The sequence below is a fragment of the Oreochromis aureus genome, linkage group 22 (assembly GCF_013358895.1).
Source record: "Oreochromis aureus strain Israel breed Guangdong linkage group 22, ZZ_aureus, whole genome shotgun sequence".
Lineage (NCBI taxonomy): Eukaryota > Metazoa > Chordata > Actinopteri > Cichliformes > Cichlidae > Oreochromis > Oreochromis aureus.
The window spans coordinates 29,838,691-30,107,570 of record NC_052962.1 but is presented as its reverse complement, the minus strand read 5'-3'; the positions used below and the strand labels follow the sequence as shown (position 1 = coordinate 30,107,570).

The following is a 268,880-nucleotide window of genomic DNA, read 5'->3' as shown; positions in this document are numbered from 1 at the left end:
CCTGTTGTGCTTTCAATGACATAACAATGACCGTCGTGTAAGTACATATATATGGTTTGAGGGTGCAGTGTCATGTGTTTTGAAACACTGTAGCTGTTTTCGCCCTGCAGTATGGTGGAATATAACGATTTTAACATTTAGCTGTTTTTCAAAACTGCTGACATTGGCGAAAGAAACCTGCTGCCTGGGGTTGAGCCCTGCATCAATGTGTAGCTGCTTTGCACAGAGTAGTTTCTCATCCTCAGACACCTCAGCATTGAGAGCATGCACCAAGCACAGACAAAAACACAGGTTGTTATTGCTATTTTGAGGATTATACAGATGTCTCCCTTTATTTAGCAAGATGTCGTCATAAATCACTTTCCCTAATCTCAAACGAACACCGCCGCTCCTGTTATGAGCAACTGTGGCGATAAATTCAAGTTCGTCTGATGATAAAGACTCGTCATTACTTTGAAGCACTTGCATGATTTCCTCAAGGAATAAATCTGTATTATAATCATCATCTGATTGTAACACACACTGCACATCGCTGGCTAGGGATGGTCCTTGTAACACAACATTCAACATGCTCCCTGATGGGGCATCTTCTAAGGCTTGGTCAATTAAATTACCTAAACTCTCTCGCACCCTGCAGGGAACCTGTTGCAGATTATCTAGACCGATCTCTTTAAAATCAAGACGCTGACGCAGTTCTCTGGAATTGAAATGAGGCATGTCCCTACTCCTAACCCCACCGCTACCATCACCACTGCCGCCAATCTGCACAGTGTCACTTTCATTCGTATTATAAAGTAAAGTAAGTAAAGTAAAATTTTATTTATATAGCACCTGTCAAGATAAAAATCACAAAGTGCTTTACAGAGGCAGAAAACAGACATTAAAATCCAAAACAAAACAAAATTAACCAAAAGCGAGTTTAAACAGGTAGGTTTTTAACTGCTTTTTAAAAGACATGAGTCCACAGATCTCAAACTCAAAGGGAGCGAGTTCCAGAGTCTGGGAGCTACTGATACAAACGCTCTGTCACCTTTTGTTTTTAACCTTGTATGCGGGACAACCAGCAACCCCTGGTCACAAGACCTCAGGGACCTGCTGGGGTGATAAGAAAGAAGAAGATCACTTAAGTAAGTTGGAGCTACACTGTGCAGGGCCCTATAAGTCATGATTATGATCTTAAATTGGACCCTGAACTTGACAGGGAGCCAATGCAGCTGAATCAGCAGGGGAGTGGCATGGGAGCGTTTGTGATGCTTTGTCAGAAGCCTAGCAGCAGCATTCTGAACGCCCTGCAGTCGTTTCAGGGAGGCATTACTTAAGCAAGTAAACAAGGAATTACAATAGTCTAAGCGGGATGAAACAAATGCATGAATAATCATTTCCAATTCGGAACGTGACACAATGGGACTCAGCTTAGCGATATTTCTTAAATGGTAAAAACAAGAGCGAACCAAAGATTTAACGTGCGTGTCCAGCGTCAGAGCTGGATCAAATGTAACACCAAGGTTCCTAATGGATGATTTAATATAAGAAGCAAGAGGGCCTAGATTTTTAACCATGAGGGGAACAAATTTCTCAGGAGCAAAGACAATGATTTCCGTTTTATCAGCATTTAGTTGAAGATAATTACCAGCCAGTCTCTAACGGAATCTAAGCAGGACTGCAAGATTTGGAGCTTAGAAACATCAGGTGGCCTAAAAGAGATATATAGCTGAATATCATCTGCATAACAATGATATGAAATATCAGAGAAAGAGCTAAGAAGTTGCAGAAGAGGGAGTAAATACAACAAAAACAATAATGGTCCCAAGACAGAGCCCTGATGCACCCCATAGGCAAGAGAGCTGACGGAGGATCTGAACTTAGAGGTAGCCACAGAGAAAAATCGATTTGACAAATAGGATTTAAACCATTCCAATGCGGTACCCGATACACCCACCCACTGGTTTAATCTATCTAACAAAATAAGATGATCAACGGTGTCAAAAGCTGAGGTCAGATCCAGCAACATCAAAACAGTGCACTCTCCAGCATCATAATTCATCAAAATATCATTAGACACTCTAAGAAGTGCAGTTTCGGTAGAGTGAGCCTTACGAAAGCCAGATTGAAATTTATCAAGAACGTTGTGTTCATCTAGTATTATCTAATACATCAACAGCTGCATCAAAATCATCGCTAGGAGAAGGTGGATGCTCATGAGTGTCAAAATGGTCAGCAGAGGACACAACATCAAGACTACCAATTGCATCAGAATGCGCAGTAGGTGACGATAGGAGGTCGTCAAATGTCAAAATTTCAATTTTGGCCAACAGAGGACCGAGCAATAAGGCTGTCACCTGCATCAGAATGCGCAGTAGGTGACGATAGAAGGTCATCATTAACACTGTCAATTGCTTGATAACAAAGTACAGATTGTGAAAGAAGCTCATCAATGTCAAAATGTCCTGCAGAAGGTGTGGCATCAATATCACCTATTTCATCAAACCATTCTGTAGAGGATAGTGTGTGATTTCATTCACCGCCGTCATCACCCACATTATTAGCATTGCCAACATGAGAATTAACAGTGACAGATGTAGTGCAAACAGAAGCAGAAACAGCAGAGTTAGCTCGGGATTCATGTGTCTGACAAAGGGCTTTTAATCTAGTGGTCAGCTCAGCACACCTGGTTCTAAAACTGCTAATGTCAAATTGGTCGCTATTCCTTAGACTGCTCTCTGAAGGAGTATCAGCAGGCTGCCCGCATCCATCACTGCGCTTGAATATTTTATTGGGTGGTTCTGAAGACATTTTCTTTAAATGTAGGGTTTTTGTTTTGTTTTTGTTTTTTGCTTTTTTTGCTCTTAATTTGCAGATGCTAAGGAGATTGTTGATTCTGATACCTGTAATAAGAGCTCTGCAATGCTTATGTCAATTTCTTTTACCCTAAAAACAACTCCCTCAATTTCTTGTTTTTTGCTCAGGATTAGATCCAATTTTTGCCTGTCTTGATGAAGAAGGGAATGGAGCTGGTCTGATTTTTGATCTGTTTTTTGTCGGTTTTCCTGAAAAAGTCTGTGAAGTTGTTTTAATTTTTGATTTGTTTCTTTCTGCTGTTTGAGAAATTGTTCAAAATATTTTTGTTGTTCCTGTTGCTGAATAAACACACGATCACCGATGTCGAATGAATTCACACAAGCATTATAGGCTTCAAGCATGTCAGTATCTGAGATTTCTGCATCAGTTATTTCTACATCCGGATTCCTAACCTGCCTGAGACATGTAGGAATAGTAGGCAACACCTCGTTTGAAGAAGAAGAAGAAGGAGATGTCTCACCGGTGGGCGTAGTTAGTTCTTTCTGTTTTTCATCTCTTAATTTGATTAAGTTCAGACTCAGTTCAGTCTATTAAACACCAGAATTGAGTGATGCAGTTTTTTTTTTAAGTAAAGTAAAAACCAGAAAAAAGTGAACATAATGAACTAAATGCAAGGAATATTTTGTATCTCATATTTTTTCCCAATTTATCTGATTAGTTTGTACAAGAAATGTGGGAGCACCTGTGAAAGAAAATTACAAAGCATTTTGGAATCTAAATCAATGAGTACATCATCTAACTACACAAGAAACTCAAGTGATGTGTTAAAATTGAATAATTATCTCAGTGTGATAAAAAGAGGAAGTGACCATTACATCACATTTTAACATTGAGTTATCCAGCAAAAGAAAATGAGGCTGTGGTTCCTCACTAAATGTTCATCAGGTGAAGCTCCTGAATCTCAACATGCAAAAAGAAACAGAGGGTCAAAGGTCACCTCTGACATTGTGGCACTGCTGGTTCTCTGTTTTCTCTTGAGAGCTGATTTCATTGTTCTTTAATTTCTGTGTGTTTTTTAAAAAAATCTTTTGTTCATATCTGCGTCTGATCTACTGGAAATGAGGAGCAGAACAGTTACTGTTACCATAATATCCTGATGACTTCAACCATCTTATGACCTCATTGTGTCAGTCCCTGCAAATACTTGCTGCCCTCAAGTGGCAAAGTGACAACATTCATTTATTTGCATGTGACTTTTAATCTTTTATATACTATTTATTTATAGAGGATAGCCCAGTGGCACTGTGTTAGCCCTGCCACAGACCAACCTGTCCAGGGTGTGTCCTGCCTCTCCAGTCCTGCACCACCCTGAACCAAATAAGAGGAAGAGGATGGATGGTCCTTTGCCTCATAAGCTGACATCACTTACGCTTCAGCATTTCTCTTTGTGTTTATACACAGTTCCAGTGGCGGTCCTAGCCTGTTTGGCGCCCTGGGCGAACACTCCCTCTTTTGCTTGGAATGCAAAGTGCGATTAAATTTCTTCTAACCCGTTATTCTTTTTCTTTTTCCCTTTGTTTTTATTGTTTATTTTATTTGAACTTCCTACACGTGATACAGACATGACTGGGGGAAAGAAAAGGGAGAAAGAAAGAGGTAGGGAAAGAAAAACAGCGGGGAAGAGGAACAGTGATAAAGGGCAAAAAACAAAAACCAACAGACAAAAAATACATATATCAATCACCTGGATCACCTGTTGAGAAAGAAAAAGAGAAAACAAGCAAAAAAAAGAGAGCAATACAATAAACAACATCATCACGATAATCTATGTGAATATAACAGTAAATTCAAAATATTGAATCTTATTGTGCAGCACGTAGGATCGACAGCGCACAGTGTGCTTTGAAGTAGGAGGGTGCAGTTTGTGTGTGTGAGCACCCGTGTGTACACCTGTGAGCATGAGTGCGCTTGTATTTAAAAGGTTCCTTCATGTAATGATCTGCTAGAGGGTGTGGGGAGCCATAGCCCCGTCCTCCAGGGCATGAAGTAGGTATGGAGGAGATCCAGGCTCCAGACATCCAGAGGCCCTCAGAGCACAAGAGACCAAGGAAGACCAACGGAGGGGCAACCGTGCCCAGGCTCCAGGCCCTGACAAGGAGCCACCAGGAGTGAGCCGGTGCGTACCTGGACGCCCACCCCCGGACACAGAGAACCACCAATGCACTGATGTCTGAGGGCGTCTGCCACTGGCAGGGGGAGTGGTGGGGGGAGATAGGCCTCCATACCATGGAGGGCCTGAGATGTCCCTAGAGAGGTGGCGTCTGATACCCAACCTGACATATAGACACAGACAAACAGGCACACACAGATACAAACATCCATTCCCACCCTCATGCTATCATATGCAAATACTCAGCACCCACCCAACGTGGAGACAGACATAAATAGACACTGTACACACAATCACAGTCCCCAAGCGTACTCTATACCCCAGGTCTAGGTACCCTTGACCCTAGAGGGGGAAACTGCACCCAGACCCAGGTGGTGTTACCCTCTTCCGTGGGGTGGAGAGAAGCAGACTGCCCCGACTCCGCAGCAGCAGGGAGGCCCCACAGTCCAGACCCCAATCGGACGGCCTACTCCTCCTCCCAGCCCCCCCAGCAACAGAGAACGGGGGTGTGTGAAGACTCCAAACCTCCCTCCGCCCTCTCATATGTAGTGTTGATGCATGTGTGTTCTAAGGTGCATTTAAAACCCAGGAGGGCATGGAGCTACCTGCCAAAGAACAGCAGGTAAGCGCATAGCCCCTCCTGATAGCCCTCAATGTATACATGTATTTAAAATTGAGAGGTGGGCAATGGCGCCAAGGGTGAGGTTGTACACCCTACTGGTCTTCTGGATGCCGTGTAGCGTGCCCACCCCCAAGGTCCTATATGTGTGTGTTATGAGAGTGTGAGTAATGTGAATGTCTAAGTTGTGGGAAAAAAGTGAGGCACAGGCAGCCAGAAGGGGACAGAGGGGGGGATGCCTCCCCTGCACCCTGGTGACACACCTTTACCCCAAGGCCCTGCATGTGTGGGTGATTGAGGTGGAGCGGGAAGAGGGAGGCAGCTGGAGATGGGGAGGGAAAGAAGGGAGGGGCAAGTGGCCCCTCCCTGGGGCCAGCTCCCCCACTGACCCCAGTAGGCACCCCCATACTCTGCAACCCACCAGGGGAAGGGGGCCCAGGCCCATCCGGACCGGGGCCCATTTCAGCAGCGCCCACAGATCCCAGGACAGCCCACCCGACCCCACCACAGAGAAAACTGCACCCACCCCGTCATCCACTCATCTTCCAGACTACACAAGACAATACCCAGGCTGAGTTCTTCCTCCACCTCTCCTATATCTCTCCCCCACCTGCAGAGTGAGTTCCTGGTGAGAGGAGCCCTTCTGCAAGATGTAACAGCCTCACCCACCAGCCACAAGGAAACCATCACCTAAGAGCCAACAGAGCCCTTAACAGGCTATGACCACAACCCCGGGTTGAGCCCTCCAAGGAAGATGCTCCTGGGGAATCCCCCCGCCGCCCCAAGCCTGTCCCTACCCCTACACCAATCACAACAGCGAAGGTGGGGCCAAACTATGACCCCCCCACCCCCACTACGTGATGGAGCTGATCAAAGAAGCCCAGAGCAATGTTCTGATGTGGTGGCAGGTGTATCAAGACTAATGTAATCTATTAGATAATTTCTATATTGGTTAGAATTAAAATTATTTTTATTTTTATTGTTATTATTTTGTTATTTATTTTTTTGTTTTCTTGGCTATGCATAGTGCAGTGAAAACCATATGGCCTATATTCTTTTCTGTAGTGACATTATCTAAGCTGCCCAACAAACATACTAAAGGGGAAGTTGGAATGTTACATTTCAGACACTTTGATAAGTCTTCACATATCTCGCGCCAAAACTTCTGGACCGGTGGACAGAACCAAAGAGCATGGATATAATTGTCCGGTGTATTGGTTTGGCAGTGTGAGCAGTTGTTGGAAGACGTAAAGCCCATCTTGAACATCCGATGACCTGTATAGTGCACTCTATGTAGTATTTTGTATTGAATTAATTGAAGACTGGGATTTCTAATTAAATGAAAGGTTTTTATGCATATCTGAGACCAGAAGTTTTGGTCTAAGTTAACTGATAAATCCGCTTCCCATTTTGCAATAGGAAGTGATATTGATTCATCTGTTTTAGAAAGCATTCTGTATATTTTGAAAAGTAATTTTGGGGTTTTAAGAGTAAGAAATTGAACCACACTTGGTGGTGTTTGTAGTTCAACTTGACTGGGTTTAAATTTCTTTTTTACTATGGATTTAATTTGTTGATATTCTAAAAATCTTTTCTTGTTGATCCCATATTGTGTAACTAGTCTGTCAAATGAAATAACATGCATGGGATTAATGAAGACTCCGTCAATTTTAGAAACTCCCACCATGCTGTCAGAGAAGAGCTGATGTTGACGCTTTTAAAGCATTCATGTCGTTGGATGTTTGAGCTGATAAATGGTAGGTCTGAAATCTCTAGATTATTGCAAAGTGCTTGTTCTACATCTAGCCAAGGTTCATCTAAGAGGATATGTTTTTGCCATCCTGAGATAAACTGAAGCCTGTTGGCTAAGAAGTAGTGCTGAAAGTTAGGTAGCTCTAATCCTCCTTTATCCTTGGTCTTTTGTAGTGTTTTTAAGCTTATACGTGGGGGTTTATCTTTCCAAAGGAATTTGGACATATATGAATCTAGAGATCTGAACCAATCTTGTGGCGGTTTAGTTGGGATCATTGAGAATAAATAATTTATTTTTGGTAGGACCATCATTTTTATAGCGGCAACCCTTCCCATGAGTGATATGGGTAGACATTTCCACCTAGCCAGATCACCTTCTACTTTCTTTAAAAGTGGGATATGGTTTAATTTAGTTAGATTTGCAAGCTTGGGAGAAACATTAATGCCTAAATATTTTATATTTCCAGATTGCAGTGGTGTAGAAGAAGAAGGAAGGAGCAATTAATTGGAAGGACTGTAGATTTTGACCAGTTATTGAGTAATCTGACATTTTTGCAAAAGAGTTTATCAATGCAATCACCCCAGAGAGGTTGGTTTGTGAGTTTTGGAGAAAAAGTAACACATCATCCACATAAAGGCTGACTTTATGTTCCACGTTCTTGCATTTTATGCCCTTAATTACTGTATTCTGCCTAATTGCTGCTGCTAGTGGTTCAATAAAAATTGCAAACAATGAAGGTGAGAGTGGGCATCCCTGCCTGGTGCCCCTCAGGAGACAGAAGCTGGAGGATGTTTGGTCATTTCTTTTGATATGAGATGTTGTATAATATTTTTAACCAGTTAATGAAAAAGGTTCCAAAACCAAATTTGTGTAAAGTTGCAAATAGAAATTTCCAGTTAACTCTGTCAAATGCTTTTTCTGCATCTAAAGAAAATATTGTAGTTTCAAGATTTTTACTGTATGAGTAGTCTATCAAATTAAGTAATCTACGTGTATTTTTTGATGAGTGCCTACCTTTTATGAAACCAGTTTGGTCAGGATGAATTAAGAGGGGGGTTATTTTCTCTAATCTCTTTGAGAGAGCTTTGCAGATTATTTTAAGGTCTACATTTATAGGGGATATTGGATGATAGCTTGAGGGATATACAGGGTGTTTGCCTGGTTTTATCAGGAGATTAATGTTTGCAGAATTCATATTTGATGGAACTCTGCCCTTTTCTTTGATTTCCAACAACTTTCTGTAAAAAATTGGAGCTAGAATCGTCCAGAATTCTTTGTAGAACTCTGCAGGAAAGCTGTCTGGACCTGGAGCCTTATTATTGGGCATACTTATCAGGGCTTCCTGGAGTTCACCTGGCAGTTATGTCAAGTTATGTTGTCCAGAAACTGATCAATTTCATTTTTAGATGGGTTTATTTGTGGTGAATATAAAGTTTTATAGAAATCCCTGAAAATGTTGTTTATTTTTTCCGGGTCATATATTGTGTTCCCAGATAAATCTTGAACAGCACATATAGTTGTTTTTTCCTTATTCCATTTTTATTTTTTTTCCTTATTATTTTTATTCCATATATCAGGAATTGATGTGGTGATGGTGTGAAAGATTAGTGTTTTTTTCTCAGTGCAGAAAGGGAAGTGAATTACCACTAGTTTTTTTTTTTTTTTTTAAAAAAGTCAGATTCTGAGGAAGCGTGGCGCTTTATAAGCCCTCCTCATTTTTTCAGTGTTGTCTGTTGTCAGTGATGCTGACAAAGCTGTAAAATGTCTGAATGTCTGCAGAACTTTGCTCTGGTGTGAACTTTACAAGAGGAGACAGAAAGGTAAATGGAGACTGTAATCTTTTCTGTTTGTGTATCTATGAGAGAAAAGCTTTGTAAGAAAAATCTTTGAAAATCTTTTTATTCTGTTTGCTGCATTTTAGTTTAATGTGAATATAGTGAAGTTATAAACTCACATTTTACCAGCAGCCATGAGTGTTCACACCACACTGGTCTGTAATCTAGTTTTGTGTTTTTGTTGCAGAGGCTGTTACTCTGAAGTTAAAAACCTCAAGCGTGATTTCCCACAGCAGAGCTGCCTGGTAGGTAAAGAGCATTAATTAATGAACATGAGTATGAACTATGAGTCCAGTCAGCATCCATTATGAGAATGCTTATTATGTTTCTCACTGTTGTTGTGTTTGTTAATTGCTGAGAGAAATAAACTGAAGAGAAGATTTGCATTTTTACTGCAGAGTCAAAGTGAGGAAGAGGCTCTGAGGCTAATTTTTCCTAAATTTAGGTAACTAAAAGTAAATATGCACAGTGCCCTAAACCAACAAAGTTATTTACTAACACAGTGTAGTAAATGATTACACAACAAAGAATCCCAGTGTGCCCTGATTTCCCTCCCGTGTCTTCTTCCCAGTGCTCGTGCTCTGGATCTCCGCTGATACTAGTGCTCACTGCCTTCTCGTTCCCGCACTCCTGCTGAAAAATCCGCAGTTGCAGGCGTTAGCGCACACCTAAATAGCGACAGACTAACACTCACTGATTATGCTGAAAACACTGATGGGTAGTCACACAACAATCCAGCGTCGAGGAGAGCTCAGCCACACTGATATGTACCTCCCTCCACAATCCTGATCAGCTGCAGGTGTGTGATCATCCTCCTCAGGTGGGGCCAGCCTCCCAACAGGACACACCCACCAAGCCTGATGGTGCCTGTAAACTGGACCTCTGGAACACACCCACACCCACACACAAACACCTATACACACATACCTGGAAACGAGGGACACAAGCACCACATACCAGCAAATATTTTTCTTTTTTAGTTTATTACACATTTATTATACTTATTTACTTTATAATTACTTTAATTTTCTTTTACTTATTTAGAAATTAATAATATAATTCATTATTTGATAATTCAAATGGTGGCAAATCCCCCCCACTATGTTTGCATATCATTAAAAGTATTACTTACAGCTGTAGCTACTCATCTTTGAGAAGTTAAAATGTAATAAGTCTATAATTATCACAGTCTAATCTGCTAAACACATCTGTAATTCTAGACCTCGACCACAGAGCAGAGGTGTCAGAAAAAAAAGTCTTATTATTTAGTTATTTTAAGTTCCAGCTGATCAGCATACCGTTTCTGTTTATCCAATTTATTAATCAGCATTTGAACAAATGAGAGTCAAAGAAACATTTAAAAAACGATCTCAAAGGTCTGAAAAATAAAGCTGTAAATAAAAATCTGTAAACTTGTCATGACTGACCCCCTAAATCAGGGATGTCGAACTCCAGGCCTCCAGGGCCAGTGTCCTACAGGTTTTAGATCTCACCCTGGGTCAACAGACCTGAATCAAATGATTAGTTCATTACCAGGCCTCTGGAGAACTTTGAGACATGCTGAGGAGGTAATTTAGCCATTGAAATCAGCTGTGTTGGATTAAGGACACATCTAAAACCTGCAGGACACCGGCCCTCGAGGCCTGGAGTTCGACACCTGTGCCCTAAATGGTTGTTTTTACAGTATTCACATTTCTTTAGTGTTTTTGTCATTTTTGTCATCATTAAGTCATTAATAAATTAAATAGAGCGCTTTTACATAATTTGGAAGAGTTTGCTATTTTTTTGTTAAGTTTCTGTAACAAGAATCTTAATTAACTGCTAATAAAGCAGAAATTAATGTAGAGCTAAATGTAGAGCTAAACATGAACCAATATGAGGGTTCGTATTCTTATACATTGAATCACATCGTTATGTTTCATGATCTCTGCACAGAAAAATCCAACAAGGAGCTCAGGAAGAAAGAGTTTTAAAAATTTCCTAAACTTAAAAAACTCCAGTCACTTCCACCATGACCTGTGTGACTGAGAACCTACATAGACATGTCTCCTGAGGTCATTTCCTCAACTTCCTCGAAGATTGAGAAACATCATGAATGAAAGATGACAAGCTCTGGATCAGACTGACAGACTCAGCAGTAGAGGGCAGATATTTGTGGGTGGATGGTTCACCATTGTGTAAAAGGCTTGATTGTTGAGAAAACTTTTGTGAAACAACTATTTTAACAACACCCTAAAATATCACCTCATCTCATGGGCAGTTCCTGATTTTGTCCTGCTTTACAACTTTTTTGTTTTTATCTTCCTTTTAACTGCCTGCAAATGTGATGCAACTCGCATCAACTCGTATGCAAGAGATCAGCACATTGTACCACAGGGTCAGACATTTCAACAATAAAAAAGAAACCTTGCTTCACTTATAAAAAAAGCAGTTATTCTGACAGGAGGAGCCAGACTGGAGATGAAGCCTCCTCCCTCCTCTTTAGGCAACAGGAAGTTGTTATTTTTTTTAGCTGTAAAACAGAAGTTAAAAGGAGTAAGGAAGCAATTAGAGTGAGCATCAATGCTTAGCTACATCTGTTTTCTATTAAATGTATAAAGAATTGAATCTATGATAAATACCAAAGGAAACAGAATTTCAACTCTTTGTTGTGTTTTGTGATTCAGAGACTGTTGGATTAAGTCTGAAGTCAGGATCTTGAAGTTTCAGCATGATGAGTCGTCCGCAGAGCTTCATAGAAGGTAAGAACATTAATGTGGTGGTAAAACAACAGGAAGGTGACGGAGCTTCAGTCAGATCTGAGTGATCATCATCAGACTTTTAATTAAAGTTATGATGTTTGTGCTGGAACAGAACAACATTATATGTATACAACTTAAAAATAGTTTGAGCCCACATTCATTATTTAATCATATGAATTATTTTAATCTTTTAATAAATCAGAAATGTAAAGATTTAAAAGTAATTGATGAAGAAAGAGTGTTTAAAAGTTATGCAAAATGAAGCTGTGATGAGCAAACAAAACAGGAACTGACCAAAAGGATGTGTGACATGTTAACATGTTTTAACTCAACTGTTTCCTGTGCAAAGCATCTTAATCAACTTTAATGTTCTTGTATTGACACTCAGCTACAGTTCAGTGTGCTGTAATAGTACTAAAGTATTGTAACATGAGTATTGTAACACTGTTTAATGTAACAGATAAATACACATTTTTCTGAACTCTCACATTGTGTCTCCTCTAAATCTTCATCAGGTGAAGCTCCTGACTCTCAGCATGCAAAATCAAAGAGAGGGTCAAAGGTCACCACAGAGAGAGTGGCACTGGTGGTTCTCTGTATCCTCCTGGCAGCTGCTCTCATCGTTATTTATCGTCTCTGTGAGTTTGTGTGGTTTTCTTCTTGTTTCTTAACTTAAAAAAAAAAAAAAAAATCAATGATCTGATTTTCTGTAAATCAAATGAGAAGCAAAACATTTACAGTGAAGGTGTAAAACACTGCAGATTGCCCACATTAGCTCTGTTTTAATCGTGTTGCAACAAATTAAGGATGCGCCCAACTTTTCAGTGTTTTTCTTTTTTTCTGAAAAATCCGTCTATTTGTTTCTCTCAATTTTAAATCAGCAGTTGAAAACATGAGAACTAAAGAAACACTGAAAACACAAAGCTACAAAAATCCTTTCAGTGTAAACAAACCTCACTGACTGACTGGTTTGTTTGTTCTTTTTTAATCAGCGTTTGACAAAATTAGAACCAACAAAGAGCTCGAAAACCTGAAACATCACAAAATGAAGTGTGAAAGTAATCTGACAGGTAAGCATGTACAGCTGATTGTTTCTAACCTTCAGTCTACATCAAACTCATGACCAGTGTTGGTCAAGTTACTTGAAAAAAGTAATCAGTAACTAATTACTGATTACTTCCCACAAAAGGTAATCCCGTTACCTTACTGATTACTTATTTTCAAAAGTAATTAATTACTTTGTTACTTAGTTACTTTTTAAAAACACGATTTACAACCTGAATAGGTAATAAAGCGATAGATCTTTCAGCCCAATTCTACTTTTTCTGCATAATCCATCATACAAAATGTAATCAAATGGAAACGTCTCTTTTTAAAACTTTAAATCTTTTAACTTTATGCATCAAACAAAAACTTAATTATATGCAACATTCTCTGACTGGAAGAAATTTGTTTAACATTTAAACCTATTTTCTGCACATTCCAACATATAAAATAAAATATTTTTTTGTGTTTACACTCACTCTTTCAAATAGATGCAAGTAAAACACAGCAGAAAATAAATAAAATCAAAGACTAGCGGTCCTGTTGCTCTATTTTCACCTGTAAAGCAGGAGTGGGTTAGGCTTACTTACCTAATGTAATAAGTAAGTAATGGATTTTGTCTTTGAGACACAAACTTCAAGCTAAGTTCACACAAACATGAACAGTGATTCTTCCACCTGATTGAAGTCATTGCTGTAATCTCTTCAAAGATGATCTTTGTTATAAATGTGAAGAAGGCTGGGAGCTACATGGAGGAAAGTGCTATTACTTCTCCATCAGGAAATATTTCTGGAAACATAGCAGATATGAGTGTGGAGCTAAAGGAGGAGACCTGGTTAAGATAGACAGCAGAGAGGAGCAGGTATGAAACACTGCTGCAGGTTCATGTTCTCACATGTTTTATTACATCTTTGTTTCACCTTCTCAGCACAGAAAAGACTAACAAAGTAATTTTCTTCATCTTTTCTTGATCAGACTTTCCTGGAGAGAAGACTGAGAGATGTAATGAATGAGGCTGAGGACAAGTTCTGGATCGGACTGACAGACTCAGCAGTAGAGGGCAGATGGGTGTGGGCGGACGGATCACCACTGAATGAAAGGTTTGATTGTTGTGAAAATATTTTTTTCATTTCCAGAATTAAAGTTACGGTTTTTATTGAACTTTTTCTTTTTGTTTTTAATTACTTAGGCTGCAGTTTTGGAGTAACTACGAGCCAGACAACTGGACAGGGAGCAATCTGACACATCCTGAGGGAGAGGACTGTGCGAGCATGGGAGAAAAAGGTGGAGCTGATGATCTGAAGTGTTGGTTTGATGCATTTTGCTCAAAGCCTTGCAGAAGTATTTGTGAGAAAGCAGGAGTAAAAGGACAGATTAAAACAGTATGTGTCTGAAATTCAGTCTATTAAACACCAGAGTGGAGTGATGCAGTAACGTCACAAACAAAAAAATTAACATATTAAAAAATGTAACATTTTACATCTGATAATTTTTTTTTCTTTTTTGATCTGATTAATATAAACATGAAATGTGGGAGCATTTCTAAAATTAATTTAAGTGTTTTCAAATGCTTTTTTCTTATTCAAAAATATCCCAAAACATTTTAGATTCCTCTGAATGAATGAATACTTCACTCAACTACAGAAGAAACTATGAGTTATTATTATCAGTTTTGCAGGAGAAAGGACGAAAGGAAGGAATGTTTGAGCAATTAATAGATGTTAGTGTGAATAAAAGGAGTAACTGAGTATTTCAGTGTTTGATATTTTATCTGGATACAACTGATTAGTCTGACACTTGGTGGAAGTGTTAATTACTAATAAACAGTGAAACACTTAAATTGACAGTTTATGGACTTTGCCTTGTATTGCTCAAAGAAGTGAACAAACAAGCAAGCAAACAAAAAGTACTGTGACAAACTTAAATTAGTAGCAGCATTTCTTGTCATAAATCATGACCTGTGTGGAGTTTAGCAGGAGATATTTGCTCTTTAGAGAACCGTCAACCATCATTCAAAAAAAGTGCGCAGCTGGCTAATATTACAGCTCAGCTGAGGGGGACACCATCAATGTTTATATCCTGTCAAACCATCAGCGGCATGACCTTCACCTCACATGTAGTAATACATCCAAAATAACGCCATAAAAGACTGCCCCACTCCAGTCGAACTCCGTGTAGCTACTTGGCTCGTTGAAGCTACCCGGATGTTAGCTGGTCTAAAAAGTTCCCTCATCTCACTTTCCACCGTGCTGTGGGTAACACTGGGTGCAGTTGAGCCCGTCCCATCTCGATCAAGTGACGAGGACAACGATGTGACCGTTTCAGGAGATGATAAAATATTTCTTAACACCCCGATAGCTTGCTGAAGAACTCGAGTTTCTTCTCCCCCCTCAATGCTGTCAGGCACTTGAAAGTGACCCGCGCGTGCTTCTCAGCCAATCACAGCGGTACAGACACCCAGCCTTCCGTTTCCATTAAACTCCTTCCGTTTCCACTATACTCTTTCATTCACATACATTATTCTCTTGCATACATATATTTTCTTCAGACATGTATGCATTCTCTTCTTACATACATATATTATTTGTGAGATTAAATGCATATTGAATGCATGTAAATGAGAGCAAAATGTAGGAATGCATAAATGAAAATGCATGTATGTTAGAGTGAGAATTTGTAAATATGTACATTAAAATACATGTATAAGAGAGCACAATATTGCAATGTGTGTGTTAAATATGTGTAAACATGAGAATAAAAATATCTAAATATAAAAATTAAAATAAAACTATGTGAGAGTGAAAGTATATGTATGTGAAAGAAGAATATATGTATGTGAGAGTGGCAATACGTGTGTCTGACAGAAGAATGTATGTGTGTGAGAGTGAAAGAATGAATTTTGGCTTGTACGGCCCTTCATACTTTTCAGCTTTTCTGACATCATCTCAGCAACATGAAACAAACACACTGAACAATTTCTTTTCATTGAATCACGATTTCATGATTCTGAGTCATTGACCAAGACTTTTGGGGGACTGAATTCTTGTTTATTATTTGATGATCGGTTCGGTTCCTAATTTATTTACTTACCCTACCCCGACACAGACACTCACTCACACGCACACACACACACACACACACACACACACACACACACACACACACACACACACACACACACTGTGTTAAATTGATTTTTTTAAAGTGTCTCTTCTGTTGGTTAACAAGTTTTCTAGTTCCTTTAAGTTTATTTTTAACTAAACTTTTTGTTGTAAAAAATATTTGAGTGTTTCAACAGCACAGGTACAACTGCAACTTCAAAAAAGCAATAATGTTTATCAAATGATATAATACAGTTATCGGTGTTTTCTTTTAAGCAAACTCTTCACAGTTGTTTTAAATATTAAATATTAAGCGCACTAATAGTAATATTAGTGTGCTGACAACTTTTGACATCTGAAGTGAAAATGAAACAAATCAAAGACTTTGTATATATATGTGTGCAAGAAAGATAAAAAGTCAGCTGTGTACCAGCCTGACTTCTGCACAACACAACTGATGGTCCCAAACCCATTAAGAAGCCATCTGAAAGAAGGCCAAGAGTTTACAGCGCTGTCAACAAAGTAAAGGGTGTCTACATTCAGAAATCTAAAATATAAGATATGTTTAGAGTTATTTGTCATTTTTTCTTTGCTAACTAGTTGGCTGTTCTAGCTTGTTGTGTTGTTACCTATTGTTTGTTGTCCTGTTTTATATTGTTTTGTTTTAATTGTCTCATGCCTTTACTGACTGTGAAGCATTATGGTCAACATTGTTGTTTTAATATGTGCTATATAAATAAATTTTGATTTGATTTGATTTGATGATTTCATACATCTTGCTTCATATATCTTTAGTATGTATGTACTATGTAGAAAGTAGTAAAAATATCAAAAAAACAATAAGTGAGAAGGTGTGTCCAAACTTTTGACTGGTAGTGTATATCTATATGGTGAGTGGTTGATTTTAAGTCATTTAACATGTGTCTGTTAGTCCTACAAGTTCAACTGCTTGAGCTGAATAGTGAGATGGTGATGACTAGAGCAGGGCGATATCACCCAAAATATTTATCACGATATACATTTGAAAATTTGCGATAACGATATAACTGATGATATAATTGACGCTAGACAAAATACTTTACAACAACAACTCCAAAAAACCCCCCAAAAAACCCATCCATGTATTTTCACTTAAACAAGCAGCTGTTTTTTATGTGCATTAAAGTTATATTGTCACGTCCGGTGTGGCAGATGTGTGGAGTTTGTAGAAAGGACCCAAAATGCAGCAGCTCTGGTGCAGGTGAGTATTTATTAACAGGAATGGATACAAACCGCAATGGCGGATGAACATGAAACTGGAAAACCTAAACTGGGCAGAGCTAACAAAACAAACCTGAACGAAGATGCAGGGAGGTACGGGGAAATACACAGAGAGACGGACGGAGAGACGCAGGAAGACCGAGGTGAACAACACAGATGAACCAGCAATAAGAACGAGGTAACACACACTATAAATACACATGCCAGGAATCAGGGGATGGGAAACAGGAGGGGAACACACCTGGAAGACATCACAGCTGACGAGGCAGGGGAAACGTAAACAGAACACACTGACATAAGACACAGACCTTCACAATAAAACAGGAACTTACACATGCAAGGACACAGACTAAGAAACGCGGACTTAACACAGGAATACATGGGCAGAACCGAATAAACACTAAACAGAGGAAGAACAGAACCAAAATCACAATAAGAGAAAACACAAAACGCTGGGTCAAAAGGACCCAGGATCATGACAGTACCCCCCCGTCAAGGGCCAGTGTTGGGGAGTAACGGAATACATGTACTGCCGTTACGTATTTAAAATACAAAATATGAGTAAATGTATTCCGTTACAGTTACCGTTTAAAAAGGTGGTATGTAGAATACAGTTACTTTGTTGAAATAAATGGATTACACGGTGGTACTTTCCTGTTTCATATTGTGGCGGGTCAGGACTGTTTGGATTTTGTTTGACAGCTATGTTCTGTTGTTCCAGTCGGCAGCGTTACGGTTGCCATGGTTACAGGGCGACGATCTCTCTCTCTCTCTACGACTGTGTGTTTCCTGGGTGAGAGAGCACCTTTTTGTTGTTGTTGTTGTGCTAAGCTAATAGGCAGAATGCTACAGGCATAGCTCTAAAGAATGTAGCCTCATGGGCAGTGTAGTCCGTGTTGCAGGGAGAATGGACTGCCATACACGTTATGTGTCTGTGAGCAAGAGGAGGGAGAAAAAGGATAGTGGAAAAGTACGAGCTGTCATCGAGGAAAAACGGGAGCTGGAAGCACACTGTAAAATCTAATTAGTTCCCAGAACTCAAAAAAATTGAGGAAACTCGTTGCCTCAAAAAAATTGAGTAAAGCTTAGCTATAAATGACTAAGTTAGGACAACTTATTTATTTTGAGTACTCTGTACAAGCTCATTTGTTCCCAGAACTCAAAAAAATTGGATCAAGTTTACATAAGATGACCAAGTTAGGGCAACTTACTCATTTTGAGTACACTGTACAGCCTTGTTAGTTCCCAGAACTCAAAAAAATTGAGGAAACTCGTTGCCTCAAAAAAACTAAGTAAAGCTTACTTAAGATGACTGTTAGGACACCTTATACATTGCAAGTCTGCAGTATTAAGAATAACTTGATATTTCTGACTGTACACTACTAATTGTTTACCTACTGACAAACATTTCAAGTTCAACTAAATGAAAAAGCAATTTGTGGTAACCTGAATATGACTAAAAATAATTAACAACACTTTTTGTAATGATGTTAAAATCAGCCCAACTTTTATTTTCAAACACAACAAAGTATAACAGCCAACATAATGGACACTGTTCTGCTGAACAACAAACAATTATATACAAACAAGAATAATAAATAAACAGAATACATTTTGGGGCATGTATTCTGTAATCTGTAATGGAATACATTTTAAAAGTAACCTTCCCAACACTGTCAAGGGCTGGCCCCAGACAGCCCAACACAAGAAAACCAAAACCGTCCAAAAACAGAAAAACCCGACCAGGGCGGGCGGGGGTTCAGGAAGGAGGGCTAAACAAAACAGGAGCACTAGAAGGCCATAAAACAAAACACGAGTCCAAAACCAAAAGAAGACAAAAAAGAAACACCCCGGAGCTCAAGAAAACAAAGTCCAAAACAGAACACTTCAGGGGGCCGGCCCGGGGGCCGACAACACAGGAGCCCGAACACTTCAGGGGGCCGACCGTGCGGACGGCAACAGCGGCAATGTGGAAACAGTTCAGGGGGCCGGCCGTGCGGAAGGCAACGGCGGCGACGACAGCACTGGTCCGGGGGCCGGCCGTGCGGAAGGCAACGGCGGCGACGACAGCACTGGTCCGGGGCCGGCCATTCGGAAGGCAACGGCGGCGACGACAGTACTGGTCCGGGGGCCGGCCATGCTGAAGGGAACGGCAGCGACTCAGGCGAAGGGGGTCCGGGGCCGGCCGTGTGGAAGGCAATGGCGGCGATGACGCCCGACCAGTAGCCTGGAAGGTGGCCGATTAACCGCAGACCCAGATGAGGCAGGACCAGGTGACGCTGAAGGCGAAGACACGGAGGCAGGGCCAGGCGACGAGGAAGGCGAAGACATGGAGGCAGGGCCAGGTGACGGTGAAGGCGAAGACACGGAGGCTGGGCCAGGCGATGGCGAAGGCGAAGACACGGACTGGGCCAGGCGACGGCGAAGCTGAAGCCGCTGCTGCAGGCGAGGCTGAAGGCTCGGAGGCGGCTGCAGGCGAGGCTGAAGGCTCGGAGACGGCTGCAGGGGAGGCTGAAGGCTCGGTGGCTGGACCAGACGACGGTGGCGCTGCAGGCGGCGGCGTGGAAGCCGGAGACAGTGCTGCTGCAGGCGGCGGCGTGGAAGCCGGAGACGGTGGCGCTGCAGGCTGGACGAATCCCTTGGATCCTCCAGCGACGACAGGAGACGAAGGCCGGAGCGGTCCCTCGGACCCTCCAGAGACGACATGAGACGAAGGCCGGAGCGGTCCCTCGGACCCTCCAGTGGAGACACGAGACGAAGGCCGGAGCGGTCCCTCGGACCCTCCAGCGGAGACAGGAAACGAAGGCTGGACGGGCCCCTTGGACCGTCCAGCGGAAGCCATCACAAAGCCAGCAGGCATGGAGTCCACTGGCAGACACGAAGGCAATTGGCGCTGCACTGAGCACTGGCTCTGCCCAGGCAACCCTGACATGGTACAGTTCTCAGGGGGCTGCTTAAACTTCAGGGGTCCAGAATCAGCTGGGGAAGCCCTGGAGTGGAAAACTGTGCCAACAGCAGCTAAACCTTGAGAAACACCCAGAGTAGAAACAAGACTTTCTCCCTGCATGGAGTGAATGAGTGAAACTGATGACCGAATGAGTGATGAGGCTAGCGGTGACAAAGGGGCTTGAGCTGAAGGTGGCCCTGGAGACTGAGCTGAAAGTGACACAGGGGACACTGGAGACTGAGCTGAAAGTGACACTGGGGGCACTGGAGACTGAGCTGAAAGTGACACTGGGGGCGCTGGAGACTGAGCTGAAAGTGACACTGGAGGCGCTGGAGACTGAACTACAGGTAACACTGGAGGCATAGGAGACTGAACAACAACAAAAGAGTGAAACTGGGGAAAGTTCGAGCTGAAAAAGAAACCTACTAGCATGCTCAGTTCTCATGAATCAACATTAAAACTAGTTTGTTTAATCTCTTCATTAGCCAATCTGTATTTAAAGTAAAACAAACTCGTTGTTCATGAATTATTAAATCAACATTAAAAATGCACCAAAACACTAATAAATTAAGTCCTCACCATCTCTGCTTGTTTGACCGTTCGGAGGAATCCATCCAACAGGAATCCATTCCTGCAGGCCGGCGACTCAAGGTTCTTCTCTATGAGCTCCACGACCATCTCATCACTGACCTGCAGGGACACAACAACTCCTTTTTATCAAGCAACAATATTTTGGCCTCAGCTAAAGATACTGATTTTATACATTTATTTCATGTCAATACAAAATCTTTTTATACAACAACAGGAAATGTATATTGGAGTGTACAAATAAGAGCAAACAGCACCAAACAGTGAGAGTCAAACACAGATGGCAGAAAATCACAATCGGAAAAGGCTCTGAGCAAATTACACCAGGAACCTCGGTTACATGCTGGGAGATGAAACGGATGGGGACAAAGAGCTCTGCAGCAGCTGCACAAACATGCATACAGCACTGGACACAAATATAGAGGAAAACACACAGATGCCTACAAATGTTACAGAAGTGAATTTTGCCATAAAAGAGACTTAAGTGGCCACAGAATCACAAGTAGGGCTGGGCGATATGGCCTAAAATTCATATCACGGTATAATTTGAAGCATGTATGGTAACGATATATATCGCGATATATTCTTTTCTTCTGTATAACGCATTTTACACACTATAAGGCACACTTAAAATCCTTTAATTTTCTCAAAAATCGACAGTGCGCCTTGTGTGAATTCTGGTTGTGCTTACTGACCTCGAACCAATTTTATGTAGTACACGGGCACAGAAATCTGTCAAAAATGTTTTAGTACGATTTTGGTAAGCTATGAAGGCACACCGCTTGATTGTCGGAGCATTACGGCTGTCGTAGTCAGGAGCCTCGTGGGGTAATCTGGGTCCATAACTCCGTCTGCTTCAGGTCCCAAAGTCAAACGAACACTGCGACATCACTGAGAGTTAAAAACTGTCTAAATTCTTTCATCTTTAATAAAATGATCAGCGTTGCTGCTTTACCAGGTGTAACAATTAAGTTTAACATCCAGGCATCCATGAAAACAGAATTTATTAAATTCAACGTAGTTAGAAATTAGCAGGAAGTTAGCTTGCTAGTTTCCACCTAAACATGATATAGCATGTTCTGAGAGATTTCTGAAAAAATTAAAAAGCACAGCTCTGCTATCACTTCCAACATAAATGAAGACAGAAAACTAAACAGCAGTGACATTTGTAGGGTTACTGAAGTTGAGCTAGCTGGTATATAATGATGTGCTACGTGATTGCTAGCAAAACAGCTACGTTAGCATAACATTAGCACAGTGAAGCTGAAGGATGGCCGCTAACCTTTTTCCACTCAATAAAAGTTAACGTGAGAGTTTCTGGTGGTCAGGGACAAATGCAATTGCATGGCAGGATGCTATAAACGGACCAAACTTCAGTCAGGAGAACAACTAAGATAATCCATCCACAATAGGAGGTTAGTCATTAATATACTGCAAAAACATGGGAATAGAGCAGCTGCGAAAGAATTCAGCATTAATGAATCAATGGTAGGGAAGTGGAGGAAGCGCAGTTTTTGGCTTTCACCATCTTCCAAAAGTGCTTCATCTCTTTGCTATTACTGTCGCCCGGCATAATTTGCAGATGATGTTGTTTGCAGCCGCTGCAATGCTTTCGACCAAAACAGGCGCAGCTTGATGACACCATCAACATGCGCTATCGCGGTAGAGCGGTATAGTCAAAATCTCTACCGTTGGCCAAATTTATATCGTTTCTACCGTATACCCTTCATACCGCCCACCTCTAATCACAAGCATAGAAATCTCAAGATTTGTACACCAATTTATTATGATACAGAATAAAATGGCTTTAAAAATCAACAAGATTCTCATCCCAACACCATTTTCCCATTCAAAACAAAAAAATCTTGGGGGTCAGCAGAGTATTTAATTTGTTCCTCTGATATGTAAACAGTTCCTCACACAACTCAGGTCAGCAGAGTATGCCCACTCTAAAAGTATAACATGATTTTAGCCTTGAATTGTGCTCAGGATCTACCAGACTTGGGCAGTTTTATTGGCGTCATGATGCTTGACTCGATGTCTAAACCACCACCAACCATCTGCCTTTTGGACATTTAAGTACGTCAGTGAGATTTCTCATCAATTAAGACTTTTTCCTCATGTGGCTGCACCTGAATTTGAGCCAGTCTCAGATTTCAAAATAGTCACTATAAAGTTCAGTGAACTTGATTGGATATGACTCGATCTGAATGCTACGTACAGATAATGGATTGGTGTGTAGTCTTGATAGTGAACATGCTGGAATAAAAAAAAACTGAACTGGAACAGACACCCGCCCATCCACATCTTACAGGCCTCCAAACTTTTTTTGTTTTTTCTTTCTTTTCATGCCTCTCTTACTTTTGTTTTAGCATTATTGTTGATACAGTCATGTGGTTGTAATAAACTTTATTGGAACCATCACTGCAGAAATGTGTGTTCTGAATGTGCATGAAGGACTGATAAAATGTTGGCATACAATGTGACAGACCAGCACAACAGTTAGAACAGAACTGTAAAACATAAAAATAAACAGTCAGTTTCACACAGCTCATCACTTCTGCCCGTATATGGCTGAGATTTAACATGAAGGAAGGTAAGGAAGGAAGTAATTGTAATACAAGGAAAACATGAGATGTCATCAAAGACTCGGGATAACGAGCTGCAAAGTCAATAAAAACCTCAGAGGAGACAAAGGGAGAGGAAGAAAAGTTTATAGAGAGATCATGAATAGAAGAGCAGTTACCAGTTTGCCAGAATCCATCGTCTCCTTCAGCCTCTTGCCGAGCTCGGAGCCTGAAGCCACCATGGCCCTCAGCATGTCTCCAGTCGCCAGGTGGCAAACGCAATATTTCTCTGCTAGCCGAGGGGCCTGCAGGGGAGAGAAAGTGTTTTTTAATATGGAACCATTATTCATCACTACCAAACACCAACTGAAGGAAATATTTGGCTGTTGACCTAAACACTGATGAACAAACACTTCCTGCACCATTGACAAATAAAACCATGATGTAGGTTTCTGAGCTTAAGGCTCTGAAAAGAAAGTTTTCAGCACCACAGACTGATCTGTGTAGCTCTCGACCTTCTAGACAGCGTAGCTTTCACTTTCACAACTCATCTGAGGATTAAAGATTAGAAGACATTCTCTTTATATGTTGCAACTAACGAAGTCAAAGGTTATAATTTATATAAGCTCATTAAAATCATAAGAGAGTGAAGTTCCTTAACCAACAAAGGTGTGCTTATTAATTTAGACAAGGCCTCAACTGCAGTGGAGCACATGCTGCATGGATGCCAGCAATGTCCAATACTTCAACATCTCCAGCTAACAATTATTTTCTCCACTGACCGATTCATACTATTGATTATTCATTCAGTAAAAATTGATAATTCAGGGAATCTTGACATATCCTGAAGAAAAGAAAAAAAATTGCATTTTTAAATGAGCCAGAACCAACAACTATCATTCCTGCTTGTGCACAACATAATTAATCATTTTCCTTTTTATTTTCACACACCTACACGTAACGCTTTGTGTGTTTTAACTCTGTGTTGTTGTTTCTTTTATTGCCTTAATGCACTGCGAAGCTTTAATCTCTTTTGGTAAGCACACCGAGTGTACATGTAACGGAACGTGTTATAGAAATAAAATTGATGCTGAAGCTTTATTTAAAACACTTGATCGCTCCAATATCGGTGATACTAAAATGGGGTTTGCAACAGAGTGCTTTTGGGAAAACAAAGCACTCAACACAAATGACAACACTAAACAAATCAGAGAGCAAACACATGGATCTATTCTGACAGCACGTGTCTGTGCTATCAGACACGTCCATGTGCCTGATCAGAGAGGACTGCACAGTGAACCGCAGGACACAACGACGAAGGTCACACTGACACAGACATCTGGGTTTCAGCGCTCTACACAGCTGCAACAGAAATTCTTATGTAACTGCGACACTGGAGCGTTACATGCCAATAAAATGCTGAAGAAATTCCAGTTTTGCACAATATAATTCTAAGGAAACCCACTGATATGCAAGTGGTCTTCTCAGACTTCTGAGTTTTCTCCACACTCTAGTATTTATGTATCACTGCTGCAGCTCCGGTTGCAGGCTTTCTCAGATACTGAATGCTGGCTATTGTTTTTAATTTACAACTGGAAATGGAGTACTATTCTGAATGATACAGTTTACAGTTATATAAAAGGTCACTGTCTTACCTGGTAAATGTTTTTATTGATCTTTAATTAAGGAATATGACACTAAATGATTTATTTTCACCACAATTTTACAAGAATAAATACAGTAAAAAGCAAATATTCACATGTAAACATCGAGAACTGTTTTCAGCATTACTGTGAACAATTCACCCGTCAACAACAACACAACGTTATTTAAAATAAACCACAGTATGGGTTTGTACTTTTCCAGCTGCTTCATATCTCATATAAAAAGTTTTTGGTTTAGTTGTGAACTTAAAACAATTATATGCTTCTGTAGCCTGTAAACAGCATAATATACAAAATATATAATAACAAATGTATAAACTGCTTTAGGAAGGAGTCCAGTATTAAACTTTTATTTTGAAATGGCACCAAAAGAAAAAAAAAAGACAGACACAAAGATAGTTTCTTTGTGTTACTGCAGCGTCTTTACCTCACTGTATAAAGTACATTTGAACAACAGTTTTTGTGATTTGGTGCTGTATAATTAAAAATGCCAAATAAACATTCAGTGTAGTCAGTGAGTGTAGAGTGAGTTATCAGTTAAGCTAACCCCATCCATGGCTTCAAGTATCCAGAGAGAACCTGTATTGTTATGTGGAGAACATGCAAACTGTACACAAAGACCCCAGATTTGAACCCAGGACCTTGCTGTGAGGCAACAGGGCTAACACGTGAATTATACTTCTGCATCAGATCTAGGCTGTAACTTATGCCATAAATCAAACTTTTGCTTAAAATTCTTGAAAAAAAAAAACAAAAAATAAAAAACAAAACATTTTACAAGTATTCTCAGCCTTTGCTCAATAATTTGTTAAAGCATCTTTGGCAGCAATTACAGTCTCAGTTCTTTTTGAGAATGATTTTACAATCTTGGCACACCTGTTTCTGCACATGACAGACAGGCTGTCATGTCTCTGTGTGTGTGTGACCTTCCTGTGAAACTGGATATTTTATGGCACATTCATCACTGAGCTGAAATGGAAGATTACTTCATTTTATCCCCCAAAAACAGGAAGTAAATTACCACAAGTTAAAAAAAATAGGTTTGGGTGGGTTTTTGTGAGGAAGTTTTTTTTTTTGTCTGTATGTTGTGAAACTTCTCTTTTAGAACTGCTAAGCAGCCACACACACACACACAGCAGCCACACACACACACACAGCAAAATGCCTGAAGCTGAAGTAGTATACTCCGATGTGAAGTTTACAAGAAGAAAAAAGGGAGCCAGTGGTGAGACTTATCTAGTCATCTTACTACATGTGAAAAGATTCCTAAAAAAATCTCTGAAAAGCTGTTTATATTACATTTGTGAAATGTGAATACAGTGATTTGTTTTACAGCCGCTCATTTTATCGGCAGCCACTGTCAGTGTTAACTGGGCAACAATCCGGTTTCATCTTTCATTGCAGAGGCCGTTACCCCATCGACTGACTCGACTTACTCTGAAATCAAGATCTCAAAGACTCAGCCATCCACAGCACAGCTGTCTGGTAGGCAAACAGCAGTAATTAAAAAGAAATGCAGAACATTTTTTCCAAAATTGTAGCTTTATGTAAATTTTAAAAAGAAGGACAAAATGTGTGCAACAAATAAACACGCTCAACTTTTACAGTAGTACTGGTACACAATTTGTATTTTTTTACACCTTAATTTAAGACAAAAAGTTGACAATGATGAATATGAGATATAAGTTATAGACATTACAGCAGCATCAGAGGCTGTCAGTATAAAAAAGTAGCTGAAATAAAATTATTAATGAACAAAAACAAAATTGTAGTGGAGTTGTCACCACACTTTATTTTAAAAATAATGTAAATTTAATTTCAGAACATCAGACCCACTCATTTTTGAAGTGTCTCATTTACAAGTTTCCACCATTGAAAAAAAAATAAAAATTGGGGAAACCTGTAAATGAGACACGTTTCTTTTTTTTGTTTTTACTGGTAAAATTATAAAGAGAAGTAAAGGTTAATTAAAAAATGAGGAAGTGGTTTTGTAGGAGTGGTTCATTTAAATAAACGAGTTTCTCTGTGTGTGTGCACATGTGTTAATGTCGATGCAGTTTCTTTATATTTCTCAAAAACCACTGATCTGCCTTATTGCAGAAGAGGAACTACGGTGCTGAGCTTGAGGTTGTCTCGAGGAGCAGTTCTCTGCTAAAAGATCATTTGCATAAAAATGGTCAATTTTAGTCCCCAAAAGACCGACTCTGACCAGACACTCTGCTCATTTACCTAAACGAAACTTGTAGCTCCATGTTACCCGTTTTTCTTTGTCCTTCAGTTCCTCTTCACTGTCTACTTAATTTTTTTAGTTAAGTTGTTAGTTGTTAACATTGTTTGTTATTTTTCCAGTGCTTATCTCTTTATTTTTAGTCCACATAAGACAGTTGGTGGATGCACAGTTTCATCCAGGAGATTAGGGCTTTGACTTGTGTCATATCATTTTTGTTTGAACTAGTTTACTAGTATATTTTTGACTTGTAATTTTTGTCTTCATCCACTGTTTGGTTAGATCTTTTTTGGTGATAAAACTTTGGGTTATCCTTTTTTGTCAGTACCATCATCTCCAAATTATACATCATCTTGCTATTATATTTGTGTGTCACAAATTGCCTCCTGCACTCGTCTCCAGCTACTCCACCTGCCTGCACTCTCTTCTTCACCTCTCTGATGCACTGTCTGTTGCTTTGGAAGGTTAATCCCAGGTGTTTAAACTCATCGACCATCACCAGCTCTGTTTTTTGCAACTTCATCCTGTCCAGTTTTATTAAAGACAGGAATGTGCAATGAATACAGGGTGCAGTCAAATATGTTATTATCTGCCTTGCAGATTAAAAAAATGCACAAACAGACTTTTATAAAAACAAAATAAAATGGGAAAACGAGAATAGCATAAGTCACTTGTTTGCCTTTGAGGTTTGTGTGTTTTAAATCTGTGATTGTGTGCTCGAAGAATGAGCCAGTGAATCGTGTTCTTTGTACCAAAACAGCGAGAACATTAACATCTAAAATCTAGCTCAATAAAAATCTGAAACACATTTACATCACATCTCACATCTCTAACGTGTTTCCTTTCCTCACTATTCAGAGGATCCTCAACAAGCTGCGGTGATCAAAGGGTCAAAGGTCACCTCAGAGAGAGTGGTCCTGGTGGTTCTCAGTGTTCTCCTGGCAGCTGCTCTCGTTGCTCTGTGTTTTACCAGTGAGTTAATATTAGAATTTAATAAGACTTAACTAACATCAGTTATTTTCAGTAATGCTAAGAAGAATAATGCTTCCGATGAATGTTTTTCTCAAAATACTGTATTTTACTTTTAAACAGATGTAAAAAATCTTTTCAGCGTAAACAAAAAAGTTACTGACTAATTTGTTTATTTGCTTTTGATTTTTTTTTTTTATCAGCATTTGATAAAAGTAGAACTAACCAAGAGCTTGAAAATCTGAAACTTAAACAAACGAAGTGTGAAAGTAATCTCACAGGTAAGCATATACACCTGGTATTCTGTGATATTTGGTCAGACATTCCTGATGAATGACTGATGAAAGTTGATTTTTTTAATTCTTTACTGTAACAGAGACTCTCTCTAAAATAAAATCATGCAGCACGGTGCAGCCGACCTGTCCAGGACCTAAAGTAATAGGTAAATTATGGATTTTGTCTCTGAGACACAAACCTCAAGCTAAGTTCACACAAACATGAACAGTGATTCTTCCACCTGACTGAAGTCGTTGCTGTAATCTCTTCAAAGATGATCCTTGTTATAAATGTGAAGGAGGCTGGGAGCTACATGGAGAAAAGTGCTATTACTTCTCCAACAATGAATCATCCTGGAACAAGAGCAGAGATGAGTGTAGAGCTAAAGGAGGAGACCTGGTTAAGATAGAGAGCAGAGAGGAGCAGGTATGAAACACTGCTGCAGGTTCATGTTCTCACATGTTTTATTACATCTTTATGTTTCACCTTCCCAGCACAGAAAACTCTAACAAGGTGATTTTCATCTTCTTTTCCTGATCAGACTTTCCTGGAGAGAAAACTGACAGATGTAATGACTGAAGCTGAGGACAAGTTCTGGATCGGACTGACAGACTCAGCAGTAGAGAAGACATGGGTGTGGGTGGACGGATCACCACTGAATGAAAGGTTTGATTGTTGTGAAACAATATTTTTTTCATTTCCAGAATTAAAGTTATCAGTTTTTACTAAACTAATTATTTTTGTTATTCATCTCTTAGTTTGAAGTTTTGGAGTCGCAACGAGCCAGACAATTGGAATGGGACAAATGGTGAACATCCTGATGGAGAGGACTGTGCGAGGATGGGAGAAAAAGGTGGAGCTGTTGATCTGAATTGTTGGTTTGATGCATTTTGCTCAAAGCCTCACAGAAGTATTTGTGAGAAAGCAGGAGTAAACGGAAAGTTTAAGAAAGTATGTGACTGAAATTCACATATGAAACTCCAGAATGAAGTGATGCATTTTTTAAAATAATTTCACAAACAGAAACAAAATGAACACAGTAAAATAAACATGAGTAATATTTTGTATCTGACACTTTTCAGTTTTGAAGTGATTTACACGAACAAGAAATGTGGGAGCACCTGTGAAATTCATTAAACTTTTAATAATAAATTATCCTGTTTTGTAAACTTAAAGCCATCTAGAAAGTTAAAAAGTATTTTGGATACTGAATCAATGAGTACATCATATAACTACAGAAGAACCTATGAATTATTTATTATCACTTTTACAGGAAAAGGAAAGGAACGAAGAAAGAAAGACGTGAAGTGTTACAATGGAATAAGTAATTCACGTCAGTGTTATTAAAAATAGGAATGCCACATTTAACATCGAGTCATCCAGTACAGGAAAAGAAGGCTGTGTTTCTCAGAGTTTCCAGTGTGAGAAGCTGTTTGTAACTGTTGTAAATGATACACATTTCTTAACTCTCACATCTGTGGCTCCTGAAAAACCTCTGACAGTGTGGCACTGCTGTCTGTGCTCTCCTGCATTGTTATTTATCTTCTCTGCGTGTTTTTTATTTCAAATGTGTGTCTGATTTACAAGAAATTAAACGAGCAACAGAACATTTGCTGTTGTTGTAAAATCCTGACGACTTCATGTGTTAACCCGCTTTTTTTGCAGCGACAAATTATAAATCATTAGATATCATTACATATTATTATTACATATTAATCAATTGTTAAAGAAGGATCTTAATTTTAAGATTTCAAGTGTAATTTTAATTTTAAGTAGAGTGCGATCCTAAGTTGCACCACAAGGGGGCACTTCCAGGTCTGGCACAAAGTTCTGCCCATAGTTTCCCAGACAATCAGACCTGTAGATACTGTACTTTTATACAGATGACTGGGAGATCATGCACATTAAAATAATGCATTTTAAGATTTAATAATGAATAAAGATAAATGAATAAAATATGGTTTAGTAAATTCATTTCCAAATCACTTTAGTTTATTATACATTTATTATTCTTTTTTGAAATTACTTTGATTGCCTTTTATTGATTTATACATTAGTAAATTAATTATTACTAATAAATTATTTGATAATTCAAATAGTGGCAAAAAACCCACACTGTCTAATCTGCTAAACACATCTGTACACATCTCGACCACAGAGCAGAAGGGACAAAAAATGTCTCATTATTTATTTATTTTAAGTTCCAGCTGATCATCGTATCACTTTTTTCCGATGCTGTTCTACGATCTTTTTGTTTTATTATGTTGTAATTAACAAAATCTTTGTTTATTCAAGTTATTAATCAGCATTTGCACACACGAGAGACAAAGAAACATTAAAACAAGGTCTCAAAAATAAAGCTGTAAATAAAAAATCTGTAAACTTGTACAGTATTCACATTTCTTTAGTGTTTTTGATCAACATTTTAATATAAGTTGGGGAATTTCTGTTACAGCACCAAATCTATTAGAAAATACAACTTATTAAGTCATTAATAAATGAAATAGAGCATTTTTACGTAATTTGGAAGAGTGTGCTATTTTTCTTTTATTAAGTTCCTGTAACAAGAATCTTACTGAACTGCTAATAAAGCAGAGATTAATGTAGAGCTAAATGTTGAGCCGAACATGAACCAACATGGGGGTTCATGTTCTTATGCATTAAATCACATTGTTATGTTTCATCATCTCAGCACAGAAAAGTCCAACAAGGAGCTCGGGAAGAAAAAGACTGGAGTTTAAAAAATGTCCTAAATTTAACTTAAATTTCCTAAACTAAGCCCGATTCTACCACGACCTGTGTGACTGAGAACCTACACAGACATGTCTCCTGAGGTCATTTCCTCAACTGTTTCTGGAGAGAAAACTGAGAAACATCATGAATGAAGATGACAAGTTCTGGATCAGACTGACAGACTCAGCAGTAGAGGGCAGATATTTGTGGGTGGATGGTTCACCATTGTGTAAAAAGGCTTGATTGTTGAGAAAACTTTAGGTTGTGCCACATTTGTGAAACAACTATTTTAACAACACCCTAAAATATCACCTCATCTCATGGGCAGTTCCTCATTTTGTTCTGCTTTACTTTTTGTTTATATCTTCCTTTTAACAACTTGGCAATCTGATGAAACTCAAAAAATTGTTGTTGCATTTGTATGCAAGAGATCAGCACAATGTACCACAGGGACAGACATTTCATCAATAACAATAAAAAAAAACCCTTCCTTCAGTTATAATGAAAGCAGTTATTCTGACAGGAGGAACCGGACTGAGGATGAAAGCTCCTCCCTCCTCTTTAGGAACAGGTAAACAGGAAGTTGTTATTATTTTTTGTTAAGCTGTAAAACAGAAGTTACAATGAGTAAGGAAGCAATTAGACTGAGCATCATTGTCGATTACATCTGTTTTCTGTTAAATGCATAAAGAAGTGAATCTAGAATAAATAAAAAAGGAAAAAAGTAATTTCAACATTTTGTTGTGTTTTGTGATTCAGAGACTGTTGGATTAAGTCTGAAGTCAGGATCTTGAAGTTTCAGCATGATGAGCCGTCCGCAGAGCTTCATAGAAGGTAAGAACATTAATGTGGTGGTAAAACAACAGGAAGGTGACGGAGCTTCAGTCAGATCTGAGTGATCATCATCAGACTTTGAATTAAAGTTAAGATGATTCTGCTGGAATAGAACAACATTATATGTATACGACTTAAAAATATGTAGAGCCCACATTCATTATTTAATCATATCAATTATTTTCTTTATTTATTGCATAAATCAGAAATATAAAGGGTCAAAAGTAATTGATGAAGAAATAGTTTTTAAAAGTTATGCAAAATGAAGATGTGATTAGCAAAAACAAAAACAGGAACTGACCAAAAAGATATGTGACATATTAACATGTTTTAACTCAAGTGTTTCCTGTGCAAAGCATCTTAATCATCTTTAATGTTCTTGTATTGACACTCAGCTACGGTTCAGTGTAGCTTATTGTAGCCTGTTTTAAACATGCTGTCGTGCACTCAAGAAACCTAACCTTGACTCCTCTGTCCTTGCAAATTTTAGACCTATTTCTAAGCTCCCCTTCCTGTCAAAAGTCTTAGGAAAGATTGCATTTGTTCAGTTGCAATCCTTTCTAAATAGTCATAATATTCTAGAGAGGATTCAGTCGGGCTTTAAAGCCTTTCACAGTACCGAAACTGCACTCTTAAAAGTTCTTAACAATTTTTTTTATTAGCCACTGACTCAGGTGACCCAGCTGTGCTTTGCTCTGTGACTTGACCGCTGTCTTTGATACTGTCAATCACAGCATCTTGATCACCCGACTGGAGCACTGTGGTATCAAAGGCACTGCATTGGACTGGTTCAGGTCATACATCTCCGATAGGACTTTTTCTGTGAGCCTCGGCGATTTTATCTCTTCTTCGACTCCCTTTAATTGCGGTGTTCCACAGGGATCCGTATTAGGCCCAATTCTGGTGTTCATCTATATGTTGCCGCTAGGCTTAATTTTCAGGAAATATAACATCTGTTTTCATTCTTATGCTGACGACACTCAGATATGTCTCCGGCTAAAGAGTAGCAGCTCCGCTTCGCTGGAATCCTTATTTCAGTGTCTCCGTGAAGTTAAGACCTGGATGGCCTCAAATTTTCTTAATTTTAATGAGGAAAAAACTGAGGTGATCACCTTTGGACCAAGCTGCAATTCTAGTACCCCAGATCTTGACCTGCACAGTTTAGCACCTTTTGTTAAACCGCATGCAAAAAATTGGGGGGTTATACTGGAGAGTAATTTTGCCTTTGAGAAACAGATTAACTCTCTTGTACAGCGGTGCTTTTTTAAATTGAAGCTCTTATCTAAGGTGAAATCCTTTTTATCTTTTAAAAACCTAGAACAGACAATTCACGCTTTTATCTTGTCTCAACTGGACTACTGTAATTCTCTCTATCTAGGTGTTAGCCAGTCTTGTCTAGCATGGCTCCAGCTGGTCCAGAATGCTGCCGCACGTCTCCTGACACGTTCGAAGAGACACGAGCATATCTCCCCAATGCTCACCTCACTTCAGTGGCTTCCAATCCGCTTTAGAATTAAATACAAAATTTTGTTGATGACTTACAAACTGCTGAACGGTGAGAATATCTGTCTGACTTATATGCCCCCTAGAGCTCTAAGATCAAGTGATCTCTTGCTCTTGGCCACTTTTAAGTCGAGGCTGGTTCACAGAGATGACCGGGCATTCGCGGTTGTGGAAAGTATGTAGAAAAAACCCAGTAACCTAGTAACAAAGCTATTTTATGTTTACAAACACATCAACTGAGCGTTGATGTAACATGACCACATTTCTTGTCTTCATAAGAAATACATACAAATGAGTACAAATGAGTTTCTTCTTTCTTGTTTTAGTGAAGTGCGTGTGTAATTTGTTGCTGCAAAGCAAGTATGCAACAGATGTTACCTATTTCACAATGTGTAAAAGAACTTAGTAACCTATATAATGATGTTTGAGTGAGAACAGGGGAACTGTGTGCATAGTTCTAATGGACCTTTTAACTGAATCTCCTTAAATCTCAGTTCCTTTTTATTGCAGTGTGACTTTACGGCACCATACAGTAGGTGGTTCTATGTAAGCGAAGAACAACACTTCGCCGTGGCTGTAAGTAGTGACAGAGTAATCATAGATGATAAGCAGCAGGTTAGTTATGACAAGCCTGCATGGAAATCGAGGTGGGGACCAGGCGGGGAGGAGTGAAGGAGGAGTGAAATGATTTATGCGTATTTTTCTTATAAAAAACGTCTTCTACAACAACACAACATATTTTGTCCTGTCCTTCTTCTCTCACCCCAACCAGTCGTCGCAGATGTCCGCCCCTCCCTGAGCCTGGTTCTGCTGGAGGTTTCTTCCTGTTAAAAGGGAGTTTTTCCTTCCCACTGTCGCCAAAGTGCTTGCTCATAGGGGGTCATATGATTGTTGGGTTTTTCTCTGTATGTATTCTTGTAGGGTCTAACATATAATATAAAGCACCTTGAGGCTACTATTTGCTGTATAAATGTATGCAGTATAAATAAATTGAATTAAATTTCAGTGTTGATTGTTTACATTTTTTCTCATGTTTCCACACAAACGGACACTGGAGAGGAGGATTATTCAGCTCATGCTTTGAGATGTTTCAGAATGTTAGAAATAAACAAGTGTTGTTAAGAAAGAGATTACACCTGAAACATTTCTTTTTAAATCAAAATACCAATGCAGCAGTACCACACACAATCAGACAATTACAGCCTGACCAAAGGGGGGCAGTATTTCCATGTCTGTTTTATTCTGTCTGAGAAGAGTTTTTAATTAAAGTGTAAATTTAAATAAAATATCATCTGTGTGTAAAGACAAACACATTCAGGCCGGTGTTTTATCAATCAACACATGATACGATTTAATTCTTTCCTAATTAACTTAAGAGCAAAAGTTTTACAGTAACATAAAAAAGTTCTGTTTACACAAAAATATCTTTAAAACTTTTGACTTCTAAAGTTAAAAAAGTAATTTAAAAAAAAAAAAAGAAAATTATGATTTGTGATCTATAAAGTGTAGGAATCAGTGTGATTATTTTCTTTTCAGCTTCAGCTTGTGTGTTACTTTTCAGATCTGGTGTGTAATTATTTTTTTTAATCTGTTGTAATTCGTAAAACTTTGATGTCTCTCATTTCTCAATCAGTATTTGAATGTATGAGTACAATGATGCTAGGTTTCACAATGAGCTCACCCAAAACCCTGGCTGATTGTGACCTACACCCATTTTCACACCTTGGCTCATGTGATTAGGTAGAGGATCAGGTGGTCCATTGTCCCTCTTGGGGGGAATACTCACAAAGGGCTTAAATCTGGGACTCTCCACCATTTGACCCTAGAACTGAAGAAGCTTCTCGGATGAGAGGTGAAACGTCTTCAAGCAACTTAAAGAAGTGCAGATGGTTTTCTTTCCAAGCTCCTTAGACGACTAATCAAATACCTGTGGGCCAGGCATACTTGCCAACCTTGAGACCTCGGAATTAGGGAGACATTCAAAAGGGCTGTTGGGGGTTGGGGGATGGGAGTGGTATACATATACAAAAATCTTGAATCTTACAGTGTTTATTTATCGGATAAAATAAGTTAAATGCCAGCGTTATTATTGTCCTGCCGGAAACAGGCCGGGGTTGTCCAAATTCAGAGGCTGCGTCCACCTGAGGGCCCGGCCTTCGCGGTCTAAGTGGGGCGGGTCCCCCGAAGGCCGAAAGCGAGTGACTGTGACGATCTAGCCTTCAGAATTATGTCACGAGCTCTCTCGGTGGAGTGAAACTCTGCCGTCTGCTCCTTGCTATCTAATTAATAAAGTTTTATTTAATCTAATCTAATAACTTCAATCTCACCCAAACCGATTTACTCACGAACAAATAAAACACTGAAAAAGGCCAAACAATAACATGTTTAAGTTATTTAAGTAACTTATATATCATGTTTAACCTGAGTAGTGAAAGACCGCGGGGGTTTGAAAACGATGTGCCGGAAGTTTGCTGTTCTCGTCGGCTCAGATATTTGAAGTTTACACAGCTACGTTCTCGCCTGAAAATATGTTAAAAGTTTATTTTGCGACTCAGAAAAAGTAATGAGAGTAATATTAAAACTAAGTAGCTGCAGTAATAGTAGCCACTGTTGGAAACTGGAATTGGCTGGGCCAATCTGGGATATGGTTTTTCAATTTTGTTGTCCGGGTGGAAAATCGGGAGAAATTGGGGAGAACGGTGGCTCCGGGAGATTTTCGGGATGGGCACTGAAATTCGGGATTCTCCCGGAGAAATCGGGAGTGTTGGCATGTATGGGGCCAGGACAGATAGCTGTGGGTGGGTCCCTGCTCGACTGGACCACCACTGCAGCGGGCAGTCTGTCTCACTGATGGTGAATTATACTATGTACAAACTGGTCCTGAAGCCAGTCATTTAATCAAGTTTGGGCTGCTGACACCTTTTGTTGGTACTTGAACTGCTAGCACTAACAGCTCCCACAGTTTCTGTGCTTGCTGCAACATATTTTGCATTTAGATGGTACCGTAAGGTTGAAGTGCTTCGGTGGTTTGCAAACTCCTTTTTGCACAGTTTGCACAAAACCACGCTTTTATCAAGGCGTCCGTCGGGTAGTAATTTGAAACGAAATTTGGCTCCGATCAGTCCTAGCAACGCGCTTCTGATTCTTCCATTTTTGTAGCTATGTGCATCAGTGCAATCGGTATACCAGAAAATTGTGTATCGACAAAAGTTGTCTTTTGCTTGCAATGCAAAGTGCGATTAAATTTTTTCTAACACGTTATTCTTTTTCAAATTAATTAACTGCAATCAGTGGTTAAATTTTCACCCCTAATATATATGACCTGAAGCTCAGTAAAGCGCCACTCCGACATCCAAACACATCTGTTCTCTGAGTGGATTGTTAAATTTATGACGTGACCAATCAGCTGAACGGAAGAAAATAATGGCCAAAATTCATACTTGCAAGTTAAACCTCACACACAAGCGAGGGAACTTAAGCGCAGAATTTTACACGAAGTTTTTTGCTTTGTATGTGTAAAGACACCTTAATAAAAAAAACATTTGTGACTTGTATAATTGTTTACAAACACAAATCTTTTTTACACACATACATTATCTCATCTATGGATGCACAAACATAAAATTTTCAGATATTTTTGTTTACAAGGTTACAAAACTTACAAGTACAAAATATTTATCATCACAAATTGAGGCCATATAAATGCTTTCATACAACATAATTTGCAACGCAAAAATAACTAAAGGAAAAAACAGTCCCTTCTGGTTGATAGTGGTATGGTTTTTGTTTTTGTTTTTGTTCTTTACTTCTTACTAGCTCAGTCTGAATGCATGTTTCCCACGAGTAGTTCAATATTAGTAAGGTATCCCATATATCAGGAAATAAAAAGTAGCAGAAAAAACATCTCCAACTGTATAGCTGAGCTATAAAGCCTGTGACAGGCTATAAACATTTGAGCAACACTCAAACACTTTAGTGCAGCGCTTGGCACCTTTTGTGATGGTAAAAAGTTATGAGTTGGTTCTCTCCAACAAATTTAAAAGGCAAAGGAACTTTACATAAGTTTTTTTTTTAGGATTAGTAATAATACTTTATCATATTAAATAATAATAATAACAATAATAATAATAATAATAATAATAATAATAATGATACTAATATTTAAGTAATGTTTTTGTCAAAGTATTCGATAAAGTAAAAAAAAAAATGACCACAGTTTTGTTAAAACAGATTTACAACCATTTTTGGGTTACCAGACAACTAAAAGTAAATATGCACAGTGCCCTAAACCAACAACGTTATTTACTGACACAGTGTAGTAAATAATTACACAACAAAGAATCCCTGTGTGCCCTGATTCCCCTTCTGTGTCTCCATTCCTGTGATACTTGTGCTCACTGCCCTCTGCTGAAAACACTGACACAACAATCCAGCATCGAGGAGAGCTCAGCCACACTGCTATGTACCTCCCTCGACAATCCTGATCAGCTGCAGGTGTGTGTGATCATCCTCCTCAGGTGTGGCCAGCCTCCCAACGGGACACACCCACCAAGCCTGATGGTGCCTGTAAACCGAACCTCCGGAACACACACCCACCCACACACAAACACCTATACACACAAACCTGAAAAACAGGGTCACAAGCCACAAACCAGTAAATATATAAACAAGTCCATCTGGATGTATGCAAACTGCATTTCGTTGCCCTGTACCTGTGACATGTGCACTGACAATAAAGTTGAATTCTATTCTATTCTATTCTATTCTGTTCTAAACTGCTCATCGACCCTGGGTCACTCAGACCGAGGTCCTTGACAATTTGTATCCCAGACATTCAGACCTGTAGATACTGTACCCTGATATGGATGACTAGGAAGTATTTCAAGATTTATTAATAAATAAAATTAATTGAATAAAATATGTTTTAGTAAATCCATTTCCACGTTTTCTTTTTTAGTTTATTATACATTTATTATACTTATTTACTTTATAATTACTTTAATTTTCTTTTATTTATTTAGAAATTAATAATATAATTCATTTTTTTATCATTCAAATAGTGGCAACCCCCCCCATGTTTGCATACCATTAAAAGTATTACTTACAGCTGTAGCTACTGATCTTTGAGAAATTAAAATGTAATAAGTCTATAATTATCACAGTCTAATCTGCTAAACACATCTGTAATTCTAGACCTCGACCACAGAGCAGAGGTGTCAGACAAAAAAGTCTTATTATTTAGTTATTTTAAGTTCCAGCTGATCAGCATACCGTTTCTGTTTATCCAATTTATTAATCAGTATTTGAACAAATCAGAGTCAAAGAAACATAAAAAAAAAATTGGTCTCAAAGGTCTGAAAAATAAAGCTGTAAATAAAAATCTGTAAACTTGCCATGACTGACCCCCTAAATGGTTGTTTTTACAGTATTCACATTTCTTTAGTGTTTTTGATCAACATTTTAATATAAGTTTGGGAATTTCTGATACAGCACCACATTTATTAGAAAATACAACTAATTAAGCCATTAATAAATTAAATAGAGTATTTTTAAGTAATTTGAAAGAGTTTTGCTATTTTCAGTTAAGTTCCTTTAACGAGAGTTTTAATAACTGCTAATGAAGCAGAAATTAATGTAGAGCTAAAAATGAACCAATTTGAGTGTTTGTGTTCTTATATATTAAATCACATCGTTATGTTTCATTATCTCTGCTCAGAAAAATCCAACAAGGAGCTCAGGAAGAAAGAGACTGGAGTTTAAAAAGATTCCCAAACTTAAAAAAACTCCAGTCGCTTCCACCACGACCTGTGTGACTGAGAACCTACATAGACATGTCTCCTGAGGTCATTTCCTCAACTGTTTCTGTTCAGACATTTCTGGAGAGAAGAATGAGAAACATCATGAATGAAGATGAAAAGTTGTGGATCAGACTGACAGACTCAGCAGTAGAGGGCAGATATTTGTGGGTGGATGGTTCAGGGTTGTGTAAAAGGCTTGATTGTTGAGAAAACTTTAGGTTGTGCCACATTTGTGAAACAACTATTTTAACAACACTCTAAAATTTCACCTCATCTCATGGGCAGTTCCTCATTTTGTTCTGCTTTAAAACATTTTATTTTTATGTTCCTTTTAACTGCCTGCAAATGTGATGCAACTCATAAAACTGTTGTTACATTGTATGCAAGAGATCAGTACAATTTACCACAGGGACAGACATTTCAACAATAAATAAAGAAACCTTGCTTCAGATGTAATAAAAGCCGTTATTCTGACAGGAGGAGCCAGACTTAGTCAACAGGAAGTTGCTTTTTTTAAGCTGTAAAACAGAAATTAGAAGGAGTAAGGAAGCAATTAGAGTGAGCATCAAAGCTTAGCTACATCTGTTTTCTGTTAAATGTGTAAAGAATTGAATCTACGATAAATAACAAAGGAAACAGAATTTCAACCCTTTGTTGTGTTTTGTGATTCAGAGACTGTTGGATTAAGTCTGAAGTCAGGATCTTGAAGTTTCAGCATGATGAGTCGTCCGCAGAGCTTCATAGAAGGTAAGAACATTAATGTGGTGGTAAAACAACAGGAAAGTGACGGAGCTTCAGTCAGATCTGAGTGATCATCATCAGATTTTGAATTAAAGTTATGATATTTGTGCTGGAATAGAACAACATTATATGTATACGACTTAAAAATATGTTGAGCCCACATTCATTATTTAATCAATATTTTCAAAATATTTTAATAAATCAGAAATGTAAGAGTCAAAAGTAATTGATGAAGAAAGAGTGTTTAAAAGTTCTGCAAAATGAAGCTGTGAAGAGCTAAAACAAAAACAGGAACTGACCAAAAGGATGTGTGACATGTTAACATGTTTTAACTCAAATGTTTCCTGTGCAAAGCATCTTAATCAACTTTAATGTTCTTGTATTGACACTCAGCTACAGTTCAGTGTGCTGTAATAGTACTAAAGTATTGTAACATGAGAAACTGTTTAAAACTGTTGTAACAGATAAATACACACTTTTCTGAACTCTCACATTGTGTCTCCTCTAAATGTTCATCAGGTGAAGCTCCTGACTTTCAGCATGCAAAATCAAAGAGAGGGTCAAAGGTCACCACAGAGAGAGTGGCACTGGTGGTTCTCTGTATCCTGCTGGCAGCTGCTCTCATCGTTATTTGTTGTCTCTGTGAGTTTGTGTGGTTTCCTTCGTCTTACTTAACTTAAAGAAAATCAATGATCTGATTTTCTGTAGATCAAATGAATAAAACATTTACAGTGAAGGTGTAAAACACTGCAGATTGCCCACATTAGCTCTGTTTTAATCATGTTGCAACAAATTAAAGATGCGTGCAACTTTTCAGTGTTTCTCTTGTTTTCTGAAAAATCTGTCTGTTTGTTTCTCTCATTTTCAAATCAGCAGTTGAAAACATGAGAACTAAAGAAACACTGAAAACACAAAGCTACAAAAATCCTTTCAGTGTAAACAAACCTCACTGACTGACTGGTTTGTTTGTTCTTTTTTAATCAGCGTCTGACAAAATTAGAACGAACAAAGAGCTCGAAAACCTGAAACATCACAAAATGAAGTGTGAAAGTAATCTGACAGGTAAGCATATACAGCTGATTGTTTCTAACCTTCAGTCTAAATCAAACTCATGACACACAGCTGAGTCGGTCTTTTTTATTCCATGTAAATGATTATTTGTTTTTTAATTCAAGCTTTAGATAAAAACACATGATGAATGACTGATGACTGTTTTATTCTTTATTCTAACAGAGTCTCTCGCTAAGATAAAATCATGCAGCACGGTGCAGCCGACCTGTCCAGGACCTAAAGTAATAAGTAAGTTATGGATTTTGTCTCTGAGACACAAACTTCAAGCTAAATTCACACAAACATGAACAGTGATTCTTCCACCTGACTGAAGTCGTTGCTGTAATCTCTTCAAAGATGGTCCTTGTTATATATGTGAAGAAGGCTGGGAGCTACATGGAGGAAAGTGCTATTACTTCTCCAACAATAAATCATCCTGGAACGAGAGCAGAGATGAGTGTAGAGCTAAAAGAGGAGACCTGGTTAAGATAGACAGCAGAGAGGAGCAGGTATGAAACACTGCTGCAGGTTCATGTTCTCATATGTTTTATCACATCTTTATGTTTCACCTTCTCAGCACAGAAAAGTCTAACAAGGTGATTTTCATCATATTTTCCTGATCAGACTTTCCTGGAGAGAAGACTGAGAGATGTAATGACTGAAGTTCAGGACAAGTTCTGGATCGGACTGACAGACTCAGCAGTAGAGGGCAGATGGGTGTGGGTGGACGGATCACCACTGAATGAAAGGTTTGATTGTTGTGAAAACATTTTTTTGTCATTTCCAGAATCAACATTACAGTTTTTACTTCTTTTTGTTTTTCATCACTTAGTTTGGAGTTTTGGAGCAAAGGTGAGCCAGACAATTGGAAAAGTGAACATCCTGATGGAGAGGACTGTGTGAGGATGGGGGAAAAAGGCGGAGCTAAAGATCTGAAGTGTTGGTTTGATGCAGTTTGCTCAAAGCCTCACAGAAGTATTTGTGAGAAAGCAGGATATGGAGGACAGTATATATGTTCCTTAAATTGACATATGAAACACCAGAACGAAGTTGTTCAAACAGAAATAAAGTGAACATAGAAAACATGATGTTTATTTTACTGTCTGATATTTTTTCTATTGATGTGATTAACATGTAGAAGAAATGTGGGACCTGTGAAATGTATTAAACTGTTCTCAATAATAAATCTAATTGTAACATCATACATCTACGAATTATTTATTATCACTTTTACAGGAAAAGGAAAGCAACGGAGAAAGAAAGACATTTTAAGTGTTAAAATGGAGTAAGCAATTAATGTCAGTGCGATAAAATTGATAAAAAAGAAAAAATGACCACTATGTCACATTTTAACACTAAGTCATCCAGTGCAAAAAAGAAGCCTGTGGTTCTCAGAGTTTGCAGTGTGAGAAGCTGTTTGTAAATGTTGATCAACATTTCCCAACTCTCACATCTGTTTCTCCTGTAGATGTTCATCAGGTGAAGCTCCTGACTCTTAAAATGCAAAATGAAAAAGAGGGTCAAAGATCACATCTGACATTGTAAAACTGTTGGTCTCTGAGTTCTCCTGACAGCTGCTCACATTGGTATTTATCTTCTCTGAGCTTTTGCTTTTATTCAAATGTGTGTCTGAATTTGGGACTTGTATTGGTTTGTTTTGCTCTTTAAAATGTAAGGTGTTGCTGCTAACACAGTAGCTGCCAGCTTAGCTCACGTCACGACACCTACACTTCAAAATAATTTTTGCACCTCATAAACTCAGTAATTTATGCTTCCAAAGACATGTGGTTGTTTAAAAGGCTGTTTTGGGATAATCTTCCATAGTTGGGATAGACATATCTGTCATAATCAGTGTTGGTCAAGTTACTTGAAAATCGTATTCAGTTCCTAATTACTGATTACTTCTCCAAGAAAGTAATCCCTTTACTTTACTGATTACTTATTTTCAAAAGTAATTAGTTAATTTATTATTTAGGTACTCTTTAAAAACATGATACACAACCTGAATACTTAATAAAGCAATAGACCTTTCTGCCCAATACTATTCTTTAACTTTAACTTTATGCATCAAGCAGAAATTAAATCATATGCAACATTCTCTGACTGGAAGAAATTTGTTTAACATTTAAACCTATTTTTTGCATATTCCAGCATATTAAATAAAATCGGTTTTTGTGTTTACACTCACTCTTTCAAATAGATGCAAGTAAAACACAGCAAAAAATAAATAAAATCAAAGATTCAGTGGCACTGAGTCCTGTAAATGGACTGGTTCTTATATAGCGCTTTTCTACTCTTCTGAGCACTCAAAGCGCATTGCACAAATTGTGCATTCACCTATTCGCACCAGCACATTTTCTTAGTGCTTTCGAATTTGGGGTTAGTATCTTGCCCAAGGATATTTGGCACACAGACTAGGGGAAGCCAGAGAATCGAACCACCAACCTTCCGATCAGTAGATGACCTGTTTCAGTTCATCTCATCATTGACCTTTTTTATTTTTTAAGACCAGATATAATCTGCTGGCAGCCCTCTCACTAGGGGTGTCACCCCTTGTGCCATTTGTGCTTTTGTAACTTGGTTTAGGGCACTGTTAACACGTTACTGTAATCTGATTACTTTTTTCAAGTAACGAGTAATGTAAGGGATTACTATTGCAAAAACGGTAATTAGATTAGCGTTACTTTCACGTAGGAACGCTGCGTTACTGCGTTCCTAAAACCGTGATTTTTTGTGAGAATGTCTCATGACAGTGACGTAAGCGAGTGCGACGTTCGTGACAACAGCTGTCTGCAGATCAACAATGGATAATATATGGAGTGCGGGAGAGAGTATGAGCGTGCAGCGTTTAAAGCGTGGAAGTACTGACCTTATTTTGAGTTTGATTCCATAAAAAGTGACAAAAACATTAGTGTCCGCTGTTCACTGCGTGGGAAGAAAACTTCTTTTTAAACCCCTAAACTTCCAAGCAAGCAGCGAGTGCGCTACGACGTAATGTGAAATTCACAGAGAAATTCGCGGATTCTTCCACTGACCGGCACACCTGCACCAGGGTAAACCTCCGCCTAACCCACTCCTGCTTTACAGGTGAAAATAGAGCAGCAGGACCGCTAGTCTTTGATTTTATTTAGTTTCTGCTGTGTTTTACTTGCATTTATTTGAAAGAGTGAGTGTAAACACAAAAAAATATTTTATTTTATGTGCTGGAATGTGCAGAAAATAGGTTTAAATGTTAAACAAATTTCTTCCAGTCAGAGAATGTTGCATATAATTAAGTTTTTGCTTGATGCATAAAGTTTTAAAAAGAGACTTTTCCATTTGATTACATTTTGTATGATGAATTATGCAGAAAAAGTAGAATTGGGCTGAAAGATCTATCGCTTTATTACCTAAGGTTGCAAATCGTGTTTTTAAAAAGTAACTAAGTAATTAATTACTTTTGAAAATAAGTAATCAGTAAAGTAACGGGATTACTTTTTTCAAGTAACTTGACCAACACTTGTCATGAGCAGTTTTTTGTGGATGAGGCTGGTTTTCACCTCACTAAGACAAGGAGATGTGGCAGGAACATTATTGGACACCGTGCCATAATCAATGTCCCAGGACAACATGGTGGTAACATAACTATGTGTGCAGCTATAAGTCAAAATGGTGTTGTTCCCCATCATGCAACCCTGGGCCCATATAACACTGCACACATTATTACATTCCTGGACACCTTACATGACATGCTCACTAATGTTCAGAGACCAGAGCAGACCAGATACGTCATCATATGGGACAATGTTAGTTTCCATAAGGCTGCTTTGGTCTGCAACTGGTTTACAGATCACCCACTCTTCACTGTACTCAACCTCCCCCCATACTCTCCATTCTTGAATCCTTGAGTTCTTCTCTGCCTGGCGCTGGAAGGTCTATGACCGTCGTTCCCATCAACGCATATCCCTTTTACAGGCAATGGAGGAGGCATGTGGGGATACTGACCAGGCATCATGTCAGGCCATTCCAGAAGAAATTTTCTCTGGTGCCTTGGACTAGAGGACATTGTATTTTGTGGCCGGACCCAGAGAGACGACACGATGTAGACTGATTTTTTTGTTTTCCTCAGTGAATTTACTATTTTGTTTTGACTTGGAAATAAACACTTGTGTTTGTTTTGATGTTTGTGAATAAACACCAGTAATTGAAGTTTGGATTCCTCTATGTTTACGAACCTAAGACAAAAGTAGTGCTTTTTCTTTTTTTTTTTTTTACAGTTTTTGCCCGTTGTTTGAACACTATAAACCCATGCTTAGACTAAAGTAACACGACTTGAAGCTTTTGTTACCATACCTCAAACACATGCACCCATACCTTAAACAAAAGCGCTGCTTTGCACTCTAGTTGCAATTGTGCAACACACTTACTCCTTTATGCAACACACATGGTCCTGCATACTACACTCTATTTCATACAGAAGACACTTCGTTCAAAAATGAAATTTCAGGGTGCCATTTGGAAAACACATGTATCCAAAATACAAAACACATCGGGTAATTGCAACCACTCAAATACACACCTGAAGGCACTTACTTGCAAAACTGAACACCAATTAGCCAACTACAAAAAGCCCTCAGTTTAGCCATTTCAAGAACTTTGCAAGCATGGATGGAGGGAGAGCAAGAGGAAGAGGAGGAGGAGGAGGAGGAGGAGGAGGAGGAGGAGGTCGAAGAGGCCATGCACGGACCCATATTTCTGATGATATAAGAGCAACTTTGGTGGACCATGTCATCAACCATGGCCACATGGTTCATCAACCACATTTACAATACAGTATTGGTGAAATCCAGTAGCAGCTGAATATGTACCATATCAGTACCACATGGATCCATCCTGAGAGCTACACAGGTACCTGTGTGATGGGGTGAGGGTTCTGTATGTGTAGCACTGTAGTACAGTAATATGTTCTCTCTTTTTTTTTACAGAGAATCTTGGCCATGGATGGAGCTGCACAGCCTCATGAATTCATTTTCATTGATGAAGCTGGATTCGACCTGTGCAAAACAAGACGACGGGGTCGTAATGTAATTGGCCAAAGGGCAATTGTGCACGTCCCAGGGCAGCGCGGGGGAAATATCACATTGTGTGCCGCCATAAGCCTTCGAGGGCTTCTGCATCATCATGCAAAACTAGGTCCATACAATAGCCAACATATACTCACATTTCTAGATGCTCTCCATAATATAGTTGTACAGAACAGGCCAGATCAGCCCAGGTTTGTGGTGATATGGGATAATGTCAGTTTCCATTGGGCTGCTCTGGTCCAGGCCTGGTTCTCCAACCACAATCAACTTGAAGTGGTATACTTGCCCCCTTACTCACCATTTTTAAACCCTATAGAGGAATTTTTTTCGGCTTGGAGATGGCGTGTATATGACCGCCAACCACATGCCCACATGTCTCTTCTGCAGGCAATGGAACAGGCCTGCGGCGACATTCAGGTGACAGCAATCCATGGATGGTTTCGACATGCAAGGGGATATTTTCCCCGGTGCCTAGCGGGAGAAGACATTGCTTGCGATGTCGATGAGGTCCTGTGGCCAGACCCCAACAGACGGCGGGATCCATGTGCCCACGTATGCACAATTGTCATGATTTTTTGTGTTTACAGTATAGTGTTTTTTTCTATTACTGTATTATGGTTTGTTTTTTTTGTTTTTTGTTTTGCTTTATCTGACTTCATAGTACTGCAATGTACAATATTGCAATGTACAATACTGAGTAGGCCTATTTGCTTTTTTGGTTGTTTGAAAATGTGTCTCCTGCAAATATGCCTTCTGAATAACAATGAAAATCAAAGACTGCAGTGTTTTATATAAAGTAGACTAGTGTGTTCCCCCTGATCTGAAAGTGTTTGCATATGATGCAAGTATGTGTCATTTTGTCAACAGAGTTACATTTTGACAAAGGAATGTTAGGTTTTGATAGCAGAGTTTAGGTTTTGAGAGTAGAGTTTCAATTTGGCACAGATGTGAATGGTATATTTCCCAGTGTTGTGTCATATTTACTTGTGTTTAGAATTTTGGCACAATGAGCGAAGTTTTGCAAAATGTGTTCAAGCAACGGGCAAAAACTGTAACAAAAAAGAACTGCAGCAAAAGCAATATAGATAGATATCTAGATAGCCAGCTAGCTAGCTAGATACTAGACAGCATATATTTGTATATATTCAATTCAATTCAATTCAGTTTTATTTATATAGCGCCAAATCACAACAAAAGTCGCCTCAAGGCGCTTTATATTGTACAGTAGATAGCACAATAATAAATACAGAGAAAAACCCAACAATCATATGACCCCCTATGAGCAAGCACTTTGGCGACAGTGGGAAGGAAAAACTTCCTTTTACAGTTTTTTTCAGTCGCTAACAAGCGTTTGTCCAAACAGTTGTCACATTTGCAAAACTCTAAACACAATTAACACAGCATCGGTCTGTTGTGGCCATACCATTCACACATTTCATGTCGTGTTCACCCAATATGCAGTCAGTGAACACATTTCCACAATGCTTACATTTTCTTAACAGACAAGTTATACCTCCCAACAAAATTATGGACTGTTTTTGTAGTATTTACGAATGTTAACACACACCATCCCACAATAGCAAAAACAATATTCCAAACCTTAGATACAGTATAAAAACCTCTGCTTCTGCAATGATATCAGTACAAAAACAATATCAATATCAAAAATATATCTCAGCTGATAATAAACAAACAATTGAATAATTGACACACAGCTGATTTATGTTGGGTAAATTGGGCCAACCACAGCTTATTCCATTCTGGCTTAGACTCAGTGGGGTCTATAAGGCAAGACCTTGAGGAGTGATGTTTTTGGAAACAAAAAAAAGACAAACACTGTAATGTCTGGTCGAGGAAGAGTAAGAGCAAGGGGCCCAGGGAGAAGAGCAGGCCCAAGGAGAGGGCAAGGTAGAGGTGTAAGAATGCGTGGTGGTGGCATTCCAAGGGCTGCAAGAACAGTAGTCAGTGATGAAATTCATGCCACTATCATTGACCATGTAATCAACCATGGTCTTTCACTAAGAGAGGCTGGTGAAAGAGTGCAGCCCAATTTGAGGCGGTCAACGGTTGCCTCCATTATACGCATCTTTCAACAAACCAACAGGTAAGTATTGCATTTTACATGGATTGTTTCTATTCTCACTTGACATGTCAATATGGTCATACAGTAATGCATATGTTGAATTTTTGTCTTTCTAAAGAATGCAACGTCTTCCACCCTCTGGGGAAGAGGAAAGCTCCTCAGTAATGATCAGGAGCTTGCCATTGTAGAAATGGTTGCTGCAAATAATGCAATAAAACTGCGTGAAATTCAAACTAGAATTGTGGCGGACCATGAGATATTTGACAATATCGATAGAATCAGCCTCACAACCATTACGCGGACATTGTCCAAACACAGAGTGCGGATGAAGCAGCTCTACACTGTTCCCTTTGAGAGGAACAGTGAGAGGGTCAAGGAGCTCTGACGACAATATGTCCAGGTATAGTGTATATTCAATCCAATGTCCAGTTCTATAAGCTTTGCACTTTGCAAGTAGGTAACCTACACAATACTAGGTTACAGTACAGTATGGTATACAGTAATAACATGACTTACATAAACTTTGTTTCAGAGAGTTATGGAATTGGAGGCCAACCAGGCCCCTCATGAATTCATATACATCGATGAGGCAGGATTCAATCTGGCCAAAAGGCGTCGACGTGGACGAAATGTAATTGGAAAAGGGCCACAGTTGATGTGCCAGGACAGAGAGGGCAAACATTACCATGTGTGCAGCAATTGCAAATGCAGGATTACTCCTTCACAGATGTCAGGTTGGACCCTATAATACAGAGCGCTTGCTTGCCTTTCTCAATGATCTCCACCAGCGCCTGGTTCCAGAGCAGGGTCAGGAGGGTGAAAACATGAGGACCTTTGTAATTACCTGGGACAATGTGGCTTTCCATCACTTGCAAGCAATAACAACATGGTTTGAAGTCCACCCAAGACTGGTAAGTCTCTTCCTTCCACCCTATTCACCTTTCCTCAACCCCATAGAGGAGTTCTTTTCTGCATGGAGGTGGAAGGTTTATGACCATCAGCCACATGACCAGATGTCCCTCCTTGAAGCCATGGATGCTGGCTCCAGGGACATCACAGTTGACGATTGCCAAGGGTGGATCCGACATACCAGGTGGTTTTATCCCAGGTGCATCGACTTGGATAACATCAGATGTGATGTTGATGAAAACATGTGGCCTAACCCTGAAGATCGCAGAGATTAGATGCAAATTTTTTGCTTTTTTTTAGTCCCCCTCCCCCTCCCCCCCTTTTTATCTTGGCTTTTTGCTGTTGTTTTTTTGTTCAGAATGCTCTTGTGTGTTTCATGGATATTTTGTTCACTGTAAGCAATACTGTAAAACTTTCTCTGTCCTATCATACCGTGTTTCTACTGTACCTCCTGTAGTAAACAGTAAAGAAACAAAAACTTGTTTGCTTTTTACTGGAATGCTTTTGAATGTGAACATTACTGTACATGTGGACATACAGTTACCAACCAAGACATTTCTGGTGTCAAAATGGTGGATTGCATGTTTCGCATGCAAATACCTGTAAAACTGAAACATAAAAGTCTATGCAGTTTTTGTAATGTCAATAATAGCCAGTATTTTGAAACCTGGTGTACTTTGATTGACTGCATGTACCTTGTGAAGTGAAAACAAGTGTTATTCTTTGACAGACTAATTTAATTTTGAGTCAGATTTATAGTGTTTTTGTACAGTTAGTGTGTGCAGAGAAAGATGTGTTCTATTTTGAAATGAAGAGTTAGTATATATTTAACAAAATGTATTTTTGAGAAGAAAATTATCCATTTGGCCAATTGTGTTTTGTAGGTGTGAGTCTGTGTTAAGAGTTTAGAAAAAGTATCTGAAGTATGAGTAGGCGCTTGTTAGCGATTGAAAAAAACTGTAACAGGAAGAAACCTCCGGCAGAACCAGGCTCAGGGAGGGGCAGGGCCATCTGCTGCGACCGGTTGGGGTGAAAGAAGGAAAACAGGATGAAAGACATGCTGTGGAAGAGAGACAGAGATTAATTACAGATATGATTCAATGCAGAGAGGTCTATTAGCACATAGTGAGTGAGAAAGGTGACTGGAAGGGAAAAACTCAATGCATCATGGGAATCCCCGGCAGCCTACGTCTATTGCAGCATAACTAAGGGAGGATTCAGGGTCACCTGGTCCAGCCCTAACTATATGCTTTAGCAAAAAGGAAAGTTTTAAGCCTAATCTTGAAAGTAGAGATAGTGTCTGTCTCCTGAATCCAAACTGGAAGCTGGTTCCACAGAAGAGGGGCCTGAAAACTGAAGGCTCTGCCTCCCATTCTACTTTTAAATACTCTAGGAACAACAAGTAAGCCTGCAGTGCAAGAGCGAAGTGCTCTAATAGGGTGATATGGCACTACAAGGTCATTAAGATAAGATGGGGCCTGATTATTTAAGACCTTGTATGTGAGGAGCAGGATTTTGAATTCAATTCTGGATTTAACAGGAAGCCAATGAAGGGAAGCCAAAACAGGAGAAATATGTTCTCTCTTTCTAGTCCCGGTCAGTACTCTTGCTGCAGCATTTGCACGTTATTGTATTTTGCACAACTCTGTTGCTTGTGAAGCTTGCACACAAGAATTTCACTCGCATGTACTGTACCAGTGTACCTGCACATGTGACGTGACAATAAAGGTGATTTGATTTGATTTGATTTGAGCATTTTGGATCAGCTGAAGGCTTTTCAGCGAGTTTTTAGGACATCCTGATAATAAAGAATTACAGTAGTCCAGCCTGGAAGTAATAAATGCATGAACTAGTTTTTCAGCATCACTCTGAGACAGGATATTTCTAATTTTAGAGATGTTGCGCAAATGGAAGAAAGCAGTCTTACATATTTGTTTAATATGTGCGTTGAAGGACATGTCCTGGTCAAAAATGACTCAAGGTTCCTCACAGTGTTACTGGAGGCCAAGGTAATGCCATCCAGAGTAAGAATCTGGTTAGATACCATATTTCTAAGATTTTCAGGGCCGAGTACAATAACCTCAGTTTTATCTGAATTAAGAAGCAGAAAGTTAGCGGCCATCCAGGTCTTTATGTCTTTAAGACATTCCTGCAGTTTAACTAATTGGTGTGTGTTACCTGGCTTCATGGATAGATAGAGCTGCGTGTCATCTGCATAGCAGTGAAAATTTATGCTATGTCTTCTAATGATGCTGCCTAAGGGAAGCATGTATAATGTAAACAGAATTGGTCCTAGCACTGAACCCTGTGGAACACCATAATTGACCTTAGTGGGTGAAGAGGACTCTCCATTTACATGTACAAATTGGAGTCTATTAGATAGATATGATACAAACCACTGCAGTGCAGTACCTGTAATACCTACAGCATGTTCTAATCGCTCTAATAGGATATTATGGTCAACAGTATCAAACGCAGCACTGAGGTCTAGCAGGACAAGCACAGAGATGAGTCCACTGTCAGAGGCCATAAGAAGATCATTTGTAACCTTCACTAAAGCTGTTTCTGTGCTGTGATGAGCTCTGAAACCTGACTGAAACTCTTCAAATAAGCCATTCCTCTGCAGATGATCTGTTAGCTGTTTGACAACTACTCTTTCAAGGATTTTTGATATGAAAGGAAGGTTGGAGATTGGCCTATAATTAGCTAAGACTGCTGGGTCTAGAGATGGCTTTTTAAGTAAAGGTTTAACTACAGCCACCTTGAAGGCCTGTGGTACATAGCCGATTATTAGAGAGAGGTTGATCATATTTAAGATCGAAGAATTAATTAATGGCAGGACTTCTTTGAGCAGTTTTGTAGGAATGGGGTCTAAAAGACACGTTGATGGTTTGGAGGAATTAATTATTGAAGTTAACTCAGAAAGATCAATTGGAGAAAAAGAGTCTAACTTAACATCGATGGTACTAAAAGTAGCTGTAGATAATGTTACATCTGTGGGATGATTATTGGTAATTTTTTCTCTAATGATAAAAATTTTATTTGTGAAGAAGTTCATGAAGTCATTACTAGTTAACGTTAAAGGGATTGTTGGCTCAGTAGAGCTCTGACTTTTGTCAGCCTGGCTACAGTGCTGAAGAGAAACCTGGGGTTGTTCTTATTTTCTTCAATCAGTGACGAATAGTAAGATGTCCTGGCTTTATGGAGGGCTTTCTTATAAAGCAGCAAACTATTTCTCCAGGCTAAATGATGATCCTCTAAATTTGTGACACGCCACTTCCTCTCCAGCTTACGAGTTATCTGCTTTAGGCTACGTGTTTGAGAATTATACCACGGAGTCAGCTACTTCGCATTTGAGGCCTTAGTTTTCACAGGAGCTACAGTATCCAGAGTCGTACGTAGTGAGGAGGTAAAATTATTAACAAGATAATCGACCTCTGTTGGAGTAGCGTTCAGATAGCTGCTCTGCTCTATGTTGGTACAGGGCATTGAAGATGATAACAGTGGGTGGATTATATTCTTAAACTTAGTTACAGCACTTTCAGAAAGACATCTACTTTGATAAAGTCTACTCTCCACTGCTGTGTAATCAATTATTGTAAATGTAAATGTTATCAGGAAATGATCAGACAGCAGAGGGTTTTCAGGAAACACTGTTAAATGTTCAGTTTCTATGCCATACGTTAAAACAAGATCTAGAGTGTGATTAAAGTGGTGGGTGGGTTCTTTTACATTTTGAGAGAAGCCAATTGAGTCTAATAACAGATTAAATGCGATGTTGAGGCTGTCATTTTTAGCATCTACATGGATGTTAAAATCACCCACAATAATTATTTTATCTGAGCTGAGCACTAAATCAGATAAAAGTCTGAGAAATCAGAGAGAAACTCTGTGTAAGGCCCAGGTGGACAATATATGATAACAAGTAAGACTGGTTTCTGAGTTTTACAGCTGGGGTGGACGAGGCTAAGCATCAGGCTTTCAAATGAATTAAAAGTCTGTCTTGGTCTTTCGTTAATTAATAGGCTGGTGTGAAAATTGCTGCCACACCGCCCCTCGGCCTGTGCTTCGAGATTTCTGGTAGTTAGAATGACTCGGGAGTGTTGATTCATTTAAACTAACATACTCATCCTGCTGCAACCAGGTTTCTGTAAGGCAGAGTAAATCGATTTGTTGATCAATTATTAAGTCATGTACTAACAGAGACTTGGAGGAGAGAGACCTAATATTTAATAATCCACATTTCACTGTTTTACTCTTTGGTTCAGATGTGGATACTGTATTGTTCTTTCTTTGTGATTTTTATGTTTAAGTTGTTTATTGCTGGTTTTGGTTTGTTTTTTGTCTTTTTGGGAGTTGACACAGTCTCAATGGAGATGGGTTTTTGGGGGGCAGGAGGAGAGAAGCTGCAGAGAGGCGTGTAAGACTGCAACTCTGCTTCCTGGTCCCAACTCTGGATAGTCATATTTTGGGGGTTTAATAAATTGGTCCATATTTCTAGAAATGAGAGCTGCTCCATCCAAAGTGGGATGGATGCCGTCTCTCCTAACAAGACCAGGTTTCCTCCAGAAGGTTTGCCAATTATCTATGAAGCCCACATCGTTTCTGGGACACCACTCAGACAGCCAGCAATTTAAGGAGAACATGCGGCTAAACATGTCACTCCTGGTCTGATTGGGGAGGGGACCAGAGAAAACTACAGAATCCGACATTGTTTTGGCAAAGTTACACACCGATTCAATATTGATTTTAGTGACCTCCGATTGGCGTAACCGGGTGTCATTACTGCCGACGTGAATTATGATCTTACTGTATTTACGTATATATACAAATTATATATTTTTACAGCTTAATCAGATAATTTATTCTGCCTCAGCATCACGCTTCTGTGCTGGATCAGGCCACAGGACTTCATCCACATTACATGCTATGGTCTCCCTTGCAGTGCAACGAGGAAAGAATCCTTAAGCACACCAAATCCAGCCCTGGCAAGATTCCAGTCCTATCTCCATGCTGAGAAAAACTCCTCAGTAGGGTTCAAAAGGCAGAGTATGGTGGAAGAAACGCATTGATTAAATGCTGCTCATTGTGAAACCAATTGCATATTCCTGGACCTTGGTGAAAGCTCACATTGTCCCAAATGATATGGGATGCTCTGCCTATTCGCAATCTCACTACTCAAGCAAAGCATCCTGTAGACCATCCATGAATGTTGCTAGAAGTTTGTTGTTGTATGGCTCAACAATAACATGACTATGGAGAACCCTATAGCTGCTGATGGCAGCATTACAGTTTTTTCTGAATGCTTAAACAATAACTGTGATTCTTATAGCACAATTTCTAAAACTATTAATACTTATAGCAAAACCACTCACTGAGTTTGCAAAACTAAAAGCACAAACACTGCTTTGCACTCAGTTTGCCATTTTGTAACACACACTTTGCAGAACTGTAAACACAACTCACTGCTTACACTCAATTACCAAATTTCCAACACACTCCTAGCAAAATTATACACATGTATGGCTATCATTAACACTATTTTGCCAACTGTCTGGCACACTTTCACATGTGAAAACTTTTTTAGATAATTAGTTCACTTTGCAATCAGCCTAAGCTCTATAATACAGGTAAGCTGTGTGTGTGGAGTACAATGGAGGGAGCAGGAAGAGTGAGAAGTAGAGGAGGGCGAGGAAGAGGACGTGGAGGTGAAGAAGTAGAATGAAGAGGACGACAAGGACAAGGAGGAGCAAGAGGAGGCGAGGAGGGGGTAGAGGAGGACGAGGAGGGGGGAGAGGAGGACGAGGAGGGGGAAGATGAAGGGTAAGAAGAGTAAGAAATAGAATTGCTTATGACATCAGAGCTACAATAGTGGACCATGTAATCAACCATGGAATGACCCTGAGGGAAGCTGGCCAACGGGTTCAGCCTAACTCGAGCCGCTACACTGTAGCAAGCATCATAAGGACATTTTGAAATGAGAATCGGTTAGTACAGTCACTTTGCACTAACATTTGTAGCACTGCCATATGCTAATGAGAAACAAAACAATACCATAGATGTAAAAATACTGAAATTGTTACTTTACAGAATTGCTAGATGACCAGATGCTGGGGGCAGAGGAAGAATGTTCACTGCAGACCAAGAAACCCATACAGTCAATATGGTGATTGCAAATAATCCTATACTTGGAAATAAACACTTGTGTTTGTTTTGATGTGTGTGAATAAACACCAGTACTTGAAGTTTGGATCCCTCTATGCTTACGGATCTATGACAAAAGTATGAGCTCAAACTGACATAGCCTACCTTGTGCACAGAGAAAGCAAAAGCCAGATGTGTTTTGTATTCATACCATCAGTGTGTAGTTGGTGCATTGTGTGCTTAGTAGATGATGGCTTGTGTGTACTGTTTGATACGAAAACACCATTTTTACGAAGGTGTGAAGAGTTAATCTAGCTGTGTTCGCTTTTGCAAGAGAACTACAATGTTTTGATAATTGGGTGACAGGTTTTCTTATTTGTGTGTAGAGTTTTGCAAAAATAGCCAATAGTTACAAAAAATGTGCTTAAGCAATCAGAAAAAACTGTAATAGTTACATTTCCACCACGCTGGCCAGGCAGTTCAATAATGGTACGTTGACCTATGACATTATGACCTTTTTTCCCCTGTTTTGCTAGATTCAAAATGTATGTTGTCTTCTATAATCCAATGCTGGATTTCATGCAGTCAAATTGGATTATTCTGACGGACCATATCCACAATAAGTGTCTCCTGGTGTTGTGAGCACATGCGTGTTCTTCCACCTTCATGTGGCCGTCTTTCAATTCTAAACAAAATACCATTTAGTTATAAGTATACTCGTATGCATAGCACATGTATACATCATACTATTTCATTTACAAAACTAAAATTAGTTTGTTGTGTACAGAGAATCTTTGAGCTTGACTCAATGGTTAGGCCTCATGAATACATCTTCGCGGATGAAGCTGCGTTCAATCTCGCAAAAAGCAGAAGAAGAGGTTGCAACACGTGTTTTCAATCTTGAGTGGTAGTGTGTTAATGATGAAAACAGTGTGTTAGTTGTGTTTCACTTCTGTAGCCGGTGTGCACCACCAAGTGCACCACACTGCTAAATGTGTTTTGTTTTTGAGAATGTGTTTGGAGTTTTGGTAAATGGGTGATTCAGATTGGCAAATGGTGTCCTAACCATTGGTGTTTAAGATTTTGGCAGCTGTGGGATTGATTTGATGAAAGAGTTTTCATAGTTGACAGTTTAGTTTTTACAATGGGATTTAGTGTTTAAGCAATTCAGAAAAACTGTAATGTGTAAATGTGGATAAAATATCATCTGCATGTAAAAACAAATACCTTCAGGTCAGTGTTTTATCAATCAACACATGATATGATTTAATTCTTTCCTAATTACCAAAGGAGGAAAGGTCTTATAGTAACGTAAAAAAGTTCTGTTTACACACAAATATCTTTACAACTTTTGACTTCTAAAGTTAAAAAACAAAGCCATTAAAAAAAAAAGAAAGAAAATGAAGATTTATGATCTATAATGTGTAGGAATCAGTGTGCTTATTTTCTTTTCAGCTTCCCCTTGTGTGCTACTTTTCAGATGTGGTGTGTAATTCTTTTTTTTAATCTGTTGGAATTCATAAAATCTTTGTTGTCTCTCATTTCTTAGTCAGTATTTGAATGTATGAGAACAAAAAGTGTCAATAAAATCTGAAACTTAAGCATTCATGGCCAGTATACCGGTTTTGGTCACACTTTGATTGTTTTTAACTGTCAGTCTTATTCAAACTGGTGACACACTGTGGTCACAAATTTTGAAGCAATCCTGATAGAGATCCAACTTTTTATATCCAATTAAAATCAAGGCACTCAAAAAGATGCTCTGGAAAAGAGCAGAATTCATGGAACAGAGTTTAATACACTGAAGCATATGGACAGCAGGACAAATACATCCAGACATTTAGCAAGACAATTACATAGCAGAAATCAAGCAAAGCAAAACCCTTGGGCGTACAGCCTTAGGCACAGACAGCAGAGTAACACAGAGACGGACAGAAAGTAGCAGCAGGAAAAAAGTGCTGGGGTATCATCTGGTCCCCCTAATATATAGGGACCAGTATCCCCGCCCCCTGCTGCTGGGTAACTTTCCCACCTGTCCTCCAGCCAAACACAGCTGCAAGATCAGGTAGCGGCCAAGGTCCTGGCCAGAGGTCAGTCAGGTCTCCAGCTACCCCTTGGCTTTGGCCTATCACAACAGGTCATGACACTGTCAGACATTGCACATTAATCCTAATTATTAAATCTTACAAAGCAAGTGGCACAATCTTATAACTACATAGGTTACATGCTTAACATATAAAACACTTCAGTGTAGGTTAGTGAGTGTGTGTGTGTGATTATCTTGTATGATATTTTATCGTGATGTGTTCAGGATCTCTGTTACAATGTTACTGTTTTGGTTGTGCATCATCAAAGACATTGAGTGTGTATTGGGGGAGGTTAGTTACCAGAGTTGGAGAGTGAGGTATTCAGGAGATCTCTCCCCTTACATTAACAGCCCTGTTACTGTACTACCTTAACAAAGATGTGCTTAAGACTAAGTGAAAGTTAAAATATATATATTCAGTGCAGATAGATATATAGTGTATATAGTTATATAGTTAAACATGTCACACAAAAGTCCACCACACTGGAATGATTTCCTGTGTCATTCAGTGGTGCTTTTTGATAATCTCAGTCTCTCACTGAGCGCGCTCCTGTGGCGGGCCAGCATGTCATGGAGTGGGTGGGAGTTATTATCCAGATTTGTCTTTTTCTTGGACAACATCCACCTCTCCCTAAGGGAGTCATTTCCTCAACTGTTTCAGTTCAGACATTTCTGGAGAGAAGAATGAGAAACATCATGAATGAAGATGACAAGTTCTTGATCAGACTGACAGACTCAGCAGTAGAGGGCAGATATTTGTGGGTGGATGGTTCAGGATTGTGCAAAAGGCTTGATTGTTGAGAAAACCTTAGGTTGTGCCACATTTGTGAAACAACTATTTTAACAGCACCCTAAAATTTCACCTCATCTCATGGGCAGTTCCTCATTTTGTTCTGCTTAAATACTTTTTATTTTGATCTTCCTTTTAACTGCCTGCAAATGTGATGCAACTCATGAAAATGTTGTTGCATTTGTATGCAAGAGATCAGCACAATTTACCACAGGGACAGACATTTCAACAATAGAAAAAGAAACCTTGCTTCAGATGTAATAAAAGCCGTTATTCTGACAGGAGGAGCCAGACTTAGTCAACAGGAAGTTGCTTTTTTAAGCTGTAAAACAGAAGTTAGAAGGAGTAAGGAAGCAATTAGAGTGAGCATCAATGCTTAGCTACATCAGTTTTCTGTTAAATGTATAAAGAATTGAATCTACGATAAATAACAAAGGAAACAGAATTTCAACGTTTTGTTGTGTTTTGTGATTCAGAGACTGTTGGATTAAGTCTGAAGTCAGGATCTTGAAGTTTCAGCATGATGAGCCGTCCATGAGCTTCATAGAAGGTAAGAACATTAATGTGGTGGTAAAACAACAGGAAGGTGACGGAGCTTCAGTCAGATCTGAGTGATCATCATCAGACTTTTAATTAAAGTTATGATGTTTGTGCTGGAATAGAACAACATTATATGTATACGACTTAAAAATATGTAGAGCCCACATTCATTATTTAATCATATGAATTTTTAAAATGTTTTAATAAATCAGAAATGTAAGAGTCAAAAGTAATTGATGAAGAAAGAGTGTTTGAAAGTTCTGCAAAATGAAGCTGTGAAGAGCAAAAACAAAAACAGGAACTGACCAAAAGGATGTGTGACATGTTAACATGTTTTAACTCAAATGTTTCCTGTGCAAAGCATCTTAATCATCTTTAATGTTCTTGTATTGACACTCAGCTACAGTTCAGTGTGCTGTAATAGTACTAAAGTATTGTAACATGAGAAACTGTTTAAAACTGTTGTAACTGATAAATACACATTTTTCTGAACTCTCACATTGTTTCTCCTCTAAATGTTCATCAGGTGAAGCTCCTGACTCTCAGCATGCAAAATCAAAGAGAGGGTCAAAGGTCACCACAGAGAGAGTGGCACTGGTGGTTCTCTGTATCCTGCTGGCAGCTGCTCTCATCGTTATTTGTTGTCTCTGTGAGTTTGTGTGGTTTCCTTCATCTTACTTAACTTAAAGAAAATCAATGATCTGATTTTCTGTAAATCAAATGAATAAAACATTTACAGTGAAGGTGTAAAACACTGCAGATTGCCCACATTAGCTCTGTTTTAATCGTGTTGCAACAAATTAAAGATGCGTCCAACTTTCCAGTGTTTTTCTTGTTTTCTGAAAAATCTGTCTGTTTGTTTCTCTCATTTTTAAGTCAGCAGTTGAAAACATGAGAACTAAAGAAACACTGAAAACACAAAGCTACAAAAATCCTTTCAGTGTAAACAAACCTCACTGACTGACTGGTTTGTTTGTTCTTTTTTAATCAGCGTGTGACAAAATTAGAGCTAACAAAGAGCTCGAAAACCTGAAACATCACAAAATGAAGTGTAAAAGTAATCTGACAGGTAAGCATATACAGCTGATTGTTTCTAACCTTCAGTCTAAATCAAACTCATGACACACAGCTGAGTCGGTCTTTTTTATTCCATGTAAATGATTATTTGTTTTTTAATTCAAGCTTTAGATAAAAATAGATGATGAATGACTGATGACTGTTTTATTCTTTATTCTAACAGAGACTCTCTCTAAGATAAAATCATGCAGCACGGTGCAGCCGACCTGTCCAGGACCTAAAGTAATAAGTAAGTTATAGATTTTGTCTCTGAGACACAAACTTCAAGCTGAGTTCACACAAACATGAACAGTGATTCTTCCACCTGACTGAAGTTGTTGCTGTAATCTCTTCAAAGATGATCCTTGTTATAAATGTGAAGGAGGCTGGGAGCAACATGGAGGAAAGTGCTATTACTTCTCCAACAATAAATCATCCTGGAACGAGAGCAGAGATCAATGTAGAGCTAAAGGAGGAGACCTGGTTAAGATAGAGAGCAGAGAGGAGCAGGTATGAAACACTGCTGCAGGTTCATGTTCTCATATGTTTTATCACATCTTTATGTTTCATCTTCTCAGCACAGAAAAGTCTAACAAGGTGATTTTCATCATATTTTCCTGATCAGACTTTCCTGGAGAGAAGACTGAGAGATGTAATGACTGAAGTTCAGGACAAGTTCTGGATCGGACTGACAGACTCAGCAGTAGAGGGCAGATGGGTGTGGGCGGACGGATCACCACTGAATGAAAGGTTTGATTGTTGTGAAAATATATTTTTGTCATTTCCAGAATTAACGTTACAGATTTTACTTCTTTTTGTTTTTCATCACTTAGTTTGGAGTTTTGGAGCAAAGGTGAGCCAGACAATTGGAAAAGTGAACATCCTGATGGAGAGGACTGTGTGAGGATGGGGGAAAAAGGCGGAGCTAAAGATCTGAAGTGTTGGTTTGATGCAGTTTGCTCAAAGCCTCACAGAAGTATTTGTGAGAAAGCAGGATTTGGAGGACAGTATGCATGTGTCTTTTGAAAGAAAGACCAGAATGAAGTTGTTCAAACAGAAATAAAGTGAACATAGAAAACATGATGTTTATTTTACTGTCTGATATTTTTTCTATTGATGTGATTAATATGTAGAAGAAATGTGGGACCTGTGAAATGTATTAAACTGTTCTCAATAATAAATCTAATTGTAACATCATACATCTACAGAAGAACCTATGAATTATTTATTATCACTTTTACAGGAAAAGGAAAGGAACGGAGAAAGAAAGACATTTTAAGTGTTAAAATGGAGTAAGCAATTAATGTCAGTGCGATAAAATCGATTAAAAAGAAAAAATGACCACTATGTCACATTTTAACACTAAGTCATCCAGTGCAAAAAAGAAGCCTGTGGTTCTCAGAGTTTGCAGTGTGAGAAGCTGTTTGTAAATGTTGATCAACATTTCCCAACTCTCACATCTGTTTCTCCTGTAGATGTTCATCAGGTGAAGCTCCTGACTCTTAAAATGCAAAATGAAAAAGAGGGTCAAAGATCACCTCTGACATTGTAAAACTGTTGGTCTCTGTGTTCTCCTGACAGCTGCTCACATTGGTATTTATCTTCTCTGAGCTTTTGCTTTTATTCAAATGTGTGTCTGAATTTGGGACTTGTATTGGTTTGTTTTGCTCTTTAAAATGTAAGGTGTTGCTGCTAACACAGTAGCTGCCAGCTCAGCTCACGTCACGACATCTACACTTCAAAATAATTTTTGCACCTCGTAAACTCAGTAATTTATGCTTCCAAAGACATGTGGTTGTTTAAAAGGCTGTTTTGGGATAATCTTCCATAGATGGGGTAGACATATCTGTCATAATCAGTGTTGGTCAAGTTACTTGAAAATCGTATTCAGTTCCTAATTACTGATTACTTCTCCAAGAAAGTAATCCCTTTACTTTACTGATTACTTATTTTCAAAAGTAATTAGTTAATTTATTATTTAGTTACTCTTTAAAAACATGATACACAACCTGAATACTTAATAAAGCAATAGACCTTTCTGCCCAATTCTATTCTTTAGCTTTAACTTTATGCATCAAGCAGAAATTAAATCATATGCAACATTCTCTGACTGGAAGAAATTTGTTTAACATTTAAACCTATTTTTTGCATATTCCTGCATCCATCCATCCATCCATTCGCTTCCGCTTATCCTTTCCAGGGTCGCGGGGGGCGCTGGAGCCTATCCCAGCTGTCATAGGGCGAGAGGCGGGGTACACCCTGGACAGGTCGCCAGTCTGTCGCAGGGCCAACACACAGGGACAGACAACCATTCACACTCACATTCACTCGCACATTCACACCTAGTGACAATTTCGATTATCCAATTAACCTATTAAATCATATGCAACATTCTCTGACTGGAAGAAATTTGTTTAACATTTAATCCTATTTTTGGCATATTCCAGCATATTAAATAAAATCGGTTTTTGCGTTTACACTCACTCTTTCAAATAGATGCAAGTAAAACACAGCAAAAAATAAATAAAATCAAAGATTCAGTGGCACTGAGTCCTGTAAATGGACTGGTTCTTATATAGCGCTTTTCTACTCTTCTGAGCACTCAAAGCTTGTAACATGTTACTTTTAACGTGTTACTGCCCATGTCTGGTCATCACTTTGTTGTTCTTTTTAATGCAGTTTTTATTTAATTCAGTGATAAAACAATAACAATTGCTCATAACAATAAGGTACCTTCTAGAACACAGGTGTTGAACTTCAGGCCTCGAGGGCCGGTGTCCTGCAGGTTTTAGACGTGTCCTTGATCCAACACAGCTGATTCAAATGGCTAAATTACCTCCTCAACATGTCTTGAAGTTCTCCAGATGCCAGCTAATGAACTTATCATTTGATTCAGGTGTGTTGACCCAGGGTGAGATCTAAAACCTGCAGGACACCGGCCCTCGAGGCCTGGAGTTCGACGCCCCTGTTCTAGAAGTTTCTCCAAAGAAGTCCAGTTTTTCTGACCAATTGATTTCTATATTTAACACATCACCAAGACCATCAAAAGGGAAATAAAAAAACACTAATACATAGACATATTTACGCATTTCTAAGAGCTGTTATCATCTGTCATCAGTTATGAACCCTTGTTCTTGTTCAAGCTGTCTTCAGGTGGACCTGTGATCATTTTCAAGTTTTATTTTGAAATTATTACAGCCAGAAATCACAAGAACTTCCATATTCCGTGCTGCATCAGCACATATGCCTCTGAGTAACAAACATAAAATATGGCTGTTTGCATTTTGAACAGATGAATGTGTAAATAAACATCTGGCAGAAGTGACAGAACAAAACACACTCCCGTTAGTTCATCTCATCATTGACCTGTTTTATTTTTTAAGACCAGATATCCTTGTAGAGCAAAATTTAGCATTGTGGTCTAGACCAGCGGTCCCCAACCCCCGGGCCTCGGACCGGGGATTGGGGACCGCTGGTCTAGACAACCCAAAATATGATGTTCACATATGTGGATGCCAGGTCCTAGGAAATTAAAAAAAATTCTTAATTTACAAAATCTTTGTTTCTCTCATTTTTTTCAATTAGCTTTTGAAAACATGTTCAGCTGTTAGCTGATCTTACTCAGCTTATACAAATCTTAATAAATCCTTTTGTAACCTTAAAGCCATCTAGAAGATTACAAAGCATTTTGGTAACTGAATCAGTGAGTACATCATATAACTACTACAGAAGAACCTATGAATTATTTATTATCACTTTTAAAGGAAAAAAAAAGGAATGAAGGAAGAAAGACAAGCGATTGAGAAAAACTGTGAATCAAAAGACCAATGCAGGAGGAGCACAGTCACATCAGACAATTACAGCCTGACAACAGGGGGACAGTATTTCCATGTCTGTTTTATTCTGTCTAAGAACAGTATTTAATTCAAATTAAGTTTTTCTGAATTGATAAAACACATTTCCTAAAATCTCATCTCTTTGTCTCAAAACACTAAACACAACCTCTAAAATCCAAGTTACACACACAAAACCTTCGACTTGTATTGCAAAACCAAACATTTGACCCCAAACTATTTTAACTTTTCTCAAAATCAAGCACTACTGTCAAAAACCACACAAAACCAGCCAATGTGCAAACTCAACTTAGCAACCATTACACACTACAGAAATAAATACAAAACCCTGTGAGATAGCAGGAAAATAATATTTATCTATTCATTCATTTATACTTGTATTCACATTTTAACAAAAAAGAACTGCAAGAAAAACAATATAGATATCTAGATAGCCAGCTAGCTAGCTAGATACTAGACAGCATATATTTGTATATATAGAAATTATATATTTTTACAGCTTAATCAGATAATTTATTCTGCCTCAGCATCACGCTTCTGTGCTGGGTCAGGCCACAGGACTTCATCCACATTACATGCTATGGTCTCCCTTGCAGTGCAACGAGGAAAGAATCCTTTAGCATGCCAAATCCAGTCCTGGCAAGTTTCCAGTCCTATCTCTATGCTGAGAAAAACTCCTCAATAGGGTTCAAAAGGAAAAGTATGGGAAGAGTATGGTGGAAGAAACACATTGATAAAATGCTGCTCATTGTGAAACCAATTGCATATTCCTGGACCTCGGAGAAAGCTCACATTGTCCCAAATTATATGGGATGCTCTGCATTTTTCCTGAGTACAAAAACAAAATGAGAAACAACAATTGTGCTCCTTTGAGCAACGTGGCTCATTTGAAGTGCTGCTAACAGTTGCAGGAAAGCGTATGACTGTAACAAAGAACGATTAAAGATATCAGGCCCTTGTAGAGCAAAATTTAGCATTGTGGTCTAGAGAACCCAAAATATGATGTTCACATATGTGGATGCCAGGTCCTAGGAAGTTAAAAAAATCTTAATTTACAAAATCGTTGTTTCTCTCATTTTTTTTCAATTAGCTTTTAGCTTCAATTAGCTTTTGAAAACATGTTCAGCTGTAAGCTGATCTTACTCAGCTTATACAAATCTTACAGTTTTTCTCAAATGCTAAAACACAAAAACCAATCCTCTAAACCAAATGACCAGTTGTCTAAACACATTTACTAAATCTAGCCATCATTTACCAATATCATAAACACATGTGACATGAAGACACAATTCACAGAACACAATCTTCGGTTGTCACAAATCTAACCACATCTTTCCTTGCTAAGACACAAGTTGCAAAAGAACTCTGCTCATATTCTCAAATGAAAGCTCATGTGATGCAACATGCTTGCCACAGTCAGCGATATTTGAACACAATGAACACACCTTGCGTCATTCATTACACACAACGACTCAAAATTGAAGACACTTGTTGCTAATGCTGTGACCACATGTATAAAAGCAAGTTCAGAGTGCAGATTCCAAACAAACATAATGGATGAAGGCAGAGTCAGGGGAAGAGGAATTCGATGCAGAGGAGGGAGAAGAGCTGGCCCTGGAAGAAGAGGAGCAGGCCAACGAGGAAGAGGAGTTCAAATCAGTTGTGACTGTATTGTAACACAGTCACAACTGTTGACAACATTGACAACACATGTTTCTTTCTTTAGAGTTGAAAGAATGCCACATAGAGGTGGGAGGGTTGCCATATTTACAGCCGCACAAGAAACCCTCATTGTGGATATGATTCGTGGGAACAACCTCATCAGACTCCGAGAGATCAGAGACAAAGTCATTGCCGATAATGTCAACTTTGAGAGCATTGACAATGTCAGCTTGGCCACAATAGACCGAGTTCTCCGGCGCCAAAAGACGCGGATGAAACAGGTCTATAGGGTTCCCTTTGATCGCAACTCTGCGCGACACAAAGACCTACGTTACGAGTATGTGCAAGTAAGTATACATCCATGTTCACAGTACAGTTAGTGGACATACTGTGTTGCTCAGTGGCCTACATTACTTCTGGACAATACTGTGCTACCTGATTGACTGTTGTTCTGAACACCTGTGCACTTTCACATTTTCACAGAGGATGTTACAGTTGGACGCGATGGCCAGACCTCATGAGTACCTCTTCCTGGATGAGGCTTCAACCTGCAGAAACGAAGGCAAAGAGGCCGTAACATCATTGGCCAAAGAGCCATCACTGAGGTCCCTGGCCAACGGGGGGGTAATATCACCCTTTGTGCGGCCATGGGTTCGGAGGGGCTTGTCCACCGGCATGCTGTCCTTGGGTCTTACAACACCCAACGTCTCCTCACCTTCCTAGAGGAGCTAAAAGACATCCTCCTGGACCGCCAACAACACCATCCTGGGCCCCTCTGTCTGCCACCCTACTCCCACTAATGACCGCCCCTTTTCATGAGTGTGGACGCTTCCTCTCTTTGCTCTTCAAATGCTTTGCTTCTTTTATTGATTTTTATTGATTTTTATGCTGATTTTTTCCTTTTTTTCTATATGAGCTTACCTGTGAGAGCTTCTGGACACTTATAGATCATTAGGACTAAAGTGTTCTTAACAGAAACAGCAACATTTTTAGTTACCTTATCCTCAGCGCTCCGTGTGTCTGTGGCCTAGACACAGCTGAAGCCTGATTACAGCGTCTGGGCACCGAACAGCCTCAATAGCCTGGAAAGGTGCTAACCGCTAGGCTAACTAGCAACAAGATGCCTTCCCTCTCCACAGATGACTACCACAGCCTCCTGCAGAAGATTGCAGTACTGGAGACAAAAATTCATCGCTTAGAAGTAAACGTGGAGGTAAATGGACTGTGTGGAAATGAAACAACCTTGCCTTTGATTCAAAACAATGGCGATGAGCAAGCTAGTACACAGCTAAGGAGCACAGATAACATGACCAAGAAAGTAGACTCTGTGCATCATTATTATAAATCCTCAAGCGATAATCCCCCCTTGGACTGTCTTGGTGCAAAACCAAGACATAAATCATGTCTCTTGGAAGGGGGAGGACGTATCACAGGCAGAGCACAGCGAGCTGAAATCTCTGAAACCGACTGGCCTTCACTTCCTACGGGACAGAGAAGCTCTTCTACCCCTGTATACGGGAGGAAACAGGACTGGACAACCGTGAATAGGAAGGTTAACAACAAACCTCCAAAACAACTGAATGTGAAACTGCAGAACAGATTTGCTCCACTATCAAAGGACCCTGCATCTATATCAGACAACCATCCACCTAAAAGTAGCGAAGTAAGGTCTGAAAATCTCTTGAAAAGTAAAAGGCCACAGGGAAAGCTAAAGGCTAAGCCTGAAACTCTGATTGTGGGTGACTCTGCCGTAAAGGATGTACAAAGGATGTGCGGTAAGAACACTAAAGTCCTCTGCTTTCCTAAGGATATGGTCAACAACCTGAAGGAGAGAATTCTTCAGATTGCAGATGAATATCCAACTGTGACAAACATTGTTCTGCATACAGGGTCAAACGATGTGTCCAAACAACAGTCGGAGGTTCTGAAACGGGACTTTACTGGATTATTAAATACTGTAAACTCTCTGAATGCAGCTGTATTCATCAGTGGACCTGTACCGCCCGTCAGAGGAGGAGACGAGAGATTCAGCAGATTGTTTGCACTGAATAAATGGCTTATATCAGCATGTACTGACCACTCAGTGCATTTTATCAACAACTTTAATATTTTTTGGGAACGCAGGCATCTGTTTAAAGCAAATGGATTTAATTTTAACAAGTCTGGGGTGAAACTGTTCACCTCCAACTTGTTTTATTCCATACGTCATCCATCTGTGCTTGGTGCCAAGGCTGAGATAAACGAGGAGTTATCTCATAAAGAGGAACAAACAGTACTCCAAGAACAGACAAAGCCCAGCAGAAACCTTGAGGAGGAGCTCCATCTGCCCCCACCCGGGAAGAGCCTCAGAAAGGAGAGACATCTGAGGCAAGAAGAGGGGTCCCTACTCGCCTCCAACTCTCTCAACAACACCAACGACCAGGACCAGGGACCACGACCTTCCCCAGTCCCCGGAACCCCTGACAGGCCATCACCCTCCTCCCCTCCCTTTCTCCCTCATCCCCACACCTGAAATTCACTGAGGAGATGATGGAGCGGGTCAATGCTGGGCTCAGATCTACCCCGGCCCAATCCTTTTTGTCCCCATAAACCCCCACTAGAGCAGCCAAAGGTTCGCCATCGAGCCCCGCCCTCAACAGAGCAATCGAAGTTACATTGCGCAGCCTCTCCCCCCTTAGTTCCTCCTTACCACCTTCATGCTCTGTCTCCGCAGTCTGATGTGTGATGTGTGGAGGGTCCAGGCTGTGAGGATTATGGCAGTGGTGACTTTTCCCAGGAGAAGCTGGGACCCTGTTTATTAGAAGGTTTTAAAATTTCTGTACTTTTAGGTGACAGAAGGAGACATGTGGCCTGGTCAAAACACAGAGAGCTGCACTCTAAAAGATCTTTAAATATAGTAAATATACCTTGTGTGCCACAGACTGCTCCCAAACACGAGGGGGCAAGTAATACCTCTAAAACACTTAAGTTGGCTTTATTAAACGTTAGATCTTTAGCTGGGAAAACATTTTTAATTAATGATTTAATCACTGAGCACAGCCTTGATTTTATGTTTTTAACTGAAACTTGGTTGGACCAAAGTAACAGTGGAGCTGTTCTCATCGAGTCGACCCCTCCTAACTACAGTTTTATCAGTGAGGCCAGGGTGAGCAGGAGAGGAGGAGGGGTTGCTGTCTTGTTTAATGAATCATTTCAATGTAAGCAGCTATCTCCTGGAAGTTTTCAGTCTTTTGAATATGTGGCTTTACAGCTGAAGGCCCCATCCAGAGTTGTGTTTCTTAATGTTTACAGGCCTCCCAAATACTGCACAGACTTTTTAATGACCTCAGTGAACTGCTGTCTGTGATCTGTGTTGATTTCGACTGTGTAATTATTGTTGGGGATTTTAACATCCATGTGGACAACCCTCAGGACAAAGGGACTAAAGACCTGAGTAACACTCTGGGCAACTTTGGGCTGACTCAGCATGTAACAGAGGCCACACATAATAGAGGACACACTCTTGACCTACTGATCTCCAAGGGCCTGAGCATTTCAAAGGTTACAGTGTCTGATGTGGGCCTGTCTGATCATTACTGTGTTTTCTTTGAAAGTAAAATTTTAGCCCACACAAATACGTCAACAGCAGTGATCACAAAACGGTGTATAACTGAACACAGTAGTGAGATCTTTAACCAGGTCTTCCCATTAACACCTGACCTGTCCAGAGGTTCAGTCAATGAGCTCGTCACCAGCTTCAATGCTAAAATGTTAAATGTAATGGACACTATTGCTCCCATTAAGGTGAAGGTCATCTCTGGAAGGAAAAAGTCTCCATGGAGAAACTCCACACTGGTGAAAAATGAAAAAAGAGAGTGTAGGAAAGCTGAGCGTAGATGGAGAAAAACAAACCTCCAGGTTCATTATGACATCTATAAAGAGAAACTTCACAATTATAATTTACAACTGAGGAGTGCAAGGAAGTCCACTTCTCTGACATCATCACCAAAAACAGTCATAATGCTCGGGTCTTATTTTCTACAGTTGACAGGCTAACAAACCCTCCTGTGTTAGTGGCAGCTGAACTTCATTCGACCATGGCCTGCAATGACTTTGCCAAATTCTTCACAGAAAAAATCCAAAAGATTAGACAAGCAATTGGTACATCAACAGCAGATCCAGGATATGTACTGTGTCCACCGAAAAACTGCTTAAACACCATCAAACAGTTTCACCCTATTAACAGCAAAGACCTGGAGGACATCTTAGGTCAACTGAACTCCTCCTCTTGCTGTTTAGATGTCCTGCCAACAAGTTTTTTTCAAAAGGTCTCAAAGACCTTGGAGTCAGACCTGTTACAGATCGTAAACTTTTCTTTAATGTCAGGTGTGTTTCCAGAATCACTAAAAACTGCTGTAATTAAACCTATACTGAAAAAGGACAATCTTGACAAGACACAAATGAATAACTACAGGCCGATCTCAAATCTCCCATTTTTAAGTAAGATCATTGAAAAAGCAGTTTCTCAACAGCTCAATTACTTCTTAACACAGAATAACTGCTATGATGCCTTCCAGTCAGGTTTTAGACAGAACCACAGCACTGAAACCGCTCTGACCAAAGTGTTTAATGACATATGTCTGAATACAGACAGTGGAAATATGTCAGTCTTAGTTTTACTGGATCTCAGTGCAGCATTTGATACAGTTGACCACAACATATTACTCAAACGACTGGAGAACTGGGCAGGTCTTTCAGGAACTGTACTAAACTGGTTCAAAACATACTTAGAAAACAGGAAATACTTTGTATCAATAGGTAACTTCACATCTGAGCAGACAAGTATCACATGTGGAGTTCCCCAAGGTTCCATCTTGGGACCCCTTCTGTTCAACATTTACATGCTCCCACTGGCACAGATTATAAAGAACAACAAAATAAACTATCATAGCTATGCAGATGACACACAAATATATATCGCAATGTCACCAGGAGACCGAGGCCCTGTACAGGCTCTTGGTAAATGCATTGAGGAAATTAATGACTGGCTGTGCCACAATTTTCTCCAGCTAAACAAAAACAAAACTGAGGTAATAGTCTTTGGTGCCAAAGAAAAACGATTACAGGTCACCAGAGAACTTCAATCTATACACCTAAAAACCACAAACCAGGCGAGAAATTTGGGTGTAGTGATGGATGCAGACCTAAACTTAGAAAAACACATTAAGACAATAACAAAGTCAGCTTACTATCACCTCAAGAATATTTCAAGGATAAAAGATCTGATGTCTCAACAGGACCTGGAAAAACTAGTCCATGCATTCATCTTTAGTAGGCTTGATTACTGTAACAGCATCTTTACAGGTCTACCTAAAAATCAGTCAGACAACTACAGCTCATTCAGAACTCTGCTGCTCGAGTCCTCACTAAGACCAAAAAGTGGACCACATCAGTCCAGCTCTGAGGTCTTTACACTGGCTGCCTGTCCGTCAGAGGATAGACTTTAAAGTTCTGATGCTGGTCTATAAAGCTCTGAATGGTTTAGGACCAAAATACATCATCAGTGACCTCCTGACCCAGTATGAACCTTCCAGATCTCTCAGGTCATCTGGATCCGGTCTTTTATCAGTCCCCAGAGTCAGAACCAGACACGGAGAAGCTGCATTCAGCTTTTATGCTCCTTATATCTGGAACAAACTCCCAGAAAGCCTCAGATCAGCTGAAGCACTCAGTTTATTTAAATCCAGGTTGAAGACTCACCTGTTCTCAGCTGCATTTGAATAAAACACCAAATCCACACTTTTAAGCTTAAATTTCAAAATTTACATTTTAACTACTGATTTTATCTACTGTCCTGATTTTATCTACTGTTTTGATTTTATCTACTGTTTTGATTTTATCTACTGATTTGATTTTATCTACTGTTTTGATTTTTGATTTTATATACTGTTTGTTTGTTTGTTTGCTTGCTCGTCTTAATCAATTTTAAATCATGTTTTTTATCTGTTGTTTTCAATGTTTCTGTGAAGCACCTTGAATCACCCTGTTGTTGAATTGTGCTATATAAATAAACTTGCCTTGCCTTGCCTTGCCTTGCCCCTTTCCTGAACCCTATAGAGGAGTTCTTCTCATCGTGGAGATGGAAGGTTTATGACAGACAACCATACACAAGAGAGAACCTCCTAAGGGCAATGGAGCTGGCCTGTGTTGACATCCCAGCGGAGGCCTTCCAAGGATGGATTCGCCATTCCGGGGCGTTTTTCCCGCGGTCCCTGGCGGGAGACAATATAGCCTGCGATGTGGATGAGGTGATGTGGCCCGATGCAGCTCAGCGACACGATGCTGCACAGTGATTTGGTGAGTGTGTGGTGTGAATAACGTAAATAAAAAAAACTTCACACCCTGATCATGTTTTCAAGAGTACTGTTGTGTGCAATAGATTCTGTTTTTGCATTGAGTTGTGTTACAGTAGTGTACGTACATGCAGGATTTTCTATAGATTTATACTCTTCATATGAAACTCATAAATCTAAATGCCTAATCCTCTGCAGAGATCTACGACGATCCGTTACTGTATAGTTTCTAAAAATATGCATTGGCAGTTATGAAACAAAGAACCTTCTCACAAATTGAGCATTGTGTTTTCAATTGTTTTGCTGTAGTGTGTAATGATGTGTATAGTGTTTACATTTTTGAAAGCTCCGAGCTGCTCTTTCGGTGTGAAAGTTTGAGTTTTGCAGTGGGAAGGTGTGGTTGTGTTTATGTAGCTTTAGAAAAGGGTGTTGTGTTTAGACATTGGGGAACATGGTGGGAACGTTTGTGAAATGTGTTTTAGCATTTGAGAAAAACTGTAACATCATAACTCAGTTAGTTTTCTTCATTTAAAATTGTTTGTGTGTGTAGCACTTGGCACCTTTTGTGATGGTAAAAAACTATGAGTTGGTTCATTACATTTTGAGTTAAATATATTTCTCTCCAACAAATTTAAATGCAAAGGAACTTTACATAAGTTTTTTTTAGGATTAGTAATAATACTTTATCATATTAAATAATAATAACAATAATAATAATAATAATAATACTTAAGTAATGTTCTTGGCAAAGTATTTGATAAAGTTAAAAAAATGACCACAGCTTTGTTCAAACAGATTCACAACCATGTAAGTTTCTCCGTTTTTGGGTTACCAGGTAACTAAAAGTAAATATGCACAGTGCCCTAAACCAACAAAGTTATTTACTAACAAAGTGTAGTAAATAATTGCACAACAAAGAATCCCTGTGTGCCCTGATTCCCCTTCTGTGTCTCCGTTCTCGTGATACTCGTGCTCACTGCCTTCTCGTTCCCGCACTCCTACTGGAAAATCCACAGAGGCAGCCGTTAGTGCACATCTAAATATCAACAGACTAACACTCACTGATTATGCTGAAAACACTGACGGGTAGTCACACAACAATCCAGCGTCGAGGAGAGCTCAGCCACACTGCTATGTACCTCTGTCGACAGTCCTGATCAGCTGCAGGTGTGTGTGATCATCCTCCTCAGGTGTGGCCAGCCTCCCAACGGGACACACCCACCAGTCCGAACGGTGCCTGTAAACCGAACCTCCAGAACGCGCACACAAACACCTATACACACAAACCTGAAAACCAGGGTCACAAGCCACAAACCAGTAAATATATAAACAAGTCCAAACTGCTCATCGACCCTGGGTCACTCAGACCGAGGTCCTTGACAATTTGTATCCCAGACATTCAGACCTGTAGATACTGTACCCTGATATGGATGACTAGGAAGTATTTCAAGATGTATTAATAAATAAAATTAATTGAATAAAATATGTTTTAGTAAATCCATTTCCAACTTTTCTTTTTTAGTTTGTTATACATTTATTATACTTATTTACTTAATAATTATATCTATAATTATCGCAGTCTAATCTGCTAAACACATCTGCAATTCTAGACCTCGACCACAGAGCAGAGGTGTCAGAAAAAATAGTCTTATTATTTTAAGTTCCAGCTGATCAGCATACCATTTCTGTTTATCCAATTTATTAATCAGCATTTGAACAAATGAGGGTCAAAGAAACATTTAAAAAACGGTCTCAAAGGTCTCAAAAATAAAGCTGTGAGTAAAAAACTGTAAAACTTGTCATGACTGACCCCTAAATGGTTGTTTTTACAGTATTCACATTTCTTTAGTGTTTTTGATCAACATTTTAATATAAGTTTGGGAATTTCTGGTACAGCACCACATTTATTAGAAAATACAACTAATTAAGCCATTAATAAATTAAACAGAGTATTTTTAAAAATTAAAAATTTCCTAAACTTAAAAAACTACAGTCACTTCTACCACGACCTGTGTGACTGAGAACCTACACAGACATGTCTCCTGAGGTCATTTCCTCAACTGTTTCTGTTCAGACATTTTTGGAGAGAAGATTGAGAAACATCATGAATGAAGATGACAAGTTCTGGATCAGACTGACAGACTCAGCAGTAGAGGGCAGATATTTGTGGTTGGATGGTTCAGGACTGTGCAAAAGGCTTGATTGTTGAGAAAAAATCAGGTTGTGCCAAATTTGTGAAACAACTATTTTAACAACACGCTAAAATTTCACCTCATCTCATGGGCAGTTCCTGATTTTGTTCTGCTTTAATAGTTTTTATTTTGATCTTCCTTTTAACTGCCTGCAAATGTGATGCAACTCATAAAACTGTTGTTGCATCTGTATGCAAGAGATCAGCACATTGTACCACAGTGACAGACATTTCAACAATAAATAAAGAAACCTTCCTTCAGTTGTAATAAAAGCCGTTATTCTGAAAGGAGGAGCCAGACTGTAGATGAAGCCTCCTCCCTCCTCTTTAGGAACAGGCCAACAGGGTTTTGTAAGCTGTAAAACAGAAGCCACAGTGAGTAAGGAAGCAATTAAATTAAGCATCAAAGTGTAGCTACATCTAGTTTCTGTTAAATGTATAAAGAATTGAATCTATGATAAATAATAAAGGAAACATAATTTCAACACTTTGTTGTGTTTTGTGATTCAGAGACTGTTGGATTAAGTCTGAAGTCAGGATCTTGAAGTTTCAGCATGATGAGCCGTCCGCAGAGCTTCATAGAAGGTAAGAACATTAATGTGGTGGTAAAACAACAGGAAGGTGACGGAGCTTCAGTCAGATCTGAGTGATCATCATCAGACTTTGAGTTAAAGTTAAGATGTTTGTGCTGGAACAGAACAACATTACATGTATACAACTTAAAATTATGTAGAGCCCACATTCATTGTTTAATCATATCAATTATTTTCTTCATTTATTGCATAAATCAGAAATGTAAAGGGTCAAAAGTAATTGATGAAGAAAGAGTTTTTAAAAGTTATGCAAAATGAACATTTGATGAGCAAACAAAACAGGAACTGACCAAAAGTATTTGTGACATGTTAACATGTTTTAACTCAAGTGTTTCCTGTGCAAAGCATCTTAATCAACTTTAATGTTCTTGTATTGACACTCAGCTACAGTTCAGTGTACTTTAATAGTACTAAAGTATTGTAACATGAGAAACTGTTTAAAACTGTTATAACTGATAAATACACACTTTTCTGAACTCTCACATTGTGTCTCCTCTAAATCTTCATCAGGTGAAGCTCCTGACTCTCAACATGCAAAATCAAAGAGAGGGTCAAAGGTCACCACAGAGAGAGTGGCACTGCTGGTTCTCTGTATCCTGCTGGCAGCTGCTCTCATCATGTGTGGTTTACTTCGTCTTACTTAACTTAAAGAAATCAATGATCTGATTTTCTGTAAATCAAATGAATAAAACATTTACAGTGAAGGTGTAAAACACTGCAGATTGCCCACATTGGCTCTGTTTTAATCATGTTGCAACAAATTAAAGATGTGTCCAACTTTTCAGTGTTTCTCTTGTTTTCTGAAAAATCTGTCTGTTTGTTTCTCTCATTTTTAAGTCAGCAGTTGAAAACATGAGAACTAAAGAAACACTGAAAACACAAATCTACAAAAATCCTTTCAGTGTAAACAAACCTCACTGACTGACTGGTTTGTTTGTTCTTTTTTAATCAGCGTTTGACAAAATTAGAACGAACAAACAGCTCGAAAACCTGAAACATCACAAAATGAAGTGTGAAAGTAATCTGACAGGTAAGCATATACAGCTGATTGTTTCTAACCTTCAGTCTAAATCAAACTCATGACACACAGCTGAGTCGGTCTTTTTTATTCCATGTAAATGATTATTTGTTTTTTAATTCAAGCTTGAGATAAAAACACATGATGAATGACTGACGACTGTTTTGTTCTTTATTCTAACAGAGACTCTCTCTAAGATAAAACCATGCAGCACGGTGCAGCCGACCTGTCCAGGACCTAAAGTAATAAGTAAGTTATAGATTTTGTCTCTGAGTCACAAACTTCAAGCTGAGTTCACACAAACATGAACAGTGATTCTTCCACCTGACTGAAGTCGTTGCTGTAATCTCTTCAAAGATGATCCTTGTTATATATGTGAAGAAGGCTGGGAGCTACATGGAGGAAAGTGCTATTACTTCTCCATCAGTCAATCATCCTGGAAACAGAGCAGAGATGAGTGTAGAGCTAAAGGAGGAGACCTGGTTAAGATAGAGAGCAGAGAGGAGCAGGTATGAAACACTGCTGCAGGTTCATGTTCTCATATGTTCATCACATCTTTATGTTTCATCTTCTCAGCACAGAAAAGTCTAACAAGGTGATTTTCATCATATTTTCCTGATCAGACTTTCCTGGAGAGAAGACTGAGAGATGTAATGACTGAAGCTGAGGACAAGTTCTGGATCGGACTGACAGACTCAGCAGTAGAGGGCAGATGGGTGTGGGTGGACGGATCACCACTGAATGAAAGGTTTGATTGTTGTGAAAATACTTTTTTCATTTCGAGAATTAAAGTTATGGTTTTTATTGAACTTTTTCTTTTTGTTTTTAATCACTTAGGCTGCAGTTTTGGAGTGGCAAAGAGCCAGACAATGTGTGAGCATGGGAGAAAAAGGTGGAGCTGATGATCTGAAGTGTTGGTTTGATGTACTTTGCTCAAAGCCTCACAGAAGTATTTGTGAGAAAGCAGCAGTAACTGGACAGTTTCAAAAAGTATGTGACTGAAATTCAGTCTATTAAACACCAGAGTGGAGTGATGCAGTAACGCCCGCCCCCCAAAAAAAAAAATAATTAACATATTAAAAAATGTAACATTTTGCATCTGATAATTTTTTTTCTTTTTTGATCTGATTAATATAAACATGAAATGTGGGAGCATTTCTAAAATTAATTTAAGTGTTTTCAAATGCTCTTTTGTTATTTACAAATATCCCAAAACATTTTAGACTCCCCTGAATGAATGAATACTTCACTCAACTACAGAAGAAACTATGAATTATTATTATCAGTTTTGCAGGAGAAAGGACGAAAGGAAGAAATGTTGTGTTAAAATGGAGCAATTAATAGATGTTAGTGTGAATAAAAGGAGTAACTAATCATTTCAGTGTTTGATATTTTATCTGGATACAACTGATTAGTCTGACACTTGGTAGAAGTGTTAATTACTAATAAACAGAGAAACACTTAAATTGACAGTTTATGGCCTTGTATTGCTCAAAGAAGCGAACAAACAAGCAAACAAACAAAAAGTACTGTGACAAACTTAAATTAGTAGCAGCATTTCTTGTCATAAATCATGACCTGTGTGGAGTTTAGCAGGAAATATTTGCTCTTCAGAGAACCGTCAACCATCATTCAAAAAAAGTGTGCATCTGGCTAATATTACAGCTCAGCTGAGGGGGACACCATCAATGTTTACATCCTGTCACACGATCAGCGGCATGACCTTCACCTCACATGTAGATATGTAGGCAATTCCACTACAGCACTACAGTCTAGAGGAACGGCATCTGTTGGTTTAATTTTCTGATTCTGCTGCTTTATACTGAACTGATGTTAATGTTACTGTGTCCACTTTCTGCACTTTGCTGAACTCTTACATCTGTATCTCCTCTAAATGTTAATTAGGTGAAACTCTCGATGCTCTTTAGTTAAAACTAGAGGGTCAGAGATGGTAAATAAGACCAGTGAGCCTTTTTCTGCTTGATAAGTGGATCACTGCTGGTTTTCCCACTCTGTAATAGGCCTCACCTGAGGTTATGTGAAATCCACAAAACATTTCACTGTCCTATTTTAATGAAACTCTCTCTAATTGATGTGTACCTTTAAGGCTAACACACACACACACACACACACACACACACACACACACACACACACACACACACACACACACACACACACTGTGTTAAATTAATTTTTTTAAAGTGTCTCTTCTGTTGGTTAACAACTTTTCTAGTTTCTTTAAGTTTATTTTTAACTAAACTTTTTGTTGTAAAAAATATTTGAGTGTTTCAACAGCACAGGTACAACTGCAACTTCAAAAAATCAATAATGTTTATCAAATGATATAATACAGTTATCGGTGTTTTCTTTTAAGCAAACTCTTCACAGTTGTTTTAAATATTAAATATTATGCGCACTAATAGTAATATTAGTGTGCTGACAACTTTTGACATCTGAAGTGAAAATGAAACAAATCAAAGACTTTATATATATATGTATATATATGTGTGCAAGAAAGATAAAAAGTCAGCTGTGTACCAGCCTGACTTCTGCACAACACAACTGATGGTCCCAAACCCATTAAGAAGCCATCTGAAAGAAGGCCAAGAGTTTACAGCGCTGTCAACAAAGTAAAGGGTGTCTACATTCAGAAATCTAAAGATATGTTTAGAGTTATTTATCATTTTTTCTTTGCTAACTAGTTGGCTGTTCTAGCTTGTTGTGTTGTTACCTATTGTTTGTTGTCCTGTTTTATATTGTTTTGTTTTAATTGTCTCATGCCTTTACTGACTGTGAAGCATTATGGTCAACATTGTTGTTTTAATATGTGCTATATAAATAAATTTTGATTTGATGATTTCATACATCTTGCTTCATATATCTTTAGTATGTATGTACTATGTAGAAAGTAGTAAAAATATCAAAAAAACAATAAGTGAGAAGGTGTGTCCAAACTTTTGACTGGTAGTGTATATCTATATGGTGAGTGGTTGATTTTAAGTCATTTAACATGTGTCTGTTAGTCCTACAAGTTCAACTGCTTGAGCTGAATAGTGAGATGGTGATGATTAGAGCAGCGCGATATCACCAAAAATATTTATCACGATATACATTTGAAAATTTGCGATAACGATATAACTGACGATATAATTGACACTAGACAAAATACTTTACAACTCCACAACTTTATTAGTGCAAAAAAAACCCCACATCCATGTATTTTCACTTAAACAAGCAGCTGTTTTTTATGTGCATTAAAGTTATATTGTCACGTCCGGTGTGGCAGACGTGTGGAGTTTGTAGAAAGGACCCAAAATGCAGCAGCTCTGGTGCAGGTGAGTATTTATTAACAGGAGTGGATACAAACCGCAATGGCAGGTGAACATGAAACTGGAAAACCTAAACTGGGCAGAGCTAACAAAACAAACCTGAACGAAGATGCAGGGAGGTACGGGGAAATACACAGAGAGACGGACGGAGAGATGCAGGAAGACCGAGGTGAACAACACAGATGGACCAGCAACGAGGACGAGGTAACACACACTATAAATACACATGCCAAGAATCAGGGGATGGGAAACAGGAGGGGAACACACCTGGAAGACATCACAGCTGACGAGGCAGGGGAAACGTAAACAGAACACACTGACATGAGACACAGACCTTCACAATAAAACAGGAACTTACACATGCAAGGACACAGACTAAGAAATGTGGACTTAACACAGGAATACATGGGCAGAACCGAATAAACACTAAACAGAGGAAGAACAGAACCAAAATCACAATAAGAGAAAACACAAAACGCTGGGTCAAAAGGACCCAGGATCATGACATATATAAAAATTTTACAGTGCAAATGCAAATTTCTTGCTGACAGTTTAAGCAAAAGGCATTTCCAGTGGAAATTGGCCGACATATCCTCAGCATAACCATGTATAATATCCACAAAACTTAAAAAAAGGTTATACACACACAATACGGTAATATTATGTTGAAGCACAGTACGTATCACTCCGCCAGGCTCCTGCCTACGATAGCCGGAATGCTCCGACAATCCATCAAGCAGTGCGGGTTCGTAGCTTAGCAAAGTCGTACTGAAACATCTGACAGATTTTTGAGCGCCGTGTGCCACATAAAATCGTTTTGAGGTCAGTAAACACAACCAGAATTCATCCATAAGGCACACGGGATTATAAGGGGCACTGTCGATTTTCAGAAAAATCAAAGGATTGATTTTAAGTGTGCCATATTTTCCAAAAAACACGTTAATAACGACGGCCCGCTAGCATGCGCTACCAAAAATAGTGCTTTGTTGTGTATCTGACGGATGAAAGCTAAACCAGTTCCACACCACTGAAGTTGCAGCATTTTTACAAACCAGTTCTGGTTCATCCGTTTCATTTAACATCCGCTTTCTCCCTTCTCATTCTCCGTCGCTGCCATGCTTTTTCCACCATGTGCGTATGAAAACAAAGGCACTGCACATGCGCGTTTTACCCATATTCTATCGCGATATTTCATTTTCTTATCGTTGCCCAACATTATACCGGTATTACCGTGAACGGTATTATATGGCCCTAGTGGATATAGTGAAGAAAGGGGACACCAATGAATAATTCCACACAGAGACTTTCCAAAACTTTGACAGATGTTCAGATGAATGTCTGTGAAGAGACGTCTGCGTGTTCAGAGCGTGGGTCAGCTTTGATTCAGGGCTCAGAGTCTCATACTGAGTGTTCTGAGACTTGTTTTGTAGATCATTAGACGTATTAATGTACTGCATAAGAACAAAAGTACAGAAAAGGAGAGAAACACACCAAAGAAAACGAGAAGTAACAATTATAACTTATTGTGCAGTTCTCTCTCATTTCAACATGTACAGCTTATGCAAACATTAGGTCAGACCAGAAAGTAACACATTTCTCTTTCAGTTCACCAGTGCTGACTTTCTCAACAGAATAACCGATGCATTATTCTGAAATGTACCAGAATAAACTCCATTACTCTGATGCATTTCCAGTTTACTTTGAACCTCAGTGACCTTCACTGAGGTTCAAGTTATACTCAAGTTATATTCAAGTTATACAGCAAAACCACAGGAGTTGTGTGTAACCGCAAACCCCTGTGGTTTTGGCGTTGTACATAGGTGACACGCCACCAAAGTTCACTGCAGAAGTCTCAATCAGGCATTGCAGCTTTCAGCAGACTAGCATTCTGGATATAGCTAACTGACAAACCCATGTGTACATGGCTGATTACTAAATTACTACATAATCCACATTAAAGAAGTTACTTCAGTAAACTGTCATTTATAGTTACAGAAATACAAAAGGTAAAATTAACAGCACATTAATAGGAACATCACAAAGTGCTTCACAAAAAAATGATAAAACATTAAAATAAAACGTTACCACTAAGGATGGGTACCGGTGTCCGGTGCTTCTGACATAAACGGTAGTAACCAGACCGAAAAGCAGCGCACATTTCGGTGCTTTATTTCGGTGCTTTTTTTTTCCTGAGCCAATTCTAGCCAATCATTTTACGTTTCCGAGGATAGTAGGCGGGCCCAGGTACGTATGTTCTTTTAGAGCAGAGCTACAGATTAAAAATGCCCAAGGTGAAGCGGTCAAAAGTCTGGCTGTACTTCACAGCAAAAGATGCAAACTCAGCAGCCTGCAACAAGTGCTTTAAGCTGATACTGTGATACTGTCAAAGGAGGTAACACCTCAAATCTGATGAAACACCTGGCGATGCATAGCGTTTTTTTTAAAGCCGAGAAATGCGCCATGTTTGATAGCTTGCTGCGAGACCTCACACCGTGCACATCTACTGCGGGTGTGGTGCCTGTTATCGGACCCGGAGTTAGCAACATCCCCCAAAAACCCGAAGAGTAGAGTCCTGGCCCCTAGCCCTGCCAGCGTAGCAGAAATGATGACGGATGATGATGGCAGCAGCAGCTGTTCTCCTCTGCGTGAGTAGCTTCATGTTGTTCGTGTGTAATTAACGTTGAGTACGCTAACCACATTATTACATTAATGCATGTAAGGTGAACTAGCAAACACCGTCGTAGTTACATGCGGCTGTCTTCTTGTTTGATGGCAGATACTCCCTTCACCCTGGCCAAAAAGGCTAAAATGACCAAAGAAAAAGTGGAAAACAGTTAAACATGAGAGGTTTTGGGACAAAGTTTGTGTTTTTTCCATTGTTTAAGCACTGCTTCCAGCCCAGAGTGAGACCATATATGCCCTATAGCTGCAGAAAAGGCTAACATTGTTATTTTTTTATTAAAAAACAGCTAAACATGAGAGGTTTTTGGACAAAGTTTGTGTTCTCCATTCTTTAAGCACCGGTTTGAGCACCGTTTAAGCACCGGCACCGTTTCAAAAGTACCGGTTTGGCACCGGTATCGGATAAAACCTAAACGATACCCATCCCCAGTTACCACTATGAATATAATTTGTTCTACTGATATTCTGTTGCTAAACCAAGCCCTGTGTGGACACTTATTGGAGCAGATATACTGAATATGGATGCCTTATTACACATTCAGCAGACGCGGAGTTACATTATGAATGACGTGGCCACTCAGTGAATGCAAACATTAAAATCCACTCTTTTGTTAGCTTCTTCCTATGATTAAAATATCTGCCTCTTCAGCTGCAAAATGCTGTGTGTTCATCACCTAGTTGCCAAGTTTCTGTTTATACACAGGCTTATTAGCAGTTAGGGGATCAACAAAATCAAGAGACTACTCTGTGGGCTCATCACCTGGTAAATAGTAGCTGTGTTTACAGTGAAAATCTTTATTGTGGCTGCTTGAGTGCCATGAATTAGATCAACGTTATTCAGATATTAGAGTATCATGTTTTTTTTCTCTGCGCACGTGTCCCTTTAGAGTTAAAATCTGGAACCAGATCATTGAAGTCTAAAGAGCTTGGAAAGAAGGCGACTGGACTTCTTGGACGTTTTACGTCTCATCCAAGAAGCTTCTTCAGTTCTAAAACCAAATGGTGGAGAGTACAAAGCAGTTAAAATCTAGTTGTTGATTCACTATTGATCATGTGGCTCATCACATGGGCAAAATTGTGAATAAGGGCATTAGTCATTATCAGCAGCTGATACTGACACACGCTTTCTTTCCAAGCTCCTTGGAGTATCAGCCAGGCACTGAGCAGCTTTGGTATTCAGCATGTCCCATCAGGGACGGACACGTCGACTTCTCCAAGAATTTAATCTGCAAACCTTCTCGCTGCAGGATGCTCAATCGCCTTCAAGCTACTTTTTGCTAATCATGTGCTTTCACGCTCCATTTCTCCTTAACATTATCTCACTGTCCCAGACCCTCCCGTCTACATGAATCAATCTACTCTACCTGAGTGGGTTTAACACGCTGACAGAATGAGGAGCTGCTCACTCGAAGGAAAAGCACCAACTTGCCCTTATTGTCCACTTGCTACCCCCCTGAGAAATAAACCACACTCTTTCTCTGGTCTTGAATAAATCATTTTCTGTCATACTGACTCCCACCTGCCACAGATCCTGCGAACCAGCAGAGAATCATCGACGGAGAACTCGATCACAGAGTCCAGCTTCTCGTCTCTCTTGTCCAACAAGTTGTCCAGCTTGAAGAGACAAACACAGGAAGTCAAACAACTAAAATCTGCTGTAAAGTACAAACTGACTTTTTTGACAACCCTCTGTATAACACTACTGTTTTCAGGTGTATGTTATTAAACTTTAATAAAAGCTTTGTTTTTCTCTGTGAAGTTTGAAGAAACTTAAAAAAAAGTAGATGAGGACAATGGTCAGAAAACCCTTTTAAACAGATTAATTATGCCACCTAGAACTATTTGCATCCATTAACTTTAGCCTGGTTATTCTGAGTTCTAGGTTTAATATATTTGAGAAAGTAGTTTTAGAGTTTGTGTGTGTTATCAGTTTGTTAGGAAAGTTGAAACTGAAAAAAGAAAATGAAATGTAGACACTAGAAAAAGTTGCATTTCCTGTGAAAATGCAGTGTGAATGTCATGTAGTGGAATCTGCTGAAAACAGCAGAATCCTCTCGCTCTCAGAACGGTTGCTCGTCTCACTGAGCTAAAACACAGCTCACCTCAGCGAGCTAAACTGGTGATCACAGTTGTAATGTGGTCCATTCATTTTTATGGGGCAAAAATGGCAGAAATTAGCAGAAGGAGCAGAACAGTTTGAATGTTTGAATGGTGAAAATCGGATGAAAACTGAGGGAGTAGTTAACCAGCAAAGAACGGAGCAACTAGAATAATAATAATAAAGGTTTGTAGGATACAGGATCTCACACAAAAGAGTGAAACTGGGGAAAGTTCGAGCTGAAAAAGAAACCTACTAGCATGCTCAGTTCTCATGAATCAACATTAAAACTAGTTTGTTTAATCTCTTCATTAGCCAATCTGTATTTAAAGTAAAGCAAACTCGTTGTTCATGAATTATTAAATCAACATTAAAAACGCACCAAAACACTAATAAATTAAGTCCTCACCATCTCTGCTTGTTTGACCGTTCGGGGGAATCCATCCAACAGGAATCCGTTCCTGCAGGCCGGCGACTCAAGGTTCTTCTCTATGAGCTCCACGACCATCTCATCACTGACCTGCAGGGACACAAAAACTCCTTTTTATCAAGCAACAATATTTTTACCTCTGCTAAAGATACTGATTTTATACATTTATTTCATGTCAATACAAAATCTTTGTATACAGCAACAGGAAATTAAAGTGCAGAAATATGGGCAAACAGCACCAAACAGTGAGAGTCAAACACAGATGGCAGAAAATCACAATCGGAAAAAGCTCTGAGCAAATTACACCAGGAACCTCGGTTACATGCTGGGAGATGAAACGGATGGGGACAAAGAGCTCTGCAGCAGCTGCACAAACATGCATACAGCGCTGGACACAAATATAGAGGAAAACACACAGACGCCTACAAATGTTACAGAAGTGAATTTTGCCATAAAAGAGACTTAAGTGGCCACAGAATCAAAACAATTTATTATGATACAGAATAAAATGGCTTTAAAAATCAACAAGATTCTCATCCCAACATCATTTCCCCATTCAAAACAAAAATCTTGGGGGTCATTGTTCTGTATTAATTTGTGCCTCTGATATGTAAACAGTTCCTCACACAACTCAGGTCAGCAGAGCATGCCCACTCTAAAAGTATAACATGATTTTAGCCTTGAATTGTGCTCAGGATCTACCAGACTTGGGCAGTTTTATTGGCGTCATGATGCTTGACTCGATGTCTAAACCACCACCAACCATCTGCCTTTTGGACATTTAAGTACGTCAGTGAGATTTCTCATCAATTAAGAAATTTTCCTCATGTGACTGCAGGTGAATTTGAGCCAGTCTCAGATCATGGATTGGTGTGCAGTCTTGATAGTGAACATGCTGGAATATAAAAAAACTGAACTGGAACAAACACCCGCCCATCCACATCTTACAGGCCTCCAAGCTTTCTTTGTTTTTTGTTTCTTTTCATGCCTCTCGGTTTTGTTTTAGCATTATTGTTGATACAGTCATGTGATTGTAATAAACTTTATTGGAACCATCACTGCAGAAATGTGTGTTCTGAATGTGCATGAAGGACTGATAAAATGTTGGCATACAATGTGACAGACCAGCACAACAGTTAGAACAGAACTGTAAAACATAAAAATAAACAGTCAGTTTCACACAGCTCATCACTTCTGCCCATATATGGCTGAGATTTAACATGAAGGAAGGTAAGGAAGGAAGTAATTGTAATACAAGGAAAACATGAGATGTCATCAAAGACTCGGGATGATGAGCTGCAAAGTCAGTAAAAACCTCAGAGGAGACAAAGGGACAGGAGGAAAAGTTTATAGAGAGATCATGAATAGAAGAGCAGTTACCAGTTTGCCAGAATCCATCGTCTCCTTCAGCCTCTTGCCGAGCTCGGATTGAGACAAAGTCATGTCTGTGCCTGATCAGAGAGGACTGCACAGTGAACTGCAGGACACAACGACGAAGGTCACACTCACACAGACATCTGGGTTTCAGCGCTCTACACAGCTGCAACAGAAATTCTTCAGAGTTATGTAACTGCGACACTGGAGTCTTACATGCCAATGAAATGCTGAAGAAATTCCAGTTTTGCACAATATAATTCTAAGGAAACCCACTGATATGCAACTGGTCTTCTCAGACTTCCATCTGAGTTTTCTCCACTCTCTAGTATTTACGTATCACTGCTGCAGCTCTGGTTGCAGGCTCCCTGGGAAGTTTCTCAGGTACTGAATGCTGGCTATTGTTTTTAATTTACAACTGGAAATGGAGTACTATTCTGAACGATACAGTTTACAGTTATATAAAAGGTCACTGTCTTACCTGGTAAATGTTTTTATTGATCTTTAATTAAGGAATATGACACTAAAGGATTTATTTTCACCACAATTTTACAACAATAAATACAGTAAAAAGCAAATATTCACATGTAAACATCGAGAACTGTTTTCAGCATTACTGTGAACAATTCACCCGTCAACAACAACACAACGTTATTTAAAATAAACCACAGTATGGGTTTGTACTTTTCCAGCTGCTTCATATCTCATATAAAAAGTTTTTGGTTTAGTTGTGAACTTAAAACAATTATATGCTTCTGTAGCCTGTAAACAGCATAATATACAAAATATATAATAACAAATGTATAAACTGCTTTAGGAAGGAGTCCAGTATTAAACTTTTATTTTGAAAGGGCACCAAAAGAAAAAGAAAAAAGACAGACACAAAGATAGTTTCTTTGTGTTACTGCAGAGTCTTCACCTCACTGTATAAAGTACATTTGAACAACAGTTTTTGTGATTTGGTGCTGTATAATTAAAAATGCCAAATAAACAATCAATCTAGTCAGTGAGTGTAGAGTGAGTTATCAGTTAAGCTAACCCCATCCATTGCTTCGAGTATCCAGAGAGAACCCATATAGTTATGTGGAGAACATGCAAACTGTACACAAAGACCCCAGATTTGAACCCAGGACCTTGCTGTGAGGCAACAGGGCTAACACGTGAATTATACTTCTGCATCAGGCTGTAACTTATGCCATAAATCAAACTTTTGCTTAAAATTCTTGAAAAAAAGTTAAAAATAAAAAACAAAACATTTTACAAGTATTCTCAGCCTTTGCTCAATCATTTGTTAAAGCATCTTTGGCAGCAATTACAGCCTCAGTTCTTTTTGAGAATGATTTTACAATCTTGTGAGGAAGTTTTTTTTTTTGTCTGTATATTGTGAAACTTCTCTTTTAGAACTGCTAATACACAGCAGCCACACACACACAGCAAAATGCCTGAAGCTGAGGTAGTATACTCCGATGTGAAGTTTGCAAGAGGAAAAAAGGGAGCCAGTGGTGAGACTTATCTAGTCATCTTACTACATGTGAAAAGATTCCTAAAAAATCTCTGAAAAGCTGTTTATATTACATTTTAGGTTTGAGTGTAATGTGAATACAGTGATTTATTTTACAGCCGCTCATTTTATCGGCAGCCACTGTCAGTGTTAACTGTTAACTTGCAGAGGCCGTTACCCCATCGACTGACTCGACTTACTCTGAAATCAAGATCTCAAAGACTCACAGCACAGCACAGCTGTCTGGTAGGCAAACAGCAGTAATTAAAAAAAAAAAGCAGAACATTTCTTCCAAAATCGTAGCTGTTTGTAAATTTTAAAAAGAAGGACAAAATGTGTGCAACAAATAAACACGCTCAACTTTTACAGTAGTACTGGTACACAATTTGTATTTTTTTACACCTTAATTTAAGACAAAAAGATGACAATGATGAATATGAGATATAAATTATAGACATTACAGCAGCATCAGAGGCTGTCAGTATAAAAAAGTAGCCGAAATAAAATTATTAAAGAAAATAAACACCACAGTGTTGTCACCACACTTTATTTTAAAAATAATGTAAATTTAATTTCAGAACATCAGACCCACTAATTTTTGAAGTGTCTCATTTACAGGTTTCCCCAATTTTTTTTTTTTTTAAAATTGGGGAAAACTGTAAATGAGACACGTTTCTTTTTTTTGTTTTTACTGGTAAAATTATAAAGAGAAGTAAAGGTTAATTAAAAAATGAGGAAGTGGTTTTGTAGGAGTGGTTCATTTAAATAAACGAGTTTCTGTGTGTGTGTGCACATGTGTTAACGTCGATGCAGTTTCTTTATATTTCTCAAAAACCACTGATCTGCCTTATTGCAGAAGAGGAACTACGGTGCTGAGCTTGAGGTTGTCTCGAGGAGCAGTTCTCTGTTAAAAGATCATTTGCATAAAATTGGTCAATTTTAGTCCCCAGAAGACCGACTTTGACCAGACACTCTGCTCATTTACCTAAACGAAACTTGTAGCTCCATGATACCCGTTTTTCTTTGTCCTTCAGTTCCTCTTCACTGTCTACTTAATTTTTTTAGTTAAAATTGTTAACATTGTTTATTATTTCTCCAGTGCTTATCTCTTTATTTTTAGTCCACATAAGACAGTTGGTGGATGCACAGTTTCATCCAGGAGATTAGGGCTTTGACCTGTGTCATATCATTTTTGTTTGAACTAGTTTACTAGTATATTTTTGACTTGTAATTTTTGTCTTCATCCACTGTTTGGTTAGATCTTTTTTGGTGATAAAACTCTGGGTTATCCTTTTTTGTCAGTACCATCATCTCCAAATTATACATCATCTTGCTATTATATTTGTGTGTCACAAATTGCCTCCTGCACTCGTCTCCAGCTACTCCACCTGCCTGCACTCTCTTCTTCACCTCTCTGATGCACTGTCTGTTGCTTTGGAAGGTTGATCCCAGGTGTTTAAACTCATCGACCATCACTGGCTCTGTTTTTTACAACTTCGTCCTGTCCAGTTTTATTAAAGACAGGAATGTGCAATGAATACAGGGTGCAGTCAAATATGTTATTATCTGCCTTGCAGATTAAAAAAATGCACAAACAGACTTTTATAAAAACAAAATAAAATGGGAAAAAGAGAATAGCAGAAGTCACTTGTTTGCCTTTGAGGTTGGTGTGTTTTAAATCTGTGATTGTGTGCTCGAAGAATGAGCCAGTGAATCGTGTTCTTTGTACAAAAACAGCGAGAACATTAACATCTAAAATCTAGCTCAATAAAATTCTGAACCACATTTATAACACGTCTCACATCTCTGATGTGTTTCCTTTTCTCACTATTCAGAGGGTCCTCAACAAGCTGCAGTGAGCAAAGGGTCAAAGGTCACCTCAGAGAGAGTGGTCCTGGTGGTTCTCAGTGTTCTCCTGGCAGCTGCTCTCGTTGCTCTGTGTTTTACCAGTGAGTTAATATTAGAATTTAATAAGACTTAACTAACATCAGTTATTTTCAGTAATGCTAAGAAGAATAATGCTTCCGATGAATGTTTTTCTCAAAATACTGTCTTTTACTTTTTTAACAGATGTAAGAAATGTTTTAAGCGTAAACAAAAAAGTTACTGACTAATTTGTTTATTTACTTTTAATATATTTTTTTATCAGCATTTGATAAAAGTAGAACTAACCAAGAGCTTGAAAATCTGAAACTTAAAAAAACGAAGTGTGAAAGTAATCTGACAGGTAAGCATATACACCTGGTATTCTGTGATATTTGGTCAGACATTCCTGATGAATGACTGATGAAAGTTGATTTTTTTAATTCTTTATTCTAACAGAAACTCTCTCTAAGATAAAACCATGCAGCACGGTGCAGCCGACCTGTCCAGTACCTACAGTAATAGGTAAATTATGGATTTTGTCTCTGAGACGCTAACTTCAAGCTAAGTTCACACAAACATGAACAGTGATTCTTCCACCTGACTGAAGTCGTTGCTGTAATCTCTTCAAAGATGATCCTTGTTATAAATGTGAAGAAGGCTGGGAGCAACATGGAGGAAAGTGCTATTACTTCTCCATCAGTAAATCATCCTGGAACGAGAGCAGAGATGAGTGTAGAGCTAAAGGAGGAGACCTGGTTAAGATAGAGAGCAGAGAGGAGCAGGTATGAAACACTGCTGCAGGTTCATGTTCTCACATGTTTTATTACATCTTTATGTTTCACCTTCTCAGCACAGAAAAGTCTAACAAAGTAACTTTCATCTTCTTTTCCTGATCAGAGTTTCCTGGAGAGAAGACTGAGAGATGTAATGACTGAAGGCAGGGACAAGTTCTGGATCGGACTGACAGATTCAGCAGAAGAGGGCACATGGGTGTGGGTGGATGGATCACCACTGGATCAAAGGTTTGATTGTTGTGAAAATATATTTTTTTCACTTCCAGAACTAAAGTTATCAGTTTTTACTAAACTAATTATTTTTCTCTTAGTTTGAAGTTTTGGAGTGGCAAAGAGCCAGACAATTGGAAAGGGCACAATGGTAAACATCCTGATGGAGAGGACTGTGCGAGGATGGGAGAAAAAGGTGGAGCTAAAGATCTGAATTGTTGGTTTGATGCATTTTGCTCAAAGCCTCACAGAAGTATTTGTGAGAAAGCAGGAGTAAAAGGACAGTTTAAAAACGTATGTAAAGTAAGTAAGTAAGTAAATTCACATATGAAACTCCAGAATGAAGTGATGCAATTTTTAAAATAATGTCACAAACAGAAACAAAATGAACACAGTAAAATAAACATGAGTAATATTTTGTATCTGATATTTTGTAGTTTTGATGTGATTAACACGAACAAGAAATGTGGGAGCACCTGTGAAATTCATTAACTTTTAATAATAAATTATCCTGTTTTGTAAACTTAAAGCCATCTAGAAAGTTAAAAAGTATTTGGGATACTGAATCAATGAGTACATCATATAACTACAGAAGAACCTATGAATTATTTATTATCACTTTTACAGGAAAAAGAAAGGAACGAAGAAAAAAAGATATGTGAAGTGTCACAATGGAATAAGTAATTCACGTCAGTGTTATTAAAAATAGGAAGTGAGTGTTATGTCACATTTAACATTGAGTCATCCAGTATAAGAAAAGGAGGCTGTGATTCTCGGAGTTTTCAGTGTGAGAAGCTGTTTGTAACTGTTGTAAATGATACACATTTCTTAACTCTCACATCTGTGGCTCCTGAAAAACCTCTGACAGTGTGGCACTCCTGTCTGTGCTCTCCTGCATTGTTATTTATCTTCTCTGCATCTTCTCTCTTTTTTATTTCAAATCTGTGTCTGAATTACAAGAAATTAACAGCAACAGAACATTTGCTGTTGTTGTAAAATCCTGTCGGCTTCATGTGTTAACCCTCTTTTTTTGCGGGGGGGTATCCAGGATCTGAAGCAAAACCGACGACAAATTAGAAATCATTAGATATCATTTGATATTATTATTACATATTAATCAATTGTTAAAGAACGATCTTAATTTTAAGATTTCAAGTGTAATTTTAATTTTAAGTAGAGTGCGATCCTAAGTTGCACCACAAGGGGGCACTTCCGTGTCTGGCACAAAGTTCAGCCCTGTAGATACTGTACCTTTATACAGATGACTGGGAGATCATGCACATTAAAATAAAGCATTTTAAGATTTATTAATGAATAAAGATAAATGAATAAAATATGCTTTAGTAAATTCATTTCCAAATCACTTTAGTTTATTATACATTAATTATTCTTTTTTGAAATTACTTTGATTGTCTTTTATTGATTTATACATTAATAAATTAATTATTACTAATAAATTATTTGATAATTCAAATAGTGGCAAAAAACCCAATGTCTAATCTGCTAAACACATCTGTACACATCTCGACCACAGAGCAGAAGGGACAAAAAATGTCTCATTATTTATTTATTTTAAGTTCCAGCTGATCATCGTATCACTTTTTTCCGATGCTGTTCTACGATCTTTTTGTTTTATTATGTTGTAATTAACAAAATCTTTGTTTATTCAAGTTATTAATCAGCATTTGAACACACGAGAGACAAAGAAACATTAAAACAAGGTCTCAAAAATAAAGCTGTAAATAAAAAACTGTAAACTTGTACAGTATTCACATTTCTTTAGTGTTTTTGATCAACATTTTAATATAAGTTGGGGAATTTCTGTTACAGCACCAAATTTATTAGAAAATACAACTTATTAAGTCATTGATAAATTAAATAGAGCATTTTTATGCAATTTGGAAGAGATTTGCTTTTTTTTGTTTTTTGTTAAGTTTCTGTAACAAGAATCTTACTGAACTGCTAATAAAGCAGAGATTAATGTAGAGCTAAATGTTGAGCCGAACATGAACCAACATGAGGGTTCATGTTCTTATGCATTAAATCACATTGTTATGTTTCATCATCTCAGCACAGAAAAGTCCAACAAGGAGCTCGGGAAGAAAGAGACTGGAGTTTAAAAAATGTCCTAAATTTAACCTAAACTTCCTAAACTAAGCCCGATTCCACCACGACCTGTGTGACTGAGAACCTACACAGACATGTCTCCTGAGGTCATTTCCTCAACTGTTTCTGTTCAGACATTTCTGGAGAGAAAACTGTGAAACAAAATGAATGAAGATGACAAGTTGTAGATCAGACTGACAGACTCAGCAGTAGAGGGCAGATATTTGTGGGTGGATGGTTCAGGACTGTGTAAAAGGCTTGATTGTTGAGAAAACTTTAGGTTGTGCCACATTTGTGAAACAACTATTTTAATAACATGCTAAAATATCACCTCATCTCATGGGCAGTTCCTGATTTTGTTCTGCTTTAATACTTTTTATTTATATCTTCCTTTTAACCACTTGGCAATCTGATGAAACTCAAAAAAAATTGTTGTTGCATTTGTATGCAAGAGATCAGCACAATGTACCACAGGGACAGACATTTCATCAATAACAATAAAAACCCTTCCTTCAGTTATAATAAAAGCAGTTATTCTGACAGGAGGAACCAGACTGAGGATGAAAGCTCCTCCCTCCTCTTTAGGAACAGGTAAACAGGAAGTTGTTATTATTTTTTGTTAAGCTGTAAAACAGAAGTTACAATGAGTAAGGAAGCAATTAGACTGAGCATCATTGTCAATTACATCTGTTTTCTGTTAAATGTATAAAGAACTGAATCTATGATAAATAACAAAGGAAACAGAATTTCAACATTTTGTTGTGTTTTGTGATTCAGAGACTGTTGGATTAAGTCTGAAGTCAGGATCTTGAAGTTTCAGCATGATGAGCCGTCCGCAGAGCTTCATAGAAGGTAAGAACATTAATGTGGTGGTAAAACAACAGGAAGGTGACGGAGCTTCAGTCAGATCTGAGTGATCATCATCAGACTTTGAATTAAAGTTATGATGTTTGTGCTGGAATAGAACAACATTATATGTATACAACTTAAAAATATGTAGAGCCCACATTCATTGTTTAATCATATCAATTATTTTTCTTTATTTATTACATAAATCAGAAATATAAAGGGTCAAAAGTAATTGATGAAGAAAGAGTTTTTAAAAGTTATGCAAAATGAAGATGTGATTAGCAAAAACAAAAACAGGAACTGACCAAAAAGATATGTGACATATTAACATGTTTTAACTCAAGTGTTTCCTGTGCAAAGCATCTTAATCAACTTTAATGTTCTTGTATTGACACTCAGCTACGGTTCAGTGTAGCTTGTTGTAGCCTGTTTTAAACATGCTGTCGTGCACTGAAGAAACCTAACCTTGACTCCTCTGTCCTTGCAAATTTTAGACCTATTTCTAAGCTCCCCTTCCTGTCAAAAGTCTTAGGAAAGATTGCATTTGTTCAGTTGCAATCCTTTCTAAATAGTCATAATATTCTAGAGAGGATTCAGTCGGGCTTTAAAGCCTTTCACAGTACCGAAACTGCACTCTTAAAAGTTCTTAACAATTTTTTTTATTAGCCACTGACTCAGGTGACCCAGCTGTGCTTTGCTCTGTGACTTGACCGCTGTCTTTGATACTGTCAATCACAGCATCTTGATCACCCGACTGGAGCACTGTGGTATCAAAGGCACTGCATTGGACTGGTTCAGGTCATACATCTCCAATAGGACTTTTTCTGTGAGCCTCGGCGATTTTATCTCTTCTTCAGCTCCCTTTAATTGCGGTGTTCCACAGGGATCCGTATTAGGCCCAATTCTGGTGTTCATCTATATGTTGCCGCCAGGCTTAATTTTCAGGAAATATAACATCTGTTTTCATTCTTATGCTGACGACACTCAGATATGTCTCTAATGTCTCTAAAGAGTAGCAGCTCCGCTTCGCTGGAATCCTTATTTCAGTGTCTCCGTGAAGTTAAGACCTGGATGGCCTCAAATTTTCTTAATTTTAATGAGGAAAAAACTGAGGTGATCACCTTTGGACCAAGCTGCAATTCTAGTACCCCAGATCTTGACCTGCACAGTTTAGCACCTTTTGTTAAACCGCAAGCAAAAAATTGGGGGGTTATACTGGAGAGTAATTTTGCCTTTGAGAAACAGATTAACTCTCTTGTACAGCGGTGCTTTTTTAAATTGAAGCTCTTATCTAAGGTGAAATCCTTTTTATCTTTTAAAAACCTACAACAGACAATTCACGCTTTTATCTCAACTGCACTACTGTAATTCTCTCTATCTAGGTGTTAGCCAGTCTTGTCTAGCACGGCTCCAGCTGGTCCAGAATGCTGCCGCACGTCTCCTGACACGTTCGAAGAGACACGAGCATATCTTCCCAGTGCTCGCCTCACTTCAGTGGCTTCCAATCCGCTTTAGAATTAAATACTAAATTTTGTTGATGACTTACAAACTGCTGAACGGTGAGAATATCTGTCTGACTTACTGCAGCCTTATATGCCCCCCAGAGCTCTAAGATCAAGTGATCTCTTGCTCTTGGCCACTTTTAAGTCGAGGCTGGTTCACAGAGATGACCGGGCATTCGCGGTTGTGGGGCCGAAAATGTGGAATGATTTACCTCGCCACATTAAAACTGTCAGTCTTTTCAAATCCCATTTTAAAACACATATTTACTCATTGGTTTTCAACACCACATGAGAGATACCTATCTATCCACCTAGTCATCTGTTACCAGGTATTTATGTTATTGATGTTATTTGTTACTGTGTAATTTTTTATTATCTTTGTACAAAACGTTGGCCAACATTTTGTTGCTATTACATGTGCTATACAAATAAAGTATAGCATATATAAATAAATATAAATAAAGTAAAGCATACAGATTTAAACTGTTATAACTGATAAATACACATTTTTCTGAACTGTCACATGTTGTCTCTTCTAAATGTTCATCAGATGAAGCTCCTGACTCTCGGCATGCAAAATCAAAGAGAGGGTCAAAGGTCACCACAGAGAGAGTGGCCCTGCTGGTTCTCTGTATCCTGCTGGCAGCTGCTCTCATCATTATTTATCGTCTCTGTGAGTTTGTGTGGTTTTCTTTTTGCTTCTTAACTTAAAAAAAATCAATGATCTGATTTTCTGTAAATCAAATGAGTAAAACATTTACAGTGAAGGTGTAAAACACTGCATATTGCCCACATTAGCTCTGTTTTAATCATGTTGCAGCAATTTAAAGATGCGTCCACCTTTTCAAAGTTTTTCTTGATTTTTGAAAAATCTTAATTTACAAAACCTTTGTTTCTCTCATTTTTAAATCAGCAGTTGAAAACATGAGAACTAAAGAAACACTGAAAACACAGAACTACAAAAATCCCTCCAGTGTAAACAAACCTCACTGACTGACTGGTTTGTTTGTTCCTTTTTAATCAACGTTTGACAGAATTAAAACTAACAAACAGCACGAAAACCTGAAACATGACGAACTGAAGTGTGAAAGAAATCTCACAGGTAAGCATATACAGCTGATTGTTCCAATGAGCCGTGCATGTCATGGCGGAGGCTCTGCCGAACCTCTGGGACCGACTCACCGAACCCCTAGGGTTCGATCGAACCCAGGTTAAGAACCACTGGTCTAAATCAAACTCATGACACACAGCTGAGTCGGTCTTTTTGATTCATTGTAAATGATTTTGGAAGTTTTTTTTAAATCAAGCTTTAGAAAAAATAGATGATGATTGACTGATGACTGTTTTATTCTTTATTCTAACAGAGACTCTCTCTAAGATAAAATCATGCAGCACGGTGCAGCCGACCTTTCCAGGACCTAAAGTAATAAGTAAGTTATAGATTTTGTCTCTGAGACACAAACTTCAAGCTAAATTCACACAAACATGAACAGTGATTTCTTCCACCTGATTGAAGTCGTTGCTGTAATCTCTTCAAAGATGATCCTTGTTATTAATGTGAAGAAGGCTGGGAGCTACATGGAGGAAAGTGCTATTACTTCTCCAACAGTAAATCATCCTGGAAACAGAGCAGAGATGAGTGTAAAGCTAAAGGAGGAGACCTGGTTAAGATAGAGAGCAGAGAGGAGCAGGTATGAAACACTGCTGCAAGTTCATGTTCTCACATGTTTTATCACATCTTTATGTTTCACCTGTTTCACCTTCTCAGCACAGAAAACTCTAACAAGGTAAAGTTAATCAAAATTTTATGTTCTGGATCGGACTGACAGACTCAGCAGTAGAGGACAGACGGCTTTGGGTGGATGGATCATCACTGGATCAAAAGTTTGATTGTTGAGAAAATATATTTTTTTCATTTCTTGATTTAAAGTTACCAGTTTTTACTGAAACAATTCTTTCTGTTTTTCATTCCTTAGTTTGAAGTTTTGGAATCGCAACGAGCCAGACAATTGGAAAGGGACAAATGGTAAATATCCTGATGGAGAGGACTGTGCGAGGATGGGAGAAAAAGGTGGAGCTGATGATCTGAAGTGTTGGTTTGATGCATTTTGCTCAAATCCTCACAGAAGTATTTGTGAGGAAGCAGGAGTAAACGGGCAGTTTAAAAAAGTATGCGACTGAAATTCACTTATGAAACTCCAGAATGGAGTGATGCAATTTTTAAAAATAATGTCAGCAACAGAAACAAAATGAAAACAGTAAAATAAACATGAGTAATATTTTGTATCTGATACTTTTCAGTTTTGAAGCGATTAACACGAACAAGAAATGTGGGAGCACCTGTGAAATTCATTAATTTTTATAATAAAATAATAAATTATCCTGTTTTGTAAACTTAAAGCCATCTAGAAAGTTAAAAAGTATTTTGGATAGTGAATCAATGAGTACATCCTATAACTACAGAAGAACCTTTGAATTATTTATTATCACTTTTACAGGAAAAAGAAAGGAACGAAGAAAGAAAGACGTGTGAAGTGTCACAACAGAATAAGTAATTCACGTCAGTGTTATTAAAAATAGGAAGTGAGTGTTATGCCACATTTAACATTGAGTTATCCAGCAAAAGAAGTTAAGGGTGTGTTTCTCCTCTAATGTCCATCAGGTGAAGCTCCTGAATCTCAACATACAAAATGAAACAGAGGTCAAAGGTCACCTCTGACAGTGTGGCATTGCTGGTTCTCTGTTTTCTCCTGAGAGCTGCTTTCATTGTTCTTTATTGCCTGTGTGAGTTTTTATCTTTTGTTCATATCTGCATCTGATCTGCTGGAGATGAGCAGCAGAACAGTTACTGTTACCATAAAATCCTGATGACTTCAACCATCTTATGACCTCATCGTGTCAATTCTTGCAAATACTTGCTGCTCTCAAGTGGCAAACTGGCAACATTCATTTATTTGCATGTGACTTTTAATCTTTTATATACTATTTATTTATAGAGGGCAGCCCAGTGGCACTGTGTTAGCCCTGCCACAGACCAACCTGTCCAGAGTGTGTCCTGCCTCTCCAGTCCCGCACGAACCTGAACCAAATAAGAGGGAGAGGATGGATGGTCCTTTGCCTCATCAGCTGACATTTCTCTTTCTGTTTATACACACTATTGTTTCTACATATACTTCACTACTAAAGATGTTTTGTCAGCATGTTAATGCATTTCTCATCCGAGTCTTACATCTCATCATAAACAGTTTGCATGTTTGTCAGTCTCCCTCTCGCCTACTTTGCAGTTTTTTTTAAACATTTCCAGTAAGTGAGGTTCAGTTTCTCAAAGCTCAAAACACACAAACTGAAAAGTGTTAACTGCTCTGCAAAAACTCCACAATTTTTACAAAATTAAACTCTTGTCTAGAAACCGATTCCTTCTACCAAAACAATACACACCTTATTATATGGTCACAAGAGCATCAAACAAACACTGATGTATGTAACACAGCCTCATGTTTTGTCATCATGACATCATGTTACATACTCAAATGCAGATGTTCTTTATTTCAGGAAGTATGTAGAAAAACCCAGTAACCTAGTAACAGAGCTATTTTATGTTTACAAACACATCAACTGAGCGTTGATGTAACATGACCTCATTTCTTGTCTTCATAAGAAATACATACAAATGAGTTTCTTCTTTCTTGTTTTAGTGAAGTGTGTGTGTTTTCTTGTTAGTGCAAAGCAACATTTACAGTACTTCATGCATATGCAACAGATGTTACCTATTTCACAATGTGTAAAAGAACTTAGTAACCTATATAATGTGTGTGTAGTAAAGACTCTACAAAGAAACCAGATACAAAAAGACAACAATGCAAATATTGCGTTCTGCTGTCTTCTAGACATCCTCTTATTCTCACCATTTCTTTGTGTTTTTGATGCTCCAGATTCTTGCCCAACACAGGTGTGTTTTTTCACTGACACATGACTGAATAGTTCTTTCAACTGGGTTTGGACAGATACTAACTGGTAACCTGTGCTGCATTTTACAGGCCAGTGTTCCTGTAGGAAAAGTGTGTTGAATGATGCAGTTTATCTTCAGAGACTTCAGAGATTTAGAATGATGTTTGAGTGAGAACAGGGGAACTGTGTGCATAGTTCTAATGGACCTTTTAACTGAATCCCCTTAAATCTCATTTTTTTTTATTTCAGTGTGACTTTACTGTACTATACAGTAGGTGGTTCTATGTCAGCGATGAACAACACTTCGCCGTGGCTGTAAGTAGTGGCAGAGTAATCATGGATGATGAGCAGCAGGTGAGTTATGACAAGCAGGCATGAAAATCGAGGTGGGGACAAGGCGGGGAGGAGTGAAGGGGGAGAGAGAACAGCCAAAACAAACAGACACCAGAGGGGACCGGGGGACCATGACATATGTTTTCTTTCTTTTTTTCTTTTTTTTTGTTTAAATTTGTTTTGATGCAATTTTAACATCAGGACTTTTTATGAAACTCTTTATGAACAGAAAATAAACTATGATTTATGAAATTATTTATGCTGTTTCTGTTTCTTCTTACAAAAAAAGTCTTCTACAACAACACAACATATTTTGTCCTGCCCTTCTCCCACCCCAACCGGTCGTCGCAGATGGCCCCGCCCCTCCCTGAGCCTGGTTCTGCTGGAGGTTTCTTCCTGTTAAAAGGGAGTTTTTCCTTCCCACTGTCGCCAAAGCGGTTGCTCATATGGGTCATATGATTGTTGGGTTTTTCTCTGTATGTATTCTTGTAGGGTCTACCTTATAATATAAAGCACCTTGAGGCGAATTGAATTTCAGTGTTGATTGTTTACATTTTTTCTCATGTTTCCACACAAACAGACACTGGAGAGGAGGATTATTCAGCTCATGATGTGAGATGTTTCAGAATGTTAGAAATAAACAAGTGTTGTTAAGAAAGAGATTACACCTAAAACACTTATTTTTAAGCCAAAAGACCAATGCAGGAGGAGCACAGTCACGTCAGACAATTACAGCCTGAACACAGTGGGGCAGTATTTCCATGTCTGTTTCATTCTGTCTAAGAACAGTTTTTAATTAAAGTTAATGTGTAAATTCAAATAAAATATAATCTGCGTGTAAAGAAAAATACTTTCAGCCCAGTGTTTTATCAATCAACACACGATACAATTTAATTAATTCTTTCCTAATTAACTAAGGAGCAAAGGTTTTACAGTAACATAAAAAAGTCCTGTTTACACAAAAATATCTTTACAACTTTTGACTTCTGAAGTTAAAAAAACAAAGTCATTTAAAAAAAAGAAAATTATGATTTATGATCTATAAAGTGTAGGAATCAGTGTGATTATTTTCTTTTCAGCTTCAGCTTGTGTGTTACTTTTCAGATCTGGTGTGTAATTCTTTTTTTTTTAATCTGTTGTAATTCATAAAATCTTTGATGTCTCTCATTTCTCAATCAGTATTTGAATGTATGAGAACAAAAAATGTCAATAAAAATCTAAAACTTAAGCAGCTCTTCTATGTTGTGCCATGCATTTGTGAATGGCTGTTTGGTCTCTCCAATTGGAGAGATGTTTTTGTGGCACAACATAGAAGAGCCACCTCCACGGGACAAGACTCAGCTGTCCATCTGCATCTAAAGGACAAAGGTCACTCTTTCGAGGACGCCAGTGTTCACATTTTGGACAGAGAAGACAGATGATTTGAAAGAGGAGTGAAAGAAGCCATTTATGTTCACTGTGAACGACCATCTTTGAACAGAGGCGGTGGTTTACGACACCAAATGTCTGCCATCTATAATCCAGTTTTGAGATCCCTTCCCAGACGGCTTAACACCCACTCACATCCTGGGCCATCTGACCTCAGGAAATCACATGATAGGATGGGGCCAGGTTTCACAATGAGCTCACCTGAAACCTTGGCTGATTGTGACCCACACCCGTTTTCACACTTTGGCTCATGTGATTAGGTAGATGATCATCAGGGGGTCCTTTTGTCCCTCTTTGGGGGGGAAACTCCCACTGGGTTTAAATCTGGGACTCTCCACCATTTGACCCTAGAACTGAAGAAGCTTCTCGGATGAGAGGTGAAACGTCTTCAAGCAACTTAAACAAGTCCAGTCACTTTTCTTTCCAAGCTCCTTAGACGACTAATCAAATACTTGCGGGCCAGGACAGATAGCTGTGGGTGGGTCTGCTCGACTGGACCACCACTGCAGTGGGCAGTCTGTCTCACTGATGGTGGATTCCGCTCTGTACAAACTGGCCCTGAAGCCAGTCATTTCATCAAGTTTGGGCTGCCAACACCTTTTGTTGGTACTCGAACTGCTAGCGCTAACAGCTCCCACAGTTTCTGTGCTCACTGCAACATATTTTGCATTTAGATGGTACTGTAAGGTGGAAGTGCTTCAGTGGTTTGCAAAATCCTTTTTGCACAGTTTGCACAAAACCATGCTTTTATCAAAGCTTCCATCGGTTATTATTTTGAAATGAAATTTGCCTCCGATCAGTCCTAGCAACACGCTTTCTTCTGATTCTTCCATTTTTGTAGCAGTGTGCATCAGTGCAATCGGTATGCCAGAAAATCGTGCACTGACAATAGTTCTCCTTTGCTTGGAATGCAAAGTTTGATTAAATTTTTTCTAACACGCTATTGTTTTTCAAATTAATTAATTGCAATCAGCGGTTAAATTCTCACGCCTAATATATATGACCTTAAGCTCAGTAAAGCGCCACTCCGACATCCAAACACATCTGTTCTCTGAGTGGATTGTTAAATTTATGACTGGCATGACATTGACCAATCAGCTGAAAGGAAGAAAATAATGACCAAAATTCATACTTGCAAGTTGAACCTTAGACACAAGCGAGGGAACTTGAGCGCAGAATTTTACACGAAGTTTTTTGTTTGTATGTGTGTTACGGCCCAAGCCGTGTAAAGAGATCTTAATTAAAAAAAAATATTTGTGACTTGTATAATTGTTTACAAACACAAATCTTTTATACACATACATATTCTCATCTATGGATGCACAAACATAAAATTTTCACATATTTTTGTTTACAAGGTTACAAAACTTACAAGTACAAAATATTTATCACCACAATTTGAGGCCATATAAATGCTTTCATACAACATATTTTGCAACACAGAAATAACTGAAGAAAAAAACAGTCCCTTCTGTTGACTAGTGGTACGGGTTTTTTTGTTTGTTCTTTACTTGGTTCAGTCTAAATGCATGTTTCCCACGAGGAGTTCAACATTAGTAAGGTATCCCATATATCAGGAAGTGATGTGGTGATGGTGTGAAAGATTATTGTTTTTTCTGTTTTTTGGGGGCAATCGTGGCTCAAGAGTTGGCAGTTTATCTTGTAATTGGAAGGTTGCCGGTTCGAGCCCCAGCTCCGACAGTCTCGGTCGTTGTGTCCTTGGGCAAGACACTTCACCCGTTGCCTACTGGTGGTGGTCAGAGGGCCCGGTGGCGCCAGTGTCCAGCAGCCTCGCCTCTGTCAGTGCGCCCCAGGGCAGCTGTGGCTACAACGTAGCTTGCCATCACCAGTGTGTGAATGGGTGTGAATGGGTGGTAGTGTAAAGCGCTTTGGGGTCCTTAGGGACTAAGTAAAGTGCTATACAAATACAGGCCATTTACCATTCTCAGCACAGAAAGGGAAGTGAATTACCACTAGTTTAAAAAAAAAAGGGAGATTCTGAGGAAGCGTGGTGGTTTATAAGCCCTCCTCATTTTTTCAATGTTGTCTGTTGTCAGTGATGCTGACAAAGCTGTAAAATGTCTGAATGTCTGCAGCACTTTGCTCTGGAGACTGTAATCTTTTGTATTTGTGTATCTATGAGAGAAAAGTTTGTAAGAAAAATCTTTGAAAATCTTTTCATTCAGTTTGCTGCATTTTAGTTTAATGTGAATATAGTGAAGTTATAAACTCACATTTTACCAGCAGCCATCAGTATTCACACCACACTGGTCTGTAATCTAGCTTTGTGTTTTTGTTGCAGAGGCTGTTACTCTGAAGTTAAAAACCTGAACTGTGACTTCCCACAGCAGAGCTGCCTGGTAGGTAAAGAGCAGTAATTAATAAACACGAGTATGAACTATGAGTCCAGTCAGCATCCATTATGAGAATGCTATTATGTCTCTCACTGCTGTTGTTGTGTTTGTTAATTGCTGAGAGAAATAAACTGAAGAGAAGATTTGCCTTTTTACTGTAGAGTCAAAGCGAGGAAGAGACTCTGAAGTCCGTCATCTCCTTATTTGTATGTGTGTGTTTGTGCATTTTCTTTGTGTAACTACTTCATACTCTGCAGGCGTATTGCTGACGAGGAAGTGTAGTGTCTGCTTTGAGCTTGCTTGTGAAGTCCTCAGTTAAATTTTACTAACTTTTAGCTGAGTTAGTGGTCTGTGAGTCATTAGGAAAAATCAGGTAATATATATGCTATTTAAAGGAAGCTAAAACTGTTACATTGCTCTTAAACTATTTTTAATAAAAAAAGCTTAAACAAAAGCAAAGCATAAAGAAAAACTTATTCATGGCTTCATCCCCTCTAGACTGGATTACTGCAATTCTGTGCATCTTTTAACAGGTGCTAGATTATATGAACAAATCACTCCAGTTTCAGCAAATTTTTGAGCCCTAAACCAACAAAGTTATTTACTGACACAGTGTAGTAAATAATTACACAACAAAGAATCCCTGTGTGGCCTGATTCCCCTTCTGTGTCTCCGTTCCCGTGATACTTGTGCTCACTGGTCTCTGCTGAAAACACTAACGCAACAATCCAGCGTCGAGGAGAGCTCAGCCACACTGCTATGTACCTCCCTCGACAATCCTGATCAGCTGCAGGTGTGTGTGATCATCCTCCTCAGGTGTGGCCAGTGTCCCAACTGGACACACCCACCAGGCCTGACGGTGCCTGTAAACCGGACCTCCGGAACACACACCCACCCACACACAAACATCTATACACACAAACCTGAAAACCAGGGACACAAGCCACAAACCAGTAAATATATAAACAAGTGCAAAACTGCTCATCGACCCTGGGTCACTCAGACCGAGGTCCTTGACAATTTGTATCCCAGACATTCAGACCTGTAGATACTGTACCCTGATATGGATGACTAGGAAGCATTTCAAGATTTATTAATAAATAAAATTAATTGAATAAAATATGTTTTTCTTTTTTAGTTTATTATACATTTATTATACTTATTGACTTTATAATTACTTTAATTTTCTTTTATTTATTTAGAAATTAATAATATAATTCATTATTTGATCATTCAAATAGCGGCAAAAACCCCACTATGTTTGCATACCATTAAAAGTATTACTTACAGCTGTAGCTACTGATCTTTGAGAAGTTAAAATGCAATACAACCTATAATTATCACAGTCTAATCTGCTAAACACATCTATAATTCTAGACGTCAACCAGTCTTATTATTTAGTTATTTTAAGTTCCAGCTGATCAGCATATCACTTTTTCCAGTGCTGTTGTAAGATATTTTTGTTTTATTATGTTGTAATTAATAAAGTTTTATTTTTATCAAATTTATTAATCAGCATTTGAACGAATGAGAGTCAAAGAAACATTAAAAACAATTGGTCTCAAAGGTCTGAAAAATAAAGCTGTAAATAAAAATCTGTAAACTTGTCATGACTGACCCCCTAAATGGTTGTTTTTACAGTATTCACATTTCTTTAGTGTTTTTGTTCAAAATGTTAATATAAGTTTGGGAATTTCTGGTACAGCATCAAATTTATTAGAAAATACAACTAATTAAGCCATTAATAAATTAAATAGAGTATTTTTAAGTAATTTGAAAGAGTTTTGCTATTTTCAGTTAAGTTTCTTTAACGAGAGTTTTAATAACTGCTAATAAAGCAGAAATTAATGTAGAGCTAAACATGAACCAACATGAGGGTTCATGTTCTTATATATTAAATCACGTTGTTATGTTTCATCATCTCTGCTCAGAAAAATTCAACAAGGAGTTTGGGAGGAAAGAGACTGGATTTTTAAAAATTTCCTAAACTTAAAAAACTCCAGTCACTTCCACCACGACCTGTGTGACTGAGAACCTACACAGACATGTCTCCTGAGGTCATTTCCTCAACTGTTTCTGTTCAGAAATTTCTGGAGAGAAAACTGAGAAACAAAATGAATGAAGATGACAAGTTCTGGATCAGACTGACAGACTCAGCAGTAGAGGGCAGATATTTGTGGGTGGATGGTTCACCACTGTGTAAAAGGCTTGATTGTTGAGAAAACTTTAGGTTGCGCCACATTTGTGAAATAACTATTTTAACTACATCCTAAAATATCACCTCATCTCATGGGCAGTTCCTCATTTTGTTCTGCTTTAATACTTTTTATTTTTATGTTCCTTTTAACCGCCTGCAAATCTGATGCAACTCATAAAACTGTTGTTGCATTTGTATGCAAGAGATCAGCACAATGTACCACAGGGACAGACATTTCAACAATAAATAAAGAAACCTTGCTTCAGTTATAATAAAAGCTGTTATTCTGACAGGAGGAGCCAGACTGTAGATGATGCCTCCTCCTTTCTCTTTAGTCAACAGGAAGTTGTTGTTTTTTTAGCTGTAAAACAGAAGTTAGAAGGAGTAAGGAAGCAATTAGAGTGAGCATCAATGCTTAGCTACATCTATTTTCTATTAAATGTATAAAAATTTGAATCTATGATAAATAACAAAGGAAACAGAATTTCAACTCTTTGTTGTGTTTTGTGATTCAGAGACTGTTGGATTAAGTCTGAAGTCAGGATCTTGAAGTTTCAGCATGATGAGCCGTCCGCAGAGCTTCATAGAAGGTAAGAACATTAATGTGGTGGTAAAACAACAGGAAGGTGACGGAGCTTCAGTCAGATCTGAGTGATCATCATCAGACTTTTAATTAAAGTTATGATGTTTGTGCTGGAATAGAACAACATTATATGTATACGACTTAAAAATATGTTGAGCCCACATTCATTATTTAATCATATGAATCATTTTAATCTTTTAATAAATCAGAAATGTAAGAATCAAAAGTAATTGATGAAGAAAGAGTGTTTGAAAGTTCTGCAAAATGAAGCTGTGAAGAGCAAAAACAAAAACAGGAACTGACCAAAAGGATGTGTGACATGTTAACATGTTTTAACTCAAGTGTTTCCTGTGCAAAGCATCTTAATCAACTTTAATGTTCTTGTATTGACACTCAGCTACAGTTCAGTGTGCTGTAATAGTACTAAAGTATTGTAACATGAGAAACTGTTTAAAACTGTTGTAACTGATAAATACACATTTTTCTGAACTCTCACATTGTGTCTCCTCTAAATGTTCATCAGGTGAAGCTCCTGACTCTCGGCATGCAAAATCAAACAGAAGGTCAAAGGTCACCGCAGAGAGAGTGGCACTGGTGGTTCTCTGTATCCTGCTGGCAGCTGCTCTCATCGTTATTTATCGTCTCTGTGAGTTTGTGTGATTTTGTTTTTCTTTCTTAACTTAAAAAAGATGCGTCCAACTTTTTCAGAGTTTTTCTTGTTTTTTGAAAAATCTTAATTTACAAAATCTGTTTCTTTCATTTTTAAATCAGCAGTTGAAAACACAAAGCTACAAAAATCCTTTCAGTGTAAACAAACCTCACTGACTGACTGGTTTGTTTGTTCTTTTTTAATCAGCGTTTGACAAAATTAGAACGAACAAAGAGCTCGAAAACCTGGAACATCACAAAATGAAGTGTGAAAGTAATCTGACAGGTAAGCATATACAGCTGATTGTTTCTAACCTTCAGTCTAAATCAAACTCATGACACACAGCTGAGTCGGTCTTTTTATTCCATGTAAATGATTATTGAAGATTTTTATTCAAACTTTAGATAAAAATAAATGATGAATGACTGACGACTGTTTTATTCTTTATTCTAACAGAGACTCTCTCTAAGATAAAATCATGCAGCACGGTGCAGCCGACCTGTCCAGGACCTAAAGTAATAAGTAAGTTATGGATTTTGTCTCTGAGTCACAAACTTCAAGATAAGTTTACACAAACATGAACAGTGATTTCTTCCACCTGACTGAAGTCGTTGCTGTAATCTCTTCAAAGATGATCCTTGTTATAAATGTGAAGAAGGCTGGGAGCAACATGGAGGAAAGTGCTATTACTTCTCCATCAGGAAATCATCCTGGGAACAGAGCAGAGATGAATGTAGAGCTAAAGGAGGAGACCTGGTTAAGATAGACAGCAGAGAGGAGCAGGTATGAAACACTGCTGCAGGTTCATGTTCTCACATGTTTTATCACATCTTTATGTTTCATCTTCTCAGCACAGAAAAGTCTAACAAGGTGATTTTCATCATATTTTCCTGATCAGAGTTTCCTGGAGAGAAAACTGAGAGATGTAATGACTGAAGCTGAGGACAAGTTCTGGATCGGACTGACAGACTCAGCAGTAGAGGGCAGATGGGTGTGGGTGGACGGATCATCACTGGATCAAAGGTTTGATTGTTGTGAAAATATATTTTTTTCATTTCCAGAATTAAAGTTACGGTTTTTATTGAACTTTTTCTTTTTGTTTTTAATCACTTAGGCTGCAGTTTTGGAGTGGCATAGACCCAGACAATTGGAAAGGGCACAATGGTGAACATCCTGATGGAGAGGACTGTGTGAGGATGGGAGAAAAAGGTGGAGCTGATGATCTGAAGTGTTGGTTTGATGCATTTTGCTCAAAGCCTCACAGAAGTATTTGTGAGAAAGCAGCAGTAAAAGGACAGATTAAAAATGTATGTGACTGAAACTCAGTCTATTAAACACCAGAGTGGAGTGATGCCGTAACGTCACAAACAAAAAAAATTAATATATTAAAAAAATGCAACATTTTGCATCTGATCATTTTTTTTCCTTTTTGATCTGATTAATATAAACATGAAATGTGGGAGCACTTCTAAAATTCATTTAAGTGTTTTCAAATGCTATTTGTGTTATTTAGAAATATCCCAAAACATTTTAGACTCCCCTGAATGAATGAATACTTCACTCAACTAGAGAAGAAACTATGAATTAATTATTATCAGTTTTGCAGGAGAAAGGACGAAAGGAAGGAACGTTGTGTTAAAATAGAGCAATTAATAGATGTTAGTGTGAATAAAAGGAGTAACTGAGCATTTCAGTGTTTGATATTTTATCTGGATACAACTGATTAGTCTGACACTTGGTAGAAGTGTTAATTACTAATAAACAGAGAAACACTTAAATTGACAGTTTATGGACTTTGCCTTGTATTGCTCAAAGACGTGAACAAACAAGCAAACAAATAAAAAGTATTTTGACAAACTTAAATTAGTAGCAGCATTTCTTGTCATAAATCATGACCTATGTGGAGTTTAGCAGGAAATATTTGCTCTTTAGAGAACCATCAACCATCATTCAAAAAAAGTGCGCAGCTGGCTAATATTACAGCTCAGCTGAGGGGGACACCATCAATGTTTACATCCTGTCACACCATCAGGGGCATGACCTTCACCTCACATGTAGAAATGTAGGCAATTCCACTACAGCACTACAGTCTAGAGGAACGGCATCTGTTGGTTTAATTTTCTGATTCTGCTGCTTTATATTGAACGGATGTTAATGTTACTGTGTCCACGTTCTGCACTTTCCTGAACTCTTACATCTGTATCTCCTCTAAATGTTAATTAGGTGAAACTCTTGATGCTCTTTAGTTAAAACTAGAGGGTCAGAGATGGTAAATAAGACCAGTGAGCCTTTTTCTGCTTGATAAGTGGATCACTGCTGGTTTTCCCACACTGTAATAGGCATCACCTGAGGTTATGTGAAATCCACAAAATGTTTCACTGTCCTATTTTAATGAAACTCTCGCTAATTGATGTGTACTTTTAAGGCTAACACACACACACACAGAGAAATCCATACTGATTTAGACTGAAGATCCAAGTCTGCCAAAATTTGCATTGTACCTGTCGTCTATGTTTACCTGTGAAATTTGTATTAGGATCTTTGAGGTTTTCGAGCGTTTCTTTGGTTCTCGTGTTCAAACGCTGATTCATTAAAATGGAGAAATAAATACTTTGTGGATTAAAACAGATAAAGAATATTTTACAACAGCTCTGTCAGCAAGAAACACAGCAGGTGAAAATATAAACGAACAACAGTGAGTCACTTCTGACACTTTCTGCCTCTGCTCTGTGTTCCAGATATAGTGGGTGCAAATATGTGTAGTGTAAGCAGATAAAACTTTAATAACAGTAGGCTGTTTTTCATGTAATAGTAACATATAACAGATCATTACCCAAAGCTGTACATAATAATAAATAATAATATATGTTTGTAAAAACCTAAAATGTTGTCATTTGGGCACTTGAGGGCAGCAGCAGATAGCTTTTGTTGTTCTTTCCAAGTTTTTGGATTTCATGATGATTATTTTTCCTGTTTGCTTCCTGTTTTTATTCAGATACTGAAAAGAGAGACTTAATAAAACATCAAAACAAATCATAATAGTTTAAACCCTTATTGTTAATGTTCTGTTTGTCATTTACTTTAGTGTTTATCACAACTTTGAAGGAAACCACAAACTCACAGAGATGTAAAGAATAATGAGAGCAGCTGTAAAGAGAGGATAGAGAACCAGCAGGACAATTCTCTCTGAGGTGACCTTTGACCCTCTGTTTGATTTTGCATGTTGAGAGTCAGGAGCTTCACCTGATGAACATTAAGACGAGACATGGAGATTAGAAAAGGGCAGAAGTTGAAGACAATAACATTTGTGTCATATAAAGCAGTCAGAGTCTTTTCAGCTTTTCTGACATCATCTCAGTGACATAAAACAAACACACTGAACAGTTTCTTTTTATTGAATCACAATTTCATGATTCTGAGTCATTGACCAAGACTTTTGGGGAACTGAATTCTTGTTTATTATTTGATGATCTGTTCGGTTCCTAATTTATTTATTTACCCTACCCTGACACACACACACACACACACACACACACACACACACACACACACACACACACACACACACACACACACACCGTGTTAAATTGATTTTTTTTAAAGTGTCTCTTCTGTTGGTTAACAAGTTTTCTAGTTCCTTTAAGTTTATTTTTTAACTAAACTTTTTGTTATAAAAAATATTTGAGTGTTTCCACAGCACAGGTACAACTGCAACTTCAAAAAATCAATAATATTTTATCAAATTAAATATAATTCTGTTTTCGGTGTTTTCTTTTATAGTTTTTTACAGACGCTAGGACACATTTCTCAATACTTAGGTCACTTTTGCAAAACTCTTCACACAATTCTCCTAACTGACCTTCAGCTTGGCAAAGCAGTTCATTTCACATTCAAAATGCACTACAACTACCAAAACACTTTATTCAGGTCTCAAATAAACTCATTCTTCCAGAACACTAGCAAAGGTTGACAGCCGACAAACACACTTTGTCACCCACAAAACAATGACCTAAAAAACACTAACAACATGTAGCATTACAGTGTTTTCTTGTGTAAAACAAGGACACATCTCCGTTTATAATTTCAATATATGTTACTGGAATGAATCAGACATCATGCAGAATTCGTTAATATTTGTTTATGTATTTTTATTTTTTTGCACTAAATAATCCCAAAATACAAGAATTTGTATACACACCATCCACTGATACACATACAATAGTAATGCTAATCTGCTCGGTCTTCTCCATTTGGCCACAGGTTCTCATCCACATCACATCTTATGTCATCTAGGGCAATACACCTAGGAAAGAATCTTCTGGCATGCCTGATCCATCCCTGGCAATCTTCTGCTGATATCTCCAGGCATCCAGCATTCATTGCATCCAGGAGGGACATTTGATCATGTGGATGATGGTCGTAAACCTTCCACCGCCATGAGGAAAAGAATTCCTCTATGGGGTTGAGGAATGGAGAGTAAGGTGGGAGGAAAAGAGTCTCCATTCTGGGATGGGCTGCAAACCACTCGGTGACTGCACGGGAGCGATGAAATGCCACATTGTCCCATACAATTATAAATGTTGGCTGATTCCTTCTCTCCGCATCCCTTTCCTCACCTAGCACAACCCTTCCATAGAGATCATGCAGGAACGCAAGGAGCCGTTCAGTGTTGTATGGCCCAATTAGTGGTCTGTGTAACAGCAGTCCATCAGTGGATATTGCTGCGCACATTGTGATGTTGGCACCCCTCTGGCCCGGGACATTCACTGTGGCTCTCTTCCCAATCACATTCCTCCCTTGTCACCGTGCTTTGGCCAAGTTGAAACCTGCCTCATACACAAAGATGAAAATGTGGTGTGTTCGCCTGCCTTCAATCTCCATGACTCTCTAACATAAATCCATAAGGCAACATAAGCTGTTACAGTAGTAAATTTGTAAAAATTGTCTTTGTGTGTGTTTGGTTTTGTTCAAAAACAGATCTGTATTTTATTGTGATCTTACCTGGACATACTGGTTCCTGAGTTGCTTGACATGTTCAGAGTTCCTTTCAAAAGGCACAGTGTACAACTGTTTCATCCTGACCTGATGTTTTTTCAGGACTCTAGAAATTGTTGTTATGCTTACACTGTGAATATTTGCGAAAGTAACGTTGTCTGCCAAGACTCTGTGTCTAATTTCAGTGAGTTTTATCCCATTGTTTCTGATGACCATATCAACAATGGCAGTTTCCTGCACATCAGTGAACATCCGTCCTCTCCCTCCTGTGTGAGGTAACCGTTGAGTCCTAAGCAGAAATGCAACAACAATTACACAAAAGCTTATTTGCTTCTGAAATGTGCAAATGCCCTTGCAGAATACAAGTTACCTGTTGGTTTGCCGGAAAACTCTAACAATAGATGCCACTGTAGAGCGTTGCAGATTTGGCTGCACTCTCTGACCAGCCTCTCTCATTGAGTGACCATGATTTACTACATGATCAATTACAGTAGCTCTGATCTCATCTGAGACTACAGCTCTTGATCTTCCTCTTATTCTTCTTCCACCACGCATACGTATTCCTCGCCCCCTCCCAGCCACTCTTCCTCCTCTTTCAGCCACTTCTCCATTTCTAGCTGGGTCCATGTTTACATCACAAAACAAACCTATTCAGCAGTTGTCTCCTTTTGTAATGAAATTGAAGGAGTAACACCTGTGTAGATGTTCATCTACAATGAGAATCAGCTGTGGCTGGTTAAACTGCATTTTTAGATTTAAAATATGTTTCAATAAAATATTGCTGTTGAATTTTGCTGTCTTATTCAGTTTTGCATTATGTTATTGTTTTGACCATAAGTTTAACAGTTTTGCAAACAGTATGTAAGTACATGCAAAATGTCCTGTACGTGCAAAGATTTTTGGCAGTTGTTGTGTCTGAGTGAGAAAATAATTCATGAAATTTGAGAGATGTAGTCATTGAATGCATTTTGTGCCAAAACAATGATAACTGATCCTCAGTTTAGCCCACATAGACTTCTGTTGTGCTCACTGTGTGAGGAGTTTTGCAAAAGTGACCTACGTATTGAGAAATGTGTCCTAGCGTCTGTAAAAAACTGTAAGCAAAGATTATTCGCTTTTACAAGAAAACTACAATGTTTTGCTGATTGGGTGAAGAGTTTTCTTATTTGTGTGTAGAGTTTTGCAAAAAATAGCCAATAGTTACAAAAAATGTGCTCAAGCCATCAGAAAAAACTGTAATAAGCACACAATGCACCAACTACACACTGATGGTATGAATAAAAAACACATCTGGCTTTTTCTTTCTCTGTGCACAAGGTAGGCTATGTCAGTTTGAGCTCATACTTTTGTCATAGATCCGTAAGCATAGAGGGATCCAAACTTCAAGTACTGGTGTTTACTGGTGAAGCAATTTTATTTTCTAGGCACCTTCAACTGTCACATGTTTCTGTCTGTGAGATAGAGCAGGGAAGGGCATAGGTAGTACAAGCAACCATCAAGGGAATACCGTTTGCTTTTATGAATGTATACGCCCATAACTCAGCTGCAGGTCGCGTGCGGTTATTTCGTAAAATTAATGATAGATTATCAAAATTACATAGTGGTTCAATAGTAGTGGTGGGAGGGGACTGGAATTGCACAACCCACCCTTCAGTTGACAGAAACACAGGACAGGCTCACCCACCTTCGGGCTCACTTTTATCTACAATCATTCTTCAGAATGATCTGACTGATGTGTGGCGGAAGCTCCATCCCACAACCAGACGGTACACATATGTAAAAGTTTCTGAGAGCAATGTGAAGGCAGCTAGGCTTGATAGATTATACATCAACCAGACGTATAATAATAGACTAGTTAAAGCAGAGATTTCACCTGCTGGTTTTTCTGATCATCATTTAGTGACTGCAGATGTTTCTTTATTGATGCACTCTAACATCTGTTCGCACTGGCACTTTAACGTACAGCCGATTCATGACAAAGAGTTCTGTCAAGCTTTTTCTGACTTCTGGTGCCACTGGAAACAACGGAAAACTGACTTTTGCAATTTGGCTCAATGGTGGGAGGTGGGGAAGACACAGATTAAGCTTTTTTGTCAACAATACACATCACATGCAACGACTACTGTTAAAGACTGCTTTGAGGACTTAGAACGAGAGCTCAAGATGCTAGAGACAAAGATTATAAGTGGGACAGATGATACAAATAGTACCTGGGACGATAGGAGGAAGGCTTTGGGCAAGTTTCTTCACGAAAGAGCAAAAGGTGCTCTTCTATTAAAGAAATGGATACCCCAACAAGGTTCTTTTTTAAGCTGGAGAAAAGGGTTCAAGAGTCACACCAAATGATGCACCTAAGGCTTCCAAATGGGAAGGTGACATCTGACCCAGTAGAAATGAGGAAGCTTGCCACTGACTTTTATGCCAGCCTCTTTACTGCTGACACATGTGACCCTGAATGTGTGACGAAGATGCTGGTGGGACTGCCACGGCTGGATGAGGCTGAATCGGCTGTGTTGGAGTCTGCTGTCTCTTTTGAGGGGACGTCTTCAGCGGTTCAACAACTCAACGGTGGTTGGTCATCAGGAGTTGATGGTCTTCCTGCGGAATTTTACCAGAAATTCTGGTCGCTGCTAGGAGAGGACATACATGAGGTTTTAACATACTGTATGACCACTGGGATCTTGCCAACAAGTTGCACAAGGGCAGTTTTGACTTTACTGCCAAAGAAAGGAGACCTGGGCTTGCTTAAAAATTGGAGACCTGTCTCTTTGCTTTGTACGGACTACATGATTATTGCAAAATGTCTTTCTAACAGGTTGAAGACCTGTATCGACATGATTGTTGATGTGGATCAAGCATACTGTGTCCCTGAAAGAACTATTATGGACAACTTGTTTTTAATTTGAGACATTATTGATCTGGCCAAGCTCAGGAACTTGGATGTGGGGTTTTTATCTCTGGATCAAGAAAAAGCTTTTGATAGAGTTGATCACCACTATTTGTTTAAAACTTTAGAAGGTTTTGGGTTCGGGAACATTTTCATTTCTTGGATCAAATTGTTGTACTAAAACACTGCATGCGTGTTAAAGGTGGGGGGAGGGTTAAGTCGGCCTGTTCCAGCTCAGAGAGGCATTAGGCAGGGGTGCCCTCTTTCTGGTATGTTGTATACGCTGGCCATTGAACCCCATTTACACCATCTTAGACAGGGACTCTCAGGTTTTACCTTTGAAGAAGCAGGAAGCACAGTAAAATTGTCAGCTTATGCTGATGATGTTACGGTTTTTATAACCAGTCAAAGTGATATTAAAACATTCAGACAGACACTGGACTTATATGAGTGAGCATCCTCCGTGAAGGTTAACTGGTCAAAGTGTGAAGGTTTCATTTTGTGAAGGGACTGAAGTGTTTGGGAGTGTTTTTGGGAACTGATGCTTTTCAGGGGAAGAACTGGGAGGGTGTTGTTGAAAAAATTACTGCCCGGTTGTCTCAATGAACATAGGTCCAGCCACAGTTGTCCTATAGGGGACGGACTCTGGTTGTTAACTTGGCCGCTTCTGTACTCTGGCACCGTGCCACTGTTGTTGAAGCTCCAGCCTCTCTTCTCAAGGAGATACAAAAAAGACTGGTCGATTTCTTCTGGGGAGGGTTTCACTGGACCAGGTCTGCTGTGCTGTCTCTTCCTGTGTCAGAGGGGGGTCAGGGTTTGATTGACCTTCACAGCCGCATCACAGCATTACGTCTTCAGACGGCACAGCGGTATCTTTATCAAAAACAACAACCACCCTGGTTCAAGACTGCATCTATGCTGCTTCACGGAATAAAGGACCTTGCATATGACAAGCATCTGTTTCTCGTAGATCTAACTGGCCTAGACCTTTCACAGACCTTTGTTTTTTACCAGTCTGTTTTGACTGCTTGGAGGTCTGTTTTTAAAGTACAGAGAGACTGTTCTCATTTTTATGGTGATGTTGGTGAGGAGCCTCTTTTTTTACAATCCCTTGATGCCAAGTAGGATGCTTAGCACTACTAGTGTGCAGAGGTTCCTCGTAAATGCTGGTCTTACCAAGCTGGCGGGCCTGAGGACGGCAGGGGAGTGGAAAACGGCTGCCAAGCTGGCTCAGGAGACTGGAATCAGATCTCTGCACTTTGTGGAAAAGCTGGTGGAAGAAGTCATGGGTGGTCTTCCTGGACTCGTAAGGGCTGCGCTGGGGACTCGCTCTGCAGGTGGTCAACCAAGTTCAGCTGACTTTCCTTTGTTGTCTGTTTCTGCCGCAGTTGGGGAGCAGGATGAGGAGGGAGGCTCTCTTCTTTCCTTTCGAACACCTGTTCTGGGTGACCTGTCAATGATTTCAAAGAAGGCTACATATGAGGTGGCTATAAAGGTGCTGAACAGGGGATTGTTGGCTGGTGTTCTGGAGTCGAGGTGGTCAGGTGTGTTGGCTCTGGGGTCATCTCTAAGGGGCAGCTGGAGGTCCCCATACAAAGCTTCCATAGAGAAACGCAGTGCGGATCTCCAGTGGAGAATAGTGCATGGGGCCATGGCTACGAAGAGACACGTGGCACATATGGATCCACGAACAGGGAACCACTGTCTTTTCTGTCTAACTGAGGAAACACTGCAGCATCTGTGGCTTGGCTGTCCCAGGCTAGCTGGCCTTTTTTCATTGCTGTGGTAGTGGCTTGCTGGCCTTGGGAGTGTTTTGGAGGAGGGTCTCTTTATCCTGGGTCCGAGGTACTCTGCAGTGAAGCGTAGGAAGGTCTGCTTGATTAAATTTTTAATTGGTCAGGCTAAGATGAGTATATGGCTCACAAGGAGGAACAAAATGAAGGGAGCAGGATCTGTTAATTTAGAAATTATGTTTAAAGGGTTAGTAGGTGCACGTTTGAAAGTGGAGTTTGTTTATTACAAGATGGTGTCCAACATTCTAGAGTTTGTCTCTATTTGGGGCATTAATGGAGTTTTGTGTAAAATAACTGATAATAATTTAGTTCTGAATTTTTGAAAAAAGTCGAATGGAGTGTCTTCTGTTTTTGTTTTCTTTTTTGTGTTTATTGTATTTGGGTGGGGTTGATGGTGGGAGGGGAGGGTTGTTCATATATTGATTTGGCATTCATTTTCAGTTACTGTAAGTTGAAGCATTGATATAATAAAGATGTGTCAAAGGTCTCTTCTCTTCTCTTCTCTTCTCAATGTCTTATCTACGACAGCAGGATTTTAAACAGGTCTTTTTCATGTGTCTCTATGTGTTGATTGGTTTACATATTTTCCTCATTAAAGCTTCACCCAACATGTCATTTCATTTATTGAGCTGTCCTAAGCATGATGCAAACTACTTTTAACAATTATCCACTTCACAATACATTACTCAAATGCCTTTTCCACTCTCTGCATGCTTCTGGATGAATTTATAACCCGTCTGCAGTACTTTCTGGAACCAGCAAAATTCCATTCTTTACTATGCTCACATTTCTTTTTTCTGAGTTATAACAAAACTTCAATATATATATTTCACTTACAAGTTTTGGGACATTAGTAGAACTCTTCTAGAACTCCTGCAGTTAATGAATGAATGTGTAAAGCGCAAGGGCGTAGATTTGGTTTTGGCATTGGTGGGGACGGATGATTCAACCACCGAACCCTGCGCTGTTTCTTTTTTTTTCCTTTTTGTCTTTGCTTCTTGATTAAAAAAAATGGAGAAATATACTTGCCTACATATGCTATTCTGCATGCTTTTAAACCATTTAAAATTCATAGTTTTATATGTGAATTATATAATGTTAAATTACTATTAAACAAATGGCTGATTTTAGACTTTAGTTTACTTCAGCCATATTCCATATAATTCAGGTATCATACAAAAAAAAAAGCTTCAAATACAGTCATGACAATAAGAATATGACTTTAAGGACTTAACAACATTACTTCAGTTATAGTACACCAACATCTCTGACACATTAGCACTAAGGGAACACTGAATGACCTGATGGTTTTTGTCCATAAAACTACTCATCTAAGATGACCACAAAGTAAAAGATCTCTCAGCAAAATTATGCAACATTTTAGGCACTATTGCCCTGATCAAGTCAGTGAGCTGGGACTTTTTATTCTAAACATGAACTACTGTTACAGCAACACACATGGACTACTGGTGCCCCACACAACAACTTAATGTCCACTATGTGAAGGAGTCTATACTATACTGTCTATACTATACTGTCCTGGTGGACATGGCAACACTTTTTTCATGGTTACATACAGTTTTAGACTGATGTGGGCCAAAGCCTAGCACATACTTGCCAACCTTGAGACCTCAGAATTAGGGAGACATTCAAAGGGTTTTTACAGTGTTTACTTATCGGAAAAAAATAAGTTAAATGTCACCGGCCTGTTCCGGGGGTGTCCAAATTCAGAGGCTGCGTCCACCTGAGGACCCGGCCTTCATGGTCTAAGTGGGCCGGGTCCTCCAAAGCCGGGTAGACCGGAAATGAGCGACCGTGAAATTGGAGGGTCTAGCCTTCATAATTACGTCACCTCTGCCGTCTGCTCCTTGCTGTCTAAATAAAATAAAATATAACCGGACGCTTGCGTAGATTCTAGACCATCTCACACTTCTGTTTAATCAGTTTTCTGTTTGACATTTATTCAGCTGTGTGAAAACCCCGGAGGAACCCTCCTGAGAGATTAATAAAGTTTTATTTAATCTAATCTAATCTAATAACTTTAATCTCAGCCAAAAAGATTTACTCACGAACAAATAAAACACTGAAAAAGGCCAAACAATAACATGTTTAAGTTATTTGAAGTTTACACAGCTACATTCTCGCCTGAAAACATGTTAAAAGTTTATTTCGCGACCCAGAAAGAGTAATAAGAGTGATATTAATACTAAGTAGCTGCAGTAGCAGCTATTGTTGGAAACTGGAATTGGCTGGGCCAATCTAGGATATGGTTTTTCAATTTTGTTGTGGAAAATCGGGAGAAATTGGGGAGAATGGTGACTCCGGGAGATTTTCGGGAGGGGCACTGAAATTCGGGATTCTCCCGGAAAAATCGGGAGGGTTGGCATGTATGGCCTGGTATTGCCTGTAACGTTATTATGACAGACACATTTTATGAGTGAACTTGACTTTAAGTGACTTACAGGTTTCTTTGAAAAATACTTTCTTATATCCAGGTTCTTCCTTTTTGCAACCGTCCTCTCCTCCTCGCAGGGCAGGTTTGCCGCTGCTAAAACTAAACAGAGCTCCCTGAAAGGCTCAGCCAATCACATTGGCCATATTTGTCACATGAGGTCGGACTCCACTAGAGAACGTAATTTAACTCTTTCTGCACCGCTGGGTGAATGAGACGCTGACAGATCTTTTTTTTTTCTTTCTATCGGGTTTGTATTTCTTTACTCGCAGAGATCAAATTATTGGTGGGGACAATTCAATAATCGCTAGATATTGGTGGGGACACGTCCCCTCCGTCCATGCCAAATCGACGCCCTTGGTAAAGCGCTTTGGGGGTCCTTAGAGACCAAGTAAAGTGCTATACAAATACAGGCCATTTACCAATTAAAATCTATCATGGATGCCGTTTTGATTCTTGCATATTCTTTCTGACGCAGAGATGTTCTTATTTATTTGGTTTCTATCTTTCCTTCCAAACTAAGATGTTCAGATGTTCTTACATCATCACCACTACCTTCTATATTTGCCAAACTCCACACAAACCTCCCTATTTCATTTATTATTTGTTTGTGTGAGTTATTTACTTTATTTCACTCTATTCATTCTAGGCCTGGTTTTGATCCCTGCGATGTTTTATTTAAAGTAATTATTTATAATTGTTATTCTTGCTGTTATCAGTTTGGATATCTTATAGCTAAGCTCTAGTTTAATTTAGGCTTTTGTTTATATTATTTTATCCCTTTTCCATACTCTTGCAACTCCACTTCATTTTTTTGCACTCATATACAGTCAATTCAATCAGCTCTATTTCCAACTTATTCAACTTTTGGTTATACTTTTATTAGGCTGATAATCCAATAAGGTGCCTGTGATCCCTATTTTGGTATTATTCTTTTCTTTTAGTCAATTTTGCCTACAACTTTTTCACTTTACTTTGTTTTGTTTCTTAACAAATATTATTTCTGCAGATCCTTCGATTTAAAACAGCAGCAACATTATGTTGTCAGCAGCAGTGTCTCTTCTTCCGCTTTTATAATCAACCATTATTCATTTTTGCAGCCTTATCTCTTTTCACTGCTCTGAGGCTCCTCTGACTCTTCCACATACCTTAGGGATGATTATGACCTGCCTGGCTGCAGACACAGTGTTCTGCTGTACAGTAAGCTCAGTTTTTTCTCAGTCTCATCTGTCAGAACAGTCCCTCTACAACTTTCTATTTATCTACCTACTAACTTCCCTTGTCCTATTTATTTATCAAAGACCACCCCTTATGTGTATTCCCCTATCTCTTATTTCCTGCAGTTATTTTAAGCAATATTTACAGCAATGCATTGGTTATATTCATAGATTTATATTAAGCAGTATTTTACAGCAACAAACAGACCAGACTACTAATCAGCAATATTTACAGCGGCGTGATTATACTCAAGGGTTAGTAACAGCTTTTTACATATATACAATTTGGTCAAAGAGGTCGCTTGTCAATCACCAACACGTGCACTTCATCTACCTGTGCAGGCCGGTGGCACTAGGGACCCTCAGATTCCTACTGTGAGTCCCAAGGTCCCGCGTTACTTGTTAAAAATTTGTCATGGCGTACCTCGTAGGCCCGAGCAGCCTGTCTACCAGACCACACATTATTTTACTGGTTAACTAGTTAACCTCGATGTGTTGTGAGGTCGATAGCAGTAACCACCTCATGAGGGCCGGCTCATGCCACAATGTACATCACTTTTCATATCCTCAAAATAAATAACCACAAAAAACTACACTACAGACAATGTTCCCCCTGTTCTGCATAATAATCCAGGCGCAGGTCAAGGCAGATAACCCTTTTACTCACACACAGCTGCCGTCATTTAGAGCCACACACTCTTCCGCGTCGTGGTTCACACAAGCTTCTCAATATCATTAATTGCCAGGCTAAATTAACCCCATGTTGGACTAGTCACCGTTGGCCATAAAACAATCAAAGGTTACTTACTGATCCTAATTGTTACATTTACATAGAATTTATGTGAGTATCTAGTGTATACAAGCATATATGTTATAATAAAACCCACAAAAGCGCGCGCAAGTACTCCATGCTGCTGCGCTTGCACTGCGCTTTGCTCCGCCCAGCGGAAAACCATTTATGTGCAGTGCAAACAATAAACATGAATGAGTTTCAGAGCACAGCGCTGCGTGTGCCACGCTCCATAATGGTATTTCTGACATTGGAATATATATTTTTATATATATATATATGACCTCAAAACCCCCCCCAACCAAAGAAAAAAACCCCCCCCAGAATAAAACAGTCCCTTTTGGTTGATTAGTGGCATGGGTTTCTTTTTTTTTTTTTTGTTCTTTACTTGGTTCTGTCTAAATGCATGTTTCCCACGAGCAGTTCAACATTAATAAGGTATATATCAGGAAGTGATGTGGTGATGGTGTGAAAGACTAATGATTCTTTTCTCGGAGCAGAAAGGGAAGTGAATAACCACTGGTTTAAAAAAAAGTGAGATTCTGAAGAAGCGTGGCGGTTTATAAGCCCTCCTAATTTTTTCAGTGTTGTCTGTTGTCAGTGATGCTGATAAAGCTGTAAAATATCTGAATGTCTGCAGTACTTTGCTCTGGCGTGAACTTTGCAAGAGGAGACAGAAAGGTAAATGGAGACTGTAATCTCCAAAAGTGGCTCTGAAGGACTTTCATCTCTTTGTGTGTATGTGTGTGTCTGTGCATTTTCTTTGTGTATCTACTTTATACTCCACAGGTGTATTGCTGACGAGGAAGTGCAGTGTCTATTTTGAGCTTTCTTGGGAAGTTCTCAGTTACATTTTACCGACTTATAGCTGAGTTAGTCGTCTGTGACGCATGTAAAAAAAAAATAAGTATATATGCTATTTAAAGGAAGCTAAAACATTTACTTTGCTCTTTGCTTTTTAATAAAGCAAAGTCTTATCTTCCTCATAAAGACCTAGAAAACCTTAGTCATGGCTTTATCCGCTCTAGACTGATTTACTGCAATTCTGCACATCTTTTAACAGGTGCTAGATTATATGAACAAATCACTCCAGTTTTAGCAAATTTTTGAGATTTGATAAGATTTTAAGATTCTTTTACTTACTTTTAAAGTTTTGAATGGTATGGCACTCAGTTATTTAAGACAACTCCTCAACATGTATAACTCCAAAAGAGCACTGAGATCGTCTAGCCAGATGCTCTTAGTACAACTGAGGTCTCGAGTGAAGCATAGAGGAGATCAGGCCTTCGCAGCTGATTTTTAATTCAAGTTCACTTTGAGTACCATCAGGCTTGTTTTATGTTTGTTTTGTTTTTATGTTACATGTTGTCATTGCCTCATCTCATTTATCTGTATTTGTTTTTCTATTATTTTCTCATGTTCTTAACTAATTGTGAAGCACTTTGATCAAATCTATTGCTTTTAAATGTGCTATAGTAATAAATTTGATTTTTGATATTTTAGTATCAATGAACACTGAATGAGATAAGAAGTAGCACAAAAAACATCCCCAACTGTATAGCTGAGCTATATAGCCTGTCTTATATAGCTTATAAATGTTTGAGCAACACTCAAACACTTTAATGCTTAATGTTTCGGTAGGCAGCTGCTCATATATATACATATAAATACACGTATGTATGTATGTGTATATATATAGATATATATGTATATCTATCTATCTATCTATCTATCTATCTATGTATTCCTTACTTGCTGAGGAATTAACATCATAATTTAGTTACTTTTCTTTATTTAAAATTGTTTGTGTGTGTAGCGCTTGGCACCTTTTGTGATGTAGAAAAAAGTTGGTTCATTACATTTTGAGTTTACATACGTTTTTTGTAGATTAGTGATAATATGTTATAATATTTATTATTATTATTATCATTAATAATAATAATAATAATGATATTTCAGTAACATTTTAGTACGGTATTTGATAAGGTTTAAAAAAATGAATTGTTAAAACAGATTTACAACCATGTAAGAAGCTTCTCCATTTTTTGGGTCACCAGGTAACTAAAACTAAATATGTACAGTGCCCTAAACCAACATAAAGTATGATAAAATAAAGATTTCATTTAAACTTATAGTGTGGATATAATTAAGTTTTAAAAAACATTTTGGATTTCAGCACATCAGTTTGTATCCCAGACATTCAGACCTGTTGAGACTGTAACGTAATATGGATGACTATGAGCAGAGCTGGACTGGAACAAAAAAATCAGCCCGGGCATTTTGACTAGTGACCGGCCCACCATGGTACTATAGGAAAAGCCATAAAGCCTTTATAATAAACTTAAACCTTCACCATCCTCCCTATTCTGGTATTCTAAACAGTACTTAGCAAAAATATAAAACAACCTAATTTATAATTATTTATACCTAACTAATAGGGTTGCAAACTCCCAGCAAAAAAAGAAAAAAAAAAAGGGAACCACTCTCACACCCTCTGCCTCAAGATGCTTAATTGACAAAACCAATTTTAATTTACTAAACGTATAAAACAAATGCATAGAAATGTATTATTTTTTATCCAGTAATTAAATAGATTCAACATCTTCCTTCAACAGAATTGCAGACTGTTATTTGTCTCTCAGAAACAGTTCATAACTTCCCTTCAACTCATTCATGTCACCTAAAAGGTAAACCTGTTTCTCCATCACCTGTTCAGCTCTGATGATTCAGTAAGGACATCTCCTGGTTTCATCTTCATGTTTCCCTCTCACCAGATATCCAAACCGATATCATGACCAACAGCTTTTACAGCTGTGGCTCCAGCAAACATCAGCTGATACTAGAAATTAATATTAAATAAATACTAACAACAGCTGATCAAGCTTAAACGTGCTGCTGTTGTTTAGCGCGACATCCGCTGGTTTCCTCTTTCTGGCACAGAGAGAAAAGCCGATCAGCTGATCATTGATCAGTTTCATGATTCAATTAGCAACTTTCTAGGATCATGTTCCTTTTTACCTCAACTTTAAAGTTCAACCTCCTCGGCTGTAATTGGTCCAGCCCAGAATCCATCATGACCAAGTGGCCAATCCACCACCATTCATTTATACCTTTAAAAAAAAGACAAGAAATAAAACCCCATCGGTCCATAAAAACGAAAAATCACGAGCGGCCCACCGGGGAAATGCCTGGTATGCCCGATGGCCAGTCTAGCCTTGATTATGAGGTCACGCACATTAAAATAAATAATTTAAATATGTTTTAAATGGCTTAAATTCGTTTTTCTAAATATGTTTTAATAATTTCATTTCCAATTTTTTTGTTCATTATACTTATTTACTTTACAATTACTTTAATTTTCTTATATTGATTTAGACATTACTAAAGTAATTCATTATTTGATAATTCAAATAGTGCAAAAAACACATTGTTTGCATACCTTTAAAAGTATTACTTACAGCTGTAGCTGTTGATCTAATGCTGTAAATGTAATACAACCTACATATGATATAACTGTGTATATCACAATAATGTGATGTAATTATCACAGTCTAATCTGCTAAACACATTTGTCATTCTAGACCTCGACCACAGAGCAGAGGTGTCAGAAAAAATGTCCCATTGTTTATTTAAGTTCCAGCTAATAAAGCTATAAATAGAAATCTGTAACTTGTCATGATTGACCCTTGAAATGGTTGATTTTACAGTATTCACATTTCTTTAGTGTTTTTAAACAACATTTTAATATAAGTTGGAGAATTCAATTAATTTAAATTTATTAGAAAATACAACATTAAGTATTTAATAAAACCTGTTAAGCCCCACGCCCCGGGTACCGGGGGCAAAAGGGAGGAGATCACGTTTAATGGGGTATAACACGGGGTCAGAAATATAAGTCCCAACATGTGTGGCATCCACAGAAACCTCTGAATCTCAGCTAAAATCTCATATAAACCATTTCTACCACCACCAAACACAACAGAAACAAGCCATGATTAAATGAGCAGTTATGTAAATGTGCAAAAGTCCGCTAAACAAACAAAACCGAACTAGAAATTCTTCAAACTTCATGTAACCGGCTAAAGAAAGGCTGGTTATCTTCCAGAGCTGTCACCAATTCCAAACACCAAGTTTCACCATTCACTGAAAGAGCCGCATAGGAAGACCACAAAAATACATAGCAGCACAAATGCGCTAAGACAGAAATTGGGTTACCATCCCAATTTCCTCCGTTATTTTCTCTGGTAGCCAGTACCCTCATGATTATCAGCAGTTACCACATCTAACTAGCCACATCAGGGCCATTTCCATCAACAAACTCCATTTTAGACCCACCTACAGACACGTAACTTACAGACGCCACATGCAGTAAATTTGGGCCCATGTGGGGTTTGGCCTTGTAACTCCTGATTGGTTGAAGTGATGTGAACATGGTATTTTTACTGTGATCCCATTGGCTCGAACGATTAAAAAACAGTATCAATCATGCTAATTGGCCAAAAGAAACCAAAGTTACAGCCCCTCAGAGTTTAAAGGGCCAGAGGCCAATTAAATGCTCCATGCACACGGCAGAAAAGGGCCTTTGCCTTGTAAATGTGTGGTTAATTCTTCAAAAATATATATTAAAAACAAGTATTATAAGACCTATTAATAAAATTAAATAATTTCTGCTCTTTAATACCTACAAAATTCAACTGACATGGTGTCCAATGTGTGCCAAAATTTGACATTTTTTGTACAACGTCTGGATATTTATGTATTGACAGTGCTGTAATTGTTCACTGTTTCACTTGAGAAACATAAATCTTTACTGAATTTCTGGAATGAAATATGGGTTATATGCTAAAAAATAAATAATTAAATTAAGCGAGGATAAAATCTACTTACTTTTTCTGTGTTCCAGTCTCAGTAACCTTGACAATAATTTCTGCTGCAATATTTACTCCTCTGATGAAATTTTAGTGTTAGCTTTATTTTGATACCAAGATTGTATACACAGAGTTTGTAATTGCAGACAAATACTCAGTTAATTGTGGGCATTTCATTTTCGAGCAGGAAACTTAGAAAACCCTTTGGGGCCCATCATCAAATAGGTTTTTTTAAGTAATGTTTTGCTATTTTTTTGTTAAGTTTCTGTAACAAGAATTTTAATGAACTGGTAATAAAGCAGAGATTAATGTAGAGCTAAACATATAGCCGAACATTAACCAGAATTAGGATTCATGTTCTTATGCATTTGATCACATCACATCGTTATGTTTCATCATCTCAGCACAGAAAAGTCCAACGAGGACCTCAGGAAGAAAGCGACTGGAATTTCTAAAATTTCCTAAACTTACAAAACTCCAGTTGCTTCTACCACGACCTGGGTGACTGAGAACCTACACAGAGGTGTCTCCTCTCCTAAGGTAATTTCCTCAACTGTTTCTGTTCAGACATTTCTGGAGAGAAGAATGAGAAACATCATGAATGAAAATGACAAGTTGTGGATCAGACTGACAGACTCAGCAGTAGAGGGCAGATATTTGTGGGTGGATGGTTCACCATTGTGTAAAAGGCTTGACTGTTAAGACAGCTTTAGGTTGTGCCACATTTGTGAAACAACTATTTTAACAACATGCTAAAATATCACCTCATCTCATGGGCAGTTCCTAATTTTGTTCTCCTTTACTACTTTTTATTTTTATCTTCCTTTTAACCGTCTGCAAATCTGATGCATCTCAAAAAATTGTTGTTGTATTTGTATGCAAGAGATCAGCACAATGTACCACAGGGACAGACATTTCAACAATAAAAAAGAAACCTTGCTCCGGTTATAATAAAAGCAGTTATTCTGACAGGAGGAGCCAGACTGCAGATGAAGCCTCCTCTCTCCTCTTTAGTCAACAGGAAGTTGTTGTTGTTTTCTTAAGCTGTAAAACAGAAGTTACAGTGAGGAAGGAAGCAATTAGAGTGAGCATCAATGCTTAGCTACATCTGTTTTCTATTAAATGCATAAAATAATTGAATCTATGACAAATAACACAGGAATCATAATTTCAACACTTTGTTGTGTTTTGTGATTCAGAGACTGTTGTAATACTTCTGAAGTTAGGATCTTGAAGTTTCAGCATGATGAGCCGTCCGCAGAGCTTGATAGACGGTAAGAACATTACAATACAACACAATACAATACAACTTTATTTATATAACACATTTAAAACCGAAGGTACAGCAAAGTGCTTCACAACAAGGTTAAAACATAAGATATAAGATAAAAGGCTACAACAGAGTACAACCCCCCCCCAAAAAAGTACAGACAAAATAAGAAATAAAACAGAGCATAGTTTAGAAGATAAAATTAATGGGTATTCATAAATATAAGATGGGGGTATTTATACAGTGGAACATTAGAAGAAGATACATAACATAAGTGTAAAATATAGGGGATGTGCACTAACTAACTGAAAACGCTCGGTCAAACTGGTAAGTTTTTAACTGAGATTTAAATTAATAGATGGTATCAGAGGAGCGAATGGCAGCAGAAAGATTGCTCCAGAGGCTCGGGGCTGCCAGGGTCACCGCCGGTCTTTAGCCGGGAGAGTAATTGTCCTGATGATCTTAGGGCTCTCCTAGGGGTATACGGACTAAGGAGTTCAATGAGGTATTGCGGCGCAGTATTGTTTATGATTTTAAAGGTAAGCAACAGAATTTTAAACTCAATTCGATATTTGACAGGGAGCCAGTGCAGGTGAGCAAGGACTGGGGTAATAGAGGCAAACCTTGCGGTTCCTGTCAGAAGGCATGCCGCAGCATTCTGGACAAGCATGGAGGGTGGAGTGGAGACCAAAGTAAAGGGAATTACAGTAGTCTAATCTAGAGGTCACAAAAGCATAGATAAGTTTCTCAAGGTCCTTGTGCAGTATGTAGCGCTTGGCCTTGGAGATTTGACGTAGTTGGTAGAAACTAGATTTAACTACAGAGGATACTTGTTTGTCAAACTTAAAGGAGCTGTCAAAGAGGACACCTAAGTTGCTAACAGTGCCAGAAAGAGAGGCGGCAAGGGGTCCAAGAGTATCAGCAAATTGGCCCCATGAAATATGGTTGTTGAACAGCACAATTTCTGTTTTCTTCTCGTTCAATATAAGAGAGTTATCGGAGAGCCAATCTTTGACCTCTCTCAAGCACTGTAGCAGAGAGTGTAATGATGAAGAGGTGTCATTACTCAGTCGAAAGTAAATTTGAATATCGTCAGCATAAATGCGATAGGAGATATTATACTTCTCAAAGATAGAGCCTAGGGGCAGCATATACAATGAAAACAACATAGAGCCCAACACAGATCACAGGGGCACACCACATTAGAGGGAAGCAAGAGAGGAAGAACAGCCACCCATGGTGATGGAGTAAGAACTATCCCATAGATACGATCTAAACCAGTTAAGGGCATTACCCTTTATTCAATTCAATTCAATTTTATTTATATAGCGCCAAATCACAACAACAGTCGCCTCAAGGCGCTTTATATTTTAAGGTAGACCCTTATGCCTACTGTATGTTCAAGCCTCAATAGGAGGATATTATGGTCCACCATATCAAAGGCAGAAGTCAAGTCCAATAAACTAAGACCGTAGAGCACCCTGAGTCAGCAAATAAGAGAAGGTCATTTAGGACTCTCAGCAGTGCTGTTTCAGTGCTATGATGTGGTTTAAAGCCAGACTGGAATTTGTCGCTGATATTATTTGCATCCAAGCAGGCCTGCATCTGTGAGAGGACTATTTTCTCCAAAGCTTTAGACAAGAATGGAAGTTTGGAAATTGGCCTGTAATTTGCAAGGTCGTTATGATCAAGATTACTTTTTTTTTTAGAACAGGCTGTACTACCGCATATTTAAGACTGTCGGGATGCAGCCGGAGAACAGTGATAAATTCATTAAGTATAGGATACTGGGCCCAATTACATCAAAACCATCCTTGACACCAGCTCAAACTGATGAAAAGTCGATGGGCATCCTAAGTTAGGGGCAGGGCTCCTCACTAAGAGGCGTAAGGCTTTTAAAGATAACATTTTATTTATGAAGTAATTAAAAATCGTTCACAGAGAGCGGGGGGAGGGGGGCGCCCACGACACTTTGGGACAAGAATTTACCACTGAATTAAAGATTTTAAATAACATTCGGGGGTTGTGAGCATTGGGGGCAATAATGTCCGATAGAAAAGCTGCCATTTTAGTGGCATTTTTAAATTCCGGGCAGCTCATATGTAGTATGTCAAGAAAAACTTGGAACCTATCTTTCTTCCACCTCCTCTCAGCTCGGCTTGGCGGCAAGCACAACGTAAGGCATGTGTAGTGTCATTTAACCAAATTTGAGAGTAAGTTCTGGGATGTTTCACCTTAACAGGGGCAACAGCCTCAAGGATATGAGAGCATGTAGATAACAGAGAATTAACATAATTATCAGTGGTAAGAGATATAGAACAGTCAATTACAGATTCTGCAGAGTCAGCAAAGGCTGCAGAGAAGTTAGACACGGTATCGGGGTTGATTATACGCACCAGGCGTCGGGGGTCGTCATAGTGCAGCTTTAATTTGCATAGATCAACTTCAAACAAAACTGGAAAATGGTCAGAAATCCCAATATTGTCAATGTTCTTAATACAAACATCCAGGCCACAAGAAAGAACCAAATCAAGAATAATGGGTAGGTTCATTTACCCACTGAAACAGGCTAAAAGAGTCAATAAGAGCAAGATAATCCTTGGCCAACGGATCATCCTTGCAGCAGATGTGAATATTAAAATCACCAATAATAAGAGCACAGTCATAGCTTAAGAGGAGAGATCCTAAAAGATCAGCAAAGTCGGTAGACCACCAAACATATTGTAAAGTGGGGGGGCAGCCAGCCAGCCAGCCAGCTCCAAAGCTTGAACTTCTAAACTGGGGTAGGTAGGGGAGGCAGATTTTAAGTTTATGTTTAATAACAAGGCTAGACATCCACTTTTACCAGTGGGTCTGGGTGAACTAAAAGAGACACAGTCAGGAGGGAGTAGCTCAGAGAAGGAGAGCGACTCACCAGGGCAAATCCAGGGCGCCGTCATAAACAATGCATCCAGCCCAGAGGTGAGGGAAAAATCATTCAGAACGAAAGTCTTATTCACCAGTGACCTCACATTTAGTAGTGTCATCCGGGACAAGGGCACCGTGTTTTTACTTGGAGCGCGGCTCAGGTTGTTGCAGTGTACACCACCTCGAGAATTCCTTATCCAGGTCGGGATAGACAGACAGGCCACAGGGAGGGCAGAGTTAACCTGTTGTCCAACAGGGCGGATCAGTCGATGGGTGACCGATCTAACAAAGAAATGGTCCCGGGAAGTGGGAGGATGTTGCAGGATATCCATGGTAGCATGTAGATTAGCCACAGCCCGTGCTTTAAGGTAAGCCTTAAAACGTACACTCCGTTTACCCCGCTTCCTGAAGCGTTTCTTGTACGAGAAGGGTAGAGGCAAGACGCGTGTGCTGGTGGAAAAATCCATCCGGGGCAAAGTGGCGTCTCCTATTTTGCAGCATGGATCTGGTCCATAGTGGTGAAAAGATCGAAGATTCAAAAGTGTTTGCCGATCGTAGTTAATTAGTGCATTGCCACTTGGATAAGGAAAATTAAACAGAGATCAAAAAGGAGGGGTTGAAAGCAGGATCGAAGACGGCCAGTCATACACACCGGCGCCATCTTGTCGTGTGTGGAACACGACGTAAGGCAGGACCACATTAATGTGGTGGTAAAACAACAGGAAGGTGACGGAGCTTCTGTCAGATCTGAGTGATCATCATCAGACTTTTAATTAAAGTTAAGATGTTTGTGCTGGAATAGAACAACATTATATGTATACAACTTAAAAATACATTGAGCCCAGATTCATTGTTTAATCATATGAATTATTTTAATCTTTTCATAAGTCAGAAATGTGAAGATTCAAAAGTAATTAATGAAGGGAGTGCATCTTAATCATCTTTAATATTCTTGTATTGACACTCAGCTACAGTTCAGTGTGCTGTAATAGTACTAAAATATTGTAACATGAGAAACTGTTTAAAACTGCTGTAACTGATAAATACACATTTTTCTGAACTCTCACATTGTGTCTCCTCTAAATGTTCATCAGGTGAAGCTCCTGACTCTCAGCACGCAAAATCAAACAGAGGGTCAAAGGTCACCGAAGAGACAGTGGCCCTGGTGGTTTTCAGTATCTTCCTGGCAGCTGCTCTCATCGTTATTTATCGTCTCTGTGAGTTTGTGTGGTTTCCTTTTTCTTTCTCATCTTAAAAAAAAGATCTGATTTTCTGCAAATCAAATGAAAAGCAAAGCATTTAGAGTGAAGTTGTAAAACACTGCGTATTGCACACATTAGCTCTGTTTAAATCGTGTTGCAGCAAATTACAGATGTGTCCATACTTCTTAGAGCTTTTCTGGTTTTTTGAAAATTTTGTCTTAATTTCCAAAATCTTTGTTTCTCTCATTTTAAAATCAGCAGTTGAAAACATGAGAACTAGAGAAACGTTGAAAACACAAAGCTACAAAAATACTTTCAGTGTAAACAAACCTCACTGACTGACTTTTTTTGTTTTGTTCTTTTTTATTAAGCATTTGACAAAATTAGAACTAACGAAGAGCTCGAAAACCTGGAACATCAAAAAATGAAGTGTGAAGGTAATCTCACAACTCATGAAACACAGCGTCGTTTTTTTTTATTCCATATGAATAATTTTTGTGGGGTTTTTTTTTCAAACTTTAGAAAAAACACATGATGAATGACTGATGACTGTTTTATTCTTTATTCTAACAGAGACTCTCTCTAAGATAAAACCATGCAGCACGGTGCAGCCGACCTATCCGGTACCTAAAGTAATAAGTAAGTTATAGATTTTGTCTTTGAGACACAAACTTCAAGCTAAGTTCACACAAACATGAACAGTGATTTCTTCCACCTGACTGAAGTCGTTGCTGTAATCTCTTCAAAGATGATCCTTGTTATAAATGTGAAGAAGGCTGGGAGCAACATGGAGGAAAGTGCTATTACTTCTCCATCAATAAATCATCCTGGAAACAGAGCAGAGATGAATGTAGAGCTAAAGGAGGAGACCTGGTTAAGATAGACAGCAGAGAGGAGCAGGTATGAAACACTGCTGCAGGTTCATGTTCTCACATGTTTTATCACATCTTTATATTTCACCTTCTCAGCACAGAAAAGTCTAACGAGGTAATTTTCATCATCTTTTACTGATCAGACTTTCCTGGAGAGAAGACTGAAAGATGTAATGAATGAAGCTGAGGACAAGTTCTGGATCGGACTGACAGACTCAGCAGTAGAGGGCAGATGGGTGTGGGCGGATGGATCACCACTGAATGAAAGGTTTGATTGTTGTGAAAATATTCCAGAATTAAAGTTACCTGTTTTTACTGAAACACCTCTTTCTGTTTTTCACTTAGGCTGCAGTTTTGGAGCAGAGATGAGCCAGACAACTGGACAGGGACAGATGGTGAACATCCTGATGGAGAGGACTGTGTGGGCATGGGAGAAAAAGGCGGAGCTAAAGATCTGAAGTGTTGGTTTGATGCATTTTGCTCAAAGCCTCACAGAAGTATTTGTGAGAAAGCAGCAGTAAAAGGACAGTGTGTATGTGTCTGAAATTCAGTCTATTAAACACCAGAGCGGAGTGATGCAGTTTTTTCAAGTAATGTCACAAACAGAAAAAATTAACATAATAAAAAAATGTGAGTAATCTTGTGCATCTGATTTTTTTTTTCCTTTTTGATCTGATTATTATAAAATGAAATGTGGGAGCACCTCTGAAATGTATTCAAGTGTTTTCAAATGCAATTTTTGTTATTTAAAAATATCCCAACACATTTTACATTCCCCTGAATCAACAAATACATCACCCAACTACAGAAGAAACTATTAATTAATTATTATTGATTTTACAGGAGAAACGAAGAAAGGATTGAATGTTGCCTTAAAATTGAGCAATTAATAGATGTCAGTGTGAATAAAAGGAGTAACTGAGCATTTTAGTGTTTGATATTTTATCTCGATACAACTGATTAGTCTGACACTTGATAGAAGTGTTAATTAATAATAAACAGAGAAACACTTAAATTTACAGTTTATGGACTTTGCCTTGGATTGCTCAAAGAAGTGAACAAGCAAGTAAATAAGCAAAAAGTGCTGTGACAAACTTAAGTTAGTAGCGGCATTTCTTGTCATAAATCATGACTTGTGTGGAGTTTAGCAGGAAATATTTACTCTTTAGAGAACCATCAACCATCATTCAAAAAAAGTGCGCAGCTGGCTAATATTACAGCTCAGCTGAGGGGGACACCATCAATGTTTACATCCTGTCACACCATCAGGGACATGGCCTTAACCTCACAGTAGACAATTCCACTACAGCACTACAGTCTAGAGGAACGGCATCTGTTGGTTTAATTTTCTGATTCTGCTGCTTTATATTGAACTGATGTTGATGTTATTGTATCCACGTTCTGCACTTTCCTGAACTCTTACATCTGTGTCTCCTCTAAATGTTAATCAGGTGAAACTCTTGATGCTCTTTAGTTAAAACTAGACTTGTAGTCAAGACAGCCTAAACCGAGACCAAGACCAGGTCGAGACGAGACCAAGACTGTGACAAAAAAGTCTTTAAACTGCAGCCAGATGCTGCTTCGTTTATGGGTTTCAGGTTTTTGCGATGCACTCGCACAGCCCTCCTCAGCGTTGTCTACGGTCTAACTCACTTACTGAGAGGACAGACGCACACTCCACTTGACTGTCGCGTCTCTCACCCTCTCTGTTTTTCACATACTGATATTATCCTATATCTTCAGCTATGCTCCAATCTCTCCACAATATGGAGAGATTGGAGCATAGCTGAGCCACTGCGTGAGAGCTGAGCAGCAAAAGGAAATTAAGTGAGGAGCTGGCTCTCGCTCAATGGCAGTCAACTCTTCTGATTCACTACAAAGCACTCTCTAAGCACGGCTCTTAGAGCTGACGCTTTTGAAATGACTGAAAGATTTATAGGCTCTGTTTTGAGTTTTGTTCAAAAAAGAATGACTTCATATAGGAAAAAATATCACATATGCAGGACAAGCAAGCCTGCATAACTTAATAAATATAGAATTTGAAAAGTAACAAATGGTATCTAAAAAGATACACTAGGTACTAGATGTTTTGGCAAACAACCATTTGACTAACCGGTCTGTCTCACCTGGCTCTTGTTCCATCTCCCTCTCTGTTCCTCTCTCTCTCCCTCTCTGTTCCTCTCCCTCCCTCTTTGTGCTGACAATCAAACCAAACACCAACATCATCAGATATACAGTTGTAACCAGATATTTACATACTCTTCAGATAAAAACACAAACACTTTTTTAATTGTAACATCAAATCAGACTAAATGTTTATTTTTTAGATTGATAAATATAAAAAAACATATTTGTTAAATTTAAGAGTAAAGAGAGAAATTGTCTGTATTTCTTAATTGTAAATGGCACCAAATTGTATTCAAAGTTGAGCCACACTTATGGAGATCCACAATTCTTTTCCTGGTGTTTTGGTTGACATCTCTTGATTTTCCCATGTCAAAGAAACAGGCTCTGTGTTTTGCCTTATATGCATCCACAGCTGTGCCACCAATTTACTCACATGGACTCTACTAACCTATCAGAAGCTTCTTCAGCTCAGAATGGAATCGTCTGGAGTTTTCTTATTAATTAACAATAAACTTAGTGTATATGTTCTCCTAAATTTGATGAAAGTGATAAAAAGTAGACAGCTCTGTCTCTCTTTATTCTGACATTTAACTAATTCAAAAGATAAAGTCTCGAGACATCCAACTCTAGTTAAAACTAGAGGGTCAGAGATGGTACATCAAGCGTTTTTGTGCTTGATAAGAGGATCACTGCTGGTTTTCCCACTCTGTAATAGGCATCACCTGAGGTTATGTGAAATCCCCAAAATGTTTCTGTGGTGTGAATAAGGCACGGCAGGTCCAGGGATCAGTGTTTTGAGCCATCTTTATTGATTTGCATCACACCACAACACACACCAACCCCTGATTCCCCATGTTTTTAACTCGGCGGGCGTGATTAAGGATGCCGTGCAGGTGCGTCTGCCCTCCCTGCACGGCACCGCAGACCACGCCCCACCACAGTTTCACTGTCCTATTTTAATGAAACTGTAGCTAATTGATGTGTACTTTTAAGGCTAACACACACACACACACACACAGAAAGAGAGAGAGAAATCCATACTGATTTAGACTGAAGATCCGAGTCTGCCAAAATCTGCATTGTACCTGTCGTCTATGTTTAACTGTGAAATTTTTATTAGCATCTTTGAGGTTTTCGAGCGTTTCTCTGGTTCTCATGTGTTCAAACACTGATTCATTAAAATGGAGAAACAAATACTTTGTGGATCAAAACAGATAAAGAATATTTTACAACAACTCTGTCAGCAAGAAACACAGCAGGTGAAAATATAAACGAACAACAGTGAGTCACTTCTGAAACTTTCTGCGTCTGCTCTGTGTTCCAGATATAGTGGGTGCAAATATGTGTAGTGTAAGCAGATAAAACTGTAATAATAGTAGGCTGTTTTTCATGTAATAGTTCTCAATTGCCCCTCAGGGATAAATAAAGTCTTCTGAATCTGAATAGTAACATATAACAGATCATTACCCAAAGCTGTACATAATAATAAATAATAATATATGTTTGCAAAAACCTAAAATGTTGTCATTTGGGCACTTGAGGGCAGCAGCAGATAGCTTTTGTTGTTCTTTCCAAGTTTTTGGATTTCATGATGATTATTTTTCCTGTTTGTTTCCCGTTTGTATTCAAATACTGAAAAGAGAGACTTAATAAAACATCATAACAAATCATAATAGCTTAAATCCTTATTGTTAATGTTCTGTTTGTCATTTAATTTATTGTGTATCACAACTTTGAAGGAAACCACAAACTCACAGAGATGTAAAGAATAATGAGAGCAGCTGCAAAGAAAACACAGAGAACCAGCAGGGCAATTCTCTCTGAGGTGACCTTTGACCCTCTGTTTCATTTTGCATGTTAAGAGTCAGGAGCTTCACCTGATGAATATTAAGAGGAGACACAGAGATTAGAAAAGAGCAGAAGTTGAAGACAATAACATTTGTGTCATATAAAGCAGTCAACTGTGATGTTTATCTTCAAGAACAGAGAAATGAAAATAGTCATTGTCCTGTTGCATGACTTAAATTGGGTCAAGCTTTTATGTTGTAATAAAAAACCAAAAGGTCGTGAATCACAAAATGAAAAGTCAACTAAGAAACAACAGAAACCATTAAATAGTAAAGAGACCGGCCCTGGATACACAGGCTGCCCAGACAGCACAAGTTGCAAATGATACTCGTATTACTGAGGTTACACTGGATACTGAGGCTGGGGCTGCACGAGGCCCACATTCAACTCTGGAGGCTGGGATTCAGGTTGTTGCCTGAGTGATGGGTGCAGGATGATCAGCGTGCTCATAATGTTCTCCATTTTGAGAACACTTAGGATTTCCAGGGAACTGAAAATTTTCTCAAAATTATGGTCTTGAATCTCAGCCAGCTGTGGAATGAGCTTCACAGTCTCGTCAGAGGGCCTATTTCAGTATTTCAGTAGCTGCTGGGGCCCAGAGAAGGAGTTGGAGTTAGGGCAGCTGACTGTGAAGCTGAGAAGTGGCATCAGCAGCCAGTAAGAGGAAGAGTGAAAGAGCAACAGAGACAGTGACAGCGATAGCAGGACATAGACTACCAGTCAAAGGTTTGGACACACACTCATTTAATGGTTTTTCTTTATTTTCATGAATATTCACATTTTAGATTCTCACTGAAGGCATCAAAACTATGAATGATCACATATGTATTAAACAAAAACTGTGAAATAACTCAAAACATGTTTTATATTTCAGATTCTTCTAAATAGCCACCCTTTGCTTTGATTCCTTTGCACACTCTTGGCATGCTCTCGATGAGCTTCATGAGGTCATCACCTGAAATGGTTTTCCAACAGTGTTGAAGGAGTTCCCAGAGATGCTGAGCACTTGTTGGCCCTTTTGCCTTCACTCTGTGGTCCATCTCATCCTAAACCATCTGGATTGGGTTTAGGTCAGGTGACTGTGGAGGCCAGGCCATCGGGTGCAGCACTCCATCACTCTCCTTCTTGGTCAAATAGCCCTTACACAGCCTGGAGGTCTGTTTGTGGTCGTTGTCCTGTTGAAAAACTAAATGATGGTCCAACTAAACGCAAACCGGGTGGGACGGATGTCACTGCAGGATGCTGTGGCAGCCATGCTGGTTCAGTGTGCCTTCAGTGTCAAATAAATCGCCAACAGTGTTACCAACAAGGCACCATCACACCTCCTCCTCCATGCTTCACGGTGGGAACCATGCATCTAGAGAACATCTGTTCACCTTTTCTGGAACCAAAGATCTCAGATTTTTACTCATCAGACCAAAGCACAGATTCCACTGGTCTAATGTCCATTTCTTGTGTTTCTTGACCCACACAAATCTCTTCTGCTTGTTGCTTTTCCTTAGTCATGGTTTCTTAGCAGCAGTTTGACCATAAAGGCCTGATTCACACCGTCTCCTCTAAACAGTAGATGTAGAGCTGTGTCTGCTACTGGAACTCTGTGTGGCATTTATCTGGGCTCTAATTTGAGGTGCTGTTAACTTGGGATTTCTGAGACTTATGACTCAGATGAACTTACCCTCAGCAGCAGAGGTGACTTTTGGTCTTCCTTTCCTGGGCCGGTCCTCATGTGAGTCAGTTTCATCGTAGATCTTGATAGTTTTTGCAACTGCACTTGGCTACACATGCAAAATTTTAGCTATTTTCCGGACTAAGTGACCTTCAGTTCTTAAAGTAACGATGGACTGTTGTTTCTCTTTACATAGCTGATTGGTTTTTGCTATAACAGTTGGCAAATACCAGCCTGACTTCTGCACAACACAACTGATGGTCCCGACTCCATTAAGAAGACAAGAAATTGCACAAATGAACCCTGACAAGGCACACCTGTGAAGTGAAAACCATTTCAAGTGACTACATCATGAAGCTCACTGAGAGAAGGCCAAGGGTTTGCAGTGCTGTCAACAAAGCAAAGGGTGGCTACTGTCAGGAATCTAAAATATAAGACATACTTACAGTTATCAATATTTTCTTTGCTACATAATTCCATGCATCTTGCTTCATATATCTTCAGTATGTATCTACTATGTAGAAAGTAGTAAAAATATCGAAAAAAAACATTAAGTGACAAGCTGTCTCCAAAATTTTGACTGGTAGTGTATATCTATATGGTGACTGGTTGATTTTAAGTCATTTAACATGTGTCTGTTAATCCTACAAGTTCAGCTGCTTGAGCTGAATAGTGAGATGATAATGATCCTGATGAAATGTTCTGTGACCACTGCATATCCTACTGCGTTGTCTGGGTTGCATGATGCCGAATCATCCACAAACACCACCGGAGTAGAGCTAGCCAGCGGTGTGTCCTGTACGTCAGGTCTGGGGGAACAGATTTCGGAAAGCTGCTATAAACTCCTGTGGTTCACCATCTGCTTCTGTGTGGAGACAGTGAGAAAGGGCTTAAAAGGAGAAAGAGAGAAAAAAAACAAACAAACAAAAAAAAACTCCTGGATCACCTGTTGAGAGAAAAAGAAGAGAAAACAAGCAAAAAAAAAGAGCAACATAATAAACACAACACCATCGCATTACTCTAGCTAAACAGCAGTAAATATTAAATATTGAATGTTGTGGTGCAGCATGCAGGACCGACAGCGCACAATATGCTTTGAGGTAGCAGCCAAGAAAGGTGTAGTTTATGTCTATGGACAGTGAACACCCGTGTGCACACCTGTGTGGATCAGCGCGCTTATATTCAAAAGGTTTCCCCATGTAATGGTCTGCTAGAGGGTGTAGGGAGCCATAGCCCCGTCCCCCAGGGCATGAAGCAGGCATGGAGGAGATCCAGGCCCCAGACATCCAGAGGCCCCAGAGTGCGAGAGCCCAAGGAGTACCACCGGAGGGGCATCCGTGGCACCCTCCTGGGAAGAGCTGAGGAGAGCCCCAGACGAGGGGTCACCCAGCAGCCACGTAGCAGAAACCAGAGGGGGCAGCCAGCTGTGCCAGAGTGAACCGAGCCGCAGGCCCGGAGGTCCGAAGGCCCCCTACGCCCTGGAAGAGGCCTGACCGAACAACAGGCGCCAGGCCCTGCCAAGTGCTGCTTAGCTACTTAGTTTTAATATTACTCTTATTACTTTTTCTGAGTCGCAAAATAAACTTTTAACATATTTTCAGGCTGAATGTAGCTGTGTAAACTTCAAATATCTGAGCTGGCGAGAAGAGCAAACTCCTGGCACATCATTTTCAAACCCCCGCGGTCTTTCACTACTCAGGTTAAATATGATATATAAGTCACTCAGATAACTTAAAAATGTTATTGTTTGGCTTTTTTCAGTGTTTTATTTGTTCCTGAGTGAATCGGTTTGGCTGAGATTACAGTTATTAGATTAGATTAAATAAAACTTTATTAATCCCTCGGGAGGGTTCCTCCGGGGTTTTCACACAGCTGAATAAATGTCAAACAGAGAACTGAATAAATAGAAGTGTGAGATGGTCGAGAATTTAAGGCAGTGTCTGGTTATATTTTAGATAGCAAGGAGCAGCCGGCTGAGTTTATTAAAGTCCACCGAGAGAGTTTGTGACATAATTCTGAAGGCTAGACCGTCCAATTTCGCAGTTGCTCACTTCCGGCCTACCCGGCTTTTGGAGGACCCAGCCCACTTAGACCTCGAAGGCTGGGTCCTCAGGTGGATGCAGCCTCTGAAGTTGGACACCCGGTGAAATGTCATTTATTTTATCTGAGTTTCATCCGAGAAAAGTTTTTTGTACACACACACACACATATATATGTATATATATATATATATATCTATATATATATATATATATATACATACATAGAGAGAGAGAGAGAGAGAGCCCAATGGCAAGTATGGTGGAGAAGTGAGGCTGGGTTTAGCATATCACATCTTTTACTGTGAAATGTAGCCTTTCCAGTAATATAGTGAGATAATATAACCAATGAGCAGCTAATAAATACTTCCTTTTCAGCTGTTGCTACTGCTTGCAGGTAGAGGACAGCCTGCTGGTATTTGTCATTCCCCGTGCTGCTGTATCGAAACAGAGCTCAAGTATCCACCTTTTTCATCTACTGTCTGGTTTATCAGGATATGATAATCCTAAAGTTGCAAATTTTTAGCAAATTTTAAGTCGTAGAAAGCTTTGTCTGCATCATCAGTCTGCTCTAATCTGCCAGGTGCAGTCAGTCTTCTCTCTTGTATTGTTGCTGACAGTGCAGCCTCTTGCGCTCCTGTTTGGGTATCTGCTGGGAACGATGTGTCGTGCCAAGAAAACTCATTTGTGTCTTTTTCTGCTTCATTTGTCATGAAATAACAAGAGAACAGGGCTCATCCTGACACTGCCTGTCAGTCAGCTGTCAAAGTATCTTTGAGCTTATAAAAATGGAGGATAGTTGTAATTCTGCCAAACCTTGCTGTGTGCCAAAATGACCAAAAGTTTGGACAAATGTGACCAGGTATCAGCAGATAAAATGGCATTTATGCAAGATTAGTAGGAGAGAGACCCTGGCAACCCTTCACTTATGCAACAAAACACACACACACAAACACACACACATGCACACAGACACATTCACAATTATAGAGGATAGAAAGAGAAAGCAAAAGGAGGAAGAGAGAGAAAGAACGAGAAGGGAGAAAGGTTATTTTATGAGATAAAACAATGAGGCACAGTAGCAGGACAAGCAGATGGCTGATTATTGTATCTTCGTCTGTTATGTAGCTTATTATCTTTCCTTTGTTTGATCAAATATCAAGTTACAACTCCTTAATAAAACTTGTCTGAAACCATTAAAACAACAAAAAAGATCATCTCTTCAATGTCATCTGTGTTATGGAAAATTTGTGATTTATTTTATTCACATAAAAAAGGAAGTAGAGCATTTTTTAAATAACCACGAGTAAAAAAAAAAGTCCGGTATTTTGGAACAGTTCTTCGTAAAGTCCTCCCCATTTGTCTATTTAACAGAAAGGTTTTTTTTTAGTTTTCCATTTTGTCTGTGCCTTGTGAAACGTCTCTTTCAGACTCACCGATGGTCACCCAGCAGTAAAATGCCTGAAGCTGAAATAGTTTATTCTGATGTCAAATTTAAAAGAGGGACAAGGAAAACCAAAGGTGAGTTGATTTATTTGTGAACTTATTAAAGGTATGTTTACCAAACATGCATCGTAATATTATTGGCTTTTTGTTGGAATATTAATGGGCAACACTTTATAATGTGACTAATGTCAGTCTGCCCCAGGGCAGCTGTGGCTACAATTGTAGCTTGCCTCCATCAGTGTGTGAATGTGAGAGTGAATGAATAGTGGCATTGTAAAGCGCTTTGCGTGCCTTGAAAAGCGCTATATAAATGCAATCCAATATTATTATTATTAATGGCTTAATCCCTGTGTATTTTTAGTGCAATTTCAATTAATGTTTTAAAATACAAGTATATATATTATATTTATGTCCAAATACTTAAATGTAGGTACACTTAAACAAGGGGGCAACAAGTTAGGTGTTTACAGGAAACAAAGAAAGGATACAATGTGAGTAATGTTAAGTACAAAGTAAGTAACTTAATTAGTGCATAATTTTAATGGTAGTTTTTCACAAGAAAAACACAATATTTCCCCGTCTTACACTGTAAATGTGCTGTACTGTACGCGGCCATATTGCTCCTGCCTTTTTCTATCTTGATATTTTTACATCTCTATTTAATGTTCATTATGTCGATGTGGATGATGGATGTTCAGTTATTTAGTTGTACTTTTGTTATATAAATATAAATGTGAGAAGGACTGTTCACTCTTTGTAACTTAAAAGAAAAAATAAATGCCATCAAAATGTGTAGGCCTATGTGCTCTTTTAATGATGGAGCCAAGTCTAACTTTTTTCCTTCCACATTCACTGCTTAAACAGAACATTAACAATAAACTATATTAAATCACTACTGTATGCCTGCCTGTACATAAAGTTGGGGAAAAGGAAAAGAACATGCAACATGCACATCAGCTCGAGCATAAAAGGACATAACTGGGGCCACGTCCTCAAATGTGCAGTGTATATATGATGTAAGATGTAGAAATGCTTTTTCTTCTTCTGCAAAAACACCATGAATGGTAAATGGCCTGTATTTGTATAGTGCTTTACTAGTCCCTAAGGACCCCAAAGCGCTTTACACAACCAGTCATCCACACATTCACACACTGGTGATGGCAAGCTACATTGTAGCCACAGCCACCCTGGGGCGCACTGACAGAGGCGAGGCTGCCGAACACTGGCGCCACCGGGCCCTCTGACCACCACCAGTAGGCGACGGGTGAAGTGTCTTGCCCAAGGACACAACGACCGAGACTGTCCAAGCTGGGGCTTGAACCGGCAACCTTCCGATTACAAGGCGAACTCCCAACTCTTGAGCCACAATCGCCCACAATGAAATTAAGAACTAAGAAATTAAGAATTAAGAAATTAAGAAATTAAGAACTACTTAAAATTACTTACATTGTATTGTAAATGTACTAATGCCATACTTAATTTCTTTTTTACAGTAAAATAATTTCTTTGTTTCTAGTAAAAACCTGACTTGTTACTTTCTTTATTCTATTGTACCAAAGTATTTTTTATGTAAATAACATTACATTGTAATAAAAAAAAAAACACATCAAAATTACATTTCATTGTCATGTCCTTAGGGTCTCATTATAAAGTGTTACCTTTGAATTTAGTGTGAATATATGTCTTATTTAGTGCTGTCAGCGTTAATCTCGTTAAAATGACGCTAACGCCATAACTGCATTAACGCTGCAAATCTCCATTAGCGAGTTAACGCCGGATCGCCCATGCGAGGGGCTGCACGGCATCAACACGTTACATTAATGCCTTAGCGCAGTGCAGCCCCTCGCATGGGCGATCCGGCGTTAACTCGCTAAGTTAGTTGGAATATTAATGGGTAACACTATTAATATTCCAACTAACTTAGATTTGCTGCTTTAATGCGGTTATGGCATTAACGTCATTTTAACATGATTAATGCGGACAGCACTAATATTTTTTTAAAACTATATTTTATCTCAAGTTAACAGAAATTCACGTGATATTGAATAGCAATTACGTTTTACATTGTAGGCCCAGAGCCTGTTTCCTCTCTGGCTGATTTGACTTACTCAGGCATCAGGATCTCAAAGACCTCTTCAGCAGAGCTGCCTGGTAGGTAAAGAGCAGTAATGAGCAGTTCTTGTCTCCTGGTTACATTTTTCTCCCTGTGCTTAGTTTTTCTGCCTAAGTCAGCCCAGGATTTTATTTACAAGCTTCAGTTTAATTCAGGTTCATTTATCTAGCACCAAAACAGTAGCCTCAAGGAACTTTATACTATAAAGTAGAGTTCAGTGGAGTACCCACTCCGGGTCAGGGATGAGTTCCTGCCCTAAGTGGAGGAGTTTAAGTATCTCGGGGTCTTGTTCATGAGTGACGGGATAAGGGAGAGCCGCTACTCCCCCATCAGGGTGCTGTGGCTGCAGTGATGTGGATGCTGTACCGGTTAGTTATGGTAAAGAGAGACCTAAGTGTTAAAAGTGAAGCTCTCAATTTACAAGTCGGTCTACGTCCCTACCTTCACCTATGGTCACGAGCTGTCGGTAGTGACCTTAAGAACAAGATCATGGATGAAACCAGCAGAAATCAGCTTCCTTTAAAGGGTTACTGGCCTCTCTCTCCCTTAGAGGAGTGAGGAGTACCGTGATCCATGAGGGGCTCAGAGTAGAATCGCTGCTCCTCCACATCGAAAGGAGCCAGTTGAAGTGGTTCTGGCATCTGGTAATCTTGGGTGCCTCCTAAGTGAGGTGTTTCGAGCATGCCCCCGGGGCAGACCTAGGACACGCAGGAGAGATTATATCGCTTGGCTGGCCTGGGAACGCCTTGATGTTCCGCCAGAAAGGCTGGAGGAGGTGGCTGGGCAGAGGGAGGTTTGAGCTTCTCTGCTTAGGCGCTGTCCTGGTGACCCAGCCCCAGATAAGCAGAAGAAAATGGATGGATGGTACAGATCCTACTGTATTAAAAAACAAAAGAGATTCATAATATCAAGAGTTTCATTGGTCAGTTAAGTAACTGGTTTACATTATGTTTGATGAAGATTTGGTAGAAATATTGTAACAGAATACCAACGGCAAACACAAATAAGTTATCAAATCATTGTCTACATAAGGCAACGAAGAATTAAATCATGTGTTCATATTGTTGAATCCACAACCTGTACATATTCATGCTCACATCTTTGTGATATATGTGTTCCATTTGAATGTTTAGAGGCCTCTCAACAAACTGTGACGAGCACAAGGTCAAAGGTCACCCCAGAGAGAGTGGCCCTGTTGGTTCTCAGTGCTCTTCTGGCTGCTGCTGTTGTTGCCCTCTGTGTTACCAGTGAGTGTGCACAATTTTCTGATTAAAAATATTTTTTTCTCAGTAATGTTTGCAGCAGAACTAAAACTAATTTAAGAACAATTCATCAATGATTTGACTTGAGTTAGACTTTGGTTATCTTGTGCAAAAAAGCCCTAAAGACTAAATAACTAATAAAAATCTAATCTACATTTCCTTTATGGTACAAGAAAGAGACTCAGAAACAAAACCATGCAGCACGGTGCAGCCTACGTGTCCACAACCTCCTGAAGTTACAGGTAAATAAGTTATGGATTTATTCTTTTAAACATTTGTGTCCTCTGATGATGATTAAAGAAACACTGATGGACTCACAGAAACAGTACCGTGATTTGTACCTGCAGGACAGAAGGAGCTTCCTGCTGACTTCAAATTATACAGATATGAACAGTTTCTTCCACCTGACTGAAGTCTTTGCTTTAATATCTTCAAAGGTGATCCATGTTCTAAATGTGAAGAAGGCTGGGAGCAACATGGAGGAAAGTGCTATTACTTCTCTACCAATAAATCATCCTGGAACAAGAGCAGAGATGAGTGTAGAGCTAAAGGAGGAGACCTGGTTAAGATAGACAGCAGAGAGGAGCAGGTATTAAACACTGCTGCAAGTTTTGGTTCTCACATATTTAACCACATCTTTACATTTCGTCAGCAGAGAAAAGTGTCACAAAATACTTTTGATCAACTTTTCCTGTTTAGGAATTCCTGGGGAAAAAAGTGAGACGCATGATGACGGATCATGAAGACAAGTTCTGGATCGGACTGACAGACTCAGCAGAGCAGGGCAGATGGTTGTGGGTGGACGGATCACCACTGAACAAAAGGTTTGATTAATGTGGGAAAAAAATCCCATTTCTAAAATTAAAGTTAGCAACGTTTACTGAGCCAATTCTTTTTGATCTTCATCTCCTAGTTTATCTTATTGGAACGACACTGAGCCGGACAACTGGGGAGAGGACGACTGTGTAATGATGGGTGATAAAAGTCATGGTTACCTGAAGAGTTGGTCTGATACATCCTGCAAAGTGTCTCACAGAAGTATTTGTGAGAAACCAGCAGCAAAAGGACAGAATAAAATTGTATGTGTCTGAATTTCAGCTGTAAAACTGTACAGGAAACAGGATACTGTGTGATTCTTTATTTTTTTGTGACAAACATTTAAAAATCACTTAGCAAATGTTTTGTAGAAAAAACTGAAACATACTAACACAAATTTAAGTTATACTTTTTTTTTATATGTGTTTATTGAGGTAATGTTTTGCTGCAGCAGTGTTTACATCTGTGAAATATTAAAAGATTGTTTAATATTTTTCCTTGTTTTTTCTTTTAAGAATTAAAAAAAATCACAGGTCACACCAATGTCAATTCAATTTCAATTCAATTTTCAATTCATTGTGTGTGGTGCCGAGAATCAGATAATGTGTTAGTCCGTTTATTGAACGCAAAATTACAAAATTCATATGTTAGGATCCAGAGGTTCTTGGGGTGAAGGGGTAAGATTTAATGAAAACAATGTAGAAAACAATCAGGGTAAAAGGAGGCCAAGGTTAACAGGTTATCTCTGAAAGGAAATTTAAAAAGTAAGAGTTTAACAACTACCATCAAGTCCGGTGCAAATCTGTCATAAAAACACACTTTCTGGATTCCGTCCCCAGCAGGAGCATCATGATGACGAGCGGTCCTCCTCTTGCATCGACAGACAGCACACACACTCCCTTTAATGGTCTAACTGCCGCCTTTGCGTTTCTCTCCTTCCTCTCTCTAAAAGGTGCACCTGTAATTATGTGGGCAGAGGTAAAGAAATCCTGCAGGGGAGGAGAGAGAGAGAGACACTACTGCTGTAACAAAAATAAGTCTGTGATTAGTTTTATTTCTTCAAGCATGGAGAACTCCACCCAATCCTATAGCTCTCGTTTTTATCTAAAGAGTAAAAGACATAATTTATTTATTTGTTTATTCAGAGACAACTAGACTAACTCTGGTCATCTTGAAGCCTCAGCATGAGCAACTATCTACAGAACAACATAAAAGGTAAGTACATGCATGTAAATATATAAAGAATTAAAAACTTAAATTTAAGTCATGAGGAAGTAGAAAAAGTTCAAGATTCAAAAAGATCTGTGTGATCAGACAAGCATCAGTTTGAACAAACGAAAGAAAGACAACCATTTAAACAGATGCCTGAAGTATCAAGACAGAACAAAATGAGGAAGTGACCATGACCATGTGTGACATTTTAACATGTGATTAACTGATACCAAATGTCTGATGTTTCCTGTTGGTTTAAAGTGTTTGTAAACCTACAGCCCCGCACACCAACACAGATCTTTATCCTAATGAGGACAAGCATACGATCTTTTTTTTCATATGGCAACACCAATGACAAAAGAAGCTAACAACACAAAGCCAAAATGCAAACCAGCCCAAAGAGACTTTAAAGGTACACAAACATTTAATTTTTTTCACTTAATTAAGACCAATGTTCCCTCTAATTTTTCATATGTCTGAGCGAACACACAAACTCCCTGAGCGATCCCTTGGACCACTGTGAGCGACATCAGACGTGTGCACTGTGGTCACGCCAGCGTTGAATCCATCCAAGTTACATGGTTTATTAAAATAATAAAATTACAGCATTTACATTTCTGTTAGACTACTTTTAATTAAGTGCTTTAGCCCACTTACAATGAAAATTTAAAAATAAATCTTGTTCATGACCTGTGTAGTATGTTAACACTTTTGGAAGTAAAAATAACTTGAATTACAATTTTGGAAACAACTTTTTTTTTTTTTTTTTTTTTTTTTTAAATAAAGCTCTGACTTGTATTATGAGTCTGAGTCTGTGGTCTGGGAGAGAGTCCTGTAACTCTCTGTCTGCAAAATACAGTATATAAAGACCGATGTTGGGCAATTAATTATATAGTTACTTCTTCAAAAAAGTTACTGAGTTTTGCAAACAACAAAGTTTTTTGCAGCTCTTTACCTAAATTTTTTTTAAACAAACATTTCAAAATATTTACAGAACAATCAGCTGTTCTGCATCAAATCTGATGCCACACAAATTATTTGTGCCACTCCAAAAAATAATTTCTGTCCACTATGAGATAAAGGAGAACAGCAGCCTGATACCTGCAGGCCTGACAACAGGAGATGTATCACTCCTGTAACACCTGTAACATTCAGCAGTCGCCTCATTGTTCTGGCACACACAACAAAACTATTGACTACACTACACACTAACAACACAAGATTTGCGCTAAACGTTGCAAATCTCTCACATCTCAAAACACCGCCGTCACTCCTAAAACTTCCTCCCGTTTCTTAACAACTAAATGCCATGTTTTGATTGGTCGACATGGTACATTTTTCGACCAATGGGAAAGGGTGGGGTGTTTTGGTTTCGTCTTTGCTCACAGACTGGAGAGTGCTTTCAAGCGTTTTCCTTATAAAACGCAGTTTTTACCGTTTCTTCCCGCAGTAAATATAAACAACGACAGTATTCAGGAAGAGTATTTTTTTTTTATCATAACTCTGGTTTTACGTGGCCTATCAACACAATTTAAAAACTGGTATAAAGTCCACACTTTTTCCGTCAATTGTTCCGTCTATCCTGCTCACATCTCCAAAGGTTGTACACGTTGTCATTAACGTGGGTTCACTCCACATCAGCCACGCCGCTTTGCTAGCTAAAACACCGGTGTCGGCACATATTTACTTTCATTTCAATTCAGGTTAGATTTTTTTTTGTCTGCGCAACACAGATTTTCTCTGCGCAGAGACCGTGCCAACAGTGCGCAATTGCGCACGTGCGCAGCTTAGAGGGAACATTGATTAAGACATTTTCAAAAAGTTGAGCATCTGATTCAAATCACATGTCTAAAATTATCCTAATGTAACCCAACAATGACTTAGTTGTTAGTAAGGTAAAAGAAAACATGAACCCGAGTAGCCACTAGAAAACTAACACTTATTGATGACCTGGGATCATCATAGTCCTGGAGTTTGATCTGTTTGCTGTTTAAAATTCTTAGTTTGAGTTCATGTTTAGGTTTTCTGTTGTAAGTATTTTACATTTTGGAGTGTTTCGAGTTTTCTATGTATACTCAGTATTTCACTTTTCACCGTGCCTGTTCAACCTTCTCATGTTTGGTCTTTGTGGTTTCCTTGGTTCAGATGGCTATAAAAATGAGATATAATATATGTATCTCATTTTTTATATATATATATATGAAATTAAATTATTATATTATATATTATTTAATCTTAAAAAAAACAGAGATTTCCCGCGTAACACCAGAAAGAGCCCACGTATCCACTAGTACCACACTTTGAGAAAGACTGCGTAAGAACACTTTTGCTTCACGTGATGTCTTGATAAACCAAACAGATATTTGACGTTTATAAAGCAACATTCTCGCCTGAAAATATCTTAAAGTTTATTTTGTGATCCAGAAAGAGTAATGTTTCAAAGTCTGCCACTCTGTGTTCCTCTGCAACTGCCTCGTTTGAGTTTTGGATGAAATGCATTCTGGGATATTTGCCTGGGTTTGGCTACAGTAGCTAGCGAGGTGTTTGGAGACCAAAACAGCCAATCAGAATTTTTTGCATCCAAGTCTGTGATTGGTTGGTTTTGTGGCACACTTATAACGGTGTACAGAGAGTTGAGCGCGCACGAAGCAGAGATGTTGTGAGCGCGAACGACACACTAGCTGTGTCCAAATTCATGGGCTGCATCCTCCTGAGGACCCGGCCTTTGTGGTCTACGTGGGCCGGGTCCTCAGAAGGTCGGGTAGGCCAGAAGTAAACGGCTGTGAAATTGGACGGTCTAGCCTTCTGATTAGCCTTACCGCTGTCTCGGTGTAAACTCAGCCGTCTGCTCCTTGCTATCTAAAATGTAACAGGACACTGGCGTAAATTCTCGACCATCTCACACTTCTGTTTAATCAGTTTTCTGTTTGACGTTTATTCAGCGGTTTAGAAACCAAGGAGGAACCCACCCGGAGGATTAATAAAGTTTTATTTTATCTAATCTAATCTAATAACTTTAATCTCAGCCAAACCGATTTACTCACGAACAAATAAAACACTGACAAAAAGCCAAACAATAACATTTTCGGTTGTCTAAGTGTTTTATATATTACGTTTAACCTGAGTAGCAAAAGTCCGTGGTGATCTGAAAATGATGTACTGGAAGTTGTGCCGTTCTCGGCAGCTTCAGTGACCCTTGAGCTCTCGGCTAGCTATCGAGCTCGTGGGTAACAGACGTCTCTGAAAATGTCGAAGCACTTTTGCAAATATGCGATATCTTGATAAACCGAGCAGATATTTCAAGTTTACACACCCACATTCTCGCCTGAAAATATGTTAAAAGTTTATTTTGTGACCCAGAAAGATTAATAAGAGTAATTTTAAAACTTAGTAGCAGCCGCCATTGCCGGAAACTGGAGTTTGGCTGGGCCGCGCTAGGAATTCTGGGATATGGTGGGCCACGAAGGACGCACCTGACCCATCCTTCAAATTCGGGGAAAAGGAGGATGCATTTGTCGGGTGCATTCGGAGGAGTCTACAAATTTGGACACCCTTCGGCGCATCGCTGTGACGTAATCGGTCTACAAATGCGTCCTCAGGAGGATGCAGCCCATGAATTTGGACACAGCTACTGAGAGCAGGTCTGCAGATGTCTGTCAGCACACAGAGCAGAGATCTGAGCAAGAGCAAATACCAACAACTGAGCGAGAGGGGCTGTTATTGTGTGTGTATATGGATAGTCCCAAACACTGAAATACATTTCTTGCATGCAGAAATGAATTAAACTTTTGTTCGCTCAATTAAACTTTTGTTCGCTCAAAATAATTTTCTCCTCAACACGCAACATTTACGCTTGCAACATTTTTTTTATGTGCGCTCAGAATAGAGGTACTAAAATAACGCCATACCTAACAGAGGTATTTGGAAGTAAGCAGCAGCAACAAGACAGTTTGCAACTTACACTTCAAATACTACCTTTGTGGTCATGTATCTATAATTGTCTACCTGCCCTGCATACTGTTTTCTTTTTAGTGTATGATGCTTCCTTTCTCTTTGTTTGTCCCCTCTCGGCTATTTAAAGATCAGAACATGAATGTGATGAAGAGAAGGGGGCTTCAAACAGATCTGAGTGGTCATCATCAGACAAACACTAGCTTAAAAATGGTATTTTAACTCAACATTTTTTCTGTGTGTCTTTGCTAATAAACCTGTGTGTGTTTTATACACACTGACAGTGTAGAGGAGGTTTAGTCTCTGTGTGGTTTCAGTGGACGTTTGCAACTAAGAAAACCACAGATGGAAAAAAATGAGATCAGTTTTCTGTGGTAGAAATGTGACACATTTGCTTCAGTTTAGTAAAGATCTTCCCTCAATGAAAAGGAAACGACGGTTAAAATTAATCAATAAAATGGATCAAAATATAATCTCAGCATTAAAAAAGAGAAAATAATGATTTGGTATATCTACAGTAAAGAAAAATGAGAGTTAAAGATGTATATAGAGTTAAATAACTGACAACAAAGAAAAAATATTGACTGATAAGTTGTTGGCTCCACTTTATATCATACAACCCAACTTAAAGAAAGACAAGATAGAAGTCAAAGCTCATTAAAACCACACAGATTAAAAGAAAACTGCTGAATTTAATGACTCGTGTCTTGGACTGATTGATCAGGTGGTTCTTGTCCACCACCTGCTTTCTTCTGGTCTGTACTTTTTTTTATTTTGTTGTTGTTATTTTGAGAGAGTTGAGTATTCATTTGGCATTTGATTGACGTTCCTTTTCTGGCATCCTCTTCAGATAGTGCATTTTTGCCCCTCAGCTGTAAAAGGCTGATGGGGTATTATCATCATCCAACTAGGCAGGAAGGCAGCATGGGCATGCCACAGCTGAGTCTACTACAAATGTCAGACGAGTTTGAATCTCAGTGAATTCAACCTCAATCTAAAAATGGCTTAGTGTAATATTTTGTTGTAATATAGTAGCAACAAAAATATTAGTAAATCTAAATTAGATCAGCCCATGTACAAAACATTATTGAACAATTTTTATATATATATTTATATTTTTTTGCCTGTCATGGTAAAGAATGAATTGTGATGCTAGCTGCTCACAGTATCTAATTATTAAATCAGTTCTTAAGTCATTTAAATGATACATTATGATAAAAAAATAAAGTTGCTGTCAAAATATATTATAACATACTTTTTTGTTTTATTTCAACAGAGAATGCTCTGAAAGCTCTCACACCAGCATCTACAAAACAGGCTGTGGAATGAGCAGTTGGAGTGTGTAAAAAGGTGGTGAGTGCCTTCTCCAAGTCATGGAAGAAAAAAACGTGAATTGGCCAAAGCACAATCAGTGCTGGGCTTGCCTCCTCATCCTCTCATCACTGAAAGCCCTACAAGATGGGCCTCGTGGCAGATGATGATAGAGAGGTTCCTGGAGCAGGAGAAAGCTCTTTCACAGGTTCTCCTTGCAGGCAAGAAGGTCAGACATAGCCACTGGATATTTATTCTTTTCATTGTGGATTCTGATTATGTTTGCAGCCTAGATTCACCACCTCATGAAAGTAACCGTTTTTTCTTTTGTGCTATTTGACTTAGACAAGATATCTGGTGCCAAGCTGGCAAGACGTGGCATTGCTGGAGTCCTTGAACAAGGCACTGGGTCCACTGTTCAAGTTTACTGATGCTTTGTCGGGGGAGAGTTATGTCAGCTTATCTTTTCTGAAGCCAGTTCTGCACCTCTTCAACAACGAAATCCTCAGTCAGAAGGATGGAGACACAGAGCTCACAAAAGCAGTCAAAGATGGTATCCTCAAGTACCTCAGTGAAAAGTATGATGACCATGCCACCAACAACCTCCTAGACATGGCAACACTTGTTGACCCACGGTTTAAGACAGCGTACATCAAAGAAGAGAGGGTGGAGTTCATAAAGATGAGAGCTGCAGCAGAGCTGGTGGACATGGTAGGAGCAACAGCACCAGAAAGTGCACAAACAGCAGCAGCCTCCAGTTCACCCCCAGCTGCTGAAGATGATCCAAAGTTTCCTCGTCCCACAAAGAAAAAGAAAAGTTTAGGTGGCTACTTCAAAAAGGCAGGTCAATCCACCACCCAGTCCCAACCCAGCAGAGCATCCATTGAACTGGAGCTCTCCGTGTATTTTCAAACACCTGGGCCTGACTCAGAGACTGACCTGCTGGAGTGGTGGAAGCAGCATGAGACAAACTTTCCATTGGTGGCCAGGCTGGCCAAAAAGTACTTGTGCATTCCTGCTACTAGTTCTTCATCTGAAAGGGCTTTCAGTGCGAGTGGGAACATCATCACACGTAAGAGGTCATGTCTTAAGCCAAACACAGTTGACCAACTAGTCTTCCTTGCACTCAACCTGTAAATTTGACAGTAACATATCTACTTCTGCAAAGTAGCCATTTTCTGTTTGCACTTTTATTTATGGTTAATGCCTTAAACAGAGTTCTGTTCAACCCTGATGCTTACTTTTGTCACTTTATATTGGTTTGCAAACTTTGCATTACAAGGTTACAGATTTCAGAAAGTTGAGAAATAATTTGTGTTTATTTTTTATAGCTGAACTTTTGTGCAAATTGGGGTTTTATTCTCAGAAACTTGAAACTGTTGTGCACTTTAAAAAGTTTATTTTGACAATTCATTTTAAATGTATGATTTTGAAAAAAAATGTCAAGGCCACAGCTGTTTTCATTTGATGCATTTATACTAAAATGTATGTTTCTCATTTGTGACAGTTCCATTAAATGCCTCCTCAAAATAAAGTTGGAGAAAAATGAGCAACGAAATTTGTCAAAGTTTTCAGAGAATAACTGGAAACATTGTGGTAATATTGTGGTATATCGTGATATATATTGTTATCGTGATAAAAAATAATTCATATCGTGATAAATATTTTTTCCAGCACCCAGTAGTCCTCCTTTTCCTCAGATTTGAAGGATGGGTCGGGTGTGTCCTTCGTGCCCATCACATCCCAGAATTCATAGCGCGGCCCAGCTAATTCCAGTTTCCAACAATGGTGGCCACTACTAAGTTTTAATATTACTCTTATTACTCTTTCTGGGTCACAAGATAAACTTTCAATGTTGCCATGTAAACTTCAAATATCTGCATGGTTTATCAGGACATCGCATATTTGCAAAAGTGCTGCAACGTTTTCGGAGACGTCTGTTACCCACCAGATTGATAGCTAGCCGGGGGTTCAAGGGTCACTAGAGCCGGCGAGAACAGCGGACTCCTGGCTTCATCATTTTAAGACCCCCGCAGTTTTTCGCTACTCAGGTTAAACATGATATATAAGTCACTCAGACAACTTAAAAATATAATTGTTTGGCTTTTTTCAGTGTTTTATTTGTTCCGGAGTAAATCGGTTTGGCTGAGATCAAAGTTGTTAAATTAGATTAAATAAAACTTTATTAATCCATTGGGTGGGTTCCTCCGGGGTTCAACCACAGCTGAATAAACGTCAAACAGAAACTGATTAAACAGAAGTGTGAGATGGTCGAGAATTTACGGCAGTGTCCTGTTATATTGAAGTTAACTTCACCGAGACAGCGGTGGCGCAAATCTGAAGGCTAGACCGTCCCATTTCACAGCCTCGCCCTTCCAGCCTTCTCAGTCTTTGAAGGACCCGGCCCACGTAGACCACAAAGGCCGGGTCCTCCGAAGGATGCCTAGGTTTTGGGACACAGCTTATATAAGCACAAAGGGAAACGAGGAACACAGCACACAGGAGAGAGACACAGCTGAACCTAATGAGCATGATTAGACACAAAGCTGAATGCACTGACATAAGACATAGACAATAAAACAGGAAACTCAACACACATGTAAAGACACAAACTCAGAGACACGGGCTTTATACAGAGGGACAGAGGGAGTACAGAACCAAAACCTAACAACTAGCAAATATTAACAGCATACAAGAACATAGGATAATATTAATAAACACAAAACCCTGAGTCAACAGACTCAGGACTATGACATTAAGATATTTATTAAAAGAGAATTATTGCCATCAGAATTATTGTCTAAAGGCGAAGAAAGATGCCCAACGGATTTACTTTACCAAATGGACCATCCCAGCCTTGCCGTATTGGTCTATTTGATTCACCTTTTATTGTTTATTTTATTTTCACTTACTACACACGGGACAGACATGACTGGGGGAAAAAAGGGAGAAAGAAAGAGGGAAAGAAAAACAATGGGGAAGAGGAACGGTGATAAAGGGCAAAAAACAAAAACCAACAAAACAAACAGACAAAAAATACATATATCAATCACCTGGATCACCTTTTGAGAAAGAAAAAGGGAAAACAAGCAAAAAAAGAAAAGAAAAAGAGAGCAATATAATATACAACATCATCACGATAATCTATGTGAATATAACAGTAAATACTAAATATTGAATATTATTGTGCAGCACATAGGATCGACAGCGCACAGTGTGCTTTGAGGTAGGAGCCAAAAAAGGTGTAGTTTGTGTGTGTGAGCACCCGTGTGTACACCTGTGAGCATGAGCGCGCTTGTATTCAAAAGGTTCCTTCATGTAATGATTTGCTAGAGGGTGTGGGGAGCCACTGCCCCGTCCTCCAGGGCATGAAGCAGGTATGGAGGAGATCCAGGCTCCAGACAACCAGAGACCCACAGAGAACAAGAGACCAAGGAAGACCAACGGAGGGGCAACTGTGCCACTCTCCTGGAAAGAGCTGAGGAGAGCCCCAGATGAGGGGTCAGTCAGCAGCTGCGGAGCAGAAGCCAGGGGGGGTTGCAGTGACGTGCCCGTGAGCTCCGCCGGCAGCCAGCTGTGCCAGAGTGACCGAGCCCCAGGCCGAGAGGCCGAGGGCACACCACCCCCCCGAGTTTTTATTTTAACTTAAAAAATATTAAAAATATTTTATTCAGCATAATTTGCATCTGAAGATAATATTGACACCTATGCATGAATACATTTGCATGAACTGGAGATGGCATCCCATGAGGTCTTAAATCTGGTCAAATTGTATGATATACTTGCAGAAACTGACGAATCTGCAGATGCAAAGTTGGAATGTTGGTCAACAAATCTAACTAGTTAATGTACGTGTGGTTAATTAATGTACTGTTTATAAGATTGGGGAAGCCTGCAGTCAGCTGAGACTGAAGAAGTCACTTGGATGAGTGACGAAACGTTTCTCCCACTAAAAACCCAGATGAACAGAATCAATCTTTGGAGAACTAGTTAATGTAGAAAACCAGTTAAGCTGGAACACTGGCATGAGTGGAGCTTTCTTTGAAGATGTCTTTGTTGGACTCTGAGCAAATAAACTCTCATCTAATGTAAGAAGTTTTCATGATGCTTGAGCCCAGAATTAACAGGCACAATCTTAGCTTACAGCCAGCTGTTGTTGTTTAGTCACTTAGGTTTAAGTGAGATAAAAGAAAGATATTACAGCAAAACAAAATTAGGAACTACGATTAGCATGTGTGATGTTTTGTTTTACACTCTGTTTCATGTTTCCTGTTTGTCAAACGCGTCTGCGGCTCTTACTATTGGCTGAGTGATGGACTATTATAGACACAAACACCTACACTTTGGTATTTTGGAACCATTTATTTTATGTATGTGTGTATTTGCTCTAAATGTTCATGTGGTGAAGCTTCTCAACATGAAAAATGAAAAATGAATGTCAGTGAATCGAGTGTCTCAAGGCAAAGAAATGTGCTTCAACAGCCAAGCCAATCACCTGATGCATTTTCCATGAACGGTTAATGTATTACCCTTAGGGAGACAAGATTATTTATACATAGACACATGCACACATGCTGAAACTGAGATAGTAACCGTGGCATTAAAACAAAAGTGCTATCAGATTAAAACAGGAAATAAAAAGGGGAACCACTGAATATAGAGGCAAAGACTCACACACAAGAGATTAAATTATTGAAATTGTTTAAATCTTTTGAGCACAAAACTAATTCACCCAATCACACACATTTATACACTGCTTTTATCTATCACAGTTTGTTTCTAACATTCTTACACACATATACATGCACACATACATGCGCGCGCACACACACACACACACACACACACACACACACAGATCATCACAAAACATTTACAGTAAAGGTGGTAAAATATTCTCATTTAGTGAATCTTTGAAAAATACGCTGGTTTTTTTTCATATGATCTTTTTTCATTTTTCTCTGATCTGTTTTTTTTTCAAACCAAGAAAATCTGATGTTGCTGTTTTTGTGTTTGTAATGTGAAAAAGGCTGCAACGTGGAGCAAAAATTATTTCTCCATTAGTAAACCATCCACTGACATTAAGATCTTGTAGAAAAGGGCGGAGTATAATGCCCTCTTCTTGCAAGGAAGTTGTGAAACTTCACTTTCACACTCACTGATAGGCACACAGCACCGAAATGTCTGAAGCTGAAGTTGTGTACTCTGATGTGAAGTTCACACGAGGAAAGGTGGGCGCTAATGGTGAGTCTTATCCATGTGTAAATGTACAAATGGAAAGATTTTGATGTGTTAGGTTTGAGTGTGATGTGAATATCGTTTGTTTTCATGTTTTTTAAAAATTGAAAATGTGTTCTTTGGTCACACAGAGCTCTGCCCTTGCTCACAAAACATGAGACTGAATCAGTAAAAAAAAAACAACCCTAAACAAGGAACGGTAAAACAGAACATTTGATTTCTTCCAAAATGGGAGCTTAAAAAAAGATGCACAAACGTGTACAACAAATAGCCACCCTAGGCTTTTACAGTAATACTAGTACACTATTTTTTCTTTAAAAGTGTTTTTTTCTTACATCGCAACCTTAACTTAAGACTAAAAATATCCCAGTGATGAATATGAGATATAAACATTTAAGATGTGAGCAAGCTCACAGCAGCTTCAGAAAAATGAATGTGGCAAAGTGAGTGAAACAAAGTCCCTAAGGACCCCTAAGCGCTTTACATATCCAGTCATCCACCCATTCACACACTGGTGGTGGCAAGCTACATCGTAGCCACAGCCACCCTGGGGCGCACTGACAGAGGCGAGGCTGCCGAACACTGGCGCCACCGGGCCCTCTGACCACCACCAGTAAGCAACGGGTGAAGTGTCTTGCCCAAGGACACAACGACCGAGACTGTCCGAGCCGGGGCTCAAACCGGCAACCTTCTGATTACAAAGCGAACTCCCAACTCTTGAGCCACTATCGCCCCGGGCAAATTTGAAAAAGGGCATTTTTTCAAATTTATAAAGAGCCAAAGTAAGAGTCAGAATTAGGAAGTGGCTCTGATGGAGTGATAGATTATTTAAGAGTGTGTGAGTGAGTGTGTGAGTATATCTGTGTTCATATCTACTTCATACTTGACGTGTGTGTTGCTTAAAAGAAAGTGTAGTGCTGGCTTTGAGGTTGTGTGGAGGAGCAATTATTAGCTGAAAGATTATTTGCATCTTCTTCTTCTGCATCAGGAGACCTCAGCTGGCTGATTCTGAACAGGCACATTTAGAACAGACACTGTAGTAATTTACATAAACCTGTTTGTTGTGCTTTAGTTCCTCTTCACTGCCTACTTAAAAAAAATGTGGGAATTCAGTAACTAATGTTTAATCAACATTAAAAATTGTGACTACGGCAGTGTATTCAGGTTACAACTCCTCGGAATACTTTAGTAATCATTGAATACAATGAATGGAAACCTACTTAGGCTTAAAAATACACCAAGGAAAGAGAGATGGCTTCAAATATGAATACAGCTTTTTATTAAAAATAATCAAAATTAAAGCAAACAGCATGAGGCCTGCACACAACTATAATATAGACTGTAACAGTGTCTATGGCCTACATGCTTCTCTAAAAATCAGTACCAATAACAAACTATGAAGGGAGGCGAGGACAGACAGTAACCAAGTAAAGGAAGGAATTCACACCCAAGGTGGTGTACAGTAAGGCGAGTTGTGAAAGGGAGGTGACACTGTTAATGTTAAAAAAGGTGACGCAAAACAAAGTCAAACAAACCCCCCAAAACCAGAAAGATAGTAATCGCAGATAAAAGCAATGAGCTGGACTTCACAGCTAAGAACAACTTGACCCGAGACTACCTGCCTAATAGCTGTACATCAAAATAAAACCATTAAAAATGTATTCCAGGCATAGAAGGCTTCAAGTATATATATTAATCCACACACACACATTAAAAATCATATAAGTTCACAGGTGAACAGAGTTAATGCTGCAGTTTAATTTGAAGCCAGTATTTTTCTTCTTCCTTCAGCTTCTCTGTTTAGGAGTCATCACATCTGCATCATTTGTCACCATATTGCTAGCATCCTCCTCTTTCACACCAACCCTCTGCATGACTTCTTTCACTACATCCATGAATCTTCTCTTTGATTTTTCTCTTCTCCTCCTGTGTGGGAGCTCCATCTTCAGCATTTCTTGTCCACTTTATCCACTAGCCCACATCTCCATTTGTCCAAACCATCTCAGCCTCACATCTCTTTCTCTGAACCACTTGACCTGATCTACACCTCTTCATCACCACCTGCCTCCTGCCTTTTTGTCAGTACCATCATCTCCAAATTATACATCATATATTTTGTGTCACACATCGCCACTGACACTCGTCTCCAGCTACTCCACCCTGCCTGCGCTCTCTTCTTCACCTCTCTAATGCACTGTCTGTTGCTTTGGAAGGTTGATCCCAGGTGTTTAAACTCATCTACCATCACTAGCTCTGCTCTTTAAAACCTTCTCCTGTTCAGTATTATTAAAGATGTTTATAAAAACAAATTAAAATGGCAAAAACATACTATAAGTCCCACGTTTGTTATTGAGGTAGTTTTACTTTAACACCTAAAATCTAGCTCAATAAAATTCTGAACCATATTTACACCACATCTCTATGGAGGACCACAAGAGCCACGCGCATCGAAATAAAAATCTCTGTGCTTTAATAATGAATTGTAGAATAAATTCTGCAATTGTAAATTCATTTTTGAATTCCAATTTAATAAACTGCATTTCAAAATCCTTTTTCCAATTGCATTTCAAAATCCTTTTTCCAATTGCACTTTAATAAACTGCATTTTAAAATCCTTTTTTCAGTTGCACTTTAATAAACTGCAGTTCAAAATCCTTTTTCCACTTGCAATTTAATAAACTGCAGTTCAAAATCCTTTTTCCACTTGCAATTTAATAAACTGCAGGTCAAAATCCTTTTTCCACCTGCAATTTAATAAACTGCAGTTCAAAATCCTTTTTCCACTTGCAATTTAATAAACTGCAGTTCAAAATCCTTTTTCCACTTGCAATTTAATAAACTGCAGGTCAAAATCTTTTTCCACTTGCAATTTAATAAACTGCAGGTCAAAATCCTTTTTCCACCTGCAATTTAATAAACTGCAGTTCAAAATCCTTTTTCCACCTGCAATTTAATAAACTGCAGTTGAAAATCCATTTCCCTTTCCTGTTCGCTCCGGGATTAGCTGCTGGATTAGCTCCTGGATTAGCTGCTGGATTAGCTCTTCGATTAACAACTTGCTGGAGGCTATTCAAATTAGCCACACCGTGGGATGTAAGGAGCTCTCTGATTGGTTGGTCAGACACAGGCTGTCTGCCAGCCTGGATTTTTCTAGCTCATAGCTTCGCCCTGCTAGGAAGCGTGTGTTCTTGTACAAAAGGCCGTTCAGCGTCGGGATTTACACTCGGCTCGACACGGATATGTGAAGAATGAAGGGACCCTGCAGCGAAACGGAGAGCCAACCTCTGACTGAGTGCCTGTCAACACAGTCTGACCACCTGTTGAAGGTAAGGTGCTAACGTGGCTAACGCTAGCATCACCGCACGTAGCCCGTTATTTTAAGATCATCTTAGCTAATGAAAGTTTTACGTCGCAGCTGTACGAGCTCGCTACGTGTTTTGTAAGCTGCTGTGCTCTTCACAAATAAAGCTGGAAGCAGCTCAGACTGTTAGAACCAGCACTGAGCCCTGTTACATTTATACGGTGTTAGAGCAATGGCTGCAACCTACAGCCTTTAAACTAGCGATTAAAATGCTGACAGTAAACTCGTCAGTCCAGATGTTACCACATTACTCTGTGGTACTTAGAGTTAAAACAACTGAGACAGGCTGATTAAAATAACAGCTGTCATTTCTCTCATTCCTTATATCAAGACTGGAGATCACACTACTGATTTCAGTTCATTTAATATGTGAGTGCACAGATTCATTCTCAACTGGACATAAATGATGATCAAAGGTTGTATACATGATGAATTCATCAAATCCCAGCCTCTAACACAGTGCGCTGAATCTTAGCTTTGAATGTCCAGTATATTCTAATCAGTGCAATGTAAGCATTCACTGAACCTACAGTATCTACACCTGTGTGGTAAAGATACAGATAATGAAATTTAATTATTAATACAATATACATCATGAAAAATGAAAGCTGAAATTGATTCAGTTTAGTACTTTTCTCTGTATGCTCTGTGATTATAAAGGCCTTAAATTCTGTGATATATACTGTAAATGATGTTCACAGAGGTCTTAAAGTACTTAAATCACTGCTGATAGTCTGGTTGTTTACATTTTCACATGTTTTTGTGTCTGTAGGGCTGTTTGATGACGATTTGGACTCCTCTGGGAGATGAGGACACACCCACATCTGTTCCATACTGCAGCCATGGATGGTGTTACAGCTCTGAGTCAGCTTTGGGCCATCAGACGCACACACTGGAAAACCAGCGCCTATACTTCATGCAGGAGAGACGGCCTCAGTGATGTAGGTTCATAAGCGAGTTCAAACATTTCTGGCCTCTTATCACTTAGATTTTGAATGCATTTAAAGCAGGAACTGCACACTAGGGGTGGGTTTTAATAATCGATTCCTCGATTAAAATCGATTCTGGCTTGATAACGTGAAATCGATTCATTAAAATCCTGAATCGATTTTTTAATATAAATTTATTTTGCCCGAAACGCCAGAATCTCAGGTGAAACCTCACAAAATTTCAACAACCACCAAACAGCTAAGACAGTAAATGAGAGCAGGTACACGGATTCTGCACAAGGACGTAAACACACAGCGCGACCAGCGGATCAGAATCAGTGAGATGTCGCCTTTCTCACCCGACGGGCGCTGCAGCTTTAAGCGTCTGCGCGCGACGGCAATCACTTTCTGGCACAACAACTGCACGGACACGGTCGGGGCTGAAAGCCGACAGCTCGCTGATTCTGATGTTTCGGCGGGTAGCACTTTGTGTTCACGCCCTTTTTGCGCTGATTCTAAAGCTGTTAGTTTTATCTCTCTCCAAAAAATATTGACCGAACCAGCAGCAAAGAAGAGATCCAAACTACGCTTCACGTAAACATCGTCATGAATTCCCTCTGACTTTTACTGTTTTGCTTCACCCACGATAAAATCAAACTTCATGCACAGCTCTCTCTCTCTCTGTACTGTTTTCTGCATTATTTGCTTGCTTGTTATGCGCAACTCTACTGTTGTTTACAGCGCTGTCGGCCGCTGTTTTTTTTTTTTTTTTTCGCTTTTACATACTTCCGAAAAGAAAACCTAATTTCTGCCGTTCAATACTGAACATATTTAAACTTTTTAAAGTTATGCGAAATGCAAAACGCTTAGCCGTGTCTCTAATAAAACCGCTGTAACGTCAGAGGTAACGTTCATATGTTGATTAATGGTTTTCTTTCGTTTTTGATGTACTGCAGATACATATTTTTATAAAATCTCAGGCCAGGAAAACCACCTTCATGTTTTTCTGTTTTATCTTCAGCTACTTTGACACAAAGAAATCTGCTGTGACGCTCACACCTTTGATAGTCTTGCGTGTGTCAGCTTCCTTTTTATAGATACAAAAATATGTCAATGTACTGATCTTAATTATATTTCTGACTGTCAAAATTTCCCAGATTCAAATCGAATTGAATCGAATTGAATTGAATCGGGACCTTGTGAATCGGAAATGAATCGATTCTAGAAATAAGTGACGATACCCAGCCTTACTGCACACCTAGCTGTCAAAAGTTTGGCAGCATGAGTACTGTAAAGTTTTGTAGGGTCCTTGTTAAAATTCCACAAGCACCACACCACATTTGTCATATACAGTTCCATTTTGTACAGGACATTTTTGAAATTATGTGTATATGTGTGTGTGTGTGTATGTATGTGTGTGTGTGTGTGTATATATATATATATATATATATATATATATAGATATATATAGAGATATATATATAGAGATATATATAGAGATATATATATAGAGATATATATAGAGATATATATATAGAGATATATATAGAGATATATATATAGAGATATAGAGATAGAGATATATATATATATATATAGAGATAGAGAGATTATATATATCTCCTAGTTATCCACTTGTCAGTAATTTTTGAGTAAATGGATGTCACTGATAAATCAGTGGTGATTCACCTGCAAATGTTTTTAACTAACTTTGTTTTTCGTAGAATTCATCAGCAGCTGTGGAGAGATGCATTTGAATATCTTCTGGTTCCACTTTTCCTTACCTGGAAGCTGAGTATTGCTGATTTCTGACAAGGACACAAACCTCAGTGCTTATCATGGGTGTTACATCCTCTGTGCAGCAATTCCAGAGACAACGAGAGAGCAACGACCACTCATTAAGACCATACAGAAATCTGTCCCTTTCTGGCAGCTGTGGAAACTTCCAATAAGAAAGTTTGCATTCTTAGAGCAATGCTGGATCATGTGTGATGTGTCATCATATGAGGATATTACATTTTGCCTTAATTCTGCTCAATTAAGTGTTTTGATCGTTGATCCAGTATGGCAGCTTTGTGTTGTGCTGCAAGTTAAAACCCATTGTCCTCATGAGCGCAGCATCTAACAACTCTCCTTAAAAAAAAAAGTCAATTGACTTTAACTGGACACAATGGTTTCCAGTGGAGATACATTCATCACTCATCCGTGACACTGGAGAAGTCACCTGGATGAGTGATAAAACAATTTTCCATGGAAAATCCAGAGGAACTAAACTTTGTTGTTGTTTCTTTGGGCTCAATTTCAGCCTCAGGCAAAATTGAGCCCAATTTCTTCTTTCAGAAGAATGTTTTCTTCTGAAAGAAGAAAACATTTTGCCAATAATCAGATAAAAAACATTGTTGAACCAGGTGGTATTCTCTGGAGTTTAAGACCAAAACTGAACTCAGTGAATTGACATTAGACTGGAATTCATAAGATGAATAGAAATACTGCTGAAGCTGAATGATATATATATATATATATATATGTGTGTATGTATGTGTGTGTGTGTGATCTTTTTTTTCTCCAATTCACCATGTCTGTAAAGTTCAGTATGACTGTGGTACATGATACAAAAGAATAAATACAGAACAATAACAACTTTATGTGAATAACTTTACTCTTCTTAAAAATAACTCATAAAACAAGTAAAAGTACAAATGTGTACAAGTTAGAGACTTCCTCAGTAAGTTTACACTCTTTTGGATTGATTTTAATTGTGTGTTAAAGAGAAAGAGATTAGGAGGTAAAGTAGAGGATGCAGAGTCCAACACCGAGGCCGTCTCTCCTGCATGAAGTCCAGGTGCTGGTTTTCCAGTGTGTGCGCCTGATGGCCCAAAGCTGACTGAGAGCTGTAACACCATCCATGGCTGCAGTATGGAACAGATGTGGGTGTGTCCTCATCTCCCAGAGGAGTCCAAATCGTCATCAAACAGCCCTACAGACACAAAAACATGTGAAAATATAAACAACCAGACTATCAGCAGTGATTTAAGTACTTTAAGACCTCTGTGAAAATCATTCACAGTATATATCACAGAATTTAAGGCCTTTATAATCACAGAGCATACAGAGAAAAGTACTAAACTGAATCAATTTCAGCTTTCATTTTCCATGATGTATATTGTATTAATAATTAAATTTCATTATCTGTATCTTTACCACACAGGTGTAGATACTGTAGGTTCAGTGAATGCTTACATTGCACTGATTAGAATATACTGGACATTCAAAGCTAAGATTCAGCGCACTGTGTTAGAGGCTGGGATTGATGAATTCATCATATATACAACCTTTGATCATCATTTATGTCCAGTTGAGAATGAATCTGTGCACTCACATATTAAATGAACTGAAATCAGTAGTGTGATCTCCAGTCTTGATATAAGGAATGAGAGAAATGACAGCTGTTATTTTAATCAGCCTGTCTCAGTTGTTTTAACTCTAAGTACCACAGAGTAATGTGGTAACATCTGGACTGACGAGTTTACTGTCAGCATTTTAATCGCTAGTTTAAAGGCTGTAGGTTGCAGCCATTGCTCTAACACTGTATAAATGTAACAGGGCTCAGTGCTGGTTCTAACAGTCTGAGCTGCTTCCAGCTTTATTTGTGAAGAGCACAGCAGCTTACAAAACACGTAGCGAGCTCGTACAGCTGCGACGTAAAACTTTCATTAGCTAAGATGACCTTAAAATAACGGGGGCTACGTGCGGTGATGCTAGCGTTAGCCACGTTAGCACCTTACCTTCAACAGGTGGTCAGACTGTGTAGACGGGCACTCAGTCAGAGGTTGGCTCTCCGTTTCGCTGCAGGGTCCCTTCATTGTGTTGAGCCGAGTGTAAATCCCGACGCTGAACGGCCTTTGTACAAGCACACACGCTTCGTAGCAGGGCGAAGCTATGAGCTAGAAAAATCCAGGCTGGCAGACAGCCTGTGTCTGACCAACCAATCAGAGAGCTCCTTACATCCCACGGTGTGGCTAATTTGAATAGCCTCCAGCAAGTTGTTAATCGAAGAGCTAATCCAGCAGCTAATCCAGGAGCGAACAGGAAAGGGAAATGGATTTTCAACTGCAGTTTATTAAATTGCAGGTGGAAAAAGGATTTTGACCTGCAGTTTATTAAATTGCAAGTGGAAAAAGGATTTTGAACTGCAGTTTATTAAATTGCAAGTGGAAAAAAGGGATTTTGACCTGCAGTTTATTAAATTGCAAGTGGAAAAAGGATTTTGAACTGCAGTTTATTAAATTGCAAGTGGAAAAAGGATTTTGACCTGCAGTTTATTAAATTGCAGGTGGAAAAGGGATTTTGAACTGCAGTTTATTAAATTGCAAGTGGAAAAGGGATTTTGAACTGCAGTTTATTAAATTGCAGGTGGAAAAAGGATTTTGAACTGCAGTTTATTAAATTGCAACTGAAAAAAGGATTTTAAAATGTAGTTTATTAAAGTGCAATTGGAAAAAGTTTTTTGAAATGCAAGTGGAAAAAGGATTTTGAAATGCAGTTTATTAAATTGGAATTCAAAAATGAATTTACAATTGCAGAATTTATTCTACAATTCATTATTAAAGCACAGAAATTTTTATTTCGATGCGCGTGGCTCTTGTGGTCCTCCATACATCTCACATCTATATCATGTTTCCTTTTCTCACTATTCAGAGGGTCCTCAACAAGCTGTGGTGAACAAAGGGTCAAAGGTCACCTCAGAGAGAGTGCTCCTGGTGGTTCTCAGTGTTCTCCTGGCAGCTGCTGTCATTGCTCTGTGTTTCACCAGTGAGTTAATATTAGAATTTAATAAGACTCAAATTAACATCAGTTATTTTCAGTAATGTTAAGAAAAATAATGCTTCTGTTTAATGTTTTCCTCAAACTACTGTTTTTACATTTAACATTTTTTTTCAATGTAAGCAAAAAGTGACATGAGTGATGTATTTGTTTATTTATTTGGTTTTAATATGTTTTAAACAGCATTTAAAATAATTAAAACTAACAAAGAGCTCAAAAATCTGGAAGGTCACAAAATGAAGTGTGAACGTAATTTCACAGGTAAGACTATTAAAGATACACTTTGATATTTGGTCAGACATTCCTGATGAATGACTGATTAAAGTTGATTTTTTAAATTCTTTATTCTAACAGAGACTCTCTCTAAGATACAACCATGCAGCACGGTGCAGCCGACCTGTCCAGGACCTAAAGTAATAGGTAAGTAATGGATTTTGTCTCTGAGACACAAACTTCAAGCTAAGTTCACACAAACATGAACAGTGATTTCTTCCACCTGACTGAAGTCGTTGCTGTAATCTCTTCAAAGATGATCCTTGTTATAAATGTGAAGGAGGCTGGGAGCTACATGGAGAAAAGTGCTATTACTTCTCCAACAATAAATCATCCTGGAACCAGAGCAGAGATGAGTGTAGAGCTAAAGGAGGAGACCTGGTTAAGATAGACAGCAGAGAGGAGCAGGTATGAAACACTGCTGCAGGTTCATGTTCTCACATGTTTTATTACATCTTTATGTTTCATCTTCTCAGTACAGAAAAGTCTAACAAGGTAATTTTCTGATCTTTTCCTGATCAGACATTCTTGCAGAGAAGACTGAAAGATGTAATGACTGAAGCTGAGGACAAGTTCTGGATCGGACTGACAGACTCAGCAGTAGAGGGCAGATGGGAGTGGGCGGACAGATCACCACTGAATGAAAGGTTTGATTGTTGTGAAAATATATTTTTTTCATATTCAGAATTAAAGTTACCAGTTTTTACTGAACTAGTTATTTTTGTTCTTCATCTCTTAGTTTGAAGTTTTGGAATCGCAACGAGCCAGACAATTGGAATGGGACAAATGGGACACATCCTGGTGGAGAGAACTGTGCAAGGATGGGAGAGAAAGGTGGAGCTAAAGATCTGAAGTGTTGGTTTGATGCATTTTGCTCAAAGCCTCACAGAAGTATTTGTGAGAAAGCAGGAGTAAAAGGACAGATTAAAAAAGTATGTGACTGAAATTCACATATGAAACACCAGAGTGGAGTGATGCAATTTTCAAAAGTAATATCACAAACAGGAAAAAGGGAACACAATGAAATAAGCATCAGTAATAGTTTGTATCTGATATTTTTCCTTAGTGATGTGATTATTATGTGCAACTTGTGGCCACCTGTGAAATTTATTAGAGTCCTTTCAATAATAAATCACACTTTTTAACCAATTAAATAATTACAAAGTATTATGTATACAAAATCATTAAAAAATCATACCTTTAAATTATTTATTATCACTTCATCACCTTTAAAGGAGGAAGAAAGAGTAATGCACTAAAACAATCAAACAAACAAACAAACAAACAAAGATCCTGTGTTTCTCACACTGTGAGAAGCTTTTTTTAAGTGCTATAAATAAAAACTCTTTTCTGAACTCTCACATCTGTACCTCTTGAAAAATGTTTCCAGACTTTAAACATGCAAAATCAAACAGAGGGTCAAAGGTCACCTCTGACAGCATGGCTGGCTCTGTGTCTTCCGGTTTTTCTCAAGCGAGTAAAGCTTTTTCACACCCACAGTAGCCTTTTACATTGTTTTTACAAACACTGCTATTGTTTCTATGCATGCTTCACTCCCAGTGATATCTGTTACTGTGGTGATGCCAGTTAAGTGCATATGCTAATACTGAGCGGGACCCCCTTTGCCTTCAGAGAGTTGTAGTTTTGATTCAACAAGGTGCTGGAATTTTCCAGAGGTTTTCCTCCATAAGTTTGCATGTTCTCCCCGTGTTTGCGTGGGTTCTCCTCGGGTACTCCGGCTTCCTCCCACAGTCCAAAGACATGCAGTTAGTGGGGATAGGTTAATTGATTAATCTAAATTTTAAAAAATTTTGGTAATTTAAAATATAATATAGAATTACCAATTACTATAGAAGGTGTACCCATTGATAATGTGAGTGAAAACAAATTTTTGGGAGTCATAATTGATAACAAAATTTCATGGAAACCCCACGTCAGACACATAAAAACCAAAATTTCCAGAAGCCTCGCAGTTTTGAATAAAGTGAAACCATACCTTGATAAAGATGCACTTCGTACTCTGTACTGTACTCTGGTTCTTCCATATTTTACATATTGTGTGGAAGTGTGGGGAAACACATATAAAAACACAACTAATCCATTAGTCACAGTACAGAAACGAGCTCTGCGTATTATTCACAAGGCTGGTTATCTAGATCATACTCACAAACTCTTTCTTCAGGCAAAGTTACTTAAATTCCAGGATCTGGTTAATTACAATACATCCATAATTTTATACAAAGCCTTTAATAAACTTCTACCTGCAAATTTACAATCTATATTTGAAATTCGAGAAAGGGCTTATAATGTGAGAGGCTTTGGACAATTCAAATTACCCAGAACTCGAACAACCCGTAAAGGTTTTTGTGTGTCTGTATGTGGTGTGAAAATCTGGAACAGTCTGAGTTTACAACTGAAACAATGCAATAATATTCATAGATTTAAATTTCTCTACAAACAGTTGGTCTGGTCACAGTATAATCAATGATGGTGTTAGTGTGCTCTGAAATGTCTGTTCTCTTACCATTGCTGGTATGGATTCCAAGGGGAAAAAAAAAAAAAAAAAAAAAAAAAGTTTGTGTGTATGTATGTATATATATGTACATGTGTGTGTAGATATATATGTATGTATGTATATGTATGTGTGTTTGTTACTTGTAATTATTATTGCCTGTTACCTGTGGTAACGCAATTTATAATTAATATATTCTGTATTCAGTTATGAAGGTTCTATTTGTTTTGCTTGGGCGTAGCTGCGGGAAGTTTATTGTTTCTGTTGATAAGTGAATATAGGGGTGGGATTTAATAAGTTTTCTTCATCCCACTCCTTTTCAGGTACATTTTGTTGTTTGTTTTTGTTTTTTGTGCACTTTATGTTCAACTTTATTGTTGTGCCTGAAATGAACAAATTAAAAAAAAAAAAAAAAAAAAAAAAAAATTGCCCATAGGTGTTACTGTGAGTGCGGTCTGTGTCTCTATGTGTAAGCCCTGCGACAGACTGGCGACCTGTCCAGGGTGTACCCCGCCTCTCGCCCTATGACAACTGGGAAAGGCTCCTCTTTTTTTTCTTTTATTGCCCAGTTTAGGTGTGTCTGTGCAGAATGTAGTCTCGGTGTCTTGTTCTTACCTGACAGGTGTGGCCCCCAGTGTGATGCCCTGGTGCTGTAGCCCAAGGGTGTAGATTTGACATGGATGGAAGGGATATGTCCCCACCAATATCCAGCGATTATTGAATTGTCCCCACCAATTTGAGTAAAGAAAAACAAACCCGATAGAAAGAGAAAAAAAACCCCGATCTGTCAGCGTCTCATTCACCCAGCGATGCAGAAAGAGTTAAATTACGTTCTCTACTGGAGTCCTACCTCATGTGACAAATATGGCCAATGTGATTGGCTGTGCCTTTCAGGGAGCTCTGTTTAGTTTTAGCAGCGGCAAGCCTGCGCTGCGAGGACCTGCAAGGAGGAGAGGAGGATGGCACATATCCTTCACATATAAAACTATGATTTGTAATTTTAAATGGTTTAAAAGCATCTAGAATAGCATATGTAGGCAAGTATATTTCTCCTTTTTTTATCAAGAAGCAAAGACAAAAAGGAAAACAAAAGAAACAGGGCAGGGTTCAGTGGTTGAATCATCCGTCCCCACCAATGCCAAAACCAAATCTACGCCCTTGCTGTAGCCCATTTGCTTCAAGGTCAACTGTGTTGTGCTTTCAGAGATGCTCTTCTGTATAGCTTGTTTGCAGTGAATGGTTGAGTGAGTTATTTTTGCCTTCCTATCATCTCAAAGTTGTCTGGCCGTTCTTCTCTAACCTCTGACATCAAAAAAGTATTTTCACCCAGCAAACTCAGAACATTCCCTGTAAACCCTGGAGAAAGCTGAGCGGGAAAATCTCAGTACATCAAATAATCACACCACACTGACATCAACAACCATGTCACATTGTGGCTGATTACTACAACAACAACAACAACAAACTTTATTTATATAGCACTTTTAAAAACCAGTGGTATACCAAAGTGCTTAACATACAAGAGGGTCAGATACAAGTAATAGAGACAGATGAAGGGCCATGGCAAGTACCAAACATGCTCGCAGGTTGATGGCATTAAAAACACAGAAACAAAAGAAATAAAAATAAATGCATAATAGAACAATATGTGTAAGACTTTCTAGAGGAAGATTATTGACAGTGTGGTTTGAGAATCTATTTCAATAATAATATGAGAGATACTGCGTATGTAAAAAATGGAATAAAAGTCTACAGTTAAAATATCTCAATGATATTAATGAGAAGAAGTGAACAACATCAAGAAAAATGCTGTCATTTATTCACCAGTGAATGATTGTGGGAGGAGAGCAAAGATGAATGTAGAGCTAAAGGATTATATCGGACAATTTAATTTAAATAAGATCCACTGAGGGTCCTGAGCTTTCTGTATTTTAACAAATAACCATTCTCAAATATTCTCATTCATCAGCAGTGTTGGTCAAGTTACTTGAAAACAGTAATCAGTAGCTAATTATTGATTACTTCCCCCAAAAAGTTATCCCGTTACTTTACTGATTACTTATTTTCAAAAGTAATTAGTTACTTTTAAAAACATGATTTACAACCTGAATAGGTGATAAAGCGATAGATCTTTCAGCCCAATTCTACTTTTTCTGCATAATCCATCATACAAAATGTAATCAAATGGAAAAGTCTATTTTTAAAACTTGTTTTATTAGTTTTAATCTTTTAACTTTATGCATCAAGCAAAAACTTAATTATATGCAACATTCTCTGACTGGAAGAAATTTGTTTAACATTTAAACCTATTTTCTACGGAAGCGTAGAGCTGCCACCCAGGCAAAAAAAAAAATAGAAGTATATCACGTTATAACGTGAAAAGTTTATTGTTCTAACAATATACTTTTCACGTTTGAACAATATAATATCATGTTATTACAATATACATAATTATCACGTTCGTACAATATAATATTTATATTGTACGAACGTGATAATTATATTGTACGAACGTGATAATTATGCATATTGTAATAACATGATATTATATTGTTCAAACGTCAAAAGTTTATTGTACAAACATGATAGTATATTGTACAAACATGAAAAGTATCTTGTTAGAACAATAAACTTTTCACGTTATAACGTGATATACTTCTATTTTTCTTTTGCCTGGGTGGCAGCTCTACGCTTCCGTAATTTTCTGCACATTCCAGCACATAAAATAAAATAGGTTTTGTGTTTACACTCACTCTTTCAAATAGATGCAAGTAAAACACAGCAGAAAATAAATAAAATCAAAGACTCAGCGGTCCTGTTGCTCTATTTTCACCTGTAAAGCACGACTGGGGCAGGCGGAGGTTTACCCTGGTGCAGGTGTGCTGCAGCGGTCAGTGGAAGAATCCGCGAGTTTCTCTGTGAATTTGTCATTCCGTGGCAGCGCACTCGGTGCTTGCTCGGAAGTTTAGGGGGTTTTTCGCTGTAAAAATAAGTTTTCTTCTCACGCAGTGAACAGTGGACACTTTTTACAGAATCAAACTCAAAGTAAGGTCAGTACTTCCACACGTTAAACGCTGCATGCTCATACTCTCTCCCGCACTCGATATATTATCCATTGTTGATCTGCAGACAGCTGTTGCCACGAACGTCGCACTCGCAAAAAAATCACGATTTTAGTAATGCAGTAACGCAGCGTGCTTACGGGAAAGTAACAGTAATCGCATTAGCTTTTTTGCAATAGTAATCCCTTACTTTACTAGTTACTTGAAAAAAGTAATCGCATTAGAGTAACATGTTACTTGTAACGCTTTACTGCCCGTCTCTGTTCATCAGCATGAATATAGGCATGAGTTGCCTATATTCATGCCTGGATTTCTTCTCTGTCTTGTGTTTGCATTGAAAATGCTCCACTTTTTTGACTGACTGTAGTTTATAAAAGTCAACACAACACAGGAAGGACTTAGAGATTTATTTTTGATCTTCTTTGTTTGTCTGACTGAAGATTGGAGTCAGAGTGTAACGAGTTGTGTTTTCTGTCTGACACCAGGCAGCTTTTGATTCTGATTGTTTAAATCTACATCTGTCACCAGTTCATGTCAGTGATAAATAAATTAACTGCAGTTTACCGACCCCTGGATTTAAGAGCTGAGATGTGTTTTAGCAGTATTTCTGATCATGTTCAAAACATTTTGCACTTTCATGTCACACAGATCTGTGTTTTAGGATCATTTTTAGGACTCATGTACGTCTCAGCTTTGTTACTGAGTCTGACTAAAAGCAACTGCAGGCAACATTAAGATTAGTTAGAAACATAGAAAACTACAGATGGGATCAATTATTTCTAATATGAGACCTCAGCCTCCTTTTCCTTCTTACTTCCCCATGACTGAAATCACAATGGAAATCTTTGTGTGCACGGCAGGGATAAATGATTTTATACAACATATTGTTGTTTTCTACATGTTGTATACATTAGCATGTAGAAAACTACACCAATTTCAGGCACCCAGATGGGATTAAACATTTTCTAATATAAGACCTCAGCCTCCTTTTCCTTCTTACTTCCCCATGACTGAAATCACAATGGAAATCTTTGCGTGCACAGCAGGGATAAATGTATGGGTCAATTTTTTTAAAATTAAGGTCTGGTTACAGATACAAAGCAGAAAACTACGTGTATAACTCTGCGCTCAAGTGCCCTCGCTTGTGTGTGAGTTTCAGCTTGCAAGTACTAATTTTGACCAGTTTTTTCTTCCTTTCATCAAACACAAGTTTAAAAATCCAATCAGAGAACAGATGGGTTTGGCTGTCAGAGTGGCGCTTTACTGAACTTCAGGTCCTGGAAGGGTAATACATTTTAAAGATGGAGGACGACGACAGCACTTCTTTGGGACAGTGTGAGTCACGGGCAGTGACTATAGAAAACAAGAACTGAAAAAGTGTAAGAGTAGAACTTCAGATGTTGAAGTGTGTAAGGACAAGGAATGCTCAGCTTTTTGCAGATTTCAGGGATTTCAGATTTCTTCTGGACCCAGGAAACCCATACTGGTCCTGATAGTCTCCCTCACTAGTTTTCTCCGAGGGTGAATGTTGCTGTTGATGTGGACTATTATTAAATGAAAACAACATTAAACGTCCACAAAACCTGCTGCTGCTGTTTTTATCTAAAGTTTCCATGTTACCAGGCTGAGGAGGGCTCTGAGTGTAATGGATCTAAAACTTTTTACATCTTCAGTTTCATGTCATCCTCAGTCTTATGTTAAAAACTCAGAGGACAACACCACATTTCTGATGTTAACAGTAACTCTGGGCCTCTGTGGAGTGAAAACTAAGGAGTGCTGAATCATTCAAACATACAGACTATCAGAGTAACAAGTGTGTAGCATTGCTAACTAGCTAGCAACAAGCTTCTAACAAAGTGCGTATGCTAACGGCTAATCTAGCAATTAACAATAGAGTGATTTTAGATGTTGTAGAACTATACAATGATAAACCATGTGTCTTTTTCACAATAGTGACGTTGTTGTATTTACTTTAATTTAACGAGTTGTCATTTGCGGTAAACCCATCACCAGACAAACTGGAGCAGCCAGGCTACGTGAAGAGTGTAGGGGGGCCTATTTGCAGTCACGTCCAGTGGGTGTATCGGCGGAGTGTGACGCAGACAATCCACCTCAGGTCACTACTGCCCAGACTCTGGCTCCATAAGTGTAAAAGGGCTGCTCCCACAGGCGGGAAAGTTTGGCTTCATTTGTGTCCAACGGAGGAAGTGCAGCCAGGTCGTCCCATCTATTCTACAGTCATTGGTCACGGGCCTTTCACATCGGATGCGGCATGCGCTGCGCTCACTGCTAGCTAGAGCAAAGGATCCAAAAGTTGTGTTGCTCTACATGTACTAGATGCATCTGCTCCTTGTCATTTTCAAACATGTATCTCTCTGACTTTATATCCTCTACAAGAGTTTGTGTTGTATTATGTTCAGATGTTTAATAAAAAAAAATGTATTACTCATTCATGAAGAAGAAAGCTTTGTAACTATCCCGACTGGTAAAGAGTGTGTCGTTTTCACACACTCCTTTCCCCCTGATGGCAGAGCCATTGAAAAGGCTCAGGAGGTCCCTGTATAAGCACGGAAACCTGTGACAAAAAGTTCAACCAACTCGGACACGCACAGAATGTTTTCATTGATGGCGTGGGTGAACTTCAGGCTTTGTTTCTATTGATCAAGCAAAGGTATGTCACAGCCTGCGGCACTTGTGAGTACTCCATGCCGCCACGTAAAGCACAGCGGGAAACCGTTAACGTGTACCGTAAACAATAGACATGAATGGGTTTCAGAGCACAGCGCTGAACGTGCCACGTCCTATGTGAAACAGCCTTTATTCTGGTCACCCCTGAGTTTGTGTTAAAGTAATACTAAAGTCATAATGATATTTCTGACCATTGGTATACAGCAATGTAATCCTTTCAAAACCTACCGAAACTTAAAGGACCTAACTTGTATGAGTCTTTTGGGATATATATATATATGATCTGAAGCTCAGCAAAGTGCCACTCCGACATCCAAATACATCTATTCTCTATTTACAAGGTTACAAAACTCAGTTCACACCTATGCAGTCTGATTTCTAGTACAAAATATTTATCACCACAATTTGAGGCCATATAAATGCATTAATACAACATATTTTGCAACAAAGAAATGACTGAAGAACAAATGAGTCCCTTCTGGTTGACTAGTGGTACAGGTTTTTTTCTTTGTTCTTTACTTGGTTCAGTTTAAACGCATGTTTCCCACGAGCAGTTCAACATTAGTAAGGTATCCCATATATCAGGAAGTGACGTGGTGATGATATGAAAGATTAGTGATTCTTTTCTCAGTGCAGAGAGGGAAGTGAATTACCACTAGTTTAAAAAAAGATTTTGAAGAAGCGGGGCAGTTTATAAGCCCTCCTCATTTTTTCAGTGTTGTCTGTTGTCAGTGATGCTGACAAAGCTGTAAAATGTCTGAATGTCTGCAGAACTTTGCTCTGGTGTGAACTTTACAAGAGGAGACAGAAAGGTAAATGGAGACTGTAATCTTTTGTATTTGTGTTTGTATGAGAGAAACGTTTTGTAAGAAAAATCTCTGAAAATCTTTTTATTCTGTTTGCTGCATTTTAGTTTAATGTGAATTTATAAAATCACATTTTACCAGCAGCCATGAGTGTTCACACCACACTGGTCTGTAATCTAGTTTTGTGTTTTTGTTGAAGTTAAGACCTCAAGTGTTATTTGCTACAGCAGAGCTGCCTGGTAGGTAAAGAGCAGTAATTAATAAACATGAAAAAAATGATAAATAATCAATAAACAGTATGATATATGAGTCCAATCAGCGTCTATCATGAGGCACAGAAGGATTCTGTAACATAAAGATGATCTCCACTCATGCAGAGCTTGGAAACAAAACTTTTAACTGAATTATTAAAAGTCATCAAACCTTATTATAAACATATTATAAACATATTATAAACATAATGTGAATTTAACTGAATGAAAGTCTGAACTTTTCAAATGTCTCCTTCCCTTTCATGTCTCTCACTTTGTTTTTATTATTGTGTTTGTTAATTGCTGAAAGAAATGAACTGAAGGGAAGATTTGCCTTTTTACTGCAGAGTTTTGCAAGAAGAAGTCAAAGTTACTAACAAATGAGGGAGCGGCTCTGAAGGACTGTTATCTCTTTGTGTGTATGTGTGTGTTTGTGCAATTTCTACTTCATACTCCGCAGGTGTATTGCTGATGAGGAAGTGCAATGTCTATTTTGAGCTTGCTTACCACCTGTTAGCTGAGGTAGTGGTCTGTGAGTCATTTAGAAAAATCAGCATATATGCTATTTAAAGGAAGCTAAAACATTTACTTTGGCACTCACACAATAATAAAAAATACAAAAATAATTACAAATTTAAAAAAAAATTCCCACAGGTCTTAAAGTAATACATACTCTAAATTACACAGAAAAATGCAAATAAGTTAATATAAAAATTGAAAAAGATAAAAACTAAAAGTTAATATAAGTACAAGAACATTAAAAGAGGGAGACAATGCAAAAATTTAGTTAAAAAACATAAAAACATAAAAGGTCGAGTTCACCAAAACTCATTAATAGAAAAATCCTCATTCATGCCTCTGTAAACGAAATATCCAGAATACCAATACCACCAATATCAATTGGTCAGCTGGTTTATTTGTGAAGCTGTGATTGGTCCATTTGAAAAAAATTCCTGTTTCCTGTCTTTTACTTAAACACAAACTGTTTCACATCTCACAATGACCCTGATGAAGACCACAACCCGAAACGCGTTGCTAACTTAATAACTTCTTTCTCATTACTTTTAAGTGTTGCTGGAGTTTCTGCATTATTAGATTCATATCTTCTGTATGAACCTTGGAAGTAGGTGAAGTTGTACCAGAAATAATTGTTGCATAAAGTTTGAATAAAGCTAAATTGTTCATTATATTTTGAGTTAAGTATATTTTCTCTCTAACCAAATTTAGAAGGCAAAGGAACTTTACATACATTTTTTGTAGATTAGTAATCATATTTATAATAATAATGACATTTAAGTAATATTTTTGGTAAGGTATTTGATAAGGTTTAAAAAAATAACCCTAACCCCCTTTTTAAAGTTTCCTCTCTCATTGTCCCTCTTCCCCTCTGTTTTTCTTTCCCTCCCTCTCTTTCTTTCTTTCTTTCTCCCTTTCCTATCCCCCAGTCATGTCTGTCCCATCTGTAACAACTGAAAATAAAATAAAATAAAATAAAATAAAATAAAATAAAATAAATAATAACAACAAAGGTCAATCAAATGGACCAATATGGCAAGGCTGTGATTATCCACTTGGTAAAGTAAATCCATTGGGCATCTTTCTTGGCCTTCAGATTAAAATTCTGATGGATAAAGAACCAAACGGGAAAGGCAAAGAACAAACAAACAAAAAACCCCACTGCTGTCAAACATGAACCAACACGAGGGTTCATGTTCTTCTGCATTAAGTCACATTGTTATGTTTTATCACACGGGTCGGGAACCTATGGCTCACAAGCCAGATGTGGCTCTTTTGATGGCTGCATCCGGCTCACAGACAAATCTTTAATAAAAAAAAAAAATAACGTTAAAAATATAAAACATTCTCATGTATTTCAATCCATTAATTTCCTACCGCTCATGATCATGGTTGGGGGTGGCTGCAGCCAATCACAGCTGTCCTCCAGGACAACAACAAATTTTTATTGAATAATACCTAACTTACACGGGTCGTAAACTTCAGAAAGCCTTTTATCGAAGAAGATGGCTAAAAGAAAAAAAGATGAGGAGTATCGTACTTTTCAGCAGGAATGGACAGAGGAATTCGCCTTTGTGGAGAGAGCAGGTTCTGCAGTGTGTCTAATATGCAATGATATAATTGCATCGATGAAAGGGTCAAATATAAAGCGGTACTTCGACACACGGCATACTACTTTTGCATCAAAATATCCTACGGGGGACAGCAGGAAGAAAGCATGTCAAGACCTACTGTGCAGAGTGCAAGCTAGTCAGCAGCAACTAGCAACGAGGTGACTGGAATTCAGCTAGCTTTGCTGGTGCTTTAGTCATGGTCAGAAACGGAAAGCCATTCACAGATGGGGAGTATGCCAAGACATTCATGCTTGATGGTGCCAATGAATTTTTTGATGACTTCGGATAAAGACAAAATAACCAAACGAATAAAAGACATGCCTCTGTCGGCAAGAACTGTTCACGATCGTACCATCATGATGGGAAATCATGCAGCACCATTCTTTTCTCTCGCTTTGGATGAGTCAACAGACGCAAGCCATTTATCCCAGTTCAGCGTGATTGCAAGGTATGCTGTCAGTGACACACTACGTGAGGAACGTCTTGCTGTTTTGCCTATAAAAGGGACAACAAGAGGGGAGGATTTATTCAAGTCTTTCACTGAGCTCGCCAAATAAAAAGATCTACTTCAGATGTGTGGCGAGCAGCATGGTGAGGTCATGTCGCTGGTCATTCGGGTGGTCAACTTTATTGTTGCACGAGCTCTAAATGATCGCCAGTTTAAAACAGTGCTGGATGAAGTTGGGAATATTTATCCTGGTCTTCTTCTGCACAGCAATGTGCGTTGGTTGTCAAGAGGGAAGGTGCTCAGCCGTTTCGCAGCTTGTCTGAGTGAAATCCGGACTTTTCTTTAAATGGAAAACATCGAGCAACCTGAGTTAGCTAACACTGAGTGGCTCCTGAAGTTCTACTATCTCGTGGACATGACTGAACATCTGAACCAGCTCAATGTGAAAATGCAGGGCGTTGGAAATACAGTTTCATGCCTTTAACAAACAGTGTTTGCATTTGAAAACAAGCCTGAACTCTTCATCGCCGACATTGAAACAGGTCGTTTACTACACTTTTTAAGGATGCATAAACAGTCAGTGACCTTGCTCAACATCTTGATCTTCAGCAGCTAGCGGGCTTCACATCTTAACTTCTTGCAGTCATTCAGAGCTCGCTTTAGGGAATTTCGTGAGCGCACTCGTCTTTTTAAGTTCATCACTCATCCACACGAGTGTGCAGTGGACAGCGCCGACCTGAGTTACATCCCCGGTGTCTCTGTCAGATATTTTGAGCTACAAGCTGCTGACCTGAAGGCCTCAGACATGTGGGTGAAAAAGTTCACAACCTTGCTTATTACAGATGTAATAAAATCAATTATTCTGACAGGAGGAGTCAGACTTTACATGGAGCCACCTCCCTCCCCAACAGGAAGTTGTTGTTTTTTTAGGCTGTAAAACAGAAAATTACAAGGACTAAGGAAGCAATTGGAGTGAGCATAAAAGCTTGACTACATCTGTGTACACTATATCTTTTCTGTGAAATATTTAAAGAATATATAAAGAATATATAAAGAATTTAATCTAGAATAAAAATTCTGGATTAAATTCTAGAATAGAATTCTAGAATAAATAGCAAAGAAAACACACTTTGTTGTGTTTTGTGATTCAGAGACTGTTGGATTAAGTCTGAAGTCAGGATCTTGAAGTTTCAGCATGATGAGTCGTCTGCAGAGCTTCATAGAAGGTAAGAACATTAATGTGGTGGTAAAACAACAGGAAGGTGACGGAGCTTCAGTCAGATCTGAGTGATCATCATCAGACTTTTGATTAAAGTTATGATGTTTGTGCTGGAATAGAACAACATTATATGTATACGACTTGTTTAATCATATGAATTATTTTAATCTTTTCATGAATCAGAAATATAAAGATTCAAAAGTAATTGATGAAGAAAGAGTGTTTAAAAGTTCTGCAAAATGAAGCTGTGAAGAGCAAAAACAAAAACAGGAACTGACCAAAAGGATGTGTGACATGTTAACATGTTTTAACTCAAGTGTTTCCTGTGCAAAGCATCTTAATCAACTTTAATGTTCTTGTATTGACACTCAACTACAGTTCAGTGTGCTGTAATAGTACTAAAGTATTGTAACATGAGAAACTGTTTAAAACTGTTGTAACTGATAAATACACACTTTTCTGAACTCTCACTTTGTGTCTCCTCTAAATGTTCATCAGGTGAAGCTCCTGACTCTCAGCATGGAAATTCAAGCAGAGGGTCAAAGGTCACCACAGAGAGAGTGGCACTGCTGGTTCTCTGTATCCTGCTGTCAGCTGCTCTCATCGTTATTCATCGTCTCTGTGAGTTTGTGTGGTTTTCTTTTTCTTTCTTAACTTAAAAAAATCAATGATCTGATTTTCTGTAAATAAAACGAGAAGCAAAACATTTACAATGAAGGTGTAAAACACTGCATATTGCCCACATTGGCTCTGTTTTAATCGTGTTGCAGCAAATTAAGGATGCGTCCAACTTGTAATAACTTTAATTGTTTTTTGAAAAATCTGTCTTAATTTACAAAATCTTTGTTTCACTCATTTTTAAATCAGCAGTTGAAAACATGAGAACTAAAGAAACACTGAAAATGCTCACATTGGTTACTGCTATAGTTTTAGGACAGTGACATGGCACAGTCTCTGTTATAGAGCGTACACTGTTCACTGTTATAGTCTGCTCAGAGTGCTATCCTTCCAATACTGTAGATATATTCATAGGAATCTGTAGATCTGTTTACCAGATCAGTAGATCTGTATATATTTAGCACATCTGTATATTTGTTCACAGTCTGTATAGCAATATAGAAGATCTGTATGCTGTACAGATCATCTGTAAATCTGTATATCTGTACATATACAGATATACAGATATACAGATGATATACATGTATAAAACAGTACATCTGTACATTTATCTGTAGTTAATCTGTATATGTCTTCTCTACTTAACTTATCTGTATATAATTGCTCTTATTGCACTTACTGCTCTTGTACTTCTTTAGACTCAAACTGTATTTCGTTACCGTGTATTTATACATGTGTAATGACAATAAAGTTGAATCCTAATCCTAAAATACAAAGCTACAAAAATCCTTTCAGTGTAAACAAACCTCACTGACTGACTGGTTTGTTTGTTCTTTTTTAATCAGCGTTTGACAAAATTAGAACGAACAAAGAGCTCGAAAACCTGAAACATCACAAAATGAAGTGTGAAAGTAATCTGACAGGTAAGCATATACAGCTGATTGTTTCTAACCTTCCGTCTAAATCAAACTCATGACACACAGCTGAGTCAGTCTTTTTTATTCCATGTAAATGATTATTTGTTTTTTAATTCAAGCTTGAGATAAAAATAGATGATGAATGACTGACGACTGTTTTATTCTTTATTCTAACAGAGACTCTCTCTAAGATGAAACCATGCAGCACGGTGCAGCCGACCTGTCCAGGACCTAAAGTAATAAGTAAGTTATAGATTTTGTCTTTGAGACACAAACTTCAAGCTAAGTTCACACAAACATGAACAGTGATTCTTCCACCTGACTGAAGTTGTTGCTGTAATCTCTTCAAAGATGATCCTTGTTATAAATGTGAAGCAGGCTGGGAGCTACATGGAGGAAAGTGCTATTACTTCTCCATCAGTAAATCATCCTGGAAACAGAGCAGAGATGAGTGTAGAGCTAAAGGAGGAGACCTGGTTAAGATAGACAGCAGAGAGGAGCAGGTATGAAACACTGCTGCAGGTTCATGTTCTCACATGTTTTATTACATCTTTATGTTTCACCTTCTCAGCACAGAAAATTAAACAAGGTCATTTTCTTAATCTTTTTCTGATCAGACTTTCCTGCAGAGAAGACTGAGAGATGTAATGACTGAAGCTGAGGACAAGTTCTGGATCGGACTGACAGACTCAGCAGTAGAGGGCAGATGGGTGTGGGCGGACAGATCACCACTGAATCAAAGGTTTGATTGTTGTGAAAATATATTTTTTTCATATCCAGAATTAAAGTTACCAGTTTTTACTGAACTAGTTATTTTTGTTCTTCATCACTTAGCTTGAAGTTTTGGTGGGGCAATGAGCCGGACAATTGGAAAGGGCACAATGGCGAACATCCTGGTGGAGAGGACTGTGCGAGGATGGGAGAGAAAGGTGGAGCTAAAGATCTGAAGTGTTGGTTTGATGCATTTTGCTCAAATCCTCACAGAAGTATTTGTGAGAAAGCATTAGTAAGGGGAAAGTTTAAGAAAGTATGTAACTGAAATTCATTAAAGTCTATCAAACACCAGAGCGGAGTGATGCATTTTTTGAAAGTAATGTCACAAACAGAAAAAATGAACATAATAAAAATTTTGCGAGTAATATTAAAAGGAGACACAGAGATTAGAAAAGTGCAGAAGTTGAAGACAATAACAATTGGGTCATATAAAGCAATCAGAGTCGTTTCACCTTTTCTGACATCATCTCAGCAACATGAAACAAACACACTGAACAGTTTCTTTTCATTCAGTAACAATGTCATGATTCTGGATCATTAACCAAGACTGTTTTGGGACTGAATTCTTGTTTAATATCTGATGATCCATTCAGTTAATTTATTTATTTACCCTACCCTGACACACACAAACACACACACACACACACACACACACACACACACACGCACTCACTGACAGTATGTTAAATTGATTTTTTAAAGAAGTGTCTCTTCTGTTGGTTAACAAGTTTTCTAGTTTCTTTAATTTTGTTTTTAACTAAACTTTTTGTTATAAAAAATATTTGAGTGTTTCAACAGCACAGGTACAACTGCAACTTTTTAAAAAAAGAAATTCAATAATATTTTATCAAATTAAATATAATTCTGTTTTCGGTGTTTTCTTTTAAGTAAACTCAGTTGTTGTTTTAAGTTATTTTAAATATTTTAAATATTTTACTTTTGTTTCCAGACAAACAGAAATTGCAGAGGAGGATTATTCACATCATACTTTGGGATGTTTCAGAATGTTGGAACTAAAAAACTACGGGTGTTAAAAAAAGACTCCATAACAAAAAGGTTTTTTAAATACAAACGCAAAAGTCAGACAGTTAAAGTTTGACCACAGGGGGGCAGTATTTCCATGCCTGTATTCCTTTTTTCACTGAGTAAACAAGTTTGAAATCAAGCCTCAAATAAATGAAATAAAAATGGACAAAACGTCAAATGTTACCCAAATTTAAATCAATTATTCTTACACAACCTGACTGTGGATGAAGCCTCCTCCAATTCCTTTAAAATTCTAAAAAAAACCCACTTTGTTCTTCGGACTTCTTCAGAGTCTGAAGTCAGGATCTTTAATACCCCCCAAAAGCAACGCAGATTACAACTTGAAAATAGAAAGATGAAGAAGGAGCTTCAGCCAGATATAAGGAATCATAATGAGATGTGCAAAGTGTAAATTGGAATAAAACATCATCTGTGGATTAATAAGAACACCTTGGAGCCAGGGTTTTATTTAGTCAATACATGATGATTTTTGCCCCTCTCTTAATTAACCAAGTAACAGAACTTTTACGATAAAGCTGTAAAACAGTGTTGTTGGTGTGCTGACAACTTTTGACGTCTGAAGTGAAAATGAAACAAATCAAAGACCTTTTTTAGAAAATGATCACACACACACACACACACACACACACACACACACACACACACAGAGACACACGTGTTTCTAAGAAAAATAAAAACTGTTATTATTGTGTCTACAATAAGAGGAAACAGAAAACTGAAAAAACCTCTTCCCCATTCTTTAAACTGAGCCTTGAATACAGCTGCTCTTTCTGAAAGCCTGAACAAAGGAGTGAGGAAACATGTACAATCAGTCTTCATGCTTATCTGTCTAAAAATTATTTAAAGCAATATCTCTAAAGAAATATTTTTCTCCAGTTTTTTTAAAAGACTGAGTAAAATATGAAGTTTTAGACAGCCAGTTGGACTAACTTACTGAAGTCTTATCACAATGAGTTGACCACAGAGCTAAATGGAAGGTAAGAATATTAATGGACATTAAATCAACAGGAATGTGAATGTTACGTCCCCAGGCTAGTCTAGGGGTTAGGAGGGACTAACATAAAGGTAAATAGTGAAGGAGGAGCCAAGATGGCAGTTTAAAAGGTTTATTTCTTGCTAGAAATTCTAGTTCAGTTCTAGTTCAGACTGAGGGTTAACTTTAGGGAGAGCCAAGGCCAAAATAACAAACAAAACATCGCTGATATGAAAATAAAAGGAACTTACTTAAATCCAAAGAAAACAAAATATACAACCTATAACCATAACCTACCTAACAACACATAAACAGGATAAAACAGGGAATCAAAACAAAAGGCAGCTCTCCCCTACAGGCAGTCTGAACATGGAAACACAAAAAAAGGAACATACAAGTCAAAAAGGCATGCAAGCCTGCACAGGTATGGCAATCAAAAAGGCCAAAGGGCCCAGAAACACAGCTCCACAAGCATTATATAGTACTCTGCTGATTGGCAATTAGGCGGATTCTGTGAGCAGCATCCAATCAGGACAGAGGAGGTGGAGCCTAGACAGAACATAAGGCATTAGTTCACAGAAGAAAACCAACATCCTCATGGGTGATGTAACAGTGAAGAAAAAGGAGCTTCGGTGAGATCTGAGTGGTCATCAGAAAGAAAGAAAGAAAAGCCTACTATAAGAACACCATAAGAAATGTGTTGTACTTATAGCAGAAAATGTCAGTGTTGTGATTTGTCAATACATAATGATATTGACAAATTGATACATATTTAATTCTAGATGAGTGGTAAAATAACAAAACTTGAATCTTATCTATGTTGGCTTATTTATTTTATTTTATTTATTTATTTTTAGAAAGAGGGGCAATACATATTAATGAACATTTTAATAAATGTAAATATGCCAGATTATAGCCTTGGGCTAATTTCCATCTGCAGACCCTCTGGCAGGTTGGTGTTAAACACAAGTTAGTAAAAACATACAGAGACACTATTTACAGGTCATGTGACAAGGACAAAAACAGTCATCACATTATACTAGAACAAACAAATGACAAGAAGAGTGGACACAGAGGACAGTATAGATAACAATAACGGAAACACATCAATTATATTGCACAAACCCAAGTATTGCACATGCCCTGACTGTCGTGATATTGCGTTCACCCATTGCACTAACGGTTGTTTCCCTTTTTGTAATACACTAACTCTTTTTCCCGTCCAATATAAAGCATGGTTATTAAACATGATCACATGTTTGTGTGTTCCTCAGCCGCCCTTTTAAGTGACTCTTAAAGATGGGTAGACTTGTACTTTCCCTCACTGACAGTGGAAGACTATTCCAGAAGCTCACTCCCTGATATGACAGAGCATTCTGTGAAAAGGTGGTCCGCCTGAATGTCAATTCACAATCACCTCTAACAGTGGCTCGAGTCAGTCGAGACCCGGCAACACTGCCAGACTTTTGTTTAATAAAATCACTCATTGGTGGAGGCGCCAGACCATGTATAACTTTGGATATTAGACAGGCAGATTTAAATAATTTGAAATTAGTAAAATTTAAAAACTTGTATTTATCTAAAATTTGACAATGGTGATATGAAAAAGGTTTTTTGTCTAATATTTTCAATGCTCTTTTGTAGCATACTTCGATTGGCCCAATAGCAGCAGAGCTCGTATAGGACCAACTTGTAATACAATATTCAATATGAGCCAGTATCATAGAATGCAGGAATGTAATCGCTGCTGTGTCTGTTAATGATGTGCGGATATGTCTAAAGTTCTGTATATTAACATTTACAGTTTTCACTACTTTTTAATGTGTTTTTAAAAGTTGATAATTTAGAGTCTAGTAGCACTCCCAAATACTTAAATTCCTCAACATTAATTAATTCTTGTGCACCCAAGCAAACTTTTACTGCAGCCACGGTTGTTTTAGGTTTACTAAAAAACATTGATACGGTCTTTTTAAAATTAAGGCACAGGCATGAGTCATTCAGCCATTTTTGTAAATCATGCAATGCCAGTGAAAGCTGATGGGCTGCATCATCAGCAGTTCTGGCTTGCGTAAAAATTACCGTATCATCAGCATACATAATCGTGTCCACATTTTTGCACACATTAGGCAAGTCATTTACATAAAGTGAAAATAACAGGGGGCCTAGAATTGAACCCTGGGGGACACCTTGCGTACAGTAAAGATAGGGTGACTTGCTATTCTTTATTTGCACGCATTGTTTTCTATCTGATAGATAAGATTTATCCATTTAACAGTGTGATTACTAAAGTTAAATGTCGACAGTGTAGACAAGAGGTTAAGATGATTCACAGTGTCAAACGCACGCTTGAAATCAAGAAAACCAGCTGCAACATAACTGCTCTTGTCTAAGTAAGATTTCACTCTCTCAACAAAAACACAGACAGCCATTTCAGTTGAATGAAGAGTGCAAAATCCGAATTGCATAGGGTGCAAATCTGGATTGGAGTCATTAAGATGTTTGATGATAGAATTAGCAATCTTTGAAAAGATAGGGAGTATGCTAATAGGTCGATAATTAGCAGGGTCTGTTTTATCACCCGATTTATAAATTGATGTAACTTTTGCCACCTTCCAACTCAGAGGAACGACTGCCTGCGTGATTGATAAATTAATAAGATGGGTCACAGGCACCAAAAGACAAGATTTATAATGCTTCAAGAAATTGGTATCAAATCCAAACTCATCCCTTGCTTTAGAACTTCTTAATTTAGAGATTATATTTTCTACTTCATTTTCTATAATTTTCTGAATATTGAACTTTGAATCTAGAGAAGAAACATCCTCTTTGGTGTCGGTATTCCCAATATTTTGTTGAGGGTCACAAGAATTAGAAAACAATTGTCCAATTTCATTAATGGTACTTTGGAAAAAATCATTTAATTTAGTAGCTAGGCTAAGAGGCTCTGATACCAGTTCATTGGCAAATTTAAGTAAATTTGATTTACTTTTCATGACTAAAATGAGGTGAAGGAGAACAAAATGAGGAACTGATTATTTTGATATGTGATGTTTCAAGATGCTTTCACTCGATACACGAGGTTTCCCTTTGGTCCTGTTGGCAGCTGTAGTTATCATAGTTTTAAGCCTGAGTAGTGTATCTGCACTCAAACACACTACCTTGTGTTTTAAGATTGAATTAAAGATATTTCCATGTTAAAAATATTATTGTGACAAACTATAATTGCAGATTTCTTCTTTTCTTCAGGAGAAAATGTTTATTGTGTTTTTATTGAGATGATGTCAGAAAAGCTGGTGTTTCCGCTTTCTGAGTCTTATATTACAGAGGTGTTCATATTATTTTGTCCACCTTCGGCGCTTTTCTGAATCATCTCTTTTTCTTGCTGAAGCGATTCTCAGTTCAAAGTCCTGACTCTCAAGATGACCACAGAGAGAGCAGTCCTGGTAGTTCTCTGTGCTCTCCTTCCAGCAGCAGTGATTGTTATTTACCAGTTCTGTGGGCGTGTGGCTTTCCTCAAACATCGACACCCTTGCTGTGAATATTATTTTTACCACTATAGATCTTGTTGATGCTAAAGAATCTGCATGCACAGAAAAACTAATACATAATTACATAAACAAATAATGTGACATTTCTTGTCATTGTGTTTGTTATTTTTCATATTCCAATGAAGGCTTTAAGTGTTTCAGAGTGATCACATGATAGGAAATAAAAAACCTTCACAATAAAAAAGGAAATGACAAAGACACACATACTAAACACAGATACAGAAAGATGCACACTAAACATGATATCTGTGATATCAGGATTCACCATGGTAACAGGTAAAAATAGAGCAGCACCACCGTTTTAATCCAGTGAATATGTTTCATTGTTGACTGTGATGTTTATCTTCAAGAACAGAGAGATGAAAATAGTCATTATCCTGTTGCATGACTTAAATTGGGCCAAGCTTTTATGTTGTAATAAAAAAAAAACGTCATGAATCACGAAATGAGCAGCCAGCCAAGAAACAACAGAAACCATTAAATAGTAAAGACTGGCCCTGGATATGCAAGCTGTCCAGGCTTGGACAGCTTGCATATCCAGGAGTTGGATAAGGTTTTTGCCCGAGTGATGGGTGTAGGATGATCAGCATGCTGATAATGTTCTGCATTTTGAGAATACACAGGATTTCCAAGGAACTCAAAATTCTCTCAAAATGATGGTCTTGATTGAGTTGAATAGTAAGTAAGTAAGATTTATTTATATAGAACTTTTTAAGACAAGAAACTATAACAAAGTGCTTCACATGAAAATGTAAAAGCATATCAAACAAACAATATAACAATATAAAGGTACAATATAAAAGTACAAAAGCATATCAAATATCAAATAAAACAACATATTACACATGAACATTACCCAAATGCCTGTCTAAACAGATGTGTTTTAAGCTGTTTTTTAAAAGAAGCCACAGCGCGGGGGAGGTAAACTGTTCCACAGTATTGGAGCTAGGGTTTGAAAAGTGCAGTCCCCTTTCATTTTCAAATGGGTCCGTGGAATAGATAGCAGACCACTATCAGTGGATCTAAGAATCCACTTTGGAGAGTAGGGTTGGAGAAGCTCATTGATATAGGTCTCACTTCACCTCTTCTTACATAAATGTAAAAGTGAGGATTTTAAACTTATATCTGTACTCAACCGGAAGCCAGTGTAAGGATTTTAACAATGGAGTGATATGGGAGAAGTTATTACTGTTAGAAGCCTTGCTGCAGCATTTTGGACTGCTTGGAGGGGATTTAAGGAAGCCTTACACAGACAGGAAAAGAGTGCGTTACAATAGTCTAACCAGGAGGAGATGAAGGCGTGGACAAGCACCTCCAGTTCAGCTTTGGAGACAACAGTCCTAAGTTTGGCAATATTTCTTAAATGAAAGAAGCAGGAGCAGGTCACAGATTTAATATGAGCATCAAAGGACAGAGACTGATCAAAGATTATCCCAAGATTCCGAGCAGTAGCTTTTATTGATGATGAAAAAGGACCCAGATGTTGACTACTTTGGGGCTTGATACTCTCTGGAGCAAGAATTAAGCACTCAGTCTTGTCTGTGTTCAGCTGCAGAAAATTGTTTGTCATCCAAACATTAATTTCCTTAAGACAGTCTATTAGAGTGATTAATTTGTCTAATTCCCTAGGTTTAAAACAGATGTATAATTGGATATCGTCTGCATACAGATGGTAGGAAATAGTCTTGAAACTGCTAATGATACGGCATAAAGGCAGAATGTATAATGAAAATAACAGGGGGCTTAAAACCGAACTTTGTGGGACTCCACATGAAAATTTAGCTACATCTGACCGGAAGTTTCCCACTGAAACTAAGAGTGTTCTATCTACCAGAAATGAGGTAAACCACTTTAGGACAGATCCAGATATCCCTACCATATGATTTAAGCGATGGATTAGGATCTGATGGTCAACGGTATCAAAGGCTGAGGTAAGGTCCAGAAGAACAAGGACTGAACAATCACCCCTGTCCGCGGCCATCAAAAGGTCATTTGTGACTTTCAGGAGAGCTTCTTCTGTGGAGTGTAACTTTCTAAAACCAGATTGAAAGTTATCAAGAATATTATACTTCTCCAGGGCTTTCTTTACTTGTGACCAAATGACTTTTTCTAAAATTTTACAGATGAAAGGAAGTTTTGAGATGGGCCTGTAGCTTGACTGAAGTGTCGGATCCAAGTTATGCTTTATCAGCAGAGGTTGGATAACCTCCTGTTTGAAGCAGCTAGCAGGGAACAGTATATCAGCGTGACCACAGAGGGCCCAATGGTATCAAAAATGTTACAAAATAAAGAAGTAGGTAGGACATCAGCTGGACTCGTTGAGGGTTTCATTTGGGTCAGTATTTCCGATAGATCTTTTAAAGAAACTGGGTGGAAGGAATTCATAATTATGGAGTGTGGAAGATCATGGTTGAAGGGGTTATCTAAAGGAGTTATGTTACCTCTTAGGCCACTAATCTTATCTTGAAGAAAATCTTAAAAAGTCACTACAGTCCTTATCGGAAAAGACAGGTGTACACGGCGTTGGGGGGGAGACGATGCTACTCACTGTATTGAAGACAACTTTAGGATTTATTTTTCCTACTGCAAGTAGTTTAGAGAAATAAGTGGCTCTTGAGTCTTTCACCATGTCATTAAAGGAAGAGAACAGTTCTTTTAAGTTGAGCTTATGAACCTCAAGTTTTGTGGTTTTCCACAGGCGCTCAGTTTTGCGGCACATTCGCCTAAATCTGCGGATAGCTTCTGTGAACCAGGGTGGGGATTTAACAGCGCTGCCTTTCCTGATTTTAAGAGGAGCCACTTTATCTAGAATTGTTATCAAACAACTCCACAAATTCCTCCACTACAGAGTCGGTAAATAATCGTGAATGTTTCACATGAACAGAGGGCGGAGTGTCACAACTAAAAGAGAAATCAAATAACAGATATTCATGATCTCTAATAAAAATGTCCCTACAACAACTTGGATCCATATCCAGACCCAGAATAAAATCAGATCCAGGGTGTGGCCACCGCTGTGTGTTGACTAAGTCACATGTTGGGCAAAATTAAAAGAATCTAAGAGAGTGAGAAAATCAGAAGCAGCATGGCATGAACTGTCATCAACATGGAAATTAAAATCCCCCAGCAGAAGGATTCTTTCCAGCTTGATGGTGGAGGATCGAAAGTCCCCAAACTCCACTAAGAAACTCCTAGCTAGTCCCAGTGGCTTATAGATTAAGATGACATAGAGGGGATAAGTCCTATTAATCTTCATCATCTGAATCTCAAAAGAGTGAAAAGAAGGGGTCTTCACCAGACGACAGACAAATGAGCTTCTAGCAATAACAGCCAGCCCACCTCCACGTCCTGAAAGACGCAGTGTGGTTAGACAAATACAGTCTCCTGGGCACAGTTCATTAAAATGAACAAACTCCATATTCCGCTGCCAAGTTTCGGTTAGGAACACAAAATCCCAGTTATTCTTAATAAAAAGGTCATTGAGGACAAATGCCTTATTTGAGATGGAACGACAGTTTAATAGGGTCATCTTAATTGGCGGGGCTGGAGCATCTCTGTTTCCATCCTGAGGGGCTTGGTGCAGGTTTGCCCTGCACACTCCTCTGGACTTCTTACCATTTATCATAAGCCGTGGGACAATGTGATCGTCACTCACATGGTCTGGGAAAACTGGTCTCAGACACGACATCCTGACGAAGCCGTGCATTTAGTTAGAGGTCTGTCTTAGCTAAAACATCCAACGCCAGGAGCCCCGAGCAGGACGCTAAATTAATAGTAATCTCATCCACAGACAACAGCAGAATAGGTAATGCAACACAAAACAGAAGAATAGAGAGTTTGACAGTGGCATTGCCAATCACAGGCGCCATCTTGCTTACTGCTTCAGTCCCCAGGAGCACCAGAGTACTCTCCGGGGAATAGTGAGATGGTAATGATCCTGATGAAATGTTCTGTGACCACTGCATATGCTATTGGGTTGTCTGGGTTGCATGATGCCGAATCATCCACAAACACCTCTGGAGTAGAGCTAGCCAGTGGTGTGTCCTGTAGGTCAGGTTAGGAGGAACAGATATCAGAAAGCTGCTATAAAATCCTGTGGTTCACCATCTGCTTCTGTGTGGAGAAGTGAGGCTGGGTTTAGCATATCACATCTTTTACTGTGAAATGTAGCCTTTCGTTAATACGATGAGATAACATAACATATGAGCAGCTAATAAATACTTCCTTTTCAGCTGTTGCTACTGCTTGCAGGTAGAGGACAGCCTGATGGTATTTGTAATTCCTCTGGCTGCTGTATATAAACAGAGCTCCAGTATCCACCTTTTTCATCTGTCTGGGTGAATGGTTTATCAGGATATAATAATGCTAAAGTTGGTGCAGTCTGTAGTGCAAATTTTAAGTCATGGAAAGCTTTCTCTGCATCATCAGTCTGCTGTAATCTATACAAATAGTTGTGATTCTGCCAAACCTCTTAAATTAAAGCAGAAACATGTGCAGTTTAATCACATATAGATTGGTGGATTTATTATCTGTCATCATATGCATCATTTTTCAAATACTCATGGACCTAACTGTACAGCTATGATTAAAGCAGTTAAAGCAGGCATGGTGATGTAGTAGTTATCACAGTGGCCTCACAGCAAGAAAGTTTATTCTCCCAGCTGGCTGAGATCTTTCTGTCTGGGGTTTCTCTGTGCAGGCGTGATCTTTCTGTTCTTGGTTTTTGTTTGCTGTGTGCCACAGAACCTACTGTAAAATATATAAAATAATTTTAAACTTCTTTTTTTATTACTAGATTAGACCTGCAGATTGACCAAAATTTTGGACAAATGTCATCAAATACCAGCCCCTGGTGACTTACAGTGTCACCAGGTATCAGCAGATAAAATGGCATTTATGGAAGATTAGTGGGAGAGAGACCCTGGCAACCCTTTACCTCTGCAACAAAGCACACACACACACACACACACACACACACACACACACAACTATATAGGATAGAAAGAGAAAGCAAAAGGAGGAAGAGAGAGAGAAAGAAAGAGATGGGTGAGTCGGCTCAGGAGGACAGGGAGACCATATCATTTATTTTATGAGATAAACCAATGAGGTACAAGCAGTAGGACAGCAGATGCCTGATTATTGTATCTTTGTCTGTTATTTAGCTTATTATCTTTCCTTAGTTTGATCAAAAATCAAGTTACGACTCCTTAATAACACTCACAGTGCATCTAATCAAGAACTTCCTCTGAAACCATTAAAAAGAAAAATCATCTCGTCAATGTCATCTTTGTTATGGAAAATTTTTTATTTATTTTATTCACACAAAAAAGGAAGTAGAGCATTTTTAATAACCACGAGTTAAAAAAAAAGAAGTCAGATATTGTGGAACAGTTCTTTGTAAAGCCCTCCCCATTTGTCTATTTGAGAGGAAGGTTTTTTTTAAATTTTCCATTTTGTCTGTGTCTTGTGAAACGTCTATTTCAGACTCACCGATGGTCACACAGCAGTAAAATGCCTGAAGCTGAAATAGTTTATTCTGATGTCAAATTTAAAAGAGGGACGGGGGAAACCAATGGTGAGTTGGTTTATTCACGTACTTATGAGTTATATTTAACACACATACATCTTAATATTATTGGCTTTTTAATACTTCGTAATTTGACTAATGGCTTAATCACCCTGTACTTCAATGCAATTTCAATGTATTTTTTTTTTTATTACAATTATATATATTATATTTATGTCCAAAACTTTAACATAGATACACTAGAACAATAGGGTAAGAAGTTAGGTTTTTACAGGAAACAAAGAAAGGATTACACTGTGAGTAACGTTAAGTACAACATAAGTAACTTAAGTAGTGTTTAATTTCATGGTACATTTATGTCGAAAAACACACAGTATTAACATTAGTAAGTATGCTGTACTGTATGGGGGTGCAGGCTATATTGCTCCTGCCTTTTTATATCTTTATATTTTCACATCTTTATTTAATGTTCATTATGTTGATGTGGATGATGGATGTTCAGTTATTTAGCTGTACTTTTATTATATCAATATAAATGTGAGAAGGACTGTTCACTCTTTGTAACTTAAAAGAAAAAATAAATGCCATCAAAATGTGTAGGCCTATGTGCTCTTTTAATGATGGAGCCAAGTCTAACTTTTTTTCCTTCCACATTCACTGCTCAAACAGAACATTGACAATAAACTGTTTTAAATCACTACTGTATGCCTGCCTGTACATAAAGTGGGGGAAAAGGAAAAGAACATGCAACATGCACATCAGCTCGAGCATAAAAGGACAAAAGTGGGGCCATGTTCTGAAATGCGCAGCATATTTATGATGTAGGATGTGGAAATGCTCTTTCTTTTTCTGCAAAAATACCATGAAATTAAGAACTACTTAAAATTATTTACACTTTATTGTAAATGTACTAACGCCATACTTAATTTTTTTTTTACAGAATAATTATTTCTTTGTTTGTTGGTAAAAAACGTGACTCGTTACATCCTTTATTCTATTGTACCTAAGTATGTAAATAAAATTACACTGTAATTTAAAAAATACGTCAAAATTAAATTTCATTAATGAGGAATTATGTCATTAGGATCTAAGGACCTTTAATACCTTTGAATTTAGTGTGAATATCAAACTTATATTTTATCACAAGTTAACAGAAATTCACATGATACTGAGTAGCAACCCCCGTTTTACATCGTAGGGCCAGAGCCAGTTTCCTCTTTGGCTGACTTGACTTACTCAGACATCAGGATCTCAAAGACATCTTCAGCAGAGCTGCCTGGTAGGTAAAGAGCAGTAATGAGCAGTTCTTGTCTCCGGGTTACAATTTTCTCCCTGTGCTTAGTTTTTTCCTCCTATCTCAGCCCAGGATTTTATTTCAAAAGCTTCATTTCAATTCATGATTATTTAAATAGCACCAAAACAGTAGCCTCAAGGAACTTTATACTAAAGGCAGGGATGTCGATCTCACATCTGATATATGTGTTCCATTTGAATGTTTAGAGGCCTCTCAACAAACTGTGAAGAGCACAAGGTCAAAGGTCACCCCAGAGAGAGTGGCCCTGTTGGTTCTCAGTGCTCTTCTGGCTGCTGCTGTTGTTGCCCTCTGTGTTACCAGTGAGTGTGCACAATTTTCTGAGTAATTTTTTTTTTTTTTTCAGTAATGTTTGCAGCAGAACTAAAACTAATTTAAGAACAATTCATCGATGATTTGACTTCAGTTAGAGTTTTCTTTTGTTCTGCAAAAAAAGCCCTAAAGACTAAATAACTAATAAAAATCTAATCTACATTTCCTTTATGGTACAAGAAAGAGACTCTGAAACAAAACCATGCAGCACGGTGCAGCCTACATGTCCACAACCTCCTGAAGTTACAGGTAAATAAGTTATGGATTTAATCTTTTAAACATTTGTGTCCTCTGATGAGGGGGGTTAGGGGTCCCAACTCTCGATTGTGGCTCAAGAGTTGGGAGTTTGCCTTGTAATCGGAAGGTTGCCGGTTTGAGCCCCAGCTTGGACAGTCTCGGTCGTTGTGTCCTTAGGCACGACACTTCACCCGTTTCCTACTGGTGGTGGTCAGAGGGCCCAGTGGCACCAGTGTCCAGCAGCCTCACCTCTGTCAGTGCGCCCCAGGGTGGCTGTGGCTACAATGTAGCTTGCCATCACTAGTGTGTGAATGGGTGGATGACTGGACTTTGGGGTCCTTAGGGACTAGTAAAGCGGTATATAAATGCAGGCCATTCACCATTTTACCATGATTAAAGAAACACTGATGGACACAGAAACAGTAACTTTGTTTGTACCTGCAGGACAGAAGGAGCTTCCTGCTGCCTTCAAATCACACAGACATGAACAGTTTCTTCCACCTGACTGAAGTCTTTGCTTTAATATCTTCAAAGGTGATCCATGTTCTAAATGTGAAGAAGGCTGGGAGCAACATGGAGGAAAGTGCTATTACTTCTCTACCAATAAATCATCCTGGAACGAGAGCAGAGATGACTGTAGAGCTAAAGGAGGAGACCTGGTTAAGATAGACAGCAGAGAGGAGCAGGTATAAAAAACTGCTGCAAGTTTTGGCTCTCACATATTTAACCACATCTTTACATTTCTTCAGCAGAGAAAAGTGTCACAAAATACTTTTGATCAACTTTTCCTGTTTAGGAATTCCTGGGGAAAAAAGTGAGAGGCATGATGACGGCTCATGAAGACAAGTTCTGGATCGGACTGACAGACTCAGCAGAGCAGGGCAGATGGTTGTGGGTGGACGGATCACCACTGAACAAAAGGTTTGATTGATGTGGAAAAAAATCCCATTTCTAAAATTAAAGTTAGCAACGTTTACTGAGCCAATTCTTTTTGATCTTCATCTCCTAGTTTATCTTATTGGAACGACAATGAGCCGGACAACTGGCCCGAGGACGACTGTGTAATGATGGGTGAAAAAGGTGATCGTTACCTGAAGAGTTGGTCTGATACATCCTGCAAAGTGTCTCGCAGAAGTATTTGTGAGAAACCAGCAGTAAAAGGACAGAATAAAACTGTATGTGTCTGAAATTCAGCTGTAAAACTGTACAGGAAACAGGATACTGTGTGATTCTTTATTTTCTATGTGACAAACATTTAAAAATCACTTAGCAAATGTTTTGTAGAAGAAACTGAAACATACTAACATAAATCTGAGTTCTATTTTTATGATATGTGTTTATTGAGGTAATTTGTTTCTGCAGCAGTGTTTACATCTGTGAAATATTAAAATATTGTTCCTTATTTTTCCTTATTTTTTCTTTGAAGAATTAAAAAAAAAGTCAAAGCTCACACCAATGTGTGTGGTGCCAAGAATCAGATAATGTGTTACTTCATTTATTGACCTCAAAATGACAAAATGTAAATGTTATGTTCCAGAGGGTCTTGGGGTTAGGGCGTAAGATTTAATGAAAACAATTAGAAAACAATTGGGGTAAAAGAATGAGTTGGAGGCCAAGGTTAACAGGTTATCTCTGAAAGGAAATTTAAAAAGTAAGAGTCTAACAACTACCATCGAGTCCGATGCACATCTGTCGAAAAACACACTTTCTGGATTCCCTCCCCAGCAGGAGCATCAGGATGACGAGCGGTCCTCCTCTTGCATCCACAGACAGCCTTGAATGGTCTAACTCAGGGTTCGGCAACCCGCCGCTCCGGAGCCGCATGCGGCTCTTTAGTCCTTATACTGCGGCTCCGGGTGGTTTGGGAAAATAAATTAGAAGTATTTAGCTGAAGCGCATTTTATTTGTCTTTAGTTCTTTTTTTTAAAACTTGTAGTTCTATATTGGAAGATTGTTGTGATTTTGAAATATAAAAATAAAATTATATTTTATTATTTTTTTCATCGCTCAAAATAAGCGTCACACTCGGGGAAGCCGGTGTACCCACCGAAACGCCGTGCATTTATCGAGACTTTCAATCCCAGGTAGGCCAATTATGGATCTTCGGATCCACATTATGTCGGCAGCTGTTCTCAACCGTGAACTATGTTAAAAACAAACACCGCTCACGCCTCACAGATGACAGCTTACAGTCCTGCGTAAAGATGAAAGCCCCGATTTGCAGACGCTGTGAGCAGAGGTTCAGGACCAGAAGTCTCATTGTCAGTGGCGGGTCTAGAAAATTTTTGTTGGGGGGGCCAGGTAGGGGCACAGATTTAGAAAAGGGTGGCAGATGTAATTGGCAGATAATGTTAAAAAAGAACTTTCTACCAACCGTTAACCATAATTCAATAACCCTGTAAACCTAATAACCAAATGCGCTTTTGACTCTCATTAGAATGAGGTTTTAACCACTACGGTGCAAAGTTTTTAGATACTGCGTTGATAAAGTACAAGAGATACAATCAGTGCTTTGTCAGTGTTTATTCAGCATTCAAGGACAGCAATATTTGCATAGTATTTTTACTGACATATAATGCACATATGTTTTGGGCAAAAACATTTTTGAATATTAAAATACGAACATTTTTAACATACAATTGGCAAATTAGCCAATGCCAATGCAAAACTTTACCTGCCTTTTGAAAAAAAGAAGATAATCTTCTCACAAACTGGTGTTTGATTTTGAAACAGGAAAAAAGTGGGGAAACAAATGAAAAGACTAACATTTGAATGAAACCTGAGAGCAAGTAAATACTTTCTATGCTGCCTTATGATAAACTTTGGTAATATTGATGTATAAAGAACAACACTGGCTGATGATGAAATACAGTCAGCTGGCATGGTGACACTGCCAGTATTAACCTGCAGGGCTGGACTGGGACAAAAAATTGGGCATTTTGACCAGAGACCGGCCCACCAGGTATTAAAGCCATAAAGCCTTTGAATGAAAACAAACGCTGTTGTGACAGTGATGTACACTGTCTTGTTTGTATATGTATGATTTCTATACATTTGACATCAGATAAAATCTTTGTTAGCAAGATTCAGATAATTATTTAATAAAAGCTAGATATTTTAAATGAGAATAAGAAAGAAAAGTATTTCTTTGTGCCCCCCTCTCCCTGTTAATGCCCTACCTGGCCCCCTGGCATAACTTTGCTAGACCCGCCCCTGCACAGTTACCAGCTGTCAGCTACTTAGAAAAGGATCCTGGTGTTATTTGTCTCTCAGAAACAGTTCATAACTTCCCTTCAACTCATTCATGTCACCTAAAAGGTAAACCTGTTTCTCCATCAGCTGTTCAGCTCTGATGATTCAGTAAGGACATCTCCTGGTTTCATCTGCATGTTTCCCTCTCACCACATATCCAAACTGATATCATGACCAGCAGCTTTACAGCTGTGGCTCCAGCAAACATCAGCTGATACTAGAAATTAATATTAAATAAATTCTAACAACAGCTGATCAAGCTTAAACGTGCTGCTGTTGTTTAGCGCGACATCCGGCGGTTTCCTCTTTCTGGCGCAACGTGGGCGATAAACAAACAAAAGAGAAAAGCCGATCAGCTGATCATTGATCAGTTTCATGATTGAAGTAGCAACAGGAGAGGGAGGGGGAGAGAATGAGAGAAGAAGAGACAGCTGACAGCGTAAAGACAGAATAACTCCAGCTTTGTGTCTTTTTCATTATAGCTGAAGTCCGGGACAAACTGCGTCTCTTCTCAGCTCAATACGAAACGCGTAATATTTTCTCTGAATGAGGGACCATTCCATTTTTTAAGGAGCCGTTGGCAACTCTAATAACTAACCTTATGAATAAAATAAAGTTCACTATCAGTAACATCATAGCACCCACCCAGCTGTATAGAAACTCCGTCATGCTAGCTGGTACACAGTACGAGTTATTGTAACTGACTGTAAAAAGTCAGCACAACGAAAATAAACTATATCTGACCCAGATAGACTGCAGGTCATAACTTCTTACCTGAAGTTCAGTTCACCTGACACTCGGACCGCAGCGACCGCCTCGGGTCTCTCCTCCTGCCTCCCTTTTCCTCATCCACCTGCTGGCCTGTGGAAGCTCCGTCATAGCCACCACCAAACAACTGAGTTATTTTTACACATCGGCCAGCATCTGGCCAATCCACCACCTCTCACTGTTCATGCCGTTACAATAAATAAATAAATAAATAAGTCATCAGCCCACCGAGCAAATGCCCGGTATGCCCGATGGCCAGTCCAGCTGCTAACCTGCAACCAAATCTGCAGCTCCATACAGCAACGTTACGACTTGGATTATATCTTATAACTCATAATTCTTATGCTAGCTCCCCCCAGTAGCCTACTGTCTGAAATATTCGACGGTTGCAAGAATTCTTTAAGTGTTATTTTTTCCTTGGTATTATAATTTCACCGAAGTTTACTAAACACAACAAACTTAATATTACTTACCGGGACATTTGCTACGGTGATGCTCATAGTGCAGAAGCCGATGCTGCATTCACTTACACTCGGATATCTGAGCTTCACTGTGAAAACATGATCGTACATTTGATATTTGATTGGATTTTATTGTTTTAGCTTCGGGGTGGCACCTGGGGTGGCCAGTCCGGTTGGGGGGGGGCAGCCACCCCGCTGGACACGTCACTGCTCATTGTAAACATATCACGGCAGACCCGACGATGTTTGCATGAACGTGCTTTTCAGCATCTCTATATTGACCACTTTTCACACACGGTTGCTGTACGCATACAGCCGGCTGTAGCTTTTCAGCTCACAGCCCGACATATACCAACAACAGCAGAGAGAGCACAGACTTTAAGGCGGCGAGGCGTCATTGCGGGTGCAGCTCAGGTGCGTCCGACTCCCATTCAGCGGCACTGCAGACCACGCCCCGCCACACACATTAACAAGGTAAAATAGATATTTAGGCAGAATTTTGCAAATATCTATTTTTTTTTTAGCGGCATAGTGCTTTTTTTCCAATTACTTTTTAAAAGGGTGGCGGCTCACAACAGTTTTTGTTTGCTACATGGATCATTTTAGTTCAGCTGGGTGTCTTTCCTTTTGTTATATTTCTTTAAGAGTTCAAAATGTGTTAATTACATAAATAAAATGTAATTTTCTCTGTAGCACTTCATGGATTTCATAAGCAACACACCTTAGTTGCTCTGTGGATTCTTTTAAAAAGCAGTTAAAAACTTTTCTGTTCAAACAAGCCTATTGTTGATCTAGTATTTTATATTCTTTACATTATTTACATTTGATCTTTTACATTGTGTATAATGTCTATTTATTGTATTGTTTATTTTAATATTTGTGTACAGCGCTTTGTGACTGCCTGTCTGTGAAAAGCGCTTAATAAATAAACTTTACTTACTTACTTTAGTTGTTTACACAAAGCACAAAGGTAAAAAAAACAATATACACAGTGTTATCTTCAATTTAGATTTCAAAAAGTATTTGCAGCTCCCAGTGTTTTCTTTTGCATGGAAACAAGTGGCCCTTTGGGTGTTAAAGGTTGCAGACCCCTGGTCTAACTGCTGCCTTTGCCCTTCTCCACTTCCTCTCTAAAAGGTGCACCTGTAATTATGTGGGCAGAGAGAGGTAAACAAATCCAAAGGGGAAGAGAGAGAGAGAGAGAGAGACTGCTGCCGTAACAAAAATAAATCTATTAGATTAGTTTTATTTGTTCAAGCATGGATAAATCCACCCAATCTTCTCTGCTCTCGTGTTTATCTAAAGAGTAAAAGACATAATTTAGAATTTATTTATTTGTTTATTCAGAAACAACTGGAGTAACTCTGGTCATCTTGAAGCCTCAGCATGAGCAACTATCTACAGAGGAACATAAAAGGTAAGTACATGGATGCAAATATATAAGGCAATAAGAAAATAACTTAAATTTAAATCATGAAGAAGTAGAAAGAGTTTAAGATTCAAAAAGATCCATGTGGTCAGACAAGCATCAGTTTGAACAAAAGAAAGAAAGACAACCATTTAAACAGTTGCCTGAGGTATCAAGACAGAACAAAATGAGGAAGTGACCATGACCATGTGTGACATTTTAACATGTGGTTAGCTGATACCAAATGTCTGATGTTTCCTGTTGGTTTAAAGTGTTTGTGTCTGTCACATATGGCAGCATGAGAAACTTCTATCGTCTTCTGTCTAATCTAACTACATTACAGTGTGTTAGAAACATGTATTTTATAAACATTCATTTAAAGCGTCTGCTCTTAAGCAATCAGAATATGATATTTTGTTTATGTAAGTAGTATGCCATACTCCATTAAATGACGTGAAACTGTCCCACAATTACCAGTTAACAATATAAACCTGAGGCTACAGCCCCACACACCAACACAGATCTTCATCCTAATGAGGACACACATACGATCTTTCTTTTCATATGGCAACACCAATGACAAAAGAAGCTAACAACACAAACCCAAAATGCAAAGCAGCCCAAAGAGACTTTAAAGCTACACAAACATTCAATTGTTTTCATTTTCAGAAAGACATTTTCAAAAAGTTCAGCATCTGATTCAAATCAGATGTTCAAAATTATCTTAATGTCACCCAACATTGACTTAGTTGTTAGTAAGGTAAAAGAAAACATGAACTAGGAGTAGTCATTAGAAAACTAACACTTATTTATGAACTGGGATCATCATAGTCCTGGAGTTTGACATGTTTGCTGTGTAAAATTCTTAGTTTAAGTTCATGTTTAGGTTTTCTGCTGTAATTATTTTACGTTTTGTAGTGTTTCGAGTTTTCTGTGAATACTCAGTATTTCATTTTTCACTGGGCCTGTTCAGCCTTCTCATGTTTGTTCTTTGTGGTTTCCTTGGTTCAGATGGATATAAAAATGAGATACAGGAAACAGACAAACTATAAACTCTAACAAAGACTAAGCTCATCATGATAAAAATAGCTACCCTTACCTGCATTAGGATGACATTTATAGCATTTTTTAAATGTTCACATATTTAAAGTGCGTGAAATGTGTGAAATCACACATTCTTCTGTTTGACAGGAAGATGTGTTTATGTTGCTTTACACTTTCTGAGTCACTGATAGTCACACAGAAGTAAAAAATCTGAAACTGAAGTCTTGTACTTCTGTACTGTGAAACTGAAAAGATTTTAAAAGACAAGTGAGGGAAACTAATGGTGGGTCTATTCATCAGTATGAATTACATATCCCTAAGAATTTTCTTTTTTGGCTCAGTGATTCTAAAGTTTTCACAATTTGCAGGTTTATTCTATAAGACGGTATTGAAATAGGAGGAGATCAAACAATTAGTTACAATAAATTCAGTAGAGATCAAAAGAATTCAAATCACAAGCCTTTTGTTCTTATCAACCCAGCCACAGTGCATATAACCAAGAGCATTTGTTATTTATTGTGTGTACATCAAAAAGGAAGTGAAGGGTGGGATTTTGTGGAGCAGTGGTTTATGAAACCCTCCCCTTTCATCTGTTTAACAGGAAGTTTTTTTATGTCTACATCTCGTTAAACTGTCTTTGACTGACTGAAGGTCACAAAGCAGTAAAATGTACTGAACTCTATCGTAGCCTTTAGATGGAAGAGGGAGGCCAACAGTGAGTCTTGTCTACTTATTTATGAGTGATACATATCAGATATATAAGAAAATTCTCCTTTTACACTTCTTTATGTTGAAGCTAGTCTTCTTGTGAATTAAAGCCGTTATCAGCAGCAAACAGTAATTCACTTCAAAGTAAACAGTAATTTCTGGCTTGATGTTTTTGCTGCAGAGGCTTACACCACTCATGCAGAATTAGGGATCTCAAAGTCTCAGCTGTCCACAAAGGAGCTGCCTGGTAGGTAAAGAGCAGTAATGAGACATTATTGTCTATTGTTTACTTTTTCTGTGCTTGGTTTCATCTACCTATCTAAGCCAAAGAAGTTATTTAAAAAGCTTTAATTGAGCTGAATTCAATTCTATTTATGTTTGTTTACATAGTCACAGAAGACAAGAACTGTTACCTCAAACCACTTTATACTATTTTAGTATTTGTACTGTTTAATCCTACAGTATTCAACGACAAAATAACAAAGGAGATTCATAATATCAAGAGTTTCATTGGCCAGTTAAGTAATTAGTTTGCATGATGTTTGATGAAGATTTGGTAGAAATATTATAACAGAATACAAACGGCAAACACAAATAAGTTATCATATTATTATCTGCACAAAGTAACGAAGAATTCAATCATGTGTTCATATTCTTGTATCCACAACCTGCACATATTCATGCTCACATCTTTGTGATATATGTGTTCCATTTGAATGTTTAGAGGCCTCTCAACAAACTGTGAAGAGCACAAGGTCAAAGGTCACCCCAGAGAGAGTGGCCCTGTTGGTTCTCAGTGCTCTTCTGGCTGCTGCTGTTGTTGCCCTCTGTGTTACCAGTGAGTGTGTGAATTTTCTGATTAAAAATAAATTTTTCCAGTAATGTTTGCAGGAAAACTAAAACTAATTTAAGAACAATTCATTTGACTTGAGTTAGAGTTTTGTTGTGTTCTGCAAAAAAAGCCCTAAAGACTAAATAATTAATAAAAATCTAATCTACATTTCCTTTATGATACAAGAAAGAGACTCTGAAGAAAAACCATGCAGCACGGTGCAGCCTACATGTCCACAACCTCCTGAAGTTACAGGTAAATAAGTTATGGATTTAATCTTTTAAACATTTGTGTCCTCTGATGATGATTAAAGAAACACTGATGGACACAGAAACAGTAACTTAGTTTGTACCTGCAGGACAGAAGGAGCTTCCTGCTGCCTTCAAATCATACAGACATGAACAGTTTCTTCCACCTGACTAAAGTCTTTGCTTTAATATCTTCAAAGGTGAGCCATGTTCTAAATGTGAAGAAGGCTGGGAGCAACATGGAGGAAAGTGCTATTACTTCTCTACCAGTAAATCATCCTGGAACAAGAGCAGAGATGAGTGTAGAGCTAAAGGAGGAGACCTGGTTAAAATAGACAGCAGAGAGGAGCAGGTATTTTAAAAAAGCTGCTGCAAGTTTTGGTTCTCACATATTTAACCACATCTTTACATTTCTTCAGCAGAGAAAAGTGTCACAAAATACTTTTGATCAACTTTTCCTGTTTAGGAATTCCTGGGGAAAAAAGTGAGACGCATAATGACGGATCATGAAGACAAGTTCTGGATCGGACTGACAGACTCAGCAGAGCAGGGCAGATGGTTGTGGGTGGACGGATCACCACTGAACAAAAGGTTTGATTGATGTGGAAAAAAAATCCCATTTTCAAAATTAAAGTTAGCAACGTTTACTGAGCCAATTCTTTTTGATCTTCATCTCCTAGTTTATCTTATTGGAACTACTATGAGCCGGACAACTGGACAGAGGACAACTGTGTACTGATGGGTGAAAAAGGTGATCGTTACCTGAAGAGTTGGTCTGATACATCCTGCAAAGTGTCTCACAGAAGTATTTGTGAGAAACCAGCAGCAAAAGGACAGAATAAAATTTTATGTGTCTGAAATTCAGCTGTAAAACTGTACAGGAAACAGGATACTGTGTGATTCTTTATTTTCTATGTGACAAACATTTAAAAATCACTTAGCAAATGTTTTGTAGAAGAAACTGAAACATACTAACACAAATCTGAGTTATATTTTTATTAAATGTGTTTATTGAGGTAATTTGTTTCTGCAGCAGTGTTTACATCTGTGAAATATTAAAATATTGTTCCTTATTTTTCCTTGTCTTTTCTTTTAAGAATTTATATTTATATATTCAACTGTTGGTGTGTGCTGCCGTAGCCTCGGGTTTATATTGTTTAAATATAAATCTGAGTTTTAAATGTCAGTGTTTTAAATATTTCATTCACACATGTTTTCAGATAGTGTAGAGGAGGATTTTTCAGTATGTGCATTGAGAAGTTTCACTGGACACTGTGATATTTTTTTTCTTACTGTAGAATCTGTTTCAACTAAGGAAACTATAACCGGACTGAATGCCTAAAATATGAGTCAATTAAAGGCTAAAATCAAAATAAAAAAATTGTAATCTAACCACAAATGGACATGTATAATTATTCAGCAACAAGGAGCCAGGAAACCCACACATGGGATGATTGCAATACGTTGACATGTATGTTTCTAGAAACGCACACTTACAATAAAAATGAATAAAAATCATTATATACACAGATAACCTGTTAGTCCATTTATTGACTCTTGGGGTTAAGAGGTAACATTTAATTAGACAACATAGTAAACAATTGAAGTGAAAGAATGAGTCGGACGTCAAGGTTAATTTAAACAACAAAAAAACAAGATTATTTCAAACCTTCAAACTAACTGGAGCTCAAAAAAATCTCCAATCTGGAGATTTGTCCCTTCACAGGAAAACAGAAAGAAGATGGTGAAGGAAAGTAACTCTAGCAGGAAATTTTTAAAAGTCTAACAATCGAGTCCGCTGTACATCTTTTGCAAAAAACACACTGTGTGGACTCCCTCCCTAGCAGGCGTAATATGATCATGAGCGGTCCTCATCTTGCATCCAAACACAGCATGCACACTCCCTCAAATGGTCTCATTGCCACCGTTGCCCCAAGAAATCATTTATTAATTTTTTTTATTCAGATACAGCTGGACTAACTCTGGTCATCTTGAAGCCTCAGCATGAGCAACTATCCGCAGAGCAACATAAAAGGTAAGTATATACTTGTAAATGTATAAAGTAATAAGAAAATAACTTAAAGGTAAATCACAAGGAAGTAGTTAAAGTTTCAAAAAGATTTGTGTGATCAGACAAGCATCAGTTTGAACAAAAGAAAGAAAGACAACCATTTAAGCACGTGCCTGAGGTATCAAGACAGAAATAAATGAGGAAGTGACCATGTGTGAAATTTTACTATGTGGTTAGCTGATACCAAATGTCTGATGTTTCCTGTTGGTTTAAAGTGTTTGTGTCTGTCACATATGGCTGTGAGAAACTTCTACAACATTTAAATCCTCTTCTATCTGATCTAACTACACTACACTGTGGTAGAAACATGTATTTTATAAACATATATTTAAAGCATTGGCCCTTAAGATATCCCCAATGTTTAGAGACAGAATTAAGGATACTGAGGACAATTTCTGGATTGGATTCTCAGACTCAGAGTAAGAGGGCTGATGATTGTCTCTGGATTTTTCACTATTGGAAATCCTATTTGAATGGTGAAACACATTTTTCCTCAATAGCTGTATCAGCATTAGTTCATAGTTTTATTTTGTAGAGAGGAAGCTACATGGACAGTTGAGATGGGATTAATCATGATGGTTGGGACTGTGAAAGTAGCTGGATCAAAGGGGGAGATCAAGGCCTCAAATGCTAGTTTCACATATCTCATGGTTCTGGGTCGTTGATCCAGTGCTTTGTATTTATGAACTTCTTGATTAATTTTTATGGTGTTTCTAGAGTGACTCATATTTCCTAGTTTAGTCTTTCTTATATTTATTAGTTTTTCTCATTTTTCTCCCTGTGGTTTTGGTTTAGTTCCCTTAGTGTTTTCGTTCCCTGTGTGCTGTCTGCAGTGTTTCCTGTGTTTGTCAGTCTTGTTGTCATGTCCCGTCTATTATAGTCTTCGTCTCTGCATTCTGTCTTTTGCACACTCCTTAGTCTCCCTCGCCCTCTGTGTGTCTCTCTCCCACATTTTCCCTCAATCAAAATTTAACAAATGGTTAAATTAGTCAATAAAATTGATCAAAATGTAATCTGTAACCTCAGCACAAAAACAAAAAAAAATTATTTGGTTTATTTACAAGGAAGGAAAGAAGAATTAGTTATTCAAAGATAAGCTATAGGATTGTACTTCAGGTCTCAGAGAAAGACTGGACAAGAAAGGGGAACCAACATAGAAAAATAAAACAAAACATGAACTATAGTCACAAAAAACAAAATTGTGACATTCAAGGAAATACTTAAATCAGTATGTGAATGACCACGGCAGACCCGAGGCATTTTCATGCTTCGCAGCATACTTTATTTCCACTCACACAGTTGCTGTACATCCACACACAGCTGCAGCTAACCCGCTGACAGCTCAACATACCAACAACCACAACAACCACAGGACCCAATGCCATATTTAAGTCGGCGGGGCATGATTGCGGATGCTGTGCAGGTGCGTCCACCTTCCCTGCACGCTGGTGCCGCAGGCCATGCCCCTCCACATAACCCCATCACCCGACTGAGGCCAGGGAACCATCAGGCGAACCTACTCCCCTACCCCCAACGAGCAGGAGAGGGAATTGGCCCAAACCGTCGGCGCCCTCATCCCCAGGTCCAGCGACAGGGCGATGACAGCTCGGGCAACAGGTGTTCTGACAAAACACCCTACCTATCAAACGGACCTACTTGTTGTTACTGAGCGTGCGCACAACTCAAAACGGCCATGTTACTTGATAGTTGATGCTTGTTTTCCTTAAGCTTTTGTCAATTTGTTAACTTTTCAAGCTAACATGCATTTTGTTTTTTGTGCAAAAATACTCTGATTTGGAGTCTCAATTGAAGTTATATTTCAAGTCTTGATTTAGTACTTCTAAAGTTCTGTAAACTGGCATACATCGTAAACCTTGTCCATTAATGTTAATCCTCCTGCAGTTAGTGGACACGTCCTACCTAACAAGCAAGAAGGAGTTTTTGATAAGTGTGATTTGGCCATAAGAACGTCCTACCTATAGATATGTACAATGGAGGCATAAACCACGTAAGGCAGTATATTCTAATAAGGTAGCACAGATTGATAGACATGACTTTAAATTTACGCTACGGTAGGATGTTTTGACAAAGTAGGACGTTTTGTCAGAACGTTTTGTCTCCTCGGGCGGCTCCTCCACTGCTCCCGGACGAAGTGGCCCCTCGCACACCTCCTCCTCCACCTCCGGCTCCCGGCTTCAGCGCCCTGCTGAAGGCCCTCTCTCTGTCATGTGCATGAGAATAAAGGTACTGCTGACTACTGCTAACCATGTCTGCAGACTTGGTTAATTAAATTTCCATGACAGTGAGTATTGCAGCGTAGAGGAGTTGAGGATCCGTTAAATGACTAGAACATCGAAAAAAACACAAGGTAAGTAGAACAGGCACAATTTCTGAGGCAAGAACAGCAAAAGTAAAAACGCAAAGAAGGTGTTGTGTTGTTTTGGTCTGTTTTGTTTGGCTCTCAGCACAAAAACTATTTAATTTTCATAAACCTTTTCTGTTCAGACATTCCTGGAGATGAGATTGGGAAACATAATGAATCTGATAACAAGTTCTGAATTGGACTGAAAGGCCGTAGAGGGCAGATGGTTGTGGGTCGATGGCAGAGCAGCAATTGGACACCAACAATTTAAATGGGACAAAAAGTGAATATATTGGAGAGGACTGTGAACAGCTCGTGACCAGAAGTGTTGGTTTAAATCTTCTGGCACAGAACCTTTACAGAGCTATTTGTGAGAAACCAGCAGTATCTGGACAACTTAAATCTATGGGCCTGAAACTGAGTTCAGCCTGTGAAATATGAACATTTGCCTAACAAGGTAAATACATATAATACGGCTGCTGTGTGTGCTAGACTCAAACTTCCACACATTATCACAGCAACATTCTCTTTGTGAAATATGTTCGCATGGCTATGTTTATATATGTGAGAAGTCAGCACACTAGACCACAGGGACACACATTTCAACAACAAAACAGCAGCCTTGCCTCAGTTAAAATAACAGCAGTTACTCTGGTAGGAGGAACAAGACAATCGATGACGCCTCCTCCATCCGCCTTAGTTTACAGGAAGTTTTTTTTAAAAGCTGTGAAACACGAAGTTGTCATTTAGTACTTACTACAAGCCTACAGTAAGGACAGAGTCAGAATGAGCACCAGAGCTTATCTACATCTATATTAAATGCAAGAAATGAATATAGAATAAATAACAAAACTAATTTATCTGAATAATTTATCAGTCTTTTGTTATGTTTTTGTGATTCAGACACAGTTGGACTAACTCTGCCGTCAAGATTTTGAAGCCTCAGCATGATGAGTCGTCCACAGAGCTGCATAGAAGGTAAGAACAGTAACACCTTAAAACCAGAAATTTTAAATCATTGTCATAAATTTCTACTTATTTTAAAAATGGAAAGTTTATTGAACCATCTGACAAATTTGTTTAATAAAATTAATTCAGTTTAATTTCCATATATGACTTTTAATTTGCATCATATTTGCTACATGTGACTTTAATTTTTTTGATTGTTTTAAAATGTATTGTGCAATTTATCTGGTTTTTTACGGGGGAATAAAAATTCACACCAATGATTTAGAAGTCTGAAAAACTTAGAATAAATTGTAGCTATCAAATATGACACACTAGGCATGTGGTGATAAACAACAGCAAAGTGACACAGAGGAAGCTTCGGTCTGATCTGAGTGATCTTCATCAGGCTAACAATCATCAGTCTGACTAAAAGTGTTTTTAATAGAAGGCGTGAATAAGGTTTGTATACTGGAATAAATCAACATTATCTGTACATAACCTAAAAATATCTCAAGCCCACGTTAATTCTTTAAATCATTCACCCATTCTCTTATAAGGCGAGGGACATGGGTCGCTAGTCTGTTGCAGGGCCATCACAGAGAGACAGACTTATTCTTTAATCATATCAATTAATTTTAGTCCTTGCATTAATCAAAAATATAAAGATTCAAAGTAATTGTTCTCAGAGAGGATAAATCAATATTTACAAATATGGAAGAAAGAAAAAGAAACTATACCATTAAGTGTTTAAAAGATGTGAAAAAGGAAGTCACCAAGACCAAATAAAAACAGGAACTGAGCATAACATGTTTTAACATGTTTTAGAATGGGTGATATATATGTATGGGATTTTTCCTGTTGGTGGAAAGCATCTTAATCAGCTTAAATGTTCTTGCATTAGCACTCTACTATAATGCAGTTTACTATAGTATTATATTTTGAGAAATTCCTTAAAATTGTTATAACAGATAAATAAACACTTTTCTGAACTCTCACATTGTGTCTTCTCTAAATGTTCATCAGGTGGAACTCCTTGTTCTCGACATTCAAATTCAAGCAGACGGTCAAAGGTCATGGCAGAGAGAGTGGCACTGGTTGTTCTCTGTATTCTCCTGGCAGCTGCTCTCATCGTTATTTATCGTCTCAGTGAGTTTGGAAGTGAGTTTACTTTTTTTACATTTACATTTTTTTTCAACCTAAAACTTATTTTCTGTAAATCAGATGAGCATTATGGCAGCGTATTGCACACCTTGGCCTAGCCATCATGTGACTTTAGTGTTTTAATAGTCTTGCAGCAAAATAAAGAGGATCTTTTTCAGAGCTTTTCTTCGTTTTTTTTTCTTTTGTCATTCACAAAATCTTTGTTTCTCTTAAATTTTAACTCAGCGTTTGAAAACACGAAAATCAGAGAGTCACTGAAAAAACTGGAAGATCACAGAATGAAGTGTGAAAATGTTCTGAAAGGTAAGCAAATACAGATGATATGCTGTGATATTTGGTCATACTTGGATTGTTCTGCTGACACGTAGTTATGAGCCTAGTTTTTTTTTTTTTTACCCGATACAAAGAATTTTTGCATTTTTTTAAATTCAATCTTCAGAAAAATCAAAAGTCCTAATTAAATTAAAGTTAATTATTAGTTATCCTTCCTTCTTATTCTAACAGAGAATCTCTCTAAAACAAAACCATGCAGCACGGTGCAGCCTACATGTCCACAACCTCCTGAAGTTACAGGTAAATAAGTTATGGATTTATTCTTTTAAACATTTGTGTCCTCTGATGATGATTAAAGAAACCGTGATAGACACAGAAACAGTAACTTGGTTTGTACCTGCAGGACAGAAGGAGCTTCTTGCTGCCTCCAAATCATACAGACATGAACAGTTTCTTCCACCTGACTGAAGTCTTTGCTTTAATATCTTCAAAGGTGATCCATGTTCTAAATGTGAAGAAGGCTGGGAGCAACATGGAGGAAAGTGCTATTACTTCTCTACCAATAAATCATCCTGGAACGAGAGCAGAGATGACTGTAGAGCTAAAGGAGGAGACCTGGTTAAAATAGACAGCAGAGAGGAGCAGGTATAAAAAACTGCTGCAAGTTTTGGCTCTCACATATTTAACCACATCTTTACATTTCTTCAGCAAAGAAAAGTGTCACAAAATACTTTTGATCAACTTTTCCTGTTTAGGAATTCCTGGGGAAAAAAGTGAGAGGCATAATGACGGATCATGAAGACAAGTTCTGGATCGGACTGACAGACTCAGCAGAGCAGGGCAGATGGTTGTGGGTGGACGGGTCACCACTGAACAAAAGGTTTGATTGATGTGGAAAAAAATCCCATTTTCAAAATTAAAGTTAGCAACGTTTACTGAGCCAATTCTTTTTGATCTTCATCTCCTAGTTTATCTTATTGGAACTACTATGAGCCGGACAACTGGCCCGAGGATGACTGTGTACTGATGGGTGATAAAGGTGATCGTTACCTGAAGAGTTGGTCTGATACATCCTGCAAAGTGTCTCGCAGAAGTATTTGTGAGAAACCAGCAGCAAAAGGACAGAATAAAACTGTATGTGTCTGAAATTCAGCTGTAAAACTGTACAGGAAACAGGATACTGTGTGATTCTTTATTTTCTATGTGACAAACATTTAAAAATCACTTAGCAAATGTTTTGTAGAAAAAACTGAAACATACTAACATAAATCTGAGTTATATTTTTATTAAATGTGTTTATTGAGGTAATTTGTTTCTGCAGCAGTGTTTACATCTGTGAAATAATAAAAGATTGTTCCTTTTGTTTCCTTGTTTTTTCTTTTAAGAATTAAAAAAAAAGTCAAAGCTCACACCAATGTGTGTGGTGCCAAGAATCAGATAATGTGTTACTGCATTTATTGACCTCAAAATGACAAAATGTAAATGTTATGATCCAGAGGGTCTTGGGGTTAAGGGGTAGATTTAATGAAAACAATTAGAAAACAGTTGGGGTAAAAGAATAAGTTGGAGGCCAAGGTTAACAGGTTATCTCTGAAAGGAAATTTAAAAAGTAAGAGTCTAACAACTACCATCGAGTCCGATGCACATCTGTCATAAAAACACGCTTTCCTGGACTCCCTCCCCAGCAGGAGCATCATGATGGTCCTCCTCTTGCATCCACAGACAGCCTTGAATGGACTAACTGCTGCCTTTGCCCTTCTCCCCTTCCTCTCTTAAAGGTGCACCTGTAATTATGCGGGCAGAGGGAGGCAAACAAATACTGCAGGGGAGGAGAGAGAGAGAGGGAGGGAGAGACACTACTGCCATAACAAAAATAAATCTATTAGATTAGTTTTATTTGTTCAAGCATGGATAAATCCACCCAATCCTCTCTGCTCTCATGTTTATCTAAAGAGTAAAAGACATAATTTAGAATTTATTTATTTGTTTATTCAGAGACAGCTCGACTGACTCATCTTGAAGCCTCAGCATGAGCAACTATCCACAGAGGAACATAAAAGGTAAGTACATGCATGTAAATATATAAGGCAATAAGAAAATAACTTAAATGTAAGTCATGAGGAAGTAGAAAAAGTTCAAGACTCAAAAAGATCAATGTGGTCAGACAAGCATCAGTTTGAACAAAAGAAAGAAAGACAACCATTTAAACAGATGCCTGAGGTATTAAGACAGAACAAAATGAGGAAGTGACCACGACCATGTGTGACATTTTAACATGTGGTTAGCTGATACCAAATGTCTGATGTTTCCTGTTGGTTTAAAGTGTTTGTGCCTGTCATATATGGGCGCATGAGAAACTTCTATCCTCTTCTATCTAATCGCCTTCGAAGCTTATGTCTTCTATGTTGTGAGATGTCTTGATTCATGTGTTATGTGCTGAGGTGTTTTTTTTTCTGTTCTCAAACTGATCTCCCTGTTGGAGCTCAGTCTGGGGGGAGTTCTTTTTTCTCCTCGTCTTTCCTCATGTTGTGCATTTTCCATTGTTATACCTCTCTGACCTGTCTACCCCATGTGATGTTTGTGTAATGTATGTATGGTCGGAAGGGTAAGATGGCGCTGGCACGGCTGTCAGCCTTAACCCAATTTCCCTTGGGATGAATAAAGTATTATCAATCAATCAATCAATCAATCAATCAATCTAAATACACTACAGTGTGTTAGAAACATGTATTTTATAAACATTCATTTAAAGCGTTGGCTCTTAAGCCATCAGAATATGATATTCCCAGTGTTTAGAGACACGATTAAGGATGCTGGGGACAATTTCTGGATTGGATTCTCAGACTCAGAGTAAGAGAGCAGATGATTGTCTAATTTGAATGCTGAAACACATTTTTCCTCAATATCTGTGTCAGCATTAGTTCATAGTTTTATTTTGTAGAGAGGAAGCTACATGGACAGTTGAGATGGGATTAATCATGAGGGTTGGGACTCTTCTGTGAGTTTTCAGCCTGAAAACTCTTCTGTGGAAGAGTTTTCAGGCCCCTCTTCCACAGAAGAGGGGCCTGAAAACTGAAGGCTCTGCCTCCTATTCTACTTTTAAATACTCTAGGAACAACAAGTAGGCCTGCAGTGTGAGAGCGAAGTGCTCTAATAGGGTGATATGGTACTACAAGGTCATTAAGATAAGATGGGGCCTGATTATTTAAGACCTTGTATGTGAGGAGCAGGATTTTGAATTCAATTCTGGATTTAACAGGAAGCCAATGAAGGGAAGCCAAAACAGGAGAAATATGTTCTCTCTTTCTAGTCCCTGTCAGTACTCTTGCTGCAGCATTTTGGATCAGCTAAAGACTTTTCAGGGACTTTTTGGGACTTCCTGATAATAATGAATTACAGTAGTCCAGCCTAGTTTTTCAGTGTCACTCTGAGACAGGATATTTCTAATTTAAGAGATGTTGTGCAAATGGAAGAAAGCAGTCCTACATATTTGTGTAATATGTGAATTAAAGGAAATGACTCTAAGATTCCTCACAGTGTAACTGGAGGCCAGGGCAATGCCATCCATAGTAAGTATCTGGTAAGACACCATGTTTATAAGGTTTTCAGGGATGAGTACAGTAACATCAGTTTTACCTGAATTTAGAAGCAGAAAATTAAAGGTCATCCAGGTCTTTATATGTTTACGACATTCCTACATTTTAATTAATTGGTGTTATCTGGCTTCATGGATAGATAAAGATGGGTTTCATCTGCTGAGCAGTGAAAATGTTATGCTGTGCTATGCATGTACTGTATGTATTTCTATTCACACAGACAGTGTGGAGAAGATTTGGTTACTGTGTGGTTTCAGTGGACGATTGCGACAAAAAAAAGAACACACAGATGGAAAAAAATGACAGCTGTCTGTGGTAGAGTAGCACACTGACTTCTGTTTATTGAACAATTTCCCTCAATGAAAACGACTACCGGTACTATGCCATTTCTTCTTCATCTTCTTTGTTTTAATGGCAGTTGGCAACCCATTCAGTATTTGGCTTAAGAGAACGTTGAAAACAGTAAAAAAAAAAAGTTCAGACAAAATAGTATTCAAAGCTTATTCAAACCACACTGAGTAAAACAAAATTGCTTCCTTGTTGAATTTTGTGACTCATGTCTTGGACTGACAGATCAGGTGGTTCTTGTCCACCACTATGGGTTATTATGGGTAAGAGGAGCAACAAAGTTATAACCAGGAAAAGAGGAAGCCAAACAGAGCAAATTGTGAAAAACGATAGTGTTACGGTATGCAGACTCATCACCATCCTGAATGAGGCCAATGACGGTGGTGTCATCTGCAAACTTTAGGAGTTTAACAGTCGAGTTCTTGGAGGTGCAGTCGCCTCATTGTTCTGACACACAACACTATCCACAACACTACACACTAACTACACAAGACAACACATTAACTACACACTCCAAACACACTAAACGTCTTAAATCTCTCACATCTCTAAACTCGCTCTCTCTCTGTTTCCTGCTCTCTCTCTCTCTCTCTCTCTCTGTTGCCGTCACTCCTAAAACTTCCCCCTCTTCCTAAACAACCAAATGTCATGTTGCCATATCATTTTTTGATTTGTCAATATTGTACATTTTTCCACCAACACGAAAGGGTTTTTTTTGTTTTTTTATTTTTTGTTCATAAGCAGAGAGTGCTTGCGAGCGCTGTCCTTAGACAGTAAACGTGACAAAAGTATTCAGGAAAAAACACAGCGTATATCATGACTCTTGCTGACTGCCACTTGCTGACCGAGCGAATGAGCCCTATTGTAAACTGAACTTGCGTCATTACAAATCATGTTTGTTTATGGGTGCTAAATTTGATTTAGTGATAGTCGAGTGTGTTTATCCTTGTTTGTGTGGAGAGTATTGATTGGAATTGTGATGATGATGTCTGTTATCACTGTCAATTGTCAGTAAACACTTAATCTGGCTGATGAATCTTCACGTGACTTCCCCAACACTCTGTGAATGGTACTTATGGCCATTGATCAGTGATTGTTGATCAATGGTCATGAGAATTTGCATAATCATGATGAAGGAACTGACCTCCCAGCCCATTGTTCCTTCAGTGGGCTGGTTTCAGTCATTATGCAAATGTACTGTTTATAAGATTGGGGAAACCTGCAGTCAGCTGAGACTGAAGAAGTCACTCGGATGAGTGACGAAACGATTCTCCTACAAAACGCTACGTCCAGATGAACAGAATCAACTTTTGGAGATTTACTTACCTGGATGATTAAGAATGCATCAAGACAATGATTATTAAAAAGATCTGTTAATAAATCAACATCGTTAGAGACAGGGAAGACCAAATCAAAATCATCAGAAAATTTAGCAGCAGTAGAGGAGTTCAAAATATAAGAATTACCCAGATGTTGAACAGGAGAGAGGGACAGATGGAAAAACATTTTAAATATAATAGAATGATGGCCCGAAATAAAAATGTCCTCAGAACTAATAAAGAACTGAGAATGGTGTGAGAGAACAGTCTTACTTGAAGGTGAAAGTGAGCTCATAAGGAGGGGGCAGAACCCACAAACTGAGTGGAAATGCAGCTAAAGTAAGCATTCCAGGTGAGGCTGGAGGCCACTGTCAAGAACAAAAGCAACATAAGAAATCTATAAACAGGAATGCAGGTTAATAGTAAGGTGAGCCTGATTACCACCAGAGATCTGTTGGTCATTCAGCCAAATACTTCAGGGGTTGATTGCAATAGTTCAGAGCAGGTGTGAGAATGACAGACCAGAGCGCTCCACCTTGATTTGCACCTTGAACTCAGAACCACCGCAGGAAAAATTTAAAAAAGGCATAAAATAACCCAGTCTGCCCCACCCATGACAATAAGCAGTATTTTTGTATTTGTATTTTTTTACAAAGATCAAGTGAAACCTTAACTGTTACTGGCATGTATTTGTTTCTTATTTTTCATTTTCCTAGCATTTGCACTCATAAGAACCGTGGGGACACTGAGAAACCTTGAACTGGAGCTGGAAACTGTAAAAACTCTCCTATAGGTAAGAATATGGAGCTCCTGCACTGCAGCATTATATTAACCTTGAACTGTGTGACCATCAGGGAAATTTAATCTTCTGAGACACAGCTATCATTATCATTATTATCATTATTATTATTAAATGCACATTTTCACTCCTGCTGTCTCCAACTCCTACAAATATGAACAGTGAATTCTTCCAATGTCTTTGCTGCATTCCCTCCAAGATGAGCCATTTCTAAGATGTGAAGGCTGGAAGCAACACAGAGAAACCTGCTATTATTTATCCACTAGGAAGTTGTCCTGGAGCAAGAGCAGAGACGATTGCAGAGCTAAAAGGGGAGACCTGCTTAAGATAGACAGCACGGAGGAGCAGGTATAAAACATTGCTGCAGGTTCATGTTTTCTGATTCTTACATTTTTGTCATCTTGGCACAGAAAACAGAGAGTAATTTTAATCAAAATTTCCCTTTAGGAATTCCTGGTTGAAAAAATAAGATACAAAATGAAGGATTCGGAGGACAAGTTCTGGATCGGACTAACAGACTCAGGATCTGAGGGCACATGGTTGTGGACGGATGGCTCACTGCTGAACAAAAGGTTTAATCATCATGAAAATATTTGTCTATTTCCAGTTTCAAACTTAGTGAAGCATTTTTAACAGTTAACATTTTTTTGTTCATCTCTTAGTTTGACATTTTGGATTCGTCAGGAGCCAGATGATTGGAAAAAGGAAGATCCTGACGGAGACCACTGTGTGAGGATGGGGGAAATCATTGAACCTGTCATCAAGTGGTTTGACATGTCCTGCAAAGTACCTCATAAAAGTATTTGTGAGAAAATTCCAGAAACTGGACAGTGAACAGCTTCATCCCTGGGTCTAAAATTGAGATGAGCCAATAAAATAATCTCAATCTACAATAAAATTAAACATTAAAACGTGTTTTAAAGAAATATCTTACTCTGGCTTTTAATAGGGTGGCAGCACGGTGGCACACTGGTTGGCACTGTTGCCTTACAGCAAGAAGGTCCTGAGTTTAATTCCACCATCAGGCTGGAGTCTTTCTGTATGGAGTTTACATGTACTCCCCGTGTTTGCATGGGTTAACTGGTAACTCTAAATTGCCCATAGGTGTGAATGTGAGAGCAAATGGTTGTCTGTGTTTATGTATTAGCCCTGCGACAGACTGGCGACCTGTCCAGGGTGTACCCTGCCTCTTGCTCTGAAACAGCTGGGATAGGCTCCAGCCCCGCAAGCCTGAAAAGGGATAAGCGGAAGAGAATAGATGGATGGATGTTCAATCCCCAGCTAAAGAGATCAACTAAAGATCATTTTTTCGAGTTGTGCATTGGTCTTCGGTTTGTGTCGCGGGGTCCTCTCATAAACTCCTCCCAAACAAATGCACGCATAGTCAGATGATGTTCTGAGATTGGAATTTTTTATGTCGTCTCCAAAAGTGCACAAAGGACTATTTACAAAAAGAATAAACATAAAAAATTAAGTAAGAAACAAAATGGTCGTCTGTCCTTCTTTAGTTTAAATTCATGGTTGTCTGATCACGCAGATATTTTTGAATCTTTCACTTTTTCTACTTCATTTGGATTTACCCTTTTAGGTGTTTCTTTAATGATTTTATATAGTTATTTAGACACATACACTGACCATTAATGTAGCTTTGTGGATGATTACTCATGCTGAGGCATCAAGACTCTGACCAGAGTTTAGTCCAGTTGCCTCTGAATAATAAAAAAATAATCTTATTGCTTTTTCTCCTTAGACAATAGACAAACGAACACTGAGAGACACTGTGAACATTCCCTTGTTCTTCAACATGTACAATGAGGAATTCCCCATACTTGAATAACTAAAACTAATCATTTTGAGGTCAATAAATGGACTCACACTTTATTTGTTTATACAATTAATTTTAATGTAGGCAAACTTTTTAAAAATAAATTCGTAAAAGAAAAAAACAAGAAAAAATGAGGTTAAAATATTTTAATATTTCACAGATGTAAACACTGCTGCAGCACAAAATAACACCAGTAAACACATATCATACAAAATATAACTTCGGAAATGTTTTATAGAAAAAATTAAACATACTAACTTAAATCTAAGTGATTTTTACATTTTTTGGTGGAAGTTTTAAGACGTAATGTATAAATTAAGTTGGCTATGAAGATAAGCTACACAAGAACACCACTATGCATTGCAACAGGAACAGGAAGTGATACTCTATCGAAGAAAGAGTCAACATCAAGTGAGAACATCTTTGTCCTGTCTTCATCAACTCACCCCCAACTGGTTGTGGCAGCTGGTTGCCCCTCCCTTTTTTCACTCTTTTTGCTTGTTTCAGAGAAAGTTGTTGATTACATTCACTGCGAGTTTCATTAAGAGGTTGATTTTTCTCAATCTTTACTGTCATTATCAAATAAAAGAAAGGTGATAATAAGCTAAAGAACCAAAGGAGATACTATAATCAGGCATCTGCTTGTCCTACTAATGTGCCTCACTGGCCTCTCTTATAAAAGAAATGTCATGAGCTGTGTCTCGGTTCAGGAGCTGCATCCTTTGGAGGACCCGGCCTTCGCAGTCTATGTGGGCCGGGTCCTTTGAAGACCAAGAAGGCTGGAAGTCCGAGGCTGTGAAATAGGACGGTGTAGCACAGGGGTGGGCAATCTCAGTCCACGAGGGCCGGTGTCCCTGCAGGTTTTAGATCTCACCTTGGGTCAACACACCTGAATCACATGATTAGTTCGTTACCAGGCCTCTGGAGAACTTCAGGACATGTTGAGGAGCTAATTTAGCCATTTAAATCAGCTGTGTTGGTTCGAGGACACATCTAAAACCTGCAGGGACACCGGCCCTCGTGGACTGAGATTGCCCACCCCTGGTCTAGCAGCTGTCTCGGTGCAGTTTAATAAACTCAGCCGTTTGCTCCTTGCTCCCTAAAATAGAACAGGACACTGGAGTAAATTCTCTACCATCTCACATCAGCTGTGTGAAAACTATACTATATAAAAATATAATAAATACTAATTTAATCAATAAAGTATTGCAAAGAGTAATAAGAGTAATATTACAAATAAGTCACTGCCACCATTGTTGGAAACTGGAATTGGCTGGGCCGCCCTATGAATTCTGGGATAGGTTGGGCCACGAAGGATACACATGACCCATCCGTCAAATTCGGGGAAATGAAGGGCGCATTTGTCGGCCGCATTCTCAAGGCTGTCCCAAGTCTTCGAAGACTTGGGACAGCCTTCGTCACATCGCTGTGACATAATTGGCCTTCAAATGCGGCCCCCAGAATTGAGACACAGCCATGGTCTCCCTGTCCTCTTGGCCTTACCTGACCCTTGTATTTCCTTTTCTCTTTCTTTCTAGTTTTGCTTTCTCTTTCTCTTCTCTATTGGTGGGAGTGTTTGTGTGCTTGTGCTTTGTTGCAGAAGAAGAAGGTTGCCAGGATCTCTGAAAAATCGCTATTGGATGTCCTAAAAGTCGCTAGAAGTCGCTAAATGATGTCATCACCTAATTTGCATAATTGGTCATGCCTATGTAATTGTAACCGACACTGTAGGAGAGAGAAATAACATCATGGAAGAGACACAAAGTGAGTAAAAAACACCCTAAATGCATTTAGAATATATTTAGAAGTACAAATAAAATTTCTTTTAGCAATTATGTCTGTGAAGGTTCTCAGCCATCCAGGTCATCGTAGACTAAGGAGCTTGGAAAGAAAAGCGTCTGGACTCAAGAAGTCCAGACGCTTTTCTTTCCAAGCTCCTTAGTCTTTTAGTAATTATGTTTTTTTTTAATGTCACAATTCCAACCCCTCGCCTTTATTCGTGCTTGGGATCGACAAAATTGACCCAAAATAGGCACTTTGGCACAGTTACTTTTTTATGTGTGTGCGTGCTTTTAAGTAGTTTTAAGCCTTGTGATCCACAAAAAGTAACAGTAAAAAAAAAAACTGACTGCATTACAGTCATTCATTTGCAGTTTGGACGCGTAGGTGAAAACATCCCCTGCTCTGACAGCAGCTGGAGGCAACTGCTGCATGAGGACTATCCGCTGCCTGTGAGTACTTTGGCACGGGTGAGGTGCTCACGGCAGCACCTGCTGCTTGTTGAGAGTGAGAGCAATACATGCTTTCATATCAAAAAGTCTTCAATAACACCAACAAAAGTCACCAGATTTGTCGCTAGTGGCTTTTTAGAAAAAAAGTCGCTAAGGGGGTCTGAAAACTCGCTAAATATACCGACAAAGTCGCTAAGTTGGCAACACTGGTAGTGAGAGGTGGGATAGAGAGAGCGATTACCCTCGGCTTACATCTAAGGCTCCTAGACATAGCCGGGACCAGAGAGTAAGGAGAGGGGGGAAAAAAGGAGAGGGTGACACATACACAACAAGCAGGTCGTCCGGGGAGGACCGTCCGATCGTGACGGCTATAGTGAAAGTAAATAACTCAAAGTCTAATAAATATGATGAATAAAAAATGCAGTTTGAGTAAAGAAATCTTTCTAATACCCGACCTTCTGACCTTTTACTGTGATTCGGTTTGTGTATGTGGGTCTTTCTGTGCTCAGGTTGTTTGCACCAGCGAGGAATGAAACATGGCAACCCGCCCCTCTCTTGCCTGGTGTGCCTGTGGTCGTGGGGGCTGGCCAAGCTTTGTGGCTGGCCTCCTCTTGTCGGGGTTCCCGGGTCGTGTTTTCAGTTTGTTCATGTTCTCTTTTTATTTTCCACATGTTCACATTTCCTGTTTTATTGTGTTAGCCATTTGCCTGTGTGCAATATGTTCTGTTCCACTTCCTACGTATCAGTTAGATTAAGTTCAGCTGTGTATTCACCAGTCTGTAATCATCATCATTAACCTGGTATTTAAACCCTCAGTTCTCTCAGTTCATTGTCTTGTCATCACCAATTCCACATGTGTGTTTCAGCTGAGTTCAGCCAGCCTGCCATTCATTCAGTCAGTCAGTGTCAGTCTATCTGTTATGTTCTGTTCATCCTGTCGTTATACTAAACACCGTCCTCATCCTTCACCAACCCGTGAGTCCTGTGTTTTGGTCCTCTCTTCCTTCTCTGCCCACCACTGCTCTAGTCATTAAGTTTCACAACATATCATCACACAAATAGGGAATTGGGGGACCAGTGCGTTGGGAGGCTGGTGGGTGGGGCTGTGGGTGGGGCAGTGCCCCTATGGGGGTTGGGGGGATCGCTACATGGTGCCCGTGTTGTGTTTTCCACATATAATGTAATATCTGAAGTAAAAGAAAAAGAAACTAATAAATAAACAGATAAAAGATTCGCATAAACAAGAGGAGCCTATAGAGATTCTATATAGCTGTTCTTTTAAAAGCAAAATGTGTTCAGCAACACAATACTTATTGCAAAAGCTGGCAAAGAGGACAGGATATAAAAAACAAACTGATGTTTATTTAGATCGCTTTTTAGGTGAACATGATCAACCTGGGAGGAGCAGTACACTGGTACATAGCATCCCTTGGGTATAGACAATGATATATAGGGCAGTCAGTGTCTTTGTCAATGACTTTAAATCAAATCAAATCACTTTTATTGTCACGTCACATGTGCAGGTACACTGGTACAGTACATGCGAGTGAAATTCTTGTGTGCGAGCTTCTCAAGCAACAGAGTTGTGCAAAAATACAATAACGTAAAACAAGCAAAAATATAAGAATGGCTAAATCTGAAAGTAATAAATATATGTACAATATATAAGAGTATATGCATTACTGGATGTGTATACTAAATATGTTTTTCTACGTGTGTGTGTGTGTGCGTGTGTGTGTGTGTGTGTGTGTATACATATTTTACAAATGAAATAGAGTAAACATTAAAATAAGATATATAAAATATACAGAGGTTGGTATGTGCAAAACAGTGGCATTAATGTACAGTATGGAGTGCATAATGTTGAAGTTCCAGTAGTGAAGGTGAGGTGTCTATGACGTGTTTATTTATTCAAGTTCTTTATTCAAGTTCTTGAAGGTAACTGATAACTTTCTTTTAGCAGCTGCTTGTGAGGTCTCATTTTAAGGCTTCAAGGTATTGTTGCCACAGTTTTTTGTGTGATAATCCGTTGTGTTTAGAACAACATTGCACATCCCCTTGTTGGCTGGTAATATGGTGATGTTTTGGTCTTTGCTCAGGGATGTGACAGGCTTCTTTTCTTGTATTGTGAGGTGAAACCATTGGACTTTAGCACTGGAGAGGGTGGCTGAAACCTTCATTCTGATTTGCTCTGCTTCTGTTTGTGTTAATTTATTAATCCTTGTGGCCATAAGGATCGTCAATACCCAGGGGATGCTATACCCTGTATTTATGGACTTCCAAAGAGCCACAGAGAAGGGGTCCCACTCAGACCCATTGTTAGCAGCATAAACTCAGCTACCTACAACATTTCCAAACACCTTGCCACTATCCTAGCGCTCCTCGGACCTAACTCTGGAGAATCAGAAAGACAAATGGAACAACATTGTCATCCCCTATGTAGCAGGTTTGTCAGAGAAACTCAGAAGAGTCTTCTCCAAGCACAGCAACCCAGTGTACTTCAGACCCATTAACACACTCAGACAAAAACTGGTTGATCCCAAAGACAAAACTCCCAAACACAAACTTAACAACGTAGTATATGCTGTACAGTGTAGCGAGGCATGCTCAGACCTCTACATTGGAAAGACCAAACAGCCACTGCATAAACGCATGGCATAACATAGAAGAGCCACCTCCACGGGACAAGACTCAGCTGTCCATCTGCATCTAAAGGATAAAGGTCACTCTTTCGAGGACGCCAATGTTCACATTTTGGACGGAGAAGACAGATGGTTTGAAAGAGGAGTGAAAGAAGCCATCTATGACCACTGTGAACGACCATCTTTGAACAGAGGCGGTGGCTTACAACACCAACTGTCTGCCACCTATAATCCAATTTTGAGATCCCTTCCCAGACGCCTTAACACCCTCTCACATCCTGGTCCATTTGACCTCAGGAAATCACATGATAGGGTGGGGCTAGGTTTCACAATGGGTTCACCCGAAACTTTGGCTGATTGTGACCCACACCCGTTTTCACACCTTGGCTTGTGCGATTAGGTAGAGGATCAATAGGGGGTCCATGACCCTCTTCGGGACACTCCCACATGGCTTAAAATCTGGGACTCTCCAGCAATTGCTCTTTGAACTGAAGAAGCTTTTCGGGTGACAGGTGAAACATCTTCAAGGAAAATGAAAGAAGTCCAGATGCTTTTCTTTCCATGCTCCTTAGACTGTTGTTCTCTATCCATCCCTTCGGGGGCGGAGTTGTCACCTTCTCAAATGGGACTTGTCTGCAGCCATCAGCAGGAGAGCTTCTTAAAAACCGGCGCTGCCTGTTGCTCCTTGCCAGTTTGTTCTGGTATCTATGGTGGTAACTTGGCCTCACATGCCCCTGTTCATGTCTCAGCTGGAGACTCAGCCAAGCTCATCCAGCAACTGTCTTGCCAGCTGGGGGTTCAGCCGAGCCCGTCCAGGATCCTGCCATGCCTAGAGGCTCCGCCGAGCCATCTAGCACGTCCCGCCTATCCACGTCCACGTTCAGCGCCGCCTGCCAAGACAGTCTGTCCGGCACCTGCCAAGATCTGTCCAGTGTGTTCAGCAGCGCCTGCAAAGATCGAGAGGTCTCATCCACCTCCACGCCATCGACCACCCGTCATGCTGCCCAAGGGTCATCACCCACATCTGCTTGGCCATCACCGCCTTCTACATAGTTGGTGTATAAAAGGCTATGAGACTTTATGTTCCTGAAATATTTACCTGAATATTTGCCTTGTTTCTTGTGTTTTGGTATCAGCCAAAATAAAGGCTCATTTTTGGTTTATTCAAGTTACTTTCCACGTTCCATTTTGTCAGCACTCTTCACAAAATCAGCTTCTGCCTGGCTGTTACAACTTTTTCACTTTTTTACTTCCTCACATGCATACCTAGACTGTAAAAAAGTGTACTGCACTGCACACTCAAAACTAACAGCCATAGCTGGACTGGCCATCGGGCATACTGGGCATTTGCCCGGTGGGCCGATGGTGATTTTTCGTTTTTATGGGCCGATGGGTTTTTTTGGGGGGGGGGGTTTCGTTTTTTTCCGTAACGGTATAAACACTGAAAGGTGATGGATTGGCCAGATGCTGGGAGATGTGTAAAAATAACTCAGTTGTTTGGTGGTGGCTATGGCGGAGCTTCCACAGATTCAGTAACATTAGCAAGTGGTGGAGGCCAGCAGATGCAACACGCTGGCAGGTGGATGACAGAAAGGCAGGAGGAGCAGAGACCCGAGGCAGTGAACTGAACTTCAGGTCAGAAGTTATGACCTGCAGTCTATCTGGGTCAGATATAAACCAAGTTTAGGTGGAGTTTATTTTCGTTATGCTGACTTTTTACAGTCAGTTACAATAACTCGTACTGCGTACTAGCTAGCATGACGTAGTTTATATACTGCTGGGCGGGTGCTGTGATATTATTGATGTTGAACTTGTTTTATCTTATTTATAAGGTTAGTTGTTAGAGTTTCCAACCGTCCTGTAAAAAACGGAATCGTCTCGTATTCAGAGTAAATATTGCCCGTTTCGTATTGAGGTGAAAGGAACACAGTTTGTCCTGGACTTCAACTACAATGAAAAAAAACACTAAGCTGGAGTTATTCTGTGTCTTTGCTGCACAGCTGCTTCTTCTTCTTTCATTCTCTCCCCCTCCTTCTCCTGTTTCTACTTCAATCATGAAACTGATCAATGATCAGCTGATCGGCTTTTCTCTCTTGTTTGTTTATCGCCCACTTTGCGCCAGAAAGAGGAAACCAGCGGATGTCGTGCTGAACAACAGCAGCACGTTTAAGCTTGATCAGCTGTTGTTAGAATTTATTTAATATTAATTTCTAGTATCAGCTGATGTTTGCTGGAGCCACAGCTGTAAAAGCTGCTGGTCATGATGTCGGTTTGGATATCTGGTGAGAGGGAAACATGAAGATGAAACCAGGAGAGGTCCTTACTGGATCATCAGAGCTGAACAGGTGATGGAGAAACAGGTTTACCTTTTAGGTGACATGAATGAGTTGAAGGGAAGGTATGAACTGTTTCTGAGAGACAAATAACACCAGGATCCTTTTCTACGTAGCTGACAGCTGGTAACTGTGCAGGGGCGGGTCTAGCAAAGTGTTGCCAGGGGCCCAGTTAGGGCATTAACAGGGAAAGGGGGGCACAAATAAAATACTTTTCTTTCTTATTCGCATTTAAAATGTCTCGCTTTTAACAAAAAATTATCTGAATCTTACAACAAACATTTTCATCTGATGTAAAATGTATAGAAATCCATTATTGTACATAGTAATTTTTTTTAGGGTCCCATCATAATTTCTTCAGAAGTAGCTAAGTACTGTATATGATGCCAGCATTTTCCCACATTTTCTAGATTCTGTACCAGTACTGTGTGTAAAATGCCATCAAAAAGTCAGTTAAGTTTTATTCTTTCTCATCTGTCTTTCTATCTCCTTTCACTTTTTAAATGTTACCATGTTAGAAAAAATATTTTGCCCTGCCATGCTGTTTATTGATGTGGCAAATGAATGGTTTATGAAAATATATCTAAATCTGTCATCAGTAATCAGTAATGATCATATCTCACCTCTAGTCTTCTCTGTCTTAATTTCAGGTTTTCACCATGTGTTGTAGATAGTTCAGGAGGTTAACTCGACCAAGCAGTCTACTTTCGGGTACTGTTTAGAATACCAGAATAGGGAGGATGGTGTAGGTTTAAGTTTATTAGACTGATACATATATACCAACAAGACAGCATACATCACTGTGACAACAGCGTTTGTTTTCATTCAAAGGATTTATGGTTTTTCCTATAATACCTGGTGGGCCGGTCTCTAGTCAAAATGCCCGGGCCGATTTTTTGTCCCAGTCCAGCCCTGCTAACAGCTAAGGAGCTATCAAGCTATCAAGTGACAGCAAGGGATCCTGACAGTGCCCTCTGCAACAAGTTGGATGTGACAAGATTTTACAGGACTCTGAGAGTGTGGAGAAGGTGGCCAAACAAGACATCATAAGCAGATGTTCCAATTTGGACATATTATATAATCGTGAGAGTTGAGCAGGTTGTGTGGCCAGTGTATTGTTGACTTAAAGCTGATAAGACAGCCTCTAAAACATCCTGAACAGCAGGTAACGTGGTGAGAGACAAGATCAAGCTACAGGTAGGAGTTTAGAACTGCCTTTTTGCTTTCTGCTCAAATTCAAAGTGTATAGTGTAAAGTTTACCTTGTTCTAATCCAATCACAATAGCCTGAGCTCTAAAAGTCATTTGTGGCCCTCTGATTTACTAAGCTGGATCCAAACTCATAATTCCCAGATGAGTTAGATCATGTCGTTACTGTTGTTGCTTATGCTAGATGTTTTATAAAGTGAAGACAACAGAAAACATTTTGCTTTGAAAAACTTTGTAGTTTTTTTACTTTATTAAATTGTAATGATGGTCAGTGTAATCAGTGCAGGTAAAGACTCAAAAATTGGTTAAAAAATGGATTCATGAAGAATTTTTTTCTTTTTAAAGATCTTTTCGTCTTCAATTTATCATTTAGATCTATTGAAACAGTTAAATTGTTTCCCGTATTTTTTTGCTCATACTGTATATTTTAATAATAATCTGATCACATTGTGTAGTGAATTTACCCTTTTCATTTGTACTATTTCACATGTCTGAGTTCATTTTATTACCACATTGTGTTTGATATTTTCCTTAAATTAATCTGCTGCCTTTTTATTTTCCTATTTAAAATATTAGTTACAAATATTATATTTGAAACCATTGCAACCCTGAACTGGTTAACTGTTTTTTGTTGTTGTTTTTTTACGTAGAGATGCTTGAGCTTTTCATCCTTTCATCAGTGTCGGTCACATTTATGGAAAAGACCGCATTAATAAAGCATGTGATAACACCAAAGTGAACAGAAACACAGTCCAAACAACATCAGCTGTTAGCAGACTAATCTTTTCACACACATTACCTTGAAACCTGAGGCTCAGGGAATGATACTGTGAGCTCTTTGGCACCGACAGTGACGACATGCATGTGCACAAAGTATTCCAGCTTTTGTCCTGGAATACTTTGTCCAATACTTTGTTGTTTTTTTTGTATAACACACAGAGTTGACTGTGAAGAGGGAAGAAGACATGTTACACACAGCATGAAAACATCCTATAGAACCTTCCTGAAACCCAAAGAATACCTGAACTGTGCCCATGGAAAATTCAGTCAATATTCAAAATATTGTTTAATATTAATTAACAAAGGAATAAGCTTCTTTCATTTGGGGGATCAGGACTATACACACCATTTCTACAGGTCTCTGATTTGTAAAACCTTTTTACTGCGTTTCTTGTTCTGATGTTAGGTATTTTTGATTTTATATACTTTTTTGTTATGTTCACTGTAAAGGTTGATGTTATAATGGCCTACTTCGCAGTTTCCCAACTATTGACTAGTGGATCACTCAGTTTTACTGTTACCCATAGATGCATTTAATTTTAAGAGTGGAGTCTACTGTGAAGTAGTTATGAGAGAAGTAAAGGAGAAGAGAGTTGACATGGTTATAAGGGAGGAGGATGTGAGTAAACAAGTGGGAAAACAATACAATGTGCTTGATAAACCACTGAATGACCCTGGAGCACTGCATTAAAAACAGACACAGTTGTTTAGTGAAAATGTCTGTACAGACTCAAGAACACAGTTCACTGCAATATCCACAGAGAATATATATATAAAGACAATGCTGAGGATTGCATAAATGTGTTCCATCCGATATAAAATACACCCTCACATGGGATGATTGTGTCGATCCAGGTATCCTGGCTAAAATGTAAATCTCTATTGTTTCTTCTCCACAGCCTCCAGCAAAGCCATGGACTCTAGTGTGCCCTTCGTCCTTTTGCTGCTCATGTGCAGTTCAATCATGGTCGAAGCCCAACTGAAGGTGTATGATCTGCGAGCCACTGATCTTCCCACCGTTGTCCTGTTAACCACAGATGCCTATGTCACTGTGTCCTCTGGTTCTACTTCTCTGGGTAAAACATCTGTTCGCTACAATGACCCGAACCCCTGGTGGGAAGAGGAATTCTCCTACTTCTATGCTGAGGAAAATGACATGCTGACTCTCGAGGTTTATGACGTAGACTTGCTCTTTGATGATCAGCTGGGAGTCTGCCAAAGGCAGCTCAAGGTGGGAACCTATCAGCATGACTGCTTCCTGACCAAAGGCGGGACTCTCCATTACACTTATACTCTTGGTTGAAACAATCAGTAGGCATGCAGAGATTTGTATGACGTCTGATGTCCATAGGCAGCCTTCATTTACTACAGCCTAAAAATGTAGACTATTATAGTAGATCTGAAATCCATTTTCAGGGTTTTCATCATGCTCACATTAACCAACAAGATCAAGCCTCTTAAAACCTGTAAAGTCTTTCTACTACACTTCAGTCCTTGCTGCTCTGTTTCACCAATTGAAATAACGTTTCTTGCTATGAAAAAATAAAAAAATAAAAGAATGACTAAGCAAATATTCAGAGAATGTCTGACATGTATGATTTAATAAGAGAAACATATTGAGAATACTGTGACTGACAAACACAGATTTTTGAAGAGAAAAAGTATTTCTACTAAAGGTTATGTTGAAATGAATGTTTATATGAGAATGATGATGACTAGGATAAAATGAATGAAACATCAAGTGACTGGATGTTCATATACAATGGAATTAATAATAAGTCACTTTAAGAATGTCTGACCATTGTCCCCTGAAGCTTAAGCAAACTTGTTCAACAGGCTAATGATCAAAAACACACCAACAAATCCACCTCTGAATGGTTAAAAAAACAAAAGAAAAAACAAAAGTATGGTTCTGGAGGGCAAAATCAAAGAAGGGAAAGACATGCGGCAAAGGGCCACAGATCAAACTCAAACCCCGGGCTGGCCGCACTCAATCATGCACCATATGGGCACCTGCTCATCCCAGTGAGCTAAACCAGCACCTGAAACTGGGACAATCTTGTCTGATGTTCTTATCACTTCCATAACACCATTCACATACTCTTTCTTTAATATTACACCTACTCATTTTGTCTTCCTGTCTACACTGTGGTAGAAAACTTTAAATCCACCTTTTGTGACCCTGGCCTTGCTTCCCTTCCACCTGTACACACAACATACTCCTTCCCGTCATCATAACAGCCAGTTCTCTTCCTTTAGTGGTCATAGTCCCTACATTTAAAGTCCCTCCTCTCACCACCAAACTCATGCCTTTCCACAAGTGTTTCTTAATGTTATATTCATATTTCTCAGTTACAGCCTATAGACAGTTTTTAAGCAGCCATAGCCTCTTATATCAAACCTTGTCACACAGTTTATCTGATAAAATCGTGTTAAAATAACACACATTGTAATTTCAGTTCCCCATTTAGCTTTGCCTTGAGGAGTCTGCTTCATTTCCAACTAAATGGTTGGTTTACTTTCTGACTTTCTTTCGATTCTTTTTCTTGGGACTTTCTGCTGACGGAGAGTTTGAAAACTGCCTTTAAAGCTATTACCTACTCTATTTTTTTTTTATTTATTTTTTTTTTTTTACAGTTCCTCATGTTGCTTCCTTTCTTTGGTTCTCATGAGCTCAAATGATAATTCACAATTTAATCCTAATAAAAAAACACAAATCAGTCACTGTTGTTTGATTTTTAATTCATTAAGATCCCCATTAAGTAAAGTGATGCACTGGCTAATAAAAAAAGAAAGAACTTTAATACCTTAACAGAGTGACATATACAATCTCAACAAAGCAAAACAAAACAATAACTCATGCTCCAAAAACAACAGATATTGGGTCAATTTTATTATGTTTGTGCCAAACACAACATAATAAAATTCAATATAAAGAATCTGTCATTAGTGATCACACAATAACTTGATTCATTTTATCAATACCTGTGATCAGAAACTATGGCAAAAATATGCTTTAATACCGTTTTTATTTTTAATCAACTTTTACCTGTCTTTACAGATAATTCTCTACTTTTGGCACCAAGTAATTGTTTGGTTGAGTTTTTGTAATTTAATTTAGATTCAGTTCTTTGTATATTTAAGAGACAGATTAGCAAAAATGACTCCCTGTTAACGTTTTCTTGTTCCTTGATTTAACCTTTAAGAATAAACCTTTAAAAATAACTTAATGTTTTCAAAAACACACAAACAAAACAGCTTCTTGCAAATTAAAGAGGAGGGAGGGAGGCAGAAGCTTTGTTCCTCCTGTCAGAATAACCGTTTTCATTCTGAGGCAAACGTTTTCTTTTATGTAGAAATGCTGCACCCATGTGGGCCATCAGTGAATATTTTATTCATGTACATTTGTTTTTGATTAAAAAACACAGTTTATTTATAATGTTGTGGTCTTTTATTCATTAGTACCTTTAACTGTAACACATACAGCAGAAGGATTGAGGGGGAGACTTTATTTACAATTTAGTGCATCATGCTAAATTAATTCATTTTCCTTTCATTTAGATGAGCTAATAAATTATGTTCCGTAACAGTTTTAACCTTTTTTGCTAGTAATTTTGCCCTTTATCTTGTGTGGACTTGGACTAGTAGTGTAGGCTAGGGACTGTATCCTGTACACTATATAAGAGAAATACACTTTTCCTTGTGTTTGTTTAGAGTGAAGATTCAAGCTTGGGTGGGCCCTGTGGGATTTTTTGGTTTTGAAGTGGACCACAGCACTCTTGACTTTGAGAATGATTATAAAGTCGTAATGAGTACTGTAAAAAATTACTTTATCAGGGAAATTAAGTAACTTGTTGCATAACTTTTAGTGAACATAACAAGCAACATGACATTTGTTACCCTTTTTGAGTAACAATCTCAGAACTGTTGCTGGTGAGTGTGTGCAGGTATATTGTTCTTTTGTGTGGGTGATGTAAACCTGATGGTTTTTTTAGACTGAATTTATTTTAATCAGAAACAACCAAGAAAGTATATTTGAAGTTTATCTAAAAGCAAATATTTTTATATTCCAAAACATTTATTTATTTTTATTAAGTTTAAGTGTGATCAAAACATGACAGACTCAACAGTAGAGGACAGATGGTTGTGAGTTGACGGGTCACCGCTGATTTTAAAAATGTGTGAGTCTAAAATTGACTTAATAAACACCAGAATGAATTTTTAAAACTAAGGTCACAAACAGAGCAAAAAAAATGAATATGATAATATAGATGTGAATAATACTTTGTATCTCAGGACTCTGCAAGAAAAGGGTGAAGCTAAAGATCAGAATTGTTGGTTTGATGCATTTTGCTCAAAGCCTCGGTGTTTGTGAGAAACCAGAAGCAACTCAACAGCTTAAATATGTATTTACTTTAAATTCAGTTCAGCACTTGAGTGTGGTGATGGTAATGTCACAGAAAGAAAAAAAACATCAGGATAACAAATAAATGTGAATATTTTATATGCATTATTTTTGGCCCATTAATGTGATTATTTCATCCTTTCTATTAGGTCATTGTTGCCATTGTCAGCTCATTTAAAAACACATTAAAATCTTTGAAAAAAAATTCAGGAGGGACACCGATCTCCTCAGTAAATAACAGAAAGGGCTGGCAATCAGTTTCAGCTGCTTTGGTGTTACTGAACAGGTGCACTAGAGAGGCAACAACAAGTTTTACAGGTGGAGGCCACTGATATTTTTAGTGCACAGACACCATGTGCACTAGCAAAAAGAATGACTGGGTGGAGACCCAAACTGCAACCAACTGTACCCTACATAGTTCACCACCAGAGGGCGCAAAAGAACAAATTCCAGACATACAGCATAACAAAACATCAAATGCAAAAGACCATTACAATACAATTTTATTTATATAGCACGTTTAAAACCAGGGGGTACACCAAAGTGCTTCACAGTAAGGTACTTATTCTATGAGAGTTAAACAGGGCTGTAGAAGGTCCTTCAAAAGTCCATCAATAGGACTGACATCTGCTCCTTTATGTAAGAAGGAATAGGAAGAGCATGACAAGAGCCTTAAAAATGACCACTGGTGTGACTGTCTGTCCAGACAATCAGAAGCAGACTTCATGAGGGTGGTCTCAGGGCCTGACATCCACTAGAGGGTCCTGTGTTCACTCCCCAGCACTATGGAACCTGGTTGGCATTTGCAGTAGAATACCATAATTATCAGGCCCTTTCATGTCTGTGCTCAGGATGCACACACTGTGCACCTGCTAAAGCCGTGGAGAATCTGCCTGTGACATCGTTCAGCGTGACCGGTTTAGTGGTAGGTCAGTCATGATCTTGGGGGGACTTACCCATGGAAGGACGCACAGACCACTACAGGCTAGCCACCCTGACTGGCATTAGGCATCAGGATGCAATCCTTGGATCCATTGTCAGAACTTATGCTAGCGCAGTGGGTCTTTGGTTCCTCCTGGTGCACTGCAATGATCGGCCTAATGTGGTGAGAGAATGCAGGCTGTTCCTGGAAGATTAAGAAATTGATACAATTGACTGTAACCCATGCTCGCCTGATCTAAATTCAATAGAAAACTTTTGTGACATTATGTTTTTGTCCACCTGATGTCGCAAGTTTGCACCTCAGATTGTCCTGGTCACCTTGGTCCAAATCTGGGAAGAGATTCATCAGGACACCATCCATCATTAGGAGAATGCTGCAATGTTTTCAGGAAGGCACCCAAATACATGTGTCCATACAATTTTGAGTTGCTACAATGACATGTCAGTAAAATGATTATTTACTGATAATTTTTTTTTTTTTTCACGTTGATTTTTGAGGTGTCTTTGAATTCAGCGCTCTGTGGGTTGATAATTTTTATTTCCACCAATCACATTTTAAACATGACAATATTTGGTTTATTAGAATGAATTATTTTGTGTTCACTGGAAATAAACAATTCCAGTCTTTGTTAGTTTTTTTATTTTTTCCATGTAATTCATTTTCATGCTACAGGAGGAGGAAAAGACTTAAGAAAAAGAAAGAAATCATTTTATTTAAAAATAAAACAAAGAAAAAGGAGTGACAAGAAAACACATAAGTTGATTGTTGGAGTCAAATTGTTAAATGTTGTCATTGTGTTACAAGTAAGCATGATCAAAGACATTCGTTTGTTTCTGTTGACCTCCCCAGCCTGTTGGTGGGGGAGGCTGTAGTGTTTTATTATAGGGACACATCCTATGTGAGGGTTCTGTTTTCTTGTTTAGTAAACTTCCTGCCTTTATGACCCTTTTGTGGGCAGGAGGTCACACAAACGCACCCCCAAACACAAACACACACACACAAACACACACACACACACACACACACATACAGATGCTCCCACACACATACACACACACACACATTCTCGCACATGCATACACACACATACAGTGCCTGACACCATAGGGGGGTTTACAATGGGTGTTTGTGTAAACTGTGTGTCACGAGAATAAAAGGCTGGAGGGGAAGCCCTTTCTCTGAAGTGATCAGAGACTGAGGGCAGAAGGGCTGCTCTGAGATCCTTCCCGTGCTAGCATGTTAAAACCGGTTATGCTGTTCGCCTTGCTTCGTTAACGGGAATAAGTCTCTAAACCAGCGGGGCCTGTGGAAGCGCAGACCCAACATTGATAAAATACAATTAAACATTAAACCAGAAGAGGGCAGCATGCCCATTTGTTTTAAAGAAATATCTTACTATGAAAGTTGACACACACCTCTTCATCCAAACTCAAGACACTGTGGGAAGAAGACTTAAACATGACAATCTCTGACAAAACATGGGCCTCCATACTCAAACATGTCAACACAACATCATTCAAAGTGGTGCATAGAGCCCATTTCTCAAAATCCAGATTATCTCGTATCTATCCTGAAATCTCTCCATATTGTGACAGATGCAAAACTACTGAAGCCTCACTGATCCACATGTATTGATCTTGTCCCAGTCTCGTTCAGTTCTGGACAGAGGTTTTCCATACCCTGTCCAGGATTCCCAGTGTGACATTGGCCCCTAGCCCCCTTCTTGCTCTGTTTGGCATCCGTGGGAATGAGGTGCCTCTACCGGCCTCTAAAAGACAGACATTATCATTCTGTTCTATGTTGGCCAGAAGGGAAAATTTACTGAGGTGGCAGAACGCTCCCCCTCCCACTCACAAACAGTGGTTATGTGACCTCATGTTGTGTCTAAAACTAGAAAAAATAAGACATTCACTCCAGAACTCTATTGGGAAATTTCAAAGCATGTGGGGTCGTTTCCTTGATGCATTTCTGTCACGGCCAGGAGGATCAGCTGGACGCTGATCAGCCGTCTCTATCTTTTTCTCTCAACAAGGCGGTAAGCTTCATCCCTGTGCTTACTTCTCACGCCGCCTCTCTCCAGAGAGAAACTATGACGTGGGAGACTGAGAACTACTAGCCATCAAGCTTGCTCTGGAGGAGTGGCGTCACTGGCTGGAGGGCACTGCCCAGCCGTTTGTGGTGTGGACAGACCACAAGAACTTGGAGTACATTCGATCGGCTAAACGACTCAACGCCAGGCAAGCCAGGTGGGCCCTGTTTTTTACAAGATTCCAATTCACTATCACCTACAGACCCGGTTCCCGGAATGTCAAGCCCGACGCCCTCTCACGCCAATTCACTGCCTCCAAAGACACAGCTCAGGACCCCCCCATTCTTCCCCCCACGTGTGTTATTGGGGCCCTGACCTGGGAGATCAAGTCAGTGATTAGAGAGGCTCAACGGACTGAACCAGAACCCGGAACGGGCCCTCCAGGTCTACTCTTTGTCCCCTCCACAGTAAGGTCAAGAGTACTACGTTGGGCACATACAGCCAAATTCACCTGTCACCCGGGGGTCCACCCGGGTCACCTTTCTTCAACGCTTCATCTTGTGGCCCTCTCTCGCTAAGGATGTCCGCGAGTACATTGCCGCCTGCCCAACCTGTGCTCAAAACAAAAATTCCATCAACCGTCTTCCGGCCTCCTCCAACCTCTACCGACTCAAAAGCCGCCCCTGGTCACACATCGCTATCAACTTCATCACTGGTCTGCCCGCCTCATCAGGTAACTCAGTCATTCTCATCATCATCAATCGCTTCTCTAAGGCTGCTCACTTTGTCGCCCTTCCTAAGCTCCCCACTGCTCTAGAGACCGCCCGGCTCCTGACTAACCACGTTTTTCGCCTCCTTGAATCCCTGCGGACATCGTTTTAGACAGGGGGCCGCAGTTTACGTCACGTGTCTGGAAGGAATTCTGCAACGCCCTCGGAGCTTAGGTCAGTCTCTCCTCCGGTTTCCACCCACAGACAAACGGCCAAACGGAGCGGGCCAATCAGGAGCTCGAGGTGGCTCTCCGGTGCTTGGTGTCCACTAATCAGACTACTTGGAACAAGCAGCTGTCATGGATTGAATATGCTCAAAACAGCCTCACCTCTCCGCCACCGGTGTGTCCCCCTTCGAGGCGTCCCTAGGCTACCAACTGCCACTGTTCCCGGCCGTCGAAGGTGAGCACTTTATGAGGTGTCGGCATGCCTGGAGAGCCACCCGGGCCACTCTTCTCTGCACGGCTGAATGCAATAAGCGCCTTGCGGACCGCTACCGGACTCCAACACCCACCTACACACCCGGACAAAAGGTTTGGCTGTCAACCAGGTTCATCCCACTCAGGTCTGAATCCAAGAAACTGTCTCCCACCTTCATCGGCCCGCTTTGAAATTGACTCTCTGATTAACCCTGTCTCTCTCTGTCCGTCTAAAACTGCCCCGGAATATGCAAATCCATAACGTTTTCCATGTGTCACAAGTGAAACCTTGTCTCTCCAGTCCTCTGTGCCCTTCTTCCAGACCCCCACCACCCGCACGGATCATCGATGGCCACCCGCTTCGCTGGATCGTTGTCTGCCACGCGTTAGTGAAAGTCAAGCCACAGCAATTAAGTCGAGTGTTTCTTTGTGCTTTGTATTTACCCTTGTCTCCTTGTCTACAGACTTCCTGGATTCTTCCCCGTGTGATTCCCGAGTGGCGAGTGTTGGAGAGAGAGCCTGCTGTCGTGTGTGTGGATTGTTTGGAGAGCGCGTGCCTTCCCCCTGGATTTCCCTGGAGCCCCGTCCCTCACCTCGTTGTACATAGCACTTCCCCTGCACCTTTTTGTATATACACCTGGTGGACTTGTAAATAAATTCTTGTGTGGATCTGATCCTGGAGTCCTGCGATTGAGTCCTCTACGTCAAACCGTAACAATTTCAAAACCTATAACAATTTTTCAGCAAACTCCTTCATGTCAGTTGTGGAAATACAGTGTACAGGTCTAGGGCAGTGACCTGGGTGGGAAAGAATGGGATTATTTTGCAGGGATTATGTTATCTGGGGAAATATTATACTTATGTTTATATTTCTCTCTTTTTCTTTATTTCACTTTTTCCTTTTTTTTCTTTTATTTCACAGCCTTAAGTGTACGAGCTAATTACCCCGAATGTACAGATCATATGTAGTCCTTTTCTTCTCTCTCTGTTTATATGCATAAAGGAAAAACTCTTAATAAAAAGACATTGTTTAAAGAAATATCTTACTATGGCTCTACATACTACAAAAAAACTTTCTGCTGGTTGTCCAATGATTTATAAAATTTAACGTTTACAGTACTACAGTTTTTACGATGCAGAGACAGTTTTACTTAATTTGGAGTCACGATCAGTCCATAGGTCTGCATTTTAGGTTAGTCTGGTACTCTAAACTGGCTGCATTCTTATTTGTATTGTAGGTTCACTGAGTGGTTTGTAAGATTAGAATAGCTCTGTGTACGTGCCAGTGCTCTAACTTAAAATAACATAAAACTAAAACCCATGATATCATTTGACTATAGAAAAAAAAGCGAGAACTCAATTAGCTTTGAAAGTTTTAAGTATTTAAGGCAAAGATCAACAGCAGAACAAAATGAGGAACTGTCGTTAACTATATGTGATACTTTTTGATTTGTTATCTGATGCAACAAGTCTTGTGCTTCTTGTCTGATTGGTGTTATTTTCTGCGTCTGGCAGCTTCATGTTGTAGAGCTATTTATGTTGTTGTGTCAACTGTCTGCGCTTGCATATGCTGAATTTTTGTGGCTAAACAGATCAGTGGGAGATTATGTCAAGATATCAGTGTGTGTCAGTGAAAGCTGAACCACCCGGAGCCCAAAATCAAGGTGGTGGACCAGACTCTTTCTGTTCCTGTTTCCATTAGACAGACAGAATCAGCTTTTTCCTGCAGCGACTGTGGTCCTGAAACGTCTGTGACATGAGACCAAGACTGGACGATGTCAAAATTTCTCTGTCATAGGAATTCATTTTGGATATTTGTCTGTTTGCGAATTCAAGAGGCTGAAAATAATTTTTTTGCGGGAGGTTTTTAAAGCCCTCCTCTTCTTTCTGTTTGACAGGAAGTGCTTTCCATTTTGAATCTTGTGAAAAGTTTCTTTCTGACTCACTGAAAGTCACACAACAGTAAAATGTCTGAAGCTGGAGTACTATACTCTGATGTGAAGTTTACAAGAAAGAAGAAAGCTAACGGTGAGTTTATCTCATGTATTTGTTTTTGAGTGAAAAGATTAAGAAAAACCTCCTAAAATTTGTTAATTTTTCTTTTTTTTTGTTTTTTAGCTTGCATTTTATCACCAGGCTTCATCAGAAATCTGGTTTCATATTTTTGTTACAGTTGTCATTTTCTCCTTGCCCGACACCACTTACTCTGAAGTAACGTTCTCAAGGACTCAGCCGTCCAAAACAGAGTCGCCCGGTAAGTAAGGTGCAGTAATTACAGATTTTCTTGATTGCTTCGCTATAACCTGTGTTATGTAATATGCATATGCAGATTGCAGATTGTGTGTGTGTTTGTTTGCATTATATCTTTTAATCAGGCTTAAAGTTTTTAATAGTGAAGTAGTTTGACTTTACTGAAAAAAAAGAAACCCAGTCAAAATGTTTTTCACCTGTCAAAATACAATATATCAGAAAAGTATCAGTCAGTCACGCTTTGAAAAGTAAATAAAAACCTTTTTCACCACTAACACTTAGACGTCAAATGTTTTTCTACTTTCATCAAAACCTTGAGGACTAAATGTGTTCAGACACATGAAATGTGGCTTTATTTGAAATTCAGCACAAAATAACTAGAACTGAAATTAAGAAAAGTGAAATGATAAATATTAAACTGTATGCATCAGACAACTGAACAAAGATGATACAGTACAATAAGGTCATACAACATACGTAGTGGTGACTTTCTGTTCGTTTAGAATACGCTTGTTTCTAATTAACAAGTGTAAAAGAGAAACATTTAAAAAAAAAAAAGAGGAAATTGCTCTGAGGGAGTGAGATCTCGCTTAGCGCGTGTGTGTGGTGGTGTTCTGTGTGCCCATGTCTGCTTTTTATTTTGCATTTAAAAATGTTGATCATATCTGCTTCACACTTGTTTACAGTTTTTTTTACTGAAGCTAAACTAAACAGACTTTCTTTAACAAGTATCAGATTTCACAGTTTAATCTATTTTGCACTGATATTTAGACGAGGCTATAAACATGGCTTTCTTTTGAAACAAGCCTTAAACGGTCATTTGAGGAACATTTTTGCAGTTCTCTGTTCGCTCTTATGTCAGCGGGTAACTTCTTGCTAAAGTGCCAAACCACTGTGGTCACTGTTCTTTTTCTCCTTAAATTAGCTGTTAAACATGTTAAAAGGTTGTAGTTATAAAGTAATCATACTGATTTATCAAGATATGTGTGTTTTTCTCCACATCTCTATAACCCTTCTGTCACTGCTAACTCTTCAGAGGGGTACCAACAAGATGTATTGAGCAAAAGGTCAAAGGTCACCTCAGAGAGATTGGCCCTGCTGGTTCTCAGTGGTCTCCTGGTAGCTGCCGTCATTGGTATGGGTGTTACCAGTGAGTGGATGCAATGCTTTTTCTCATTACTAGTAAATACAAATGGTGTATAATTTAAAACTAACCTTTATAATGTGGGTTTTTTTTTTCAATTTTTCTTTTTACTTTTTCAAGAGCCGTTTTTGTAAAATTGTGAACATTTTAAAAGAATTCACAAAATCTGTGTCTAATTTTAGTAAAACACCTCAAATGTCACAGAATGATTTGTATTTTTCTTTTTTAATCAGTGTTTGACAACATAAGATTGGAGCAAATGTTCAAAAAACAAGGAGATCTCAAAAACAGGAATGAAAGTGGAAACACAAATGTCTTGATGCATTCTCAATCATCCAGGAAAGTAAATCTCCAAAAGTTGAATCTGTTCATCTGGACGTAGCGTTTTGTGGGAGAAACGTTTACCTGAGACATTGTGGAAACACAAATGTCTCAGGTAAATGTCTGTGAAGGTTCTCAGTCATCCAGGTCATTGTAGTCGAAGGAGCTCGGAGGTAAACATTAGAGACTCCAACGTTGCAACGCACGATTAAACTTTTGGACTGCTGATTCACTGGCCCTCTATAGTGTACTCATTTATTATTGATTTTAATCAATATGTTGAACTAGAACGAAGCAATGACAGATCGTTCAGTCTGTTTTTCAAACACAGAAAGAGAACCATGCAGCACTGTACAGCCTACATGTCCACAATGTCCTACAGTAGAAGGTAAGTAAGTCTCCTGCTGTCTTCAAATCGCACAAATCAGAACATAAATGAAATTTATGCTAGAGAATGTTTTATCGTTTTTCAAAATAGAAAGAAATCCATCCAGCACAGTACAGCCTACATTTCCAAAAACTCCTGACGTGAAAGGTAAATAAGTTGGTCTTTAAAATATTTGTATACTTTGATGATTAAAGAAACTCTGATGGACTCACAGAAAAAGTAAGTTAGATTCAAACTGCAGGACAGAAGGAGCCTCCTGCTGCCTCCAAATCACACAAACATTAACAGTGATTTCTTCCACGTGACTGAAGTCGTTGCTTTAATCTCTTCAAAGATCAGACATGTGATAAATGTGAAGAAGGCTGGGAGCAACATGGAGGAACGTGCTATAATTTCTCCATCAGTAAATCATCCTGGAACAAGAGCAGAGATGAGTGTAGAGCTAAAGGAGGAGACCTGGTTAAGATAGACAGCAGGGAGGAGCAGGTATTAAACACTTTTCATGTTCTCACATGTTTTAGCACATCTTTATATTTCGTCATCTCCCAACAGAAACATCTCAGAGTAATTTTCAATCTCTTTTCCCAAACAGAATTTCCTGCAGAGAAGAGTGAGTGAAATAATGACTGGAGGTGAGGACAAGTTCTGGATCGGGCTGACAGACTCAGCAGTAGAGGGCAGATGGTTGTGGGTGGATGGGTCACCACTGAATGAAAGGTTTGATTGTTGTGAAAATATATTTGTTAATTTCCTGTATTAAAGTTTCACTGAACCAGTTCTGTCTGTTCTTCGTGTCTTAGTTTGAAGTTTTGGAAGGGCACAGAGCCAGACAATTGGAAAGGGACAAATGGGAAACATCCTGATGGAGAGGACTGTGTGAAGATGGGAGAAAAAGGTGAAGCTGATACTCTGAAGTGGTGGTTTGATGCCTTTTGCTCAAATCCTCACAAAAGTATTTGTGAGAAAGCAGTAGTAAGGGGAAAGTTTAAAAAAGTATGTGACTGAAATTCAGTTCAGTCTATTAAACACCAGAGTGGAGTGATGCAGTTTTTTTTAAGTTGTCTCACAAACAGAATAAAATCAACATATTAAAATAAAATTTGAGTATTATTTTGCATCCAATGTTTTTCCTTTTTGAACTAATTATTATATACAAGAAATGTGGGAGCACCTGTGAACCGTGAAGGAATTATAACATCCCCAAACTTTTGAGATACCCCTGTTAGGAATGTTGTGTTAAAATGGAGCAAGTAATAGATATCAGTGTGAATAAAGAGTAACTGACCATTACAGTGTTTGATATTTTCCCAACTGATTAGTGTGACAACTCACTTAACTCTCATCAAGGCAGAGCTGAACGAGGAACTGAAATTACAATGTATTATTTTAGCATGATTTTATCAGATAAACAGTGTGACACAGTTTGATCTTAAGAGGCTACAGCTGCTTAAAAACTGCTTACAGGCTGTAACTGAGAAATATGAATACAACACTGTTATACGCTGTTTTCTACACCTGTTTCTCCTCTGGGGTACTCTTGCTCTGGGTAAATGTGTAAAACAGTAATGTAAGTGTGAATTCACATGTGTACTAAAATGCCATGAATTAACTATTTCTTTATTCATAATCAGAAATACTTAAGATAAATGTACACACCATAAACAGAATGCTGGACTGTGTTGTGCTGGGATTGATGCAAGCATTAGGATGTGTGGTTTCCACATTGTAATTCCACATTGTTGTGGAATTATGGAAAACGCCAAATGGTGCAAATGCAAACCACATTTCACATTTTCTCACTTCAAGAAGCTTAAAGTGAATAAACTGCAGTTTAGAAGGGCTTTTATATTTAAACAATTTTTCCTTGTGTCTTTGCCTGATTGGATTCAACATCCAACATACATGAAACATTTAAATATTTAAAGTATATGAGTACTTTTATTTTTTGTTACTTTCTTTCTCTGAGTCCTTTCTACAGTAAATCTATAGTTAGGGCTGTAATTTTGGACAACAACACCGGTTTTTTTGTTTGTTGTTGTTTTTTTGTTTTTTTGCCTCCATACACCACCACAATGAACTATCAAGATGTGAGCAAAGAAAAAGTCAAAAATCATAAATCCAATTAGTGGGTCCACAATGTTGGGCAATGAATGTTTTTCTGGTTACTTTCTTGGTTGCCAGAGCTGAATCTTCAGATGATTTCTTCTGCACATTGAAAGAACCAGAGGAAGAAAGAAACTGAATATTCCTAGGCACCCGTCTCTCCTCCTCTCTGGACATCCAATCACCATTGTTGACCTGATGTCCAGCCACATCTTATCATATCTCACTTTTTCTCGTCAAAACTCTGTGTTAGTGAGTCACTGTATAGTCAATGTAATTACTCTTATTAAGTCACACATATTAAACATTGTCTGAATATTTGCTTATTCATGCTTTTTTTTGTTGCAATAAACTTTATTTTGATTGGTGAAACAGGGCAGCAAGAACTGAAGTGTAGTAGAAAGACTTTACAGGTTTTAAGAGGCTTGATCTTCTTGGTTAATGTGAGCATGATGAAAACCCTGAAAATGGATTTCAGATCTACTATAATAGTCTACATTTTTAGGCTGTGGTAAATGAAGGCTGCCTATGGACATCAGACGTCATACAAATCTCTGCATGCCTACTGATTGCTTCAACCAAGAGTATAAGTGTAATGGAGAGTCCCGCCTTTGGTCAGGAAGCAGTCATGCTGATAGGTTCCCACCTTGAGCTGCCTTTGGCAGACTCCCAGCTGATCATCAAAGAGCAAGTCCAAGTCCCAAACCTCGAGAGTCAGCATGTCATTTTCCTCAGCATAGAAGTAGGAGAATTCCTCTTCCCACCAGGGGTTCGGGTCATTGTAGCGAACAGATGTTTTACCCAGAGAAGTAGAACCAGAGGACACCGTGACATAGGCATCTGTAGTTAACAGGATAACGGTGGGAAGATCAGTGGCTCGCAGATCATACACCTTCAGTTGGGCTTCGACTATGATTGAACTGTACATGAGCAGCAAAAGGACGAGGGGCACACTAGAGTCCATGGCTTTGCTGGAGGCTGTGGAGAAAGAACAATAGAGCTTTACATTTTAGCCAGGATACGTGGATCGACACAATCATCCCATGTGAGGGTCTATTTTATATTGGATGGAACACATTTATGCAATCCTCAGCGTTGTCTACATATATCCTCTGTGTACATTGCAGTGAACTGTGTTCCTGAGTCTGTACAGACATTTTCACTAAACAACTGTGTCTGTTTTTAATGCAGTGCTCCAGGGTCATTCAGGGGTTTATCCGTTGTATTGTTATCCCACCTGTTTACTCAAACCCTCCTCCCTACACAGTACTGTTTTCACAACTACACAACAGACTCTCAAAATTAAATGCATCTATGTGTTGCAATAACCTGCAAGTTTAAGATTTTGAGCTCATCAAAATGACAATATTTAATTTCTTTTCATTTTCCTCTTTGCTTCTCCTAACAGTAAAACTGAGTGATCCACTTCCACTGTTCAGTAGTTTGGAAACTGAGAAGTAGACCATTATAACATCAACCTTTACAGTGAACATGGTAAAAAAGTATATAAAATCACAAATACCTAACATCAGAACAGGAAACTCTCTAAACAGGTTTTACAAATTAGGCACATGTAGAAATGTATTAGCTTCATGATCCACAAAAGAAAGAAGCATATTGCTTTGTTAATTGATATTAAAATAATATTTTGAATATTGACTGAATTTTACATGTGCATATGTATAACATGTCAGCTCTGTGTGCAAAAACCCCCCCATAAAAAAGGCCAAAGTATTGGACAAAGTATTCCAGGACAAAAGCTGGAATACTTTGTGCATGTACATGTCATCATTGTTAGTGCCAAAAAGCTCACAGTATCATTCACTGAGCCTCAGATTTCAAGGAAATGTGTGTGAAAAGATTAGTCTGCAAACAGCTGGTGTTGTTTGGACTGTGTTTCTGTTCACTTTGGTGTTATCACATGCTTTATTAATGCGGTCTTTTCCATAAATGTGACCGACACTGACGAAAGGATGAAAAGCTCAAGAATCTCTATGTAAAATAAACAAACAAAGAAACAAAAAAACAGTTAACCAGTTCAGGGTTGCAAGGGTCTCAAACATAATATTTTCTATTAAAATGTTGAGTTTAAAAAGAAAAAGGCAGCAGATTAATTTAAGGAAAATATAAAAGATAATGTGGTAACAAAATGAACTCAGACATGTGAAATAGTACAAATGAAAAGGGTTGATTCACCACACAATGTGATCAGATTATTATTAAAACACAGGAAGTGTGAGCAAAATTATGGGAAACAAATTTAAAGGTTTAAATAGATCTAAATGATAAATTGAAAGATCTTCATTTTATAATATTCTACAGATTAACCAATTTTGGGGTCTTTATCCGTGCTGATTACACTGACTATCATTACAATTTAATACAATTAAAAAACTACAAAGTTTTTCAAAGCGACTTTTTCTGTTGTCTTCACATTATAAAACATCTAGCATAGGCAACAACAGTAACAGCATGATCTAACTCATCTGATTATTATTAGTTTGGATCCATCTTATCTTGGATCCACAAATGACTTTTAGAGTCGAGCTACTCTGATTGGATTAGAACAATGAAAACCTTATAATGTACACTTGTAATTTGAGAAGAAAGCAAGAAGGCAGTTCTAAACTCTTACCTGTAGCTTGATCTTGTCTCTCACCACATTACCTGCTGTTCAGGATGTTTTAGAGGCTGACTTATCAGCTTTATGTCAACAATACAATGGCCAGACAACCTGCTCCACTCTCACCATTATATAATATGAATCTTATTTTAAATTACAAAGGAATTATAGCACCTTCCAATGTTTTAAGGTAGGTATCCTAAAATAAGGAGCTAACAAATCAGGTGTTTGGAGGAAACAAAGAAATAATTACATTGTGAATAACTTTAAGCACACTGTAAGTATGTAATTTCTTGGTACTTTTGTACCATGATGGAAGTCTAACTTTTTTTCCTTTCACGAACACTGTCCAAAAATAATTTTAACAATAAAGTTAAACAATAAAGTTTGTAAAGATAGACTGCAGGGATGAACAGGAATAAAAAAAAATTATATTCTCATATTTTTTAGCACTTCTTTATATTTTTTTCAGTACAGAAATGTCATAGTTCTGGTTCCTTTTGACCCAGCATTTTGAGTTTCTTATATTCTAGTGATGTTTTGGTATTATGGTTTATGTTCAGGTTTATTTATAGTGTGAGTAATGTGAGTCTAAAATTGACTTAATAAACACCAGAATGAATTTTTAAAACTAAGGTCACAAACAGAGCAAAAAAAATGAATATGATAATATAGATGTGAATAATACTTTGTATCTCAGGAGTCTGCGAGAAAAGGGTGAAACTAAAGATCAGAATTGTAGGTTTGATGCATTTTGCTCAAAGCCTCGGTGTTTGTGAGAAACCAGAAGTAACTCACCAGCGTAAATATGTATTTACTTTAACTTCAGTTCAGCACTTGAGTGTGGTGATGGTAATGTCACAGAAAGAAAAAAAAACATCAGGATAACAAATAAATGTGAATATTTTATATGCATTATTTTTGGCCCATTAATGTGATTATTTCATCCTTTCTATTAGGTCATTGTTGCCATTGTCAGCTCATTTAAAAACACATTAAAATCTTTGAAAAAAAATTCAGGAGGGACACCGATCTCCTCAGTAAATAACAGAAAGGGCTGGCAATCAGTTTCAGCTGCTTTGGTGTTACTGAAAGAACAAATGCACATTGAAAGAACCAGAGGAAGAACAAAAGAACAAATTCCAGACATACAGCTTAACAAAACATCAAATGCAAAAGACTATTACAATACAATTTTATTTATATAGCACGTTTAAAACCAGGGGGGACACCAAAGTGCTTCACAGTAAGGTACTTATTCTATGAGAGTTAAACAGGGCTGTAGAAGGTCCTTCAAAAGTCCATCAATAGGACTGACATCTGCTCCTTTATGTAAGAAGGAATAGGAAGAGCATGACAAGAGCCTTAAAAAGGACCACTGGTGTGACTCTCTGTCCAGACAATCAGAAGCAGACTTCATGAGGGTGGTCTCAGGGCCTGACATCCACTAGAGGGTCCTGTGTTCACTCCCCAGCACTATGGAACCTGGTTGGCATTTGCAGTAGAATACCATAATTATCAGGCCCTTTCATGTCTGTGCTCAGGATGCACACACTGTGCACCTGCTAAAGCCGTGGAGAATCTGCCTGTGACATCGTTCAGCGTGACCGGTTTAGTGGTAGGTCAGTCATGATCTTGGGGGGACTTACCCATGGAAGGACGCACAGACCACTACAGGCTAGCCACCCTGACTGGCATTAGGCATCAGGATGCAATCCTTGGATCCATTGTCAGAACTTATGCTAGCGCAGTGGGTCTTTGGTTCCTCCTGGTGCACTGCAATGATCGGCCTAATGTGGTGAGAGAATGCAGGCTGTTCCTGGAAGATTAAGAAATTGATACAATTGACTGTAACCCATGCTCGCCTGATCTAAATTCAATAGAAAACTTTTGTGACATTATGTTTTTGTCCACCTGATGTAGCAAGTTTGCACCTCAGATTGTCCCGGTCACCTTGGTCCAAATCTGGGAAGAGATTCATCAGGACACCATCCATCATTAGAAGAATGCTGCAATGTTTTCAAGAAGGCACCCAAATACATGTGTCCATACAATTTTGAGTTGCTACAATGACATGTCAGTAAAATGATTACTTACTGATACATAATTTTTTTTTCACGTTGATTTTTGAGGTGTCTTTGAATTCAGCGCTCTGTGGGTTGATAATTTTTATTTCCACCAATCACATTTTAAACATGACAATATTTGGTTTACTAGAATGAATTATTTTGTGTTCACTGGACATAAACAATTCCAGTCTTTGTTAGTTTTTTTATTTTTTCCATGTAATTCATTTTCATGCTACAGGAGGAGGAAAAGACTTAAGAAAAAGAAAGAAATCATTTTATTTTAAAAATAAAACATAGAAAAGAAAGAAAAAGGAGTGACAAGAAAACACATAAGTTGATTGTTGGAGTCAAATTGTTAAATGTTGTCATTGTGTTACAAGTAAGCATGATCAAAGACATTCGTTTGTTTCTGTTGACCTCCCCAGCCTGTTGGTGGGGGAGACTGTAGTGTTTTATTATAGGGACACATCCTATGTGAGGGTTCTGTTTTCTTGTTTAGTAAACTTCCTGCCTTTATGACCCTTTTGTGGGCAGGAGGTCACACAAACGCACCCCCAAACACAAACAAACACACACACACACACACACACATACAGATGCTCCCACACACATACACACACACACACACACACACACACATTCTCGCACATGCATACACACACATACAGTGCCTGACACCATAGGGGGGTTTACAATGGGTGTTTGTGTAAACTGTGTGTCACGAGAATAAAAGGCTGGAGGGGAAGCCCTTTCTCTGAAGTGATCAGAGACTGAGGGCAGAAGGGCTGCTCTGAGATCCTTCCCGTGCTAGCATGTTAAAAACCGGTTATGCTGTTCGTCTTGCTTCGTTAACGGGAATAAGTCTCTAAACCAGCGGGGCCTGTGGAAGCGCAGACCCAACATTGATAAAATACAATTAAACATTAAACCAGAAGAGGGCAGCATGCCCATTTGTTTTAAAGAAATATCTTACTATGAAAGTTGACACACACCTCTTCATCCAAATTCAAGACACTGTGGGAAGAAGACTTAAACATGACAATCTCTGACAAAACATGGGCCTCCATACTCAAACATGTCAACACAACATCATTCAAAGTGGTGCATAGAGCCCATTTCTCAAAATCCAGATTATCTCGTATCTATCCTGAAATCTCTCCATATTGTGACAGATGCAAAACTACTGAAGCCTCACTGACATGTACTGATTTTGTCCCAGTCTCGTTCAGTTCTGGACAGAGGTTTTCCATACCCTGTCCAGGATTCCCAGTGTGACATTGGCCCCTGCCCCCCTTCTTGCTCTGTTTGGGATCAGTGGGAATGAGGTGCCTCTACCGGCCTCTAAAAGACAGACATTATCATTCTGTTCTATGTTGGCCAGAAGGGAAAATTTACTGAGGTGGCGGAACGCTCCCCCTCCCACTCACAAACAGTGGTTATGTGACCTCATGTTGTGTCTAAAACTAGAAAAAATAAGACATTCACTCCAGAACTCTATTGGGAAATTTCAAAGCATGTGGGGTCGTTTCCTTGATGCATTTCTGTCACGGCCAGGAGGATCAGCTGGACGCTGATCAGCCGTCTCTATCTTTTTCTCTCAACAAGGCGGTAAGCTTCATCCCTGTGCTTACTTCTCTCGCCGCCTCTCTCCAGAGAGAAACTATGACGTGGGAGACTGAGAACTACTAGCCATGAAGCTTGCTCTGGAGGAGTGGAGTCACTGGCTGGAGGGCACTGCCCAGCCGTTTGTGGTGTGGACAGACCACAAGAACTTGGAGTACATTCGATCGGCTAAACGACTCAACGCCCGGCAAGCCAGGTGGGCCCTGTTTTTTACAAGATTCCAATTCACTATCACCTACAGACCCGGTTCCCGGAATGTCAAGCCCGACGCCCTCTCATGCCAATTCACCGCCTCCAAAGACACAGCTCAGGACCCCCCCATTCTTCCCCCCATGTGTGTTATTGGGGCCCTGACCTGGGAGATCGAGTCGGTGATTAGAGAGGCTCAACGGACTGAACCAGAACCCGGAACGGGCCCTCCAGGTCTACTCTTTGTCCCCTCCACAGTAAGGTCAAGAGTACTACATTAGGCACATACAGCCAAATTCACCTGTCACCCGGGGGTCCACTCGGGTCACCTTTCTTCAACGCTTCATCTTGTGGCCCTCTCTCGCTAAGGATGTCCGCGAATACATTGCCGCCTGCCCAACCTGTGCTCAAAACAAAAACGTCCATCAACCGTCTTCCGGCCTCCTCCAACCTCTACCAACTCAAAAGCCGCCCCTGGTCACACATCGCTATCGACTTCATCACTGGTCTGCCCGCCTCATCAGGTAACTCAGTCATTCTCATCATCATCAATCGCTTCTCTAAGGCTGCTCACTTTGTCGCCCTTCCTAAGCTCCCCACTGCTCTAGAGACGGTCCAGCTCCTGACTAACCACGTTTTTCACCTCCTGGAATCCCTGCGGACATCGTTTTAGACAGGGGGCCGCAGTTTATGTCACGTGTCTGGAAGGAATTCTGCAACGCCCTCGGAGCTTAGGTCAGTCTCTCCTCCGGTTTCCACCCACAGACAAACGGCCAAACGGAGAGGGCCAATCAGGAGCTCGAGGTGGCTCTCCGGTGCTTGGTGTCCACTAATCAGACTACTTGGAACAAGCAGCTGTCATGGATCGAATATGCTCAAAACAGCCTCACCTTTCCGCCACCAGTGTGTCCCCCTTCGAGGCGTCCCTAGGCTACCAACTGCCACTGTTCCCGGCCGTCGGTGAGCGCTTTATGAGGTGTCAGCATGCCTGGAGAGCCACCTGGGCCACCCTTCTCCGCATGGCTGAATGCAATAAGCGCCTGGCGGACCGCCACCGGACTCCAACACCCACCTACACACCCGGACAAAAGGTTTGGCTGTCAACCAGGTTCATCCCACTCAGGTCTGAATCCAAGAAACTGTCTCCCACCTTCATCGGCCCGTTTGAAATTGACTCTCTGATTAACCCTGTCTCTGTCCGTCTAAAACTGCCCCGGAATATGCAAATCCATAACGTTTTCCATGTGTCACAAGTGAAACCTTGTCTCTCCAGTCCTCTGTGCCCTTCTTCCAGACCCCCACCACCCACACGGATCATCGATGGCCACCCGCTTCGCTGGATCGTTGTCTGCCACGCGTTAGTGAAAGTCAAGCCACAGCAATTAAGTCGAGTGTTTCTTTGTGCTTTGTATTTACCCTTGTCTCCTTGTCTACAGACTTCCTGGATTCTTCCCCGTGTGATTCCCGAGTGGCGAGTGTTGGAGAGAGAGCCTGCTGTCGTGTGTGTGGATTGTTTGGAGAGCGCGTGCCTTCCCCCTGGATTTCCCTGGAGCCCCGTCCCTCACCTCGTTGTACATAGCACTTCCCCTGCACCTTTTTGTATATACACCTGGTGGACTTGTAAATAAATTCTTGTGTGGATCTGATCCTGGAGTCCTGCGATTGAGTCCTCTACGTCAAACCGTAACAATTTCAAAACCTATAAGAATTTTTCAGCAAACTCCTTCATGTCAGCTGTGGAAATACAGTGTACAGGTCTAGGGCAGTGACCTGGGTGGGAAAGAATGGGATTATTTTGCAGGGATTATGTTATCTGGGGAAATATTATACTTATGTTTATATTTCTCTCTTTTTCTTTATTTCACTTTTTTCTTTTTTTTCTTTTATTTCACAGCCTTAAGTGTACGAGCTAATTACCCCGAATGTACAGATCATATGTAGTCCTTTTCTTCTCTCTCTGTTTATATGCATAAAGGAAAAACTCTTAATAAAAAGACATTGTTTAAAGAAATATCTTACTATGGCTCTACATACTACAAAACTTTCTGCTGGTTGTCCAATGATTTATAAAAATTTAACGTTTACAGTACTACAGTTTTTACGATGCAGAGACAGTTTTACTTAATTTGGAGACACGATCAGTCCATAGGTCTGCATTTTAGGTTAGTCTGGTACTCTAAATTGGCTGCATTCTTATTTGTAGTGTAGGTTCACTGAGTGGTTTGTAAGATTAGAATAGCTCTGTGTACGTGCCAGTGCTCTAACTTAAAATAACATAAAACTAAAACTCATGATATCATTTGACTATAGAAAAAAAAGAGAGAACTCAATTAGCTTTGAAAGTTTTAAGTATTTAAGGCAAAGATCAACAGCAGAACAAAATGAGGAACTGTCGTTAACTATATGTGATACTTTTTTATTTGTTATCTGATGCAACAAGTCTTGTGCTTCTTGTCTGATTGGTGTTATTTTCTGTGTCTCGCAGCTTCATGTTGTAGAGTTATTTATGTTGTTGTGTCAACTGTCTGCGCTTGCATATGCTGAATTTTTGTGGCTAAACAGATCAGTGGGAGATTATGTCAAGATACCAGTGTGTGTCAGTGAAAGCTGAACCACCCGGAGCCCAAAATCAAGGTGGTGGACCAGACTCTTTCTGTTCCTGTTTCCATTAGACAGACAGAATCAGCTTTTTCCTGCAGCGACTGTGGTCCTGAAACGTCTGTGACATGAGACCAAGACTGGACGATGTCAAAATTTCTCTGTCATAGGAATTCATTTTGGATATTTGTCTGTTTGTGAATTCAAGAGACTGAAAGTCATTTTTTGCGGGAGGTTTTTAAAGCCCTCCTCTTCTTTCTGTTTGACAGGAAATGCTTTCCATTTTGAATCTTGTGAAAAGTTTCTTTCTGACTCACTGAAAGTCACACAACAGTAAAATGTCTGAAGCTGGAGTAATATACTCTGATGTGAAGTTTACAAGAGAGAAGAAAGCTAATGGTGAGTTTATCTCATGTATTTGTCTTTGAGTGAAAAGATTGAGAAAAACCTCCTAAAATTTGTTAATTTTTCTTTTTTTTTGTTTTTAAGCTTGCATTTTATCACCAGGCTTCATCACATTGAGCAGAAATCTGGTTTCATATTTTTGTTACAGTTGTCATTTTCTCGTTGCCTGACACCACTTACTCTGAAGTAACAATCTCAAAGACTCAGCCGTCCAAAACAGAGTCGCCCGGTAAGTAAGGTGCAGTAATTACAGATTTTCTTGATTGCTTCGCTATAACCTGTGTTATGTAATATGCATATGCAGATTGCAGATTGTGTGTGTGTTTGTGTTTGCATTATATCTTTTAATCAGGCTTAAAGTTTTTAATAGTGAAGTAGTTTGACTTTACTGAAAAAAAAGAAACCCAGTCAAAATGTTTTTCACCTGTCAAAATACAATATATCAGAAAAGTATCAGTCAGTCACTCTTTGAAAAGTAAATAAAAACCTTTTTCACCACTTACACTTAGACATCAAATGTTTTTCTACTTTCATCAAAACCTTGAGGACTAAATGTGTTCAGACACATGAAATGTGGCTTTATTTGAAATTCAGCACAAAATAACTAGAACTGACATTAAGAAAAGTGAAATGATAAATGTTAAACTGTATGCATCAGACAACTGAACAAAGATGATACAGTACAATAAGGTCATACAACATACGTAGTGGTGACTTTCTGTTCGTTTAGAATACGCTTGTTTCTAATTAACAAGTGTAAAAGAGAAACATTTAAAAAAAAAAAGAGGAAATTGCTCTGAGGGAGTGAGATCTCGCTTAGCGTGTGTGTGAGGTGTTTCTGTGTGCCCATGTCTGCTTTTTATTTTGCATTTAAAAAATGGTGATCATATCTGCTTCACACTTGTTTACAGTTTTTTTTACTGAAGCTAAACTAAACAGACTTTCTTTAACAAGTATCAGATTTCACAGTTTAATCTATTTTGCACTGATATTTAGACGAGGCTATAAACATGGCTTTCTTTTGAAACAAGCCTTAAACGGTCATTTGAGGAACATTTTTGCAGTTCTCTGTTCGCTCTTATGTCAGCGGGTAACTTCTTGCTAAAGTGCCAAACCACTGTGGTCACTGTTCTTTTTCTCCTTAAATTAGCTGTTAAACATGTTAAAAGGTTGTAGTTATAAAGTAATCATACTGATTTATCAAGATATGTGTGTTTTTCTCCACATCTCTATAACCTTTCTGTCACTGCTAACTCTTCAGAGGGGTACCAACAAGATGTATTGAGCAAAAGGTCAAAGGTCACCTCAGAGAGATTGGCCTTGCTGGTTCTCAGTGGTCTCCTGGTAGCTGCCGTCATTGGTATGGGTGTTACCAGTGAGTGGATGCAATGCTTTTTCTCATTACTAGTAAATACAAATGGTGTATAATTTAAAACTAACCTTTATAATGTGGTTTTTTTTTCAATTTTCCTTTTTACTTTTTCAAGAGCCGTTTTTGTAAAATTGTGAACATTTTAAAAGAATTCACAAAATCTGTGTCTAATTTTAGTAAAACACCTCAAATGTCACAGAATGATTTGTATTTTTCTTTTTTAATCAGTGTTTGACAACATAAGATTGAAGCAAATGTTCAAAAAACAAGGAGATCTCAAAAACAGGAATGAAAGTGGAAACACAAATGTCTCAGGTAAATGTCTGTGAAGGTTCTCAGTCATCCAGGTCATTGTAGTCGAAGGAGCTCGGAGGTAAACATTAGAGACTCCAACGTTGCAACGCACGATTAAACTTTTGGACTGCTGATTCACTGGCCCTCTATAGTGTACACATTTTTTTTATTGATTTTAATCAATATGTTGAACTAGAATGAAGCAATGACAGATCGTTCAGTCTGTTTTTCAAACACAGAAAGAGAACCATGCAGCACAGTACAGCCTACATGTCCACAATGTCCTACAGTAGAAGGTAAGTAAGTCTCCTGCTGTCTTCAAATCGCACAAATCAAAACATAAATGAAATTTATGCTAGAGAATGTTTTATCATTTTTCAAAATAGAAAGAAAACCATCCAGCACAGTACAGCCTACATGTCCACAATGTCCTACAGTAGAAGGTAAGTAAGTCTCCTGCTGTCTTCAAATCGCACAAATCAGAACATAAATGAAATTTATGTTAGAGAATGTTTTACCATTTTTCAAAATAGAAAGAAAACCATCCAGCACAGTACAGCCTACATTTCCAAAAACTCCTGAAGTGAAAGGTAAATAAGTTGGTCTTTAAAATATTTGTATACTTTGATGATTAAAGAAACTCTGATGGACTCAAAGAAAAAGTAAGTTAGATTCAAACTGCAGGAGAGAAGGAGCCTCCTGCTGCCTCCAAATCACACAAACATGAACAGTGATTTCTTCTACGTGACTGAAGTCGTTGCTTTAATCTCTTCAAAGATCAGACATGTGATAAATGTGAAGAAGGCTGGGAGCAACATGGAGGAACGTGCTATAATTTCTCCATCAGTAAATCATCCTGGAACAAGAGCAGAGATGTGTGTAGAGCTAAAGGAGGAGACCTGGTTAAGATAGACAGCAGGGAGGAGCAGGTATTAAACACTTTTCATGTTCTCACATGTTTTAGCACATTTTATATTTCGTCATCTCAAAACAGAAACATCTCAGAGTAATTTTCAATCTCTTTTCCCAAACAGAATTTCCTGCAGAGGAGACTGAGTGAAATAATGACTGGAGGTGAGGACAAGTTCTGGATCGGGCTGACAGACTCAGCAGTAGAGGGCAGATGGTTGTGGGTGGACGGGTCACCACTGGATCAAAGGTTTGATTGTTGTGAAAATATATTTGTTAATTTCCTGTATTAAAGTTTCACTGAACAAGTTCTGTCTGTTCTTCATGTCTTAGTTTGAAGTTTTGGAAGGGCACAGAGCCAGACAATTGGAAAGGGACAAAAGGGAAACATCCTGATGGAGAGGACTGTGTGAGGATGGGAGAAAAAGGTGGAGCTAAAGATCTACAGTGGTGGTTTGATGCATTTTGCTCAAATCCTCACAAAAGTATTTGTGAGAAAGCAGGAGTAAGGGGAAAGTTTAAAAAAGTATGTGACTGAAATTCAGTTCAGTCTATTAAACACCAGAGTGGAATGATGCAGTTTTTTTTAAGTTGTCTCACAAACAGAATAAAATCAACATATTAAAATAAAATTTGAGTATTATCTTGCATCCGATGTTTTTCCTTTTTGAACTAATTATTATATACAAGAAATGTGGGAGCACCTGTGAACCTTGAAGGAATTATAACATCCCAAAACTTTTGAGATACCCCTGTTAGGAATGTTGTGTTAAAATGGAGCACGTAATAGATATCAGTGTGAATAAAGAGTAACTGACCATTACAGTGTTTGATATTTTCCCAACTGATTAGTGTGACAACTCACTTAACTCTCATCAACTCAGAGCTGAACGAGGAACTGAAATTACAATGTATTATTTTAGCATGATTTTATCAGATAAACAGTGTGACACAGTTTGATCTTAAGAGGCTACAGCTGCTTAAAAACTGCTTACAGGCTGTAACTGAGAAATATGAATACAACACTGTTATACGCTGTTTTCTACACCTGTTTCTCCTCTGGGGTAGTCTTGCTCTGGGTAAATGTGTAAAACAGTAATGTAAGTGTGAATTCACATGTGTACTAAAATGCCATGAATTAACTATTTCTTTATTCATAATCAGAAATACTTAAGTTAAATGTACACACCATAAACAGAATGCTGGACTGTGTTGTGCTGGGATTGATGCAAGCATTAGGATGTGTGGTTTCCACATTGTAATTCCACATTGTTGTGGAATTATGGAAAACGCCAAATGGTGCAAATGCAAACCACATTTCACATTTTCTCACTTCAAGAAGCTTAAAGTGAATAAACTGCAGTTTAGAAGGGCTTTTATATTTAAATAATTTTTCCTTGTGTCTTTGCCTGATTGGATTCAACATCCGACATACATGAAACATTTAAAGTATATGAGTACTTTTATTTTTTGTTATTTTCTTTCTCTGAGTCCTTTCTACAGTAAATCTATAGTTAGGGCTGTAATTTTGGACAACAACACCGTTTTTTTTGTTTGTTGTTGTTTTTTTGTTTTTTTGCCTCCATACACCACCACAATGAACTATTAAGATGTGAGCAAAGAAAAAGTCAAAAATCATAAATCCAATTAGTGGGTCCACAATGTTGGGCAATGAATGTTTTTCTGGTTACTTTCTTGGTTGCCAGAGCTGAATCTTCAGGTGATTTCTTCTGCACATTGAAAGAACCAGAGGAAGAAATAAACTGAATATTCCTAGGCACCCGTCTCTCCTCCTCTCCTTCTCTCTGGACATCCAATCACCATTGTTGACCTGATGTCCAGCCACACATTATCATATCTCACTTTTTCTCGTGTTTGTGAGTCACTGTATAGTCAATGTAATTACTCTTATTAAGTCACACATATTAAACATTGTCTGAATATTTGCTTATTCATGCTTTTTTTTGTTGCAATAAACTTTATTTTGATTGGTGAAACAGGGCAGCAAGGACTGAAGTGTAGTAGAAAGACTTTACAGGTTTTAAGAGGCTTGATCTTGTTGGTTAATGTGAGCATGATGAAAACCCTGAAAATGGATTTCAGATCTACTATAATAGTCTACATTGTTAAGCTGTGGTGAATGAAGGCTGCCTATGGACATCAGACGTCATACAAATCTCTGCATGCCTACTGATTGCTTCAACCAAGAGTATACGTGTAATGGAGAGTCCCGCCTTTGGTCAGGAAGCAGTCATGCTGATAGGTTCCCACCTTGAGCTGCCTTTGGCAGACTCCCAGCTGATCATCAAAGAGCAAGTCCAAGTCCCAAACCTCGAGAGTCAGCATGTCATTTTCCTCAGCATAGAAGTAGGAGAATTCCTCTTCCCACCAGGGGTTCGGGTCATTGTAGCGAACAGATGTTTTACCCAGAGAAGTAGAACCAGAGGACACAGTGACATAGGCATCTGTGGTTAACAGGATAACGGTGGGAAGATTGCTGGCTCGCAGATCATACACCTTCAGTTGGGCTTCGACTATGATTGAACTGCACATGAGCAGCATAAGGACGAAGGGCACACTAGAGTCCATGGCTTTGCTGGAGGCTGTGGAGAAGGAACAATAGAGCTTTACATTTTAGCCAGGATACGTGGATCGACACAATCAGCCCATGTGAGGGTCTATTTTATATCGGATGGAACACATTTATGCAATCCTCAGCGTTGTCTACATATATCCTCTGTGTACATTGCAGTGAACTGTGTTCCTAAGTCTGTACAGACATTTTCACTAAACAACTGTGTCTGTTTTTAATGCAGTGCTCCAGGGTCATTCAGGGGTTTATCCGTTGTATTGTTATCCCACCTGTTTACTCAAACCCTCCTCCCTACACAGTACTTTTTTCACAACTACACAACAGACTCTCAAAATTAAATGCATCTATGTGTTGCAATAACCTGCAAGTTTAAGATTTTGAGCTCATCAAAATGACAATATTTAATTTCTTTTCATTTTCCTCTTTGCTTCTCCTAACAGTAAAACTGAGTGATCCACTTCCACTGTTCAGTAGTTTGGAAACTGAGAAGTAGACCATTATAACATCAACCTTTACAGTGAACATGGTAAAAAAGTATATAAAATCACAAATACCTAACATCAGAACAGGAAACTCTCTAAACAGGTTTTACAAATTAGGCACATGTAGAAATGTATTAGCTTCATGATCCACAAAAGAAAGAAGCATATTGCTTTGTTAATTGATATTAAAATAATATTTTGAATATTGACTGAATTTTCCATGTGCATATGTATAACATGTTGTCAGCTCTGTGTGCAAAAACCCCCCCATAAAAAAGGCCAAAGTATTGGACAAAGTATTCCAGGACAAAAGCTGGAATACTTTGTGCACATACATGTCATCATTGTTAGTGCCAAAAAGCTCACAGTATCATTCCCTGAGCCTCAGGTTTCAAGGAAATGTGTGTGAAAAGATTAGTCTGCAAACAGCTGGTGTTGTTTGGACTGTGTTTCTGTTCACTTTGGTGTTATCACATGCTTTATTAATGCGGTCTTTTCCATAAATGTGACCGACACTGACGAAAGGATGAAAAGCTCAAGAATCTCTATGTAAAATAAACAAACAAAGAAACAAAAAAACAGTTAACCAGTTCAGGGTTGCAAGGGTCTCAAACATAATATTTTCTATTAAAATCTTGAGTTTAAAATGAAAAAGGCAGCAGATTAATTTAAGGAAAATATAAAAGATAATGTGGTAACAAAATGAACTCAGACATGTGAAATAGTACAAATGAAAAGGGTTGATTCACCACACAATGTGATCAGATTATTATTAAAACACAGGAAGTGTGAGCAAAATTATGGGAAACAAATTTAAAGGTTTAAATAGATCTAAATGATAAATTGAAAGATCTTCATTTTATAATATTCTACAGATTAACCAATTTTGGGGTCTTTATCCGTGCTGATTACACTGACTATCATTACAATTTAATACAATTAAAAAACTACAAAGTTTTTCAAAGCGACTTTTTCTGTTGTCTTCACATTATAAAACATCTAGCATAGGCAACAACAGTAACAGCATGATATAACTCATCTGATTATTATTAGTTTGGATCCATCTTATCTTGGATCCACAAATGACTTTTAGAGTCGAGCTACTCTGATTGGATTAGAACAATGAAAACCTTATAATGTACACTTGTAATTTGAGAAGAAAGCAAGAAGGCAGTTCTAAACTCTTACCTGTAGCTTGGTCTTGTCTCTCACCAGATTACCTGCTGTTCAGGATGTTTTAGAGGCTGACTTATCAGCTTTATGTCAACAATACAATGGCCAGACAACCTGCTCCACTCTCACCATGATATAATATGAATCTTATTTTAAATTACAAAGGAATTATAGCACCTTCCAATGTTTTAAGGTAGGTATCCTAAAATAAGGAGCTAACAAATCAGGTGTTCCCCTTGTGTGTTAGCCCTCTGTGTCTCTCTGTGTGTCTGTGTTTGTATATGTTGTATGAGTCCTTGTGTCTTGTTTCCCTCTTTGTTTTCCATTCTATGTTTTCCCCACCCGCAATGTCTCCTGTCTCTCTGTGAGTACAAGAAAACAATTATTACAATATGATGTGTTAAATTTGCTTAGATGAGAGGGTCCAGCAGTAGGTCAGAGGAATAGGGAAGGATTTGTCTTTGTGTTTTAGTTTGGCTTAGCTGTAGGCCTGAGAGTGTGTGTAATTGTTTAGAGGGAAAGGAATTTATGGACACTGGGGGTCTGCCTGTCATAAAAGGAGATAGGAAGCTAGAGTTGGGGGATGCTGATGCTTGTACCTTTAATAAAAGCTCATAATTGTCATAACTTAGAAGTAGGTTTGCAGGAGACTCTCCACATGCTTATCTGTAAATGTAAAACAACAAGAGGCCAAGGGCCCAGTGGATGCAGAGTGGGGGTCTCAGTGTGTGTAATATGTTAACTCTGTTTTGTGTAGAGGAATTTGGTGTAGCTCAGGTGAGGAGATGACTTTTATGACCGTCAGGAAGTCACAGATGCAGAGACACTCACACACAGTGCTTTAACTATTACGACACACCCACACGCGCACAGGCACTCACGTGCTCGCACAAACACAGAGTTTGCAACACACCATGGGGGTTTTATGATGGGATCGCTTCTATAAAACTGGTTGTAACAAACAAAGTGGAGATCTGCCAAGGAACACCGGCCTGGCACGTCTCCCCTTCTAGAAGATGCATGCGTAACTGAAGATGAATAAAGGTTTTTGTGAAAATGACTACTGAGTCCGGTGCCGTCTCTGGATGCCCGAGGAATCAAAAGAAACGGGGTGAAACTGTTCCGTAACACTCTCCCTCATGTTCCTGCACAATGTACAAAACAGCAAACATCTTTTCAGTGAATGACACACTTCCATTTTTTTTGTTGCTCCCTCTCATACATACCAGGGGCAGTGGAAGATATGAACATTGATGTGGTGGTAATTCAACTGCAAGGTGAAGAGAGGAGAGCTTTAAAGAGATCTGAGTGGTCATTATCAAACAATAACAAGCCCGCGAAAGTGATTTTAACACAATATTTATTTCGGTGCTAATGAACCTGCATGTGTTTTTACACACACAGTGTGGAGGAGGTTTAGTCACTTTGTGGTTTCAGTGGAAGTTGTGACGAAGGAAACCACAGATACAAAAACAAAATGACAACAGCTCTCTAAGGTTGAAGTGTGGCAAATTTGCTTCTCTTTTGTGAAACGTTTCCCTTTATTAAAAAAAAAAAGAAATTGCCACCACAAAGGTTTAAGCAACGACACAGTATGTACTTTTAAAGCTGAAAAAAGTGGAAAAGGAAATACTTATGACTGTAGACATTAAATAAATAGCTCTCAATACTACAAAGATATATTTTTTATGTTTATCCGAACTGTTACGTGAAGCAGGGCATGTAGCAGGACCCAGTGTGCAGGACTTGACAGACAGAAGTAAACTTAAAATCACAACTTTATTTATGCTGGAATAACAGTTACGGAGCAGGGTTTTTAACAACCTGAATAAAAAGACTGGCAGAGACAACACACAATTTGTCAGTGAACACAACAAAAAACAGAGAAAGACATGGACAATATACTCACAAGAGGGAATTGATGCAGAGTGAACACACCTGGCAACAGGTGGAGAAAAAGACTAAGTGAATATCAATGGTACTGGAGTAACGTTCAGGTAGCTGCTTTGTGTTGGTGCAGGGCATTGAGGATGATAACAGTGGGTCGATTTTATCCTTAAACCCAGTTACAGCACTTTCAGAAAGGCATCTACTGTGATGAATACTACTCCCCACTGCTGTGTAATCAATTAGTGGAGATATCATCTGAATTTCAGGAGTGGGACCATCCTTATTTATGCCCCCTTCCAGCCTCAGGCTATATATGGCCCCTTGACCAACACCGGCTGTTCTCATTTTCATACGAACACCCTGCGTCGTCAGACAACATCACGAACGTTCTAAGAGCTTGAATCCTACTCACCGCAGTGAGTGTGTTGCCAACTTAGCGACTTTGTCGCTATATTTAGCGAGTTTTCAGACCCCCTAGCGACTTTTTTTCTTAAAAAAGTCGCTAAAAAAAGACGTGAAAGCACGTATCGCTTTTACTCTCAACAAGCAGCGGTGCTGTAACACAGTCAGTTCTTCTTTACTCTTTTACTCTTATGCTGTTTTGTGGATCACAAGGTTTAAAACTACTTATAAACACACACACACAAAGTAACTCCACCAGAGTGCCTATTTCGATCACTTTTGCCGGTCCAAGCCCGGTAAAGGAGCAGGGTTGGAATTGTGACATTAAAAAACCAATAATTGCTAAAAAAATTTAATTTGTAGTTCTAAATAAACTCTAAATGCATTTAGGACGTTTTTTACTCACTTTATGTCTCTTCCACAATGTTATTTCTCTCTCCAACAACATAGGTTACAATTATATTAGCATGACCAATTATGCAAATTAGGTGATGATGTCATTTAGTGACTTCTAGCGACTTTTAGGACAGCCAATAGCGATTTTCCTTACTGAGGAGTTGGCAACACTGCATCCAAGTCCAAGGACATGCTGTCCTTCCCGCACCCCGGTGACGTCTGCTGAAGATTCTTTACCATTGAAGATTTCAGACTGGACTGTAGCCTTTCTTCAACGAGTTTGAAGAGAGGCATTCGCTTTCGCCGATCCGACAACAAGGCAACATTATTCCATTTCTTCTTAACATCTCAACGCTCTCGCTCTCTTTCACCGAACAAAGACAATCCTCCTCTGGGCATAAAGAAGCAAACGCCTCCATCAATGATGCTTCCCCACTCCTTACAGCAACTGCTGCATCACGCCACCACTTCGCACACTCCCTCCTCAGCTGCTTTTCCTACTCAGCGTGGCACTCTGCTTCAGGTAGCCAGTTCTTCTGTGTCCGATCCCTCCTTCGCAACTCACCTCAGAAAACCCTCTTGGCATTAAGTTGCCAAGTTCTCAACCACTCATACCTCCCCTGTTAAACTCTGCAGCTAACACCCTCGGCACTGGGTTGCCAGTTCCTCTCACCCTGTTTCCTTTCTACAACACTTCAACTAATATTCCTACAACCAGGGATCCAACCATACATCTCTCTAACCCAGCAGTTTTTCCTCCTCCAGTCGGAGAAGCTTCAAGCAGCACATGGCCAAGCTTATTAGCCCAGGCCCCTTTTCTTCAAACTAACACTACTCTGTTTTCGCTGGCCCCAGCTTCATACCAGAAATTTCCAAACCCATGACTTTCATCCCTAGAATGCCTTTGCCATATGTTCAGACAAGAGGGGCAGACCTAGGAGGGCACACTACTTGCATTAACTTTAATGATTCCGGTTGTTCCATGTCTCAGTGACACTATCTCCACTCCTGCTCCTTTTGTAGAGGTGGCACCCATAACCCCACCAAGCCATGACTAGCTTTGTCAGCTTCCACGCCTATTCATATTTCAGCATTGAAAAAAGCCTTAAAAAAATCACCCTAACCCAGAGTAAAAGGTTTTTCAGGTTTCCATCCAGTGATCGTTGCACAGCCATCACTTTCTTCCAAATCCAAATTGTTAGAATTAATAATTTAAGATTATATATTTCTAAGCATAAATGACAATCATTTGTATGCTGATAAAATATCTTATCCTTATTAGGTCTGATAAGATTCTGTGTGCACTTGTGTACCATGAGATGAGAGGAAGCAGCCTTGACGTTATAATTTCCATTATAGCTTTAGAAACCAGACTGTTCTTTTCTATTAAAGTGCAAGACTTCACACCTTTAAATGTTCATTTGAGATATGACCTATTGCAAGTTTCTGTTTTTATAGTTTAGCAATACGCTTACTTCTGCTTTTCTGCATATCTCATACACACACGTCATATTTCTATGTATGGTATGGCTTAAAGCATACATGCACCTACACACACATGCCTGCTTAAGACTGTCATGTGTATTTCTAATTGCATATTCATGTATGTGATGATAAAAATGGCAGTAACGAGGGAGTCAGTCGAAGTTGCCAAAGGAAAGGTGAAGGGAGCATTACTTGCCCTTGACTGACTTCCCTTGCGAGCCCACAACACAAAGAGCTCTATCTTGTTTTGTTGTGGAGTTGATGGTTTCGTGTTCCAGCGGGGTTTGTGCCTCGATAAACCCAAAACAAATCCAATTTATTTATATAGCACATTTAAAAACAGAAGGTTTGCCCAACATGCTGTACAGAAACAAAAGGGTAAAACACAAGATAAAACCACTGACACTCACATTAAAACGTAATAATACACATATCAACTCACACCAGTCTGAACACTATCGGAAAAAAGTGTTTTCAAAAGCGACTTAAAAACAGGAAACGAAGATGCCTGTCTAATATTTAAAGGCAGCTTGGGGGCCATAATTGAAAAGGCTCGTTCTCCTCTACGTTTTGGGACAACCAACAGCAGCTGGTCATCGGATCTGAGGGTCCGTGAAGGAATATAAGGCTAAAGTAACTTGGAACGGTATGGGGGAGCAAGACCATTAAGGCATTATAAACGAGCATTAGGACTTTGAAATTAATTCTGTCATGAACAGGAAGCCAATGAAGAGAAGACAGGATAGGTGTTACATGTTCATGCCTGTGGGTACCAGTCAAGAGGCGGGCAGCAGCATTTTGAACGAGCTGAAAACGAGCAAGAGACCCTTGGCTGAAACCAACATAACGTGCATTACAGTGGTCAAGGCATGTATTACCATCTCCATGTCACGTCTTGACAAAACTGGCTTCAGCTTAACTATTTGCCTCAACTGGAAAAACCGTTTTTGCAACACCGAATTAATATATTTGTTCAATTTAAAATCTGAGTCCTTAATGACTCCCAAATTTGTTCCCTTCCCAAAGTGTGGGGCGCAGTATGAATTAACAAAAAAAACACAAAAAACCCCCAAAAAGAACTCTGCTAGCTAGCATAATGGACAGGTTTTTGACGGGGCTCGCACACAAACAAAAAGTCTAAACAGCTCAGTCCTGAGCTGAGTAACATAATGACTGATGTCATCGCCACAGTCAACTACATGAAAACGCAACCTGTGAAAGCCCGGATTTTTTCGGCACTGCGTGATGGGCTCCGACCACGCAGCCGTTTTGTATCACAGCGAGTCCCGATGGCTGTCACATGGGAAGGTGCTATCCAGGGTCTCTGAACTGCAAGATGAGATCTGCATCTTTTTGAAGGAAGAGGGCAGTGATCTTACCAACAAATTTAACTGTAACAACTTTCTCATGAAACTGGCATACCTCAGTGACATGTTCCTGAAACTCAATGAACTAAATTTGCAGATGCAGGGCACAAACACTCACCTCCCACATCTGACAGATAAAGTCACATCATTTGTCAGAAAACTTGGAATGTGGAAGCAGCGAGTGAAAGATGGAAACGTTTTTCAATTTGAAATCATTCATTGAAGACAACAAGCTGCAGAATACAGTGATCCCATGCATGAAAGAACACGTCTGCCCTTCAGAAACATTTCCAGAGATATTTCCTGGTGCAAGATTCCAAAGAATATGACTGGATCCGTGACCCCTTCAGTGCAACACCCCCTGCTGACTTCAGCACATCCGAGGAGGAACAGTTCATTGATCTTACCTGTGATTCAACTAAGAGGCTGCAGTTTAATTCAAAGACCCTGGCTGCATTTTGGATTGGAGTGGACAAAGATTACACACTGCTGGGTAAGAGAGCCCTGGCAATACCTCTTCCTTTTGCCACATTCTACTTATGCGAGGTAGGCTTTTCTGCTGTGGCTTCAATCAAGACAAAGTACAGATCAAAGCTGGACATTGAACATGAACTCAGAGTGGCGGTCTCAAAACTGCAACCCAGGTTTGAGAAGATCTGCAGCAACAGGCAGGCTCACACCAGTCACTGAAAAGATGTTAGGATTAAATGTGGGGGTTTTTTGCAACAAACCTTTAATTTTTTTATATTTCCTCTCAGGGAGTTGTTCATATTTGTAAACCCATTTTGCAGAGAGGCATTTAAAAAAAATATGAGGCAGTTTTGAATATTCTTGCACTGGAAAAGAAAAACGACTACACAAAAATAATTATACGATAAAGATGGTTTGTTTTTCTGTTATTTCAAAGAGGTAGTATTTTATTTTATTTCAATCCGTAATTTATTGCTGTTAACGTTCATTTCCTCAATTGTTTACAAATGGTTTTGAGGTGGGAAATGAACAGGAATTTGAAAACAAAATATGGGTGTGTGTGGTTGAAGGTTGTGCCCCGGAGAGGGGGGGGGGGGATCTCAGCAGCATAGCTGAGGGGGGGGCGTGAAGATCTTCTTGTAAAACAAGGGGAGGGGGGGGGGCAGCAAGAAAAGTTTTGGAACCGCTGTTCAAGGCAGTGCTAAAGGCAAATAAATTTGGCAGTTGTCTGTGTAGCAGTGAAAGGATATTTTGTGTTTTCTAAAAATAGACCCCAAAGGGAGCAGGTATAATGAAGGAAGAAGAGGGCCAAGGATTGAGCCCACAAGGAAGGGGGGCTGAGGTGGACTCAAAATGATCAACTTTAACACTAAACGTTCTGCCACTCAAATATAAACAAAGCCAATCCAGTGCTGCACCTTTGATGCCAACCAGGTGTTCCAAATGAAGGATAAGAATATTGTGGTCAACAGTATCAAACGCTGCAGTAAGATCTAGAAGCACAAGGATCACACGACTTCCACAATCACTAGCTAAAAAGATATAGTTAAAAACACGTAAAAGTGCTGTTTCAGTGGAGTGTAGATGTTTAAAACCAGACTGAAAAACTTCCATGATACCATTAGTATCTAAAAACGTATTTAGTTGGGTAAAAACTATTTTTTCCAATAATTTTGAAAGGAATGGAAGTCTTGAAATGGGTCTAAAATTAGAGTAAACTAAAGGGTCAAGGTCAGGTTTTTTAATAAAAGGTTTACAATTGCATGTTTAAAACCATCAGGTTGAGATGCAAATGAGGAGACTCCACTCAGGCAAGTCTGCTGGACCAGACGGAGTGAGTCCCCGCGTCCTCAAGGCCTGTGCCCTCCAGCTGTGTGGAGTCTTTCATAAACTGTTTATGCTGAGTCTGAGTCTGCAGAGGGTACAAGTGCTGTGGAAGACATCATGCTTCGTCACTACTCCAAAGACGCCACGTCCCAGTGACCCCCAGGATTACAGGCCCGTGGCACTGACCTCCCACATCATGAAGACCCTGGAAAGGCTCATCCTGGACCAGCTGCGATCCATTGTAAGACCACATCTGGGTCCCCTTCAATTTGCTTATCAGCCTCGTCTCGAACAGAGGACGCCATCATCTACCTGCTCAATTGTGTCTACACACATCTGGACCAGCCGGTGAGCACTGTGAGAGTCATGTTTTTTGACTTTTCCAGTGCTTTCAACACCATCAGGCTGTTCCTCCTGGGTGATAAGTTAACAGCGATGCAGGTGGATGCTTCTCTGGTGTCCTGGATTCTTGATTACCTGACAGGAAGACCACAATATGTACGTCTCTGTTACGGTCGCTGACCTCTGGTGGCTCTCCCTCGGGGAGAGAGTTTTTTTCTCCTTTTCTTGTGTTGCAGGTCTGCCTCATGAGCCACAGCTGAGGTGTGTTTCAGCTCGTCAGCCACGGCATATAGTCTGCCATCCTAAACTGCCACACCCCTGCCATTTCCCCCATTTTGCCAGAGCTGTGAGCTATAGTGTTTTGGGCAGCAGGCCTTAGAGTGTGTGTGTGTGTGAGAACTTAAACTCTGTGAAACTTTGATTTGCTGTCTTTTATTGTAAGCAAAGGTGTGCCCTTACTGTGTTAATTAGTTCATCGTTGTGGAAGCAGGTAGGGGTTCTCTGCCATTTTTGTTTCAACTGTTTTCTCCTGTTTTTGGTTAGACAGGGAGCTCAGCCATTGTATTTTGTTTTGGTTAGAGAGTTCTTGGTTTGATTTTTAGCTAAAGGGGGTGTTTTGTTTGTTGTTTTGGCCTTGGAGACCCTGAAGAAAAGAGCTTCCCTGTGTTTATTTTTACTGTAGTAGTTTTGGGCAATAAATCATGTTTAATGACATCTATTTTCCAGTAGTTCATGTTTTCTTTTTCACTTTGTGTTACCCCCCCCACCCCAGTCAACACTTCGTTTTTAAGTAGGGCGTAACAGTCTCCCACAGTGTGTGTCTGACAAGGTAATCAGCAACACAGGGGCACCACAGGGGACTGTCCTCTCCCCCTTCCTCTTCACCCTCAGACTTCAGCCACTGCACAGAGACCTGCCATCTTCAGAAGTTTTCTGATGACTCCGCGATGTTCGGTTGTATCAGCAGGGATGATGAGACAGAGTACCGGGCTGTGGTCGACTCCTGTGGTCGTCACGTGGTGTGAGCAGAATCATCTGCAGCTCAACGTGGCAAAGACCAAGGAATTGATAGTGGACTTCAGGAAGACCAGGAAACACTTGACCCCTGTTTCAATCCAGAGGGTCAGTGTTGACATTGTGGAGTACTATAAATACCTTGGAGTACACATTGACAATAAACTGGACTGGGCTACAAACACCACAGCACTTTACAGGAAGGGCAAGAGTCGTCTCTATTTTTTGAGGCAACCAAGGTCCTTCAGCATCTGCCAGAAAATGCTCAGGATTTTCTATTGTGGCCAGTGCGATCCTCTATGCTGTTGCATGCTGGGGGAGCAGGCTGAGGGTCGCAGATGCCAACAAACTCGATAAACTGATCTGTAAGGCCAGTAATGTTGTGTCGGAGAGGTGGATGTTGTCCAAGATAAAGACAATGTTGGATAACACCTCTCACCCACTCCATGACATGGTGGTCAGTCACAGGAGCACGTTCAGTGAGAGACTGAGATTACCGAAAATCACCACTGAACAACACAGGAAATCATTCCTGCCTGTGGCCATCTCCCTGTACAACTCATCCACTTAACACACTGTTTACTGCAACAGCTACACCCTTCTTGCACATGTTCTTCCTTTTTCAGCTATTTATTAATAAGTGACTTTTATGTATGTGTGTGTGTGTGTGTGTGTGTGTGTGTGTGTGTGTGTGTATGTATGTATGTATATGCATGTATATATTGTGCTATTCTTAGTGTATTGTCTGTCTTTGTTAATGTTTGTTTATAATGGAGCACTGTAACGAAAAATAATTTCCCCTGAGGATCAATAAAGTATTCTGATTCTGAACCACACTGGAAGTGTCAGGGTTCTGGGTCTGAGCGACCCAGGATCCCTGGGCAGTCATGGACCTATTATATGTATTTTTGGTGTTTTGCTGCCCCCTCTTCTCCGTATTTGTAGATATGAGTGTGTGTGTGTGTGTGTGTGTGTGTGTGTGTGTGTGTGTGTGTGTGTGTGTGTGTGTGTGTGTGTGTGTGTGTGTGTGTGTGTGTGTGTGTGTGTGTGTGTGTGTGTGTGTGTGTGTGTGTGTGTATGGGTATCTGAACCCTTGTTTACAGGCGCCTTCAGGCCTAGTGGGTGTGGCCCACCTAGGGGACCGGCCACACCCGAAGCCACGCACCTGCTGCTGATGAGGCCTCGTTGGGGGAGCTACTTAAGAAAGTCTTGGAGCTCCCACCGAAGCGGGATCATTTCGTGAGACTTCCCGTCAGTTCTCCAGCTGGTCTGTTTGTGAGTGTGAGCTTACCAAGTGAACTGAGGGTGCTAACTACTGCCTCTATTTTCCCAGGAAGGATTGCTGGACGAGAGGGCAGCAGACACAGAGTGCACTGGCACGAGGGAGCCGACACATGAGCACAAACACTGGGAGAAGACACGGAGTGGAAGTCGGGAGCACACGGGGATGTATTATTGTTGTTTATCCGTTCCATCACTGTAAATAAACGCACTGCTTGTACATAGAACACCGCGCCTGGGTCCTCCTTCCCCACACCCCCCACGGTTTGCCATGCCAAACCGTGACAGGAAGTAATACTGCTATTTATAATAGCAAGGACTGAGGTTCCAATTGAAGGGAAAACCTCTTTAAAGAGCCATGCAGGGATAACATCCACGGGAGAACCAGAAGGTTTAATTTGCCTAACCATCTCGTTAAGAAGTGTAATTGAGATGGGTTCAAACTGGTATAAGGCAGCTGAACAGGGACTAAACATGGATGGGTCATATGTAGGAGGTACTGCTGCTGACCTGATGGACTCAACCTTGTTTAAAAAAGAAAGAAACCGATTACATCTGTCAGCAGAGCCTTCCAGGGTGGTAGATTGGGGCACATTTAAAATAAAGCTGATGGTCTTATAAAGAGCACGGGGATTATGACAATTTGATGCGATCACCTGAGAAAAATGTCTCTTTCTCATTTTTCACTATATTTTGATAACATTTCCAACAGTCCTTTAGCATTTCAAAAGAAACCTGCAATTTGTCTTTCTTCCACTTTCCCTCTGCTCTCCTACATTGACGTCTGACCGCTCGGGTGGATTCATTTAACCAGGGCTGGGGAATACGATTAGGGCGCCTGGATTTTAATGGGGCCACAATTTTTAGGGTCTCAGTTTGGATGAGCTGCTTTTGCAGTTCCAAGAAACCTGTAGAATAGAATAGAATAGAATTCAACTTTATTGTCATTGCACATGTCACAGGTACAGGGCAACGAAATGCAGTTTGCATCCATCCAGAAAGTGCTTTAGTCGTGATATAGATATCCTCATCCTCATCCTCATCCGCTTTATCCGAAGTCGGGTCGCGGGGGCAGCAGCCTAAGCAGAGAAGCCCAGACCTCCCTCTCCCCAGCCACCTCCTCCAGCTCATCCGGGGAACACCAAAGGCGTTCCCAGGCCAGCCGAGAGATATAATCTCTCCAGCGCGTCCTGGGTCTGCCCTGGGCCTCCTCCCGGTGGGACATGCCCGAACACCTCACCCAGGAGGCGCCCAGGGGCATCCTTGTCAGATGCCCGAACCACCTCAACTGGCTCCTTTCGATGTGGAGGAGCAGCGGCTCTACTCTGAGCCCCTCCCGGATGGCCGAACTTCTCACCCTAT

At 38.9% G+C, this 268,880-nt stretch overlaps 18 protein-coding genes and 1 long non-coding RNA gene across 35 annotated transcripts; 15 read left to right on the top strand and 4 right to left on the bottom strand.

Moving 5' to 3' along the window:
* The first annotated feature begins 11,748 nt into the window (after positions 1-11,748).
* On the top strand, positions 11,749-15,353 carry LOC116331922 (hepatic lectin-like). Its single transcript, XM_039606172.1, has 6 exons — positions 11,749-11,917; positions 12,433-12,555; positions 12,910-12,987; positions 13,672-13,823; positions 13,937-14,061; positions 14,151-15,353. Exons 1-6 carry the CDS (start codon positions 11,887-11,889, stop codon positions 14,353-14,355), a joined length of 714 nt encoding a protein of 237 aa, XP_039462106.1. The 5' UTR covers positions 11,749-11,886; the 3' UTR covers positions 14,356-15,353.
* A 4,129-nt stretch (positions 15,354-19,482) lies between these two features.
* Positions 19,483-23,865, bottom strand: LOC116331926 (adenylate kinase-like). Its single transcript, XM_039605324.1, has 5 exons — positions 23,836-23,865; positions 23,604-23,729; positions 20,849-20,959; positions 20,534-20,638; positions 19,483-19,869 (listed from the first exon to the last, which is right to left on the bottom strand). The coding sequence occupies exons 1-5, from the start codon at positions 23,863-23,865 to the stop codon at positions 19,483-19,485; spliced, it is 759 nt and encodes a 252-aa protein (XP_039461258.1).
* Positions 23,866-26,219: 2,354 nt separating this feature from the next.
* Positions 26,220-30,566, top strand: LOC116331944 (CD209 antigen-like protein E). The gene is made up of 8 exons (XM_039606150.1): positions 26,220-26,313; positions 26,493-26,573; positions 28,174-28,287; positions 28,488-28,565; positions 28,661-28,726; positions 28,835-28,986; positions 29,102-29,226; positions 29,319-30,566. The coding sequence occupies exons 1-8, from the start codon at positions 26,250-26,252 to the stop codon at positions 29,521-29,523; spliced, it is 885 nt and encodes a 294-aa protein (XP_039462084.1). The 5' UTR covers positions 26,220-26,249; the 3' UTR covers positions 29,524-30,566.
* A 1,459-nt stretch (positions 30,567-32,025) lies between these two features.
* LOC116312167 (CD209 antigen-like protein E) lies at positions 32,026-61,089 on the top strand. Of its 5 annotated transcripts, none has more exons than XM_039606169.1 (8): positions 39,968-39,986; positions 40,101-40,175; positions 59,361-59,483; positions 59,826-59,903; positions 60,075-60,140; positions 60,249-60,400; positions 60,516-60,640; positions 60,724-61,089. In XM_039606169.1, the coding sequence occupies exons 2-8, from the start codon at positions 40,145-40,147 to the stop codon at positions 60,914-60,916; spliced, it is 768 nt and encodes a 255-aa protein (XP_039462103.1). In that variant the 5' UTR covers positions 39,968-39,986; positions 40,101-40,144; the 3' UTR covers positions 60,917-61,089. The 5 variants fall into 5 exon arrangements, with proteins under 5 accessions (XP_039462104.1, XP_039462102.1, XP_039462100.1 ...); XM_039606167.1 differs by lacking the exons at positions 59,361-59,483; positions 59,826-59,903; positions 60,075-60,140; ... (1 more) ...; positions 60,516-60,640; positions 60,724-61,089 and adding exons at positions 40,689-40,811; positions 41,154-41,231; positions 41,403-41,468; ... (1 more) ...; positions 41,844-41,968; positions 42,052-42,304 and having other exon boundaries at positions 39,969-39,986; XM_039606170.1 differs by lacking the exons at positions 39,968-39,986; positions 40,101-40,175 and adding an exon at positions 32,026-32,127.
* Positions 58,494-90,807, top strand: LOC116312158 (CD209 antigen-like protein E). Of its 4 annotated transcripts, none has more exons than XM_039606161.1 (8): positions 58,494-58,656; positions 74,440-74,514; positions 75,033-75,143; positions 75,475-75,552; positions 75,724-75,789; positions 75,898-76,049; positions 76,164-76,288; positions 89,929-90,807. In XM_039606161.1, the coding sequence occupies exons 2-8, from the start codon at positions 74,484-74,486 to the stop codon at positions 90,140-90,142; spliced, it is 777 nt and encodes a 258-aa protein (XP_039462095.1). In that variant the 5' UTR covers positions 58,494-58,656; positions 74,440-74,483; the 3' UTR covers positions 90,143-90,807. The 4 variants fall into 4 exon arrangements, with proteins under 4 accessions (XP_039462095.1, XP_039462096.1, XP_039462097.1 ...); XM_039606162.1 differs by lacking the exon at positions 58,494-58,656 and adding an exon at positions 71,286-71,742; XM_039606163.1 differs by lacking the exon at positions 58,494-58,656 and adding an exon at positions 74,249-74,308.
* On the bottom strand, positions 83,043-85,585 carry LOC120435941 (adenylate kinase 2, mitochondrial-like). Its single transcript, XM_039606174.1, has 3 exons — positions 85,463-85,585; positions 84,062-84,172; positions 83,043-83,168 (listed from the first exon to the last, which is right to left on the bottom strand). The coding sequence occupies exons 1-3, from the start codon at positions 85,523-85,525 to the stop codon at positions 83,058-83,060; spliced, it is 285 nt and encodes a 94-aa protein (XP_039462108.1). The 5' UTR covers positions 85,526-85,585; the 3' UTR covers positions 83,043-83,057.
* Positions 86,886-166,530, top strand: LOC116312161 (C-type lectin domain family 4 member E-like). Its single transcript, XM_039606151.1, has 7 exons — positions 86,886-86,958; positions 88,793-88,906; positions 89,107-89,184; positions 89,280-89,345; positions 165,702-165,853; positions 165,968-166,092; positions 166,185-166,530. The coding sequence occupies exons 1-7, from the start codon at positions 86,895-86,897 to the stop codon at positions 166,387-166,389; spliced, it is 804 nt and encodes a 267-aa protein (XP_039462085.1). The 5' UTR covers positions 86,886-86,894; the 3' UTR covers positions 166,390-166,530.
* LOC116312157 lies at positions 91,972-97,910 on the top strand. Of its 3 annotated transcripts, XR_005610028.1 has the most exons (7): positions 91,972-92,785; positions 94,835-94,957; positions 95,198-95,386; positions 95,649-95,714; positions 95,824-95,975; positions 96,114-96,310; positions 97,281-97,910. It is a non-coding gene; the product is annotated as an uncharacterized LOC116312157 (long non-coding RNA). The 3 variants fall into 3 exon arrangements; XR_005610029.1 differs by lacking the exon at positions 97,281-97,910 and having other exon boundaries at positions 95,201-95,386; positions 96,114-96,360; XR_005610027.1 differs by lacking the exon at positions 97,281-97,910 and having other exon boundaries at positions 96,114-96,360.
* Positions 104,914-131,596, top strand: LOC116312160 (hepatic lectin-like). Of its 4 annotated transcripts, XM_039606158.1 has the most exons (9): positions 120,521-120,591; positions 125,183-125,318; positions 125,978-126,052; positions 130,050-130,172; positions 130,529-130,594; positions 130,731-130,796; positions 130,906-131,057; positions 131,173-131,297; positions 131,375-131,596. In XM_039606158.1, the coding sequence occupies exons 3-9, from the start codon at positions 126,022-126,024 to the stop codon at positions 131,571-131,573; spliced, it is 762 nt and encodes a 253-aa protein (XP_039462092.1). In that variant the 5' UTR covers positions 120,521-120,591; positions 125,183-125,318; positions 125,978-126,021; the 3' UTR covers positions 131,574-131,596. The 4 variants fall into 4 exon arrangements, with proteins under 4 accessions (XP_039462091.1, XP_031585378.2, XP_039462093.1 ...); XM_039606157.1 differs by lacking the exons at positions 120,521-120,591; positions 125,183-125,318; positions 125,978-126,052; ... (4 more) ...; positions 131,173-131,297; positions 131,375-131,596 and adding exons at positions 104,914-104,945; positions 105,060-105,134; positions 105,651-105,773; ... (3 more) ...; positions 106,675-106,799; positions 106,891-107,231; XM_031729518.2 differs by lacking the exons at positions 120,521-120,591; positions 125,183-125,318; positions 125,978-126,052; ... (4 more) ...; positions 131,173-131,297; positions 131,375-131,596 and adding exons at positions 105,002-105,134; positions 105,651-105,773; positions 105,984-106,061; ... (2 more) ...; positions 106,675-106,799; positions 106,891-107,231.
* LOC120435938 (hepatic lectin-like) lies at positions 140,128-144,791 on the top strand. Its single transcript, XM_039606153.1, has 7 exons — positions 140,128-140,230; positions 142,226-142,306; positions 143,402-143,515; positions 143,704-143,772; positions 143,968-144,119; positions 144,230-144,354; positions 144,444-144,791. Exons 1-7 carry the CDS (start codon positions 140,167-140,169, stop codon positions 144,619-144,621), a joined length of 783 nt encoding a protein of 260 aa, XP_039462087.1. The 5' UTR covers positions 140,128-140,166; the 3' UTR covers positions 144,622-144,791.
* A 7,912-nt stretch (positions 166,531-174,442) lies between the features above and the next one.
* Positions 174,443-181,150, top strand: LOC116312162 (CD209 antigen-like protein E). 2 transcript variants are annotated; one of them, XM_039606156.1, is made up of 8 exons: positions 174,443-174,519; positions 178,493-178,567; positions 179,059-179,181; positions 180,024-180,101; positions 180,273-180,338; positions 180,447-180,598; positions 180,713-180,837; positions 180,930-181,150. In XM_039606156.1, exons 2-8 carry the CDS (start codon positions 178,537-178,539, stop codon positions 181,132-181,134), a joined length of 780 nt encoding a protein of 259 aa, XP_039462090.1. In that variant the 5' UTR covers positions 174,443-174,519; positions 178,493-178,536; the 3' UTR covers positions 181,135-181,150. The 2 variants fall into 2 exon arrangements, with proteins under 2 accessions (XP_039462090.1, XP_039462089.1); XM_039606155.1 differs by lacking the exon at positions 174,443-174,519 and having other exon boundaries at positions 178,476-178,567.
* Positions 181,151-191,942: 10,792 nt separating this feature from the next.
* LOC120432732 (hepatic lectin-like) lies at positions 191,943-195,179 on the top strand. The gene is made up of 7 exons (XM_039606154.1): positions 191,943-192,012; positions 193,163-193,243; positions 193,465-193,578; positions 193,769-193,837; positions 194,360-194,511; positions 194,622-194,746; positions 194,835-195,179. The coding sequence occupies exons 1-7, from the start codon at positions 191,949-191,951 to the stop codon at positions 195,010-195,012; spliced, it is 783 nt and encodes a 260-aa protein (XP_039462088.1). The 5' UTR covers positions 191,943-191,948; the 3' UTR covers positions 195,013-195,179.
* A 4,513-nt stretch (positions 195,180-199,692) lies between these two features.
* LOC120435541 (hepatic lectin-like) lies at positions 199,693-203,828 on the top strand. Its single transcript, XM_039605323.1, has 7 exons — positions 199,693-199,723; positions 201,648-201,713; positions 202,191-202,304; positions 202,485-202,553; positions 202,747-202,898; positions 203,013-203,137; positions 203,227-203,828. Exons 1-7 carry the CDS (start codon positions 199,693-199,695, stop codon positions 203,402-203,404), a joined length of 735 nt encoding a protein of 244 aa, XP_039461257.1. The 3' UTR covers positions 203,405-203,828.
* A 3,937-nt stretch (positions 203,829-207,765) lies between these two features.
* On the top strand, positions 207,766-210,676 carry LOC120435940 (C-type lectin domain family 4 member E-like). Its single transcript, XM_039606171.1, has 7 exons — positions 207,766-207,957; positions 208,951-209,085; positions 209,314-209,391; positions 209,593-209,661; positions 209,855-210,006; positions 210,117-210,241; positions 210,330-210,676. The coding sequence occupies exons 1-7, from the start codon at positions 207,927-207,929 to the stop codon at positions 210,505-210,507; spliced, it is 768 nt and encodes a 255-aa protein (XP_039462105.1). The 5' UTR covers positions 207,766-207,926; the 3' UTR covers positions 210,508-210,676.
* A 14,821-nt stretch (positions 210,677-225,497) lies between these two features.
* Positions 225,498-228,019, top strand: LOC116312168 (protein C2-DOMAIN ABA-RELATED 3-like). Its single transcript, XM_031729523.2, has 2 exons — positions 225,498-225,651; positions 227,342-228,019. Exon 2 carries the CDS (start codon positions 227,356-227,358, stop codon positions 227,743-227,745), a length of 390 nt encoding a protein of 129 aa, XP_031585383.1. The 5' UTR covers positions 225,498-225,651; positions 227,342-227,355; the 3' UTR covers positions 227,746-228,019.
* Positions 228,020-236,702: 8,683 nt separating this feature from the next.
* Positions 236,703-240,893, top strand: LOC120435872 (hepatic lectin-like). 3 transcript variants are annotated; one of them, XM_039606015.1, is made up of 8 exons: positions 236,703-237,036; positions 237,182-237,262; positions 238,295-238,408; positions 239,055-239,111; positions 239,202-239,258; positions 239,446-239,597; positions 239,704-239,828; positions 239,912-240,893. In XM_039606015.1, the coding sequence occupies exons 1-8, from the start codon at positions 236,976-236,978 to the stop codon at positions 240,114-240,116; spliced, it is 852 nt and encodes a 283-aa protein (XP_039461949.1). In that variant the 5' UTR covers positions 236,703-236,975; the 3' UTR covers positions 240,117-240,893. The 3 variants fall into 3 exon arrangements, with proteins under 3 accessions (XP_039461949.1, XP_039461948.1, XP_039461950.1); XM_039606014.1 differs by having other exon boundaries at positions 239,037-239,111; XM_039606016.1 differs by having other exon boundaries at positions 239,037-239,111; positions 239,704-239,743; positions 239,912-240,027.
* A 654-nt stretch (positions 240,894-241,547) lies between these two features.
* On the bottom strand, positions 241,548-243,955 carry LOC120435873 (synaptotagmin-5-like). The gene is made up of 2 exons (XM_039606017.1): positions 243,850-243,955; positions 241,548-242,192 (listed from the first exon to the last, which is right to left on the bottom strand). The coding sequence occupies exon 2, from the start codon at positions 242,176-242,178 to the stop codon at positions 241,789-241,791; it is 390 nt and encodes a 129-aa protein (XP_039461951.1). The 5' UTR covers positions 242,179-242,192; positions 243,850-243,955; the 3' UTR covers positions 241,548-241,788.
* A 6,480-nt stretch (positions 243,956-250,435) lies between these two features.
* LOC116312163 (collectin-12-like) lies at positions 250,436-255,181 on the top strand. Of its 2 annotated transcripts, none has more exons than XM_039606013.1 (10): positions 250,436-250,715; positions 250,870-250,950; positions 251,983-252,096; positions 252,322-252,408; positions 252,627-252,683; positions 252,774-252,830; positions 252,921-252,977; positions 253,165-253,316; positions 253,422-253,546; positions 253,630-255,181. In XM_039606013.1, exons 1-10 carry the CDS (start codon positions 250,655-250,657, stop codon positions 253,832-253,834), a joined length of 996 nt encoding a protein of 331 aa, XP_039461947.1. In that variant the 5' UTR covers positions 250,436-250,654; the 3' UTR covers positions 253,835-255,181. The 2 variants fall into 2 exon arrangements, with proteins under 2 accessions (XP_039461947.1, XP_039461946.1); XM_039606012.1 differs by having other exon boundaries at positions 252,609-252,683.
* Positions 255,182-255,247: 66 nt separating this feature from the next.
* Positions 255,248-257,670, bottom strand: LOC120435874 (synaptotagmin-5-like). Its single transcript, XM_039606018.1, has 2 exons — positions 257,560-257,670; positions 255,248-255,899 (listed from the first exon to the last, which is right to left on the bottom strand). The coding sequence occupies exon 2, from the start codon at positions 255,883-255,885 to the stop codon at positions 255,496-255,498; it is 390 nt and encodes a 129-aa protein (XP_039461952.1). The 5' UTR covers positions 255,886-255,899; positions 257,560-257,670; the 3' UTR covers positions 255,248-255,495.
* Between the last annotated feature and the right edge of the window lie 11,210 nt (positions 257,671-268,880).

Coding starts and splice junctions, on each gene's coding strand:
- LOC116331926 (XM_039605324.1), bottom strand. CDS start 23,865: ATGGTTTTATTTGTCAATGGTGCAGGAAGT. Junction 20,960..23,603: donor CGATGGATTCTGGCAAACTG/GTAACTGCTCTT, acceptor GTGTCCCTGCAG/GTCAGTGATGAGATGGTCGT. Junction 19,870..20,533: donor CACTTTCAGCTCAGTCTCCA/GTGCCCCCAGTG, acceptor CGCCGCCTGCAG/CGCCACCGTCGTCTGGTCCA.
- LOC116331944 (XM_039606150.1), top strand. CDS start 26,250: ATGCCTGAAGCTGAAGTAGTATACTCCGATGTGAAGTTTACAAGAAGA. Junction 26,314..26,492: donor AAGAAAAAAGGGAGCCAGTG/GTGAGACTTATC, acceptor CTTTCATTGCAG/AGGCCGTTACCCCATCGACT. Junction 29,227..29,318: donor GGATCACCACTGAATGAAAG/GTTTGATTGTTG, acceptor TTCATCTCTTAG/TTTGAAGTTTTGGAGTCGCA.
- LOC116312160 (XM_039606157.1), top strand. CDS start 105,104: ATGATGAGCCGTCCGCAGAGCTTCATAGAAG. Junction 105,774..105,983: donor CATCGTTATTTATCGTCTCT/GTGAGTTTGTGT, acceptor TTTTTTAATCAG/CGTTTGACAAAATTAGAACG. Junction 106,800..106,890: donor GGATCATCACTGGATCAAAG/GTTTGATTGTTG, acceptor TTAATCACTTAG/GCTGCAGTTTTGGAGTGGCA.
- LOC120435940 (XM_039606171.1), top strand. CDS start 207,927: ATGATGAGTCGTCCACAGAGCTGCATAGAAG. Junction 207,958..208,950: donor TCCACAGAGCTGCATAGAAG/GTAAGAACAGTA, acceptor AATGTTCATCAG/GTGGAACTCCTTGTTCTCGA. Junction 209,662..209,854: donor ACAACCTCCTGAAGTTACAG/GTAAATAAGTTA, acceptor ATATCTTCAAAG/GTGATCCATGTTCTAAATGT.
- LOC120435941 (XM_039606174.1), bottom strand. CDS start 85,525: ATGACTTTGTCTCAATCCGAGCTCGGCAAGAGGCTGAAGGAGACGATG. Junction 84,173..85,462: donor CGATGGATTCTGGCAAACTG/GTAACTGCTCTT, acceptor GTGTCCCTGCAG/GTCAGTGATGAGATGGTCGT. Junction 83,169..84,061: donor CGGTCAAACAAGCAGAGATG/GTGAGGACTTAA, acceptor TGTCTCTTCAAG/CTGGACAACTTGTTGGACAA.
- LOC120432732 (XM_039606154.1), top strand. CDS start 191,949: ATGCCTGAAGCTGAAATAGTTTATTCTGATGTCAAATTTAAAAGAGGG. Junction 192,013..193,162: donor AGGGACGGGGGAAACCAATG/GTGAGTTGGTTT, acceptor TTTACATCGTAG/GGCCAGAGCCAGTTTCCTCT. Junction 193,579..193,768: donor TGTTGCCCTCTGTGTTACCA/GTGAGTGTGCAC, acceptor TTATGGTACAAG/AAAGAGACTCTGAAACAAAA.
- LOC116312161 (XM_039606151.1), top strand. CDS start 86,895: ATGCCTGAAGCTGAGGTAGTATACTCCGATGTGAAGTTTGCAAGAGGA. Junction 86,959..88,792: donor AGGAAAAAAGGGAGCCAGTG/GTGAGACTTATC, acceptor CTCACTATTCAG/AGGGTCCTCAACAAGCTGCA. Junction 89,185..89,279: donor GTGTGAAAGTAATCTGACAG/GTAAGCATATAC, acceptor TTATTCTAACAG/AAACTCTCTCTAAGATAAAA.
- LOC120435938 (XM_039606153.1), top strand. CDS start 140,167: ATGCCTGAAGCTGAAATAGTTTATTCTGATGTCAAATTTAAAAGAGGG. Junction 140,231..142,225: donor AGGGACAAGGAAAACCAAAG/GTGAGTTGATTT, acceptor TTTACATTGTAG/GCCCAGAGCCTGTTTCCTCT. Junction 144,355..144,443: donor GGATCACCACTGAACAAAAG/GTTTGATTAATG, acceptor TTCATCTCCTAG/TTTATCTTATTGGAACGACA.
- LOC120435873 (XM_039606017.1), bottom strand. CDS start 242,178: ATGGACTCTAGTGTGCCCCTCGTCCTTTTGCTGCTCATGTACAGTTCA.
- LOC120435872 (XM_039606014.1), top strand. CDS start 236,976: ATGTCTGAAGCTGGAGTACTATACTCTGATGTGAAGTTTACAAGAAAG. Junction 237,263..238,294: donor GTCCAAAACAGAGTCGCCCG/GTAAGTAAGGTG, acceptor CTAACTCTTCAG/AGGGGTACCAACAAGATGTA. Junction 239,829..239,911: donor GGGTCACCACTGAATGAAAG/GTTTGATTGTTG, acceptor TTCGTGTCTTAG/TTTGAAGTTTTGGAAGGGCA.
- LOC116331922 (XM_039606172.1), top strand. CDS start 11,887: ATGATGAGTCGTCCGCAGAGCTTCATAGAAG. Junction 11,918..12,432: donor TCCGCAGAGCTTCATAGAAG/GTAAGAACATTA, acceptor AATCTTCATCAG/GTGAAGCTCCTGACTCTCAG. Junction 13,824..13,936: donor TAGACAGCAGAGAGGAGCAG/GTATGAAACACT, acceptor TTTCTTGATCAG/ACTTTCCTGGAGAGAAGACT.
- LOC116312162 (XM_039606156.1), top strand. CDS start 178,537: ATGATGAGTCGTCTGCAGAGCTTCATAGAAG. Junction 178,568..179,058: donor TCTGCAGAGCTTCATAGAAG/GTAAGAACATTA, acceptor AATGTTCATCAG/GTGAAGCTCCTGACTCTCAG. Junction 180,339..180,446: donor TCCAGGACCTAAAGTAATAA/GTAAGTTATAGA, acceptor ATCTCTTCAAAG/ATGATCCTTGTTATAAATGT.
- LOC120435541 (XM_039605323.1), top strand. CDS start 199,693: ATGAGCAACTATCTACAGAGGAACATAAAAG. Junction 202,305..202,484: donor TGTTGCCCTCTGTGTTACCA/GTGAGTGTGTGA, acceptor TTATGATACAAG/AAAGAGACTCTGAAGAAAAA. Junction 202,899..203,012: donor TAGACAGCAGAGAGGAGCAG/GTATTTTAAAAA, acceptor TTTCCTGTTTAG/GAATTCCTGGGGAAAAAAGT.
- LOC116312168 (XM_031729523.2), top strand. CDS start 227,356: ATGGACTCTAGTGTGCCCTTCGTCCTTTTGCTGCTCATGTGCAGTTCA.
- LOC120435874 (XM_039606018.1), bottom strand. CDS start 255,885: ATGGACTCTAGTGTGCCCTTCGTCCTTATGCTGCTCATGTGCAGTTCA.
- LOC116312158 (XM_039606161.1), top strand. CDS start 74,484: ATGATGAGCCGTCCGCAGAGCTTCATAGAAG. Junction 75,553..75,723: donor GTGTGAAAGTAATCTGACAG/GTAAGCATATAC, acceptor TTATTCTAACAG/AGACTCTCTCTAAGATAAAA. Junction 75,790..75,897: donor TCCAGGACCTAAAGTAATAA/GTAAGTTATAGA, acceptor ATCTCTTCAAAG/ATGATCCTTGTTATATATGT.
- LOC116312167 (XM_039606168.1), top strand. CDS start 32,097: ATGATGAGCCGTCCGCAGAGCTTCATAGAAG. Junction 40,812..41,153: donor CATCGTTATTTGTTGTCTCT/GTGAGTTTGTGT, acceptor TTTTTTAATCAG/CGTCTGACAAAATTAGAACG. Junction 41,232..41,402: donor GTGTGAAAGTAATCTGACAG/GTAAGCATATAC, acceptor TTATTCTAACAG/AGTCTCTCGCTAAGATAAAA.
- LOC116312163 (XM_039606012.1), top strand. CDS start 250,655: ATGTCTGAAGCTGGAGTAATATACTCTGATGTGAAGTTTACAAGAGAG. Junction 250,951..251,982: donor GTCCAAAACAGAGTCGCCCG/GTAAGTAAGGTG, acceptor CTAACTCTTCAG/AGGGGTACCAACAAGATGTA. Junction 252,097..252,321: donor CATTGGTATGGGTGTTACCA/GTGAGTGGATGC, acceptor TTTTTTAATCAG/TGTTTGACAACATAAGATTG.